The following is a 288,358-nucleotide window of genomic DNA, read 5'->3' on the forward strand; positions in this document are numbered from 1 at the left end:
ATTAGTATTAATGAAGATGTGATTAATCATTGCCAATTATTTCTACGTAAATACGAATGTGTGACAACATATTTGATTTTCTTCATTGTTTAGGCCTACAATATACTTTAGACAAATGCTTACTTTTTGTATCCTCTTTAAAATATTTGAATGAATAAAGATGAAAAATGTGTGTGTGAGTTATTGTACATTTTTAGACATGGATTCAGCATCATGACATCAATGTTGTGAGATATCACAGTCACATACCACTGACTTAAGCTTGACCTGACTGATGGTTTATTAGGGAAATATTAGCGTTTCTCATTATGCTGAATGATCATAATTACTACTTTTATTTCTGCAATTAGAGCACTGATTTGTAAAATGGAAAAGGTTATTAAGTTTCTTACTTGGTCAGTTTTAGTTTCTAAAAGAGGTGAAGAGTGTCAATGTCTTCTCTTCCTCGGGAATAAACAAAATATTATCACTGGTTATACTCTACGGTAAATGTAAAGAAACTTAAAATGTGTCTTATTTTGGTTAATGACAATTTGTTTGATCTTTTACTTTTACTATTACTTTTAAATGCCACTTATAAATTCTCAGCCCAGCCTCAAAGCTGTTTGATACTTAATTTTAAAGATAAACCTATTATATTTATTGTCTAGATGTTTAGAGTTTTATCATGTTCATAAACAACTCTAGGATATGAAACGTCATGCATGAGTTTACCGTAATATTTCATTTAAACAATAAATTTGCTGGATAATGCAAAACATCCAACAGTAGATGGCATAAGCATTTATAGAGATGTAATTTTCTTCCCATCTTTTCACTATTAGAGGTCATTCTCACCTCACCACGATGATACCTTAGCTCAGAAGGTATCGTCGTGTGTACTGATCATTGTGTACCACTGCAGCAGGAAAGTGAAAACCAGTTAAGGTTGTTCGTGGAGTGTCAAGTGGAAAGATGGGGAAATCAACTGAGCAGCTTAAGAAGGACAGGACGGCTGCAAAAATCATCTTTACCAGACAAGGTAATTTTCTTAATAGAGAAGCACACAGATTAGTAGAAGAGGAGCTCAAGGAAGAGAATAAGAAGCTTTAATCGACTAACGATGATTACAAGATTGGATTTCTTGCTGATATGGAAGCTGATGCATGCAAAGAGTGAAAGTTCACTTATAGTGCAACAGGAAGCAGATTTTACAAAGACTGCAAGTGAGTGTAAGATAAGGTTTAATGAAGTTGAAAGAATCGTCCAAGAAAATCTGTGGTCAAGATATGTTTATGGTACGCCTTTATGCAATTTCATGGAGTTCATTTCTGACAGTTTCTCCTTGCACAAAAGAGCAGATACCGGTCCTGCTGCTGGGTTGTTGCCCTTCTATGGCCCTGTACAGCTGTCCTTGTGTAACGGCCTGTCATCTGGTATGTCCTCCATGCTTTTGAAGCTGTACTGAGAGACACAATAAACCACCTTGCAATGACGCGTATATGTGCCATCCTGGATGAGCTGGACTGCCTGTGCAACCTGATTGAGTTGCATGAGCTACAGCAAGTTAGTGCTAAATCACTCATGAAATATTTGACTGACAAATAAGAGAGATGGAATTTTGCTGTTCTAGACCATAGCTCCATTCAGCCAAAAAAAAAAAAAAAAAAAAGCTTTCTTGCTGTTGGTCATAGCAAATGTTAAAAGAGTTTTTACAGTGACTTGTTCATCTGTGAGCTCAGAGGTGTGGAGGAAGTGATCAAGTCTGTCATTAACCACGAGATCGGTTTGGTGGATACAGCAGTAACAGCCGTTAAAAAGTTTCCTGTCACAGGATGTGAACCGTTTCCGACTAGTACTGTCTCACAGCACACTCCACATTTCTCTTTCTTTTGTTCACATTTGTGTTCTGCCTTGTACTTCTTTAAGAGGCCTTAGGAAGCAAATCCTTATGACTTTCTAGGCTCTGAAAACAAAATAGGGGGTTAGGCAGATTAAAATTAAAGAATCTGTGCGATACTATATTTCTTCCCTTCATGAGAATGTGTCTCCAAAGCACTCCATGAAAAACTACACATTTGTTTGGGGTCAAACGTCATCTCAAAATGCCAAATGAGGGTTAAAATAGTAGGAAAATGAATAAATCATGATAAATCTTTCATGCTGCACTGCTGACGTTCTCGCAACCTTGCGCAACGTTCCCTAAAAGTTGTCTAAAGGTGACGAATGTCCCGAACATTTACAGAACATTGGAGACGTTCCTAAAACGTCCTCTTTTGATTACGAAAGTTCTGGTGCTCAATGTTCGTTATACGACTTAAGGGGGACGTTCCATTTTGGTTATTTTTTGGTCACATAAGAACGTTACAAAGAGGACATTTGGGACATTTAGAGAACGTTCTCACATGGTCCTCTTTTAGTCATATAATAACGTTCGCAATATGACTTTAGGAGGACGTTCTATATTGGTTATTCTGTGGTCATATAACAACGTTACAAAGAGGACATTTAGGACGTTAACAGAACGTTCTCACATGGTCCTCTTTTAGTCATATAATAACGTTCGCAATATGACTTTAGGAGGACGTTCTATATTGGTTATTCTGTGGTCATTTAACAACGTTAAAAGAGGACATTTAGGACGATAACAGAACGTTCTTACATGGTCCTCTTTTAGTCATACAATAACGTTTGCAATATGACTTTAGGAGGACGTTCTATATTTGGTCCTCTTTTAGTAATATAATAACGTTTGCAATATGACTTTAGGAGGACGTTCTATTGTGGTTATTCTATGGTCACATAAGAACGTTATAAAGAGCACATTCGGGACGTTAACAGAACGTTCTCACATGGTCCTCTTTTAGTCATATAATAACGTTCGCAATATGACTTTAGGAGGACGACGTTGTATTTTGGTTATTCTATGGTCACATAATAACGTTATAAAGAGCACATTCGGGACGTTAACAGAACGTTCTCACATGGTCCTCTTTTAGTCATACAGGAACGTTCGCAATATGACTTTAGGAGGACGTTCTATATTGGTTATTCTGTGGTCATATGAGAACGTTATAAAGAGGACATTCGGGACGTTAACAGAATACGTTCTTACATGGTCCTCTTGTAGTCATACAATAACGTTTGCAATATGACTTTAGGATGATGTTCTATATTTGGTCCTCTTTTAGTTATATAATAACGTTTGCAATATGACTTTAGGAGGACGTTCTATTTTGGTTATTCTATGGTCACATAAGAACGTTATAAAGAGCACATTCGGGACGTTAACAGAACGTTCTCACATGGTCCTCTTTTAGTCATATAATAACGTTCGCAATATGACTTTAGGAGGACGTTGTATTTTGTTTATTCTATGGTCACATAAGAACGTTATAAAGAGCACATTCGGGACGTTAACAGAACGTTCTCACATGGTCCTCTTTTAGTCATACAGTAACGTTCGCAATATGACTTTAGGAGGACGTTCTATATTTTTGGTCCTCTTTTAGTTAAATAATAACGTTTGCAATATGACTTTAGGAGGACGTTCTATTTTGGTTATTCTATGGTCACATAAGAACGTTATAAAGAGCACATTCGGGACGTTAACGGAACGTTATCACATGGTCCTCTTTTAGTCATACAGTAACCTTCGCAATATGACTTTAGGAGGACGTTCTATATTGGTTATTCTGTAGTCACATAAGAACGTCATAAAGATGACATTCGGGACGTTAACGGAACGTTATCACATGGTCCTCTTTTAGTCATACAGTAACCTTCGCAATATGACTTTAGGAGGACGTTCTATATTTAGGTTATTCTTATTCTAGTCACATAAGAACGTCATAAAGATGACATTCGGGACGTTAACGGAACGTTATCACATGGTCCTCTTTTAGTCATACAGGAACGTTCGCAATATGACTTTAGGAGGACGTTCTATATTGGTTATTCTGTGGTCATATGAGAACGTTATAAAGAGGACATTCGGGACGTTAACAGAATACGTTCTTACATGGTCCTCTTGTAGTCATACAATAACGTTTGCAATATGACTTTAGGATGATGTTCTATATTTGGTCCTCTTTTAGTTATATAATAACGTTTGCAATATGACTTTAGGAGGACGTTCTATTTTGGTTATTCTATGGTCACATAAGAACGTTATAAAGAGCACATTCGGGACGTTAACAGAACGTTCTCACATGGTCCTCTTTTAGTCATATAATAACGTTCGCAATATGACTTTAGGAGGACGTTGTATTTTGTTTATTCTATGGTCACATAAGAACGTTATAAAGAGCACATTCGGGACGTTAACAGAACGTTCTCACATGGTCCTCTTTTAGTCATACAGTAACGTTCGCAATATGACTTTAGGAGGACGTTCTATATTTTTGGTCCTCTTTTAGTTAAATAATAACGTTTGCAATATGACTTTAGGAGGACGTTCTATTTTGGTTATTCTATGGTCACATAAGAACGTTATAAAGAGCACATTCGGGACGTTAACGGAACGTTATCACATGGTCCTCTTTTAGTCATACAGTAGCCTTCGCAATATAAAGAGGACATTCGGGACGTTAACGGAACGTTCTCACATGGTCCTCTTTTAGTCATATAATAACGTTCACAAAATGACTTTAGGAGGACGTTCTTTTTTGGTTATTCTATGGTCACATAAGAACGTTATATAAAGAGGACATTCGGGACGTTAACAGAACGTTCTTACATGGTCCTCTTTTAGTCATACAATAACGTTCGCAATAAGACTTTAGGAGGCAGTTCTATATTGGTTAATCTCTGGTCACATAAGAACGTTTAAAAAAAGAGGACATTTTGGACGTTAACAGCACGTTTACAATTTTTTTAATATGTACAATGTATTAAACCAATCACAAAGGTCCGGTATACTGTGAAGCGATCCAGCTGTTCATCCCAGCATCCGTTGATCCATACTGAGGCTTTTTTTTCTTCACCAGCTGAGAGCCTTCTACGGTGAGTAACGTTATTTCTGCTAAATTAATTATATATCATGGAAAGTTACTGTAATAATAGTTTTCTGAAAAAGAAGTGCACGTTCCATTACTAAGCTAATATTGTGAACATACTTTGCTAAACCAAAGTATTAAAGTTTAGCAACATGATCTCATGAGAATTTGTATCTGTTTTATGTAAAACTTTTGCATAGACACTGAAAAATACTTCTGTTTACAGCATTAAGGCAATGAAATCGCGGTATTAACATTTTTATTATATTTGTTGTCATACCAAGGCAATATGTTTCCAAATGCATTTATTAAATTAAGTTTACTCATTTACTTAATATGAAAAATAACATTTCGATCGGTTCTGTGTGATTTCTGCTGTCAACTCATTGCGAAGAATACAACTTAAAACAAGACTACACACCCTTAAAATGAATAACATTTTTTTCAATTATTTAACCATTTTTATGAAATATTTATTTTGTTTGCCGTGGGACATAAACGCCATTTTCTCCAACATGCAGTGACTGAAAAATAGAACCATAAATACACTAAAAACGCAACATAATAACATCAGTCAGTTTTATTTGTGCTTTGTAATCCAAGTCTTCTGAATTCATACAACTGCCAGTAACAGATCCAAATTCAACTCTTTATTCAGCGATCATCTTTCATCCTCAGCAACGACCGTATAAACATCAAAGCCCGCACTGATTCGTTCGTCCAAATTCAAAATGTACCACTTCAATTAACTACGACGGTAAAATCGAACGCTCATTGGTCCTCGCCTGCTTCGTCACAGATTGCGACAGCAGTGTTCCTGCCTATGTGTTTGAATGATGCGCGCTTTCACAAAGTGAATCAGGAGCATAGTCTGAGTAATATTTTTAGCGATTAAAAACTTAAATTGTGCTCTGTACCTCACACCAAACTATTGTATTTCACCTGCGGTGGCAACGCAGCATCATTTGGACTACTTTTGGTAATGTTTTTGACATTTTTTGCAGTAAATATTGGGATTGCACTTGTCTGTCTGTCATGGTTTTATTTATAGCCTAACGTTACTGTAAGAAATGGCTGTGTTTAGGTTTAAAGGTAGAGGTGGGATTAGCGTCCCAAAATATTTTTTTTGTAATTCTATGTTGTTTCTAAAATGTTTCTTGTTTCTTGCATATTTCAGTCTAACGTTTCATATGATTTTATATTCGCTATGATATGGGTATGTTTGTAATTAGGGATAGGTTAAGGCAAGGGTGCTCAACCCTGTTCCTGGAGATCTACCTTCCTGCAGAGTTCAGCTCCAACTAGGGGTGGAGCCGAACCCGAATACGGTATTCGGAAAGGCACAAATAGCGTGTTTTTACAAATACTTATTTCGAACAAATACTTAAAAAAATATTTGTATTCGGGAACAAGAAAAACTTTATATCAAAAAGCTGCGTTTCCTCATGAGACCGCAGTGCACGCCCGCATGAGCGAGTGAGTGAGTGACATTCAGGAGTCGGAGGGGTTGGGGGCAGGGCATATGCTCCCAAAATTTAATCTGCGCGACCTCAAAATATATTTGGAAGCATTTGTGCGAGTGCGAGAAATCGTTGCGGTGCGACTTGTTTTTATTTCTTTGCAAAACTTTCGCTAGCCGAACTACTGCCCAGACCGCTGTGAGCTGATACAGTGACAGTTTCGCCGTTTTCTCCAACATTACATAACTAATGAAACTCGATCTGTACATTCTTAACAGATTTTAGATATTAGTCGTCAATCACTCCCTGTCACTGACACTGCTCCGCTGAAACTCGGAACCGGCCGTTTTTTTCTCTCTCTCTTAACCAACCTCTGTTCCGGATTTGCACAAACTACATTGCAATTAGGGGTGTGTGATATGACGATTTTTGATTGTGGACAATTAAAATGTCTCCACAATCTGCTTTTGAAGAAATATACTATATTTTGTGCTACAGCGCACATTCTGGCATACACTCACATCAAATGATAACTCCACTCACGCAGGGGCGTAATTTCCACTGGGGACACACTTTTCAAAATCCCGTTTGTGTCCCACCACTTTTAAATAGTTTTGTTAAATTAATGTCTTGTATTGTGGAATGCACGCTTGGCACCGCCGAGAGTTTCGCGCCATCGTTAAAACGAAACCGAAAGTAAAACGCGCGCGCGCATTCAAAAGCAATTTTAATAGCCCTCGTTTAGAGAGCGACTCCCCAGTTCACCTTAGCATAGCTTCCCGTCACCCATTAACTTAGTTGAAACTCCTCACATGGATTTGGGCAACCAAATAGAAAAGAGTGTGGCTGCTGCTGAGATCTCTTGGTCCTCCACCAGCCAAAAAAAGTGTGTAGAAGTGTAACGCAAAAAAAAAAAAAAAAATGGATTTTTACGCCTATTTTGAATTTTACTCGAATGCAAATACAAATACAAATACTTTTCCCCCCTCAACAAATACAAATACAGATACAAATACCGGCTGCTTTGCACACCCCTAGCTCCAACCCTAATCAAACACAACTGAACCAGCTAATTAGGATCTGAAGGAGCACTTGATAATTACAGACAGGTGTGTTTGATCAGGGTTGGAACTAAACTCTGCAGGAAGGTAGATCTCCAGGAACAGGGTTGGGCACCCCTGGGTTAAGGGGTCTAAAAATCTAAATTGCTTATCAATAATGTGTGTGTATGTATATATATATATATATATATATATATATATATAATATTATTATTATTATTATTATTATTATTATTATTACTATGTTTTTTTTTTTTTTTTTTTTAAATTACATAGTAATGATATAAAAGATTCGTAAATAATTTATGCTTTTAACTGACCAGGCTAAAATAAAATACACAATGTTTGTGGATCAGAATGTTTGTTTCTTTTCTGTCGTTTTTGTAATAATGTAAGTTATGAATTAATTAATACATTTTTTACAGTTGTCTTTTATTTTTGCGCCCGTTTTGTCTTTCCTTTGATTAGTAACGAACCTTGTACTGCAGTGAATGCAGTGTTTTCACACTGTGCCCCTTTCTGTGCTTTCCAGACCTGGCCATGTACCCTGCCCTCTTCATACAGGTTGTCATGATGTCATTACAGAAGGTAGGCTTATCTTGCAAAAAGGGTTTTCAAATTTGCAGCAGCTGACAGGCCAGAAAAACGTTATAATTGTCACGTTATAATGTGATACATTACCAATTAGAAGTTTTTGAATAGTACGTTTTTTTTTGTTGTTGTTGTTGTTGTTTTTATATAAAAAAAAGTCTCCTCTGCTCACCAAGCCTGCATTTATTTGATCCAAAGTACAGCAAAAACAGTAGCATTTTGAAATATTTTTACTATTTAGAATAACTTTTTTTGATTTGAATATATTTTAAAATGTAATTTTATTCCTGTGATTTCAAAGCTGCATTCTTTGCACCTTTACTCTAGTCACATGATCCTTCAGAAATCATTCTAATATTCTGATTTGCTGCTCAAAAAACATTTAATATAATTATTATGTTGAAAACAGCAGAGTATATTTTTTCAGCATTTATCTAAAATGGATATCTTTTGTAACTTTATAAATGTCTTTATCATCACTTTTGATCAATTTATGGAGCATTTTTGCAAAATAAAAGTGATTAATTCCTTTAATTCTTTCCAATAAATAAATAAATAAAATACTGATGCAAGGTTTTGAATAATACAGTGATAATGCTGATCTGAAAAAAATTACTAAACTGTTTTAATTATTTATAATAGTACTAATAAATAAATAAATGTTGCTTGAGCAGCAAATCAACATATTAAAATGATTTCTGAAGGATCATGTGACACTGAAGACTGAAGTAATGCTGAAAATGTAACTGAAAAAAATTACAGTTTAAAATATATTCAAATAGAAAGCAGTTATTTTAAATGGTAAAACTATTTCACAGTATTACTGCTTTTGCTGTACTTTGAATCAAATAAATGCAGGCTTGGTGAGACTTCTTTAAAAAATATAATAATCTTACTGTTCTAAAACTTTTAACTGGTAGTGTAAGTTCATAGTTTTAACAAGATGGTTTTTTTTTCACCATATAAAATATTTTTGTTGTTAGGATATACAAAAATATTTTATAGCGGGAAACTGTTCTATGCAACTATGTTAAACCCACGCATGAAGTATGGAAGTAAGTAAAGTGTGTATATCGTATATGAAAAAAAAAAAAAAAAGTATTAAATGTCAAAGTTGCACACGGAAAAGTAAAAATAAATAAATGACATCACAATTGTATGTTATTTTGTATTTAGTACTGTCCTGAATAAGCTATTTCACATAACATGTTTATATATATACTCTACGAGACAAAATAATAACTGAATTTATAAAAATGACCCCATTCAAAAGTTTACATACCCTTGAATCTTAATACTGTTTGCCATTTTCTGGATGTTTTAATGTTTTGTGATGATTGTTCATCATTCCCTTGTTTGTCCTGAGCAGTTCAACTGCCTCCTGTTTTTCAGAAAAATCCTCCAGCTCCTACACATTCTTTAGTTTCCCAGCATCTTCTGCATATGTGATCCATACGTGATGATTTTGAGATCCATCTTTTTACACTTAGGGCAACTGAAGGACTCATACATTACTATTATATAACTTGAACATATTTACTGATGCTCAAGAAGGAAACACAATGCATTAAGAGCCAGAGGGTGTAAACTTTTGAACAGGATGATGACCTGTAATTTTATATTTTATTTTTGTAAAGATCATATTTTTTTCATTTAGTACTACACTTCAAAAGCTACATAAATAATTACATGTTTTCCAGAAGACAAAATAAGTATAATTTACCCTAATCATCTATTTCAAATTGTTTCCACCCCAGGCTCTTCATATTTTGTGTTTCCTTCTTAAGCAGTACTTTTGTAATAGTATGTATGAGTTTCTCAATTGTCCTGAGCATGAAAAGATGGATCTCAAAATCACAGTCACTGTTGGAAAAAGTTCACATATGCAGCAGATGCTGGAAAACCAAAGAATGTGAATGACTTGAAGGATTTTTTCTGAAGAACAGGAGGCAGTTGAACTGTTCAGGACAAACAAGAGACTCATGAACAACTATCACAAAACTTAAAAACAGTCGTGGATCACCAAGGAAACAACATACGGTATTAAGATTCAAGGGCATGTAAACTTTTGAATGGAGTAATTTTTATAAATTCAGTTATAGTTTTGTCTTGTGGAGTATATATAAACATCTGTTATGTGAAATAGCTTATTCAGGACAGTACTAAATACAAAATAACATGATCTCTATTTTTTGTTAAAATTCTTAACATTTTGTATATTTTGCAAGTGGTATGTAAACTTATGTGCACAACTATATATATTGGTCATCTATACTTATACACCTAAGTGTGATTAAAAGCAGTTAAAAAGTAATTGAAGTGATTGCTAAATATTGTTATTTATACTTTTTTCAGGCAGCCGAAGAACAACTTGGGACACCTCCTGAAAAGACAGTGACTCACACGCACACACACACACACACACACACACACACACACACACAAAATATATAATTAATATAAATCAATATGTTCTTGTTACTGTTTCCCATTATTTGGACACATTTTGATGCTTTACTGTGGAAATTATCATATCAATAAAGCCAATTTGAAAATAATTGAATTGACTGGTAGTTTCCTGTAATGTGTTACTAAAGGTTCTAAAAACATTCAGTAAATGTGGGGAAGGACCTAAATAGGACCAAAAAAACATTTTAGGTTGGTCCTGCACATGTTATGGGAATGTAGTGTAGAGACTAATAGGGGACTTCCTATAGTAATAACCTAAATGTCCCAAGAACGTCCTGAATGTTCTGTGATTGTTCTCCAAATGATGTCCTCCAAGCCTTTAAAGAACTCCAGATCATGACCATCTCGGAACGTCCTGGGAACGTTATTAGGTGACGTCCTTGACACCAGCGCGGACGTTCTGACAACGTTTTGGGAACGTCACATTTCCAAATAAAATATGGTCCCCTACACGTCCCAAGAACGTCCTGAATGTTCTGTGAAGGTCCTCCAAATAACGTCCCCCAAACCTTTAAAGAACTCCACATCATGACCGTCTCAGAACGTCCTGGGAACGTTACTAAATAAGGTCCTTGACACCAGCGTGGACGTTCTGACAACGTTTTGGGAACGTCATATTTCCAAATAAAATATGGTCCCCTACACGTCCCAAGAACGTTCTGAATGTTCTGTGAAGGTCCTCCAAATAACGTCCCCCAAACCTTCTCCACATCATGACTGTCTCGAAACGTCCTGGGAACGTAACTAAATAACGTCCTTGACACCAGCGTGGACGTTCTGACAACGTTTTGGGAACGTCATATTTCCAAATAAAATATGGTCCCCTAAACGTCCCAAGAACGTCCTGAATGTTTTGTAAATGTCCTCCAAATAACGTCCCTCAAACCTTTAAAGAACTCCACATCATGACCGTCTCGGAACGTCCTGGGAACGTTACTAAATAACGTCACTAAATAACGTCCTTGACACCAGCGTGGACGTTCTGACAACGTTTTGGGAACGTCATGTTTCCAAATAAAATATGGTCCCCTAAACGTCCCAAGAACATCCTGAATGTTTTGTAAATGTCCTCCAAATAACGTCCCCCAAACCTTTAAAGAACTCCACATCATGACCGTCTCGGAACGTCCTGGGAACGTTACTAAACAACGTCCTTGACACCAGTGGGGACGTTCTGAGGACGTTCTGGGAACGTCACATTTCCAAATAAAATATGGTCCCCTAAACGTCCCAAGAACGTCCTGAATGTTCTGTGAAGGTCCTCCAAATAACGTCCCCCAAACCTTTAAAGAACTCCACATCGTGACCGTCTCAGAACGTTATGGGGACGTTACTAGGCAACGTCCTTGACACCAACGGGGACGTTCTAAGGACGTTCTGGGAACGTAAAATTTCTAGCGGGGGGGACACATCAACGTCGGGCAGTCTGCGAGCATTTCTCGGGCTAGTTTTTGAGGCAGCAACACTGTTGGCTTTCATCGTCCCTAGTTCTTTATTCATTTAAACTCATTTAAAGAAGAAGTTTAAATGAGTTCAAATTCCAGTGTGACACTTCTGTTTTAACATTCAAAGAGCACAAGGTAAAATGTAAGTAGCTAAACATTTTGAATCTGACTGCTTTTTAACAATGAACCTTTTAAAAGACCAAAGGTTATATTCACTTACAGCTAAAGTCAAAAGTTTACATGCACCTTGCAGAATCTGCAAAATGTTAATTATTTTACCAAAATAAGAGGGATGGAAAAAAAAAAGATATTTAGGCAAAATAAGAGAAATGTACACATTTTCATTCTGTTTCATTCTCTCTTACACTTCTGGCTCTTAATGCATTGTTTGAATGCATAAAATCACCTGGATGAAAACATGAATAGGCCTACATTATGTTGAGAATTTATATTAACCTAGCTAATTTAATTTAATTTTCATATTGTTCATTCTGTTAAAAATGTTTCATAAAAATAAATTGAATAAATAAATATTTTAAACTATTAAATTTTTTGCAAAGGGAAAATATTTTTGCAGTTACATATTAACAAGGTCATAGTCAGGTATATAAAATAAAAACAAGAGTAGCACAAAAATAAATCTAGCTTGTATTGTTGAAAGTAACAATGTGCAACTCATGATCAAAGTGAAATTATTCTGACGTCTTTCTACATTTGTACAAAATACCACCTGGTATTGATAGACCACACCTCTAAGTTATTGGCCACAGCAAAAATTTATTTCTTTTTAAAATATGTTTTTCTGAAAAATGGTACTTTTGTCCCCCGCTCTCCCCTATGTAAACTTTTTAACGGGGTAATTTTTTATAAATTTAACTATTGCTATATTTTCTTTTGTGGAGTATTATGTGAAATACACTACCGCTCAAATGTTTGGGATCAGTAAAACATGTTTTTTTTTTTATTTATTTATTTTTTTTAAAGAAGTCTTTATGCTCATCAAGACTGCATTTATTTGATCAAAATACAGAAAAAAATGTTATTACAATATAAAATAATGGTTTATATTTTAATATACTTTAAAATATAATTTATTCCTGTGATGCAAAGCTGATTTTTCATCAGACGTTAAGGCCTGTACATACCAAGAACGATAACTATAATTATAAAGATAACGTTCTAAAAATCGTTTCAAATTTAAGAGAATAGCAGAATTCACACCACAACTATATAACGATACAGATATATCACTTTCAGAACTTTATTGTTTTTGTTCAACTACATTGACTACGTTAGGGATCAGATAATTTACGCTAGATTCACTGTTTAGATGTGCCCTGTTTTGAACGTGCATGCTGAGGACATCTACTGGTTGAAGTCGTGTAAATGCAACAAAAAATCGTTTATGCTTTACTAATACACTATTTTAGATATTTACATATCTGTTTACTATTTGTTATAAATAAAAGTGTTTACGATAGGCTATTCAAAATGTGATGCTAAAAATATTTATTATTTAGTTGAAGGCAGCTGATCTTTGCAGACTCTTGGTGTAGTATCCTGCAGTAACCACAAGGTGTCGTTAGTGTATTACAAGTGTTGAGTTCTAAACTGTAAGTGAGTTGAAGGAAAGTATCCGATGCAGAAGGCTTGCGGTGCTAATGTCTGTTGCTGTAACTGAGGTAAACAGAAAAGTAAAGGTTAACTTCAACTCACGACATGTAGTAGACTGATCTTTATTAAAGTTACTACATTTTTGGCGACGAGGATGAAGTAGTAAGCCCGTGATGATTACAGATTAAGGATATAAAAAAAAAAGGAAAAGAAGGAGCAATGCGCTGATAGCTGACTGTGAGGGAAACAGAAGATTTAAAAAAGATATAGAACCATGGCTACAGGAACTATTGGCTCACTGGGAGCATTTGATGCAAAAGCTCAAACATGGGAAGAATATTCCGAAGTACTGGAGCAATTTTTCGTGGCTAATGGAATCGACGATGAGGGTAAGCAAAGAGCTATTCTTATAAGTGTTGTGGGACCACAAACTTACAGTGTGATGCGAAATCTTCTCAGCCCTGTAAAACCAAGCGAAAGAACTTATCAGCAGCTGGTAACGATGCTAAGAAATCATTTCAACCCCCAGCCAAGTGAGATTGTTCAGAGATTTAAATTTGACTCAAGAACAAAGAAGCCAACAGAGACCGTAACCGAATATGTTGCAGAGTTGCGTCGCTTGGCACAAGACTGTAATTACGGAGCAACTTTAGACCAAATGCTGAGGGATCGGCTTGTTTGTGGCATAGATGATGATCGGATTCAGAGACGTTTGCTTTCAGAAACAAACCTGACATTTGAGACTGCTTTGAAAATTGCAGTAGCCACAGAAGCCGCAAGCAAAAATGTGCTAGACTTGCAACATAAATCCGGTGTACAGACATGTAACAGCGTCAGGTTCAGAGCGAAGAAAACTGATCACGGGAAAAAGGGAGAGACAGGTGAACAAATAGACACCACGGACTGCTACAGGTGCGGGGGAAAAAACCACAAAGCCACTGAATGCAGATTTAAAAAGGACAAATGTTATGAGTGTGGGAAAATAGGCCATATCGCCAGGGCCTGTCGCAACAAAAATAAACAGAGGGGACACATTGTAACTGGAAAAAGGGGAAAAAGAGTGCGTCCGCATCGAGCATTTAATGTAAGTGAAAATAATGAGAGTGATGAATCAGAAGAAACATTCACGTTGGCATGTGTGACAGCTGATGCGTTGAAGAAAGTGAAACCCCTCACTGTTGAGTTGAATATTGATGACAAACTCTTGAACTTTGAAATTGATACAGGATGTAGTGTCACTCTAATGAACGAGGGAATGTTCAGTGACATTTGGAAAGATTCGAAAGCTCCCAAGCTAAGACCCTCAAAAATCAAGTTGAGAACTTATACTGGAGAGCCATTAGAAATAGTGGGGGTGGCAGATGTTCATGTAAAATACCAGCAGCAGGAAAAGGAAATGCCTCTTGTCATAGTTAAAGGAACAGGACCATGCTTACTAGGCCGAACCTGGCTGGAAGAAATCCAGTTGCAATGGGGTGAAATAAACCTGGTACTGTCTGAGAGGATGACGGCACAGCAGGTGCTATCCAGGCACGAGGAAGTGTTCAAAGAGGAGCTTGCGACCTTAAAGGGCACTACTGCTACTCTTCATGTGCCGAATGATGCCTCACCAAGGTTTTATAGACCAAGGTCAGTGCCATATGCCTTAAAAACAAAGGTGGAGGAAGAGATTAATCGTCTGCTGCGGGACAAGATCATCTCACCTGTTAAGTATTCAGAGTGGGCAGCTCCTGTTGTTCCTATCTTGAAACCGGATGGGAGTATAAGATTATGCGGTGACTACAAACTTACAGTCAACAGAGTGTCAACACTGGAACAATATCCAATACCCAGAGTGGAAGATCTTTTTGCTCTACTCGATGGAGGAAAGCAGTTCACAAAACTGGACATGAGTCACGCATACCAACAAATCATCATGGATGAGGACTCCAAGAAATACTTGACTGTGAATACTCACAAAGGGTTATTCACATATAATCGTCTGCCTTTCGGAGTGGCTTCCGCTCCTGCCATCTTTCAGAGAACAATGGAGGGGTTGTTGCAAGGTATTCCTGGAGTAGTTGTTTATCTGGATGATATACTGGTGACTGGAGTAAACCAAGACAGTCACCTGAGGACTCTAGATGAAGTGTTGGCAAGGCTGAAAGAAGCTGGTTTGCGGCTAAAGCGGGGAAAATGTGTGTTCCTGGCAGATGAGGTGGAATATTTGGGTCACCGAGTAGATGCACAGGGTCTACATCCTACAGGAACTAAAGTGAAAGCCATTGAGGAAGCACCGGAACCAAGGAATGTTACAGAACTTAAGGCGTACCTGGGATTGCTGAACTATTATAATAAGTTCCTTCCCAATCTAGCAACGCTACTAGCCCCACTTCATCTGCTGCTGAGAAAAGATGTTCAGTGGATGTGGAAAAAGCCACAGAAAGAAGCTTTCCAGGAATCTAAAGCTCTACTGAAATCAGCAAGTGTGCTAGTGCACTATTCATCGGATTCAGAACTCATTCTTGCCTGTGATGCCTCAGCCTACGGGGTGGGTGCCGTGCTCTCACAGCGCAGAAAAGGACAGAGTACGGAGAAACCTCTTGGGTTCATGTCAAGAACATTAACGACTGCAGAAAAGCGTTATTCACAGTTAGACAAAGAAGGCTTAGCTGTGATTTTTGGAATCCAAAGATTTCACAAGTACTTGTATGGTCGTACATTCACAATTTGCACTGATCATAAGCCCTTGATTAATTTGTTCAATGAAACAAAGGCCATTCCTCAAATGGGATCACCCAGAGTGCAAAGGTGGGCTGTAATGTTACAGGCATATCAGTACAACATTGTGTACAAGCCAGGGAAGTACCACCAAAATGCTGATGCGCTAAGTAGACTCCCAATACCAGGTGAGGGAGAACTGGATGATGCTAATGATCAAGTGCTGATGATGGATTTAATGGATGACTCGCCTGTAAATGCAGTACAAATTCGGAGGTGGACATCCCATGACATAACGCTCTCCAAGGTACATGAGTACGTGTTAAAGGGTTGGCCTGAAGAAGTGGAGCCACCGCTGTCACCATACTATCATAGGAGAGACTCGCTAAGTGTCAAAGATGGATGTGTGATTTGGGGAGCAAGAATCATCATACCATCACAAGGTCGAGCAGCTGTATTGAAACAGTTACATCAGAACCATTCCGGTATGTCAAGAATGAAGGGGTTGGCCCGATCATACATGTGGTGGCCTGGTATGGATCAGGATGTGGAGAAAGTGGTGCAGACATGTGAGATGTGTCAACGTTTCAAAAAGGCACCTGCTCAAGCTCCGTTGCACCCGTGGGAGTGGCCAGGCTCACCCTGGGAACGACTTGATGTTGACTACGCAGGGCCCTTCTTAGGAAGGATGTTTCTAGTTCTGGTAGATTCCCATTCCAAGTGGATGGAAGTTTATCCTACTATGCATGCAACTTCCCAAATCACCATTGAGAAACTGAGACTGTGTTTCAGTACACATGGATTACCTAAAATGTTAGTGTCAGACAACGGATCATGCTTTACCAGTGAAGAGTTTGGAACTTTCATGAAAAGAAACGGCATTCAGCATGTGCTGTCAGATCCTTATCATCCTTCTTCGAACGGACTGGCGGAAAGGGCGGTTCAAACTTTCAAGGAGGGGATGAAGAAGATGAAAGGTGAGACAGTGGAGACAAGAGTAGCAAGATTCTTGTTTAATTACAGAATCACTCCCTATGCAACGACTGGGTTGTCACCTGCTCAGATGTTAATGTCACGGAAGTTGAGATCTCCATTTGACTTACTCCTTCCTGATGTAAAGACCAAAATTCTGAAAAAACAGCAGAAACAAAAAGAAGGTCATGACAAGACCTGCAAACTCAGAAGTTTTGAAGTTGGAGATTCAGTGTACGTGAGGAACTACAGTGGTGGACCAAAATGGATACCGGCCGTAGTGAAAAGTTGTACAGGACCTCTTTCATACAAGACCGCTCTAGGGCAGGGACAAACTGTGAAGAGGCATGTGGACCAAATGAGAACTCGGAGTACAGATGAGATGTTCGAGACTGTACTACCCACAGAGAAAGAACAGGACGGAGGAACTACGGCATTATCGACTGCCGATGTGGTCGATGCACATGCAGGGAAGGAGATGTCTGTCCTGGAGAAGGCCCAATCGCATGAAGTGATTGTTGTTGAGAAATCAGAGATTGCTGGAGGAACCCAACCTACAAAACCGAGAAGATCTGCTAGAGAGAAACGTTCTCCAGCTCGCTTCAAAGACTATGTTGCCTAGACCAAGTTAGTATGAGAATCAGAGTAATATAAGTGATCTAGGTTGAAGAGTTCTTTCTAAAAAAATATATATGTATAGATCCTAATCAATAAGACACTTATAATGTGTTGTTGTTATACAGTGTTATACATCTTAAGTGATTTCGTTGATATTTAGTTATGTGACTTAGTTAATAATACTAATCTATAAACAAAACAGAAAGAAAATTCTAAGTAAAGAAAAGACAATCCACTTGATAGCTTAAGAAGGAAGGGATGTAGTATCCTGCAGTAACCACAAGGTGTCGTTAGTGTATTACAAGTGTTGAGTTCTAAACTGTAAGTGAGTTGAAGGAAAGTATCCGATGCAGAAGGCTTGCGGTGCTAATGTCTGTTGCTGTAACTGAGGTAAACAGAAAAGTAAAGGTTAACTTCAACTCACGACATGTAGTAGACTGACCTTTATTAAAGTTACTACACTTGGTCACAGCAAAACTGAAAGTAAAAAACCCCCCTCATGTTATTCATACTCGAGTCTATTTATAGTGGGTCAAGAGTAATGTCTACAGGGGACAGAGAAGTTGTTCTAGAGGCACTATCTGCCCTCCTCCAAACTACTGTGAAGCCTTACAATGGATTAAATGATTATTTGGACCCTACTGTGCTCAACATACTTAATTTTCTGCCAGTAGCCTATGGCAAACTTCTTGGAGACCCTTCTTATGCACTTTTGCAGCGAGTGGCAGCATCGTTTAATTTGGCAGATGTACATCAGGAGATGTTTGTGGACATGGATGAGTTTTTCGACCCACGCTTTGATTATGATTTCACAAACACAAGGGACAACTCCATCTGCATACGTGGTAATGAGCCATACAAACGGCCATGTGGATGGTATCGTTTTGCTCTCAAAGTCCTGAACAAGTACCCTGATGGAAACGCCTGGCTGGGTACAGATGGATGGAAGAGTTACTCTGTGGCTGGCGAGTGGCCTGTCTCCTATCATGGAACCAATGCTGAGGGTGCTATAGGTATCGTCAAATCCCATTACAAAGCAGGTCTTAGAGAACTCTACGGGAGAGGAATCTATTCAACATATGACATTGAGCAAGCTTCTGGCTACAGCAAGGAATTTACATCCAAAAAGAACGGGAAGAGATACAGAGTCCTGATGCAGAACAGGATCAATCCAATGATGAGGAAAGTATGTGACAGAAAGGACTACTGGCTGATTGAGGTTCCTGAAGGCACCTCTTCAGCAGTAGAGAAGGAGATCGTGGAGAAGTCCATTCATCCTTATGGGATTCTGCTAAAAGAGGTGTGAGAGAAAAATAAGAACCAGCTGACTGCCTCCATGTTAATGTTACCATGATGATCATCACGAACGATGATGGTTATTATTGTTGATTTAGTAAGTCACATTGTTTGATGTTAAATATTAATAAGATTTTCCTTATTTTCTAAAATTTGATTCAAATATCTATTTTTAGTAGGGGTGCAACGGGACAGAGGTGTGATGGTTCGGTACGTATCTTGGTTTGAAGGCCACGGTTCGATACAATTTCGGTACAACAGAAAAAAAAACAAATCTACTATGCTAGGTTTCTTTTCATTTATTTTAAACAGACAGTAGTGCAAATTACAAAAAAATACTAAATATTACATCAAATTAATGTCATATATAGGCTATCAAATCTGTAGTAAATATATACATACAAGAAATAAATACTTTAAATATATTTAATTTAGTTAACTGTTAGACAAGGGGAAAAACAGTGCGACATGTAACATAGCCTATATTTGCTGAGTTTCAGTTCAGTTTTGTGACAGAAAAGAAACTCAAATGGCAGAAAGCGACATTCTATTTGTTTTTTTATTTGATTTTGCTGGTATGAGGAAAGTTGACGTAATCGTGCCGGCGCACACAAACACAAAACATATCAGTTCCAGGCTTCCAGCATTGCTAACTTGACAGCGCAGTTGGTACTTTATCAAAATAAAACACAGTGAACCAAATATCAGCGTGCCCGCCTCACTGTGTCACCGTTAGAACACGACCGAAGTACAAAGTCTATAATTTACATAATAAATAATAGTTTAGCATTTGGATGCATCGCAAATATGGAAATATTATGGAAATTGTTTTCAAGTTCGCAACTCCCGGCATTCGCTGTTCTTCAAACAGCTTATCAAACAGAGTTGCATTACCCCTTCTGGACAGAGGGTGAATTGGCTGTATTCGTTGTAAGGCCTCATGCACCGAACCGAGATGCCCGTACCGTGACATGTATCGTACACCCCTAATTATGAGTCATTCAAAAACAGGACAAGAATATATATATATATATATATATATATGTGTGTGTGTGTGTGTGTGTGTATGTGTGTATCTGTCATTCATGTTGTTTTTATTAATAACACAAGACTGTGAGCAGAGTTTTACCGCAGACTGACAAAATTTGCTTTAAAGTCTTTTTTCAAGTTTATAAATGCATTTAAATTGTGAATGTTAGTTTTTTTTGATCTAATTTAATTTCTAAAACTGTCCTTTAATGATATTATTAATAATAGTGACGTGAAGATGCATATCATTGTCAGTGATTTCTACATAAACACAAATGTGCGACATACTTGATTTGCTTCGTCTGATGCCTATTCTTTGGATATATATTTGCTCTTTGTGTCCTAAACATACTTTTGAACCATTTTTTCTGAATGAAATATGTACCTGTTAGTAAGATTTAATAGCGAAGTTGTGTGTGTTGTGTGTCAGAGTGGTAATTTGATTTTTTACATAGGCATTCATCATCATCATAAGCTAGTAAGATCTATATGTCCATTATTTTATGACACAGATAACACTCTGGAATGTATTTTCAACATTAACTATCTTTTATGTAATATCTGTTTTGATCTATTATGTTTTATTATGTATTATGTCAAGGCTCTATGAAGAACCTTGAACATCCATGGAACCTTTCAAATGCAGAAAAGGTTATTTATAGTCAAATAAGTTTCTTTAGAACCTTCTTTTTAAAATGTTCTTCAAAATGGTTCTTTTAGGAACTGTTTACTGAAAGGTTCTTTGGGGAACGAAAAATGGTTTTTCTATGGCATCACTACAAAAATACCCTTTTGGAACCTTTATTTTTAAGAGTGAGAATGTTTATGCTGAAGAAGAAGAAGAGAAATAAACTGTGTTCTGTGATGGCGTACTGTGAAGGACAACTTTTGCAGTTTTAGTTACAGAACTTTAAATGATGTGCTGAGTAACAGATTTTTAATGATTGCTCACCTGAGTTTGTTTATTAAAAACTTTTTGATTTAAAAACGTATGCCTACATGTTTTATTTGATGACTTATTAAGTGTATTCTGCATTTAAGTATGACTAGGTGTGTCCAAACAGACTGGTTGCCTATACAGTGAGCTTCTGGTGATGCTCTAAATGCCTTGAAGGGGTCATGAACTGAGAAATCAAAATTCCCTTGATCTTCTGACAGAGGTCACAGTGCTAAAAAACATCCTGTAAGTTTCAGAATTCAAAACTTTCTCATTAGTTTAAAATCAGCCTATATTAAAGCCCGTCTGCCAAAACCACATGGAACGTGCCACTTTATGATGCAATAGTATGACAAAACATGACCTCCACAGAAGAAGATCAATGCCTGCTGCTTCGTCACTGCTTGTTTAGCCCTGCCCACCAATTCGTAGTGTAATGTAGTAATGTAGTGTAAATAATGAAAGAGACAAACACGGGTCTATGCCTAGTTGTTGAAAAACAGTCTTTGCATTACCTTCCTTCTGATTGTAACGTTAGGAAAGAGTGGATGAACTTTATTCTTAATAAAGTTCCAGATTGCATCAGTAAGAACTCGGTCCTTTGTTCAATTCATTTTCAATTCAGGAAGATTGAAACTAAAAGGCAATGCTGTGCCAACTATATTGGATCCGGCAGTAAAGTCTTGCCACACAAGTGTGAATAACTTTATTACGTGGTCACTAATGCTTTGTCTGTTATTACAGATCGTTTGATATGTACTGAATATTTATGCGTTTTTAACCTAAATCACAGCAGCATCCATCCATGAAGGATGTAGGCTGTTATACATATACAACTGTTAGCCAGTCATAGTAATGGGTGTTTACTTTCGAGTCTACAATCTGCCACTCCTATTCAAACAGAGTGTTCAGATGAGGGGGGTCAAAACAGCCTTTTACTTCTAAATGATGATGATTTTTGGATGTAAAAATCTTGATAACATTATAAGTGGACCTCAGAAAACAGTACATAATTTTTAAGTTTATGACCACTTTAAAACTGGATTCCAAAAAGTAAGTGTTTTAATAAACTTAAAATATTAAGGTTTAGCCAGTTGCCATTATGAAATCAACATTAGCAGCTAATGTATCTTTACAGCAACAAATTGAACACCAGAGTTATGAATCGTGAATTTTAAGCAAATGTTTCTGAAGACAATAAAAAAAAGAGTATATGTCTTATATATGACATATGTATATGTCTAAATATCAGCACTGGAAAACGTAAGGTCTTGAACAGGTATCATGCATCACTGCTCAATCTCAAATTCCACTCCTAAATTCTTAGCACAGCCTCTAAAGCTGTCTCTTTGATGCTTCATATTAAAGATAAGCCTGTTAGGTTTTTTATCTAGAGGTCTGATATTCTATCACGTTCATAAATGCTCTAGGATATGAAATGTCATGCATTACTTTACTTTTACAGTTGAGGTCAAAATTTTACATATAATCTACTAAATGTTATTTTACCAAAATAAGAGGGATCATACAAAATGCATGTTTTTTTATTTAGTACTGACCTGAATAAGATATTTCACATAAAAGATGTTTACATATAGTCCACAAGAGAAAATAATAGTTGAATTCATAAAAATGACCCTGTTCAAAAGTTTACATACTGTGTTGTTAACTGAATGATCCACAGCTGTATTTTATTTTTTTATTTTTTTTAGTGATATGTTTGTGAGTCCCTTGTTTGTCCTGAACAGTTAAACTGCCCACTGTTCTTCAGAAAAATCCTTCAGGTCACACATATTCTTTGATTTTTCAGCATTTTGTGTATTTGAACCCCTTCCAACAATGACTATGATTTTAAGATCCATCTTTTCACACTGAGGACAACTGAGGGATTCGTACGCAACAGTTACAAACATTTCAAATGGTCACTGGTGCTCCAGAAGAAAAAAAATGATTAAAAGCCAGGGGGTGTAAACTTCTGAAAAGAATACAGATGTGTGCATTTTTCTTATTTTGCCTAAATATCATATATATTTTTATATCATTTTTATTTAGTACTGCCCTTCAGAAGATACAGGTTTCCCAGAAGACAAAAGTTACATTTACCCTAATTTTTAAATTCAGAAAGTTTTCACCCCCAGCTCTTAAAGGAGAAGTCCACTTCCAAAACAAAGATTCACATATAATGTACTCACCCCATTGTCATCCAAGATGTGCATGTCTCTCTTACTTCAGTCATAAAGAAATTATGTTTTTCGAGGAAAACATTTCAGCATTTTTCTTCATATAATGGACTGATATGGTGCCCCGATTTTGAACTTTCAAAATGCAGTTTAAATGCGGCTTCAAACGATCCCAGTCGAGAAAGAAAGGTCTTATCTAGTGAAACGATTGGTTATTTCCATTAAAATAATACAATTTATATACTTTTTAATGCCAAACACTCGTCTTGTCTTACTCTGCCTGGAGTGTTTTTTTTCTGATTCATGACAGTTAGGGTATGTCGAAAAACTCCCATCTCATGTTCACCCACAACTTCAAAATCGTCCTATATTACTGTTTTACCATTTTTGTTGAGGGTGTTTGATCTTCTTTGCATGTTCACTTTGCAAAGACTGGGTCGGTACTTCTGCAGCGATGTAGGATGATTTTGAAATGATTTTTAAAGTTGACGGAGAAAAAAACGATTGGAGTTTTTGGACATATCATAACTGTCTTGAGCCAGAATACACAGTGTTCAACCAATTGTTTCGCTAGATAAGACCCTTTTTCCTTGGCAGAGATCGTTTACAACCACATCTGTGATCTTTTGAAGCCGCATTTAAACTGCATTTTGGAAGTTCAAAATAGGGGCACCGTATCAGTCTATTACATGAAGAAAAATGCTGAAATGTTTTCCTCAAAAAACAATTTATTTACAACTTAAGAAAGAAAGGCATGAACATCTTGGATGACAATGGGGTGAGTACATTATATGTGAATCTTTGTTTCGGAAGTGTACTTCTTTAATGCATTGTTTCCTTCAGAAGCATCAGTGAGCAAAAATTTGGAACCTGTACTCCACATTATTACCACTAGAGGTCATTCTCACCTCAGAAATAAAGACAGATCACTGTCAAAATCAAAAAGAAAAGTTGAACTGAAAAATAACATACATTGAGTGAATCATCGCTTTGTGACAACAGCTTCCTGGATGATCGAAATTCAAAGTCCTTAGTGCCATATTCTAGCATTTGAGATTGTATCTGATTTTGCACCTTTTTTTTTTTTTTTTTTTTTTTTTTTTTTAAGAAAAAAGAACCAAACAGAGGGAACAAATAGTTCACATACTCTATAAATGGACCAAACTTACCATAAAGCACAAATATGACAAGCATGATAATGTTGTCAACTGACTTTATTTATACACATATTTGTTCTGCAAAATGCCATCTCATCAGTCTAGAAAAAAAGATTAATTTAATTTCTAAATCAAATAACCCTTAACCGAATCAAACTACAAATAAAATATTAGTTGAAAAATAAACAGAAAAATAAATACAAAACAGCATCGTCTTTGATATGCAAATATAATTTTCACATTCTCATCTCTTTAGAGCTCGGCGAGGATCCCGTCCATTGGTGATGGTGACAGTGGGTTTTGATCCATATCCTCCACCTGGAACTGGAGAAGCACCGCTGCTGCTCCAATGACTGCGGTTCAAATGACGTCCACCTGCACCAAAGGAGGGCTCTCGGGAGACAGGAGAAGGGGAAAACACAGCACAGCCATTTGCTGTGACAGGTAGAGAGGATGGTCAATCTGAGAAGACAATCTGATGCCAAATATACACTATAAAGGTGGTACAAAAGTGATTCTGAAACAGCATTTAGATGCGTTTACATGAATGTTATACATGATAGATGCGTTTACATAGGTGTTATACATGAATTTACACAGCAACATGTACACTTTGATACAAAAAGTGGGTCACAGCTAGCATTAGTTTGTACGGCTTTTATGCAGAAATGATTAAAAATGAATTTTGTGCATTTGCAACAAATATTCCCTTTGTCAATAAATCAACCTTCTAAAAGTTCAACCTGTAGGTCCAGCAGGAGGTCCATGATTCGGTATACTAGGAGTGCTGCCATGAGCTTCTGTTTTTACCTGTTAAGAGATAAAATAGACACTCATTATGTGCTCATACTATTCATGCCCACTAAGCAGTATTTTTGCACTCACGTGGGTGTTGTTTATTTGGTTCATTTTAGCCAGCACCTCTGGGTTAGGCTCACTGAAATTTGGCACCTCTGAGAAAATCATACAAAACCTTTGATAGATGCAAGAAAGTGCTGGTTATTGTCGTTATCGCTTCAGTGTCAAAGAACTTAAGTTCAATCAGTTGTGAAGACTTACTCTCCAATCTTCTGAAGGTCCCCTGTTCTTCCAATATACAGTGTGAGACAGCCTTTGAAAAGAGATGCATATCTGAAATCAAATATGTACACCAACAAGATTATAAAGAACAAATTAAAACCTCATAAAATAAGAATGTAATTATCAGGGTTAATAAGACTATCAATAACAAACTGTCACCCTCGATTGAGTCGTATGATGTCTCCTGTTTGTATCAGGCTTCCCACCTCGTCCCACACTGATATTGTAATACTTCCGGTCCTGTCAGCTACTTTACATGAACGCACTTCGTGTCCATCCTTTGTCTTGGATACACGACCTGACACATTTTGTTAAAGAAGCACAAAGATGGACCACACCTGAAATGTAGGTCAGCTGGTAGGAGGAATTATTAGTTATCAAACTAATTTCCGATTTCCCTGAATTGGTTCTTTCAGTTGGTTTCAAAGTACCGGTTCATTTTTTTTCCCCCTTTTTTTTTCAAATGCACTGCCATCAAAGGTTTAGTATCAGTAAAATTTGCAATGTCTCTTATGCTCATCATATAAAATAAAGTTCCATTTATTTGATCAAACATACAGAAAAGTACTAAAGTACTATGTTAATACTTTAAAATATAATGCATTTATATGATGCAAAGCTGAGCAATCTTCAGTGTAACACAATCCTTCAGAAATCATTCTAATATGCTAATTTATTATCAATGTTGTAAATAGTTGTGCTGCTTAATATTTTTTATTTTTTTTTGGAACCAGTGATACTTTTTCAGGATTCTTTGATGAATATAAAGTTTAAAGGAACAGCATTTATTCAAAATAGAAATTATTTTCTAAGAAAGTATCTAACAAAGTTTTCTAACACATCCTTGCTGAATAAAAGTATTAATTTCTTTCAAACAAACAAAGAAATTTACCAACCCCAAACTTTGAATAGTAGTGTATATTGCTACAAAAGATTTCTATTTTAAATAGGTTTTATTTGTCAAAGAATTCTGAAAATAAATAAATAAAAATACAAAAAGATTAAGCAGCACAACGGTTTTCAACACTTATAATAAATCAACATATTAGAATGATTTCTGAAGGATCATGTGACACTGCAGACTGATAATGATGCTGAAAAAACAGCTTTGCATCACAGGAAAAAAATCCATATTACATTGTATTAAAAAATTATATATTATATTATATTCCACAACATTATCGTTTTTTAACAATTATTTTTAATCAAGTAAATGCAGCCTTGATGAGCAGAAAAGACGTATTTAAAAAAAAAAATACTGATCCCAAACAAAGCGTTTACATTAGTTTAGGCCTACTAAAAGTAATTTACATATACATTTCGTCATTTAGCAGACTTTTTTTTCAAAGTGACTTAAAAACAACTCTTTAGCCGTCTCTGACATTGTTCACACATTCACTAATCCACATGACAATGCAAATAAATCAACAAATATTGAACAAAATTAAGTCCCATTTCGGAAGCTAGTGTAGTCTCTTTGTCGGGGAGTTGCTGACTCGATCGTCCACCGCACGAGTCGATTCAGTTCGATTCACGAATCAGTTCAACCGATTCATAGAAAGGATCAAACTCATAAGCTTCATACTCGCTACTGAAAAATATTGCTGGCTTATGCCTTTTTTGTTTTATGTTTATGGAACGGAACAACAAAGACTTAAAGGTTTGTAAGATATTGTTGTAATATAATTTGTCATTATAAATGCTTGTGAACAAACTGGCGTTTTTAAAATGAGGTTAGCCAGCAATCGTGTAGGCCGCGTTTGGTTGAGAAAATACAAATATTTACCACGCAAATTAGACTTACCAGTTTCCAGGACGATGAAAACCAAATTAATGTTTTTTAACCCAGGTTTAAGGTCTTTAATCAGACACACATTTTCGTTTGATGTGTTTGCCATTCTAAAACAGGAAAAAGAAAATTCAGTGTTTTTCAAACTGCCAACCACCACAAACCACCTTGTGTTGAATGACTGATTGCGTCAGGCATCTATATAGGCTACCCCGATTCATTTTTAAGGAATTTCGCACGGAAAACTTCCCCTTGAATTAAAACACATCAACTTACCCCATATTGGGAAAGAAAGGAAAACAAACATGTGAACATTTTCTGGAAAGAACGAAACATGTTTACAACAGTTCGAGCATTTAGTGTGACTAAAGATGTTTCATAAAGAGATAACTGTCAAAAACAAATGTCGTCACGAACAGGATTCGAACCTGTGCGGGGAAACCCCATTGGATTTCGAGTCCAACGCCTTAACCTCTCGGCCACCGTGACTGTCTGATGTGTATGTGTGAAAACAGCCCCATCTATTATAATATCAAAAATGCGATTTAAGTGGGCAGGTAAACGTCTTTTTTTTGTTTTGCAGGGTGGATGGATTAAATAAAATATAGAAAATGTAAAAGATTAAACTGTTTTAGAGTCGAAGTTCGTATTTAGAATCCCTCTCGTGTCGTCAATTCAATTCAAATAAACAAACAGAAGACAAAATAAAGTATTTGGAAATTATAAAGCGCTGTATTAGATAGAATAGCCAAATAAAATACCCCAAAAGATGATTTAGCTATACATTTGGCTCTCATATAAGCATTTACATCGCTTGCTTTGTTTTCTTCCGTTTTACTTGAGTAATCATAACGCCAGATGGCGCTATTGCCTAAGGAGTTTGTCATAGAGGGTGTGATTTTAACCACTCTACACGTTGAAACATGGTGCAAGAGGTTACACAAGCCTGACCTTGACATAAAAAATTTAGTTAATATTAATGTTCTGAAACAGATATCCTAAAATGCACTGACAAGGACGTTATAAATCAACAAGTTAATACGAAAATGCAGGTAAGAAACATTTGTCATTGTTGATGTGTTTGTAGCGCCACTTAATAACTAATGTCATTCTCACATTAGAGCTTATATATTGATGTACGTAGAGTTAACTGGGCATGTAATGTTTAAAAACGTATTGACCTTGAGATCAAAGTAGATTAAAGTCTATTTCTGTCAGCTGAAAATGAATTGCTTAAAAAAGCATACTAATGATAACAAGGAACAAGATAGACACAAAAAGGCATGGTCCAACATTTTTATTTATTTGCATTAAAAGAATAATTTGAACAGAGCGTGCTTCAATAACGACTTGGTAAACAGGTGTCACAGAAACATTATTAGGTCTCTGCTATAACTGAGCCTTTTCTTTGGCGTGAATCGTAATGTTTTTAAAACATAATAACCAAGACAAGGTATACCTCTTTAATATATTATAAAGTCATTGACGCAATTAACATCTTAAAGGATATGCAAATAAAGATTAGGGATTACAAGCATCAGCAAGAATTAGTTAAAACTGTTATATTTTTAAAGACTCAAAAGAAGTAAAACCCTCATCCCTTTTCACATCTGAAAGAGACATCCACCCAAAGCAAAGATACATACTTTAATGTTTTTGTTCAGCACTGGAATACTGAAATTAATAATATGCTCTAATTACTTGCGTTGCGCAGGAAGCAACAATTTATATCAAAAACATAAAATAGATTTCGACTGACTTATATGTTACTATGTTTATGTTATTGACCAAAATTTCAGATAAAAGGAACTCTCATTGCTCATTTGCCAGTGCTGTCCATCACTTTTTACTTGATCCGCTAACAGCACAGTTTTATTTCTGGGTTTGCGTGATAGCTGTGCTGAAGTGTGCACAAATATCAGAAAATGATATTTATTCTAAAATGATGAGGGTATTTGCCTTTGTTAGTCAGCTCTCATATTTCAAAACTTCACTTTAACACTCTACACTTCTTTTTGTACTTTTTCAGATCTCCACACTTCTCTGGCTTATTTGCCTCCAACTGGGCTGATCGTCTCCTTCATCACTTTCAGAAATATGCCTGTAATCTAAACTGGCCTCACAGTGCCTGTTTCTCAGCCAGCATCATGCCAACGGGCACTTGAGAAATGGTCTCTGAAAAGAGCCGTATATCAAAAGCAGGAATGCTTTCTGACTAGGGTCCGAGACATATGTTAAGCTCAGGGAAGACCAGGATCCCCCATGTAAACTGCTTTCCAGGTTCAAAGAAAATGTATAGCATGGCATGATGTGTGAAAAAGGTTATCTAAATGTTATTAGTCACTATAAAGCAAAATTCTAGAATTCAGAAATTGTATTTTTTTTAGTTTAGGACAATACACTTCCCAACTAGCTTTCTCACATCTTTTGGTCTCTGTATTTATGAGTTCACAGTATACATAGTGTGACTTGATTAAAACCAAAATGTAAATCGAATACGTTACACATTTCTGACAAACACAGACATAGTACATGGCAGTATATTTGTACTGTTTAATCTCAAAAACAAAACCAAACTGGACCAAGATTGGACATAATCTAGGTTGCATGAAATCAATATCACTTTCAGCTGTGCACAGGCTGTTCCAAAAGAAATGAATTGGATGAAAACCAAGCTATTGTTAAAAAAGTGTCCATGGGATAGATGGAGTGCACTTGGCATCCGTTGAGTCCCTTGGCTGTTAGCGGTTTGTTTTCCTTTGCCAACCTTCTCAGCTGACAGGTAGGCACCACCAGAGGAAGACAGAGTGTGCAGTAATACCAGCTGGAATGGGTTTCTCACAAGCGGAAGGTCTGTAGATTAGACTGTTGGATTAGACTGCTTTCACATTCATTTCTGCTGAAAGACTAGGGACAACAGCGATATGGGATTTTTAAGCAAATGTCATATAGTTCATGAATTTTGCCTTTGAATAGCCTGTATTGTAAGTCTGTATTCTTTGAGGATAGGGCAGATGTCTGGGTTCATGGCAGGGATGGCTGGCACTGATAAGGGAGAGAGTGTTTTCTCATCTTAGGAGGGTGTCCTAGGGCTGGAATGGAGGGTCAGGACATTAGGATGCTTGTCCTACAGCAACACCCTCTGCTTGGCCTGCAGCTTCTGCTAGAGGGCTGTCTTCACTCTGCCCTCTTTCTCTTGCCTTTTCCTCCTCTCCTTCCTCTTCATCCTCTCCCTGTAAGGCATTGTGGGAGACCTCTATCTGGGAGGCGTCCTGGGGCAGGGTCGCAGAAAGAACATACTCCTCGCTTACATCTTCTGTGATGGACAGCTCAACCTCGGCCGTGCCATTCAGGATGTTAGGCATCTCCTCTTTCTCCATTGCTTCCACGGCTGCTTTTACTTCCTCTTGTGCTGGTGCAAGTTGGGAGTGGACCTCTCTGAATGACAGGTCTTCAGTTGGACTCTCAATTGGAGCCAGTTCGATAGAGGCAACGGCGCTCTCAGACTGAGCTGAGCCTTCAGCCTCTGGTTCGGCGTCACCACTGCGGTTCTTCTTGATGTTGAAGGTGAGAGGAGAGACCTTGAAAGAGGAGCTCTTGGCACTGGGGTTCTTCTGGTGGTTCGGTGTCAGACTCTTCTTAATTTTCTCACGCTTCTCTGGGGACACAATCTTGGTGCTGATCTTGTTCATCTTCTTCTCGATGTTCTGCCTGGAGAAAGCTTTCTTCAGGCTGTCTACTTTCTTGAGACTGGAGCGCTTGATCTTTTCAGCTCGAGACTTTTCAACTCTGCTTTCACTCTCGAGGTCCAAAGCGGCCAAAATTTCATCCTCGTCGTCTTCTGGTACCTGCTCCTCGTCCGAGGAGAGGGTGATGGTCTGAAGGCCCTCCTCTTGAGAACGGTTGGCATCAATGGCTGGGGTCTCCTCCTCCACTTCAGGTAATGGTTCAGGTTCCTTCACAAAGACACTTGAAGGGATTTCATTTTCCTCCTGCACAACAAAAAATGAAAAAGATTTAATAAATGATTCAATTCACATACAGAATTTTCACACCACATATGATTGCTCTTAATATGCATTTCTGACAGTATTGGTGCTCAGAATTTTTAGATGGCATTTTTAGCTTGGCAATGGTTTCCCCACTTCCGAAATGCCATGGAGGAATACAAGTCATTGTTGAAATTGCTGCCTGCAAGATTTGTGTTTGGTTGTCCAGACAACTGGAGTGCTAGAATGCTGATGATACATAGAGCAGTCATGTGTTTGTGGGAAATATCTTGCAATAGTTTCTACATAACATCATACTCTATTAATGCCTTTCAGAAGGTCTTAAGATAATCAAAATGCCTTTAGAAAAGGGTAAAAGCAGTCGGCACCAATAGCCAATATAGTGCTTTGTGCTACGGGTGTCCCAAGTTTGAATCCCAACTTGAGGACCTTTCCTGATCCCGCTCCCCTATCTCTCTCCCACTTTGCTTCCTGTCAGCTCTGATCTGTCTTTTTGTCATAAAGGTGAAAATGTAAAAAATAAATATTAAAAAAAGGGGGCTTTATGGTGAGGTCCATAGCTTAGAACAGGTATGCCTAAACTTGGTCCTGGAGGACCAGTGTCCTGCAGAGTTTAGCTCCAACTTGCCTCAACACACCTGCAGGGAAGTTTCTAGCATGCCTAGTAAGAGCTTGATTAGCTGGTTCAGGTGTGTCTAATTGGGGTTGGAGCTAAACTCTGCAGAACACCAGCCCTCCAGGACAGAGTTTAGGCAATGTCTCTGGTACTCTGAAACATCTCTAAAAGCCAGTATCCTGGTCAGATCAAAATCGCAGTGAAAAAAAAAAAAAAAACTACTTAAATGTACAACAGGACACCTTCAGCCAGAGATTTATCTATGGTGCAGAAGCCAGTATGAATGGGTTTAGAAGTACAGCCTGCTGTCAAAGAAACGTCACCCCACCTTGAACTTCTATAATAGTTTCCAGAATTTGTCTTTTAAAAGATTATACAGTATCGCAAACATCATGAAGGTCATTCTGCTCAGCTTGTAATATGAATTACTATATGCAGTGAAGATGGGTAGTGTGGATGCATGCTTTTTTAAATGACACAAGGGGACAAGAACATCTGTTGTGAGAAACATTGTGTACTGACCCTCTTTTCCCTTCTGGAGACAATCATAAAGGCTGAAGAATAGTGAGACGATAGGAAGGAAGGCCAGGCATGACCCTACACAACTCATATCAGAGTTTCCACTGTGTTTTGGAGGACATCCAGGACAGAAAGAGAGGGAGAGCAGGGCAAGTGGAAAAAGAGAGAAAGCAGAAAGTAGGGAAGTCTGGTGTAAAGCTTTGAAAGGGAGTAGAATGAGGGTCAGGAAGCATTTGGGGTGGAGTGCAGCAATAGGGACACCTGGACAGAAGCCCTGTTTGCCCCCCACCCATCAGAAAGTTCCACGGCATTTCAGAAATGCGCAGGAGAGCCTGAGAGCCTCTCTCTTAGCGATAAGGCTCTAAATTCTGATACGGATGAGGTCATGTCACGTAGGAAACCTCCCAGTTAATCACTTTAACCATAGTGCTTTCCTACAGTCTGAAATGTGAGCACACACAAGCGTGTATGATTGCAAATACCCCAATATTCGGGAATATATGTTCTCTTAGGAGTCAGTTATCAAGGAGACATTATTGCGCTATTAAATAGTTTTTCTCATGTAAACTACACTGTTGCTTGTTTCTCAGTATAAACGCCATCATGGACATTATTGAGATTTGTTTAAATGATCATTTAAGACTCTTTTTTTGCTCCATCAGGTTCTGTTTTATTCTTTCTATCAACCGCCAAAGCACACACACAAAACTGAGATATAATAAGCAGCGAAGGATACATCTAAGCTGCCTTTGAAAAACAGATGAAGGTACCTTAGTAGAATGTTACGTGCAAACATTGAATAAGAACATGCCTTGATGCTTCTTATCTCATTATACTGCCTTGTAAAGGGCTTTAATGTTCATGATAGAAAGGTTGTGATCCCCTCTGAATCCCCTGTTGTAACTCTGGCCTCTAAAGCGCTCTGTGCGAGGGAATGCGGGTTTGGCCTGTCAAAGTGGAGGAATAGGTTTAACCTAACAGAAGAGAACTAACAAAAAGGATGCATAATGACTGACGGTAATCCCCGTGGATATACGCAATGCGCTAAATCAGGGGTGAAATACCGCTTTTGGGATTTACCAGATCTGTCCACCCACGAAAGAGCTTTGCTTTGGACTGCAAATATGGATCAAAGGTGTTGGTATGATATTGCTGGCACGGGTTGACAATGAATCTGGCCAACTCCCTGCAAACTTTAACACAGAATTTCCATGTTCCATCAGTCTCTGATCGGAGTTGCCAATTAGTAAACTTAGAAACCTAGAAACACAGCTGTAGAAAACGGTGCGACATAACATTGGCCGTAATTGTATATTTGCATTTAAGGATCATGAAAGCAGTGTTGTATGTAGGTTTGTATTGTTTCCCTCCAGCTGCTTTGTTAAAGTCTCTTTTTTGTTGTGATGGGATTGTTAGAGGTGGTTTTTGGCAAGGTGCAGTTTTTCATGAACCTCCTGATTATGTTTAAAATTAAACATCAAGAAATAGGTGTAGAGATGCCAAATGATAACACTGTGGAAATCAGAAAAATCCCAAGGGAAAGTAAGTGTTTTACTTCTGAGAAAAAAAAAAAAAAAAAAAAAATCAGCTGAAAAAAAAAAAAAAAGAACATATATACAAAGTCTTTTATAACAGTGATATTTACTATGATATTTGGCACAGCAAATTTGCTTTTAAGCTCCAACAGATTATAAATTAGACAACAACGAATGCAATTCATTTATAGCACCAAGTTAAAATTGTAACCATAACAAGAACAACTAAACACAAGTTGTCCTCCTTCAGGGTCATATTTGGAAATTATAGTAATACTATGTGTAATTTTTAAACCTATTATAAAACTACCAGGTTACATTTCACCACAAAATGAAAAGATTGTTTGAGAAGCATTAAAATTGTTGCACTGTGACACTGTTTGTGTAAACATAAAATAGAACCATTATTTAAAAGCAATACCATGGCAAACACTCTTAAAAATAAAGTTGCTTTAAAAGGTTTATCACAGCGATGCCATAAAAGAACCATTTTTGGTTCTACAAAGAACCATTCAGTCAAAGGTTCTTTAAAGAACCGTCTCTTTCTTACCTTTTTATAATCTGAAGAACATTCTTTTGCCACAAGTAACCTTTTGTGAAACCAAAAAAATGTGTGTATAATTAATAATTTAGATAAAATATCTCTTCCCCCTGATTACAATAAATAAAATACAATAAGGATAATGATGAATGAAAGTTATTTATTTAAACATTGTGTGTAATGAGGAGGGACTACTACTACTTTTGTAGTATTTATGTGTTTGTTTATGTGCTGTGTATATAGTTGCAGTGTTGTTTGGATGCCTCTGATATTGCTCTTTGTTTGTATTTGCATGTTTTCAATTTATTGTTCTGAAGACAAGTGGCAAACTGTAGCTCAAATTTGAAAAGGTAGAAGAAAAAGATGCTGAGCCACTGGACTAGCCTGTGTGGCAAGAAGACTGTCTATCAACAGTCACTGAGTCACTTTTTAGTTGTAACTGTAGACTGTACAGCAATGCCAATATCTCACAAATCCCCAGTTTGTAGGAAAGTGTATGAGAAAAAGAGTGGAGTGTTGACATTTTGATACGTCTGACAGCAGCTTGCGTAATTGCACTGTTCAAAGTAAACCGTTTCTCTTGACTTAACCTGGTTAACCAGGTTCAGGCTTGTCTCTGAAACCTGTGCATTTGAAATGACTTTAGATGAACAGTTTATGCTGATGGCAAAACAAAGAAACATACACCCTTAAATTATGCGTTAACTACAGCAGCTACAAACAGGTTAAAGAATTCTTTCTTACGGCCTCCAGAGACACAGGACCAACTTCCTGTTGTTTTCTCAGTGGGGAACTAAACAGTTCATTCCATGCATTCTGCCTTTTAGGTATGAGATCTGGAAATGACTTGTAAATGACTATGACCTCCTCTGCATCAGCATTGTCTTCATATTCTAGCTGTGTTAGAATTTTTTTTAGCTTTCTTAAAATATGTTTTTGTCACTGAAGTGCATGATTTCCTCATGGTGAGCAGCCTGTCAAATGATGCCCTACATTTGATTCATTTGCGTACTAAACCGGTCCCTCTTGCCTCAGGCAGTGTAGCGCTTATGATAGCCGAGTTGATATATGTTTTCTCATATATGCACGCAAATATAAAGAGATCTCACAAGGGGCAAATACAGTTTCTGTTACGTTTTATGGTTATTAAAGGAATCCATTTTCAGAGGGAATGTTTTAGTAAACACTGTGAGAATGAGTCATTGCACACAATGCATGCTTTGTGCCTGTGCTCTTTGTGTAATAGAAAAGACTGGGTTTTATTTGATGTTCGTTTGACCAGATGTACTCCTAATAGACACATAAATGCCTGCATTACTTTATCCCCACTATACCTAATGTTTCTTATAGTGTTAAAATTATTCCAGACAACAAAAGGCACAAAATATTATTCTAAAATAAAATAAAACAAAATAGTTTGGTCAGTATGTAATTCCTGTAGATCTTTTTGTATTTTACATATCTCATTTAATATATAGATGTGTCCAAATGTTTTACATTTAGACATATACACATGTACAGGCACCTTTCCGTACCATGCTCTCTCCTTTTTTTGCTGTCAGTTATAGTGTTATCAGAGACACTGTCCAGTCGTTTTCCCAATATTCACTTAATGTTCTAAACACACTTGACTTGCACTTCACCTTGAGGCCTACTTATGAAGGATTGGGGGTAAATATTTGCTCTGGGGTGGGGTGTAAAGAGTAGAGAGAGAGAGTTGTAGGTGGCGCTGTGCCTGAAGGTGTTGTAGATTTAAGCTTGTGGTATGTTTTTATCTTTAGCGATGCAGTGGGGCTCCCAGCCCCTGTAATTCTCTGAAAAAATTTAATGCTTACATTCTCTTTCCTGCCACCCATTTACATCACATCTGACAGGAAGCAGCTGTTTAACCTTATACACTTTCCCATGTTCTCTGCTTTTACATCACACGTGAAATATACTTGTATACATTCTCTGTTTTAAAATGCACAGGTATCTGTGCCACACACTGAAAGAGAGAGAAAAGAGAGTACTGTTTGTTTGGAGTGTTAGGTAAAAACTAATTAGAAGTTCCATAACTACTAACTTATCAAATGTTTTATTTTGTAGCTTGACAGTTTAGCTAATTGGTTCATTGGATGCCTTTAATTAAAGGAATAGTTCACCCAAAAATAAAAACTTACTCTCAGGCCATTTTAGATATAGATGAGTTTGTTTTATTATTGGAAAAGATTTGGAGAAATTTAGCATTACATCACTTGCTCACCAACGGATCCTCTACAGTGAATGGGTGCCGTCAGAATGACAGTCCAAACAACTGATAAAAACATCACAGTAATTCACAAGTAGCCACTCCAGTCCATCAATTGTAAGAAACAATTGTGTTTGTAAAAAAAACCAAATCCATCATTAAGACATTTTTAACTTCAAACCATTTCTTCCATATTATTCCATAGTGCTTTCTCCAGTGAAACACTTGTCTTCTCTGAATCAGCAGAGAAATATGAACAGATTAAACACTGTGAAGTGAAAACAGACCAAAACAGTTCTAAACAGAAATGTCAATTATTTTAGACTTTTCCACTGGAGGTTGCAGCATTATGGGTTATGGATTCTGAAACATTGGTTTGAAGTTAAAAATGGTCATTTGTTGAATTTATTTATTACAAACACGCAGCTTTTCTCTTCACAAGATGAAAACTGATAGACTGGAGTTGTGTTGATTATTTGTGGACTATTGTGATGCTTTTTTTCAGCTGTTTGGACTCTTATTCTGATGGCATCCATTCATTGCAGAAGATCCATCCATTGGTGAACGAGTACATTTGCAGCTAATTTTTATTTTTCAGTAAAAAATGCTTAAGGAAATAATAAATAATCAAAGTTGTTTTACTAGAAATCTTGGTCTAATCTGATAGACATGTAAAATATGTTCTCTCTTTATAACTAAGTAGGTCATTTGGAACAGCTATACAGTATGAGTAATTTGTACTGCAGCTTGTTAGCTGTAGCTTGATAGATTCAACACTGTCTACGTGTGCAAAGAAATGCTACGCGTATGGGTGTGTATGTGTTTTCACGTGTGTAAGAAGTCAGGCAGAACAAAATAGTTGGAGCAGGATGGGGAGGGAGAGCTGAGTGAAAGAAGCTCTAAAAATCAGCCCTGAAAAACTTCAAGCAACAATGACCACGTTTACATGTACACCGACAGTCTGATAATTGGCAGTGATCAGAGTAAGGAATTAACATGGATTAAGATGTTTACATGACATGAGCAAACCTCTTCAAACATGCTACGTTATTACATTTATTCACAGAGTTTGAGAAATGTGATTTTATCCTATGCCTGTATAGTAGGATTAAAACCTATATAATTTCACTTATTTACTGCAGTTATGGTTACTCTGATTATGAGCACAATCACATTAACAATCACAATATTCTGTCATGAGCTTCAACTTAATTTCAGAACGTCCTCAAATACATTATAATATTTTGTGTTGTGTAATATGTCACGTCACATACTAAACACTTATGTGCTAGTTTTAGTTTTAACTTCAAATCTTCATGAAATGTCTGCAGGATACTTTGGCTAAAATTCCTTAATGATCGTGTAAAACAACACCCTTTTTACCTTGTCAAAAACAGCTCTGTTTTCAGCGACCTGTTTCAGTGCATGTCTTTTTAAATGATAATGAGCTGCTGCCCACTCCACCCCTCTCTTCCGTTTTTTGTGTATTCGGTGGCACATCAAAAACAGTGATTGATGTTGGGAGAAAATCAAGACTCTTATGTACACTTTTACATCCAACTACAAACAAGACATTGTCACTACATCTGCTCGAGCAGGGACAGTGTACAATTGGCTGAGGGCGGAAATATGCGTATACAGGACAGTCCGTCAGTGGTCGTGGACGGGGCTCAGAAAATCAAAACGGCTTGATAATTGAGACTGTTTAGTTTTTTGGTAATAAAAAAAATTAGGGAATGGATTTTTATTATTGTAAGGTGGTTGTATCCACACAATGCTAAGACACGTTTATATGCAAACACCAAGTGAATTTTGTATCCCTTTTAATTTATTCACATTATATTACATAGCTCTCTGGAATACTTGTTCTGATTGGTCAGTTACAGAATTTTGCATATTTTTTCCCCTCACATAAATATAATACTTTCAGTATTTATTATCCATAACTGATTTATTTCTTTTCTAAGTAATCAATGTAATAAGTGGAATAATGTGCAGTCAGTGAGTCATTATTGCAAAATAAACTCAGGGTAATCAGTACCCTGATGTGAATCAGATGTCAATGTGTTGATTTCTTACTCAACCTTTATTCTGAAAGAAGAGGTTGCTGAAAGATCAATGTGAAAGGGCATGGCTTTGTTGCAGTTTCCTTTGTAATCGAAGTGTAGTCCGTTTCTGGGCTGGTTTGTCCTAGCATGTATGTCCTTATGAGTTCCCATGGCATTGTAAGTGTGTATAGTTTTCTGTCTGTGCTGGCACTACTCCCTGTCACGGGACACACACACAATAACAGCTTTTGTCCTTTCAGTGTGTGTGTGTGTGTATTTATGTAGGACCAAAGAGCCAGAGTTCTGTCAGCTTTCATAACCCTAGTGCAAAAGGATGTCTGCTTTTGTAGATAGTTACAGTATATGTCCAGCTCAGGAAGGCCTAGCCAGTGTTATCTGTACAATTCTGTCAGACATTGAGAATATACTATATCAGTTGCCTGCTTCAATAATTTAGTATTTAGCATATGGCACTATCACAAGTGTGCTTTTGTGTTTTTTTTTAAACTTTTCTTTGTATGTGTGTGCAACGTAGTGTATAAATGTTCAGTATGCTTGTACTTAATTTTGATTTGATTGTCAAATATGGATTTAAATGGTTTATTTGCATTTCATTTGATTTTATTGTGGCAGTTGAAAAAAAGGGAGTGAGCACCTGCGGGCAGTATATTAGACACCTGTCAGGTTAACTAAAAACATGCTGTGTGTTTAAATGTACAGAGTAAATGATATTTAATGATATATAATCTTTTGACATTAGTAAGACTCAGTATGTTAGTGTAAGGGCTAGGTAAAAAATATTGATTTTTGTTCTTTTAATCATAAATATAGTCCATTTCAGAAACAAATTACTTTTATGAGTCATTTTAGTGTATCAGGAACATACAATTTAACAAGTGTAGGCTGATTCCCAAAATAAGTTATTCTTATGAGCACCTAGTAGTTGGTACTGCTCTCGTGTGCATAAACATGTCAAATTCCTCTCATGTAACATTTCACATGCTCATCCAGTATTTAACCCTGTACAGTGAAATGGTGCAGGTTGGACCCCGAGGCCACCTACCCGCTAGGGGTGTAAGTATTTGCTTGTACAATTAATTATTAAATTACAGTTTTGTTATTTCATTATAATGCAATTCGATTCTGTTTGGTTTAACAATTTAGCAGTTAATCAGTATATTTTATACCTCTGATGTTTATGCATTCTCATACAGGTAAAGGTTAAAGGGACAGTTCACCCAAAAATGGAAATTCTGTCATTAATTACTCACCCTCATGTCATTTCAAACCTGTAAGATCTTCGTTCATCTTCAGAACACAAATTAAGATATTTTTGATAAAATCCGAGAGCTTTCAGACTCTCAGTAGACAGCAACATTACGGTTGAACTGATATCATGTGGACTATTTTAACAGTGTCCTTACTACCGTTCTGGGCCTTGAATGTGTCAGCTGCTTTGCTGCCTATGCAGGGTCAGAAAGCTCTCGGATTTCATCAAAAATATATTAAATTTGTGTCCTGAAGATGAATGAAGGTCTTACAGGTTTGGAATGACATGAAGGTTAGTAATTAATGACAGAATTGTCATTTTTAGATGAAATGTCCCTTTAACTCACCAAATACACTATTCACTGTTCTATTCAGTTTGTCTCCTGCTGAGTGAGACTAGATTTACACTCATTACTGTAACAGTTGTTAGTGAAAGAAACGTTTACACACTGTATATTTGAAAACAAATATGGAAAAAATATATATATATATATATATATATATATATATATATATATATATATATAGTGTTTTTTTTTTGTTGTTTTTTTTTTGTTTTTGTTTTTTTAACAAACTAATCTTTTGATTATTTGTTTCTTGGAAATGAAATGTTAAAGGGATAGTTCACCCAAAATTGAAAATTCTGTCATTAATTGCTAACTCTCATGTTGTACCAAACCTTCGGAACACATGATATTTTTGATGACCCTGCATAGACAGCAACGCAACTGACACGTTCAAGGCCATGGAAGGTAGTAAGGACATTGTTAAAGTAATCCATCAGAGTTTCAAGAATAATAATACCCCCAATAAGAATAATTCTTGTGCACAAAGAGAACAAAAATAACAGCTTTGTTCACAATTTCTTCTCTTCTGTGTCAGTCTTTGACGGATGTCACACAAACTATTTTACTGAGATCATTACTACCTTTCTGGGAATTGCATGTGGTAGTTGTGTTGCTATTTATGGAGGGTCAGAAAGCTCTCGGATTTCATAAAAAATATCTTAATTTGTTTTCTGAAGATAAACAAAGGTGTTAACGAGTTTGGAATGACATGAAGGTGAGTAATTAATGAAAGAATTTTCATTTTTGAACAAACTATCCCTTTGTCAATAAATAGATAATGAATTATAAATAAATAACTAACAACTTTTACACTTTTGTCATTAACATGGTGTGTTTTCAGGATTTTTTTAAGAAATATCACTGAGCAGCAGCTATAATTCTTCAGTTGCACTGAAGCCCTTTTCTCTTCTTGTATCATTTTCATCTTACCCCCAGTGCACCAGTGGGAACAGTAAGCCGAGTTTGAAGAGAGATAATGCCTTTTTGATGGACAACGGAAAACAAACACTCGTCTCCTTCTCTCTGCCCACAGGCCTTCTTGCACACCCTATTTCTCCCCCTCTCGCTTTTTCTCCCTCTCTCTCTCTGGAGAGGCCCAGATAGCCTTATTAGGTGATAGTGAAGGGCTAGTTGTAAAAATATTCCATCTTGTGCTTTCCTACTCTAGGTTTGGCTTTCAGCATAATGAAAATTGAAGCATTGTGCACTGAAAGTAATGAGAACTTGGAGATGTTGTGCAGCTATAACACACTCCACATGTTAAGTTTTGTGAAACAGAGCCACAATTAGTTCATAGAACGTTGCATCATGCAAAAGAATTGCAAATGGAATGATGTTTGGCTAAATCCAGGAAGTCTAAACTAACGTACTTCACAAGCTCCGTCCTCCTTTTCTCTTTTATGGCTGTGGTGACCAGTGTCTCGATCCAAGTCTCATGTTCTAATTGATTGTGGTTCTGGCCTATTTATATCATTTTTAAAGTGGGAGAGACTCGCTCCACCTCTGGAATGTGAGCATTTGAGCCAGAGTTCCTGCTTATGCAAGAACAGCGTTTTCTCTCCCGCCTAAGGGGGGAGCCAAGCACCCCTAATCCAACAGCAGCAGGGGAAGATAAAAGTGAAAAACACAGGCAGGCAGGGTGTGGTGAACACCTGAATGTAGCTACGGAGATGAGGAAATAAAACCGAGAATGTTAAAAGACAAACAGACTTACAAAACAACAAAGACTTCACCTGAAAGTTTTCGTCAAGCTTGTTTAGTCGTGGAGAATTGTATATACATGTGGGCAGAAGTGCCTTGGAAAAAGTTTTTGGTTCCCCTGCAGAAGTTTTGTTTGTTTAATGAGCTGAGGATACTTGCAGTACTGGTCAGATCCTATCATTCCTTAGAAACAAACCCAGGCAACCCCAAGGGAGAGTGGAAGGGGGGTTTAATGAAGGAACATGAATGTTTGTGTGGGACTGTCAGGCATGTTTGTTTGAAATGTTTTAACTTTACGAACACTTTGCCCCCGTTTCCACCACGGTCCCACCCATGCTAACTACGACGCAGGACAGATCAGTAGACCACAAGAACCCCATGGCTGGATTAAACACATTCCCTTAGACACTGACCAGACATGCCTGGACTGCTTTGCAAATGCTTAAGAAATGAAACATAGCAAACCAAATCCCTTTCTGCAAGTAATGAGCCTGGAATAATTAGGAAAGAGGAAAATCTCAACTATCATAGCCTCCAAGCGGATTTCCTTGCAAGTAAACAAGGTAGCTGCCATAGCAACATACACACACAACATTTTTGGCCAGCTTTAACAAACAGAACTCTGTCTGTGACGGCACACTAGGAAATTTACCTTCCCGTCTTAGTTTAAACCCTCTCTTCGCACAAAGATGGAAAGTTGACTTTCTAAAAAATGTTTCACTAGGCCCTCATTCTCTACTTTATATACTTCTGCAGTAACCACACAGCTGGGAAGAGAGAGGGGAAAATGGAAGGCCTCTCTCAGCACGCTCTCGCTTTGGAATCACTGAGTCATTCGCTTGATTGTAGGTCTTGCAGTAAACAGCAGCTAGCCAGTGTAGCATAGCACATTTCAGCACGGGTCTTCTGACAACAGGATACACATTACGCTGCACTGTAGCTGATCTCTGGACACACCTTCTATTCAAGGCTATTGTGCTTTAAATAATAGCTTTTGGCTAAGCTTCAAAACAAGCCTCCCCTATTGAGTCTCTCTCGAGCTCTCTAGTTTGGAATCCTGCTGAATTTTAGAGAGGTTAATACTTTGAGTCAAGTACAGAACTTGCAAGGACTTACAAGAAGTTCTGCTTTCAGTTGCTCTAACATCCCAGAAACTCTCGACAGTTTGAGTAGTGTTGTCTGAGCTTTTGACCCCAAAGCAATAGCCATTAGAGACTGAGATAAGAAGCGACCACCTAGTTCTTGCCTCCACCCCACCTCAAAATGACCTTATGCGACATCACACCCTTTCAAGCATTGCTTTCATCTTTACACTCTGAACTATGACCCTTCTCCCCTGCTTCAGAAATGGACCCACCCTGAGGGAGGCACGTGATCTGTTTTTCATTAGTCAAATGACATTTAGATTCATTAGACTCTACTCAACTGTGTAAGACATACTGTTATCAGAGTTGGAGACAGTTGGTTCAGTGCACACCCGCACAATGCAATCATTCAGTGTCCTCACCTGAGCACATCAAATACCCCACCGCATTACACACACTGTTCATTTACCTGGAAGATGAGGACTTTGAAGTTGTTCCTCTTGATCAGCTGAGCATGATTAGCCTCCAGTCTCTTCACCTGGACAGCTTGCTTATCCATCTTGTCCTTGACCTCCTTCATGTGGACACTGACCTTGCGACTCTTCTCCAGGAGTTTGCTGACTGTGTTGGAGGTGGAAGTGTGGCTTTTGGAGAGCTTGGTCATGTCGTTTTGGATGCCCCTCACCGCTCCCTCCATCTCGACTTGTCTCATCTCCATCTTATGCTGGTTCTCTTGCACTGTGTCCAGCATGTTCACCAGCTTATCCAGTAGTGTCAAGACAGTGATGGCATTCACTTGACCTGTAGGTGAGGCTCCATCTCTGGGGAGAGTGCCAGCTAGAGGCCCAGGGCTGCTAGGTTCTCCACTAGGGAGATTGGCTGCGATGGTGCCCAGCTGCGAGAGGCTGTGTGTGGGTGAAGACTGAGTGGGGCTGGGGCTTGGCACCACCAGCTCCTGGTTCTCATGTGTGCTGGCCATGCTGCTCCTCTCAGCTTGCACTGCATCTTCTCCCATTCTGAGGCTGATCTTGGTCTCAACAGATGACTTTATTTAGGAAAATGGTCCTTTAGGTGCTCCTCTTTTAGTTGGTTTTAGTGCCACCAAGTTCGTACAGCTTTGATTCTTGTTTACAGGCTTGGGAATAACTTTTCAGCTTCCAGGTTTGACGTTCCCACCCCTTTTTGAAGACAGCCACACTCTGACTCTTTCCCCTCTCTCTCTCTGTCTCTCCCTCCCTCTCTGGTGCGATTGGAAGAGCCGTGTAGAGGCTTCCCCACAGCTTAAAAAGCCTGTCCACACCCTATGGGGGCGGAGCTTGGTTTCCATGGCAGCTAGCCTGGCCCATTGCTGAGGGAGTTATGTGTTTGCATGTGTCAAGTGCGAGTATGTGGGTGTGTACGGTGGAACATGAGCAACTCTCTCCACATGCAGAACCTCCCCCTAACTCTTTCTCTGGCTCTCTAGGTTTTGTTCTGTTTATATTGAAGAGAGCAATAGTATATTAAGAGTCATGTTTGAAGAATGAGCTCATCTGTGAATAAAGAGAGAGAGTGAAAGAGATACAGAAATGGAGATAGAACAAAGGTGCCTGTTTTCTCTTTAAATAAAGATTTGCTAAGCAACACTTTAGAGGAGTTCTCTCTGTGGGTAGATGTGCACAAGAATGTGTGTATGTTTGCCTGTATTTATTTTGCTGGAGTTGTAACCATTCAAAGTTTATTCTGGAAAAAATGTCACACAAACAGTTCTTAGGCCGTGTGAGTGGAGTCATTTTTCCTGCCTGCAGCTGTAGCAGGGGCATAGCGAAACTTAGCTGTAGAACTGGAAAAATTTGCGTTTACATTTCACTATGGAAGGAAATATAGTGAACAGTAAAAACACTGCAAGCATGAAATCTTAAAAACTTGTGAAACCTCCTTGTCATTTTCTTGGGTGTTTGCTTTTTATACACACAAACACAGAATGTCTTAATTGCTCCCGTTTCCTTCTTTCTGCATTGTTTTACATGCTTCCATGATGTCATTTTCCATCCTTTTTCCTTTGCAGGGTAATGGCTATGGAAACACAGACTTCTGAGAGCGGAAAAGAGTCCAATCGTGGTCCTCTGTCCTCTGCTCTGGGGATACTTTACATGCTTGGATAGATTACATAACACATTATCATTGCATACAAGCACATGAATTTTGGCACAAGTTCATATTGTGTTTTTTAAATGCAAAAGTTGACAGGCATGTGCGTGCTTGTATAGCGCCAGCCTCACAGTAGTAAATAACAGGGTGATTTAGAACCTTTCCTTAGTTAGCAAATAGTAGTTTAGCATGCATCTAAATGAGAGTAAAAAGAGGAATTATGAGACAGGATGAGAAGTGTAATCCTGTCTGTTAGGATTACATTAAAAGGGTGGGGATTCCAGCCTTATCAACGTTTTATCTCCATTGTTCTCATTCCGGGGAACTCACAATCTGATCTCTTGTTTTCTATGGGAATATCTTAAAAGACTTAAAGGCATAAGGCTCAGGTTGCATATCTTTTAGAAATGACTTGTCGCCCCCTAGAGATAACACTGTGTAATTGGAATGTCAGAGGGCAAGTGAAGCACAAACAAGACCAGATTGTCAGGAATTCCGCAACTGCTTCCATGGAAACGCTTACAGTGACACAAGTTCAGTGGGAGTCAAAGAGTATTTATGTGTTCTTGAAGCATTTAGGAAGATACTTTGAAATCATCCCAAAATGAAATGCCAAAATGTGATGTAATTTAATAATGTGCCATTGTGCAAAAACTGGGAGCTGAGGAAGTAAACAACATAAAGTTACCCAACTTATGTATGAAGAGAGACTTTTGGAGTCAGAGTTATTAACCAAATAACCCACATAACAGACTTTAAATTTTAAAAATGTTCTAGGTTATACACAGTTTATTAATACTTTGTTTATTAAAATCATTAAAAGTATTTGGCCAGCAACAGTGTTAGAAATGTGTACAGAAAGATACTGGTTTGGTTCACTTAGTATTGTCGTGACTGTGACATGAAGCTGTGGAAACATTTTGTGGCAAAAGTATATTATTTTTTGAGGCCAAGAAAAAATAACATAACATTGAAGAAAAATTAGTTGACAGTGGCATTAAAGGGTTAGTTCACCCGAAAATAAAAAGTAGCCCATTATTTACTCACCCTCCAAGTATCCTAGGTGTATATGACTTTCTTCATTCAGACGAATGCAATCGGAGTTATAGTAAAAATTATCCCGCCACTTCCAAGCTTTAGAATGGCATAGACGGATGTTTCTCTTAATCAGTCAAAAAAAAGTTCTATAAAGTGCATCTGTCCATAATAAAACGTGTCTCACACGGCTCCATGGGGTGAATAAAGGTCTCCTGCAGTGGATCGATGCGTTTTTGCAGGAATAATATCCATATTTGAAACCTAAGATCACTTTAATCTAGCTTGCGCTAACAGTTGTACACAGAAGTCACTCCAGGCAGATGATGTAAGACGTCGGCATTGCACATGCGCTGCTTGGACGTGACAAACGCAAACACACTGGAGAAACCAAAACATACCAACGGTCATGAATTAAAAGTTCAAAATGAGAATTTGTAAAGAAGTAGGACGATTTTGATATTAACTAAGAGAAGACTGGATTTCCTTTGCTAAAGTAAGGAATCTTTGCTTCCTTTGCTCCCGTAAACAAATTTAGGTTTTCAGTAGACTCACAGGTGCATGTGCAACACAAACAACCTACGTCATCCGTCCGGAGCTGCTTCTGTGTACAACTGGTAGTGCAAGCTAGATTAAAGTGATTATTATGTTTTAGATATGGATATTTTTCTTACAAAAACACATCGATTCGCTACAGAAGGCCTTTATTCACTGCCTGGAGCCATGTGAGGCACTTTTTATTATGGATGGATGCACTTTATTGGACTTGTTTTGGACTGATAAAGAGAAACACCTGTTTTTGCCGTTTTAAAGCTTGGAAGTGCCAGGATAATTTTTTAATATAACTCCAATTGCATTCGTCTGAAAGAAGGAAGTCATATACAGTACACCTAGGATGCCTGGAGGGTGAACAATGGGCTAATTTTCATTTTTGGGTGAGCTAACCCTCTAATACAGTGGTTTTCCAACTGGTCCTGCGAGCACCCCTAACACTGCACATTTTCTGTGTCTCCCTCATCTATCACACCTGATTCAACTCATCAGCTTATTAGTAGAAACAGCAAGGCCTGAAATGTGTGTGTCAGATATGAGAGACCTACAAAATGTGCAGTGTTGGGGGTGCTCACAGGACTGGTTTAAAAACCACTGCTCTAATATATAGCTACAGTATATTATATAGAATAATATTATATTGCATATCTCTATTAATTCTGTTTTATGACTAAGTGTCAGTATTTGTATAAAGAAGAAAAAATCATCCCATTCCAATGTTTTTTCTCATTTCTTATTTTTTGAATATTTGTGTATAAATGTGTTGTTAATATATATATATATATATATATATATAAATATGCCATCTTGGCAGCACTATGCAAAAATTACTGTTACCAGTGTTTACTATTTTTCTGTTATTATGTATTGCAGAACATATTGCATAGTTTAGTCTGTATGTAGACCATGCAAACCAAGTCTACATTTACCTGTCTAATGGGAATCCACTGTTTCCCAGAGTTTCCTCACTGCTCTAATGAAACCGTTAGCTGTCAATTAACATTCAAACAGTCTCTAACGCTTCACACTTTTTCTAATTGTTACACTTTTGACTGAGACACCCGAGGCTCATGTGAACAACTCTACAGAGTTGTGACTTCAGCCCCACCTTGTCATGCTAAGCCTAATTTCATTTTTAATTTTGCTATTTTAAGATTCTGCTCATTGAATTTTAATTTTTTTACTGCCTGTTCTTTGTATGTTTTTACATTTTAAACACCTTTCGATGTAGTTTATAATCTTATCATCTTCACTTTTTTTATGGACCCTCTTTCAGCTGCACAGCTTCCTAGAGTTATACTGTAAGTGAGCTGTAAATTTTGTGTGAAGTTTCTCAGCCCACACTAAGCATGATTCATATTCTGCTGTGACAAATATGGAAAATTAAAAGGTACTTTGTATGTCCATTATGCCCTTATGTCTTGTTTAGTGTGACAGTTTACTTGTAGCATTGGTCTTTTTAAAAGCCGTGGCTGCTTTCCATATAGGCACCAGTTTATGTTTCTGCTGGTCAGTGCCCAAACTCAATTACCCCAAATCTCAATCTCAATTTATTAATTATATTTTTATTAATAATAATAATAATAATATTATTAGTAGTAAAAATGAACAGAGAATATCTTGTGTTTTCCAGTGTGTGCTTGAACCCCAGAAATCTCATTATTAAATATTTTGTATGAATATTTTTGCAAATAGCCTTCAAAACCAAACTATGGATACATATTGAGTAGTTTTGTAACAGAAGTTGTATTGCTGTACAGTGTTGGAACATGTTGCAGAGTTTACAGTAGAAAGTTTCATGAAATACCTTATAAATCAAGTGAAATTTGTATAAGTGCAAGTAGTCTATTAAAGGACACCTATTATGCAAAATTCGCTTTTACATGTTGGTTAAATATTGTTGGTAGTGTGTGTACACAGTCACCCTATAATAATAAAAATCCACCCGCTTTGTTTTTTTAATTCCCATAAATCATAAACAGTGTCCCAGAACAGGCCGTTCACAGAATCTGTAAAGTGTGACATCACATTTTACAGGCACCGCCCACGACTGCTGACAGACACTGCTGTATTAACAGAGACCCCACCCTAAGTAAACCGCACACAATCCACTATGTTTATCTTCACGCTAGAGCATTTAAAAGCAGCATTCGAGTAAGAAATGTCTTCTTATTAAAGCTATAAATGTTACTGAGTCCAGAACAGAGAGTGATTTTCTCTTTTTATTTTATTGTTTGGGTATTGTATAATGCTGCTGTCACTTAATACACAGATCTAATGCGATTTGTTTCCAAGCTGTTTACCTTCACAGACATAACCGACTGTACTTTTGTAACTTATGTGTTTTTAACATGAACTTGTGTGTATTTGACAGCGTAAGCACAATAAGATATGAAAGAACTTAGTTTAGGACTCACATGCCATGTAACAGACGTTTTCTGTGCACGTACTTCGGATGTGTGAAAACCCTATATCAGAAGTTTAAACTGATATGGTTGAATCAAAACCAAACAGATGTTTTTCGTCTGAGTATCTGAGGTACCAGCTGTAAAGCCCATGAGCAGCAGCTCATTTGCATTTAAAGAGACATGCATGAAAACAGCACATTTCTGTTTTCACTCAAAATAGGCATTTTCAAAATGATCTGTGGGATATTTTGAGCTTAAACTTCACAGACACATTCTAGAGGCACATGAGACTTATCTCAAAAAAAGGTGACAATGTGAAAATTTCAGTATCATATTTTATATCTCTTCCTTTTTAGGACACAATCAATAAATAATCAAACATATGATACAACAGAGTGCCCCTTCAAACCTTTTGACTCCTGACTCAATTTTTATTCCTTTTCTCTCTCTCTTTTGATCAAGCCCTTTGTCTAAGGTCAATCTTGCATTATTGATCTATCATAAAAAGACTCTGCTCTGTTTGCCTAGGATTCATTCATTATTTACAACTTTCTATCCTCTTTTTCTATTTTTTTTTTATCTCTTTCTGACCTCGACCTCTATGATCCATCTTTTACAGTTTTTCTTTCTTGAGGACCAAACCCACCCCTCCCCTTGTCTTAAATTAACCCCAGAAGCAGACCTCCCTGCTGTTTCTGTTCTGTTGAACGTCTTCTGTACTTGTTATTGAGATTCCCTGCTGACAGCCCGACTCTGGGAAACCTATGGAGAGTGGGGGATCCTGGTGTACCTGGCACTACCATGAGGGAGGAAGATGGGAATCTGTACCTACAGCAAGTCAAGGAAGTAATTGATTGCCTTACAACCTTGAACTCGCCTCAAACACACATCATTCCACAGCCACACACAGCCCTGGTGTAGATTATTCATAACTGTGAGAAAAAAAGCGCCTGTGGTAGCCAGACTTATTTATAAGGCTTCACGCTCCTTCACAGATACAAATCGGCTCATTATATGAGACTCCTGGCAGTCTTTTTTTTGTGTTTTGATGAGAATATAGAAGCCTGAAACAGTATTTTACTAAAGCCGCACTTAAGATGCTCTGAATTTCATTGCATTAGATGTTAAAATATTAAACAAAGTAGTCTTTATGTTAGAGACAGCACATGCACACTTGTAAGGCAAACCACCTAACAAAAAAATTAGGTTTTAAAGTATATAGCAGACCGAGTCTCCTTGAAATGTGTTCAAAATGAACGTCACAATGAAAATTTCTTAAACAAAGTTAAGTATGTGTATTAAAACATACTGAATATCTACAATGATCAGTTACAATTTTTATATTATACAATTTTTTATGGCATGGAAGAAAGCGAAAAGGGAGGCTAAATATGTCTTTACACGCAAATATAACTAATCATTATCAGAATTAATTATTCATGCCAATCAACTTTCAGTGTCACTTTTATATGTCATCAAGTCTGCATATGGCTAAGACAACATGAAAAGACAAACAGAAGAACTCATTTGTATGGTTACCATAATGAAGGGTTATATTAGTGTTCATGTATTAATGTTTAAGATGTTCAAAAGCAGTGGAACAAAGCAAATGTATATATATATACGGACAGGGTTGTAAAAAATGCCATCATTATCTATTATTACCTGTCATTACAAATTTCATATTTTCATTAGTATAAAACATTGAATTGCTTTTATTTTTGTTCACATTTTAATTTTTAATCATGAACCTACTGGATGACAGCGCAGTGTTTATAAACAACAAAATACGCTAGGGCTGGGTAAAGAAAAAAAATTGTTTTCTTGATTTTAATAGATTCTGACTAATGAACCAAAATCGATTCTTAAATAACAATCGATCTTTTGGTCTATTCTGTTTTCAGTTGATTAATAAACTGTGTCTTCCTTCCAAAAAATAGCAATAGGCTAAACAAGTCTCAGATTTCAAATTCTGTCCATTTCATAGGGAAATTCAAGCAATAAATACAGTTTTGGCACTCTTTAATGTGGTGTGATAGATCGTTGTAGCTTCTGGGTACTCGCCTGTGTGTAGTTAAACGCATAGGAAAACATTCGTGACAGTTTTGTTTTTGTTCTGGATCCGGTGCTCTGCTGCTACATTGGAGCGCACTCTCCACCAATTGGACAGAGGTGGGAATTACAGCTACAATTTTACAATAGATCACAATTGTGAACTAGATAAAAAAGTTTGTCAAGACAAACTTTAAGTTGGCTTGAGAAAGCCGGACCACAAAGTTTGAAAAGTTTAAAAAGTTTAAGAAGTTGAAGAAGTTTAACGTTTTTTAAAAAGTTTTAAGTTTGGATGGTTTTCAGTCTGAAATATTTTGAAGTTTTAAAGTTTGAATGCAGTCTGTCAGATAGATATATAGATAGATGAATAGATAGATAGTAATGGTCAGATTATAGATAGACAGATAGATAGATAAATAATTAACATATTAGTATGATTCTAACATTATTAGCAAGTTACTAGCATGTTGCTAGCATGTTTTAACATGATTAGCAAGTTATTAGCATGTTGCTAGTTTGTTTCTAGCATGATTAGCAAGTTGTTACCATGTTTCTGACATGATTAGCATGTTGCTAGCATGTTTCTAGCATGATTAGCAAGTTGTTAGCATGTTGCTAGCACATTTCTAACATGATTAGCAGGTTGCTAGCATGTTTCTAGCATGATTAACAAGTTGCTAGCATGTTTCTAACATGATTAGCATGTTGTTAGCATGTTGGTAGCATGTTGCTAACATGATTAGCAAGTTGTTAGCATGTTTCTAACATTATTAACAATGTTGCTAGCATGTTTCTAGCATGATTAACAAGTTGCTAGCATGTTTCTAGCATGATTAGCAAGTTGTTAGCATGTTGGTAGCATGTTGCTAACATGATTAGCAAGTTGTTAGCATGTTTCTAACATTATTAACAATGTTGCTAGCATGTTTCTAGCATGATTAGCAAGTTGCTAGCATGTTTCTAGCATGATTAGCAAGTTGCTAGCATGTTGCTAACACGTTTCTAGCATTATTAGCAAGTTGTTAGCATGTTGCTAGCACGTTTCTAACATGATTAGCAGGTTGCTAACATGTTTCTAACATGATTAGCAAAGTTGATAGCATGTTTCTAACATGATTAGCAAGTTGTTAGCATGTTGCTAGCACGTTTCTAACATGATTAGCAGGTTGCTAGCATGTTTCTAGCATGATTAGCAAAGTTGCTAGCATGTTGCTAACATGTTTCTAACATGATTAGCAAGTTGCTAGCATGTTTCTAGCATGATTACCATGTTTCTAGCATGATTAAGCAAGTTGTTAGCATGTTGGTAGCATGTTGCTAACATGATTAGCAAGTTGTTAGCATGTTTCTAACATTATTAACAATGTTGCTAGCATGTTTCTAGCATGATTAACAAGTTGCTAGCATGTTTCTAGCATGATTAGCTTGTTTCTAGCATGATTACCAAGTTGTTAGCATGTTGGTAGCATGTTGCTAACATGATTAGCAACGTTGCTAGCATGTTTCTAGCATGATTAGCAAGTTGCTAGCATGTTTCTAGCATGATTAGCTTGTTTCTAGCATGTTTCTAGCATGATTACCATGTTTCTAGCATGATTAGCAAGTTGTTAGCATGTTGGTAGCATGTTGCTAACATGATTAGCAAGTTGTTAGCATGTTTCTAACATTATTAACAATGTTGCTAGCATGTTTCTAGCATGATTAGCAAGTTGCTAGCATGTTTCTAGCATGATTAGCTTGTTTCTAGCATGATTACCAAGTTGTTAGCATGTTGGTAGCATGTTGCTAACATGATTAGCAACGTTGCTAGCATGTTTCTAGCATGATTAGCAAGTTGCTAGCATGTTTCTAGCATGATTAGCTTGTTTCTAGCATGTTTCTAGCATGATTAGCAAGTTGCTAGCATGTTTCTAGCATTATTAGCATGTCCCTAGCATTTTTCTAGCATGATTAACAAGTTACTAGCATGATTCTGTTTGCTAGCCATAGATAGATAGATAGATAGTAATGATTAGATGATAGATAGATGGTTAGATGATAGATAGATAGACAGATAGATGAGTTTGAATGAGTTTAAATGGATTAGAAATACAGTACATAGAAGGGAAGTTTGATTGAGTCTCAAAGGATTCTGGGAGTTTTGACAGTTGGAATTTGAAAAGTGTTGCTCATTTGAACATTCTGTCAATGTAAGTCTATGGGATTTTTCCCAAATTTAATTGCCATTTTTAGGAAAACCTTAAGTCTGATCAATTAGAAAAGATATAGCAACTAACTTCAGATCAGTCTGAAGATCTGGGCTGAGTTTGGAGTTTGTAGAGTTAAAGCTCTAGGAGGAGTTATTAGAGTTGATAATTTTAGTCTCAGAAGAATAATAACTATAAGTTTAAATAGCATATCAGTAAGTTGGCTTTCTCAAGCCAACTTAATAACATTATATATATATAAATGTTGTTCACAAATGAAAATTATATTAAAATATTGTTTTGTGCTGATAGTGTATTCTTTGTAGACATTTTAGTAGTTCACAGGCTAATTCTAGCTATTTAGACCATTAGCGTCAGAGGAACAACCATGCAGACATGTTTAGAATTCGTACGAATTTACCTTAAGGCTTTGGAAATACCAACGGAAAACAGAAGACAACGAGCGCAGCGCTGAAAAGGGGAGGAGCTACATAAAATCTGTTCAGCGTTTTGACGTCGACAGCAATTCATAGAAACGATATTTGAGTGGTACTATGACAAAATGTGTTTATTTTACTATTCACACCAAATAAACTGTATTAAGTCCTCTTCTGATATAAATTCTCTTTATATCTGTCTTTGAGTTTTGTAAAAATAGTGAACTGTCATTTTCAGCGGCACAGTGAGGAGGAAATGACATCATTTGCATTCCCAGATGCCTTTATGAATTTTTTAAATGGGCTCATCACATAAAACAGACATGAAAAACATATTTTTTTTTTTCTCCTGACGTTAAAGACTTCTGAATGCTAATGATAAGGCTATAAACCTAGAGCCATTTTGGTTTGAAATTGTTCCACCCCATTACATTCCCCCCTCACAAGTTTGAATTCCCTGGTATTTTTTTATTTTTTTGTTAATTTAGCTTGGGATGAATTAAATTACTTCTACACAGCATAGGATTTCAAGCATTTCTTGACTGGCAGAATTACAGAAATGTTCTTTAAAAAATTACCTTTTTAACATGGAAGCGAGACATATCCCTTCACAGAACGACTCCTTAATGTCTTCGCATTATGAATGAACAGTATAATGATCCATTTGAGACGCTCACTTGATTCAGCACTGCCATCGTGTGGTCATTGATCATAATGGCAACAAGTGACACGGGAATCATAAAACATTCTCTTTCATGCATCATTTGTAGTTTTATGTCTAAGCTTGCTCACACACACACACACACACACACACACACTCACGCCACTCTGTCTCCCAAGGACTGTTGGATCTGGTTCCACAAGTTACCTCAGGTCACAGAGGGCATTGGTAACGGTACAACACACACGGACACACACATACACACACACTACTTGTTGGCGGTGATTGTATTTGACAGCTCAGAGGCGTAGGAGAGAGCCGGACTGAGGTTGTGACAGCATCTCTGCTGTCGGATCTTGTGGCAGCATTGATTGCTGGGTAATGGGTGCGGCTCACAGCCATCGACCGGCTGCTGGGCTTCATCCGCCTACAAATCCCTTTGGGCCGAAGGAGGCAGACAGACAGACTTTCCTTTCCTGCTCGTGTCAGATTGTGCTAAGAGAAACAAGGTGACGAGAAAGGATGTATCTCAGTCCTAAAGCTAATCAACAGAGTGCTGGGTACCTCTAAATCTGTGAGAGTATTGATATTTTTGACAAGTGACAAGACCTTCAAACTTGGAAGGTTAAGGAGATTTGCAGCAAGGAACGTTGTAGGAAAGTTAAGCACATTTTTAGGAAAACAAGTTTGCTGAAGTGATTGTAACAGCTTATTTAATAGCATTAGTAGTAGTTGTGTGTGTGTGTTTGTGTGTATTAGTTCTGTCAATCGATTAATCACGATTAATCGCATCCAAAAAAGTTTTTGTTTACATAATATATGTGTGTATACTGTGTATATTTATTATGTTTAAATAAAAACACAAACATACAATATATATTTTGAAAATATTTACATGTATATATTTTTATTTGTATAATTAATATTATATATAAATATATTTAATATCTAATTTTTTTCATACAATCATTTTTTTTCATATATCCATGCATGTGTGCATTTTATATATACATAATAAATAAACAGTACATATTTTGTGTAAACAAAAATTTCTATTTTGGATGCGATTAATCATGATTAATCGTTTGACAGCACTAATATATATATATATATATATATATACACACACACACACACACTATAAATTGACTTTGAATGCTAAATTGTGTAAGATATTACAGTTTGTTTTCAGATAATGTGTTCTCCCAATAGCATTTAAAAAAAATCTACATGGTTTTGTTTTTCAGATAAATTTCTTGATTTAAAGTTGTTTTAAAATATTTTTACCGGACAAAGAGACAAAAATACTTCTGATGCACCAATATTAAAAATTCTGAGCAATACAGAACAAGCCGGTAATCATTTATTATGAATGGCCGAGATTTTATACTCTATATCCTTTTGTCTGGCTAAAAATAGAAGACTAAAACTGAAATCAATATTTTTTATCCATCATTCTAAAGTCAATTTAACAATAATGGCATAATGTACTATGTATAATGTACAGAATCAAAATGGATATTAATTTTGAGATTTATTAAATTTTAAATAAGTGTTTTAAAGGTAAAGGTAATCTAAACCTAAAAATAATGCTACTGAGCATGCACAATTAAATATTTAATATAAGCAATAAAAATAGGGTACCGATATACTGTTCATCCCTAAAAATGCCAATTAAGGAAATTACTAACCTTAAAGTGTTACCTGCTTTTTTGCAGTGTAGAAGTCAAAGTCATACACAGTGATGCATCAAATCACATGATATAAATTATTTATTTACATTACAGCAAATTAATACAAAGAAAAAAACAATCACAAGTATGTTAACCTATCGGAAATATATAATACATAACCAAAGAGAGCCCTGGAGAGCTCATTTCTTCAATGGTGTCATAGACAACAAATACAAGGCAACATGTGGCACACCTCTCCAGTCATCCATCACTCATCCATCCATTCATCCTTCCATCCATCCATACACAAGCACTTCTCTTTCCAGATTGTTGCAACCCCAGGGAAGGGCTGTTTTTGGCCGTACGCTCTGACGAAGCTGACTGCCTGTTCTCTTTCCCACTGAGTCTAACTCAAGCCTGCAGGCCAGGTGGAAAAACCGCTGCAGGCCCGTCCCGTGAGGCTGTCCCCTGCTTGCGTCCTATGGGAATCAAGGGACAATAAGGTTTGCACACTGCCAGGAGTCCCGCCTCGGTTCTTACACACACCCAACAACACCTGTATGGAGGGGTGTGTGTTCCCACAATTCCCTGGGGCCTTTTCACCGCTGTCTTTAGCACATGTCACTCTAAGTTTAAGGGTTCGTCAGATGAGTCTGGTGGAGGCCCGCAGGGTGTTTTCGGAGTTGAAGTGTGGAACGTTTTGTTTCTGCCGTGCTATCCGATTCCCACGTGGACACCTTCTGGAAACACACAAGGAAGGAAGTTTATATTCCTCATTCTTCGATTTAATAGAGCTGCACGATTAATTGAAATAAATCCAAAATTGTAAATTGTAGTTTGATTATCAGATTGCAAATACTACTTTAGTGAAACATATGTGCTGTATGTTTCAGTGTGAAGAGTATCTTCTTTCAGAAGAGTCTCAGTAAATGCCGCTCAACATGATTTTATGTCTGCATATGCTTTAAGATGTTAAACATAAAACTATTATTGTATAATATACTTTATTCAATTGTTTTGTACAGTGAAATATTACAATAGTAATAATAATTCTTTATTCATTTAATAAATATAGCAATTAAGGGGCCAGGCACAAAGAAAACAAGATAAGTCAGATCAACTGCATCAGTGATAACTGAACCCGTTTTAAGAAGATGGCTGAAAAATCTTAAATACAACCGCTTTTAATATGAATTAATAGATTATCGCCTTTGACTATTAGGTGGTGCTGTTATCAAATCAGTGTGGTGTGTTCTGTGTAAGGTGACAATGGCACATACAAAGTTTGGTGTCAGTATGTCAAAGCTTTTCATAGATGCAGCCTCAGACAATGTTTGGCATCATGCCTCAACTTTGTTGCGGCACTATACAAAAATGGTTTCGTCTATCTATATAAAATCAGCACAGTCTGAATACGATCTGAATCAAATTTGGTGAAAATCAGACAAATAGTCTAGGAGGAGTTCAAAAAAGTAAAAAGTGTTTAATGAAAATGTCGGACAGGAAGTTTGGACGAAAATGGTAAAATTTATAACTATGTTGTTGGCATTACCCAAGGAATATTTTGAGACCAAAAAAGTTATTAGCATTTTTGGAAATTTCATTATTAATCGTTAATAGCTTCATATGAATGGTATATCACTTTAGCTTTTGACCAATAGGTGGTGCTGTTACCAAATTGATGTGGTGTGGTCAGTGTCAGGTGACAATGGCACACACAAAGTTTGGTGTCAATATGTCAAAGCTCAGCAGAGATACAGCCTCAAATGCAGTTTGGCATCTATCCAGCAAATTCGTTGGTGTGATGAGGTGTAAACGATATCCATTTCATCTATCAACACAACATCCATAACATTTTGCTAATGCAGTCTGAAAATGATCTGAGTCAAATTTGGTTCAAATTAGACCAATAGTGGTTTATCAACATAAATAAAAAATGGTGGACAGGAAGTTCATCTGACTATGACAAAATTGGTATCTATGTTCTTGGCGTGATCCAAAGAATATATTGAGATCAGTCTCATTACAGTAGGCTAATATACTCAAAAGTTATTAGCATTTTTGCATATTTCATTATAACTTTTGAGTACTATCACAGCATGGTGTTGAAGACATATACTAAGTTTTGTAATGATATGCCAATGTGTTCATAAAATATAGCATTTTACAACAAAATTCAAAATGGATGACGCTCAAAATGGGTGACATGGGAAAATTTGGCATGTTGCACCGAATCAAAAGAGACCAGTTTTGTGATTTTTGGCCCAACCATTCAGAAGTTATAAGCAAAACCAGTCATTTTTCATATTTTCTGACCACTAGGTGGTGCTGCACCAAAACGGTGCAGGTAGCCTCAGGTTATTCTTATTATAACACACACCAAGTTTGGTCTCAATGCCCTGAAGCCTTGCAGAGATATAGCTTTACAACCATTTCATGCTTTTCGTCAAATTAATTTGTGCGTTTATCAAGAATTTTTTCAACTAATCAACTTGAACTCCATAAGTTTTTTCCACAATTTGTGTTCCATAAGCAGGTTTTTCACACTATTAACAATTGCATGAACTAAGGAATCAGAAGGAAAAATAATTTTGCTTCTAAAATGTACAGTTCAAAAGTTATTAGCTTAAACATAAGTGAAAACTTGGACAAGTGGTGGCACTAGAGAGTTTGAGTTAGAGACTTGCTATGGTTAATGTTGAGACTGTTCTCTATCAGTGTGCCAAATTTCATAACTTTCCCGCAAGCGGTTCTTTGGGCTGCCATAGACTCAAGAGTGGAAGAAGAAGAATAAGAAGAATGCCAAAGGATACAACAGATGCCTATGCACCTTCAGTGCTTGGCCCCTAATAAAAATAATAATAATAATAAAATATTTATTAACAAACAAGCACAGCAAACTAGGAGATTTTATTATTATTCTTCACAAAAAAAAAGAGATTATATATTACACAAGGGCTGTCAATTAAAAAAACATACAATATATATTGATTTTAAAAATCAAAAGACATTAAAATGAGATTCCTGAAAGTTCCTGAAATTTGTTCCATCCTCTTGCTTACAAACATCGAGTTTTACACAGTAAGGACAAACTTTAACTTCAGCTTTAAATTTAATTGGCTATACAGGTTGAGGAAACAAATCACTGACCAAGTTTTAAAGCATGACATTCACACAACTTCAGGAGTCAATATATTGTTTTTTCCCCATATCATTAAAAATCCTGCCACTGACCTACAGTCTATAGTGGTACATTTTATAGTTGAGTTTTATCAATCTGTCTGAGGTAGACTTTCAAACAGACTGTTTTTATGATATTATCGACCTATGTTCCTTATTACAGCGTTTACATAGTGGTCAGCGGGCATGATTAAATGTGTTCAGTTTTTAACAGGTTGTTTTTTATATAATTAATTTAATTACATGAATAGTTTAAACTGACAGCTCTAATCATAATGTATAAAATGCACAGAAAGAGGGAGATGGAGAGAGACAAATGGAGATCAGATAGCGACAGACAGCCACTTGCTGTGGTTTAAATTGTCTCATTAACAGCTTCTCTCTCTTCCCTAGCAGCTCGGCAGGGGAAACCTTCCACCACAGGGAATCTTTATTATATTTTCCTCATCGCTTTATTAAATGTCATGTTTTGCATAGGGCAGAGTGCGCCCCTGGCTCTTAAATCGGCTCGGAGGCAGCAGGGTACGTGGGGGACACTCATTCCTGACCAGACCAAAGCTGTTCCTGGTTTAATTAGTTCCATCCTCTCGCTCGCAAACATGAAGTTTTACAGAGTGAAGAGAACCTTTAACTCACTGCCTGCACGGGTTGAGAAAACTAATCACCTACCAAGTCTTAAAGCATTAGATTCAGAGTCTCAAATGAACTTTTTGCCACGCCAGCTAATGGCGTGTGAATTAAGAAAATTAACAGTCGTAAATATTCACAAGTTTTGTGCATTATTTTTATTTAAAAGTTTTTTTTTAGTTTTTCCCTCTGTGGCAGGCTGAACCAGTTTCCCTTGCTGAAACTGTAAAGCTGAAAGTGCACGATTACGAAAGTTACTCTTCCAGAATAAAGAATCGACTTTGTACAGCCTAAACGAGTCATTAGTAATTCGAATCCCACCTCCGTAATGTCTACATGTCACAGGGTAGCATATTTGCATAATTCCCACCTATGTTCTACATTGGCCGACTACGAACAACTTGACCCCGCCCACAAACATGTAATTTTACTGATGACTGCTTCACTCTTCAAAGATGGCTTAGTATCAAGTTTATTTGGACCAGCTGGCTCCACTGAATCACAACCTGTAAGTATGATAAATAATAGATTTTATATTTATATTTTCTATCGCGAGTTAAAAATACATAACTATGGCAATGGGCGTATCGTTTCTGACGTGCTGTATGCGGTAGACAAATCATAACAGACTGGACCTTCTGACCATTTAGCAGGGCTCTCAAGTTTTAGAAAAAGTTTGGAGTGAGATTGTATCTGTTGGGAGAGGAGCCTTTCGGCCCCACGCAATTCTCTCCAATTTTTGCTAGAAGTTCAATTTTATCTGTTGGTCATAATTGACCAGCACAAAATAGAAACTATGACAACTGGTAAGTTTAATTAAAGTCAAATTCATAAAAAATAAAATACATTTCAAAAATACAAACGTATCAAAAATCAAATGAAAATTTGACCCCAAATGAGCCAATAAACAGCAGTTCTCAAAGTACATACTCTAGGCCTAAACATACAGTATTGCAGAACTTGCCCTGAGTATGTCAAGCTGTGTGTGTGTGAAGAGAGAGAAAGCACATATTTCAGCTTATGAATGGCATTTTGTTTTGCAAGTGTTTGTTGCACATATTGATGCCTTGATGACAGTGGTAGGGGCTCAAACTTAACTAGTAACTAGTTACATGTAATGGAATTACATCATTTAATTACAAAATAATTGTAACTAATCGGTTACAGTTGCTGAGAAACAATGTATAGTTAAATTACAGTTACTTATGAAAATCACAAAGGGGGTTACATCTGAATATTTTCACACAGATTTGATTAATTTCTTTCCCAAATTGCATTGACTGCTCTAAAATATGAGACAAAACGTTTCAGAAGTTTAGGACACAAAATAGGACACAAGCTTATGCAATAACTGATTTATTTACATATTTGGGTTTATGTATATGCTTTTTTTTTTTTTACGATTAACTGCAAGGATCTGATTATAAAAATGGTATCATAGCTACTAAACTATATCTTCTGATTTTAAATCTGTATTTAACCTAACCTAGGTGCTGAAGTCTGATTTTGTGGCGGTTGTGCTTTAAAATTTAATTATTATTATAATCTTAAGTCAAGTGATGAAGGTAAGTCTGACCGTAATCAGTGTTGAGTGCTACTGTAAGGTTAAGGTTAACTTTCAAAAGGATTAACAGTTGAAAACATTAGTTAGAAATTTAGAAAAGTAATCAATTTGGATAATTTGTCTGTTTTTATCAGATTTACCAACTGTCCAGTTCTTTCCTTAGTTTCCAGTAGCCAAAACTTAGTTAAAGCTGTTGGAGAGCTAATAATTTTGCATGAATTTGGCTATATTCCCCAACATCAGCTCTCACTATCTTTGATCACAGGCAAGTGATTTCGTTCAGGAATCGTAAAATGAAGGGGGGAAAAACAGAAGAATGGGTTACCTACTGTATTTACTTTGTTGTAAATACAAACACAACGTCCGCTCCGTGGCCGCAACGTGACCACCGCTTCAACTGCTAGAGAAAGTCCATTAACATATAGCGGTATATAACAGTATATATAAGTTATCCCTCACTTTTTAGCGTGAAAAATACAAGGTGTGGCGTGAGAGTGTGAACTGGTTGAAATGCGTGTGTCTCACGGTGAATGCGTGAAACTTGAGAGCCCTGATTTAGAGCAGAGTAGGCTCAAGGAAAGGAAGGGTTTAGAAAGACTGAATCTTTGAACTGCTTCAAACGAATCGTTTGAGAATCACTGAAAAATGAGGTGATATTAAATGAATATTTTGAGAAAACTAAAGTGTTTTTTGACCTAGCATGCATGTAAACCTATTGTAGAAAACTCCCAAAACAATATTAAGATTTGTATAACCTTGAAAGCAGTGACCCTGTCTGTAAAAACTTATCCTACATAATCTACATATTCATTCTGTTAAATATAACCTTGATACTGGCCGTGTCAAAGATTTGCTAAATTTCAGGCTCAGAAAATCCTATATTTAAAGCCTATATTTAAAAACTGCAGCACATTTGAACCATACTTATTCTGATTATGGTTAGATTAAAGAAGATTTTCAGTCATAAAAAAAAAAAATCTTAAAGTTTTGTAAAACAGGTCTATTTTTTTATGCGTATGTGAAATATAATTACAACACAAAATAACTGTTTTCTGTATTAATACATCTTAAATGTATGCAAAAATGAATTTTCAGCATCATTACTCCAGTCTTCACATCATTCTAATATGCCTGATTTTCTGCTCAAGAAACGGTTGTGCTTCTTAATACTTTGTGGAAACTATGATGCATTTTTTTTTCTGGATTCTTTGTTAAATAGGATGATCAAAAGAACATTTATTTGTCATTTTGTAACACTATAAAGGCCTGTTTACACCAAGCACAATAACTATAAAGATATATAGTAGCGTCCACATCAAATGACGATAATGTTTTGATCATTATAAATGTCCTGCAGTTTTATCGTCTGATGCTTTAAATACTTCTCTCTAAGGACTGGTGGATTCTGAATGGCTGTCAATGTTTTTATCATTCTTTAGCTGAAAAAAAAAGTTTCAGTACTGTGATTCCAACAATATTCTGTCATTATCATTACAGCTACAAACATTTAAATGGTAATGTATACCATTTTATAAAAGGAAAGTATAAAAAAATATCATGTGGTGTAACCAAGGTTTTTTTTTGTTTGTTTTTTTTGTTTAACAAATTAAATGTATTATTAATTTTTAAATATCACTTAGGAAGGTCTGCAGGGTTTTGCCTGTTTGTCTTTATCTTTAATAAACTCCACCCTCTTTATGTAAATAAAAGAGAAATCAGCAATCTAAAAAAAAAATCGAATTACTTTTCAAATATCTTTACCCAAAGATGGTTTCTGTCATTTTCACTGACCTATGTTTAAGTGTTTGTTTTTTCTAATAAAGGGAAAGTTCACTCAAATTAAAATTACCCCATGATTTACTCACCCTCAAGCCATTCTAGGTGTATACTAGTGGTGTGACGGTACACAAATATGATGGTTCGGCATGTACCTCGGTTTTACCGTCATGGTTCGGTATGATTTCGGTACAGCAGGGGGAAAAACTAAACTTTATTTAGTTACTTTTTTTTTTTTTTTAAATAAACAGTGGTTTACTGAACAAGTTGCTCTTTTTTAAAATACATTAAGTTATAATTAAATTTTTTTTAGTGATAAAAATCTACTTCTGCTTATGCTTTAAACTATAGGGAGCCCTTTTACAATATAAGGTGTAAGAATATTTTTCTTACACAAATACATTCACTGCCATTATAAAGCTTGGAAGAGCCAGGACATTTATTTTTATATAACTGTGACAGTTTTCGTCTGAAAGAAGAAAGTCGTATACACCTAGGATGGCTTGAGGGTGAGTAAATCACTGGGTAATTTTTATTTTTGGGTGAACTATCCCTTTAGTTTGGTTTTAGTTATTTGATGCTATAATAATGGGGCGTGGCTTCATGTTTGTGAGCTTGTGATTGGCTCTGTGGGAGTTTGGGTGGGACCCTGCAATCACCTTACAATCACTCCTGCACAGACTTCGGCTCTAGATGATGTCATCAGCCCAAGATGACAGTGGCCAATTCCGGGACATTTTAGCTTCAATTTTCTACAATCTTTTTTGCACATATGACTTTGATTTGGCAGACCAAATTATGCCACTTTTTGTTTTGTTTCGGTCTTTTACTACGGGTTTGTTCCTCAATATGATATTAGGACAGCTGTATCACACTCTCATTTCTTGATGTCCATTTAGCCCACTTGTACAGCTTCTGAAACTATAATGGCAAAAGTTTTCCCAAAAAAGCTAGACGTTAAATCTCTGCAAAACACTTTTGCTGCATTGTTGTGTCTGTTTGGCAAACCCTTCACTGTCTTTGATCAATAAACCCCCTCCTTTAGAATCCTACAGGGCTACTTTTGGAGAGTTATATTAAATGGATTGTATCCGATGCCCATTTGTGCTGATTATACAAAAGTGAGGTGGCAATTTCCCCCTTGGGAGGAAACACTGAGGGCAACAGAGCCATTATGACAACATGGTCCATTCCACCGCCCCGCGCGTCCCTGGGAGCCTCGTTATGGGACAAAGCAACAATCAAAAAAACCATAACATATTAGAGGCCTCCGAAAGCCTGCTTACAGGTGGAGCGGTACAGAGGCACACCGCTACTGTATGCCGTAAACTTTTAAAAGGTCAACGAGTCTGAATGATCGCTCATCAGAGAGTGCTTGATTTTCCTTCTTTGCTCTTTGTATTTTCACTCTACTTTTGCTACCTCCCTGTAGCTCTTACACTCTGCATGCAATGCGGCGTCAGAGAATCATTACAATCACCTAATCACTACGCCGGCTCTGCGCCCTTGCAGGAGTGTGTTTGATTAAACATGTGCTTCAGTCTGAGCATCTTTGATTAGCTAGACAGAATGACAGAGAGCGAAAGACGCCGACAGACAGAGGAGAGCGCGAGCGCGAGACAGTGAAAGACAGGACTTGAGAAAATTAAAGCGGGAGAAAGCAAGAGGAGACAGATAAGAGAAAGACGTTCCTAAGTCACTGCTGCAGTTAGAAAGTGTGTTGCTATAGAAACCGGTTGCGGGCTGTAAGGTGAAGGAGGGCACTGCGGTGAACACCGTGCACTTCTGAAACACCTTTCACTTCATGGCCGTGCACATGCATGTCAACTTGATTTTAACATTATTCATAATTGTTGATTAGCTCTCTAGATATTGCAATCAGAGTACTTTTCGAAACTTGTGTGTCTGTAACTGCGTGCCATAATATTTATTTATGTAGGCTTCATAAGCTCAGAACTGTTATGAATTAATTGGCGACTTTATGCATCAGACAATCAAGGAAATCACACTGTCCTTATCAGCAGCAGGAAAAACAAAACTGTTGAATTTTGAATAAATTACACAGAGGAACTGAGCAATGCGACAATACTCCAGCACTCCCATCCTATTATAATCAGCAAAGCTGTGACCGCAGCCCTACATGTCTGTGTGTTTCTGTATAAATGCTGTTCATACATAATATACAGTCGCCCCAAAAAGTGTTTGGACACTTAAGTCTCACTTAAAAATATGTATGCAAGTAACAATGGTTTTACCTAAGGGACAGTTCACCCAAAAACCCTTGATGTCACACTGACTATTTTATCGATGTCCTTACTACCTTTTTGAGCCTTGAACATGTCAGTTGTGTTGCTGTCTATGAAGGGTCAGAAAACTCTCGGATTTCATCAAAAATATCTTAATTTGTGTTTCAAAGATTAATGAAGATATACGGGTTCAGAACATCATGAGGGTGAGTAATTTTAGGGTGAACTATCCCCTTAAGTGTCAAGATACTTTTTGTAGTCACTGTGTATTATATGTAATAATAAAGGGATAGTTTGTCCAAAATCATTGAAATATGACCACAACCATTCAAAAGATAAAATGTAATTTATTCCCTATGATGGTAAAGCTGAATTTTCAGCTTTCAATTTTCTTCACTGTCACATGATCCTTTAGAAATCATTCTAATATGCTGATTTGCTGCTTAAGAAACATTGTTAACATCGTAACAGCTGCTTTCATATTTTTACGGAAAACCATGAAACATTTTTTTAGAAATTTTGATGAATAAAAAGTTCAAAAAGAATAGCACTTACAGGGTTCGTACAGATACTGTAAAATGAAATTTCAAGAACTTTTCAAGCACTACTTTTTTTTAATTTTTAAGGACTTCAATCAGAGACCTCACTTGTGAAACAATGTCTTTGCTTTCAAATGAAAACTATGGTTAATTTTCTTTCTTATCTTTTCTTTTCTTTTCTTTTTTTATTTAAGGTATTTGTATTTGCATATAGCTTGTTTTTATTTTTTATTTATTTTTATTTTTTTATAACTGTACTGCCCTAATGAAACCTTTCATGTTTTCTTCTGTTCAATAAAAAAAAATATCAGAAAAAAGATTTGTGAAACCACTCCGAAATCCTGTTCTGAAACAAACCAGAACTGAAACCAATGATTCACAAACCTGCACTGAAGTCTCAATCTGAATCATAGACTGTAAAAAAAAAGATGGATGACGCACCTTCACGCTCTTTCATTGAGGAAAAGTGAAGCCGCCAGCGCCCTAATAGGACACGGACATATTGCACTGATTTGGGCCTAATTAGCCTGACTGCTCCAATTTTTGTCTGCTTATTGCTGTAACTGAAGTTTCTGTTAAAATAAGGTAAATAAAACCCCAATTTCTTCCTGAAGGTCCGTTGGCACCTCCGTTCACTCAGAGAATCTGTCAATCTCAGCTGTCAATCATGACGTCACGCTCCTGTTTTTATAGCATCACATAACTAACTAAAACCAAACTTATTTTTAAAAAAATTAACACTTGATCTTACATCAGCGTGATAAAAACTACACAAAATGACAAAAAACATTTTTGGAAAAAGTTATTTAAAGTAAAATTTAATTATTTAGTTTGCCTCATGTCCCATTAGATCACATGGAGAGGGCGGGGTTTATGACCTATACTGGGACCAGCCACCTGGGGAAGATAGAAACGTTTTGGCTTCACTTTTCAAAACTTGTGCGGCACACTTGATCTGAATCAAATGATTCGCGAACCTGCACCGAAGTCTCCATCCTAATCAAATGATTTTCGAACCCACTCCAAAGTTCCTATCTAAATCAAATGATTCACGCTCCGCGCCCCAAAGTTCCACTCTAAATCAAATCATTCGCAAACCTGCTCCGAAGTCCCGACGTAAATGATTTACGATCTGAATCAAATGATTCATGATGCGCCATCCGACTGGAGTCCTTCGAATAAGTAAATAATTTTGTGACACAATGGTTTAACTGATTTGGAGTTTTTAAAAACTCAGTTTCACCCATCACTATGTGCTTTTTAAAATCGTTTACAAGCGATGTTGAAATTAAAAAATGATTGGCTCTTTTAAATTGATCTGTTTTTTTGATAGTGATTCACTTGAAATAAGTGATCGAAGTCACAAGTTTGAATCAATTGGAGCAGTTCCAGCATAAATAACTCACTTAATTGATTCAGTTCATCTGTTCCTCTTTTCACGTCTTCAGCTATGTTTACACAACATTAACAGTACTACTACTGGCTTAGCTCACTAGTTTTATTAGGTTTTTTAGTTTTTTTTTACTAGTTTTATTAACTGAAATAAGTGAAAAAGTATTTTGTTTTTTGAATAGAAGATACATTGTCTTTCAATAATTCAAGCACTTTTCAAGTATTCAAGTATCAAGAAAAACCCTGTATTTATTTGAATCAGAATTTTTTTGGAAATGCTATAAAGGTCTTTACTATCAATTATGACCAATTTAAAACATCTTCTCAGAATAAAAAGTATAGATTTCTTACAAACAACCATACAAACAAATTAAAAAAATTAAAAAGTGGGCTCCAATTTTTTAAATGCTAGTGTATGGTGTTATTTTTCCTATGAGAAATAAAGAGTAGAGTTTACTAGTAAAATGTCCAGGCTGTTTGTTTCTATACAATGACAGATTATAACTATGGCTATCCATGTCAAAAAGATAAATATTCAATGCACACTTGTAAAATAATGTGAAAACAGACTTGCATTCTTATAAAAGAATAGAGATACAAACAGTAAATTAAGAATTAACTGAACTAAAAAGAATTCAAATTTAAATAAAAATTATTAAAAATTAATTTTTAAAGATTATTGAATAGATAATACATTTATAAATATAATACAGTATGTAATTCATTAATATAACATTATCTGCAGGCAATACGTTATTTTTATTTTTTTGTCTTTTTTTCTCAAAAAGAAATAAAAGAAAATCTAAAAAACTATTTTATGAGGATCATGAAAACAAGAAAAGAAAAAAAAAAGGGCTTTTTTGGGCTTCCATATGTGCTGCCATGATTCCCGTAAACTTGAAATCTCTGTGCTGTTACGAATTAATACTCTCGTAAAATATTAAATAAAAATAAGATTTCACAGCTTCAGTTTCATACCGAAAAACCATCCACATATGGATAGACTCTGGTTAAAACACTGTCTGTTCATTTAACGCTGACATTCCTGATTTATTCCCCATAACTTTTAGATTTTATTTTTCCAGCTGCCTGGTAATCGTCATCAGAAGCACGTGACTGTGCATGCATGAAGTTAGAGAAACCTTTGCCCCATATCTGAGTGATTTATGCGTTTAAGCTCACCGTGTGATGCAAAGCACTACAAGGCAGATAATGGCCACTTGCAGAGCTCCAATGATGGACGCAATCAGAACGTAACGCAGTTTTCCTGAACCAGGTACCACGTACATCACATTGTAGTCCTTCCTGTCACACTGTGGCCCAATGAAGCCAGAATAACAACTGAAAAACACACACATGGACAAGATAAAACAATGTTAAAAGATGCGGAGATCATAATCAATAACTACTTTCAGCAGGTGACGATAAAGGGCAGGGAAAGAGCATGTGCATAATCACATGGCAGTAGGATGCTGATGCCACTGTTTGGGGATAATTACTAGGCTTTCAGTGTTTATAGGTGCAAAAAACCAGTGGAAGTGTGTGTGTGTGGGAGTGGGAGTGAGTGTGCAGCGGGGAGCCGCTGCACACTGGGAAAAACATAGTCTTGTTTAATTAGAGCCTCGACCTCTCAGAGGAGGCGGTTAAAGGGACACCTGCCAGCCGGCATACACACACACACACACATACACACAGCTGGTAGGAATGAGTCATCTTTCAAGGGGAGGCGCACACACACACACACACACACACACACAATTTGTGTTCTTTTTTTTCTTTCCTTCACACTGTTTCTTGCACATCTTTCATCCCTTCTCATCTTCTCTCATTTCTCCCGCTCTGCTCTGCTTTTGTCTTCTCAGCGCTTCTCCAAAATCAATCTTACACTGTCCTTTAAAGAGTCTGTGGGCGCGTGGGTGAAGAAGAGGAAGAGTTTGATATGTTGTCTGTGTCGTGTGGTGCGGTTACCTGCAGGTGGGGGGTGAGAGGTTGCTAGGATACTCGCACTCTCCATGGACACAGTAGTTCTTGTATCGCTCCGGACATGGGATGTAAAGACCCCAAGGTACCTCGCTCACCTGGTCTTTCTCCTCTAAACACACCCGAACAAGAAATGTTATGTTATCAGGTTAGATGTTGTGAAGAGCTGGTTTGTGATGAAATCATAAAAGTGGCTTTAAGTTGTGTAAAAAAATGGCATAACATTAAAAAAATGCAAAGAACCACTGCAAACATCATGAGTGGTTTGCATGGTGGCAAATAACCACCCAGCACCAGCCAAATTCAGGTACTTGTTTGTAGTCTATCAGCCAATTTGGCAAGTGACTTGCTCAAATTGTATTCTAACAAAAACAACTCGCTCTTGTCAAAACAACACATTTGATTATGTTTTTGAGAAAAAGCTCTTTGCTTGCTGTAAAGTGGAGACTCAGAATGTTCTTGATATTTACACAAACTTTGTTTTTAAGCATTTTTGTGTATTTGAACCCTTTCCAACAATGATTGTATGATCGTGAGATACATATTTTCATACTGAGGGACGCATATGAAACTATTACAGAAGGTTCAAATGCTCACTGATGCTCCAGAAGGAAAAACGACGCATTAAGAGCTGGAGAGTAAAAAAACTTTTTGAATTTGAAGATCAGGGTAAATTTAACTTATTTTGTCTTTTGGAAAACATGTAAGTATCTTCTGTAGCTTCTGAAGGGCAGTAATTGAAAACAAAACAAAACAAAAAAAATAGGCAAAATAAGAAAAATGGCAAAAAACATCTTTATTCTGTTCAAAAGTTTTCACCCCCCGGCTCTTAATGGATTGTTTTTTCTTAGGAAGCATTAGTGAGCAACTGAACCTTCTGTAATAGTTGCATATGAGTCCCTCAGTTGTCCTCAGTGTCAAAAGACTGGATCTCAAAATCATACAGTCATTGTTGGAAAGGGTTCAAATACACAAAAATGCTGAAAAACCAAAGAATTTGTGGGACCTGAAGGAGTTTAACTGTTCAGGACAAGGGCTCATGAACAACTATCACTAAATTAAAAAACACAGCTGGGGATCATTCAGGTAACAACACAGTATTAAGAATCAAGCTTATGTAAACTTTTGAACAAGGTAACTTTTTATAAATTCAACTGTTATTTTCTCTTATGGACTATATGTAAACATCTTTTATGTGAAGTATCTTATTCAGGTCAGCACTAAACAAAAAATAACATGCATTTTCTATGATCCCTCTTATTTTGGTAAAATAATTAACATTAGATAGGTGCTAAGTGTATGCAAAAGTTTGACCTCAACTGTAAGAGGTTACACTGTCAGATAAAAAGGTACAGTTCTGTCACTGGGGCAGTACCCTAAGGTACAAAGTGAAAAGGTACAAATATGTACTTTAAAGTACTAATATGTACCTTTAAGGTAGCAGTATGTACCTTTAAGGTACCAATATGTACTGTTTAGGGGTAGGTAAGGTACAAAGATGTACCTTTTCACTTTTGTACCTTAGGGTACCGCCCCAGCGACAGAACTGTACCTTTTTTCTGAGAGTGTACTCTGCAATAAAACATACTGCACATTTCACTAATAACTAACTATAGTTCAAAATATAATTTTACCCTTTTAAAATGCCAGGATTTGAAATCTGTAGAATCGTGATGTCATGATTTCCCCTAAACATGCCCCATAACATGTCATAGGTGTATGTAATCAAGGTTTGTTTTGAACAACTCCATATCTGTCCATCAATCTTGACAGCCATACTGCTGTTAGGTAAGACCTATCTGGTACAAAAAGCTTTGCAAACTTTATGAACTAACCTTGATTAACATAGTATAAAAATCTGAAACTGCATTTCATGACTATCATGACCTGTAATCAGTGTAATATGTACAATAAGGTCTCATGTTCAGATGTTCTCTGTCGGAAATAGTTTATTGTTGTTTATGCATCAGTAAATCAAGCCAGTGATAAACGAACATCTTCACACTGTTGCTGGTAGCATGAATACCATCTGTTATCTTTATTGTGATTATTTTATATACATATAGTGATTAAAGTTCGTTCTTATAATTGCTGGAGCAGTCAATTCAAGATCAGAGTCAAACCCCCATTATAAGCAATGACAGTTTACACTGCTCAGTGAGTCTCTTATTCTTGACTTCCAATGGAGTTTTCAAATCAGGGGCAAAATTCAAGGTAGAAAATGACCATTTATATCTAAATTATGGTTTCTTTAAAGGAGAAGTCCACTTCCAGAACAACAATTTATAAATAATTTACTCACCCCCTTGTCATCCAAGATGTTCATGTCTTTCTGTCTTCAGCTGTAAAGACATTATGGTTTTTGAGGAAAGCATTTCAGGATTTTTCTCCATATAATGGACTTCATTGGTGCCCTGATACTGAACTTCCAAAATGTAGTTTAAATGCAGTTTCAAAGGGCTCCTCCCAGCTGAGGAAGAAGGGTCTTATCTAGCGAAACGATCTGTCATTTTTTTCAGAAAATTCTAATTTGTATACTTTGTAAGCACAAAAACTCGTTTAGCACTAACTCTAGGATGCACGTCCACAACGCTACATACCATTGAATCACGTCGAAAGGTCACGCGGAACGTAGGCGGAACAACAGACCCAGTGTTTACAAAGCAACCACGCAAAGACTAAGGAACTGCAAGTAAGTCAAACGCTGTTTACAAACAAAAAGGTACAATGACGTTGGATGATTCTGAAGTTGTAGGAGAAAATGAGATGGAGTTTTTTGCCATACTCTACATTTTTGAGCCGGAGTACACAGACGATGAACCTAGATGTGATTCATAGCGTTGTGGATGCGCATCCCAGAGCTAGTGCTTTGAGCTTAAAAAGTATACAAATTTTTATTTTTCCAAAAAATGACCGATCGTTTTGCTAGACCCTTGCTAGACCCTTCTTCCTCGGCTGGGATCGTTTAGAGCCCTTTGAAGCTGCATTTAAACTACATTTTGGAAGTTCAAAATCGGGGCACCAATCAAGTCCATTATATGGAGAAAAATCCTGAAATGTTTTCCTCAAAAACCATAATTTCTTTACGACTGAAGACAGAAAGACATGAACATCTTGGATGACAAGGGGGTGAGTAAATTATTTGTAAATTGTTGTTCTGGAAGTGGACTTCTCCTTTAATGAAAAAAGAAAAAACAACATCCTGAGATAATAACTGCACCTTAGGAAACATTATAAACAGTATCAAGTAATTCTTATTCTTCACTGCTTTAAAACAGGCACTAAACATTCAAATAGCTGTTATATATTTAAATAAATATAAAACACATGAATAGCTGTAAAAATGCTATATACAGTGCCCTCCACTAATATTGGCATCCTTGGTAAATATGAGCAAAGGTGGCTTTAAAAATAAATCTGCTTTGTTTATACTTTTGATCTTTTATTTAAAAAATCACAAAATTCAAACCTTTCATTAAAGTAAAGCAACGGAAAGTGGGGGGGGGAAATCTTTTTATAAAATAAATGTTTTTTCCAATGCATGCTGGACACAATTATTGGCACCCCTAGAAATTCTTATGAGTAAAATATCTCTGAAGTACATCACCATATGTTGTTAGGGAGGATTTCAAGAAAAATCCTCCTTACTCATCCAAAAATAAATTCCAGCATATTCAGTTGTCAGACACGACTGGAACCTCAAACGGGACTGGCTTCTATGGTCAGATGAAACTAAAAAAAAGAAGCTGGGTTTGGTGCAAAAAGGGATAAAAAGTACCCCTTGCCCACGGTTAAATATACTGCTGGATGTTTAATGTTGTGGGCTGCTTTTTCTGCTGGAGGTCCTGGACATCTTGTTCAGATACATGGCATCACAAATTCTATCAAATACCAACAGATAAAAAATCTAAACCTGACGCCCTCTGTTAGAAATCTTATAATGGGCCATGGCTGGATCTTCCAACAGGACAATGATCCAAAACAAACATCAAAATCAACACAAAAATGGGTCACTGAGCACAAAATGAAGCTTCTGCCATTTCCGTCCCGGTTCCCTGAGCTGAACCCTATAGGAAATGAGTGGAGAGAAGGAGCTGGGAATATGCAGAATCTGCAGAGATTCTGAAGAAATGAAGAAATGGTATCTGATCTTTTGACAGGTGTTCTTCAAACTCATCAGGCATTATAGGAGAACACTGAGAGCTGTTGTCTTGGGAAAAGTAGCAAATGTGAACTAGAGCATTTATTTCATAATGAGATCCCCCCTCCCGCTTTCAGTTGTTTCACTTTAATGAAAGGTTAGACTTTTGTGAATTTTTGTATGAACGATCAAAGGATAAACAATGCAGATTTATTTTCACAGCCAACTTTGCTCATATTCACCAAGGGTACACAATAACACAATAAGGCTATAAAAGCAGAATAATAAGTAGATGATTTTAGCTATTCGCCATGATGATGTTTAATGTCCCCGATAGTCCCATTTAGCTGTCTTAGACACGTTAAATCACCAGTTGTGTATTATTGATATTTTAGGTAGTAAAATAAAAGGTGAAAACATCTTGAGCTTCTTTTATCCAGACCAAATTTCAGTGATTTAAACAAAAACATTGATTTTGGGATTTCTGAGAAGTTGCTAACTTGTTTCCAGGTTTTAGGACTCGTTCCTGCACTACTCTATATGTGAATGCGAATGAAATTCGAGAGCTGTGGCGAAAACAAATGGTTCAGCAAATGATTTGGTCTTCAATTTCTGTCTGTTCCTCATAGACCGTTCTAAAATTATATGGACTTTGCACAATGAGGGTGAATAAATGATGACAGAATCTTAATTTTTCGATGAACTAGCCCTTTAAAAGACTATTTAGGACAGAGTGCAGCATTTCATCGCTAAACGGTGAGGACAAAGTGTGTGTATGCGTGTTGGAGCGCATTTGAAGGGTATCCATGTAAGTCAATGGAGGGATCAATGCTACAGCAGTGACACCACACCCTCCTCTGTTTACTCAATTAATCACAATCTTTCTTCTTTCTTTTCTTCTCTCACTCTCTCACTCTCAAACTCTCTCCTGACACTGTCTGTGAAGCAGGTCACAGCACTCAGTCAAACTGTCACACACACTGGGAGGTATCAGGGTACGGTGGCCTGTTGAGGACACATAAAGCAGGCTAGTTCTCCAGAGACTCGCTGGTTTCAATATGCTCCTTCACACCGCTCTGTTTATCACAGGAAAGGAGTGACACTTTGTTTTTAGAGCTGTTAACATTTATGTTTGGAGCCATTTTAGTTAATGCAATTAACACTTTTAGCAAATTTGAAATTAGAAGTACTTGAAAATGCAGCATGACTCTCATTTACCAATAAATGAAGGAGAAAATTTCTTTAAGGAATCTAATTATGTCAGAATTAAATGAAAATGCTCAATATCTTCAGTACTGTTGCTGCAGAGACCATATTATTTTGCTTTCTTTCCTTAAATGGGTAACGTAAAGTATTAATCCAAAATATAAATAAGGTGCGCACATACCCAAACCCAAAAGAGGGCCCAGGTGCAGGACAAGAAAATCAGAAATTAGCAAAAAAAACACACACTGGTACTGGTCGAAACGTTGTCGCAAATAAATATTTTTCTATGGAGCAGTACCAGTGTGCGGACATTATGCTTGTGTTTGTTGCTAACGTAAAGAATTAAACATTTAATGTGTTTAAAAAAAAAAAAAACTACTATTGTTCAAAAGTTTGGGGTCATTAAGATTATTATTGTTCATGAAAGAAGTCTCTTATGTTCACAAAGGCTGCATTTATTTGGTCAAAAATAGAGCAAAAATGCTAATATTGTAAAATATTATTACAATTTAAAATAACTTTTTTCTATTTTAATCTATTTTAAAATCTAACTTATTCCTGTGACGCAAAGCTGAATTTTCAACATCATTACTCCAGTCACTTCAAAAAAAAAAAAAAAAAAAAGTCCAGTGTCACTACAGAAATCATTCTAACATGTTGATTTGCTGCTCAAGAAACATTTTTTTATAAGTATTAATGTTAAAAACGGTCATGCTGTTTTTTTTGGAAACCATGTTACATTTCTCCAGGATACCTTAAAGGGGTCATCAGATGCCCATTTTCCACAAGTTGATATGATTCTTTAGGGTCTTAATGAAAAGCCTATAATTTACTGAGGTTAAAAATTCTCAATGGTTTTGTAAAACAACCCCCTTTTTACCCTGCCAAAATCAACTCTACAAAAATCACCTCATTCTGGTCGAGGCTGCTTTAAATGCAAATGAGCTCTGCTCGCCCCGCCCCTCTCTTCTCTCTGTGGATAGACACGCCTGTTTTTCATTTAGCCGTGTTTAGCCGCTAAACTTGCTAACTAGCACTTTATTGGGAAAGGCGATCGCAAAGATTCATAAAAAAACCCTTATACTCACTTCTGCTGTAAGTGAATCTGGATCACGAATGATTCAAGTGAACATAGACGGATATATGTAGATCGGGAGGCACATTCCCTTTACAAACAAACGTAATCTACTGCATCTTCAGGGCTCAAATGTTGGGAGTAAATGACAACCACTACGTTCATTATTACATCCAGCAACACAACACCTCAATCGCTCAATCGGAGATATTCTTGTCTAACCTACATCCCTGCTCAAGCTTCAAAAACAAAGAGGCCGGACTCTGACACCTGATCTGAGGTAAGACGCTCATGTCAATCAACTATCGTGGGAGCGGCCTCTGTGGGTGTGACGCCACACCGACACGCATCTGAGAATGGCTCGATTTGAAAAAGGGGTTATTATTTTTACAGATTAATTAAAAACTACTGCATAGATTTTTATCATTACAGGGTAGATTTGTACATACACTGCCAACACACATTAATGTTCAAACAGCATGTAAAAGTGAACTTAGCATCCAAAGACCCCTTTAATAAACAGAAAGGTCAAAATAACAGTGTTTATTTAAAAAAACTATCTATCTATCTATATCTATCTATATCTACATATATCTATCTATATATATATATCTATCTATCTATCTATCTATATATATATATATATTTATATATATATATATATATATCATTTTTTAGCATTTAAATGTGGCCTAAAATTGGTTAAAAATTCTGACAATATATCAAAATGTGATGTGTGGGGATGAATGGAAGGGGACAAAAAACACTGGGTACAAAACCTGTGATCAGGAGTTCTTAATCTATGACTATGATTGGTAAATGTACATATAATTTGCCATTTTACAAATTGTATATTATGAATGTTTGAATCTACTTACATGTGCATCACTATTCGCTTGACTACAGTATATAGTTACACTCAGTGTTGGGGAAAGTTACTTTTAAAAGTAATGCATTACAATATTGAGTTACTCCCTAAAAAAGTAACTAATTACGTTACTTAGTTACTTTTTATGGAAAGTAATGTGTTACTTTTACTTTTATGTTACTTTTTAAATCTGGGCAGGGCTTGCTTGTTTGTTTTTAATATAAAAAGTTCTATTTTTGGCAAATGTAAAAGCCTTTTCACATCAAAATCGTCAGGCTTTGAGAAAAGTAAATTCACGTCTGTACAATAGACCACAGAAGCAATGCATAAAAAAATGCATAAAGGATATTTGTATTATTTAACATATTTAATTATTGCAGGTTTGCATCGTATTCTGAGTTGAATTTCACTGTTTTTATTCATTTTGAGGAATACTGAATCTGTTTTTTGTGAGTGAGATAAATTAATGCATGTTCACATTTATTGTAGAACTAACATCTTACTATACTAAGAAATACTTAGTATTTCTCTCAACATGGGGAAAGGAAAGCTTTTAATCAATAAATGGGGGGAAAAGTAACTGGCGTTACTTATTTGAAAAAAGTAACTCTTGTCAATTAAAAAGTAATGCGTTACTTTACTAGTTACTTGGAAAAAGTAATAATATTACATAACTTGCGTTACTTGTAATGCATTACCCCCAACACTGGTTACACTTATAAAAAGCCATCAGCAAAACATAGTAAAACTTTATGTGCATGTGTGTGTGCGTGTGTGTGTGTGTGAGAGAGAAAGAGAGAGACAGACACTCATAACCTCCTCAGATCGTGAGCAGAGGTGAACACATTTGTGATAAATAAATTAAGAGTTGAGACTGACCCTTACAATGTCCGAGGTATTTGACCTCAATCCTCTCCTGCTTCTGACACGACACCTCTTTCACCTGGCAGGGGTTGTCATAGGAACGGCCGTCTGATGCACAGACCGGATTAAAACTGATGTGGGAGCAATCGATGTTGCACACACACCTACAGAAAGAGAAAGACAGAGAGAAACTTTAATAGCAGAGTAAACTTTCATAGCGGAGTAATCAGTTGTAATAGTTTTCACAAGAAAGGTTAAACTAAAAAAAATATTTTCTCCATATAGAGTGACTTTTTCTTCAACTATGATCATGTTCATGTATATATAAAGACGTTAGATGTTAAATGAGAATTTTTTTCAGGCTCCTATGGAAAAAAACATGGACATTTTTGAAAGTAAGGCATTCAACAACTGACTAAAAACCTTTTCATTGCCATTAAAGTGAAATTACTGAACTAGGAGCCGGATAAAAGTGTTCTTTTAAAAGAAAAAATTGCAGAAAAATCTCAGACACACTTAGAGGGTTTTGCATCTGCAGTCTTTATATATACACATTTAAACAGTTTCATTTGACTACCCTTCACATACCTTCTTTGTGTAGACTTCATTATTTTAGTCTCGTTGCGGACCAGTGTTATTTGCGTCTTTGAGATACTATTATAGATTTAGTTCATATTTTTAATTAGTTTTAATTTGTATACACATATATATGTATATATATTTATTTTTTTCTGTTTACACTTTAATTTTAATTCAAATTTCAGTAACAAAAAACCTATATAGTTTACGTCAAATTAAACTAAATGAAAATGAGAAATGTTGCCTTGGCAGCTAGCTGAAATAAAATATATATTTTCTAATACATAGACTTGAAATTGAAATATCAAAATCCATCATAACGTTATGATCTATACAAAGAAGCAAATAAACTACTTTAATATACTTCTATCAGTTTTAACACACTTTATTCAAGTCCTCCTTTTTTACCACAAACAACAATTTGTCCCTATAATAAGATTTTACAAAAGCTAGTGTACTTGGTTACCAAAAAAGCCAACAGTGTTGGTGTGCATATATAGTTATGAAATATGAGATGTCATGTAAAATACAAAGCAACCATGAGTGAGCTGACAGTAAAAACGTTTGGATTAAACCAAGATTTTTAATGATGGACAAAACTGAATTAGATACAGCAGCAATCATAGTAAATATCACAACATTTCCAATCAAGCTGTAATTTGGTTAAATTATGCAAAATGTGTAAAATATTATTTATGTATAGGATTTGCTGTTCAAGAAACATTTATTATTATTATTATTATTATTGTCAATATTTTTTAGGATTCTTCTATGAATAGAAAGATCCAAAGATCAACATTTATCTGAAATAAAAAGCTTTTGCAACATTATACATTCAATAGCTTGGAGTCAGATTTATTATATCAACAAAAATTTCCACTCAGCTGTTTAAAACATAATAATAATAATAATAATATATATAATATAATATATAATAATAATAATAATATATATATATATATATATATATATATATATATATATATATATATGTTTAATAAATATATATTTTGCTGTTTTTGCTGTACTTTGGATCAAATAAATGCAGGCTTTGTGAGCAGAAGAGACTTTAAAACATTAAACATCTTAACATCTAACAACATTACATTGACATTACAAATCTTTTGACTGGTTATGTAATTTCCACTTTCACTGTCATTTCCACAACATAATCAATATAATGCATTTACAATATATATCCACTGTTAGAAATTTAAAAGAAAGTAATTTAATTTCTATAAGTCCACAGGGCCCAGAGTTGGAAGTATGCCCATAAATAAATATACAATAAGAAAAAGCCATTTAAACAAACTAATCACTGAAATTCAATGCCAACTATTAAAAGAAGTAACAAACATATGTACGTTACATAATAATAATTTGTTTCTGAAACTTTCGAAGAAAGAGAAATGTGATTGATTAGTGTTGGATATCCAACTTCTAAGAAATATGTTGCTTTGGAGACACAGATGTGTCTATAAAGAGAGTGGGTTATTGAACCTCCTGCTCTTTATTGATGATTTGAACATCTATTTGCCAAATAAAAGAGCACATTCGGTTCCAGCAGCAGGAGGTTTAATACAATAAGAACAGCGTGATTCTCCTTCACATTTGAAAATCTAGTTTCATTCAAGAAACATATCATGAACTACTGCTTTAGCAAAGCAAAAGCAGAAATGTTGAGAAAAAAACAAATAACTGAGACAACAGACTATCATTTAATAACATATTTTGCTGTTGTTTTGGCTATTTAAGCAGTTGTGCATGCATTTTGTCCTGTTTAGCCATGCAACAAACTGTTCTGTTGAGTAAGACGTTTTTAATGAATCATCTAAACCAGCTCACAAAAAAGGTCAGATGATTTGTTCACGACTCATTATTAACTGAGAAACCACACGTGGGCTGATAGTAAGAACATTTGGAGTGATTTATACGATGAACATAATTTAATTCAAAAGCAGAACGTCAAATAAATTTGATTTTATCAAAACATGCAAAACATTTTTAGACAAGAAGCATAAATTATTTTTATATCTGGGACACATAAATAATAGATAAAAAGTGCCTATACAGCTTTATTGTATTGTTTTAGAGCATGTAACATATGTCACATCGAATGCCAGAGACCATGTGATGACAAAAAAGAACCACTGAATCAGTTCAGTGACATGAACTGTTCAAATGAACCAATTTTGTGGAAATGAATCAGAATGTCCTTCACTATTCCTTTACGATTTTCCCATGAGAGTACAGATAAGCACTGATGAACAGATGCACACATACTCTTAATTTTTTCACACATTATTTCACTAACCGTATCTTTCAATTGACTCTGCATTGCGCATGCAGTCTAACTGTCCATTTATTTATCTAAATGCACGCTTCTGCCAGATACCCCATTACTGGAGACTGATTCTATCCTGGCAGAATGAGCATCGTCTCTCCCTCTCTTATACTTGCAGTCTGGATGAACTTCGATATTGCCATCTGTTTGCCTGTGTGGTCTCAAATTAAATATATACATTTTTAGCAAAAATGAGCTTGCTAGTTTGTATGCCTCTATGCATCTTTATGAATATCTTTGCATATGCAGAGGAGTCAGTAAGTCTCCACTAGTGGAAATGGTAATATTTTGCATTTTTGTAATTTAACCCTCTGTTGCATGGTGACCACTACAGTTTATAGCTCTAAGAATTAATCATTTGGAATTATTAATTCGATATTGTTAGATATGGAATCATGATGTTTTTTTTTCTTCTGAAGTTAAAAAATGTAAAATATTAAGATAACATAATATTAATATAAATGAAATATTAATAATATTAATATACCTGTAGTTGTTAATTAAAACAAAGTTGAAATAAACAAAAATATACCTACAACATTTTAAAAAATTAGAATATTTCATTGGCAACTATTTGAAATAAAAATGAAGCTGAAGTCTAAAATTACTAAAACTGAAATAAAGCTAACTAGAAATATTTTAAAAAGCACTAAAACTAATAAAACTTAATATTACTATGAAATATATAAACAATTTAAGTAAACAATTCATGTTTACTTAAATTACATGTTAGGGTTCTTTGGAGATATAATGTTCCAACAAGCCTGCTCAATTACCACGAAGAATGTCAAAATTATTCAGCAAAATAAGATTTTCTTATCAAAGCGATAAATTGTTGTGTTGCAAAAATGAGTACACCCTTCTGAAAGTTACTAAATAAAACTTGTGTATATGTTTAAGGCTATTTTTGATCAACAGGTAAGTATACTGAACCAAAACTTTTAAAGACAAATAATTTCCTGACAATTAAAAGTGTTATATAGCCCACTGAATTATACTCAGACTTAATGCTGGCTGCAATGGAACCACTTGGGAAAGAACTGCCAGGTGACTTATTACTTAGCATAAAAGAGGACAATGGTACAAGAGGAATACCAAATTATTGTTGTAAGTGTGAAAATATAGCAGAAGTAGCACCAACATTCATAAACAATGGACTTGTGACAAGGCTCCTGAAATAATCAGGTCTTCACTTTAAGTTTAGTGATGAGTGAATTTTTGCTAGAAAAAGAGCAGGAGAAATACTATGCAAGTGTCTCACCAAAAGCTATGAAAAGAGTGACACTTTACGAAGCAGCCTGGAGAAGTGACAGGCATGGTTGTTGTCAACACTAGAATTGCCTACTGTAGCCAAAGCACAATAAAATCATTTTACCTCTTGCAAGGCCCAAAAGCATCCAAAATGTTGTGGTGTTGCTAGAGGAGGAGTACAGTGAGAAGTGCATGGTACCCACAGTGACATTCAGTGGTAGTAAAGCTCTTACATAGGAATATGTGAGTGCTGAAGGTGGGAGGGTGTTGTACTTTATTAGTGCTGTCATGAATTCACACACCACTGTGTGATGTAATACAAAAACTTGAAACAGAAGATGCCACCCTCTCCTCATTCCCTGCATTGTTGGGCATATTTTCAGCATGACAATGAAGATATTAATTCTCAAACGGTGAAATTCCTCCAGTGGACATGTATTTCAATCAATCTTAACGCTCTTGAGCAGCTGGGGGGATTCTGTAGAGACGAGCTGAGCAAAACTCCCCATTAAAGACAAGGGCATTTAAGGAGGTCGTCCTCCAGGAGTTAAACAGGACAGACAAGAAAATCTGTCATGAACTTGTACACTCAGTTTCAAGAAGGGTCAGAGCAGTATACTTAAAATTCAGGAGGACATACTAAGTACTAGAATATTATACATTTGCTGAATTAAATCTAGGGTGTACTCATTTCTGCAATCCTTCATTTGAACAAAATTGGCTAATTTACTATCATATAGAAAATATTGGCATATATTTTGTTGTTTGCATTAAGTATATGTTTAATACATTTCAATTTTGCCATCTTTCCATGAATTATATTAGTGATCATTAAGAAAATACATCGTTTATATTTATTCAGAGGGGGTGTACTCATTTATGCTGTGCACTGTAATTTGTATGTGTGTGTGTGTATATATATATATATATATATATATATATATATACATATATTTACAGAAATATAAATATTTTAATATAAATATATTTTGAAAAGCACAAAAACTAAAATTATAAATTATTTGAATTAAAATATTACTAAGAATATAAATATACACGCGCACACACACACATACATACATATACATATATAATACAAATTTAAGTGATTTTATAGAAATATAAATATTTAAATAGAAATATTTTAAAAAGCACAAAAACTTAAACTAAATTAAAATGTCAATAAATAAATAAATAAATAAATAAATCTAATTAAAATATTACTTTAAAATTTATTAGATAATATGAACACTATAATAAAAAATGATGTTTCTTTAGCTACATTTAAAAAAAACCTCTAAAATTATTCTTTTTTCATACATACTTTTTTATTTTTAGTTTTTAAATTAGGTTATGAATCCCAGATGTGGTTTCAGGCTTTTGTAACACACTGTTTGTACTCAAAACATTGAATATCAAAGAACTTTATACACAGTCACATTGCTAGTTCAAAAGATGCCAGCATTGTCTGGCATTGGAAAGTGTCTAACTAGGACTGCACAGTAATTGCCAGACACACTTACAAATTCTTAGAGAGAGAAAGGAGAACGCTTTTAGACCAGATATATTTGCTACATCTCTTCTGTCTAATATATTTACTGGTGAGCACTTCATCTCTGAGTCTGGTATTGATTTATAAAACCCCGCTGTAATATTTCTAATCCCTCCATATATGCCCAGAGGATAACAGACCAGACCTGGCAACGTTCGGCAAGCCATACACGAGACAAAGCAACATGAACCATGTCTGACTCGACTTATCCACACTTATCATGTTCTCACGCATCTATCTGACACAAAAACACGCACATGCACGCACGCACACAAGATGATTCTTATATCATAAAAACAGCAGATTCATTGCATTTTCACTGAGCTGAGGTAAATGTGATTAGATTACGGTTAGTTTGAGCTGGATTTCTATGCTATAGGAGCAGCCGCATCAATGCTCCCAGATGTAGCTGCTAATTGGTTATCAGACACAACACGCACATACAAATAGATTTCAAGGGGAGGAAAGGTAAAGAAAGAGAGAGAGAGAAAGAGAGTGATGGAGAGAGCGGAGTCCTATAACGTCTGGAATTACAAGTCTGCAAATCAATCTAGCACACTCACTGCTCGCTGTGGCTGATGGAAACTATATTTTCTCATTTTTCACAGCTTTCCAAAAATATAATTGATGAAAGCAACTTAGAAAGGATCAGTAGGGATTTCATGACTCTCAAAGATATACTTAATCTTGTGGAATTGGAGCAGCTATATTTGGTTTAAAGATTCCCTGCATATTAAACCACAAAACCTACAGCGAATGTCATACACAAATATCTTCTAACAGGACATATTCTACACATTTGTAGCTTTTCCATGCTTAAGTCTGCTTATAAGGTTTTTTGGACCAAACAAAATACAACCCATTCCCACCATCTCTCTGACCCTTTTTAAATTATTAATAATTTTTGTAAAATTAAAATGTACTTTTGTATTTATTTGTATTATTATAATTTGTAATTTTTGCTTATTTTATGTATTTACTTTATGCATGTTTTACACATAAAAAATACAGTAAAAAAATATTATTATAATTCAAAATAACTGTTTTATTTAAATATATTTTTAAAACTTGAATTTATTTCTTTGATGGAAGAGCTAAATTTAAGGAACCTTGTGCATCCATCAGAAATCATGGAATGTGGCCCAGACCACCTCCTGAAGTGGTTTGAGCAATCGGATTTAAATGCATTTCAGAGGGCATTTATATCTGGTCTTTTCACGATCGGATAGCTAATTTTTAAATATCACCAATATCGGTATATTGCGACACCCCTAATTAACACGATAACAATATCACGTTACAATCAATATCACGAGACCCCTGATATATATGTATTAACAATGTAAAAGTACTGTCAGTTTTGATCAATTTAATGCATACTTGCTGAATAATAGAAATTTCTTGTATTACCCATAACTTTTAAATGGTACTATACATTGTTCTTATATTTTAGAGTATCTTGCACGTACCTTAAGAAAAATGATTAAAAACGGAGAAAACAAAGAAGCATGCACTTTCTCTACACATTGTGTAGCTGAAACAGAAGAAGTAGACCGCATCTTTCAGAGTAATCAGCAAAATGAGGTAGAGGTGTGACTGCAGAAGAATAAGCCTCTGATTTCACAGTGAAAAACGGAGCGCTGTTCTGACATGTAATTGGCACAGATGGTTTTGTAGTGCTGCTAAATGACATTATCTTTGCTCTGTGATGATAAAGGGGTCAAAATGAAGTCAAAAATTATATACTTTTTTTTTTTTTTGATTTAATCGTTTTGTATCTCCTGGCACTTTCCGTGATGTTTCTAAACCATTATAGGCACAAATCCCGTGCTTTTGTAATGAGAACTATTAGATTTGTTAGATTTTAGAAAGTATTCTGCATAAAATATACTTAGAATTAAAAAAACAACAACTAGAAAATGCAACATTCTATAAGACTAATAATATTAATAACAGTTTTATGCAAATTCTAGAGGTGACAGCAATGATTAAGCATATTTCTTCCATTTATGAAGAATATTAGTAAGCTTATCAGTAAACTATATACACTACCAGTCAAAAGCATTTATTTGAAATAGAAATAGAAAGAATAGAAAGTTCAGAAGAACAGCATTTATCTAAAGTAGAAATCTTTTGTAACATAATAAATGCCTTTGTCATCACTTTTGATCAATTTAAAGCACCCTTTCTAAATTAAAAAAAAAAAAAAAAAAAAGACTCCAAGGTTTTGAATGTATAGTGTATAATGTCACAAAAAGCTTTTTATTTCAGATAAATGCTGATCTTTGGATCTTTCTGTTCATTAAAGCATCCTGAAAAAAAAAAGAATTAACTGTTTTAAATATTGATAATAATAATAATAATAATAACAACATTTCTTGAAAAGCAAATCAGCATATTAGAATGATTTCTGAAGGATCTTGTGACACTGAAGACTGAAGTAATGATGCTGAAAATTTAGCTTTGATCACAGGAATAAATTACATTTTAAATAAATAAAAACAGTTATTTAAATAGTAAAAATATTTCAAAATGTTACTGTTTTTACTGTACTTTGGATTAAATAAATGAAGGCTTGGTGACCAGAAGAAACTTCTTTAAAAAACATTAAAAATCTTACTGTTCAAAAACTTTTGATTGGTAATGTATATTTTATCTATTTAATTTTAATGTTTTCTTTAGTTGTTTATTGCAAATCAGGGTTTTACTGTAAACGATTTGGTAAAATTTGGTGATTGGTATGCTAAAATAAAAACTTCTTATCAACTGTTTGGACTCTCATTGCGACGGCACCCATTCACTTCAGAGGATCCATTTTAATGTTAAATTTCCCCAAATCTGTTCTGATGAAGAAAAAAATTAATCTTTATCTCAAAAGGTCTGAGGGTGAGTAAATAAATTTTTTTGGTGAACTATTCCTTTAACCACCTTCTTTCACGGATCGTTGGAAAACAAACAAACTAAAAAAAAAAGCATTTATGAAGAATTATTTAATTATGAATTGTATTTTGAAAGTGCGCTTTTAACCGACCACATGAACCCTAACGTAGACGCACTCACACGCATTAACCGCTGAGATGCCTCATTTCCCTCTTTTCATCTCTGTCTCTTTCTGACATTTTCTCCCTCGTTCGTTCCCGTCCCTTTTCACATCTCTATCTCTCTCCATCCCTCGGTCTCTCTCTGATCTGTCTGGTTAGTGTATTACCGTGAGGGATATTTGAATGGTAATTGCCCTCCCATGGTCCTGAGGTTTTAATCTGTCTGCTAGGGAAGAGGAACTCTATTAATTGAAGATGGAATTGCAGCGGAGAGCTGCACTCTTTTGCCCCTCCATCTCTTGGGCTGCCAGTCCACTGTCCTGAACGCTGGGCCTCGTACTAGGAAATAATCCATCATCCTTCCAGACTGACAGAGAACTGACCCTCGCAGTCCGGCGACAATGCAATTAACATTTACAATCTGCTCAGAATGCCACAGAATGCCAAGGCACAACATGTTAGTCAACGGGTTAAATAAATTACAAGGCAAAGCAAGCCTTGTCCATGTGAGAGTGATTACAAACGGGTCAGAACACTGACCTGGAATCAGCTTTTGCAATTTTTGCAATAGATCTGATCAGATGGGAGGTTGAACTGACTTTTGTAAATTAATATTTCATCAAAATGCAATAACTTGCTCTGACTCACAAAAAATCTGTATTTTTGTCCCGATTTCCAGTAAAAAATAACTAAACATCCTCAAAGTAGGATCAATTTGCTTATCTTGAATTAAGTTTATTTTACTTACCCTACTGGTAATATGTTTTTCTTGCTTTAATCATAAGCCTCACTAAAGATAAGGTACAGATATCATAAGGGAAATTTCGAAGCTAAAAGGATGCAAGAAAAAGATAAAGAAGCCAAAAAAAAAAGATGGAAAGACAGAGACGCTAATCGAATAGAGATTATTTACTGCAGCGCATGCTGTACAGCACGCACCCTCGGCGATGCACTGTAATGTATCACAGTGAAATGCCGTAGACTTTATCGGCCTTCAGAATCAGTGCCAGGAAGAGCAGAAACTCACGAGAAGCAGGCCTGCAGAAGACTCTACATCTGATACATGCCATTAGACCCACGCCCTCGTATTCCTCAGACCCTCTGGCTCTCTGAAGCACAGAACGTCAGGACCCTGAAAAGCTGTCGCGTGTGTTTGTGACTCACCACACGTCCTCTGAATCCTCGTCGCACTCGGCCCCAAACTGACAAATGTCGCACGTTGATGTCTCCTTCTGACTGATCTCTGCTGAGCCCTCGTTAACTAGAGAGAGAGAGAGAGAGAGAGCAAATGAGATGAGAGATCTTGAGAGCGGCACTTAAAGGGGTCATATTATGAGGAATCACATTTTTCTGTATCTTTTCAGATAAAAGAGTTCAGTGTTCATTTATGAAATAATCATAAACTGCTGTTATGTGATTTACATTAGTACTTGGTTGAAGAGGAGTCAAAAGTGCAAGTGACGAACATGTTTGAGATGAAATATGAGATAAAACAAAACAAATGTTTAAAATACAACCATATCTGACGTGCCACACAGGGTCTTCTAGGAATGTTCTTTGACCATAAATTATATGGTAAATCAGTTTTTTACTTCCAAAACACAAACTTTTGTTTAGATTATTTTACAGTAAAGTCACATACAGTTGAGGTCAAAAGTTTACATACACCTTGCAGAATGAATAAAGACATTTACATATAGTCCACAAAAGAAAATTGCCTCATTCAGAAGTTGTTCATGAGTCCCTTGTTTGTCCTGAACAGTTAAACTGCCTGCTGTTTTTCAGAAAAATTCTTCAGCTCCCACAAATTCTTTGGTTTTTCAGCATTTTTGTGTGTTTGAACCCTTTCCAACAATGACTGTATGATTTTGAGAACCATCTTTTAACATTGAGGGCAACTGAGGGACTCATATGCAACTATTACAGAAAGTTCAAACACTCACTGATGCACCAGAAGGAAAAAAGATGCATTAAGATCCAGGGGTGTAAACTTTTGAACAGAATGGAGATGTGTACATTTTTCTTATTTTGCCTAAATATCGTTTTTCTTCCATTTAGTACTGCCCTTCAGAAGCTACAGAAGATACTTACATGTTTCCCAGAAGACAAAATAAGTTAAATTTACCCTGATCTTCAAATTTAAAAAGTTTTTACCCCCCGGCTCTTAATGCATTGTGTTTCCTTCTGAAGCATCAGTGAGCATTTGAGCCTTCTGTAATAGTTGCATATGGGTCCCTCAGTTGTCCTCAGTGTGAAAAGATGGATCTCAAAATCATACAGTCATTGTTGGAAAGGGTTCAAACACACAAAAATGCTGGGACCTGAAGAATTTTTCTGAAGACAGTTTAACTGTTTAGGGCAAATGAGGGACTCATGAACAACTATCACTAAAAAAAAAACACACACACACACACAGCTGTGGATGATTCAGGTAACAACACAGTATTAAGAATTCAGCGTATGTAAACTTTTGAACGGGGTCATTTTTATAAATTCAACTATTATTTTCTCTTGTGGACTACATGTAAACGTCTTTTATGTTGATTCAGGTCAGTACTAAATAGAAAAATAACATGCATTTTGTATGATCCCTCTTATTTTGGTAAAATAATTAACATTTTGCATATTCTGCAAGGTGTTTGTCTAATAATGTCATTTACAATTATCGGCAGATATGGTATCTTACAAATGAAGCGTTTTTACAGGGATGTGGTAGAAATTACATTGTAGTGGAATTGTAGTGGGAAACAATAATAAAACAAAACATTTGTGGTGCTTGCAAATTGTTAATGTACTGTACAAATTAAATTAAAATGTAAAACGTGTTTTAAAAGAGATATTTAAAATAGAATTTTTCAACATGAAGTCACCATGACCAAGTTTCCAAAGTTTAAGAAATACCCATATACCATGCAAAATTAATGCTTCTATATTTTAAAGAAAGTTTATGTAAACTTTTTAGGAAAGCTACTGGCAGTAAATGTAAGAATCCAAGCATGTGAGTGTTTCTGAAGGCTAAATATGGGTCAAACAGCAGTTTTTCGCCTCAAAAATAGCTGGTTTGAGTGGGTGTAAAGGAACGGCGTGGTTTTCTACACATTATGGAGTATAAGGTGTCTGTTGCTGCAATGTGCTCACATTCAGATTCACGGAGTTAGGGATAGTGTTGCTAATAAAAGCTAGACAAAGCATTTATGCAAAAGATGAGTTTTTGTGAAGATTCAGCTTCTTCTTGTCGCTCTCAATCAAATGCTCAATCTCTGATAGTGAGAAGAAAGTTCTAAGTAGCATCACAGCCAAACCTTTTTTTCTTAGTTTATGGACATCATGTACTGTAAACATGCATGAACAAATGACGCGACTCTTAGGTTTCCAGCTAAATCAAACCTGACAGCTCAGAATATAAATAATTAATGCAGGCTATTATTGTAGGTATTTCAAACACATGGTTTTGAACACTGATTTGTTAATGTTTTTCCTGAATTATTTATTTTTAAAGAAAGAAATTAAAACAGCAGTCCTTTTAATTCACTTGATTATATAACTAAGCATTAACGCATGTCCGTCCCCTATATTATTCCATTTTTGGAACAGTCCACCCAAAAATGAAATTTCTGCAATCATTTTTTATCCTGCATGCATAAAAAGACATTTTGTGAAATGTCTGCAGTGTCAATGGAAGTCAATGGTAACCAAAACTGTTCTTCAAACATTCATCTTACAGCAAGTAATACACAATGTGAGGGTGAGTAAACTATGACTAAATTGTTATTTCATTTCATTCTTGGGTCAAATTCCATTTTAAGCCATTTTTCTTACATTTTCTTCTCCGCTAATATTGGCACCTTTGGTAAATATGAGCAAAGGCGGCTGTAAAAAAATAAATGTGCACTTTTTATCCTTTTGATCTTTCATTCAAAAAAAGATCACAAAATTTTAACCTTTCATTGAAGTAAAATAAATGAAAGTGCACGGAAACTCACATTAGGAAATAAATGTTTTTCTCAAATGCATGTTGGTCACAATTATTGGCACCCCTAGAAATTTTTATGAGTTAAATATCTTTGAAGTATATTCCCGTTCATATTTACATTTTTTAGCACACCAAAGTGACTAGAAGCATGAAATCATCCAGCCATGACTTCCTGTTCCACAAGATTATAAATATGATGAACACAAAGGCCAAATTCCTTTAATCATCCATCACAAGGAGTAAAAGCAAAGAACATAGCTTTGATGTGTAGAACTAGACTGTTGAGCTTCACAGAAAGTGACTGTAAGAAAAGCATTGAAAATCCCCATTTATACTTCTATCTAACAATAATTAATAAGAAAATGTGTGTCTGTATCATCCTAATGCAAGACTTTGAGTAGCAAAAGACTCTACAAGGATCACAGCTGGAGAATTGCAGAGATTAGTTAAGCCTTGGGGTCAGAAAGCCTACGAACAATCAAATAGCCCTTACATCAACACATGTTGTTCGGGAGGGTTTCAAGAAAAATCCTCCTCGCTCATCCAAAAACAAACTCCAGCATATTCAGTTGTCAGACACGACTGGAACTTAAAACGGAACTGGCTTTTATGGTCAGATGAAACAAGAGCTTTTTGGCAGCAAACCCACCAGATGGGTTTGGTGCAAACAGGGATAAAAATTACCCCATGCCCACGGTTAAATATACTGCTGGATCTTTAATGTTGTGGGCCTATTTTTCTGGAGGTCCACCTTGTCAGGTGTTCTCCAAACTCATAAAGAATTATAGGAGAAAAATCAAAGCTGTTATTTAGGGAAAAGGATGTTGCAATAAATAAGTGCCAATAATTGCACCAATTTTTATTCTGTGCTGAGTTATATCCTTTCATTATAACATCAATCGCACAGTGTAGAGAGATTCACTGGTCATAACAGAACTTTGTGAGATCGCGATGAACAAAGAGTGACAGCTTGTTAGTGATTTTAACGGGTGTGCTCTTTGTGAGCTTTGTAGGCAATAATCAATTCAAAATGTAGAACTTTTGTTTTCAGAAATGACATCACTCATAATTCACTCTCAAAATATCAGTGATTGACAGTGATAACTATAGCAGTGGACGAAAATGTGCATTAAGGCTAGAGCACCTTCACTAATTTCAGAAGCACCCTCAGTGACTAATTTCCGGAACCAGTCTGGTTAATATGCTTTTACTGTATAACTATTAGGGGTGTAACGGAACACAGATGTCGCGGTTCGGTACATACCTCGGTTTGGGGGTCACGGTTCGATACAATTTCGGTACAACAGAAAAAAAACAAAACAAATCTACTATGCTAGATTTCTATTCATTTATTTTTAACAGACAGTAGTACAAATTAAAAAAAATTCCACCTATATGTAAAAATACTAAATATTACATCAAATTATAATGTCATATATAGGCTATAAAATCTGTAGTACATATATACATACAAGGAATAAATACTTGACATATATTTAATTTAGTTAACTGTTAGACAAGGGGAAAAACAGTGCGACACGTAATGTAGCATATATTTGTTGAGTTTCAGTTCAGTTTTGTGACAGAAAGGAAACTCAAATGGCAGAAAGCAACATTCTATTTGTTTTTTTAAGTTGATTTTGCTGGTATGAGGAAAGCTGAAGTAATCGCGCCGGTGCACACAAACACAAAACATATACATGAGCGTGCCCGCCTCACTGTGTCACAACGGAATGGAATATTTGGATTTGTGCCGAATGAGAAAGGTATGATACAAGAGCACAAAGCTCCATTTTGCAAACAGTTGAGTGCGCAAGCCTTTAAAGTAATGTTACACTCCTTTATCAGTGAGAGACGCCTTCAGAATCAGCACATGATCACTGTCTAGTGGGCTTTGTTTTCAAGTGCGCAGCTCGGTTAAGGCTAGAAGAAATACAGCTCTAGCTACATCAATCTAATGTTATTTTTGTCACACTGTATTACTGCGGGCGCCACCTTCTGGATTGAAGGTGAATTGCCTGTATTCATTGTAAGGCCTCATGCACCAAATAGGTTGACCACCTGTCCCGCTTTGCGTTGTACCATACAGCATTTTCACCCCTTTTCCCGCACGTCGCATATTGAGAAACTGTCCCACATTTTTATCAGTCCATTGGTTTTTAATTATCATCGATGCAGCTTTCAGACGCGACTTTCTTCTTATTTTAATAGTTTGTTTGAGGTGGTTTCTACGGTGTTAATTCAATGACAAATGTCTAGAGCACATTATTTTAATGCGGGGCGCATCTCTTCTCTTGCAGGTGGATTCTCTTCACTCTCATAAAAATGTCGCTTGCTTGTGCACGCTCAGAAACACAGATCAGCGCATATGACAAAGGATGTAATCAGTATTTACATAGCATAACAATAAAAAATGTACCAGTCTCACATGTGTCCCACATTGTCCCTCAAAATCACATCTATGTCCCGCAACAGCCCTACTGCCAGGTGGTCACCCTACCACCGAACCGAGATGCCCATACCGTGACGGTTCGGTACGAATACATGTATCGTTACACCCCTAATAACTATATACAAAAACAACAAAATACAAATAAGTAAAATAATTGAATAAATGCATATTTAAAAATAGCACTTAACTCAAATAAGTATTAAGTAATAAAATAAATAAATAAATAGAGAAGGCTGACTACAATCAGCTTGCTTTCATTTAGTGAGAAAAGCCTATACTCTACACCTGAAAAAAAAAAATCTTCTGGTCTTCAGTGATGCAAGTACAACGTTTGAGCTCAGTATCTGAGCGAAAGCAGAGCCAATTCATAAAAGAGCAATGTATATGTAAAAGCACATGTCCAGTTTTGTGTGAGGAAGGAAGGAAATCCGCTTGCGAGTGGAGAGATTCGTGTTCGCGCATTCCATGGATGTGCTATTGTGTTACATTATTATGCTCTCGCCATTTGTCATTAAGATTACCCTATCCACCTTATTTTTCAGTGCGGAAGTAAGCTGTTTTCTGGTAATGTGTTAGACGTCCGGTTCATAATCCGCCATAGGGAAATAACGAGAAGAACATCAAAGTACAGTAAATGGTAAAACAGTTTGCATTCCAAACAGAGTGTGTTTATAATTAAGATAATACATCAAAATAATATGGTAAGACACACAAGTTTGCAATATCAAGCAGCAAAACAAGCTTTTTGTGCAGCTAAAAATAGCTGGAAGTGGATGAGACCCGAAGCCAGACAAATGTACAAATGGCTACACCCACTCTTATGTGAAAAATAAGGTGGATAGTAACCGCCTAAAATTAAGTATAAAGAATAGAAAAAGCTGGTCTAGGCAGCTACCTATATTACACATGACAGGATTTCAGAGGGGGGCAGTGCCACCCTGGCCACCACTTAGACATGCCCCTGGAAGTCAATTGACAGTGACAACATGGCGAATTTAGTACATGCAGGTTTTATTCATAATACAGACATTCTCACTAAACAGAGCTTACTTTTTTACAGTTGCGAAGTAAGTTCTTAATGTAATGTATGCAATTTTGGAAAACAGCTTGTAAGATTTGGCTCAACATAAGATCTAATGCAGGGCCCTATGATTTCTGCAATGCGGAAAACGCGGACGGAATCGTGGAATCCAGTTTTAAAAACGCAGAATGTCACGGAATTGGTCAAAGTTTGAATGAATTAATCAAAAGTAGGTCATTACACTTAAATCAAACCGCAATATGGACTAGTATCTGTAAATATTATGCTGCAAAAATACCATTTAAATGTGAATCCTGCATGTTCTGCGTGTCTCTGTTTTAATGAATGGAGCAGACGAGTGGTTCTGTTTACTACACACACTAAAGCGCGCATGATGCTTGCGGTGATTTCAGCATTTAACCATTACATTTTAGGAAAACTAGGGTCAAATCATATACACATAGAAAAGGTAGACACGGCAACCCATCAAAATAAAAGTCCGGTTTAACTTAAAGACACTATGTCAGAAATATATTACTACTATTACTACAAACTTAATTTTTTAGGGTATAATCACAACATTTCTTCCATGTTTTAATTTTAATAGTAAATTCCCCTTTGTTTGCCAAAAAAAAGTTTGCTTAATTTTCAATAATAATACAAATAAATAATATAAAAAGATAAATGAACTTAATGTTTTATGCCTTCATTTGATAACCAGAACATTTTAAATACACAACACAGAATAAAGGGTAAAATACCTTTCATAAGGCTATTTTAAGAATAAATTTGAATAAATTAAGTATGCATTTAAATACTTACATGCTAAAACACAGAATTTGATAACAATAAAACATTTCATAGGGCCCTAAACATGTCATTTTTGTTAAACCTTTATTAAATTGATGTGAAATTGTATAAGTTTTTAATTAATGATTTTAATTAATTAGACATGCTCTTTGATTAATAAAATTTAATTTACCATTAAAAATGAGTTGAGAAAAATTAAAACAGAAAAAAACAGAATCCAGAAAAATTAAAACGGAAAAAATGGAATTTGGAAAAAAATAAAACGGAATTTGGGAAAAAATAAAACAGATTTCATAGGGCCCTACTAATGTTCAACCATACTATTTCTGTCAGGTTAACAAAATGTTTGAGATGTATAAGAAGCCTCACTTGAATCTAACACCGAATTTCTCATTTTTTATATATGGAAGATATGCCTCCGTTAGGCGTATTTTTGTCATTACATTTCCGCATGTTGGAAGATTCTTGCGTAATATCTCTTTTCTGATATATGAGACTCTCAGTTATGTGAGAGTGAGGAGGAAGTTGTTTCCATGTCAATAGAACATATCTGATTCTGAGTATGTGTGTGTGTCTATGTGTGTGATTTAGAATGTAAGAGCCAGAGCTCATCAATGATTTACACTAAGACATTAAAACATGTTTGATTCTACTGGAGGAGGGGCAATGCTTTCCACAAGCTAAACTCTTCTCTTGAGCCACGCCGAACTGTTTCTAAGCGGCCGCACCCCCTCCATCCTTGCCCTTTTTTATCTCCCTCCCTCCCTCGCTCTGGCTCCCTGCGTCTCATCTCTCCCACAGTGGCTACATTTGTTCACATGTTCTGCGCTATCTATCTCCTGTGTCATCCGTGTTGTATGGCTTTCAGATGCCGCTTTCGTTTTTATATCCTCTCTTATTTCATTTCTTTTCTTCTCATCCTCAATTTCCTGTTCTTTGCTCTTTGAGCCACATTCTTCTGTTGTCCCTCATCTTATGTTTATCACCTCCTGATCAGTCATAGGGATGGGCAGGATGGCTAGCCATTCAATAATAGTTGAATACAAAAGTGTGGTAAACTATTTTTGTGTAACACACTACTTTTCAGCGAGTTTTTTTTTATTGGAAAGAAATATACAAAAATTATATTTTAAACAAATGCTGTTCTTTTTAACTTTCTATTCACCTAATAGTAAAAAATATATCATGATTCGCACAAAAATATTAAGCAGCACATCTGATTTCAACATGATAAGAAGAAATGTTTCTTGAAGACCAAATCAGCATATTAAATGATTTCTGACGGATTATGTGACACTGAACACTGGAGTAATTATGCTGAAATTTCAAAAATATTAATAATAAGTCACAATAATATTGTTTACTCTATTTTTGCTTTTAAAAACAAAGTAATTGCAGGAAATAAATTATGAGATGTAAAATCAGATAAAGTTTTAGCATTCTAGAAGCATGCTGTATTTCACATTAAAGTCACATAGTAAAGGCGCTTTCACATGACTCACATCAGCTTTGCCCAACAAATTGAACTCTAGGAGCTATTACCTCCAGCGGCACGCTGCGTGCCAGTCAAGAGCTGTTAATGCGTCATTCAGAGTTCAAACAATTTTATATTTGTGACCTTTTAAAGCACAGCCAGTGATTACTAGGAAATTCATATGATGAATGCAATTACAGGTCTTAAGTTTGTGATGTTTGCACATGCTTTTGCATCTCTAATGACGTCTTTTAGGGCTTTTAAACCTGTGGGATATTTTTAAATCTTGAATTCCTCATAATTTCTTTTTATTCAGTTATATGTCTTAATATTTCCAACAACAATCCAGTTCTTAAATTCACGTAAATGTAAACTAATGTGAATCCATTTTAGACAAGTATTTTTTTTCATTCTGCAGTGTGTTAAACCAATTCCAGGCCCCTTTTATATTCTAAACTTAAGCTTAAATATATGTTTTCACTATGTACTGTGTGTGCACTCCTGCTTTCATGGTACATACAGTAGCAACCTCGTAGAATTGACTTTCCGTAACTCTATCTGCAGTGCTTTTCATGTGGTGGTCAAAAGGGCACATGATGCTTGCATTGAAGCCTTGATGTGAGTCATATGAAAAGCTGATGTATGAAATGGAAAACCTGCATACTATTTCTGAATACAGCACAGTATACAATGTATCGTGCCTACTATATTTATATTTGCAGTATTCTGAAAACATGAAGAGCTTGGAAATGAAAACTTAAATACTTAAAAATACTTTTGTGTGTTTTTTACTCTGACCAAATAAAGAGTGAAAAAAAAAGGCTTTACTTACTAATGGTTCATTTTACAGATAGAAAATCAAGCAAGTTGAAATTCTGGCAAATGTAGAAGGTATTCTATGCATATAATCAATTTGCATACTGTACATATTGCATGCACCTGAAACTAAAAAAGTAGTATGTTAGTTTGCTGTAAAAAAAAAAAAAAAAAATCAAGCTTGTAACAAATTGTGTTTTGCAAGAAATATTTCATTCTTTCTAAGTATGTTTTGCAAGAAATATTATTTCATTCTTTCAACTTTTTTTTATTATTTTACATTTAATTCAATGTGTTACTTTCCATTTCTTTGTAAATTACTGGAGTTCAAGTGCGTAGCGCTGAAACCCTACTGTAATTGTTAGAATGGTCACGGATCGGCAATCTCCACGTAAAACTGATCGTGCAGACCAAACCGTAAGTTGTAGAGGCTCGAAACTTAGAGGGATGGTAGTACTCACACCGCCTACAACAAGACCAAGTCTCACCCCAACAGCCTGATGGGGGTGCTACAGCTAACAAAAAGTACAAAATTTGTCCCTTCAACATGAAAATCGCTGTCCGAAGTCAGAAGTGCCAAAAGTATCTATGAGGACATTTTTGAATCTCAAAAAACATGGCGACGAATTTTGAGCACCTGTTAGACAGTTAACAGGGGCTGATCGACATGAAACTCGGTGGACCTGTTCGAGTCACGGCCCCAAAGGTCTGAAAGAAATTTGAAAGAAATCGGCCATTGGGGGAAGGGGGGATATTGCATTTTTCATGTGCGTAAACAATTGTACGTCCCATAGTTTTTCACATATGCACAATATTTCTATCATAAGACAGAACTCCTCATTCTAGACAGCTTTGCAAACTAGGTTTTTCAATTCTCTGAACTCTCTAGGCCAATAATTATTTAAAAAAAGGGTAAATTTACCCTTTTCGGAAGCTATAAATGGGACGTTTAGAAAAGGGGCCTGCCCAAATTTACCCAAAATCCTATAAAGCCTAAAGAAAAACTCAAAACTTCATGAAACCTGCTGAGCACATGCAAAAGGTGATTCTAAACAAGGATGCAGTTTTAAGGGGATCGGACCACAGTTGGCACTATAGCAGTCATAATTATTAAAAAACATAATATTTATATTATATATTACCTGGATTACCAAAAATGCTTTTTAAATGATTTAGTTGGTTACAAGCTTGCTAAATAATGTCTTTTTTCATATGCGCCTAAATGGCCTAAAGCACTTGAACCCTGATAATCGCTGCTTGCAGCTATATTTTTACTAGCAATTACCGAGTGATTTTTTTCAACAATAATTTTATTCAGTGTATGCTGTTCCAAACACAGAGCATACCTTATTAAAACTGTATCCCAGAACCGAGTGTGCTTCACTTGACCTTAATGAATGAACCTAAACTAATAAACTAATTTTCAGCTGATTCCAAAAAAGACAACTTGGTAAGGTCATGTTACAACAATATAGCAAAATGCCTACTATTTCACTTATACTATACCAGACTAGACTAAATACTAGGCCACTATGTATTCCAAGTCTTTCTCTCCCAATTCCTTGTTTCAAATCCACTCCTAGTTGATCAGTTTAACTTTCTCAATATTTCAGAGTATCATCCGTCACTTAAGAGCATCCCACCCTCTCTCTTTGTTCTGTTTCTCTCTCTTGATCTTCCCATCACCCCCTCCTGAATCTCTTTTTAATTAGCCATGCTCTAGAGTGAAATTCTTCATCCTGGATTCACTTCCTAAGTACTGCTGGCATATTCACATCTATCAGGAGAGGCAGACAGAAACTGCTGTCATCCAAACTCGGTATGAGAATCTTTGTGTGTGCGGATGTGAACAGACAAAGCGAGATATGAGATCATTATTGTAATGCTGTGTATTAATTAGAGATGAGTTGAAAATACTCACCATCATCCCCTGATCCAGAGCCAGCGTCTACAAAGCAGAAAAACAGATGGTCAGGAACACAAGCATCACGTCCATTCAAACAGATTTAGTTCTATTTTTGAACCAATTCTAAACGCAACATACGAACAAAAAGACTTTAGATTGCACACTCATAGATACAAAAGGTGTTTGTCTACAATACTGTGGCAAAATCGCCTATTCAAACATCTAAAACCCATTTGGCCAAATCAAGCTGCTGCTTCTTCAGATTATTTGCATTAAATTGAAAATTCTGTCATCATCTACCAAGCCTCACGTTTTGACAAACTTGTATGACTTTTTTTTTTTTTGTGGAACACAAAATTAGTTTTTTGCATGTTTTTCATTCAATAAAAATGCTTATTTATTATTTGCTGACAGGTTCAGTTGCATTTTTACTTTATTAAATTTAATTAGGATGGGATTTGAACACAGGTCCTCTTTGCTCACTAAGAAAAAAAACAGTAGTTAAGAAAAATGTTGTATTTTAGTTACAGTGCCCTCCATTAATATTGGCACCATTGGTAAATATGAGCAATACATCTGTATTGTTTATCTTTTTGATCTTGCATTCAAAAAAATCACAAAATTCTAACATTTCATTGAAGTAAAACAATGAAAGTGTGAGGAAAATCTCATTATGAAATAAATGTTTTTCTCTTCAAGTTGGGCACAATTATTGGCACAATTATTGGCACCCATTATTGCAATGTCCTTTTCCCAAGACAACAGCTCTGAGTTTTCTTCTATAATGCCTGACAAGAGATCAGAGACCATTCCTTCATACAGAACCTCTCTTAGATTCCCAGCTCCATGTTGGTGCTTCATCTCTTAAGTTCACTCCACTCATTTTCTATAGGATTCAGGTCAGGGAACTGGGACGGCCAAGGCAGAAGTTTTATTTTGTTATCAGTGACACATTTTTTATTTTTTTTTTGGACTGTTGTCCTGTTGGAAGATCCAAACATGGCCCATTATAAAATTTCTAACAGAGGCAGGTTTAGATTTTTTTATCTGTTGGTATCTGATAGAATCCATGAATCCATCTATCTGAACAAGATGTCCAGGACCTCCGGCAGAAAAATAGGCCCAAATAATCAAAGATCCAGCAGTATATTTAACCGTGGACATGGGGTATTTTTTTATCCCTGTTTGCACCAAACCCATCTGGTGGGTTTGCTGCCAAAAAGCTCTTTTAGTTTCAGTGGCCATAGAAGCCAGTCCCGTTTGAAGTTCCAGTCGTGTCTGACAACTGAATATGCTGGAGTTTGTTTTTGGACGAGCAAGGAGGATTTTTCTTAAAACCCTCCTGAACATCATGTGCTGATATAGGGGCTGTTTGATATATTTTTAGGCTTTTGACCCCTCACTGTGCATTAGGACGATATAGACACATGTCCTCCTCCAGGCAGATCTGTAACAGCTTTAGTTGATTGGAACTTCGTAATTCTTGTCCTGATGGTGGAAATGCTTTAGCTGTTTTCTTACAGCCACTTTCTATTTTGTGAAGCTCAACAATCTTGTTCTGCACATCAGAACTATATTTTTTGGTTTTACTCATACTTATAATCCTGTGAAACAGGAAGTCATGGCTGGACAATTTCATCCTCCTGTCACCCTAGTGTGCTAAAATATATATATATATAAATATGAATGTGAATATACTTCAGAGGTATTTTATTTATAAGAATTTCTAGTGGTGCCAATAATTGTGGCCAGCATGCATTGGAGAAAAACATTTATTTCAAAATGTGAGTTCCCCCTCACTTTCAATTGTTTTACTTCAATGAAAGGTTAGAATTTTGTGAATTTTTGAAATGAAAGATCAGAAAGATAAACAATGCAGATTTATTTTCACAGCCACCTTTGCTCATATTTACCAATATTAGTGGAGGGTACTATAATGAAGAGTCACATATTGATGCTAAAGGGATACTCCATCCAAAAATTCTCTTCACAAAGCAAACACATATAATCCATATAACTCCAGTTAATGTATCAGTTTCTTATAACGTGAAATGATAGGTTACTTCCTGTAACTGGATAGTTCTTGGCAAGAAGAATCTTCAGATGTCACACAGTTGTGCGATGCTTAGATTAGAAACACATATTCACATGTCATACCATTTTCTCTATAACCACCATACCGTTTATGAGTCTTTATGGTTTTTGTAGCATCACAAAGCAGAGGAGAACAAGAGAAGCAATATCACAGACATCATGCAAATGAAAGTCAGCATGGCATAGTGCACTTCTTTCTTAGCCCTATTTATACGAGGCATTTATGGAACACTAACATACACCAGAGGCTTCTAATTCTAGAACATTCCTGGGACTTAAACAGAGCTTTTATGAGCCCAGTGGATTTCATCTGTAGAACCGAGAACTAGTGGGTGAAGAAAAAACAACTATAGAGGGAAATGTATACATTAGAGTGAAAGGGGAGGGTGGAAAAGAGCTTGGCTGTCACCTCATTTTCCATTTTTATCACTTATAAATCTGCCCTCCGGCTGCATCTGTACCTCTCAAAATATAAATAATGGAGTTCTTGTGGTTTCATTTGAGGGGAAAACAAAAAGTAGCCCCAGATAACCCAACTTTCTTTCTTTCTCAAGTTCAAGGGCACAGCCGCTATGACTAGACTGTACCATGCTCTCTCGCTCTCAGTCTTTCTCGCCATCCGCCTCTGGGCTCGACGGCAGCTTTGGGAAAATCTGACATTCATCAATTTGTTATGATGGAGAGGAGCAGCTTATAGCTCTGTGCCCTCCCATCAATCACCCCACCAATTATTCCCCGCCCAGAACAAATATAAATCTTCGTTTGAGATGGCCACAGGAAGGCGAGGCCTTAATGTGTTATTCCTTTAATTCTAAACTGTGCCTCTCCTGCGTCTCTGTAAAAGTACTTTACTTAATAAGTCTTGTTTTTTGTAAAAGTATCTCAACCACACAAAGTAAAAGATAATGTACAGCTAGCTGGTCATTATCGCAAAATAATTTATTTTAATAGAACTTATTCTATTAATAAAATGCATTCTAGAGATGGCAAAAAGTAAAATAAATAGCCTAAAACAGATTTTGAGGTGGGCACCATTTAATTTTAATAACGGAATCATGGAGGTTTTTAAAAAGGTGTGGTCCCCTTTTAAGCAATTTGTAAACAGATAAAGTAGTATGTAATGGTGACTGTAATTTGAATTCCTATTTTTTTTAATATACGTTGGTGAATGTTATTCCCTTTTTTTTTTCTATTTAATTTCTTGTATTTGTATATATTATTTTATAATTCATTATTATTTAAATGTTTTCTTTTTGATAAATGGTGATATAAGTGACTCTGGATGTGTTCACACTGCAAAAAATTGTGGACCAAATCCAAATTTCTGCTCATATTTGCCTCAGATTGTTTTATTTCATGACAGTGTGAAGATCAGATGTTTTGCAATTGAACAACAGTCTGATGAGTCAAAAATGAAATTCACACAACTTTTACGTCACTCTAGATCGTCATTTGTCATTATTCTGCACTGACAGGAGATTTTAAATACTGGTAGTTCTTTGATCACTCTGTAAATATGACAAACAGTTGTGGAAGGAGTCAGTGAAGAAACAGTGTGGTTGGTGTATTACAGTGACAACTTTATACAAGCTAAACTAAAGGGGTCATACTGTAAATATTTCAAAACTACATTTTCAAAAACCGTTACAGCGAGCTTCGTGCCGTCTTGTCATTCTTTTGTGAATGCAGGTCAGTTCAGGAACATCATTCGTTCATACTGGAATCTGATATTTGCCACATTTAAAAATAATAATGTGAACAGCCATAAAAAAAAATTTAATCTGAGAAAGAAAAAAAAAAGGAATTGACCACTAATGCTTCCAATGTGAACACAGACGGGATCTTGCACACAGCCATCTCTAAGGTTACAGAGAATGGTCCGAAAAGAGAAAATATCCAGTGAGCGGTGGATTTATGGGCACAAATGCCTTGTTGATGCCAGTGTTCAGAGGAGAATGACCAGACTTGTTTCGAGCTGATAGAAAGGGAACATTAACTCTGAGGTATGCAGAAGTGCATTTCTGAATGCACAACACATCGAACTTTGAAGCAGATGAGCTACAGCTGCATAAACCACTCCTATCAGCTATGAACAGGAAAACGAGGCCACAATTTGCACTGGCTCACCAAATTCAGACAATAGAAGAAAAGGTTGAGGAGTCTTCATTTCTGTGCTTAGATATTTTTACTGTACTGAAAAAATGGAAAAACAATCATATTCAGTCATATTATGTGTGAATTACACAGCAAAATTGTTTATTTTAAAGGGATACTTCACCCAGAAATGAAAATTGCCCCATGATTTAATCACCCTCAGGCCATCCTAGGTGTATAAAACTTACTTCTTTAAGATGAATTCAATTAGAGTTATATTAAAAAATATCCTGGCTCATCCAAGCTTTATAATGGCACTGGCTGTTGAGATTTTGAAGTCCAAAAAAGTGCCTCCATCCATCATAAAAGTACTCCACACAGCTCCGGGGGATAATAAAAGCCTGATATGAATCGATGCTTTTGTGTAAGAAAAATATTAATATTTAAAACTGTATAAACCGTAATCTCTATTTTTCGCTAACTGTCATACACATGTTCATGAGAAAGGACGTAGTCTCCTCTTGGCTTATAATGAAATCCTCTGACATTTTCCTTTACAAATCCTTTTTTCGTACTTATAATTCGTGACATTTTTTTAAAGGGGTGCTATTAGGTTTTTTCCCTTTTTGAATTTTAGTCAGTTTGCGGTGTGTATCTTTGGGCATAAAAAATATCTACAAAGTTACAAATCTCAAAGTCCACTCCACCCTCTTCAAGAACTACAACGAACAGCTCCTTTGGACTACAATGTTTGTTTACCACATGCAATGATGTCACAATGAGGTACATTAGAATATCATTAAATTAAATCCCGCCCACAGAAATTCGAATTGTTGGAGGGAAGGTAGGGACGAGGTGGGGGGTTAGCCTAACTTTAGCAATGCAGCGCGGGGAACCGCTTCAACGTGCTGCAGCGCAGCGGGTATAAACACAAGCATTGACTAGAGTGGCCGCTTCAGAGCTGTAATGCACCACAGACGTGTGCAGTACAGGAGCAATCTACTCCGGTTGCCACGTCGGAGCCGTAACGCGCCGCAGACGCATGCAGTGTGTGGTAAGAGATTTATTCACTAGCTTCACTTACAATGTGAGTGTTTTTTAAAATGCGTAAACTTGCACTAGAATAGGCTAGGCTAATCAGTGATGATGTTCTTTGATAATGTTAGTCTTCTTTTAGCCTTATGCTGGAGCTGGTTTCGGGCAATGAAACTAAGTATGTAAACAATTAAATACATTAGCATGTATGTATTGGCGATCTCGCAGGCTGATGATAGGACCCAACACTACTGTAGCGTATTATTTACTCACCCTGCAAGCATCGTAGGTGAATATGACTTCCTTCTTTCAGATGAATTCAATCGGAGTTATATTAAAATTTATTCTGGCACTCCCAAGCTTTAGAACGACATAGATGGGTGTTTCTTTTCATCAGTCGAAATCAAGTCCAATGATATGCATCCATCCATAATAAAAAGTGCCTCACACGGCTCCAGGGGGTTAATAAAGGCCTCCTGTAGTGAATCGCTGCGTTTTTGTAAGAAAAATATCCATATTTAAAACCTAAGAATCACTTTAATCTAGCTTGCGCTAACAGTTGTACACAGAACTTGCTTCGACAAGGGGCGTGGCAGTACTGAAATACTGTCTAAGCTGTTTGCCAATCGCAACGCAGCGGGACAGCTAACCAATCACAACATATTTTATTTTTCAGAAGGCGGGCCTTCACTAAACCCGAAACTAATCGACCCATATGTGCATGGGAGACTGTATTGCAATAATGTAAATTATATTAAAAATAATCAATTTTTCGAACCACCAAGCATGAAAGCATGTCACATTCCCCCCCAAAACAAAATCAAGACTTTGTAAAAGAGCATAGTAAGACCCCTTTAATATAACTGTAACTGTATTCATCTGAAAGAAGAAAGTTGTATATACCCTGGATGGCTTGAAGGTGAGTAAATCATGGGGTAATTTTCATTTTTGGGTGAACTATCCCTTTAACTAATCTACTAGAATAAATGATGTATGATGAATGTGAGCCAATCAAGCATGTTCAGTAGCATTTTGTACTGAAACTGTAGTCCCGAACAAGCATGCATGGAAGGAACTTAATGAGGAGAGAAAAAATGTTGAAATTAAGTACTATTTATTCGAGAAGGATGAAAAAGACATAATGGTGTTTAATGTTCGATTATGTTGAGATTTAGAGTGGTTTAGAGTGGTTCACTGGGTAACCAAAAAAGATCATTTGTTAGCTAGTTAGTACAATGATGTAATTCAGTGATGTGACACCAGACATATGAACCTGAATAAATGAATCCTGTCAGGGAAGCATTTAAAATCACTTTGAGACAATTTTGCCTAATTGGGTCACTTAAAAGTAACTTCATTGCAAGAAGTTACACAAACAAATTATGTTTGTGCAACTTCAACGATTCGTGAGCAACCACTATACATGATTAAATTGTGTAAAAACAAGTGAAAGAACAGATTAAGCAAATGGTATTTTGCAGTGTCCTCTTCCTCAACCTTTCAGTTTCTCACTTTCTCTTGTTCTCTTTCCCAAACTTCTGCGTCCCCTGCTGGGTCACAGGTAACACAAATAGTCTGAGGTATGCAGATGAGGCTGAGGTCGTTCTTATTCATGAGGCTGTGGTTTTAATGAGGGACTCAATTACAGGTTCACATTACTCTGAACCTGTGACACTTTGGCTGTCTGAATTAGAAAGAGAGAGAGACAGAGGCTGCATGTATTCTGCATCTCATTTCTTCATCTTCAATCTGCGTTTTCATTCTCCAGATCATTCCTTGCTCCCTTTGCTGATCAGACCAATCCCCACTGCAGTCATGATCTGCCATAATTAGCCAAATTATTTGTCTGGGTCTGTCCTTCTGGTATTACATCAGACTGTCTCTCTCTCTCTGCCCGTCTCTCTCTCAAACGGCTCTGTGGGGAGCGTCTAGATGTTCTGATGGATTATCCTAATGATGACTTTTCCGATTCCATCTTCCTCCAGCGTTGCTGCTTCCCCGGCACACACTCACATATACACAGAGGGGCTGATTTATAACTACATCCCCCTATCTTTCTCTTCTTTACAAGCAATGGGTGATCAATTTGAGAACAGTGTGACCTGTGTTTATTCTGTCTCCAAACACACACTCAGATTTGTGTACCCCCATATAGCACACACAATGATTTGTGGTCTGTGAGGAAATGTAGCCCACTTTACTTGACACTGATTACTGCCTTTGCCTCTGAACAACCCCACATCTCGGCATCACACACAGACACACAGAGATGACTGTTTTTCTACCATGGTGGGGACTCTACATTTCACATTACACTGTTATTTTATTTATTTATTTATTTGAAAAATGATTATCTAACATAAAATATGTACCTACCCTATAGCTTGTTTTAAAAAATGTAATGTAGAAAATAGCTATTTTTAATTGCAGCATTTATCTGCGTCCCACATTTTGCATTATTTTTCCCATTACAAAAAATGTTAATGTTCTTTAAAATTGTGAGAGACAAAATAACAACATTATTTGCACTATACAGCCTGGCAGGAAATTTAATGATCTTATTTTATATTTTCAATTTTTACACCAATTGTACTGTTGACCTATTACTCAAGGTATTGCAAGAAAAATATGATCAGAAAGATGTTTTTCTATAATTCAAGGGAAATATACACGAATGTTCAAAAGTGTTGGGTTGAAAAGATTGGTATTTATTTATTTTTTTATATTATTTATATTTATTTTATATACATAATTTTTTTTTTTTTTTTTTTAACAACAAAAATAGTAATGCTTTTTTTATTTTAATATATATTAAATTATTATTTTCTTACTGAAATTTCCAGCAGCCATTAGTCCAGTCCTCAGAAATCATTCTAATATACTGATCTGGTGCTTAAAAAAACATTTCTTATTATTATCATTTTTGAAAAATGTTGTGCTGCTTAATATTTTCAGGATTTTTTTCAGGATTTTTTGATGAATACAGAGTTTAAAAGGACCATGTTTATTTAAAACATTTTTTATAACATTATGAATGTCTTTCCCGCCACTTTTGATCAATTTAATGCATTCTTACTGAATAAAAGCATCTTCTGTTGCATATCACTGTTTTTACTATGTTGAAGCACTTTTCTTTTACAGTACTTACAAAAGAAATTACTTTTACAGTAATTACAATTTTAATTGTTTTTCTCTTTTGTTTTTATTCTTGTTGTTTGTGGTTTGAGTTATTGTAAAGCACATTAGTCAACATGGGTTGTTTTTAATTGTGCTATATAAATAAATTGTCATTGTCATAAAAGTAATAATATATTTAAAAAATGACTGACATCAAACTAAAAATTGGTTTTAAACTACCATATGATATGTATCTTTGTGGACACACATACAATGAGCTATTTATATTAAAATATATATTTTCTATAACACACAACTACACTTGAATGTAAGCTTTGTAATGCATATATACATATTTATTATTATATATTTATATTTGTTCTGGATTGAATTAGACTTCGTTCTCATTTAATAAAATATGACAAAAAGTGGGTTAATCTAGAGACAGAGGACAAAAAGAGGACATAGAAACTGGACCAAAATACTTGTGTGTGTATGTGTGTGTGTGTGTGTCCTCACAGGAAGTCACCTCTAATGAGTCGAAGTGTGTCTTTGTGCATGTGTGTGAGAAAAACTAAAAGAGGTGGAACAAAGTCATTTGCCATTATAGCAGTACACAAGCCTGACTGCGATTCCCCTGAGCTTTTCTGAATAGTCTTCCTAAAGCTGTGTCTCTACAGCTCAGATAATTGATCTGATAATGAAGAAAAGGCAAAAGAAAGAGACTGAAATGAGAGAGAAAAACAACGGACGAAGGAGGGAAAACAAACAAGAATCGTTTCAAGTATTAAATGTTATTTACGGATTCAATTTCAGCGAACATTAGAGTATCAGTATCTCCGCCGGTGACTGCTGTCAGCGCTGTGCTCTGTTTCTCTGTCTCTCTAATATTGTACCAGCAGGTGAGATGGGCTGGAATTGGCTTCCATCACAAATGTCACACTGTCACAACGTCAATCAAACCTGCATCTAAACTGTCTCCCTGAGCAAATCAAACTGTAACCTGCCTAAAATGTCTTTGCAAAAAAAACTGCTGAAATCTGCATGTTTTATGCTTTCCAGTAATAAAACGAGCTTTCATTTAAATCTTTAAAACCGTTTCTCACCACGAACACTGTAAATACAAAAGCAGCTGAGCGCTGAGCTTTCACAATGTGTTTCTGCTGTATATCACAGAAATATAAATTTCAGAAGTGATCTCAACTGTTACAACCTGTGCTCTGATATGACAAAATGCCTCAATCAAAAACCAAGGGGCTTAATATGATCTCAAACATTTGTCTTTGAAGACCAGTTTATCAAAACAATTGACATTCATTTTACAGCTCTATACACACTACTATATTATATTATATTAAAGTTGATACTTCAATGAAACATAATATACATTAAATCTCTGAACATTGTTTCACTGATTTTTTTTTAAAGATTATTATATTTCACAGTTTCAAAAGTGTCATCATCACCATTAGCATTCAGAACCAACTGTGTCGTTCTGTATTTCACCCGACACCAGGTGCATTCGTCACTCTCAGAGTCATTAGGAGTTAGTGAATGATCGTTACTTTAGCTCATAATCACTGTTATTTCCTCCGCGGCGTGGCCACAAGTCAGCACATTTAGATTGAACCCCGCTGGATGTTTCACTGTGGAATGTTGCGCCTTTGAGCTTCGAGAGCACGTGGACATATCACAGCTCCCTGCTAATGGGAGCTTGCAGTTAAATTTATCTTTGAATTTGTTGATGCTTACTGGCAAAACTCTAATGTCTATGTGTGAACATGGAGCGCTTCTGATCCCAACTCTTTCTTTCTTTCTTTCTTTCATTTTGGTTAGTCTGAGGAAACACCCGTTTTGTTCTTTTTTAAGTGGCCAAAATGACCCAGGTTTAAATCTTTTGTAAAACTTTAATTATCAAAGATAATACATTCATCAAATATTTGTTTGTTTATTATTGTTATTGTTCTCTTTATTTTTTTGTCCATTTTCTGTCTAGAATCATTCATTTTTATGATGTGGAATCACATTTTACATTTTAAACTAGCAAATGTAGTACAAAAATGTATTTTCTATTAACTAACTTTATCCTGGAATAATAAATGTTGTTAAAATTTTGTTTTTCAATGATTTACTAATGTTAACAAATTGTACCTTTAATATTTGCCAAATCATTAGATAAATAACCAAAATCTTAATAATTTTTGTTAGATTTGTTGTACAACAAATTTATTTGAGAGTCAAAAACAATGTTTTTATGAATTAACTTACATTAACAAATGGAACAAATGCTGTTAAAATATTGTTTTTCAACAATGTACTAATGTTAACAAATTACACCTTATTGTAGGCAGTGTTGGTGAAAGTTACTTTTAAAAGTAATGGATTACAATATAACGTTACTCAAAAAGTAACTAATTGCATTACTTAGTTACTTTTTATGGTAAGTAATGCACTACATTTGGGCTAGCCTTTTTTTAAATAAAAAACTATTGTGTTGTGAATTTAAAAGTATTATGCATAAATGCATTATTTTACTAGTTATTAAAATGTAATCTGATTTTGTCACGTTACTTGTATTTACATTACTCACTGATTGTAGTGTTACCTAATCATTAGAAAGTAAACAAAATCTTTTTTGTTGTTGTTGTTCAGAAAAACTATCTAAACATCTTTAAAACATGTTTTTATGAATTAACTTCTATTAACAAATGTAACAAATGCTGTTAAAATATTGTTTTTCAACAATTTACTAATGTTAACAAATTACACCGTATTGTAGGCAGTGCTGGTGAAAGTTACTTTTAAAAGTAATGGATTACAATATAGTGTTACTCAAAAAGTAACTAATTGGATTACTTAATTACTTTTTATGGTAAGTAATGCATTACATTTGGGCTAGCCTTTTTTTTAAATAACAAAAAACTATTGTGTTGTGAATTTAAAAAGTAATGCTTACTAGTTACTAAAATGTAATCTGATTTCGTCACGTTACTTGTATTCACATTACTCACTGATTGTAGTGTTACCTAATCATTAAAATATAAAAATAAAAAATATATATTTTTTGTTGTTTAGTAAAACTATCTAAACATCTTTTAAACATGTTTTTTTATGAATTAACTTTTATTAACAAATGTAACAAATGCTGTTAAAATATTCTTTTTCAACAATTTACTAATGTTAACAAATTACACCTTATCGTAGGCAGTGTTAGGGAAAGTTACTTTTAAAAGTAATGGATTACAATATAGTGTTACTCAAAAAAGTAACTAATTGCATTACTTAGTTACTTTTTATGGAAAGTAATGCATTGCATTTTGGGCTCTTAATTAAAAAAAATATTTTGTTGTGAATTTAAAAGTAATGCGTTACTTTACTAGTTACTAAAAAGTAATCTGATTACATAACTCTCTGCTCACTGACTGTAGTGTTACCAAATCATTAGAAAATAAACAAAATCATAATATTTTTTGTTCTGTTGTTCAGTGAAACTATCTAAACATCTTTAAAACAAGATCAATTTATTTGAAAAGCAACACTACCATAAATACAGAAGTAAAAATCAGAGTGTATCCATTAAATTAAATTTATTCTTCTTACAATTTATTCTTTCTTTTTTTTTTTTTTTTTTTTTGGATTTATGCTCTTAAACAAGAAAAGAAAAAAAATGGTAAAAAAATCAAATAAATAAATTATTTAATTAGTACATTTATTTATTTATTTATCAATAAATTAATAAATTAGGGATGTTCAAATATTGTATAGATATCCATACTGGAATACAAGACAAACGTTTGTGTTCTGGTTTGTGTAATATTTGCCCTGTTTTAAGCAGAGATTTGAGGTCAACATGAACTTTAATTTAGATTAATAAATGCTGCTAAAGTATTATTCATTGTTAGTTCATGATACCTGATGCATTAACAAACAGAAGCTTATTGTAAAGTCCTACAGATTTCAGTACAACAGCCACTGTGGAAACGTTCAGCGGCGCACACACAGAAAGGACAGTCACCTCTATTCGACAGGGACGTACCGACAGGACAGGCGCCCTCTGACACCACCAGCACCTCTGTCTGTAATTTACAGGCGTCTTTGCGCAGGAGACAGTGGTTCTCATAGCTCTCGCCATTAGATCCGCACACTGGAGCATAGTCACTGCTGCACTGTAAAGAGAGAAAGAGACACAGGTGTCACAGATGCATGTTTCTGTAGTAAATGTTTAATGGTCGGATCAGATGAGGACAAACTTTAATTACATCTGCATTCTGAAACACAAGACACCTGTTTGGGTGTACCTGCATGCAGGTAGTGAAGAGTGAAAGAATGGCTGCTATTACACCCGACCGTGACCTTACAGCACACACTTGCACACACAGAAGACCGCAGGTGTCATTATGGCCAGCTGTGGTGTGGCGTCTGGAGGAAGCCGGTCACCCAGAGGCAAGAACAAAGAAGGTGAACCCGTTTCACTCGTATATCACCACCACAGAAGCAGATAGAGGTTATTTACATCAGCCATTAAACAAGAGGTCATCCATCTATCTGAATACACACGCGGACACACAACTGACACACAGCAAACACACTGTAAAATCAGTGGAAACACACACACGCACACCAAACACAGAACTGCTGACTAACGGCCTGAGGGTAAAAAAGAGCAAAAGTGAGAAGGACAAAACAGAGACACAGGAGAGGGAGGGTGACTCTTTGAAAGTTTGAAATCTCCAGTGTGATTTATAAATCACAGGCAGCCAGCCATAAATATCGGAGAAGGTGATTTAATGAATCAGAACACAGTGAGTCTGTCTGAAATGTCTACTGATATGTATCTGCAATGTTGAAGCAATGGAAAACTTATCTTTGTTAATTCATGAATGCAAATTCATGTTCGATTTAAGTGCATATGGAACAGCATTTATCTTAAACTATCAACAAACAACTGATGCGTATTTATATTGACGCATAACTCCAAAAACTTAATAGTGGCAGTAAAACACCAACAACTTTTATTCCTTTTCGTTTTAATTATTACAGAGAAGATTATTAATAAACTTATTTTAATGCAGTTTCATGCACAATATTGTTATAACCTTAACATACTTTTACCACAGTTCATTATTTGTAAACCAATACATTCTGAGATTTTCATCACATAATCTTCTCTACAGATCAATTTTGAGTAGACGTCACAGTTACGTCACTTGCAGCTGTGCGCATAGTGGTTGCAGAAAAACACTGGTAACAAGTGGAGAGAAACGGGGAAAAACCCACAGAATAAGAGATAAAACATATTTTGTCTTTGGATGTCAGAATAGGAATGCAAATCATCTTTATTGAATACTGTCGGCAAAACCGCCACTTGAAGCTAAATGCAGATGTTTACACAGACAATGGGTGAAACCTTCTATGAATACTCTAATTAAATTTAAAGCATAAATTTAATTTAAACAACAGGTCTACATAATATTTACATATGCAGTTCATAAGGGACATATTATATTAGCCCTACAGTTACAGCATGAAATGCTATTTAAAGCTATAACATTTTACATTAACCTATTTTATTCCACATATTCTGACTTTTTTTCTCACAAACGCAAGTTTATATCTTGTATTTCAAACTTTATAACTTGATTTAACACAATAGCGAGTTTGTCCATTCTGAGGGGAAAAAAGTCAGAAGTGTTGGATATAAACTCAAAAGAGAAATTGGCGAGTTTATTATAATATAATTTTATTATATATTATTATATTATCAAATGATTTGCCTCAAGGCTTAGTTTAGTCCATTTACTGTAACTACACACGGAATACTGTGTTTCCTCACGGACCATTATTACTGATAAACGCTGGACATATTTAAGAGTCATCGGATGCAAAGTTCACTTTTACATGTTGTTTGAACATTAATGTGTGTTGGCAGTGTATGTACAAATCTACCCTATAATGATAAAAATCCATGCAGTGGTTTTTAATCAATCTGTAAAAATAATATCCCCTTTTTCAAATCAAGCCATTCTACACACTGACAGAGGCCACTCCCATGGCATGAACAGTCTGACCTCCACTGTTTTGATGCCGGAGCAGGGATGTAAGTTAGACAAGAATATCTCCGGTTGAGCGATTGAGGTGTTGTGTTACTGGATGTGATAATGAACATAGTAGTCGTCATTTACTCCCGACATCTGAGCCTCTGAAGATGCAGTGGATTACGTTTGTTTGTGAAGGGAATGCACCTCCCGATCTACATATATCCGTCTATGTTCGTGCAAATCATTCGTGATCCAGATTCACTTACAGCAGAAGAGAGTAAGGGTTTTTTATGAATCTTTGCAATCACCTTTTCTAATAATGTGCTAGTTAACAAGTTTAGCGGCTAAACGTGGCTAAATGCGACTAAATGCGACTAAAGTAAACAGACTCGTCACTCCACAGAGAGGGGCGGGGTGAGCAGAGCTCATTAACATTTAAAGAAACCTTGACCAAAACAGGATCAATTTTTGCAGAGCTTATTTTGGCAAGATAAAAAGGGTGTTGTTTTACACTACCATTGAGAATTTCTAACCAAAGTATATTATAGACTTTTCATTAAGACCCTAAAGAACCATATCAACTTGTGGAAAATGGGCATCCGATGACCCCTTTAAGACCATAGATTAATGGTGGTTAGTTATGATGTCCCTAAGTTAGCTATGTTTTGTGAAAGACTAAGTGCCATTTATGTTGATTGTCTCATTCTCTCTCTGTAACACACAAAAAGTTAGAAAGTTAGTGAATATCAAACGAAGAGTGCCTCAGCATGATTACAAATGTGATACTGATTTTATGCAACAGTTCATCAATAAACAAGAAGTTAATATTAAAAGACTTACGTTTTAGACAGCATATTACCTGTTTTTTTTATTTCGCCAAGAAGTAACCATTCCAAACACAGCCACAGCACTGTTTTGCATCTTTGAGCAACAGGACAGTGTTTCGTTCTTGAATGAATCACCCTTTAAATGATTCAATCACAATGACTCACTTAATTAACAGTGACTTACTGCCAACTACTGGCGGTTTTGATTTCACATTTAAAGTATCTTCATTTTAAAAATACATGTAAATATCAGTATTCAATGTTTTGTTTAAAATAAAATGTAGAATTTTTGATATATTTGTATTTGCATTTTGAATTAAATAGGTTTAGTTTTAATGGTTATTAATGTTTGCAATTTCAGCAATAAAAATGTCCATTTTTTTTAAAAAAGGAAACAAATTATTTTTTCATTTTAAGAGACCTATCTTATTTTCTCTTATAGTTAGTATTGCTCTTTAATAAAAAAAAGTGGCTTCTTATCTGATTACCCGATTAATCGATGGAATAATCAGTAGAATACTTGATAGCTACAGCCCTAATTATTATTAATATTTACCTTAATTTAGGAACTTCTATCTTGTAGTTAAATCCTTAGTAAATGACGTGCTCCCTTAAAATGGCTCACTCAAAGATCATTTTATATTATTTAAACTCATTTTCATTCACAAATTGCCAAAAGTGGTGATGTCACAATGGGCAAATCTATTTGTAAATCTAGTAAAATCAACCTATAACAAATTTGGCCCGGTTTGTGTTTGAGGGTGTATTTGGCCCCTGACTTTTGGACCCACACAATATACATTTTATTTTTATTTATGAAACTGCTTTTATGTTGGAATTACATAATTTGCACTGCTTCTAATGGAACTACCCATATACCTAAATCTTGTGTAAGATTTACAGATGTGTAAGGCAAAGGCAGTAAAAACAGTACAAATTAACTAAATAAATTAGAAAGATAAAAGACATAGGATCTGCAGGTAAAGGCAGATACTACATGATTTCAACAGGTGTGTGAGTATATAGCAATTGGTTAAATCACAGCACTTGAACACACACATGCTTCAAATCATACTGATTTTGTTGTCAGTTCTTTTACAAACAGGCAAGTCAGCCAGACAAATATATGGATTTTCTAAAAGAAAACACAGCTTTGCTTTCAAGCTGAGACTCAAAGCTTTATTATCTATATTAACAGAAAAAGTGAATGAAAGCCGAGCTCCAATATGTGAGGAGCGAGTGACGGAATGGAGAAATGAATGAAACGCTGAGCAGAAAGCTGTAAAGAAACAAACGGCTGAAATAAGAAAATGGATACTATAGCTGGTGAAGGATGAATAGGGAGGAAGGAAAGATGATATAACTGCTGTTTCCTCATACATCTTCAGCCAGCAGACGCTTTTTGACGAGGATATTAAAACATGTCATTAAGAGAAATTCTTTCTTCCTGTTCTTCCATTTACTGTAACTGCTCTCATCTATCTCTCATATCGTTTTTCCTGCTCTGTAGAACTGCATCCCTCACTGTGTCTTCGCACCCAAAGTGCAGCCACAACCAACCATCTTTTACCCACCCTAGTCTCATTGTAAGACTAGGGTGGGTACAAGCTGTACAAGCAGCTTCAGACCCAAAACTAGTGTTTACTGCAGGAAAAAGGAGCTACTTTACAATAAGGTTTCATTTGTTAACGTTAGTTAACCACATTTATTATTTAAAATCAAATTAATTGTCCGCTACATCCTCTACTGAACCTATATAACCATGTAGTAATGTCTATTCAACAAAGTAGAATAACATCTGTACAATAACATATGTCTTAAATGCATTAAAAATGAAAGGGAATTCAGTGCGTTTTTTTTTTTTTTTTTTTAAATCTAATTATATCCAGCTCATTAAATTCAATTTTATGAACGCAAATCAGATGATAAGATTATTAATAGTAATGAATGATAAGCTTGGCATCAGTGCCAAAGCAGCTTGACATTACATAACCCTTAAGAACAAAAGACTCGAGAGTAATATATTTTAAATATGACTGAATGAGCAACATTACACAGATGATATATTCACACTTGCACACCTGCACATCAATTTTAGACTAATGCGCCAAGTTATACAGTGCGTTCAAGTGATGTTGGAAAGATCATGTTTATGAGATGAATGACACCACATTTTCATAATTATACGTGTGAAACTTTGCAACGTCAATGAGAAACTAAGGGCATCAGTGAGAAAACATGCATGGTGGATACAACAGACGCAATGTCTGTAACTGAAATTTGCTGGGGAAAAAAAAAATTTTCCTACTCTAAGTTGCATGAACAAAATACAATAGTATTGTACTATTATGATACAATAAAAAATTATTTAATTTACAGCATGAATTAAAAAGCATAAAACAAAAACACAACTGATGCCATTTTGTGCTAGGGTTAAAAAACCTTGCGTCAACCTGATTAAATGCACCTGATTTCGTAATGTACAATTATAGTTTTATAGTTTTCTTTTTTTTTCCCTTTTTTTCACTGATTTATTCCCATCATATTTCCATTGATAGAATATGCTGCACTGTCTTAACAAGTTGGAAAATTGTTGTTGCTTTTTTTGTTCCTTTTAGAGCTTGGCAGCTCAGCAGCTTAGATATTTTTTTCTTTTTGTGCTCCATAGAAAGTCAATTACACTGTACAAAAATTCTACCTACTTCAATTTAAAAATGATAAAAAAGTTCAGTTGCTGGTTTAAATTTTAAAGTATAAGTCATTTCCACTCACTTTAACTCTTTTTTTTCCCAGTTCATTTAAATTATATTAAACTGACGTAAAATCAAACTGAATCTTCTATAATAATATAAAAACTAGATAAAAAAAGTTTGTCAGTACAAACTTTAAGTTTTAAAACTTTGAAAAGTTTTAAAAAGTTTTAAAGTCTTAAAAAATTTTTAAAGTTTCAAAGTTGTAAAAGATTTTAGAAGTTTTAAAAGTTTGTTAGTTTGATGGTTTTCAGTCTGAAACAGACTGAAGTTTAAAGTACTTTTAAATCTTAAAGCTGGAATGCTTTGAGGGCTAATCTGTTAGATAGATAGATAGATGGATAGATAGATAGATAGATATAGATAGATAGATAGATAGATAGATAATCATGTTGCTGTCTAGCCATGTCTAGCATGATTAGCAAGTTGCTAGCCTGATTAGCATGTTGCTAACATGTTTCTAGCATGATTAACAAGTTGTTAGCAAGTTGTTAACATGATTAGCATATTGCTAGCATGATTAGCAAGTTGCTATCATGTTGTCAGCATGATTAGCAAGATACCACCATGTTGCTAGTATGTTTCGAGCACAATTAACATGTTACTAGCATGTTGCAAGCATGTTTCTAGCATGATTAGCAAGTTACTAGCAAGTTGCTAGCATGACTAGCATGTTGCTAGCATGATTGGCATGTTACTAGCATTAGTATGTTGTTAGCATGTTTCAAGCATGATTAGCATGTTGCTAGCATGTTTCTAGCATGATTATCAAGTTGTTAGCATGCTTCTAGTATGATTAGCAAGTTACTAGCCTGTTGCTAACATGATTCTAGCATAATTAACAAGTTGTTTGCAAGTTGCTAACATGATTGGCATTTTGGTAGTATGATTAGCAAGTTACTAGCATGTTGCTAGTCTGTTTCTAGCATGATTAACATGTTACTACCATGTTACTAGCATGTTTCTAACATGATTAACAAGTTTCTAGCATGATTAACAAGTTGCTAGCATGATTAGCATGTTGCTAGCACGTTTCTAGCATGATTAACAAGTTGCTAGCATGCTTCTAGCATGGTTAGCAAGTTACTAGCATGATTCTGGTTGCTAGGCATAGATAGATAGATAGATTAAGTTTGAATGAGTTTTAAAAAATTTGAATACATTAGAAATACAGTACATAGAAGGGAAGTTTGATTGAGTCTCAAGGGATTCTGGGAGTTTTGACAGTTGGAATTTGAATAGTCTTGGCTCATTTGAACATTCTGTCAATGTAAGTCCATGGGATTTTTCCAAACTTCAATCGTCATTTGTAGGAAAATCGTTAAGTCCGATCAGTTAGAAAAGATATCGCACACCTGGTCAGATCAGTCTGAAGATCTGGGCTGAGTTTGGAGTTTAAATATTTTTTAAATATATTAACAAATGTTTGTGTATCACAAAAAAAAAAAAAGTGGCTAAACATGAAGAATGTCAGAATGTCAGAATGTCCACTCACCTGTTTCACAGTAGCACATTTGTTGAGAACTACAAATGTTAAATAAAGTGCAATTCCTTTGATTACCTAAAGGGGTCACTGTATTCCCTAAATAAAAGAGCACAAAACATGTCCTGTACCATTAAAAAGGCACTGTATGAAAACCGATTCTAATGCACTGTAAGTCTCATACATTAGAGATGAGTATGAGAAAATGTCCACATGCCTCCAGAAAAACTGCTGCATACAAACTGTCACACATACACAAACACACACCTGCCAAATCATACACATAACTGACCATATACTGGGTGTGTTGAAAAAAAGAATCATAGGATAATTTTTGATTTAATCAGAGTTAAAAAACAGTGATGGTTAAGGAGAGAAATGAGAGAAGAAGGAAAGGGGCTGGGCAGAAGTCGGTTAGCATGTTGCTGTGTGTGTGTGGAGGTTATGTTACTGTGTTAGTGGCTCCTAATGGAAGCTATCGCTAGCATTATTGAGCTAAAGCACTCAGTCCTTCATATCGCTTCATTAGGACACTGCCAAGGTGATGGCCTCCGTCTGTGGATGTTGTGTGAGTGTGTTTGTTCGGTATGTGTGCGTGTGTGTTAGTGTATGTCTGAGTTTCAGAGAGAGGAGAGGGGAAGAGAACATCAAACACTAAAATTCCCAGCCATTCGTGTGTGAAAATCAGTGTTTGTGTTGTTTGTACTGTGGCTGCCAGACCCCAAGTGACCATATATACAAGCAGGTGATAGAAGGGTCAGTGTGCCTGAGCATCAGGGATGCTCACACTTTTACACATACACACACACTCACACAACCCCCTACAGCTATCTTTGTGGGGACATTCAGTGACACAATGCAATCTCTTGCTCCTTACCCTAACCCTACTCATCAAAACTAAATGCCTCAGCCAAACCTTCACCTTAAACCTAACCTTTCCCCAATTATAAACCAAGTCTTGACCCTCAAACAGACCTTTAAAGGGGTCTCAGAAAGTAAGGACTGGCCAAAATGTCCTCACTTTACACTTTTTGTCCTCTGATGGTCTAAAATGCAAACTGGTCCTCACAAAGACACACACACACACATACAATAAATACTTTTCTTTCTCTGATTTAAAAACAGTTCTTTATTAATAAATTGTCTTTAGTAAAATGGTCAATTTTTTTACCATTTCTTAATTCCCCCGACCCTTAAAATGATTTATTTATATTTATATAGTATTAGATTTATATTTATACAGTATATTATCATTATATTTTTCTCTTTCCCATTTTAAATGAATACATTATTTTTAATTTTATTTCCACTTTTTCATTACTATTTTCCACATTATCTCTGACCCTTCTTGTTTATTTTATTTTAAAATATTATTTTATTTTTTGCTTCAAAGACTTCAATGTTAACACCCTTTATGCATCTGAAATGAGTAAGTGTTTTGCTAAAAAATATAATAAATTCAAATGTGTCCCATCCTTCAACAGCCTTTGTGCTTTACCATATTAATACAAATTTTATAATTTTATTTCCACTTTTTTTATTCCCAGTTTTCCACATTTTCTCTGACCATTGATTTTTTGATTTTTGATTTTTTTGCTTTTTAAGGTTTTAATGCAAATGCTCTTTTTGCATGTGAAATGAGTAACAGTACTTTACTGAATAATACAATAACTCCAAATGTGTCCCTTCCTTCAACAGCCTTTGTGCTTTACCATATTAATTTAATACAAAATTTATAATTTCATTTTCACTTTTTCATTGCCAGTTTTCCACATTTTCTCACCCTTGATTTATTTATTTATTTATTTATTTATTTATTTTTGCTTTTTAACATCTTAATGCAAATGTTCTTTTTGCATGTGAAATGAGTAACAGTACTTTGCTGAATAATAAATCCAAAATCGCCCAAGCGTCCTTTAACATCCTCGTTACTTTCCCTTATTTAACTCTTATTGTTAGTTCTTCTAATGTTTAGAAATAAAATCTCTATCCTGCTAACCTCTCCTTGACTGAACAGGACAAATTTTTGTCTAATACCCAGTAGGTATTGTTAATTTGTAAATGTGGCCGGTCACATGCTAATTCATGTGTTCATCTAAATCAGGGTTCCTAATTCCTGGTCCTGGAGAGCCGCTTTTTCAGTAGAGTTTAGTGCTGATCGTGCTCCAACACACCTGGCTTTTTAAAGCAAACCCAAAGACCTTGATTAGTTTATTCATTTACATCTACCAATAATTAGACTTGAAACTAAACTCTGCAGGACTTAGGAACCATGAACCATGATGATGAATTTGTGGAAATGTAAAATTTTTGCAGCTTAGAATATTGCATTTCAAAATATCCTATTTTAGAAAAGAAAAACACTTGTTTTTGCAACAACAATGCATTCAATAGGAAACTGGACGTCATTCAATGTTCTGTTGAACCTGTAAATTTCCACTCCTGCCATTACTGATTTGAGCTTTGCGCATGAATTCTACTCTTGTACTGGTTCCTGTCTCAGAGCCATTATTCTATGACAGTTACATGCACAGATGTGTAATTTAAAGTGTGTCAGTGTATGTTTTTTAGTGTGTTTCTTTTCTAAATTGGAACATGACAGACTCAAAGTCATGCCAGACCAGATATTATATAGTGCTTTGGCACTTGCACATAGCCATTCGATCACACACTGCAACACAGATGGCTGGAGTGCAAGGATAAATTAAAGAGAGAAAAAGCATTTTTTTTTTTACATTTATGCAGATGAAAATTCACCGACAGCAAATACACATGGGACACAGGTGGGTATTTCAAACTCATAATCAGCAAGCAGGACTCTACACTTACTTTTTTTTTTTAAGAAAAAAAAAAATTAGGAGCACAGTCAAAATTTTAGGAGCACTTTCTAATCAATAATCAAAAAATCTGATCAAAAATTAGCCTTCGAGGTGATATTTAAATCCTTAAACTAATTTACAGGGGAATTTTGTTTTTACCTTTGTAATGGCATTTTTCTAACTTTATTAAAAGTGTGTAATCTTTTATATTTTAAAATTTCTAATTAAAACAACAGAATGTTTACTCAATTGCTTAAACACATTTCTTGAAATCTGTAATTTCTAACTTAATTCCCCAAACTTACTATATTCAGGTCAAAATGAAGCTCTCCACTCAAAACAACTCAATCTTGCTGAAAAAACAAACTTTGCTCTCAAACATGGCACACAAACTCTCAAACATGACACAAACCCTCAAACACACACACACTACAACGCAGTTTTACACACTGATGAGATCAATTCAAAACAATACTACAAAAATTGGTAATAAGTGTTGCTTGAAAAAAAAAAAAAAATCACATGATGAACACAACAAATGTATGCATTTGCAAGTGTTTTAATTCTTAATTTATTGTACTGTAGAGTACAGCACATAACTGCAAACAACAACAAAAATAATTATTTTGCCCCAGCATACTCACAGGCTAAATTGGCCCTGGACAGGCAGTGGGGGTAAAATCCTCTTGCATGCCTGATACAACCCTGGCACGCATCAACTAAAATATATGAGACTGCTTGTTTTTTTGCCCTTGCCCTTCCTGATTCTCTTCCATGATGTTGTCGTCGTCCTTCTCCTTCTTCTCCTCTTCCTCTTTCACCTCCTACTCTTGCTCTTTGAAATTACACATTACTGTATGTGGGATATTGATTGAAAAAGACTGGACAGGATTCACAGTTACACTTTTACTAGTGGTCTGACAAAAAAAAAACAAAATAAAGATTAAAAATAATAACAATAAAAATACATTACAAAGTCATTGTGAAATAGAAAAGAAAAAGAAATATGGGCAAAGGCAAAAATAAAAATGAGAAAGTGCACTGTCAGAATTAGTAACTCTTGTGTTGTCCTCTGTCTATATATGCTTTTCAGTTGAAGGTTCATGATGTTGAGATGTACCTTTGAGCTATTTTAGAGAACTGCTTTATCACTGGTTGATCTGTAGTCTCTACATTAGTGAAAGTCAATATTTTCACTTGAACAATTCTTGGCAAATTTACAAAAAGTCTAATAAAAATGTGTAGAATATGCTTGACAGTTTATGACAACTAGATCAAAAATTTAGCATTTACTGTAAAGACATATACGATAAGCTAATGACTTGATGACAATAGGAACTGATAATGTAGGAAACTGCAGACAAATCAGTTGCATAATCAGCTGCATGAAACGCAACTTGTTCAAAAAAATTAGAAACATTTTATGATGTGACTTATAGTGACTAGATGATGTGGAGGTTGAACAAGTAGTTTTGAGAATTTCATTTCTGATCTGAGAAATGCACCAAACTGTAAGCTGACTTTGGCCCTTTTACCTCCATCGAGGTTTCTGATTGACGTGTGATAAATTTGGACTCCAAATGTTTCCACTTGGGAAATTGTGTGTTAATTGAGCTCAAACTTTACAGACTTGAGTGAACAATATTGAATGTAAGCACTGAGAAATGTAGGGATTTGGGTGTAGAGTTTTGCAGTAACAGTTCACCAAATCTGACTCGTGTTAAAGCAAGGGAATACAGTAGTGTTAAAGCATTGTATAAACATTAAACAGTTTAAAACATTGTATAAAAAACATGTAACTAAAAGGATATGTGGATATACAGAGGTGATTGTGAGGGTTGCGGGGGGTTAAAATGTGGATTGTATGAGGATGGGTGATTAGAGGTTGACTGGTTGTTTTGGAAAATAACTATTTGGTTGAAGTTTTTTTGAGAAATTGTTCTCTTATAAAGATATCGGTACACTCATAAAAATGATTCTTCAACACTGTTCAGATTATTTTAAAAAATCCTTTTCATTTAACACCATTGTGTTTCCCATTTATACAATTGCATTGTGTTAAACTGACTTGAAACAGTTGCGTTTTTTTTTTTTGAAAGAACGTGTTTCAATTAAATAGGCCACAAATACCATTTGATGCTTGTTCAATTTACTTAAGTAAATTAAGTTAATCCAATTTACTTAAGTAAATTAAGTTAATCCAACACAATTTTTTTCAACCACTTAATTATAATTTGAGTTGAGAGTACATAAATTATTTTACTTGTGCAACTAGGAAGTGGATTTCCCCTTCCCATCATGCTTTGCATGCTTTGTACAAAGAGAGTAAATGTTGAAATAAAATGTTATTTTATGAATTTTTTAATTAAGATGATACAATTGGGAGACTTGTTACTGTTTAATGTTCTTTAATGTTTGTATTTAAAACAGTTTCTGGAGAGTTAATGTTTTTGGGGGTTACCATTGTGGTGAAGTGTAGAGCATGAGCTTGGGTTGACGACCTGCTAACGTGAGTTAAAGTTATTTTAATAATAAAATAAACAACTACTTTGGGCATGCCATGAAAAGCCATCTTATGGCTAATGTCTAACAAGTTGGTTAATGCTTAAAGTTAAGTACATCAAATGTACAATTTTTTTAGTGTAGAAAGATTTCTGCCTAGTTATTTGTTTTCCAGTTAAATGTTTTAGCTTGAGCATGAAATAATCACTTCATAAATGTATCAATTTCATTTAAACTATATTTGATCAAATTGAGTTGGCCCAACTCAATTACATTTCATTGCATGAATTTAATTTTTATGAGTTGGGGTTACACATATTTATTGGATGGAAATTCTGCCCTTAATTAAATTGAGTTCATCCAATGAATTATTTTTTTGAGTGTATAATATATTAAAAGACATACTGGAACGTTTTGAAATTGTAGAGGGGGTGGGAGAAAATAAGCTTTAGCTTCATCCCACTCCTTTTCGAATATTTTCTGAAATTTATGTCTTTGGGGTTTTTTTTTTTTTTTTTTTTGTTGGTGCAGCAACACATTTGTAGTGTTTATATATTTTTTGTTTAAATTTATGTTTTGTTCTAAATAAAAATGAAATGAAATAGTGTTTATAATACAGGGAAATGGGTGTGCTTTTTGAAAAATGGCATTATGGTTTTAAAATTTTTGTTTAAAAGACTGGTTATAGTGTTTTAGCAATCAAGAAAAACTGTAAGAACAAGTAGAATAAGAATAAATTACTAATCGAATGAAATAAGTATTAACTAAATTAATTTGTACTACTGAGGTGGCACAGAAGAACACAAAAAAAATTGGCTTGTAGGTGTATTTTCATATTTAATGAGGCTCAGAGATGGCACGAGTGCAATCAATTTCATAAATTCATGTTGAAATTAATGTTTTAAATCTAAAATTGTGAATACAGAAATATTAAATGATTTAATTAACTGAAAAGATACTTTAAAAATTAAACTAAAACTGCCAGTAGGTGGCGGCAAGTCACTGATTTAATTACTGAATCATATAATTTATTTGATTCAATCGAACGGCTAATTCATTCAGGAATAAAGAAAGTCACTCTCTTTATGAATGGGAAATTGAATCATTAACTCACTAGATTCGTTTAAAAAAGCATGTTCATTCTTATACTAAACACTGCTGGGAGATGCGCAGTGGCTCAGTTGTGACTTGTTTCAGACTACTTTTGACGACGAAATCACACAAAATCATGCAATAGTGTTATAGTCAGGAAATGTAAGTCACTTAATAGTAACTTGTTTATTGTCACTCATCTTAGTTAATTCCATAGTTCCATTATAATCAACGAAGCACTCTACACTGCACAATGAATCTGTTATTTACACTCTCTCTACACTGTTTATTAAAAGGATTCGTGAGATATGTCTGTAATACATTACTCAATGTTGCAAAAACACGTAGAAACCTTTGAAGCTTCTCTCAGCGCAAACACAAATATGCTGATCGGGTCAGTCGCACATGGTGCTCCTAAATATTTTTACACGCAGTAGTTTTCAGTCGCAAATGTGACTGAAATGGTCGTACTGTAGAGCCCTGGCAAATGCATTTAACTGATTAAACATGCCTTTAAAGACATTTATAATGTTACAGAAGATTTGTATTTCAAATAAATGCTGTTCGTTTATCACAAAATTTAAGCAGACCACTATTTCACATATTTAAAATATAGGAAATGTTTCTTGAGCACCAAATCAACATATTCAAATAATTTCTAAAGGATCGTGTGACACTGAAGACTGGAGTAATGATGCTGAAAATTCAGTTTTCCATCACAGGAATAAATTGCATTTTAACAATTTCAAACAGAAAACACTTATTTTAAATTATAAAAAGTATTTAACCATTTTACTGTATTTTTGATCAAATAAACGCAGCCTTGGTGAACATAAAGAGACTTCTTTCAACAGACCGCCATTTTTTAAGCATCTCACGCAATGAGCATTCTCTCACCATCTTCCATTGTCCTGTCCCCGAAACCACTCTAGTTAAATGTGCAAGTATTTTTTATACCTGGCTTAGTCAGGTCACTCAAACAAACAGATTGCAATTCCATTTGGTGTTGCTGGCGGTCCAGAAAGAGACTGAGCGCCTTCCATTTCTGTCCTTCGCTCTCTCTCTCCGAGTATGAGAGTTGGATCAATAGCGTGTCAGTAAGTGAACTTGTGCGAATCACATCCATTCATCTCTCTCTTACACACACTTCTCTCATTGCACTTTCTGTTTGGGAGTCTGGAGGCAGGGCAGGGCTCTGGGCAGCAGCGTCCAACCGCAGGAGTAGGGCATCCCCACACACACGCCCTTACAGCGGCGGGTACCGTCTCTCACTGCGCATGATACTTAACCGATAACCCTCCCCACCACAGCTAGAGGCACTCACATGGCCCCAGACTAGCGTTAGTGCCGCTCAATTGTATTAAGGGCAGAAATGAAAGCAGCGTGACCCTTCTTAAGTGCACAAGGCATCTTTGTGCCGAGCGCGGCTGGGCGATCGAGCAGATGCATCAAAGGAAATTCCCCCCCGCGCGCTGCGCGAGCAGACAGATAATGCTATTTACCTGAGTGATGCAGCTTGGCCTGCAACAAGACACAGATGCACGATGTCTGAGCGAAGCCGAGCACTCTGACCGAGCGAGAGAATGTGTGTGTGTTTTCTGTGAGAAGGCATGTGGAGGTGTATTTTAATTTGTGACAGTTTGTTTACTCCACGTGTGGTAATGCCATTAACAAGGTCACACATTCAACATGTGGTGTTAATAAAGCACACGAATGTTAGTATCTGAGGAGTACTGATTTCTACCTTAAAGTCACAGATGCACGTCACCGTGTCCCCGATTCGCAGGCACTCGCCGTCAAACTTGCACGTGTTTGTGTCGCACAGAAAAAGATCAGTGTCCTGCTCTTCAAACCCTGTCATGAAACACACACAAATACAGGTTATAGATTACAAACAGATATCTTACAAAACATGCTACATACTAAAAGTAGTTTAACATTTACAATGTTATGAAGATTTATATAATGATACATAATGGTTTTCTTTTGAATATGCTATTCCTCAAAAAATTCCGAAAAAATCTATTATGTTTTTACATAAATATATGAAGCAGCACAACTGTTTTCAACATGAATAATCATGAGAAACATTTCTTGAGCACTGAAGACTGAAGTAATGGCAGCTAAAAAAAGGTAATCACAGGAATAAATAATATTTGAATAAATATTAAAATGGATAACAATTCATTCATATATATATATATATATATATATATATATATATATATGTATATATATATACACAGTCATGAGAAAAAGTTGGGACACCCTATTGAATTTCATGGTTTTCTGAATTTCATCTTGGTAGGTCTTAAAATTTGGAAAATAAATTCTCAGATAAACATCATCACATGACATATCACACAGTGTCATTATTTATTTAAGAAAAATACAGCCAAGAGGGAAAAGCCATGTGTGACAAAGTTAGGACACCCTATGAGTCAACTGCCTGTAGATCTACTTTTACTTTTTAACTTGAAGCATTCATTTTCTGTGTGGCTTTATCAGTCTCTCACATCGCTCTAGAGGAATTTGGACTCTTCTTTTCAACGTTGTTCCAGTTTATTGAGGTTTGTGGGCATTTGCTTATGCACAGCTCTCGCCACAGCATTTGAGTCAGTCCTCCTCCAGCATGCTTGTCTTTTTGTATGAGGTGTTTATGCTGATATGCTCTTTAGGTTTTCACCAAACTTGGCACTGTGCATTATGGTCAAACATCTCCACTTCGGTCTTGTCTGTTTAAAGGACATTATTCTAGAAGACTTATGTTGTGTTTTGCAGACTTAAACTGTGCTGCAATGGTTTTTTTTTAGATAGAAGAGGCTTTCTTCTGCCAAGCCTTCCAAACATACCATTTTTGTCACAAAAGTCCCATATTTTTCTAATGGTAGTGTCATGAACTTTACCATTTAACTGAGGCCTGTAGAGTCTGAGGTGTAGTTCTTGGGTTGTCTGCCATTTCTCTGAGCTTTACACGGTCTGATCTTGGGGTGAATTTTCTGGGACGTCCACTCCTGGAAGGAGAGGTGTCTGTTTTAAATGTCTTCCACTTGTGAATAAACTTCAAATTGTTTGGAAATGGCTGTATTACTGTTCTCAGTTTGATGGCAGCAACAGTTGCTTCTCTAAGATGACTGCTGATGTCTTACCTGCTTGGCATTGTGTTAACACACACCTGAAGGCTCCAGACCAGCAAACTGCCAAAGCTTATACTTTTATAGAGCCGCTCAGACTTGCTGTTAATCAAAGGTATTTGATTAGCAGTGCTTGACTGTTATTTACCCTCTTAATTCGAATGTCTTAATTCGAGGGTGTCCTAACTTTGTCACACATGGCTTTTCCATTTTGACTTTGTTTTTGTTCTGTAAATAATGACACAGTGCAATTTGTCATGTGTTGTTGTTCTATTTTCGAAATTTTAAGACGAGCCAAGGACCAGTTTTTTTTTAATGATGTCCTGATACAGAAAACCATGAATTCAATAGGGTGTCCTAACTTTTTCACATGACTGTATATATATATATATATATATATATATATATATGTATATATTCTAACTAATTAATTAATTACTATTTTATTGTTTATTTTCATTAGATAAATTCTTGGTAAGTACTAAATAAAAAAAAGACACATTTATGTTTTAAATTTGCACAAATTTAATAAAGTTAAATACACACACAAATATAGACAAAAATTACAATAACATAAATGTTAATATATATATATATATATATATATAATATGTTAATTGTGTTTGTACAGTTAAAACAGTTATTATTCATTTTATTAATGACTTTTAAAGGATTATGTGACACTGAAGATTGAAGCAATGGCTGCTGAAAATGTAATTACAGGAATAAATAACATTTGAATAAATATGAAAATGGATAACAAATAATTAACTAATATAAACTTTAATTAATGTAATAATCATTTATATGATTATATGATTATATATATATATATACACACACACGACTGAAATTCTAACTAATTAATAATTAATTAATTAATATTGTATTTTTAATTGTATTTTTCATCAAATAAATGCAGCCTTGGTAAGTATTAAATACTTAAAAAGATACATGTTATTTTATTTTTGCACACATTTAAGAAAGTTAAATACACACACACACACACACACACGTTCGTTTTTGTGAATTGTGTGTAATTTTTATACTGACCAAACGATACTGTTTATCCCCTGACCCTAAACCTACCCCTTACAGAAAACCTGTTTGCATTGTTACATTTTCAGATAAACATCATTTACTATTTTTTTACATTGTGGGGACTGTAGGCCGGTCCCCACAATGTCAAAAAATTTCAGGTTTTACTATCCTTGTGTGGACATTTGGTTCCCACAATGTAGCAAGAACAAGTACACACACTAGACAAAATTACTATAACATAAGGTAACCTGTACTAGGTTGTACTTTTCAAATGTTAATTTTGTACAGTTAAAACAGTTATTATTCATTTTATTAATCTCAGCATTTCACATGTTTAGTTCTATCTTTTTAATAACTAATTTTACAGTCAAATTCAAGCCTGGCTATAATTTGACCATGCCAGTGAAATCAGATCACAGGATCTTGTTTAGCAGCCAAGTTTGCGTGTAATGTCTCAAAAATGGAACTGAATGTTTCATAATTGGTTCATATCGGTTCAACATCTCCAGTCTTTTCCCTAAGTGCACCAGTGGTCAGATGAAGCACTGTAGTTCATTAAAACTGAATAAACACATCATTGGTGTGAAACAACCTCACAGAATTACTTCCTCGAGACAAAAGGACTTTTGGTTCCAAGCTGGATAGAGGATATTAAAGCAAAAGCATATCATGACTTCAGTTGCAGACAACAGATACTCTGTTATAAAAGCTGCTTTGATAAAATAGAGCGTGTCCCTGGTTTGAGGTCATAACAGCCCAGGGTATGAAGCTTACAGCCCTCTGTATAGAATGTGGGCAGGATGTCGCTTAATGGACTGAGGTTTTTTCCTTGTCTGTCAACATAAATGGAGAGTTAATGCAGACATACAGTTCACACAAATAGACTAAAAAAATAACCTGTTTACAATATTGCTCAAATGGCCTTCCAAGGGAAATCTCTCACACCCACAAATACAAGTAAGACCCAGACGGATATACCATTAGCATGATTAGGAGTACATCCCAAAACCTCCAACTGTGTGACACCTCACACAAATACACCTCCATATCTGTCTAATACGTGCAATGCCTTGAGCCAAAATTGAACTCAAAGGCATCTCCAAGTAAACACAAAGACGTACAGGATGATCCAGGATGAATATTTCAGCTCCACCATCTGCAAGTCAAAGAACAGGATGGGCCGAGCATCCACGTCACACTGTATAACGTTACAACATGGAACCACACTGACCCTTGTGAAAAAAGAGTGCACTTAAGTGTATTGATTGTATACTTGAAATCCCTAAACTTCATTTTTTCAAAAGTATAATTCAGGTAATATAATTTATATGAATAAAAAGGTTACATTAGTATACTCTAAAGGAATACATTTGGTCATAATCCATGTTTTCACATACTTAGGCATATTTTAAAATAAAACTGACATAATTTGATTGTCATGAAATAAGATTGACAAATGATAGTTTATACTATACTTTCTGATGAAAGTATGTAAAAGTGTACATACAACACTGTAAATACAGTATATTATATGGCTGCATGAGTTGAGGGGGGAATTATTGTTATTACAAAATCGAAACATTGACTTTTTAAGGAAAGTAATAAAATTATTTTATTTTAAACCTGTGAAATTACAAGATTAAAGGATTAGTTCACTTCGAGAGCAAAAATTTACAAATTACCCTCTTGTCATCCAAGATGTCTTTCTTTCTTCAGTCGTAAAGAAATTATGTTTTTTGAGGAAAACATTTCAGGATTTCTCTCAGTGTAATGTACTTCTATGGTGCCCCCAAATTTGTGGTTTAAATGCAGCTTCAAAGGGCTCTAAACGATCCCAGCCGAGAAATAAGTGAACTGTTCTATTCCGGTCATGACAGTTAGGGTATGTCTAAAAACTAAAAACTCCTGTCTCATTTTCTCCTCCAACTTCAAAATCGTTCTACATCGCTGTTTTTACCTTTTTTTTGTAAACGGTGTTTGATCTTCTTTGCATGTTCATTTTGCAAACTCTGGGTTGGTACCTCTGCAGCGATTTAGACAATTTTGAAGTTGGAGGAGAAAATAAGATAGGATTTTTTAGACGTACACTAACTGTCATGACCAGAAAAAAACAGTTCACACAGAGCTAGACTAAACCTGGATGAGACAAGTGTTTGAGGTTAAAAAGTATATAAGTTGTAATTTAAAAAAATATATAACCGCTAGATAAGACCCTTTTTCCTCGGATCGTTTAGAGTTTTGAAGCTGCATTTAAACTGCATTTTGGAAGTTCAAATTTGGGGGCACCATAGAAGTCCATTACATGGAGAGAAATCCTGTAATGAAAGACATGAACATCTTGGATGACAAGGGGGTGAGTACATTATCTGTAAATTTTTGTTCTGGAACTGAACTAATCCTTTAATATTATAGGGTGTCTGAAATTTTTCAAATGTTAAACTATCAAACTTTTAATTTGACAGAAAGCCACAAGGGGCCTTTTATAGCTTCTCTGTAATTGATAACAAATTACATACTTTTACTTGATCACTACTAAAGCAGGTTATAAAATAACTCAAAAGTTGAAACTTCTGCACATAGGATACATTTCAATATTATTTAGCCCTGAAACCGCAATACATACTGTACTGACACACTAATGTAAGTACACAATAAATGCAAATTTTTTTTTTAATTTAGAATTTTTGGTATTGTATGAATAAAGTATGAACTATGTAAATATATAATTTTCTTATTCCTTACACTCTTAAAAATAAAGGTTCTTCACAATGCCATAGAAGAACCTTTTTTATCTAAATGGTTCCATAAAGAACCTTCAACATCTGAAGATTCTTTCTATTTCACAAATGGTTCTTCAGATTATAAAAAGATAAGAAAGAGATGGTTCATTAAAGAACCTTTGACTGAATGGTTCTTCTATGGCATCGCTGTGAAGAACCTTTTAAAGCACCTTTATTTTTAAGAGTGTAGCTAACATTGTGTGATTTGTGTGACGTCTAATACACAACACAAATAAGTTTAAAATTCTTTGTATGTTTTCTCTTTTCTCATAGTTTTTCTCATATTTACTGAATACTTCTGAAAAGAAAATCATGCTGTGCTCAAAACTTTCCAAAAAAACAAAACAAAAAACAAACAGTAAATAACTACTAATATGTTTGTCTGGCTGGTTGTGCGGAATAATCAGAATGATTTTGAGATCTGGAAAGACCCTGAAAAAAATTGCAGATACTGATAAATACATGATACTTATGTAGACAAACTGACCTGTGCCCAAATGAATGAGAAGAGGAAAGAGAGAAAATAAGATACAGACGGGAAAGCAAGCGCAGAGCACAGATGGGTGGTATGATTTCTCTCGCTGAGATGAGACATGCATAAAATTTAAATATTGCCGGATCAGTTGTGTCTGGCTGTGCAGCCCATCATCCTCAGAGATGGTGCAGACTACTTAGCCGAGACAAACGAGTGGGTATGCGTGTGTGTGCGTGTGTGAGAGAGAGGGAGAGATGGGGAGGGAGGTGGCACAGAGTGATACAGCGGTGCTGAAACAAGACAAGCAGCCAAAGTCTCAGGATAAGTAAGTCTGTGAGGAATGATAATGAACCAGAGACAAGCAGGGCTGAGTGGAAGAGGAAGACTACACACACACACACACACACCATATGACACTGCAAACACAATAGAGAATTTCAGAGTAGGAGTTGTGGCACTCCAGCACTGGGGTCACTTCCATTTCCATTCATCACATTCAGTGGATTCAGTGCTTCACATGAAAAATCGACTCTCACATTTTGTGCTTAGAGCTCAATCACTAAAATTACTATAGAGAAATGTATAGAAAACATTATTTTTTTCATGATTCTGGTTCCTTAATGATTCCATAATGATTCTTAGTAGTTTTGAGGTATATTTATATATACAGTAGTATAGTAGTTTTCCAATATGTGTGTGGGTGCACCTGTTATTTCCTATGTTATGGGGACCATATGTCCCAGCAAGCATAGTAATACCAGTAAATTTTGACCTTGCATGGACATTTTTTTGTCCCCATGAGGAAAACAGCTTATAAATCATACAAAATGAAGTTTTTTGAAAATCTAAAAATACTGAAAATGTGGTAGGTTTAGAGTAAAGGTATGGCAAATACAGTTGTACACCCTAGTTAAAAATAAATATACTAAAATGTATTTAAAATACATTTATTACATGTTACATATGCTACAAATACATTTACATATTATGTACTTAAAGGAGAAGTCCACTTCCAGAACAACAATTTACAAATAATTTACTCACCCCTTTGTCATCCAAGATGTTCATATCTTTCTGTCTTCAGTCGTAAAGAAATTATGGTTTTTGAAGAAAGCATTTCAGGATTTTTCTTCATATAATGGACTTGATTGGGGGCCCGATTTTGAATTTCCAAAATGAATCCCAGCCGAGGAAGAAGGGTCTTATCTAGCGAAACGATCTGTCATTATTTTTGGAAAATTAAAAATTTGTATGCTTTTTAAGCACAAAAGTTCGTTTAGCACTAGCTCTGGGATGCGCGTTCACAACACTACGTATTATTGAATCACGTCGAAAGGTCACATGGAACATAGGCGGAACTACAGACCCAGTGTTTACAAAACACGCAAAGACTAAGGAAGTGCAAGTAAGTCAAACGCTGTTTACAAACAAAAAGGTACAACGATGTTGGACGATTCTGAAGTTGTAGAAGAAAATAAGATGGAGTTTTTTTTGCCATACTCTACCTTTTTGAGCCGGAGTACACAGACGATGAACGTGATTCGTAGTGTCGTGGATGTGCATCCCAGAGCCTGTGCTGCACAAGCTTTTGTGCTTAAGAAGTATACAAATTTTTATTTTTGGAAAAAAATGACAGATCGTTTCACTAGATAAGATCCTTCTTCCTTGGCTGGGATCATTTAGAGCCCTTTGAAGCTGCATTTAAACTTCATTTTGGAAGATCAAAATTGGGGCACCAATCAAGTCCATTATATGAAGAAAAATCCTGAAATGCTTTCCTCAAAAACCATAATTTCTTTACGACTGAAGACAGAAAGATATGAACATCTTGAATGACAAAGGGGTGAGTAAATTATTTGGAAATTGTTGTTCTGGAAGTGGACCTCTCCTTTAAGGAAAATACCCTGCAATTGTACTTTTAGTATATTAAATTTTTATATTTATTTAAAGTCTGCTAAACTGGAACAACTAATTTTGCACTTAATGCACTTTAATTGTGCAGAAGTAGTGCTGAAATCCAACTAAAGATACACTTAAGTACATCTGATTGTGCTTAAAGTGGAACTATTTTAAGTATACTTTAAATATTTAGCACTCAATATGATAAATTAACATGATAATATTTAAAGATCATACAATCTTCATCAATACTGACATTAAAAGATATTTTAGGCTTAATATTAAGGAATGTGCATTGTGCACAAGTAGTACTCAAAATAAAGTTTAATTACAATTTTTATATCAGTAAGTCTCGAGCGGTATGTCAGTAATTATGTTAATGGACTTGAACTATACTTAGTATAAAATAAATGCATTTTAAATCTATTACTTTTTTTGCTAGGGCAGTCAGATGAACTTTTCATTTGCATAGTTTTTTTGTTGTTGTTGTGAGCATAGCATGATTTTTTCCTCAGAAGAATTCAGTAAATATGAGAAACACTTAAAAAATACAAAATACTTGAAGCTTATTTGTGTTGTGTGTTACATTATGCAAATCACACAGTGTTAGCAGGATTATGACAAGCTTACTTTTTATTCATGTCTTATAAAGACGTATATATATATATATATACACGTCTTTATAAGACATGATACAATGATTAATCACATGTCTGCTGATAAAAGCCTTCATGAAGAAAAGACATTACACAGCACTAAACAGAGAAAGAAACAAGCTTTAGACATCAATGTACTGTTTGTAGGTCAGTGTTCGCAAGCAGAAGAACATCTTTGTCCATTACAGTACGTTGGATCTCTTATTTCGAATCGAATATGACTGAAAGTAATGGCTTGTGGTTCAGCGAGTGAGTCAGATGTTAATTTGGTAACCACTCCGACTATTTCAGTGTGTAAGTGAGACCTTTTAGAGTGTGTATGTGACTCATTTCTGAGTCATTTTGATTGACTCATTAAAAAGAACAAACTTTGATTTTACACTCTAGCCTTGTTGTCTTCTTGTCTAAATTCAGCCTGCAAGCCCATAACTGAAATGTCGTCTTTTGCTGATGTGCTACAGTTCAAAAGTGTAACTTAACTAGCAACTTTCTGCAAAGCCTAGCTCTCTTGCTTTTAACAAAACAAATAGTGTTGGTAGCTTAGCATGCGTTGGCCAACACTGAGTATCACACAGGAAGTGGCATAGGAAATAGTGACAACAACAGACCTGAAAGTATACCGAAGATGACACGAGAGATATCCGAACATTTGCTGACAAACAGCACATCACAAGAAATCTGTGCTTGCATATGTTGTGCTAATGAACTCAGGGCAAAGTTTCTTTGAACTAAAACATCTGCTAAATGAATAAATGAATATGCAAATGCATGAGTATCGTTAACCCGCAGGGCGCAAAAGCTACTGAGCATCTGCAGTAGTATTACCTAAAGCTCACACTAATGTGAGTTACTGATACTAGACCACTGCTGTATGAACAGAGACATTATATTATGCTGTGTAATGTGCAATATTTCATAGATGTGAGGTAAAGAAAGCATTAAAAAAAGATTTATTTTCTACATGTGAAATCCCATGCAAGAGAATTTCAGACAGATTGGATATTTAAACAGGCAACTGCTGGATAACTGCCCCTAACAAAACAGAAAACCTTACTTCTTTAAAAAAAAATGTTTTTATTATTTCTCAAATTTGCATGCTAATCGAAGATTGACGTCATCAACAATTTGATTTGCCCAATGAATCAAGTCCCAAAGGACTTCAAAGCAATTCTAGCATCTAAAATAACTTTTATTGGTTACTTTATTCAGACCCTGATTAGAATTCCATTCAAACTGCTTTAGGGCATTGTCTGAACTATTTTATTATGACCATTAATGTATTTTAAATTACGTTACATATAACTGAAGATAAAGATTATAAAACGAAACATTTCTCATTCTTTGCGTTTTCTACACCAGCTTATGCTTTGCAACTGTTTAGCATAGCCTGTTAACTTAGCCTATGCACTAATTATATGTTGTTTTACATACATTATATGCTTTTGTTTGATCAGGAATTATAGTCCTAAGGTCCTAAGCAGACTCAGTTCAACAGACGGACTAATTGTTCATAGTACTGGTGCTGTCTTGTAAAAGGAGAGATGCACAGAACTAAATATTTTCTAAATCAATTATGGTTGGATTGTCTGAATGACCAATCAGTTCAACCTGGTCTCATGATAAAATGTACCTGGAGGCACATGCGTACCAATAAGTACATACAAAGACTATAAAAAAACAAAGACGGCTTTTTGTTATGATTACGCATTGGCTGGTCTAGCCTGAAAAATAAGTTTTTAAATGCTATTTGAGCATAAGAAACAACATTTATGGGGCAGTTAATTTCAGATTTTGTAGCTGATTTGAAATATGTAATTTAATTGCGAATTCAGTGAGCAGTTTTTGAGATTTCAGGGTTCCCCTGTTCATTTTGATAGGACTTGGTCTTGTATGAGCTGCCCGTAAGCATTTGCAAATATGACCACCGAGCGAACAGACTTTCTTGAAAGGGTCTTTGGTATGTCACGGCAGTTTCCAAAAGAAATGAACACTAGAGGCGGTAAAACAGCGAGCACTTTTAATCATTTTTATGCACAGTTATGATTACAACCTTGCGAAAATTAACTATAGTTTAGTTTAACTATAGTTTATAGCTGACATATAAATGCTTAGAGATTGTATGTGTTACCATCTATTTATATTTTAATAAACCCTTGTTAACAGAGTTTAAACCTCAGAAAAATATCAGTCTATGCATGGGTTTCTATGTTAAAAAATGGAAATAATCATGCGTTATGGATGTGACAAAAAAAAATGTTTTTTAGAGACTACATACTTTTCTGCAAATTAAACTGCACAAACCAGACGCAGTAATACCCAACAGAGAACTGATGGCTCTTCACAGAACATGAATACCAAAGCCATAGGTAATTTGTAGCTACCATGGTTTAATTATAGTAACCATTTGTTTTATTTCTAGTAAAACCATAGTTAATTTTCAAACATTGCTCATGATGAAAGAGCTGAAAGATCGAAAAACAAGCTAAAACAGCATGCTTGCGATTGCGTTTTCACGTCACATTTGTCATACACTATCGCGTAGGTTTATGTGTAGTACAGATAGCAAATTATTTTAAAACGTCAAAACAAATTAATTTTTCTACCTATATAGGGCTGGACAATATGGCCAAACAGTTATCATGATAATTTTCGATCAGTCGATATTGATGATTATCACGATAAATGTCAAATTTTTATTTCTTTCAAGTTTAAAGGCAATTCTCCAATCATTTTGTCTGTATAAACTCAGTTCCTTCCTTTTAATCTGCTGTAAGTTTGTATTCAGATTTAGTTCCATCTAATAAACAACCGATTTTTTCAAGTAACTAGTAAAGTAATGCATTACTTTTGAATTTCTAAGAAAATATCTGAGTTACTTTTTTTTTTTTAAATAAGTAAAGCCAGTTTCTTTTTTTCCCCCATTTATTCGTTTGAAAAGTCTCCTGTCGGGAAATTCAGAATAAACATGATGTTACTGTATTCTAGACTATATGTGAACATGCATTAATTCATCTCACTCACAAAAAACAGATTCAGTATTCCTCAAAATGAATAAAAACAGTGAAACACAAATTCAGAATATGACACAACCCTGGAATAATTAAATATGGTAAATAAAACAAATATCCTTTATGCAATAAATAAATTTGCTGCTGACCTTCGATAATGCAATTCAACCATAGTAATAAGCAAAAATTACTTTAGATAAACTAACATTTGTGCTTTTTTTTTTTTTTATAGCTGAAGAATGATCTCCTGCATAAATGTACTTTTCTTTCAGCCTGAGGTGAATTAATTTCACTTTTGGTGTAAAGGGTTTTGACATTAGAATTGTTTTATATTAAAAACAAAAAGCAGGCCCTGCCCAGATTTAAAAAGTAACACAAAAGTAAGATAACACATTACTTTCCATAAAGAGTAACATAATTAGTTACTTTTTTAGGGAGTAACGCAAAATTGTAATGAATTACTTTTAGTAACTTTCCCCAACACTGGTCACGTCTATTTTTCTTTTTGCAAGAATTTTCACTCGCAAGAATATGCGAATGACTCCCCGCCTCAACTTAACTTTCACACCGAAAATGCTACACAATAGCGGCAATACTGCATTTTTTCAGCCATGTTTGAAGCAGAAACTGATTCCAAAGAAGAAAGAGTAAATGATATAGGGCCATCTACAAGTCGACGTTTCTGATTGGTAATGAATTTTATGTATTGCTCTCTACAACATCGGACACATAACGGCTACTGATATCATTAGCCTATGGCTTGAATACGCTATCAAACAGCTTATAACATGTTGCTAATGTTACACAAACCACGCTCCAATTTAGGTGAATCCACAGGCTTTTGTGTGAACCCAATGACCATCAAAGAATATCGTCCACATATTGGTACAGATAGTAACTGCAGTAAATGGATTTTCCCATACAGTAACATCTCAGTATTTCAGAAGTGATTTTTGAACTGTGGGTTCAGCCACTGACGGTTGTTGATGCTAGTAGCCATGCTGGTAACAAATGCATGTAAGTGAGCACTACCCTGTCTCTCGTAACAGATGGTCCAGTAAGAATAGCCCGGCCATTAGTGTAGTATTTATACACTCATCATTAATCTACCATTGAGCTCTTTGGCTTTCATTTTCCAAAACAGACAACCAGGAACAGAACCCATGTTAAATGAAGGACGCAGCCCTGTCTGTGACTTTTTTGGCGGTACCCTTGGAATACCGTGTTTGTGTGCACAAGGTTAATAAGGACTGAACTTCGCACCTTCTGGCACACCTGTGGAGGATCGACCCAAAGCCCCTGGGAGTCGAGCTCAGTTTCACCACCATATGGCTGCATGTGACAGCTGCCCATAAGTACCGATCGAATGAACAGTGTTTCCTGTCTGTCTCATGTAGCCAGACAAATCACATTCGCACAAGATTTTATCTGGAGAATCACGTCGCATTACGAGCTCGGATGGGCGCATGCGCTGACAAAAATACACACATTAATATCTGAAACGCATCAAGGCCATAATTTCCCAGAATGCAGAAAATTCTATTACATGTGCTAATTTAACAAATGAAGAAGCCCATGTGAATTCCACACATTCCAAAGCAGAGCAACCTTTTGCAACCACATTGAAAATAGAAGGAAGCCTGGGAGGCTGACCTTAAAGACGTGATGAGTTTTTCAACTGGAAGGTATTTCCCCTTTTGTTCATCTGGTTTCACTCACTTCTGTTCTGTTTTTATTACGAAACAAATCTTGTCCAAATCCAAACCTGACCTACCTGATATTATTAGTCCCACATAGGAATGCCACAGAAAGCTATGCAAAATTGGCATGTCCATCATTCTTAAAGTTGTACACATTGCTCGTCTTTCAAATGTGTGATTAGTAGGTATTTGGATAATTTAACCATGCTAACCGTCACCAATAAGAGCTTAGTACTGTCGGATTTTACAGTTTAATTACCATTCCAGTGATTTTTTAAATTCCAAATCGATTCAGAAGTCTGCATATTTTAGGCCTGCATGTCAGAAAGAGCATTTACATGTTCATTAAAAGAATTTTAGTCAGACCAAGGGAATATTTAATTTTTTTTAAATGTCATTTTGATTAATCATTGTGGCATACTTAAACACTTTCAGTGTCACTTTACCTCACAAAGCTGATTTTCATAATTATCGTAATTTCGTTAACGTATAGTTAATGCACTCATTAAGACATGACTGCAATAAAGCTTAAAATAAATCTTTCTTTCTTCACAAAATCTGCTTAAGCTTTATTTACTTTCAAACATTTTGCCAGTAGCTTACGCCAAACAGTCTTTTTCTTATGCAAAGTGTGAGCCATTGAGAATAACCCAATACAAGGTAAGTGGTTTGACGGTTTACTACGTTTGAAAGCTATGCCATGCATCAAATCTCATCTAGATGCATCAATAAGCTTTACACCTAAAATACAAAAATACTCTCAGTGAATCTTCTCTTCTGAAAATCTGACCTAAGTGTGTGACATATTGGTGTGCATATTCATTTTGAACTGAGATTACTCTACATGCTTTAAATATGCCACAATAATAGTCACTAGATTGTTTTAGTTCTAATTTACAATCATTTCAATTAACCAAATTTATGTTCTATTCTAATGACGCACATTAACTAAGTTGTAGTTTTAACAAAAGCCCTGGCGCTGTCAAATTGTTGGATGAATGATCCGTTTTTTATTTTAACTATGGTTCAACTGGAAGATCTGTGCATGGAGAAAGAGTACACATTGCTCATTTACTTCTGCCAATACAAAGCTGGATGAAAAACGGCAAACTTGTCCTTGCGAAAAATAGTCCTAGCTTTGAAATGCACCAATGCATCTGAGTAACAGTATTTGTTCATTGCTTGTTGTGCGCAGGGATCATTGTTCAAACACTGAATTTGATGTTTGTTTCTGTGCAGCTGGCCACTCCAGCCCCATCCAACTTGCGGGCTGTGCTCTCAATCGTTCGCACCCCTAGGATATACAGCATAACTGCCTACTGTTTGCCGCAAATGCATCAAAAAACTGTGTAATTATTTGAAGAACACAAAACTGTGGATTTAGGCCCGAACATGATATATTCAGGCCAAAACTGATGCAACAAATTTGAAGGCTTTGATAGATTTTTGTTATTAAAAAACGTTATCATACAATTGCTGATGGTTAGCATAAAAATGCTGCTTTTGTGGATAACGTCAATTTTTTCTTATTCATTTTACAGGCCAAAAACTGTTTATTTACAGGTTTAGATTTCTAAACCCTGGCAGTGTCTGTGTTTCTAGGTTTGCATGTTGTTGAGGTGTGTGAGCGTGTTACCGTTGCCTGTTTTCAATGTGTAGGAATTGTAGAACAGAGGAAATAACAATGTTCAGAATGAAAAACAGAAACATCTGCCATCATGCATATTTAAACATGGTGCTCTTCCTAACCACTCAGCTTTATGAGTGTGCACTCTGGAGGGACGTCTCCGATTACTGTCCTTTATTTCTCCTGCTCACCTCCAGGTACACAACTCACACTCGACCATTCAATACCAACTCGCTCTTTCTCCCTGAACGAGCCAAGCGGCATTATTATTTTATCACAAACACTCTTGCGTTAGCCATTCAATTAGCCCGGCAACATCTTCCTGGTGGCATACATTAGTCATGCCTCCTCTGAGCCAACTAATGATGGTAGAACCGAGATAAATAGAGGAGAGAACTCTTCTCCTCCTCGTTTTTCTTGACCAAATAGTGGCATCCTTCCTGTGCTCTACTGGATTAAATCTCAATAATGGCATTAAAGGTGGGATAGAACAGAGAGAGCCGAACGGAAAACCCCAAGAAACCCAAAATAGGGCACCGCAACTTCCTCATTAGCCCAGGAGCTCAGACAACCTCTCCCAGAAGACCTTCCCCTCTCATAGTCTTTCTGTTTCTCCCTCTCTCTCTCACACACACCCAACAATCAAAATAGGCTCTAGCGTACAGAGTGTCTAAGGAATGAGAAATAAAGCGCTGAGGTGCAGGATTAGACTAATCCCAGTGGTCTTTCACAGTCTGAAGGAGAGAGAAATTTGCAGATGAAAAGCCTAAAAAGTCAGGTGCTCTACCTCTGCACTGAAGTTATACAGGCCTGCCAAAAAAAGTCTTCTTTTTAATATTTTGCATTGTTTTACAGTAAACATCTTCAACGCAAGATACATTTTCATGGGAGGAAAAAATGATCTGCTGTATCTTGAAGTTTTATTTTCATTCTCCCTTTGGTGTGTATCTTCTTTCAGTATAAACCTCGCTAGATTTGTGCTGTTTCAATCTTAACATCTTTCTCAAATATCTCAAATCTCAAGTATCTTCAGGCTTTTGACTGAAAAACAAGAAAAAATATGGTTTAAGAGAAATGGTTAGCAGTACACCACTGTGTGAGCGCCAACCAAGCTTCTTAAACATTCAAACAATCGCTTTATTCGCTCCTTGAGGCTCTCAATAGTTCACCGGTGGTGTGATCAGCCTAAACTAGTGTGCATGACTGTGTAAGTCCGCCAAAGAGAAAAGAAGCCTACAACAAAAAGATCTGTAGTGTAATGGACTCTGATAGATCTGTATTGGAATATAGTCAAGTCAGCCATCTGGCACCTTGTCTATCTGACAGCTTATTTTATCAAGCTCTGCTTTCAACACGTGTGACAGCACTTTGGTGGGGTTACGTGATGGGAAGGAATCGATACGACGGAGCCCAGCCCGACACACACAGAATGGGAGCGAGGGGGAGAAGAACATGTCAACAGCAAATTTACAGGTCTGTTGTACTCTAATTCCTTCTATTTGATTATATTTCTTACCGTCACGTCTTTAGAGAGTAAACGGTTTTACGAAGGAGATCCAACACCGAATCATCTCACACAGGCCACTGTAGGTCTGTGCAACAGATAGATTTCTTGTAGACTCTTGCCCCCCTACAGCTATTTAAAGAGAAACATAATTGCACAGCGGGGCCCTTTGTTCCCAAAGTATCTCTGACAAGCGCTCTCTTTCAGTGCCACATTTACTCCACTGATATAGTGTAAAGCAGCACCAGATGTACTTGTTTGGGGCCAGATGATTGCCCTCACAGATTTCACATGCACAAATGCCTACTGGTAAAACCTAGGGGTTAAACATTTTTGCAGATAAGTATCTCAAAACATGCAACTGTACTGAAAATAAGAGCCACCTCTTAGGAGGAGCAATCCGCACTAAAAATTGTACCTGCAGCACCTTTTGTGCGTTACATTTTCTAATAGTAAAAATTATATTAGCAGATTAAGACTCCAAAGGTTGACTATTAATACAATGTACAGTATTTAACAGGCACAGAGATGTACTTTTGACTTAGCGGCAAGCTGTTACACCCCTAAAGATACAACTTTGTTTGGACAGAGTACATCAGTACATTTTCATAAATTTGAGGAGATGTGCTACCAATGGTGTACAGTTTACAACAGGTTCCAATCACACAGATCCCAGTACAGAATTGTTGTTTGGAGAATCTATGTTCTAATGTCTTTTCATTCAAATATAATTCTCACAAAAATACATAATCTATGTATCTACATGTTGCAGTCAGTAATAATACTGAATCATAAGAAGCCTACACGTTTTGTGATAAATTATATTTGAATTAAATCACTTGCAAATTAGTGAGTGAGTCAAATGAAAAACCAGTACCTGCTCTGAAGAATTCAGTGAGTTCACTCAAGAAAAGCGCAATCGATAACACTTGTTTCGTAGAGTCTTTTTAAAGGATTCATTGAAAGAGTCGTTTGTTCGAGAATCGGACTACACTGGAGGCGTTGTATGTTTGTATTTGTGTGACGCCGCTGAGGACAACCCGACAGAAAAAGGTGTTTTCTTGTCATTATTTTATCTCTTTTATCTCATTACGATAAATGTACACAACAAACTCTCAACTCGAATTAGACTTATTTTTCCTGGGTGGTACGTGACCTGACCAAGACGGACTCAACCTATAATAAGTGTGCGTTAAGTTACTCTGAATAAAAGCCTCAGTTCAGTGAATAATTAGCAAGCCGATTAAAAACAGACAAACTTGATATGCTAAGCGCGCAAATGAGCACGGGCGTTGGAGAGAGTTAAAGAGAGCAGCGTGTTCAGGTCTCTTACCGGAGCAGTTCCACCCGGTGGGTGTTTGACAGTCGCTCAGCGATGATGGGAAGGCGCAAAGTTGTTTCACGGGTAATATACAAAAAAAGCAATAGGTTGTAATTAAAACTACATGTGTCCGATTCTCCTGCCGCGGTCTGCGTGTCTGTCGCAGCACAGCGCAAAGAGCCATCTCAGTTCACCGGGAATGACACGGGGACATGAACCGAGGGATCCGATCCCACGACGAGCGCAGGCGACACAGATCTCAGCCGCGGAGCAGTGATACACATCTTCCGGGCAATGCTGCGATGATCCCCATGTATGTATGTGCTCTGATACCGGTGCGGTCGGACTGTCTTGACAAGTGTAAGTGTCCGGTTGCAGTGATGAAACTCAGAGCTGAGATGAAAAGATATAAACATCCAAGCGTGGACCTTAAAAAGCTGTCCGATCCACTAGTTGATCATGTTGATCACTCCTTTCTGAGAGGGAAATAATGCTGAAGCGCTGGCTTTATTATCTCTCTCTTTCTGTATGTCAGAGAGCGTCTTGTTCGGCTGGTGTCTGGCTCTGACTGTGAGGATGAGGACGATGATGGTGATGATGAAGGTGAGAGGTGGGCACACGCTTCGGCGGCGCGGATTGGCTATAGAGGGTGTAGCGGGTACCGAGCCGTGTAATTCAGCATCACAAGCAGAGATCAAGAGTGCAAGGTAATGGGAAATCGCATACAGAAGATGACTTCAAGTCATTAGCTTTGACAAAAAATATATAGACAGTTCAACTTTACTTGAGCACAGATGTTTCTGTTGGCTTTTACTCGACTTAATACGTTAACTTATTTCTCCAAACATTTTCATTACTTTTGTGACTTAATAATACAAATGTAAGCTGCTCACCGATGTCCGATTCGAGAACGAATGGTTTGAATGAATCATTTGAGTCGATTCTTTTCCATGTACCTGTCACACGTGTTCGCAAAGCGGTCTGAACAATTCGTTTTGTGAATCGGGAATCTAAATCAAATCACAAGAGAGGCACTCTGGAACACGCAATGGAATGAAGAGAATATTTATGTAAGGTTTAATATTTTTATATATATATGTAAATTAATTTGATACGTTTTTGGCTTTGTCACTTTGTCATTTGTTCATGTGAGAGAAATCTACCTCAGAGCTGTTTACATTTGTGATATTTAGAGAGTTCAAGTAAATAAAAAGTCTACGTGTCTAATAGCTAACGTTTGAAAAACTCGTTTTACCTGTAATATGATTAATGATTAATGCAACATGATTAATGATGACATGATTAATATGATTTGTTATAATCAAGAGTATAAAAGGAGAAAAAAATTGAGTAGAAAGATGACGTATAAAATATGAACACACGTGTTCAGTGTCACAATAAAAAAAATTGTGTGTGCTTGCAAAAACCAAAATCTGAGATGTTTGAATGTTCTGGGTACTTGCCGGGGCATTGCTATATGCAGTTGCTAAGGTGTGCTTAGAGGTTTTTAACTAATTTATGCTGTTTCTAGGGTGTTCTAGGTCATCCCGCAGGCATAAGCAATAACAATAGTGATAACTGCCTTAGCAAGCACCACTAATTATAAAACCAGCAACTGCAGTGCATACTGGGAAAACATGCATCATCCTGTATGTCACTTATATTGCATGTGAGGTATTATTGTTGGAAACCCAACCAGATATGCATTGGCCAGAACACAGGAACACATAATAACACGATTAAAAAAAATACTGTTAATTACTACTATTTCAAGCGTGTTGCAGCATAATTTGCAGCATAATTGTTGTTGTTTGCTTTATTATTGCGTCACAGGGTCACCGATCAACTTATACAGCACTACCAGACTCTTGATTATCTAAGCCAGTGGCGGTTCTTGTGTCCGATGTAATGATGCTTAGGTACTTTTCTTCTCCCACCCCTGTGTGTCGCGTCAAACATCTAAACTAATTGCCACACATGTGCTTGTGTGCCTCTCTGTGTTTCATTTCACGAGCGAGTGCTGAGAGAAGCGGCGTGTCGTTCATAATTATCTGCCCATCAGCTTGAGAACAGAATAAGCAAAGCACACACTGTTCACAACTCTCCTCTCCTGTCACACCCAGTTGGTGTTTGTTCTCAGGATAAGGACGAAGGACTCTGTCAAACCTTTCAAGTCAATTAAGCTCAATACCCATTGATTCACTTCGGCGCAGCTCAGATTTTGCATTGTTTGTTTTCACTAGACTTTCCTTCAGTTTTGTTTTAATAACTCTGTTCACATAGAGTACTACTCTTGCTTACTTTCAGACAGATACTGCAATCATTATAAACAGTTATATCCTTGCCCAGTGATTCTTAAACTATTTCTGAACTTGCTGAACACTTACTTCACCTATAGCTAAAACCCCAAATCTAGGCAAACGTCCAAGTACCTGAAACCTGCAGTTTTACAGTTAGTGTCCAAATTATCCTTCGTTTATACCCAACGTCTGAAGTAGCTTTGACATCACAGGAATAAATTACATTTTAAAATATATTACAATACTAAACAGTTATCTTTAATTCTAATCATATTTCACAATACTGTTTTTACTTTATTTCTGGTCAAATAAATGCAGCTATGGTGAGCATAAGAGACTTATTTCAAAAACATAACATTTCTTACTGAAAGCAATCATAGACTATACACACTCACATTTCACAGACATACCTTCAAAGTGGCAGACGATGTTGAGCAGATATCAAGTACTGTATCAGTTACCATATCAGGTGTGACTCTCAAACTGTCCTCTTCATGTAACAGTCTGACTCTGTGTGAACAAATATAAAAATAAAATCAAGCTTCTTTTCTATTCTTGCATGTAACCACAGAGACGGTAAAAAAAAAAAAAAAAAAAACATAGAAAATTTCACACGTCAAGTCCCATAACTCAAATTCTGATAATAATTGACACAATGGTATTTCACAACAGAGATCACCAAGAAAATGGCAACATTCACTCAAACCAAAGTAGTGCAATTATTTAATAGCCAGACTATACTTTTTGCACAAAATTACTTTTGGAGTAATTTATGTTGCAGTCTTATGTTAAACTGCTTTAAATAACCTTTTTTTCCACATCAGTCTACACTCCATACATCATAATGACAAAGTAAATTTGCAAATTTACTATAAATAAAAAAACTGAAATGATTCCATTGCATAAGTATTCATACCCTTTTCTGGTACACTTGAAATTTAGCTCAGGAGCATTCATATTGTTTGTAGATGTTACTACACTTCGAGTGGAGTTAACCTGTGGCAAATTTAATTGGATGGATATGATTTGGAAGGGCACACACCTCTCAACAAAAAGGTCTAACAGCTGGAAATGCATATCAGAGCAAAAACCAAGTCCTGTGTTCAAAAGAACTGCCTGTAGACCTCAGAGAAAGTATTGCGTCAAGCCCGTCATCTGGGAAAGAGTTAAGAAAAAAAATCTCCTGCATTGTATATTCACAGAAGGATAGCCTCCATTATCCATAACTGAAGAAGTCTGGAACAACTAGGAACTCATCCTAGAGCTGGCCTCCTGGCCAAACTGAGCATTTGATGGAAAAGGGGCTTGGTGAGACTGGTGATCAAGAAGCTGATGGTCACTCCAGCTGAGCTCCATGATCATATATGCAGATGGGAGAAATGTATAGAAGGACAAATTGTGACACTCAAATATTGAGTGTGGTCAAACTCATTCCTCTCCTCAGTGAAGAAACATGAAAACCAACTCGGAATTTGCAACAAAGCACCTAAAGAACTCTCAGATTGTGAGAAACAAGATTCTCTGGTCTAAACCTCAATTCCAAGCATCATGTTTGGAGAAAACCAGGGACTGCTCATCACCTGCACAGTACCATCCCAAAGTAAAGTATGCTGGTAACAGCCTCATGCTGTGGGGCTGTTTTTCAGCAGCAGGGACTGAGGGACTTGTCAGAGTCGAAGGAATGCTCAACAAAAGCAAAAATATAGAGATAGCCTTAATGAAAACCTAGTTAAGAGCATCCAGAACAGGGTAATGACCCTACTGCACACAGCAAGAGTCGTTTATAGACAACTTTGTGAATGTCCTTGAGTGGCCCAGCCACAGCCTGGGCTTGAACCCAATCAAAAATTTTAGGAGAAATCTGAAAATGTGTGTCTCCCCTCTATCCAAGCTGACAGAGCTTGAGAGGTCAAAAGGTGAGGCGAAGAATGGCAGATAATTGCCAAATGCAGATGTGCAAAGCTTGTCGCATCATATCCAAAAAGACTTGAGGCTGTAAAGGTGCTTAAACTGAGTACCGCATTAAGGGTATGAATAGTTATGCAACATACTTATTTCAGTTTTTTAATTTTAATACATTTGCAAAGTTGTCACAACTAAGTTTTCTAAGTTTTTTGCTTTGTAATTATGGTGTATGGAGTGTAGGTTGATGTGGAAAAAGTTATTTAAAACAGTTCAACATTAGGCTGCAATATAACAAAACATGAAAAAAATTGAGGGGTTTAAATACTTTCACAAGGCACTGTATATATATGTGATCTCGATCTAGATTACACACCTACTGTGTGCCATACCATTTAGCTTTATTCACAAATATCATATAAAACTACAGTTTTCATCATGTACAGACTACAATTTCTAAGTAATCTACACAGCTCTGTGTATGTGTTAGATCATAAAACCTCAAAAATAGTCTTTTGTCATTCAATGCAGTGACCTCACAGACCATGGCCACATTTCGCAAAAGTATTGTGAACTTAAGTTGATCATAGAGACTGTTACTAAAAATATTTTGTCAGGTAACTTTTGTGGATAATATATAAATTAACAGGTTTTATTCAAACCTATTATTCAGTATGACTGACACAGCCTGATTACAGAGATCAGAGTACAGCTGGCATTGCTTTATCAGATTACTCATGCACTTTTCTGTTCTATTTGACTTTTGTCTAATTATTTTAACAGCAGTCAATGGCTGGATTTAATCCTTCATTAGTATTAAGCCTCAGACTTATCCTCTTCTTCATTCCCTGTCTCTTTTCCCTTTGTAGACGTTTCGACAGGCTCACAGCTCAGACGGGGTCATTGCACGTCCTGTTAAAGCACTCGGTGTTCCCTGCTCTCTATCCAGCTGTGCTGTAATGCACTTCTGAGCTGGTGGGATCGGACCGAAGCTCTGCTCAATAGCAGCAGGATTTTTGAGATTGTATGAAGATCTCAGCGAGGAGTGGAATCCGTGGTTCTTTGAGACAGCTCAGAGGTGAAGACAAAGAACGGGAGAGTGTTCGAGCTAATGGTGTGTGTCAGTGTTTGCACAGACGGGAGAATGTAAGCATGCAGACCTGTGCATGATTGGACGCCTGTTGTGAGCAAGAAGGTGTTTTTCCTTTTCTTTTGTTATGCAACCAGTAGTGTCAACTCACATGTCGGTTACTGTCTAACACTGGCAGCTGCCTATTTCAAGAGCGTTTCAGCGCAACAATTCCCACACAATTCAATTAACGGACTGAAAATAGGGCTCCCAAGACTGTCTTTGTTACAGCACTAATATGACTGCCAATGGGAGAATGCAGTCCGTTAAAAGATTCTCCACTAATTCTCCAAGAAGGCCATATTCTAATAGTGGCTAAAGAGGCCTTTGTCTTACACTTCCCTTTGCATACAGAGCTCCCGGTGTCCTCATCTCACACTGTCGGCACTCCTTTTGTGTTCTTCAGATGAGCTCCTTTAATTGAGCTTTCCTCTAGATCTGTTTAATTTAACTGGAAAGATATTTGCTTTCATTACTAGAATGAGTTTGGTCGGCTGAACTTGACCTTTGAAATACGTATTTAGAGCCGTGTGGTTAATTGAAAACTTTTGTAAAGCTGCTATGAAAGTAACAGCAACACATGAATAAAGAAAAAGGCTTTTTTTGGAAACACGCTCATGAACGGAAAGATTAGTATTATCTGGTGAATATAAATTGAATACTTACAGGGTCGCTTCTGTTAGGCAGTACATTTTGAACTGTAACTTTTACAGTATGAATATGCTTGGCTACATTTACAATCACAAACTGCTTAAGATTGACTGCATTTACTAACTGTACTGTATGTGTCCACTGGCACAGAAAGAGATGTGGGAGGAACAAAACCTTTATGCAAATCAGAGGCAGCCAGTAGCTTTGAAGGAATGATGTCTGTCATGTTTAAATTCGTAGATAATGCTTTGGTTTTTCCTCCATTTTCTGCTTAAAGGAGACGTCCACTTCCAGAAAAAAATGTACAGATAATGTACTCATCCCCTTGTCATCCAAGATGTTTGTGTCTTTCTTTCTTCAGTCGTAAAGATTTTATGTTTTTTGAGGAAAACATTTCAGGATTTATCTCCATATAGTGGACTTTTATGGTGCCCCGAGTTTGAACTTCCAAAATGCAGTTTAAATGCAGCTTCAAATGATCCCAGCCGAGGAAAAAGGGTCTTATCTAGCAAAACAATTGGTTATTTTCATAAAAATAATAAAATTTATATACTTTTTAATGTCTAACGCTCGTCTTTGTTTCATGACAGTTAGGGTATGTCGAAAAACTTCCATCTCATGTTCTCCCTCAACTTCAAAATCGTCCTATATTGCTGTTTTATCATTTTTGTTAAGGGTGTTTGATCTTCTTTGCATGTTCACTTTGCAAAGACTAGGTCGGTACTTCTGCAGCGATGTAGGATGATTTTGAAATGATTTTTGAAGTTGAGGGAGAAAATACTATTGGAGTTTTTCGACATACCCTAACTGTCTTGAGTCAGAATACACAGAGTTCAGGGAGAGCAAGACAAGACGAGCATTTGAGATTAAAAAGTATTTAAATTGTATTTTTTTTAAATAAAAATAAAGATTGTTTCACTAGATAAGACCCTTCTTCCTTGGCTGGGATCATTTACAACCGCATTTGGATTGTTGAAGCCACAATCAAACTGCATTTTGGAAGTTCAAACTCGGGGCACCATATCAATCCTGAAATGTTTTCCTCAAAAAAATATAATTTCTTTACAACTGAAGAAAGAAAGACATGAACATCTTGGATGACAAGGGGTGAGTACATTATCTGTACATTTTTGTTCTGGAAGTGGACTTCTCCTTTAAATCACATCATTGCATATTAGTATGTATAAAATACATTTTAAATGTCATTTGCTTTCATTTGGAAATTAAGTTTGTCATACAGTACACTACTATTTAAAATTCTGGGCTCAGTAAGGTATTTCTTTGAAAGAAAGTAATGCTTTTATTAAGCAAGGACACATTAAATTGATCAAAAGTGACAAAAAGACTTTTACATTGTTACAAAAAAATCTCTAATTAATGCTATACTTTTAAAATTTCTATTCATCAAAAAAACCTGCAAAGTATCATGTTTTTTTCTCAAAATATTAAGCAGCACAACTGTTTTTAACAGTGAAAATAATTAGAAATGTTACGTGTACACCAATTTAATATATTAGAATGATTTCTGAAGGATCATGTGACATTAAAGACTGAAAAGCCGAAGATTATTAGTATTAAATGTATTACAATACAAAAATATTTCCTTCTTTTTTTGCACTTTTAAAAGATATTTAAAAATGTAATTTACTGTTTAATTGTTTTTTGTTTGTTTTTTTATAAGGGACAATTAAGAAAAACAGCATTCACTTATTATTTAATAATATTTGTGTTTGTTGATTTATTTATGGTATTGTGATTAAAGTTAAACTTTAAAAGTGTGAGTTTTATGTTTATGGCACATTAAAATATACTACACAGCATAAATGACCCTGCAAGTATAAAACATCGTTTGACATATTCATTACATTACATACTTCTACATGCATTACTTCTAAAAGAAAACATGTCATAAATACAGTTTAAAATCATCATAAATCACAGTCAGCTTTCTCGAGACACCTTAATATGAATATATTGAATGCACTCTTGCGGTAAAGATTCGGAATGCACTTTACCCTTGTGATAGTGTTTTAGATTGTATTGCAGTTGTACAGACGGGCCATGCACCTCCAAACCACAAGAGTGCATCTGTGGTTTGTCCCAGCTCTGCCTGCATTCAGGGCAGCAATAAAAGACAAACCGATCCGATGACTCCCTAAAGGTATATCTAACCTGATTCTGCGTGTCTGTGTTCTCATCTGTCAACTTGACCCGACTGTGACTGTTGAGTTTTATATAGCTCTTGTATGACTATAAATCTTGACTTCATCATGCCTGTAGACCTCAGGGTTTGTCTTTACCTGTCTATCCCCCCTGCCTTTCTCTCTTCAGGACAAAATATAAATGATTTAAGCGAGAAACAGATCCAGGCAAGGGCAAATCAGACAACAGAGTGCGTCTTCAACAGCCCACATATTCACCTGCTAACCAGCACGAACAGTGCAGTATGGACGTTTCACAAGGACAACCGGATTAGAAGGTAGTTCAATTCTAAAATCGCATTAAATGTGTTTAACAGGCTTTTCGATGTCCTACCATGTCCAAGTGGGATTTTTGCTGCTTCATCAATTTACTGTAAGTTCCTGCAACATATTACGTCACAGCGTCATTGCATGCAACCAGTTTAACCCTGTAAAGTCTGATATGCAAAATAATAGCAAGATAAAATCTAAAAAAAAATATGTGTTTTTGTTGAGTATTATATTTGATACATCAGACTATTATGGCCCATATAGTATGCTACTGTGCCCTCCACTAATATTGGCACCCTTGGTAAATATGCATTGTTTTTCTTTTGTATCTCTCATTTAAAAAAAAAATCACAATATTCTAACCTTTCATTGAAGTAAAACAATTGAAAGTGGGTGGAAACTCACATTATAAAATAAATGTTTTCCTCCAGTGCATGTTGGCCACAATTATTGGCACCCCTTGAAATTCTTATGAGTAAAATATCTTTAAAGTATTTTCCCATTCATATTCACATTTTTTTAGCACAGCAGGGTGACTAGGAGCATGAAATTGCCCAGCCATGACTTCCTGTTCCACAGGATTACTAATATGAGGAACACAAAGGCCAAATTCCCTTAATCATCCATCACAACATTGTTGAGCTTTACAAAATAGAAAGTGGCTGTAAGAAAATAAACAAAGCATTAAAAATCCCCATTTCTTCCATCAGGGCAATAATTAAGAAGTTCCAGTCAACTAAAGATGTTACAAATCTGCCTAGAAGAGCACATGTGTCTATATCATCCTAATACTGGTGGAAGAGACTTTGAGTGGCCAAAGAATCTCCAAGGATCACAGCTGGAGAATTGCAGAGATTAATTAATCTCTGGTCTGAAAGCCTAAAAAAAAAAAAAAATCAAATAAATCAAACAGCCTGTACATCAACATGTTGTTTGGGAGGGTTTCAAGAAAGAACCTCCTTGTTCATCCAAAAACAAACTCCAGCATATTCAGTTGTCAGACATGACTAGGAAACAGGACTAGCTTCTATGGTCAGATGAAACTAAAAAAGAGAGCTTTTTCTACCAGAGGGGTTTGGTCCAAAAAGGGATAAAAAGTACCCCATGCCTACGGTTAAATATACTGCTGGATCTTTAATGTTGTGGTCCTGCACATCTTGTTCAGATACATCTCTGTTTAAAAAAACAAAAAACAACAACAACAACAAAAAAAAAAAGCATATGCTGGTTAGGTTTTGAAGCATGGTTAGAGCTGGTTTAAGCTAGTCATGTGCTGGTCCTGAGCAGGAAATAGTTGCTTCGGACCTGTTTAGGACCAGCACATGACCAGCTAGGAACCAGCATAGATCAGCTCATGACCAGCTATAAGGACCAGCTCAAACCAGCAGCCATGCTTTTAAAACATACCTAATCAGCATATGCAGGTTTTTTTTTTTTTTCATTCAATAGGGATGGCATCATGGATTCAATCAAATACCAACAGATAAAAAATCTAAACTTGATGGCCTCTGTTAGAAATCTTATCATGGGCTGTGGTTGGATCTTCCATCAGGACAATGATCCAAAACAAACATCAAAATCAACAAAAAATGTGTCACTGAGCACAAAATGAAGCTTCTGCCATGGCCGTCCCAGTTCCCCAACCTGAAACCCTATAGATAATGAGTGGGGTGAATGGATGAAAAGAGCCTGGAATCTGAAGAATCTGGAGAAATGATGTATGGAAGGAATGGTCTCTGATTCCTAGTCAGGTGTTCTCCAAATTCACCAGACATTTATTTCATACATTGTTTTACGTCAATGAAAGGTTAGAATTTTGTGAATTTTTTGAATGAAAGATTAAAAGGATAAATAACGCAAATTTATTTTCACAGCCAACTTTGCTCATATTTACCAATGGTGCCAATATTAGTGGAGGGCACTGTATGAGAACGAGGGCACTAAAATTTGATGCCGTAGCTGATATTCATATGACCCTATTGTAATGTAAATCCATGAGATCTTTATAAAAGTGTAGCCTAATAATTACACAAGAGGCATATCAATATCGTTGTCATACCATATCTCCTAATAATACGTATCGGTGTTACTCCATATCTCCTATTAATATGTAAAGTGATATTTATTTATTGATTTATGATCAAAGCTCTGGTTTTTTGTAGTGGGCAAAACATATAATGCAATGTAACAAAATGATGACTGAAAGATATACAAATAAAAGTTCATATTATCATCATTTTTGATACTTTATCAAAGATTTAACTAAGTGGATTCAGTCTGGCAAGTGTTCATCTTAAAATATTATTAACAATATACAAACTATTGTTACATGTCCTTTGTGGACATTTTTAAAATTATACCTAAAGGCGTTTACTAAAAAAAGGCATGTAATAGATTGTGCACAGCAGGTTTTTCAGCAGTTTTAATTATGTTTATAACTTAGACGCCTTAGAATTTTTTTTTTTAATAAATATGATACAGTATGCTTTATAGGGTTAAATTTGTTGCCGTAACCAGTCGTTTTTTTCTTTCTCAGTTTCCAGCATGCTTTGGACTACATAGGGTGGTAAATGTTGAAATTAAGTGCTGTTTTTTAACATTTATATATTGTTGGCAACTGAAGTAAGTTCAGGCAATAAATTCTTTTTTTTTTTTTCCAGTGCAGTTGTAAAAGTGAAAATATGTCCATAATATTCACATGTGGCCCGATCAGCAGGAGTCTTTTGCAGTCAAACGCGCAACACATTTATTTATCAGAGCATTCAACTCTTCAACTCATACCGATGTGTGAGGGTTGAAGCAGATAAAAAGATGAGAAGATTTTGAAGGCCATAGTGAATTTCACGGGTACTTGTCAAAGCTGAATGCAAATCCAGATCTCTGATGTTCCTGCATAAAAGCAGGTCAGGCATAAAATGGAGATACAATAAGAAAAAAATTACAATGGAAGGTGAAAGAATAAGCCGCACATTTATGCTGAGATCATGACTGCTGCTGATTTTGCTTATGAATAAAACAAAGAGAAATACAACAGAAATGCAGAGGGAGGGCGAAGGAACATAAAGCAATATTGAAGTGTTCAAAGATGGCTCAGCTTGATACACATCTGAATAAATCAACTCCGGTAGGAAAGGCAGATTAGAGCATGCAGGACGCAGACCCAGAGAAAATAATATCACTGTCATTCATAGACAAAAGCGCCTTCTTTGGAGCTTATAAATGAGAGGCTCATCTGTCTGTGGAATGGAGTAACAGCAAGCGTGTGAGAAAAGAAAAGGAGAGAGACAGAGTTGTCACTTAGTTTTGTATTAATGTCTCAAATCAGAGAGTAATGTCATGGTTTATCTTCTGTTATGGATGAAAAACATTTTTCATTGCGGTTCATAAAATATAGTGTATATTTATTGAGTGGCTTGAAGAGAATGAGATAAAATAAGACGCTATAATATCCGTAAAGGCAGTATGAGAAGTACAAAGTCTAGAAGTTGGAGTCTTGGTTAATTGATTTTAAGTGGCTTTTCACTGTTAGATCTTTGTGCACACTGTGTCCATTCAAAGATGTTCCTCTGGAAATATCAGGATGAATTGGAGTGCGTTTGTTTTTTTGTTCAAAGAACATTCATGAGCCTTTCAGCCACAGTTTGCAAAAATTAAAAAAGGAAAAAATAAATAAATAAATAAACTGGACTTGAAAACTAACAATGACGCATAAGTCCTGCCCTCAGAGTTACAATAAATAATAACCTATTTTATATACATTTACTGAAATAATTAAATATTTTTATTTGTGTATTATAATATGATATTTGCAAAGTAAACAACTTGTGTAATTATGGCATTAATAAAATTGTGGTTGATCAATAATTACATACAGTGCCTGCAGAATTTTACATTTACAGCTAGATATTTTATACAGGTCCTGAATCAAAATGTTCTTAAAGGGATAGTTCACCCAAAAATGAAAATTCAGTCAATAATTACTCTCCCTTGTGATGTTCCAAACCCGTAAGTCCTTTGTTCATATTCGGAACACAAGTTAAGATATTTTTCATAAAATCCAAGAGCTTTCTGACCTTGCATAGACAGCAATGCAACTGAAGGCCCAGAAAAGTAGTAAAGACATTGTTAAAATAGTCCATGTGACATCAGTGGTTTAACCGTAATGTTATGAAGCTACAAGAATACTTTTTGTGCAGAAAGAAAACTAAAATATCAACTTTATTCAGCAATTCAACTGATGCAGAAGCCAGCAAATTTACATTTTTGGGTAAACCATCCCTGTAACATTAATACATATAAGAGGATACTCTGTAATAAAAACGTACTGCAAGTTTCAGAACTTAATGGGGTCATCGGATGGCCATTTTCCACAAGTTGATATGAATTATTAGGGTCTTAATAAAAAGTCTATAATATACTTTGATTAAAAAAAATGTAAAACAACACCCTTTTTACCTTGCCAAAATCAGCTCTGCAAAAATCATCCTGTTCTGGTCGAGGTTGCTTTAAATGTTAATGAGTTCTGCTCGCCCCGTCCCTCTTTTTTATCTGTGGAGTGATGAACCTGTTTACTTAGCCGCATTTAGCCATTAAACTTGCTAACTAGCATGTTATTAGGAAAGGCGATTGCAAAGATTCATATAAAAACCCTTATACTCACTTCTGCCGTAAGTGAAGCTGGATCACGAATGATTCGCGCAAACATAGATGGATATATGTAGATCTGAAGGTGCACTGCATTCACAAACAAACGTTATCTACTGCATCTTCAGCGGCTCAGATGTCGGGAGTAAATGACGACCACTATTATAGAAACAGCATTCTGAGACGTGTGCTTAGTACTGCGTATGCGCACTGGCTGATCTCGCCTGACAAATAAGCTTTTTTTTTTAACACTACTGGAGCATAAGGAATGATATTTATGAGGCAGTTTGCTGTCAGATTTCATAGGTGATTTCAAATATGAAATTTAACCATAAGCTTGTTGAACAGTTTTAAGAATTTTATGTTTTTCCATTCAAAGATACAGGAGCTGCACTTGCCTGCCCAAGTGGCGTTTCAAAGATGGCCACCGAGTGAAATGACTTGCCTTAAAGGGACTTTGGTTTACACGCAGCGGCGCTCATTAATGTCAGTTCCAAAGTAGTTGACCAATCAGAAGCACTCGGAGGCAGGGCAAGCGTTGTGAGTTTCTGTTTGCAGTAGCAAGTTGGCATGACAACTGTTTTGTATGGTGGAAACATGGCGGAGCAGGCGCTTATAGTGGCTTTATTGAATATTGTCATTATTCCATCATGTCTCAAAAGCGCATCTCAAAACCCTCACGTTCTACACTGCATTTTTTTTAAAACTAAACCATTCCTGAACGCTGCGTCTCACGTTTTTAGACCCAAAGACGCATTCCATGTAAATGGCCCCTTAGACAAACTCAAACATTGTTTTATCAGTAAATGTAAAGAAATTACATCCAAAAACTTTGCATGCACTCTTAAAAATAAAGGTTCCAAAAGGGTGTTTTTGCAGTGATCCCATAGAACAGGGGTGCCCAAACTTTGGTGCCCAAAGTCCTGCAGAGTTCAGCTTCAACCCCAATTAGACACACACGAACCAGCTAATCAAGCCCTTACTAGGAACGCTAGAAACTTCCCAGGAGGTGTGTTGAGGCAAGTTGGATCTATGCTCTGCAGGACTCTGGCCCTCCAGGACTGAGTTTGGGCACCCCTGCCATAGAAGAACCATTTTTGGTTCCCCAAAGAACCTTTCAGTAAACGGTTCTAAAAGAACCATTTTGAAGAACATTTTAAAAATCTAAAAATCAGAACCTTTTTCGACTATAATGGATGTTCAAGGTTCTCCATGGATTTTCAAGGTGCATTAGAAATGCATAGCTGAAGTTTTTTTTTTTTGACAAAGTTTTTAATGTCATGCATAAGTGAATAAAAGATAAAGTTTTAGTTTGTTCTTCTCGTTTCACAGTGGAATTATTCTAAACAAGCATTTTATCCTCACAGACAACCCAGTTAAGTACATTTATTTTTAACCTCACAAGTGTGTTTTTTTATAATAAATATCAGGCTAGTGTTTAATCCTATTAAGACACCAAGCGAATCATTATTTGAATGTTGCTTATAAAATCAGTATCCTCCTCATATGTAGTGTCTTTTGTAACATGGCAATTAATTATGTACTTTTAAAATCGCATAATTAAGCAAGCAAAAGCAATTACCATGATCACTCAGACTGTTGCAATCATTGTGACTGCGATATATAATTTCTTCTGACTCCGGATCTGATTGGGGCTCAAACACATATGGCTCTGTCACAGCACTGGACATCTATTGTATCAAAACACTGTACATGCTGTAAAAGAGAGTGTGGATATAGTGCGATGAAGTTAGCCAATCACAGCAGTGGGCGTTTACTTCCGTTTCTCCAAGAGGTAAGGCCCCTTTCACTTCTCTGTTTTTGAGAGTGAAAATGTGGATGGAAATGGTCGCTTTTTACAAATATTAGGCCTTTTGGTGCAAAAAACTTTCTGAACTAAACTAACTTTGAGAAAGTGAATAGAAAAGTCTGAAACTGCATTTAATGACCACTTTAATATCTGACAGAATATTTTACAGATACATTGTAGTATGTGATTCTACAAATGATTTAAATGAAGCCTGCACATCAGAGCTTTTAATGTAATTCATTGTGACTCTTGAATGATGGAACAGTCTGGGATCCCATGAGTAACATCAGTAAATTGAAAACAGCCAATATTTCCTGTGTGCTAACAAATTCCTACTGTATGTATTTTAAAAAACAATCACAGAAAAACTAATTTTTTGTCCTTGTTTTTGGTGCTGAGACAGTGAAATTGCAATTACCCAAAAAGGCTTTGAAAAAGAGAAATGTCAAGAAACCCAAACAGCCTTGTTGCCATGGCTTCCAGATGTTTAATTTATTATTTGTTATTTATTTATTTTCTTCCCATTTACTTTCTGATGGTTTTGACATTTATCTGTGCCTCCTGAGTGTCTGATCATGTAAAATAAATTGCCTCTCTTGAGGAAGCTTAATATTTTCAAAACAAGCAATGCTATTATCTTTATGGGTGTTTTTATGTGTGTGTGTGTGTGTGTGTGTGTGTCTGTGTGTGTGATTAATATTTTTACTTTTTTTTTAGTATTTATATTTTGGAATTTTTGTCTTTAATTTTGCATTCAGTTAGAAACCAAAAGAAAACTAACTAGTGTATGAGAGTAAAAGAAGCAGGCCAGATTCAAACATTTAACATTGACACCAATCATGCAACATCTCCTGCCACACTGACCAAAATTATAAACGCAACACTTTGTTTTTGCATCCATTTTTCATGAGCTGAACTCAAAGATCTAAGACTTTTTCTATGTACACAAAAGGCCTATTTCTCTCAAATATTGTTCACAAATCTGTCTAATTCTTTGTTAGTGAGCACTTCTCCTTTGCCGAGATAAGCCATCAACCTCACAGGTGTGGCATATCAAGATGCTGATTAAACAGCATGATTATTGCTGGGGGTCCGGGGGGGTCCGAAAACCAGTCAGTATCTGGTGTGACCACCATTTGCCTCACGCAGTGCAACACATATTCTTTCGCATAGAGTTGATAAGGTTGTTGATTGTGGCCTGTGGAATGTTGGTACACTCCTCTTCAATGGCTGTGCAAAGTTGCTGGATATTGGCAGGAACTGGAACATGCTGTTGTATACACCGATCCAAACCATCCCCAACATGCTCAATGGGTGACATGTCCGGTGAGTATGCTGGCCATGCAAGAACTGGGATGTTTTCAGCTTCCAGGAATTGTGTACAGATCCTTGCAACATGGGGCCATGCATTATCATGCTGCAACATGGGGCCATGCATTATCATGCTGCAGCATGAGGTGATGGTCGTGAATGAATGGCACAACAATGGGCCTCAGGATCTCGTCACGGTATCTCTGTGCATTCAAAATGGCATTAATAAAATGCACCTATGTTTACATACGCCTGCCCATACCATAACCCCACCGCCACCATGGGCCACTCGATCCACACCGTTGACATCAGCAAACCGCTCACCCACATGACGCCATACACGCTGTCTGCCGTCTGCCCTGTACAGTGAAACCCGGGATTCATCCGTGAAGAGAACACCTCTCCAAAGTGCCAGACACCATCGAATGTGAGTATTTGCCCACTCAAGTCGGTTACGGCAATGAACTGCAGTCAGGTCGAGACCAACCCCGATGAGGATGACGAGCGTGCAGATGAGCTTCCCTGAGACGGTTTCTGACAGTTTCTGCAGAAATTCTTTGGTTATGCAAACCGATTGTTGCAGCAGCTGTCTGGGTGGCTGGTCTCAGACGATCTTGGAGGTGAAGATGCTGGATGTGGGCTGGTGTGGTTGCACGTAGTCTGCGGTTGTGGGGCCGGTTGGATGTACTGCCAGATTCTCTGAAACGCCTTTGGAGGCGGCTTATGGTAGAGAAACGAACATTCAATTCATGGGCAACAGCTCTGGTGGACATTCCTGCAGTCAGCATGCCAACTGCATGCTCCCTCAAAACTTGCGACATCTGTGGCATTGTGCTGTGTGATAAAACTGCACATTTTAGAGTGGCCTTTTATTGTGGCCAGCCTAAGGCACACCTGTGCAATAATCATGCTGTCGAATCAGCATCTTGATATGCCACACCTGTGAGGTGGATGGATTATCTTGGCAAAAGAGAAGTGCTCACTAACACAGATTTAGACAGATTTGTGAACAATATTTGAGAGAAAAAGGCCTTTTGTGTACATAGAAAAAGTCTTAGGTCTTTGAGTTCAGCTCAAAAAGTGGGGGCAAAAACAAAAGTGTTGCATTTATAATTTTGGTCAGTGTACTTATGTGTATTTTTTATGTAAATTTTTCATAACTAAAAGACATCTGCTTTTGTAATATAGGAACTCACTGTTATTATGTAATAAATTGGTGTTTATTAGAAACCTAGGAGTTCTGTAATACCTGGAGAACACTAGCATTTATGTTAAAAGAATAGTTCACCCAAAAATGAAAATTTGCTGACAATGGATTCACCATCAGGCGTCATGTAGATGCATTTGTTTCTTCATCAGAACAGATTTGGAGAAATTTAGCATTACAACAGTTGCTCACCAATGGATCCTCTGCAGTGAATGGGTGCCGTCAGAATGAGAGTCAAAACAGCTGGTAAAAACATAATAATAATCCATAACGACTCCAGTCTTTCAATTAAATTTTCAGCAAATTTTCATTTTTGGGTGTACCTTTTTTTTTAATAATAGTTTTACATGAAAGCCTGTTTCTACCACTGAATAAAAAAAATGTAAAAAGTAATTGCAACTTTTTATGTCACATTTCTGACTTTTTTTCTTGCAATTGCGAGTTTACATTTCGCAATTCTGACTTTTTTCTCAGAATTGTGAGATATAAACTCTTAATAGCAAGTTATAAAGTCAGAATTGCGAGATATAAACTTTTGCAATTCTGCAAAGATATTTTTTTTTGCAATTTTGAGGAATTAAGTCATAATTTTGTGATATTAACTCGCAATTGTGAGTTATAAAGTCAGAATTGTGAGATATAAACTCACAATTGTGAGTTATGAAGTCAAAATTGCAAAATATAAACTTGCAAATCTGACTTTTTTCTCAGAATTGCATGATATAAACACACAATTACAAATTATAAAGTAAATATATAGATATAAACTTTTGCAATTCTGCAAAGATGTTTTTTAACTTTATAACTTGCAATTATGACTTTATATCTCACAATTCTGAGAAAAAAAAAAAATTGTGTTGTGAGAAAATTGCAATTGCGAAAAAAGTCCGAATTGTGAGATACAAACTCGCATTTATGAGAAAAACTTTATTCTGACTTAATTTCTCACAGTTGTACGTTTATATCACACAATTTTGACTTTAAAACTCGCAATTGTGAATTTATATCATGCAATTCTGAAAAAAAAACTCAAAATTATAAGATAAAAAGTCGTAATAAACTTTTTTTATCCAGTGGTGGAAACGGGCTTACATAGTTTTAGGGTGAAAGGCAGCAGACAGGGAAAAATATAAGCCAATTTTGAGGTTTTAAGAACCATTAAAAAAGCATATGATCTATAAAATATTAGTGATATAGAAAATGATTTTTAGACTTATAGTGTGGTTACAGCTTCTAGAAGTTGGGGCTAACAGGGTCACGATAACCGGCCGATCTCGATGACCCGGGGCATCTATGGTTCGGCACAAATTTATGGCTGCTCTGCATGCTGTATTTTGGTAGTCAGTACAGAGTAAAGGCTGTTCTCTATTGTCTTTGACTTGAGAGCATCAGTCCCATGACCGCGGCTTGCACTGGTGTAGACGGATCTGTTCAATTTCAAGTGCGTATGTGAGCATGTGTGTCCTCTGTTCCCTTTCTGAAGGGTCTGAATTGTATTAAGTCAAACTGCTATTTGTGTGCCCACAAACATAGTGGTTGTGATAGATGTGGCCAATCATGTGATCTGCTCCAAGGGAGAGGTGTCTGATGGGAGTTTTCTTGGGGCTATGGAGTAACCTATTTGTTCCAGTCTGTAAAAGCACTGGGGGTCTTGTTCATTTTGAGGAAGTGCTTATAAAGATCCGCTCTGTGTCTTCTGCGTTTGCTAATCTCTATTCTTGGATCTTTGGGGGGGTTGAGAGGAAGCTGTTGCTTTTGATGTGAAGTAATTCTCACATCTTCTAAATTGTGATATTTTAAGGAAGGCCTCGGCTTGATGACGAGAGGACGGATAAACAAAAGCATTAAATGTCTGCTTGCTGAGCGCCTCATCAAGGCTTCCTATTGCATTTGTCACATCTGCTTTGTTTTCTGGATGCAGATATGAAGGGGAGTCTAAATAAATCTTGCTCAGACTTTTCTGTCCAGCTGTTTCACTTTTGTTTGATGTAGATGTCACCATTTTATAAAGACAAAATAAGCTGCACAGCTCAGTTACACTGAAAGAAAGAAAAAACTAAAAATATATTTTTTTAAATGTCATCTTACCATAAACAGTGAAAAACAGTAACTGCAGTTTAACGTTATACGTAACTTTATTGTGAAGCTATTATGAAACGTTTTAAAAAATTTAAAACTATGAATTACTACATAATTTTTAGTAATAAACAGTCAAAGAAAATTAAAGGCTCTGTGTGACTCACCACATATGTGACCCTGGACCACAAAACCAGTCATAAGGGTGAGATTTATACATCATCTGAAAGCTGAATAAATAAGCTTTTCATTGGTGTATGGTTGTTAGGATAGAACAATATGCGGACTAGATACAACTATTTGAAAATCTGGAATCTGAGGGCGCCTTTAAAGTTGTTCAAATTAAGTTCTCAGCAATGCGTATTACTAATCAAAATTATTTTTTGACATATTTATGGTAGGAAATGTACAAAATGTCTTCATGGAACATGATCTTTACTTAACATCCTAATGATTTTTGGCATAAAAAAAAAATCAATAATTTTGACCCGTACAATGTATTGTTGGCATATTGCTACAAATATGTGCACATGTCTTCATGTCATTCCAGAGACAGACTGGATGATGGTGAGATCAGATGTCTGTGTGGAGCACTGGCTGTTGTCAGACTGCCTGTGCAAACAAAAATCTCACTAGATTATTACAATTAATGGCAAACAGAATGTTTGGAAATGTAAACGTTAATTGTAAATATAAATGTAAAATTGTAAAATGTTTCCTACTGAAACACTACAGCAAAAGATAGAAATAACTTACTTTAAACCATTTTCTAGCTGGTGAAAATACTAGTGGCCTAAGACTTTTGCACATTACTGTATATCAAAACCTAATTTATTGATTGGTAATATGCATTACTAAGAACTTCATTTGAACAACTTTAAAAGTGATTTTTTCAGTATGCTGATTTTTGTTTGCACCTTCAGATTCCTGATCTCGGCCAAATATTGTCCTATCCCATGAATAAATGTGATCTCAATTTAAAAAAAATGTACCCTTATGACTGGTTTTGTGGTCCTAGGTCACATATAAGGGATTTCTGCACAACCCCAGTGTTACAATATCTTGCACCCACAATGTTACAAGTTTCCAGAAAATGCATCTGTCTAGACAGAATGTGAAAATGTTTTTTTGATGCAACACAATCGATCACAAAGTCAGAACAACTCTGTTTGTGTGCTCTCTCACACTCACAAAACATTGATGAGGAGATGCTTCTTATGAGCTTCTTGGGAGGGTGAACACATTATTTTATTTTTTTTACTTCATAACTTTTTTTCCATGCAGTGCATCTCATCAATGTCAGTTTGAAAACAGTAGACCATTTAAAAGCAGTCTCTCATAATGAGTGTAAACTGCCTCTAGGTGTCTTTTTGCATATTATTTTCAGTCAGTTAACTTTATCCTAACTTTAGAATACATTGAAATGTGAACTTATCAAGAAATCATGATTTCTGCGTGAAACAAAAACAGGTTTTTACAAACAAATACACATATATCCAGTTATTAAATGAGCCCCATTGTCACTTCACATTTTCACTACTGCCCTTCATTATTAGACACTTCATTCGGGGGGATTAAGAGGTCCCGTTCACGGAAACTCTATTACTGTGACTTAATTGAGTTCATAATTGCATTAGCTTGCTTCACTTGCCAGCCGAGCTCACTGGATGAGGACGAAGTCGCCTTTGGCTCTAACTCAACAGCTTAAGCATTATAGTGACAAAACGGCCAAGTGCATTAAATGGATACTATCTAGTTTGTACTTGCTAGGATAACTTTAATGGAATCCTAAGCTTTAAAAGTGTTTCCACTATTATCTTAGTTCGGATATGCTACTCTCGCTTAGTCCTCAGCCAGTTAAGCCTATTAAGACATTATTGGTTTGCTAAACAATTGGGCTTATTAAAGATTAAAGCCCATATATACAGTAGGTGTGCTGTGGTAATAATTTAATACATTTATACAATGACAGGGTTTCTTGTTCTATCTATAATAAATAAACAACCTTTATTTTCAACGATACAGCTAAGAAGTTTCATTGAACATTGCGCACATGTCTACTACATTGTAAAAAATAAAAAACAATTTGTTGAGTCAGCTTAAAATAATTTGTTACCATGCTGCCTTAAAATTTTAAGTTCAGTCAACTAAAATAAGTTTAGTCAACTTGAAATGTTAAGTTGTACTAAGTATCAACTTATATATTTGTGTTTGCTAAACTTAACAGATGGGTAAGTAACCCAGCTGCCTTCAAATTTTAAGTTGATTCAATTCAAAATATCTAAGTTGTCACTTAGTATAATTTAACATTTCAATTTGAATAAACTTTTTTTGAGTTAACTGAACTTAAAATTTTAAGGCAGCCCGGTTACAAATTATTTTAAGTTGACTCAACAAACTGTTTTTTACAGTGTACTAGGGGAGCGCGGAGCACAAACTAATGTGGGGTTAGTTGTAACACACATGGTTTAAATATTTCCACACATGCTAGCATAACTAAATTTACGGTATTTACTAGATGTCATAGCAACAGTATACAGAGAGTGCGCCAAAATTCAAAAGCCTTTTGATGATATCAGTGAGTAGTTATTTTACAAGTAAGAAATGGCTTAAGTAAATTTCTCATCTCTGCTATTATTTTAATCTCCAATCTGTTATTTATCAGTTTAGATAGTTTATTAATGCTTGTCAAACTAGCAGAAGACTCTAACCAGTTTTAAATTCCAGTTGCGCAGATGGGGAACGTTGTAACACTCCGCTATTATTAAACTAAGCTATTATATGACATTAGCGATGTCATTTTCACTATTTACTGTTATGGATTTTAATAAGAAACCACAAGAAACAGGTAAATAAAGACTGACAATCGATGTTTAATGTTCAGAAATTATTATTTAAAGAAATGTACAGCATTTTGGCTCGTTTATGTGTCTCGTGTTCACATGACAGTGTTACGGTCGTGTGTAAGGAATGCGCAATATGAAGTCGAAATACAACGACAAGTCTTTAATATAATCGACAATAGGTAAATCCAGACATGAAGGACAGGAAAACACACACCAACATAACATTAGAGATCGGACAACAAATGCTGAACTGGATACAACTTACAATATAGGCAGGTGATTACAATGAACTAATTAGACACAGGTGATACAGCGCAACTAATAATGATTAAATGAGGACAGTAACCAGGAACAACCAAATATGGGCAACAGAGGTAGAAAGCACAGCTGTGTTTGGAGGGAGGGGAGTGTGTTTTTTTTTTTTTTTTTGGAATGTCTGAATGTGTTTCATCTATTTGAGCACATTGTTTTGAACTATATTGTGTAGCTGTGTTTTGCGATAAGGGCCGTCCCACGCATGGTTGCGATGTGTTTAAAATTAGATTATTTTTAATTCTTAAAAAACGCCATTATTTTATTTGAAAAAGTTCATCATTTTAATTTATTTGTAGTGTATATTTTTTTCATTCAATCAGATAACATTTTGTTAATTTGTCATATGGTCATGTTACAATGTACCCCACCTACGGGGCATGTTGTCACATTTCACTTATTTTCTTTTGAGGTAAAATAACGAAAAACGTATGCACTGTAATTATGAAACAAAGCGATATGTTTGTACTAGATAAGTGTGAAATTAACACGGATAAAAAATTATACTCTGAACCCCACGTGGATTTACACAAACTGAGAATTCAAAAAGTGTTAGGTTGTGCCCCCGCTCCCCTACCTTATTTTGTTACACAAACTAGCGTTGGCATCATTAGCGATAGCAGGCGATAGCTTCCTGAGGTCTTTCTCGGTCAGAGACAGCAACATTTCCATTAGCTCTGAATCACAAATGCCAACTTGATGATATTGAGCTCAGAGCTGAGATCACCATTAGGGCTACGATCCATTGACGAGTTCCCTGAAAGTGATGCTTGGCGATTGGCGAATTAGACGGCTCCTGTCTTTTGTTGTCGACGCTAATGGAACGATAGCGCTGGCCGATGATTGTCAGGGTGATACTGGGAGCTCAATAATACATCTTTATTTAGACCCACGCAGGAGCAAGCAGGATAAGGGGCTTGAGTGAAGAGAAGTGCATTAGCAGGCATTAGCGAGCATGCTAATCATCACTCAAGGGAGGAAAGAGGAGGCCAGGAGAGAATAAAAAGGACTGAAGCAATGCAATCACTCCACTCTCAAACATGAGAGAGCACATTTACTCTAAACGCAGGGATGCAGATCATCAGATTCGAGTGTTTATGGACTTTTCATAGAATCAATATTGAATTCAAAAGAGCCTCATGTTTTCTCATATATCTTAGTAATGCTTTTTTTAACCAAAACACTATGTAAAGACTATTTTCCTTCATGAATATTTGTGTCAGTCCACTGTGTCTAATCGAATGTCCAACAGTGTCTATTTCACTACCAACCAATGGTTTGGAAGTGTCATGAACCTTACACTTACACATCAAAACCATAAGAACAGGTGTTAAACGGTGTCCTCTCAATACACAATTATAGTCTCTAAACGTTTAATCTTCCTGATGCATCCAGAACAAACTGTCTGCTCACCTGTCAATCAAAAAAAAATCTTCAAATTGTTACATTTGGTGAGCAGCACAGTAAGTGATGTAACAGGTTTGCAAGCCATTCAGAATAAGGAATTGAGAAAATTTAGTTTCTAAATTTCAATGGATTTTGAATTGAGGTGGTAAACAGAATGCAGAACTGCAATTCAGAATTTAAATAGAATTGAAATTTAAAAAAAAATGCTAACTGAAATTTTTACAAGAAAAGCAAAGTTTGTGAAAACAAACCTTGGTTATGGGCTTGACAAAGCCATGTTTGAAAAGTTTGGGGAAAATGTGAAGATAAATTAAATTTCAGCTGTCTGATTGGATCCAATATGTTTAATATTTAAATTTAACTGTTTTCTATTTGAATAATTTTAAAATGTAATTTATTCCTGTAATTTAAAAGCTAAATTTTTGGCATCATTATTTCAGTTACATGATCCTTCAGAAATCATTTTAATATTCTAATTTGCTGCACAAAAACATTTATTATTATTATGCTGAAAACAGCTGAGTAGATTTTGTCAGGTTTCTTTGATGAATAGAAAGTTCAGAAGAACAGCATTTATCTGAAATAGAAATCGTTTGTAACATTATAAATATCTTTGTCATCACGTTTGGTCAATTTAAAGCATCTTTGTTAAATAAAAGCATTAATTTCTATAATTTCTTTCCCCAAAAAATTATAATGACTCCAAGCTTTTGAATGGTATAGCGTATATTGTAACAAAAGATTTTTATCTCAGATAAATGCTGATCTTTGGATCTTATTCATCAAAGAATCCTGAAAAAAAGTACCCAACTGTTTTAAATATTGATGATGATAATAATAAAAATAATAATAATAATAATAATAATAACAACAACAACAATAAATTTTTACTGAACAGAAAATCAACATATTAGAATGATTTCTGAAAGACCATGTGACACTGAAGTAATGATGTTGAAAATTTAGATTTGATCACAAGAATAAATTACATTTTAAACTATATTTAAATAGAAAGCAGTTATTTTAAATAGTAAAACTATTTCACAAAATTACTGCTTTTTCTGTATTTGGGATCAAATAAATGCAGGCTTGGTAAGCAGAAGAGACTTCTTTAAAAACATTAAAAATCTATCTGTTCAACAACTATTGACTGGTAGTGTATATTAATTACAATGACAATGACAATCATCAAAAATGAACCAGTCAAGTAGTACTAACATTTGCATCCCCTTTCATTGTTTGTTTATTTATTTCTTGTGTCAGATGAGAGGTCTGACTAAAAATGGAAATGAAATTGAAAATGGAGGGGGTGTTTGCATTATTTTATTGTGCTGTTTTCTGTCTCTTCAAAGAAAAACACTTGAAGTCATCCTACGCCCACTGTTCTACCCATTGATCTTTACATGGATGTAACCTACGTTATGATGTGTGGTCCCATTTAGTCCACTTGTAATACAACTGTGGAAAACTTTGTGTCTAGATCAATGTGTTCCAGTCCAGTGTTACATGGGATTAAGAGTATACTTGCAGTATGAAACTACTAAATTAGTAGTTTACTGAGACTATACTTCAAAGTGTACTAAAATGCTACAAGTATTTACTTAGTAAACTATCAGTATACATCAGAGGATGCGGTAGACTTTCCCTTACGAAAAGAAGTTAATTCAAGTGTGCTATTAGTATACTTTTAAAATAAAAATAGGAAAGTATACTTTCAGTCTACTTTTTATGTACTTCTCAGAAATGTGCTTTATATACTTATCAGAAATATACTTAAAATGACATTTAAGTATACTTGACTTATACTTAGAAAAAGTCTAAATATATTTGAGCTGTACTTGTGCTCTGAGAATCTGTTTTCATTATTATACATTAGAGATACTATTACACATCTTCTGTACAGAATTTCCAAAACACAAGTGAAGAAGAAACCAAAACACATGCTTTTAAAAAATGCAAATACATATTTTCCATTTTATGAAACATTTTGAGTCTCAAATACTAAAAAATGCTATTTTCTTGAAACTATATAAAACCCTTGTCAGACCAACAAAATTACTGCAAATGTTGTCCCAACTAGTCAAACATAGTTGTCTGAACAAGGAATTTCATATTGTTGAAATTTCAAGGCTTTGTAAGTACTCAGCATGCATTGCAGCATGAATAAATTGTCCAGTTACTGTTATAAGATTATTGTTTTGCTGTTTGCTGACTTCATTTAAACTTTTTTGTTGTTGTTTAGTCATTATTGTTAGTTATTTGTTGTACTGTGATGTAAAGATCTCTTTTTAATATTTGCTGATTGTCATTTTCTTGAGGGTTGTGTATCTAGTTTTGAGGCCTAGATACTTTTGACCACTTACATCCATTCCCTGGATATCTTAATCTTGTAAAATGTTTTACAAACAAAGACAATGTTGTTTACATATTAGACTAAATTATTCATAATGTTTTGTATGTTCAGATATTCATATAACAAAATATATACAAATTAATACCTAATAAGGGACATAGTAGTATACCTAAAGTATGATAAGTTCACTTAAAAAAAAAATTGAGTATACTCGCAGTATAAAACTACTAATCTAGTAGTTTACTGAGACTATACTTCAAAGTGTACTAAAAATGCATTTAAAAAAGTATTTAATTAGTAAACTATCAGTATACCTATAAGTTCACTTTTAGTGTACTTGCAGTACAAACTAAAAACATAGATGTAAACTAGTTGTGTACTCAAAGTTTACTACTGCTATACTGAAAGTATACATAAAAGTATACTTTTATATACTAGAAAGTGGGCCAATTTAGTCCCAAGGAGTTCTGAAATAGTACACTTACAAGTATACTATTAGCACACTGATATTTGTACACTTACTACATGAAGTGTACTTAAAAATATACTTTACTTAAATATACTTAATCAAATAAACATGATGTATACTACTTTTTGGTAAGGGAATCTATAGTTTTTATCTTCATTGTTGAAGCAGCCCCACTATAGAAACACTATACACTATAATTGTAAATGGAATTAGATGGTTCACAAATTCAAACACATATGCCACAGAATAAAGATAAAACTGCACCAGCTATTTTTTTTTTTTTTTTTTGGCTGAAGAATACAAGACAGGTCAGAGCTCAAGGGCAATAAATGATTCAGAAAGTTAAAGGCAGTACTGATGAGGGTAAACACCTGTGTTTGTCAGCAGCCCAGATGTGAGTGAGGTATAATCAGATTGAGTCAGTGTCTTAAAAAAAAACAGCACCGCTTTGTGCTCTAACAGGCCTGAATCACTGTAATGGTGATGGATCTTCCAGGTGGTCTTATCACATCTACATTTTCTCACTTCAAGTGTTTAAAAGACAATCTGCCAAACCGTTTTTCCCAAAACACAGATGATATGTGTATTTCATGTGTTGAATTTTAATTATGAAGTGAATTTCTAGCCTTTTATCAGGCTTTCTAGTTATTGGATAAATAGAAAGATAAAAACAACACTGTTTATATGAAAAAGAAATCATTTGTAACATCATAAATGGATGTACTGTCACTTTTGATACATTTAACATGTCTGAATAAAACTATTAATTTAAAATAAAAAATATTACTGACCCCAAACATTTGATTTTTAAAGGAAATGTGCCTTCTGATACTCTCTTTTTGATGTTGTCGTAGATATAAATCAAGATTCACAAGATGCAAGTACAATAAAAAGCTTTCTTCATTACTGACAAATGAGAGGCATTTGCAGGTTTTGTTTCCTACAATGGACTGCATAAATATCCACCTCATTCAGTGCTCGTTTTGTTTTCTTATCCTGTATCCCATTACTATTTCATTGTGCAAAACTGCTGCAAACAGTGCTGTCCGAATGAATCAAGCTGAGTCATGAATAATTTCAGAGTTGAATGGTCAATGGTGATTCATCTGACATCGCTAAGAAAACACACAAGGCATGATTCCCGAAATATTATCACAGAAAATGATTCTCAGATTGGTATACTATAATCTCCACTGTAATATTTTACTTTACAGCCGTATTTCGCTGGGACTCGTGCCCAGTAAAAAGGGTCTTGCAATGCTCCTGTCATGTCATTTTATCCAAATGTGAAATGTGTTCGTCTCTATATTGCTTTTGAAAGTAATATGGTAGTAACTGCTACAAGGTAAGGTTCAAGGCCTACTGCAAGAGAGTTGTACATGATTCACATATAAGCAATAAAAAATTAATTCAATGTAGTTCTAAAACCCAAAAGAAAAGTAGCATTTTCAAGCCATGGGTTCTCCCTGGAATTTCCTGTGCTGTTTTACAGTTATGAGAATACATTTTAGGATTTATGAATAAAATAAGGTTTGTGGTTAACATTACTTAAGCAGTCTCTCCAGTTTTGTTCTACTACATAAATTGTGTAATCCTACCTCAAGTGGGAATTTTAAAGCTGCTGTGTTTTTTATATAACGCAACGTTTTGTATTTGGTCCTGCCAGGCTCCATGACAAATGTGGTTAATAGCAGTTTTACCAATGTATTCAGGGCTGGAAATGGGGGGACGGAGTCCGGGAGTGAAATTCGAGGGGGTGGGGGGGTGGGGGGGGCGGTGTTTCATTTCCAACTAGTTAGGCTTTTTTAAAATTAAAGTGATTTCTATATTTGCTCATTCAAAAGACTGCAAACATTTTTGCAAAGTGTAAACTATTAAATATAATCTACAAATCATGCAATATTGTATACCAGTAAATAAGAAGTGTTTTGATGGATTAGCTAAACAGGCTAATTAGAGAAATTTTTAGAGATCTTTTTTTTATATATTAAAAATGATTATAACGCATTATAACCTGCAAATTCACGCACAACATATCTGTAATTTGGCCAGAATTGCAGGTGCCAGTCTTAATATACAAGAAGGTTTAAATTAAATCTGAAATAAATTGTTAATAAAGTACATCCCAAAGGTCATCTAAAATTATCATTAAATTACCACCAATCCACCACCTCCCCTTTCCCTGCCTTCCAAACTACAGTCCCCCCAGTGATATTTCCTTTTCTCTCACAGTCTGTCAGCAGAGTGTCAGACATTGTTCGAAGCCAAAGAGTCTGTTTTCTGTATAATCAATACAGCGCTCAGATTCATCATGCATTTGGATGCTGTTGTTTCCTATTTAAACTGAATCTGGACCAAAATCAACACAATTTGCTTTTGTTTTGTCATTTCCAAAGAACACTCTACCATTGTTCACTGCAAGCCACATTGGAGATGAATAGAATAATTTACATGCTGTCTTTTGAGATAATGGACTGATGGATTTTTACCATTACATCACTTGTTCACCAATGGATTCTTTGCAGTGAATGGTTACTGTTAGAATGAGAGTCCAAACAGCTGATAAAAACATTAGAATTATGCACAAGCAATCCACACAACTCCAGTTAATCAATAAAGATCTTGTGAAGTGGAAAACTGCATGTTTGTAAGAAATAAATCCATTATTAAGGCATTTTAACATTAAAACATTGCATCTGGCCAAAATACCAGTCCAAAATACCAGTTTCTCCAGTGAAAAAGTTTATCTTCTGTTGTCCTGTCACATCAAAATCCACCAACATATTTGTTTAGAACTGTTTTGGATTATTTTTGCTTGTAAACGTTGCTTGTGGATATTTCTCTTCTGATTCAGACAAAGTTCAAAGATCTTTTCACTGGAGAAAGCTATCCTTGAAAAAGAAGTTTATTCAAGTGTGCTATTAGTATACTTCTTTTAAACTAAAAGTAGGAAAGTACTTTCAGTCTACTTTTAATGTACTTCTCAGAAATGTCCTTTATGTACTTCCCAGAAATATACTTAAATGACATTTAAGTGTATTTTACTTATACTTAGAAAAAAGTCTAAACATACTTGAGCAATACTGTTCTCAGAGACTCCATGTTTTCATTGTTATACTGTAGGGGGTGCTGTTACACATCTTCTGTACAGAATTTCCAAAACATCAGAGAAGAAGAAGCTGAAACAACAGATGCTTCCACAGGATTTTAACATTATCATCAGTCATAAAACAGCATCAAAACCATAACGTTATGGAATAAAATGTGACGTTACCATGTTATAAAATGTGTAAATGTTACCATGAAGAGGTAATAATGACTGTCAAGCTTTAGGGTGTTGACTGACTCCATCTATGTTTTGAATCCAATTCATTGTCTTTTTTCAGCTTTTTTCAAAATGTTGTCTGTTTATTTATTTTTTATTAGTATTTATGAAACTTAACCACATTCAGGTGTTTATAAAAAAGAATGCATGAAGCTAGAATAAAATGTTTACAAGCAAATACCCTGTTCTTTCTTTTGATGTTTTGTATGTTCAGATATTCATATAACAAAATATATATAAATTGATACCTAATAGGGACATAGTAGTATACTTAAAGTATCATATAAAGTTCACTTAAAAAAAACTTACTAGTGTAATTGCAGTATAAAACTACTAAACTAGTAGTTTACTGAAACTATACTTCAAAGTGTACTAAAAATGCTAAGTATTTAATTAGTAAATTATCAGTATACCTATAAGTTCACTTTTAGTATAGCTGCAGTAACTAAAACACAGATATAAACTAGTTGTGTACTTAAAGTTTACTACTGTTATACGTGAAGTATACATAAATGTATACTTTTATATATTAGAAAGTGGGCCAATTAGTCCCAATGAGTAGACTTACAAGCGTACTGCTAGTACACTGACATTTGTACACTTACTACATAAAGTATACTTAATAATACTTGAAATTTACTTAAGTATATTTAATGAAATAAACTTGACGTTGCTAGATAATGAGAAGCAATGGTTTGAAGTTAAAAACGTCTTAATGGTAAATTTGTTTATTACAAACAAACAGCTTTTCATTTCACTAGATGTTAATTAATGGACTGAAGTCATGTGGATTACTTATGGATTATTGTGATGTTTTAATCAGCTGTTTGGACTCTCATTCTGACGGCACCCATTCACTGCATGTAATGCTAAATTTCTCCAAATCTGTTCCGATGAAAGAACAAACTCTTCTACATCTTGGATAGCTTAGGTGAGTACACCTTTCGGCACATTTTCCTTTTTAGGTGAACTGTTTCTTTAAGAACTGTTTACTAAAAGATTTTCAGGGAACACAAAATGAGTCTACAATGGCATTAATGCGAAAACCCCCTTTGGCACCTTTATTTTTAAAAGTGAATGATCAGTGACAGTTACTGCTTTCTTTGAATACTGTGTCGCTCTATCAGGGAGTCCAGATAAAGTGAGAGTGAACCTTCTTTTTATGTCATTTTCAGCCTTGTAGCTTAGATCAGGAGTAGAATCTGTTCTCTTTATGACCAACTCTCAGGTGTGAATTACTGATGAAGCACACAGCCCCTGGTTGCCAGATTATAAAACAGCACTTCAAACACTGATGCCTGAACATATGTAAAACCATCTTCCCGTGAGGCCAGTTGACAGGTATTATGAGTTCCCTTGCTTTCCATTAAGAGCACCTCAAAACACTTGTGTCGCATCTGGAGAATATGGAAGCACTCGAGTGGAACACAAGAGTCCTTTTCTTCCTCTGTAGGAAGAAAAGGGATGAAAGGAAACAAAACTGATAGGGAGATGGTGTATAAAAGATCTGTGCTGAGCTGTAGGCATGTCACAGCCAAAGACCGCACAGGGCATTAAGCAGATCTGTTACTCGCTGAATGAATGTGCAGTGAAATACGTGATGATGTCATGAGCTCCAGTGCGTTACATAACTAGACTGTGCAGTCAGAGGGCAGAGATGATGGAGAGATGGATGAGAAATTGGAGATGTAATTAACCCCAAATTCTCAGCCTCAATGCTATTTGAGAACATTATTAAATAGCGTTCAAATTACAGGTGGGCTAAAAGGGGCTGAGACCCTCTAGTTGCAACCATACGTCGCTCCCTAGCTATCTCTGAAATCTTAATAATAACTACAATTAAAATAATAGCCTTGGTTAAAATAGCTAGTGACAGCATTGGCCACAGTGCAGAGAAATGATGTAGCATTTTTAATTTTTTGTCTGACAATTGAATAAAAACTAATTTTGGTTTGAGTTGGACGGCTTTCTAAATGTGTATGTTTGCTGCAGGTTATTATTAAAGGTAGACATTTGGAGTCTAATGGGATTGATTCCCTCCATATAGTAAACCCATATAGTTCCCTCCATATAAAGCCCAGTATGGGCTGCTGACTGACACATAATGAGATTGAATTGAAGGCTATATTAATAAACATCAATCATCACCAGTGAACTGTTCCCACTGATAAAATATGATGAATTATGTTGATAATATAACACTAGACGATACACGATACCTAGCAAAACTTGAGCGCAGCTAGTATTTATTGTGCTTTTATTATAAGAATGAATTTCCACTGTGGTGTCATTGTACATAACGTAATTATATTTTGTATAGATGGAGAGGGGGAACTAGTAATTTATATTACAAGTTTAGTAGCCAAAAGCTGTTTAGGAACAGATGAACTGTACTGTAATAATGTAGTAGCAGTAGAACAACATTAGATTTCAAAAGTGAAAATATCATTGTGAATAAACATCTTTTTTGTGCTACCTTAGCATTGCTAGTGCTGTTTCTAAGACCTACTTTTTTAATATTTTTATCATTTATCATTTTGAAAGTCTGACAAGAAGATGGTCTGTCAGCAGTTTGACTGCGTTGTAAAACATGGTAAAACTAGAGAATAGAGAGAACTACATATAGTATGTACATTTTCTGAGAAAAAAAAAAGTTTGCCTGTACATAACTTTTTTCTACGATGTTGTGGGTGTTCTGAGTGTTTTTAGTACATTGCTATGGATTACAGCATTACCGAATTAACACTCCAGATTTACTACACAGTTCTAAACAGTACCAGATTAGGGTACTTCGGGCTGTAACAATAGAAGAACCGCTTTTATAAGACTCCATTAAGAACTTGTAAGAGGTATGTAAGACCTTAAAGGGATAGCTTACTCAAAAATGAAAATTTTGTCATCATTTACTCACCCTCAAGTTGGTTTAAAACTAACTTTGATTTAGCTGTTGAAAACAAAAGAAAATATTATGAAGAATATAGTAATAAAACAGTTGACACCACTGACTTTCAGGGTATAGAAAAGAATTATGAAAGTTAGTGGCTACCGTCTACTTTTGGTTACCAACATTCTTCAAAATATCTTCTATTGCATTCAATATATATATATATATATATATACTACAGAGCTGATACAAATCAAATGAAATCACCATCAACAAAAACTGATCTTTCCACTGCAGAAGAAAAGAAAGCAGCAGAACTCAATGGCATTTAAATGCATTTACACAGTTTAATGATACTGAAGTGTAGCATGAATGCATTTACAATTCAAAATTACAACTGCAAAAAAAATGTCGTGTTTTAAAATGAGTTTTGTAATATACAAATACGAAACCTTACATCAAAATACAATAAGCTACTTTTAAATATGAAACTGCCAGTAGGTGGCAGCAAGTGACTGTCTTAATGAGTCATTGAGTCATTTATTCAAACAATCTGTTCAGATGGCTAATTCATTCAAGACTGAAGCAAGCGCCTGCCTTTATGAATGGGTTGTTGAATCATTGACTCACCTGATTCATTCAAAAACAGCTCTGCTCTGATTTTTGTTTCTGAATTATTTTTTTGTTAACCAAATCGAGCAAAAATGGTCAACATTAACAATACTGTGTCTAAATTGTAGAGCACTTAATATTAACTATTCATCTGAACTCTTGCATGAAATCAATGTCAAATTTGCAATCGTACTGGTGATTTTTACCCCCATTTGGCAGGTTGGTGGGTGTTAATTTCAAACCCTGCATGTACATAAGTATTCACAGCCTTTGACATGACACTCAGGACAATTGAGTCTAGGTACATCCCTCTTTTCCTAATCATCCTTGAGATGTTTCTACAACTTGACTGGAGTCCACCTTTTGGTAAATTCAGTTGATAGGACATGATTTGGAAAGGCACAAACCTGTCTATATAAGGTCCCACAGTTTACAGTGCATGTTAATCCATGAAGTCCAAGGAATTGTCTCCAGACCTCAGAGACAGGATTGTATCGAAGCACAGATCTGGGGAAGGGTACAGAAAGATTTCTGCAGCATTGAAGGTCCCAATGAGCACAGTGGCCTCCATCCATAAATGGAAGAAGTGTGGAACCACCAGGACTCTTCCTAGACCGGTGCAGCCCGGCCAAACTGAGCAATTAGGGGAGAAGGGCCTTAGTCAGGGTGGTGACCAAGAACCCGATGGTCAGTCTGAAAGAGCTACAGCGTTTCTCTGTGAAGAGAGGAGAACCTTCCAGAATAGCCACCATCTCTCAGGCCTGTATGGAAGAGTGGCCAGACAGAAGCCACTCCTCAGTAAAAGGCACATGACAGCCCACCTGGAGTTTGCCAAAAGGCACCTGAAGGACTCTCAGACCATGAGAAACAAAATTCTCTGGTCTGATTAAACAAAGATTGAACTCTTTGGTCTGAATGCCAAGCATCATGCCTGGAGGAAACCAGGCACCACTCATCACCTGGCCAATACCATCCTTACAGTGAAGCATGGTGGTGGCAGCATTATGCTGTGGGGATGTTTTTCAGTTGCACGAACTGGAATACTGGAAGGTTTGAGGGAAAGATGAATGCAGCAATGTACAGGGACATCCATGATGAAAACCTGCTCCAGAGCGCTCTGGAACTCAGACTGGGGCGACAGTTCATCTTCATCAGCCAAAATAACAAAGGAGGCTACGGGACAACTTTGTGAATGTCCTTGAGTGGCCCAGACAGAGAACAGACTTGAACCCAATTGAACATCTCTGGAGAGATCTGAAAACGGCTGTGCACTGACGCTCCCCGTCCAACCTTATGGAGCTTGAGAGGTCCTGCAATTAAGAATGGGAGAAACTGCCCAAAAATAGGGGTGTCAAGCTTGTAGCTTCATACTCAAAAAGACTTGAGGGTGTAATTGGTGCCAAAGGTGCTTCAACAAAGTATTGAGCAAAGGCTGTGAATACTTATGTACATGTGATTTATTTTTTATTTTTTTTTGCAAAGATTTCATACAAACTTTTACATTGTCAGTATGGGGTATTGTTGTTGAAGGGTCAGAAGCTTTTCATAGTGTAGTTTAATAGTTTTTCAATAATAGTACTATTATTATACTATATATGAGACTGGTTATGTTCAGCTGTTATTGGTTTACGCGATTAATCCCGCCTCCTGTTTATGCACATTCCGTGTTCGCAAATCAGTCTAAATGAACAATATAATGGCGCTAATAGGAAGATTAATTTTAAAAAGTAAGTAAACAACTCACACACTTAGATATAACCACTTTGGTACATCAAAATAAGACTTAAAATCGCATGAAAACTGGGAGTTTTTAGTGAGTAATCAGCTTGGTTTTTATTTAAAGTAAATCTCTGTGACCAACATTTTAATGAGCTTCAAAAATAGTTAAAAGTTAACTGTTAAAAAGAATAACATATATTGTTTAAATTGCTACTACCTTGAGTTATTATTTTGGAATAAATGCTTAAAAACACTAACTTGATGAGATACATATTTGGCTAAAACAAACAGAATATTCATTACATTGTTAGTGTAAAATATAAAGTAGAATTTTTTTGTTTTGTTTTTATTTTTCCTGTGCAAGTAGTCCTCATTCAACCAAAAAAAATGTGACTGGGACATGATTGTACATATTAATAAAAAATAAAAATAAAATAAAAAGAGGACTTTGCCTCTTCATTTCAGAATACCACATATAATACTACATAAGATATGAGATATGGGTACAACTGATGAATTGATCACAGGCCAACTCTCCTAATGAACTCCCACGGTGTCAGATTAAATGTGCAGACACAGCAGAGTATACAGTGATCGCCATAACACACCGGAACAAGAGCATGGGCACAGAATCAATGGCGAGACAAATGCTGAGCAATATAGAACCTCCCGGGACTCGCTGCGCATACGCCTCAGTAAACGATCTCCCAATGACTCAACACCAACCGTACTAAACAACTTAGAACATTTTGAGCTTAAGTTAGAAGAAATTACCTAGAAATTTCCTGTGGGAGGTTGATAGTACCTGGGCTTGGTTTCACCTGTACTCATGCCAACCTTACTTCTCATTACCTGGAATTTCTGGCCCTAAAATAGAGCTGAGATATTTAAAGAGAACTAATAACAGTGAGAGAAGCCAGTGCCCAAATTATGCCTCAGCATCTGTTGTTCAGATTGCTTTCTAATATCTGGAGCCAGTGGCTCAGTGCCCCACTTTATAAGCAAAAAGCAAACTTGGAACCTAAAACTTGCGAAACATTTGAGTAAAAAGGAGGCTAGGGGGTAATTTAATACCATTTCAAATTATTAAACTTTCCTAAGTGTGCTGACACAGTGTGTTCTGAGCACGAGAAAAAATCCCTTGCAAGCAAGATATTGATGTAATCATAAACTGTGTGAAAAAAAAAAAGTAATTATATTTACACTTGCATGAAATATTCTGTAATTTAGAGATGCATTAAAAACCTAATCAAATTAATAAAAAACTATGTTTGAAAAAGAGGAGTACCACACGGGTTATATCTGTGGTTGTGCACTGTTCAATATTTACACTGGCAAATTAGCAGTGAAACTGGCATTATCTCCTGATTCTGGCCCAATTCCTCAAGAAACAAAATGAGATTTGCCTGGCACCACAAGCACAGCAAGAAGTAAAAAAAAGGCTCTCCTGGCCCTCTCTCTCGTCAGTTAATAATGTAGCTAACTAACAGTCTAACTGCTATCTCTGGTAAGCTTTCTCAGTCTTTAAACAGATTTTCAATGACCCATATCAGATTCATAGAGATAGTATGAAATAAAAGTGCAAATAAAACTGCAAAAACATTTGTCACCAATTTGTGACCAACTATTTGTGACCAGTCATATTCGGACACCAAGGAACTTTATTTCATACTGAGGGATTTGACGCCTCTTCTTCATCTGTCAAAATGACAGATGGCTGTAAGTTATGTTCATGAATAAAAGCATATAATGATCTCTATTCTGTTCTCTCTTTCTTAAGCTCTATATTTTAACCAATACATTTTATTAATTTTAATTTTTTATTTAAAAATTGTATGTTAAAATATACAGTTGAAGTCAAATGTTTACATACACCTTGCAGAATCTGCAAAATGTAATTATTTTACCAAAATAATAAGGATCATACAAAATGCATGGTATTTTTTTGGTATTTACCTGAATAAAATATTTCACACAAAATACGTTTACGTCCACAAGTGAAAATAGTAGCTGAATTTATAAAAATGACCCCGTTCAAAAGTTTACTTGATTCGAAATGCTGCGTTGTTAGTTGTTCATGAGTCTCTTGCTTGTCCTGAACAATTAAACTGCCTGCTGTTCTTCAGAAAAATCCTTCAGGTCCCACAAATTCTTTGGTTTTCCAGCATTTTTGTGTATTTGAACGCTTCCAACAATGAATGTATGATTTTGAGATCCATCTCAGGACAACTGAGGGACTCATATGCAACTATTACAGAAGGTTCAAACGCTCACTGATGCTCCAGAAGGAAACATGCATTAAGAACCGGGGAATGAAAACTTTTTGAATTTGGATATCAGGGTCAATTTAACTAATTTTGTCTTCTGGTAAACATGGAAGTATCTTCTGTAGCTTCTGAAGGGCAGTACTAAATTCAAAGAAATATGATAATTAGGCAAAATAAGAAAAATTTACACATCTTCATTCTGTTAAAACATTTACATCCCTGACTCTTAGTGAACTGTATTTCCTTCTGAAGCATCAGTGAGTGTTCGAACCTTCCTCAGTTGTCCTCAGTGTGAAAAGGTGGCTCTCAAAATCATACAGTCATTGTTGGAAAGGGTTCAAATACACAAAAATGCTGAAAAACCAAAAGATTTGTGGGAACCAGGGTTGGGGCCATTCATGAATTGAATTGAGAATGAATGGTAAATTCCAGTTCACTTCCTGGAATGGAATTGGAATTGGAATTGCATGCAGCTGACAGGAAATGGAACTGGAATTGAATTGGAATGTCAGAAAACAGAATTGAAATCAAATAAACTCCACTAAATTCCACTTGAGATATTTAGGCCTGAGAGATGCAATCTTAGCTATGCCACATTTCAGGAAATGATGATAATTCGATGCAATAAAAAGTGAATGAAATACATGAATGAACATCACTAATTTTCATAAATAAAGTTCAAATGTATGTCTCTAAAAGCAATCACAAATAAATGCTCAGAAACAGCAGTAAACGGAATTCAGTGGAATTTCCCTGAATTGAATTCCACTTCCTGTAATTCCAATTCAATTCCAACTCTGTTTCCTGTAATTGTTGTTGAATTCCAATTCCAATTCCATTTCCTTCTTTGAATTGGAATTGTTGAGTTCATTCCTGAATTGACCCCAACCCTGGTGGGAACTGAAGCATTTTTCTGAAGAACAGTGGGCAGTTTAACTGTTCAGGACAAACAAGGGAGTCATGAACAACTAATCAAAAAAAAAAAAAAAAAAAAAAAAAAGGCACACAGCTGTGGATCATTGAGGTAACAACACCAAGGGTATCAAGGGTATGTAAACTTTTGAACGGGTAAATTCATCTATTTTTTTCTCTTGTGGACTATATGTAAATGTCTTTTACGTGAAATATCTTATTCGGGTCAGTACTAAATAAAAAACAACATGCATTTTGTATGATCTCTCTTATTTTGGTAAAATAATTAACGTTTTGCAGATTCTGTAAGGTGTACGTAAACTTTTACTTTTGTTGTTTGTCAAACTTTACGAACATGATCCCAGCTATAAGCCATATCACACTGTGGGATTTCAGTTGTAATTTATGTTAGATTGTATGACAGTCAAATCTCGTTAAAAACGGACACACACAAAAAGACTCTTCTGGAGTTTCATATCATCAATCTGAGATACTGAATGTTCGGTGACAATGAGACGCATTTATACGTTAACAAAAGCTGGCTAGAAAACAAAAACAATATAGCATTACTTTTGATCAGAGCTTGTCTTGAAAAGTAAACTGAGAAAAAAAAGTGGTGGTTTGTTGTGCAAGACAACATACTACTACATACTGCAAGACTTTAGATATCGTCTAGTCTGCACCTAGCATGTTACGCTTGTGAATGGCCGCAGAGAATGACAGAAAATATAATAAATTAATATAATAAAATGAGTTTTTTTTTCTCTTAAAAGCATGATACATTCATTTTTTCCATGTCTACAATCCATGTCTATTCATGCAGACTTCATTCTATCAATAATATATTAATAATAATTCCTTCTCTACACTAATTATTTCCTTTTCTCTTATCACCGTGTACAGCTTGACACTTAACATTACAGCAAACAAAACCTCTTTCACTGCCGTGTTGTATATTAACAGAATGGGTGAACTGTTATTTCTATCAAACATTATAGTCTTTATAGTATAGTAAACTTAGCTCTTTGTTTTCAAGGTTATACACACTACTTATGCTTATAAAACTACTTTTATTTGAAAAGAAAATGAACATGATACACAAAGAGAGAAAGAGACTGAATAGTCTCGAATTTTGTATCAGTTCATAAAATGAGGGAATAATGTCTTCATTTATCTTCTGTTTGGCCCGTAAATAACATCATTAATCATTTTTTGTTAGATTTCATAAAATAGATATTTATTGATTGGTACAAAGGCAATGAAATAAAATATTATCAGTCACAGCAGTATGAAGTTATTCATGTCTAAAGGTGGGGAGTCTGAGCTATTTGATTTGGAGGGGATTTCTCAGTTGGTTTTTGTGATGAACATCCCTCCTGGCAAAATCAAATGATGGATGATTTACCGCAAGAACACACACACGCACACACACATGCACACACATGACTGAATACAAACAGTTCAAGTACACATTCAAAATGCACTTGTTTAGAACATCCTTCCTTGTCTTTGAAATTTGAACTAATTTGATTTCTTTTGTCATTTGCTTTACCTTATGAACACAGGTTGTTTCTGGTTCACATCTCATTTTGTTTCTAAGTAGCAGCTTGAACATTCTGCTAAATAGCACAGTTCATGTTCCACGTTTGGAATGATGCGTGAATGATGACAGGAACTTCATTTTCACTATTCTTTTTGCTGACCATATTTCTGCCTTATTTTGACTCTCAAAACCTCAGCGTGTTTAGAAAGTTCAGGGTAAATTATGCTGATATAGTGTTATATTTTCCAGCTTTCCATCTGCAAGATTGAGCCCTGTTTTCAGTCTCATACTTCTCTATTTCTCTGCCTTCCCTTGCAATCTCCTTTAGATTGTTTGTATTTGTCCTGATGGTGAAGGACACTGTGCATCTCTATCTTTCTCTGACTACGGTTTTTCAGCGATGGTGGATATTATATCATGTATTTGCACCGCAGGGCAGAATTTTCTGATGGATTTTCAGGGTAGTTCATAATTCTATCATTCTCAAATGTGGTTTCTGTCACTTCCTCGAGATTAGCTAGAGAGAAAAATTTTCAAGCTCTTGACCACTTAATTGAACCAAAAATGTTATTACACACTAAGTGCCCACGTTTAGAACATGATCAAAGAAACTCCCACTACACCACATAAAATAAAAGATGAATGGCTGTACAAGGGATGAAATGAATAATTCATAAAAATATATACTGGAAGACATGATGAAACATATGTGCAACACTTCATGTTCTCGCTTACCTATATTTATTTGGTTTTGTTCTCATCTTTGCTCATTTCTTGCCTACTGACACAAATCCTTTCATGATTTTTTTTCCTCTGTTTTTGCTTTTGTTTCCTGCAGCTTTCAGCCATTAACTTTCAAACACAGGTGTTTTTCCCCCAAACTAATAGATTTTTTGATGTTTTTTGAAGGTCAGGGGTGTATTAAAATAACTAGTTTTTTCTTGCACATGAATAAGAAAGAAAAGGAAATGACAATAAGCAATGAAGGCGTAAGTAATATGTTGGTGTAATTAAATGTTTGCATGGTAATGATTTATGTGTGTGGGCGATGCAAATTGGCTGTGTTCCAATTGCATACTATCAATATAGTACTCCCACACCCATTCAACCATAATTAGCTAAGATCATGTAAGTCATGCAAGTTGTGAGGTCGACCTTATTACTGTAGATCAGATTTGTTGGTCCAGCACATTCCATAGACGCTCTTAACCTTAAATGCTTTAACCTGCTGAAAGAGGTCACTGCCATCAGAGAGCACCACTTCCATAATGGGGGGAAGGGGGTACATGGTCTGCAACAATCTTTAGGTAGGTAGTACATGTTAAATTAACATCCACATAGATGAAGGACCTAAGGTTTCCCATCAGAATATTGGCCAGAGCATAACACTGCCTCCTGCCTTCCCCTTCTTCCATTGCTTCCTTTCTGATATGGACAGTATTAAGTTTTTGAGCAATTTGAGATACAGTAGCTCTTCTATGTGACTGGACCAGACGGTCTAGTCTTTGCTCACCACCAATGTTGGGGAAAGTTGCTTTTAAATGTAATGCATTACAATCTTGCGTTACACCCTAAAAAAGTAACTAATTACGCTACTTACATTAGTTTTTATGTGAAGTAATGCATTACATTACTTTTGCGTTACTTTTTAAAATCTGGGCTGGTTTGCTCATTTCTTTTTAATATCAAAAGTTCTATTTTTGGCACACATAAAAGCCTTTTACACCAAAAGTGAAATGAATAAGCCTCAGGCTGAAGGAAATGTGTTTTCACGTCTGTACAGTAGAACACAGGAGAAGAAAGTTCAACACTCTTCAGCAATAAAATGTTTAATGTTTAATGTTAATCTAAAGTGATTTTTGCTTACTAGTATGGTTTAATTGGATCATCGAAGGTCAGCAGCAAAAACATTAGTTAATACAATGGGATTAAATACATAAAGGATAGGCAGACAAAGCAGCTACTGGGTTGTTTTGACCCAGTGGTTGGGTTGTTTTGAATTGTTTTAAATGTTTAACCCAACTTTCTGGGTAACCCAACTGCTGTGTCAAAAGAACACAATAGCTGGGTTTATCCTTTTTTAACCCAGAGCTGGGTTACATTTAACCCAACATTTTTTAGAGTGTATTTGCAAGTGTAAATAGAAAAACAATAGAAATACAAATAGCTATAGATTCTATTTACACTATGTTAAAATACCCATAAAATATATGTTTTGTTGCATCGATCTGCGCCACTGGAGTTGTTGTTTAGTAGGTGTTTTTTGTAGCGTTGACTAGCCCAGTCAAACGTTGGTGGGTGGAGTTAGTGTAAATAGCTTCTGCCAACAAGGCGGGCTATTTGCACTTAGTGTGAATAGACACTCCGTATAGGATATACGTGTTATTTAACATTTTTAATTATTTCAGGTTTGCTGCATATTCACCTCTGCACTTACTCCCGTTTTCCCTCAACATGGGGACAGGAGAGCTGTCAATCAGTCAGTAGTGAAACAAAGTAACTGGCGTTACTTATTTGAAAAAGTAAATCAAATATTTTCTCATAAATTAGGAAGTAATGCGTTACCCCCAACACTACTCACCACATGCTCACGGCCCTTAAGCCGGTTCATCATTTGTCCTTCTTTGCACCAGTTTTGGTAGATACTTCCTTGACTTTTTGAGATGTTCTGACCCCCTAAATTTAGCCATCACTATTTCTCCCTTCTCAAAGTTACTCTTTTTGCTTACTTTTCTTGCTTCCAACACACAAAATTCACAAACTGACTGTTCACTTGCTGCCTAATATGTCTCGCTCCTTGACAGCTGCCACTGAAATGATATAATCATTGTTATTTACTTCATCTGTCAGCGATTTTAATGTTGTGTGGCTGATCGGTGTGTATGTATTTACATTTATCGGTGACTTGAAAGTAGTTTTCGAAATTGCTTTTAAAAAGCTATTTCCAGCATGTTACTTTTTTCAATCAAATACTATATTGCTTGAACTAAGGAAATTATTAAATGCTCCATTATAATTTTTTCCCCCTGGTGAATCTGTTCAACAAATGTTCATAAATGCATACAACAACACAACAAATTCTGCAAACTTGAAGACTGACAAAGAAGAGAAGAAATTGTTAAATAAAGTATTTTTGTTTTCTTTGCGTGCAAAAAGTATTCTCGTAGCTTCATAAAATTCAGTTTGAACCACTGATGTCAAATGGACTATTTTAATGATGCCCTTACAACCTTTCTGGGCCTTAAACGTGTCGTTGCTGTCTATGCAGTGTCAGAAAGCTCTATGGTTTCACCAAAAATATCTTAATGTGTTATGGGTTTGGAATGACATGAGGGTGAGTAATTCATTTTTGGGTGAACTATCCCTTTAATTGAGATGAAAGGTTTCAAAATGATTGTCCACAACATTTAAAGGTGTTTACTTTTCAGTTTAAGGTCTACATCAGCTTTTTCCTTTCATCCTGCTATGAAAGAATTTACCTTTGTCACTATATGTGTGTGTGTGAGCGTTTGACTCTGTGTGTGTTTAATTACTGTGAATGCTGCATTGCACTGGCAAACTGCACTGACGGCATGTTACCTCAGCAATATTTTGTGTGTTCACACACACACTGCTTCATTCCAACACACACACATCCTCAGCGCACACCTCCATCAGCCTATAATTTGACAGATAAATGGCCTCTAAAACACAGTCTGACAGCTTGTTGAGGGAATAAACTGTGAAAGAAATTGTTATTGAGGTACTTTTGATCCACTTCCACTTTATGCACCATTAACATGCTGAGCAAGTTGAGTTCTTTTTATTCACATCTACATTAACTTCTAAATGGTGTTTGAGCAGGTCCAGGTGCCGATATCTGAATTCTTCCGGGGTAGAGCAGCTAATCAGGACATAGCGGATGGCTAATTTCTGATGGTGTGATTGTATCTCTTTGTTCTGCTCTTTTAGTGGTCATTATCTCTCTCTGAAGACTCTACTCGCAGTACTTCTCATCAGGATGTATGTGAGCGTGTGTGTGTTTGGTAGTGATTAAGATGGCCTCAGGATATCACAAACCCAATCAGGACCCATCTGGCTTAAAGGCCAGCGTGCACTTGAGAAATAAAGTATTGGGCTGAGTGTTCTTTCCTGCAAGCATCAGTGAAGGAAGGCTGTGAAAAAGCACAGCAGGTGCAAGAAACAACGATATGTGAAGTTCTGGCAGTTTTACTCATTAGCTCTCTCTCTCTCAGCCTCTTAGCTTTATAGGTGGCACTTTTTACAAGAGGGATACACTTTGGTGTCCCATTACTTTTTTAAGAGCCTCCCTCTTCCTTCTTAAAATGAAGATTCTAGCCTATTTGACCTCAGAGGTCATCAGACTTGGCCCTTCAACCATGTTATTCTAGTGATTATACAAAAAAAAAAAAAAAAAAAAAAAAAAAAACACTTTTCTTTATTTTATATAAAATGTATACACCACCACTGTTCAGTCTCTTATGTTTACCAAGCACTGCATTTTTTAAAAATAAAAATACAGTAAAAATAGTAATGTGAGATTTAATTACAATTTAAAATAATAGTTTTCTATTTTAATATTTTAATTTTAATTCTGAATTTTCAGTATCATTACTCCAATCTTCAGTGTCACATGATCCTTTATTCTAATATGGCAATTTACAACTCAAGAAACATTTCTTATTACTATCAGAGATGAAAACAGCTGTGCTGCCTAATATTTTTTATTAAAACCATGATACATTTTTTAGGGAATTTTTATGTTCTCTGTTTAAATTTTTTTTTTTTTTTTTAGGATTTTTATGGAAAGGAAAAAGAACACCATTTATTTACAACAGAAATGTTTTTAAACATTATGAAATGTCTGTCACTTTTGATCAATTTATTGCATCCTTGCTTAATTTCTCAACAATAAAATCTTCCTAACCCCAAACAACTGAACAGTAGTGGCTTATCAATAACAATAAATTAAGAAAATAACAAATAACAAAATGACATGTTGTGGTTGGTGATGTTGGTTTCACTGAGACTAAATTATTTCACCGGTTCATAATGTTATTAAGGGCTCGGCAGGTACAATACATTTAAAGGAAGGATATGACATCCATATGGGACTCAAAAACAGCCAATCACTGAAATGGGTATTTTAATTTATGTTAATTACTGTATGCCATCTGTGCTTGTGATTTCTAAGCACCAATTGACCCATAAGTGGCTGTAAAAGAGCCCTGTGTGATTCACATATGTACCTGACACCATGAAGGACTCAATCACTCCATCTGAGCTTGAAGGAAACAGGAAGCCTAAACAAAGGTTAACCACTAACTAATGAATGTGACACTACTTCATACAATATTAAGTAATTAGAGGATCTATTCATTATGGTTCTACATAAAAAGCGAGAGCATGGCACGCAAAACCTTGAACATTATTTCCAAATTACTGAATCATCTAGTATTGCAATTAAAACCAGGACAGTGAAGCCATTTCATTTACATATTAACAAGGGCACAGCTGTCCCTCATTCTTTTTCTGGCATATAATCCATACCGAAAATCTACAACTCTCTGGTATAGGTTACTGTATTTAGACTGAATGAGTATGAATGAGCGTTTCTCTCATGCTTTTCCATAAATCTGCTGGCCTGGAGTCAGCTCTTACATACTTACATATACAGACCAAATCAAATCAGAGCAAAAAGCACCAGAAAAACATGGATTTCTTGAACAAGCAATAACTGTTTAAAATAATGTATAAATAGATTGTATGAACAGACATTTTTATGACATTTTAATGTATTATATATTATTTATTACATAATTATATCATACAGCATATTCATTTGTGCAAACATAAATGAGAAGCACATCAGAGTACTGTGATGACAAGCAAAAAGAAGTGTGAGCAAAGCTGATTTACCATTTTGTTATGAGATACACATGTAGTGGGGTGTTTGGAATTATCATGCATTTTGATGCATTGTGAGGATTATAGAATGTGTGTTTTTGTTTAAGTGAGATAAGTACATTGTTGCATAAATCAACCGATCTCCGGTGTTTTACATATGTGCATATATTTTACTAGGTGTCATCCAAACAAATTGCAGAATCCAGCACTTTTTGTGTGTTTGTGTGTGTGTGTTTTTTTTTTTTTTTTTCTCTAAAAAAAAGGAATGGAATGTATGGTATAAACACATTAACTTAAAAAATGATTAATAACTATTAGTTATATTAATTGCTTAACATATCTAACATTTGTCATTGCGGGCTTATTGGTTTAACTAGCTGGGATTCACTGGTCTATGAAAACAAGTGCGGTTTGCACCATCTCTGGCATCTATTTTAGTGCAAATAAAGGTCAACAACCAGGTACTGCAGTCAGCAGCCCATGAAAATTAGTAAATATGTTCTTTGAGAAGACTTATACAGTGGTGTTGCTTAGTGACCTTAACTCATACACACACACACAGAATATAAGACAAATCAAAATGAATAAAAGTGAAAACAAGACAGACAAGATCCATAGGTCAGACTATTTGCTGCAATTGCAGTGAAATTAAATGTTCTGTAAAATCACTCTGATCTTGGCCACCAGCAGAACTTGTGTATGATTATAGAGAAGAGACAAGAGATGTATTGAAGGAACCCTGTCTCACAGTCTAGACGGTTTGAATAGTCTGCAGTTTTGCTTTCCTCGCCTTACACTGTGTACTAACCAGGCGTGATGTGATAAAATTCCAGCAACAAGCAATTTGTCTGTCCACACCTAAGGTGAAATTGCTGCGCGACATGACACGATCACAGCCAGTCAGAACATATTTGATGGTTAAAACTGTAGTTCAAGGAAAAATAAGAAAAAAGTCTGTCATCATTTACTCGCCTTCATGCTGTGCCATCTTCTGTTGAACACCAAAAGAGTTGTTTTTTGTAGCATCAAATAAACGAACTGTAGATTTGACCTTGAAACAATTCTGAAATTAATTAGGGGTTTGAACACATAGGACTGAAACCCTATTGTAATTGTTAGAATGGTAGCAGATTAGCGATCTCCATGTAAAAAATTGATTGTGCAGACCAAACCATGTAAGTCGTACAGATTTGAAACTTGGAGGGTTTGTTGTATTCATACTGCCTACAATGTGACCAAGACTCATGCTACAGCATTTAAAAGTACGAAATCGCTCATAACTCCTAAACCGTCAGTCGCAGGCTCAAGTGTTTTTTAAAACCTACTTCTGCGAACTAGTCCTGGGTTTTTCACCTGATTGGAACCAAGCCAGTGCAGAAAGATTCTCTGGAGACTGAATAGCAATACTTATCAAAAAAAAGTTTAACTCACAAACGAGCGGCAATATGTTTGAAAGGTGCAGGGGCACTTTTAGTAAAATGCCTATAACTCCCAAACGGAATGAGATATATCTGTCAAACTCAGAACACTTATGTAAGATCTCAATCTGAGGTCACAAGAAAAAGCTTGGCCACTTAGTGGCACTATAAGAGGAAAAATATAAAAATGGCTATAACTGCACAAACATTTGTCCTATAAACATGAAAATCGGTGTGCGCTGTTTTGGTAGGAAGAGCCACAAGTGTCTACAAGGACATTTGCGTGTCTCAAAAAACATTCGAGCACCTGTTAGACAAGTTTAACAGAGGCCGAACGAAACTCAGTGGGCCTGTTCGACTCATGGCCTCAAAGGTCTGAGAGAAATTTGAAAGAAATTGGCCACTGTGTTGGATGTTAAAAACCTACTTTTGCGAACTAGTCCTTATTTATTTATACCTGGAAAAAAACACTGGGGTATAATTCTCTGGACTCTCTAGGCCAGTAATTATCAAAATAATGTTGAAATTTACCATTTGGGAAGCCATAACAGGCTAGTTTAGAAAAGGGGCCTGTCCAAATTTACCCAAAATCTCATAAAGCCTAAAGAAAAACTCAGAACACCACGAAATCTGCTGAACACATGTGACAGGTGATTCTAAACAAGCCTGCAAAGTTTTAAGGGGATCAGACCACAGCTGGCGCTGTAACAGTCATAAACGTTAAAAAACATCATATTTCTATGGTAATTATTTTTTTAAATATTTTTTTAATCATTGATTTAGGTGGGTACAGCCTTGCTAAATAAAATGTTATGTCTTTTTCCTTATATGCTTAACTGCCTTAAGCATGTGAACCACGGTAATCACTGCTTGCAGCTATATTTACTAATTAAAATCATATCAATGCATCAATTACATCAATTAAAATCATATCAGCAACAGCTGATGGATTTGTTTATTACAAACACACAGCTTTTGATGGACTGGAGTGGATTCTGGAGTGGACTCTCATTCTGACGGCACCCATTCAGTGCATAGGATCCATTGGTGAGCAAGTGCTAAATTTCTCCAAATCTGTTCCGATGAATAAATAAACTCATCTACATCTTGGATGGCCTGAAGGGGAAATTTTCAGCAAATTTTCATTTTTATGTGAACTATTCCTTCAACAGTAGTAACCTCACCACATGCCTCTTTTTCTTGGCGTGTGTAATATACACACACACACACACACACAACACACTGTGTTAGAAAATCATGTTCTGTTTATTAACTCCTTTTCCTTAGTCTAAATTTAGCTGAAATGCTCTTTGACGCAAGTGGAAAAACACTGACGAATCATAATGATGCAGGAATGAAAAGCCCACAAAGTCCTAAGGAGCTGTTTGTGATTCATTATGTGTACACCAGTCCAGTGGATTGCTTTAATTTACTTGTGTATCTTTACATTCTTTTGTTACCCTTGCAAAGATGGTTGGATTATATTTGTGTGTGAAATTTCTCAGGTTTTGAATCACTAGAACTTTCTTCTCAGGCCTTTTGCATGTTGAGTGACTTCACAATATTTCAAAATAAGCACTTTGTTGCTTTCATGTTCTCAGGAAGGCTTGTGGCAGATTTGTTCAAGCCCATTAAGGGTTGCTGTTAAATTGCAGTGTTGTCAGAGCCTCCAGACTAAGCAGAGCTTTTTTGTTGAAGTCGGTCTCACCAACTCAGCCTCTAGCTACACTAACCCATAGAAACTGCAGACCTGGTTTATATAATGAGCTAAAACTACGAAGGGTATGATTTTGTGGCATAAAACGAAGGCCTTTAAATGACAGTTTTCATTTTGCTTTGAAGGAAAGGGTTCATGTTGAGGGTGCTCATACTGATCTGAGTCACCTTGTTTGAGGTCTGTAAATCACATTACTAAGAAAAACCAGTGTGATTTCAATTAGTCTTCAGGCATGAGGCGTAGTTGTATTTTTTTAAAGTTTGGATACACACTGATACTTACAATGGGCCTTATTTAAATAACTGTACATGTATTAGCGGACTCAGTATGCAATTCGTCTACCTGCATTTACTAGTGTAGGTGCCGGTGTTAGATGTGGAGCAGCAAACAATAGGTGCCCAGATACTGGCTTTTATGAGTCTCCTTTAAAAACAAAAACATTGTTGTACCTTCCACACAGAGTCGCAAGAGAAATCATCTATATCATCTGTTTCCAGACATACGAATATGCTGCAAGACACTTCCTAGAGTCAGCACAATACTTTTGTCTTGCTGACATTCAAAGATATTAATTCTGCAGCATGTTTACTGGTCTCTTTTTTGTAAGAAATCCATAGTTTAATCATCAAACTCAAATCTGAGCGCTGTGGCAGTAGCCAATCAGACATATTTCCTAATCCACAAAAACATTTATTTTGTTCCTCAGCTGGCAATCGTCCTGCAATGCAATTATAAAATCTCTTGCTACCCTTCTCCTCCCCAGCTCCACCTGTAGAGATCTGCTACAGTTTTCTCTGATTTTTCTTGCAGCATGTTTCCTTATTAGGGGCCAAGAACTGAGGTGTGAGGACCCTATTGGAATTGCTCGGATTCTTCTTCTTTTTCTTCTCCAAAATGAAGAGCAGTTTTGAGGACCTACATATGCTAAAAAACGAATGAAACGAATGAAACTTTGCACACGTGCCAGAAGTGGCAGAATGGCCTGATAGCACCACCTCTAAAATTTCAACAAAGTGCCACTCAAGCTATGTTTTATATACATGTACGAAATTCGGTAGACACATAAAACACCAATACCAATAAGTCTCCCAGTACGAAGTAAGTCTCCAAGTCCGAAACCCAACAGAAAGTCCGTTATTTTGAAGTTTTTTGCCATTTTTGCTATTTTCAGGCATCGTATTTAAATGAAATCCTTCAAACAGGCCAACACTAAATTTGATCAGTGTAATCTAAAGCCCTTTGTGACATTAAATTGCGAAGATCTTGAGTTTTCGTTGAAGGGCGTGTCTGTGGCGGGCTGACAAACTACAATGTTTCACCATGAAACAGGAAGTTGTTATAACTCAGCCATACAATGTCTGATCTGCCCCAAACTGAGTCCTGTCCTGACCTCATGCCCATATTGAGTTGTAGTCATAGTGCCACCTGCTGGCAACAGGAAGTGGCATGTTTTATGCTCTAACTGCCTACTTGACATCAACATTATATTTGGTCAGTCTACTCTAAAGGCCTTTGCGATGTTAAATTGTAACAATCTTGAGTTTTTGTTAAAGGGTGTGTCCGTGGCAGCCTGACAAAGTTTGATGTTTCGCCATGTAAAAAAAAGTTGTTGTAACTCAGCCATACGATGTCCAATCTGCCCCAAACTTCACCCGTTTGGAGTCCTGGCCTGAAGACATCTACATGCCAATTTTCAGTTATAGTCATAGCACCACCAGCTGGCAGCAGGAAGTTTGACACATATAAATGACTTTGACATATTTCTCCTATATTTACCACTTTAAATGCATATTGCTTACCAGTGTGAATTTCCTAAAGTCACCAGGTGGCGGTGAGTCCCAGTGCGAGGGCCCTTTCAACACTGCTTGCAGCTTTAATTATGTATGTTATTTTAACTTGTTAATATAATTATCTTTTTAGATAGATGGGAGATAAATAACTAAATCAGTCATTATAAATTACCAATTATTCCCACACTATATCAACAGCAGTGAGAGAGCTTAAAGGGATAGTTCCCCAAAAAATTTAAATTCTGTCACTAATTACTCAGCCTCATGTTGTTTCAAATTTGTAAGTCCTTTGTTCATCTTTGTAACACAAAGTGAGATATTTTTGATGAAATCCCAGAGACTGAAATCTGAGTCCCTGGATAGACATTAACACAACTGACATGTTCAAGGTCCAGAAAGGTAGTAAGGACATCAATAAAACAGTCCATGTAACATCAGCGATTCAACCTTATTAGGGACAGAAAGCTCTTGGATTTCACCAAAAATATCTTAATTTGTGTTCCAAAGATGAACAAAGGTCTTACAGGTTTGGAACAACATGAGGGTGAGTAATTAATGACAGAACTTTCATATTTAGGTGAATTATCCCTTTAAATGAGAAGTCCACTTCCAAAACAAAGATTCACATATAATGTACTCACCCCCTTGTCATCCAAGATGTTTATGTCTTTCTTTCTTCAGTCGTAAAGAAATTATGTTTTTAGAGGAAAACATTTTAGCATTTTTCTCCATATAATAGACTGCTATGGTGCCCCGATTTTTGAACTTCTAAAATGCAGTTTAAATGCGGCTTCAAACGATCCCAAATGCGGTTGTAAACGATCCCAGCCAAGAAAGAAGGGTCTTATCTAGCAAAACGATTGGTTATTTTCATTACAAAAATACATTTTAAATACTTTTTAATCTCAAATGCTCGTCTTGCCTTTCTCTCCCTGAACTCTGTGTATTCTGGTTCAAGACAGTTAGGGTATGTCGAAAAACAATCATATTTTCTCCTTCAACTTCAAAAATCATTTAAAAATCATCCTACATCGCTGCAGAAGTACCGACTCAGTCTTTGCAAAGTGAACATGCAGAGAAGATCAAACACCCTTAACAAAAAAGGGAGTTTTTCGACATACCCTAACTGTTATGAACCGTAAAGAAAAAACAGTCCAGGCAGAATAAGACAAGACAAGCGTTTGACATTAAAAAGTATATAATATGTATTATTTTATGAAAATAACCAATCGTTTCTCTAGATCAGACCCAAATTGGCTTATTTTTTTTATTAATAACTTTATAGTTTATTTTATATTTGTTTTTTGTTTTTTTGTTTAATTTTGATGTTTATTTAATGTTTATTGTCTAGAAAATGACAAATTCGCATTGTTTTAAATTTTAAATCAGAAAATAAAACTTAGTTTGAACTCCTGAGAAACATTTTCCAAATTTAGCTGAAACAGAGTTTTTTTGTACCCCTGTTTTGTACCGTATTCGTAGAAGGTGCTAATAAAATCACATCATAAAGCATGACACATTATCTGCTGTACTCAATGGTGTTGCTTTCCTAAGGTTTATCGCTGTGCACAGTGATCTACCCTGTGACAGAAAAGATATTTCTCTGTATCTGTGTTTACGGCAGAGACTGCTGGGAGTTTGAGCCCGGTGAAATCTCCTGCTTTACGGTCTGTACATTGCCATACTTTAAAGCCGTCCCGAAGGCCCTATTCTGATCTCATTCTTCCCCTGTTTTATCTCTTCCTCATCATTTTTTCTATGGCTGACTACAGCTCCCATGGGCTGCCTGGAGTCACTGACATACACATCCACCTGTGTTGCTTAGACGGCTTTAATGCACAGATGTTTCATATTATTATGTTTTCCTGAAGCTAAAAGATGCACAACATTTACTGGGCTTATTATCATTTGGTACGTGATTGTCATGTTCATCTTTAAGTGGAACCTAAATGTCTAGTCACAGAAATATTTCTTCTTTCAGCACCATGGACAGTGACAAATTTAAAAAGCTACATGTTTGTAGGAAACATACCCAAAGCGTTATTATGAATGAAGGATTATGGCCTTAATGATAGGTTTATTTCTTTCAAACTTTCAGCTTTTTACTTCACAAGATGGACTGGAATCATATAGATTGCTTGTGAATTATTGTAATGTTTTTATCAGCAGTTTGGACTCTTATTTTGACTGCACCCATTCACTACATTTCTGCAAATCTGCTCTGATGAAGAAACAAACTCATCTACTTGGATGGCCTTAGGGTGAATGAAATCTTTTGGTTAAATTATACCTTTTATGTTTATTGTATTTTTAATAATTAATGTTTTTATGGTTTCAGTTTTAGCTGTAGTTTTATTTAACGACAAGAACTGCAGATTTTAGCTCCAGTCCTAATGAAACATACCTGAACCAGCTCAGAACTATGAAGATCTTCAGGAATACCCCAAAATGAGTGAAGACTCAGCTATTTTGTACAGAATACAATGTTCTCTCACATGCTCTGTTGAGTTCAGTACTGCGGCTAGATGTCAACGATAGACATGAGCGGAGGGAAAATATTCGTCCTGTCATTCCACAGTGACAGCTTTCAGCTTTAACAGGAAAATGTCCTGGCATCGTGCTGGCACTTGCATCATTACCACAGCAAAGGATGTAGATATGCTAGATACTGACTGCACTGATAGATCACATTTCATCACTAGCAAAAAGACAGTGCACACAGTCAGTTCTAAAGATCCAAAAAACATTCAAAATTCAAAAACCAAATCGGACTTGTGTGCAGTGTGAATGATATAATGTCTCTCCTGCTCAAAAATAGCATATCAGCACTGCACAAAATTTAAATCTGCAGGCATATTAATGCACTGAAATCTTCATAGAGCCTCTAATGATAATGATCAAGGGTTCTCTTCCCATATCTCTCTCCCTCCTGTTTCTTTTTATGGATGAACTTGGTGTTAATTGCTAGTTGTATCCGTATCGTTCCTCTTCCTGTCCCTGTTCTGTGAGAGATTTGATTAAATAATGAAAAAGTTTTTCAGAAGCTGTTATTATCCTCGCCTTTTCACCCATGTCTGTTGGCATAATGAAAGGAAAAAGATGCAAGAGAAGAGGTTTTAGAAGAAAGCTGGATTTCGGCGTAAATCGTCTTTTTGGATCAAAGTTCAACGCAGCTTAAGTCATTAGCGGAGTTTTGATGAGAAACGGCACGCTTGTGTTTGGATGTGTTTTTAAACACTAAAGCCTTGAAGTGGGGAAATAGTGTCTGGCAAGACAGAAGAAGTTAAAAGTGAGGGCTGGTTTAAGATTTCAAGAGCTCAGAAGTCGTTTTCTTTCACGTCAACTGGAATGATAATGATAACCAATGAACTTGTCAGAGTTTTGAAAGTTCTGCTTTATCTGGATGTCACATTTGCAGAAAAGGAGAGAAATTCAGAAGAAAAGAGAAGCAAGATTTAAATGAACGTTGGGAGAGATAGGAAAAGCAAAAAAGAAAATAAATAAATATATATTTACACAAGTACTCAACACTGATAACCCCTAGTCAAATATAATGGAGTCAAAGTATGCTTTTGAAAGCCCAGGTCTTTGATCTTCTCAGAAGAGTGATGCAAAAAAAGAGAGAGGAGTCGCATCAAAAACTGTTGAAACACCCGCCAAAATAGAGTTTTTTTTTCACCATTTTAGGTCTACCGTCTAAATATCCATCTTGCTTTCTTCCTTCGCGTGCGGAGAAAGAGTATCTCTGAACGTGGTGAGTTATACAGAAGGGCAGCAGAGGGCAGATAGAAGAGATAAAGCATGAAAGCATTCACATCAATACACACCCTCAGTGTATATCCATAAAACTTTACTTAACCAAATAATAAGAGTCTCACATGCAACTTCTCTCCACGACTGACTCATGAGCTTCAGGCAGTTTGAATTTACTGCCTTTCACTGATTTAGTTTTCCAGAAAATAAACAAAGACTTCTGTCTCAACTTTCTGTTATTCTGTCTCTGCTTATCTTCTTACAAAACTTAAAGAGCCATCAGATATTATGGTTAATTTTAGCCTGAGGTGGGTAAACTTTCTTTTTATTCTAACTTAGTTTATTAAGATTGGTATTTTAATATCTATTATTGCATCACTGTTGATGTCCCTATGTGTAAAAATATGTCCCTAGTGTAAAATAAATGTACTAAAATGCATTTAATTCATACATATATTTCATGCAAGTATACTACAAATACATTTACATATTATGTATTTAATAAAAATACCCTGAAATTGCATTTTTAGTATACTGAACTGGTATATTTAAAGTCTGCTAAATTGGAGCAGCTAATTTTGTACTTTAATTGTACAGAAGTAGTGCTGAAGTCCAACTAAAAATATACTTAAGTATATTTGATTGTGCTAAAGTGGAACTATTGCAAGTATACTTTAGATACACTGTAAAAAACTATTTGTTGAGTCAACTTAATATAATTTGTTACCCGGCTGCTCAGTTCAGTCAACTCAAAAAAGTTTAGTTAACTTGAAATGTTAAGTTGTACTAAGTGACAACTTAGATATTTAAGTTAATTCAACTTAAAATTTTAAGGCAGCTGGGCAACAAGCCCAGCTTTTGAGTTTAACAAACCAAATTTTTTATTCAGTCAACTCAAATATCCAAGTTGTCACTTAATACAACTCAACATTTCAAGTTAACTAAACTTATTTGAGTTACATTAGCATAACATTTTAAAACAGCAGCAGGGTAACAAATTATTTTAAGTTGACTCAACAGATTGTGTGTTTTATCTGTGTTGTTTTTTACAATGTACACATTAAATATTTTGCATTTAAAGAACAATATGTGACCCTGGACCACAAAACCAGTCTTAAGTCGCTGGGGTATATTTGTAGCAACAGCCAAAAATACATCGTATGGGTAAAAATTATTGATTTTTCTTTTATGGCAAAAATCATTAGGAAATTAAGTAAAGATCATGTTCCATTAAGAAATTTCGTAAAATTCCTGCTGTAAATGTATGAAAACTTAATTTTTGATTAGTAATATACATTGTTAAGAACATTATTTGAAGAACTTGATTTTCTCAATATTTAGATTTTTTTGCACCCTCAGATTCCTGATTTTTAAATAGTTGTATCTCGGCCAAATATTGTACTATCCTAACAATACATCAATAAAAATTTATTCAGCTTTCATATGATGTATAAATCTCAATTTTGAAAAAATGACCATTACGACTGGTTTTGTGATCCAGGGTCACATATTATTTAAATATCACACAGTCTTCATCAATAGTGACATTAAAACATATTTTAGGGTTAATTTCAAGAAATGTGCATTGTGCACAAGCAGTACTCCCAATAAAGTTTAATTACAATTTTTATATCACTAAGTCTCGAGCGATATGTCAGTAATTATGTTAATAGACTTGAACTATACTTAGTATAAAATAAATGCATTTTTAATCTATTACTTTTTTTTTTAACTATAGGGGTTCCATACACGTACAAATCCAAAAAAATTTAAATTTAAAAAAATCTTTCTCGTTATAAAATTTAAAGTTTGACGATTTTTAAAATGTTTTTGACAAAAGTCTCTCTATGCTTTTCAATGCTGCATTTATTTGATCAAACATACAGTAAAACAGCAACATTGTGAAATGTTATTACAGCTGTTTTCTAGTTTAATATAACAAATAGAAATAATAATTTATACATATATAATTTTATAAAATATGCACTGTAAAAAAACAATTTAAAAAAGTAAGTCTTCTTGCTGCCTTAAAATTTTGAGTTGTCAACATGAAATGTTAAGTTGTACTACATGAAAATGTGATTATTTGAGTTGTGTAAACTTAAAGCGTTAAGGCAGCACAAACACTTACTTTTTTAAGTTGAAACAACTTTTTTTTTTTTTTTTTTACAGTGTATGATATTAATTTTATTCATATGAAATATAAATTATTCCTGCAGTGGAATAGCTGATTTTTCAGTCTTTAGTGTCACATGATCCTTCATAAATAACTCTAATATGCTAATTTGGTGCTTAAGAAATATTTATTATCAGTCCTGAAAACAGATTAATAGTTTAGTGGATAATTTAGTTCCTCAGAATTCTTTGATGAATAAAAAGCAAAAATCTTTTGTAAAATTGTTAACCTCTTTACTATCACTTTTAATTTTCAATTTAATACATCCTTGCTGAATTATTAATTTCTTTCAAATGTGGGGTCACAACAAGGACAGTAAATTAATTATGTCACAAAAAAGTCTGTATTAATATTAATATAATCAGTTTGCAAATTTAAAACACATTTGACTTTAAGAAATGAGAAAACTTGGATGGATTTTTTTTCTTCTGAGCTCATTACAATGCATTATGAGACTGTTGTCTCCATAAAAGATACGTGCGATGATTATGTAGGCAACTAGGTTTGGGAGCAGATCCCTTGTGTGCTAACAAATGTATATTAAATGACCTTAAAAGCTGCAAAGACCGTGTCGCATCTCAAAGGAGAGCTAAGTTCAAAGGTCTGTGTGAGAGTGAAGAGAGAGCTTTTCAATCCTTACAAAATTCTTCCACACTCCTGCGGAAATACTCACGTACACAACCAGCATTAAAAGCAGAATATTGATATGCATGACCTTTTAGGTCTTGAATACATTAACATGTGTCACTATCTCAAAACTGAAGCTGAAGAAGCTGAAGAATGTTTCATGCTACATTCCATCCTTCCTCTCCCTCTCATCTCAGAAAAAAAACAAGATGTTTCACCCCCTCAGTCTGTTGTGTGAAAAGAGACGCGTGTTTATGCGTGTGTGCGTAAAAAAGAAGAGAAGAAAAAAGATCTGAGAGAACCTGTCGTATTGCACTGTTTAAATGCCATTTTACTACAGGGTAAAAAGGAGAATGAAACCACAAAAAGTTATCTGAGAGAAAGATTTGTTTTTATCCGCGATAAATCATGCTGTCGCTTTGAGCCGATTCACCGTTAAATGACAGGTCTTTCAGCTTCTGTAGCTCTATACAGCTGTTAAACGTGGATCTTCATAGCAGCACGGAGACTAAATTTCACAGCCTTTCCACAACGATAAAACACTCGCAACGTGCTGAAGAAAACTGACGCACCTGGCTGAGCTTTGAAAAGTAACTAGTGAGAATCTTGTCACATCGCAAACTTTTGAAAACATAGATTAATTACAATGGCAGAAAACGCTGAGAAGAGAAAGGGAGAAGGAGAGTTTGGAAAGACAGATGCACGGATACTTTTTCTGTCTCCATCTGTGTTAGGATCAAATCTGTAAATTATCTTTCTACTTTCACTGCAGGAGGTGGGGGTGGTAATATTCAAGTTTACTTTTTTTTTGTCTTTTATCAAACTCTTTTTTCCCCCATCTGATCTCTCTCTTATATGCAGACTCTTAATGCTTGCACCAGAGAGATGTATCTGACAGAGATACAGGAGCCTCCCGTTGAGTATGTGTGCTGAGGATAAAAGAATCTCATCTCATATAAGAGTTTAGAATTACTTTAACAGAAAGAATCAGACAGTTCTTCAAAGCTTTTCTCTGGAAATGACTAAATCTGCCAATCTTCAGAAGATCTGAGTGTTGCTTAGACTAAATTTATAAATACACACAAATAAGTATAGCAATTTTCACTAAATTCGTTTTTTTTTTTTTTTTTTTTTTTTTTTTCAATTTTGTCGTGCTCTGTCAGGCCTATGACGCATAAAGCAGGAAATTAAAACTGCACAGGAACCTACTGTAAGTAGGGAAACTTCATATTTTCAAAATCTGCTTGTTTAAACAATTATTTCATTAATAGGTGGGTCAAGGACTATAAGTGTCCACTCCACAATAAACAAAAAAATAAATAAATACATGTGCCTTTTAAGCTATTGTCAAAAAATATAATTTAATGACTTTAAAAATGTTGCGTAATAATCAAGTAAAAAGTAACAATTGTAATAATAATATGTATAATTACCTAATAATAATAAATAATAATGTTTTTAGCTCTAATATATTTGAGTGTACATATCTATAGCATTATTTATTTATTTGTATTGTTTTTTGAAAAGGATGTTTTTAAAACAAATTTTAATCATTGTTTAATGACAAATGCTGTTATCATTAATTATTCTTATAATTTACCATGTAAGTCACACCATGTGACATTCTTGCAACCTAAAAAAATCTATATTTTAAAAGACTTACTGAGCTTGACACAATTGTGAGGGTTTTCACATATTAATAAGCAGTGAAGAGATGAGGGATTATTACAGAGGGTTCAAATGCTCATTGATGCTTTAGAAGGAAACATGATGCATTAAGAACTGAGGGGTGAAAACTTTTTGAATTTGATCAGGGTAAATTTAACTTATTTTGTCTTCTGGGAAACATGTAAGTATCTTCTGTAGCTTCTGAAAGGCAGTACTAAATGAAAAACAAAATGACATTTAGGCAAAATAAAAGAAATGTACACTTCTTCATTCTGTTTTCACCCCCTGCTTTTAATGCATTGTTTTTTTTTTTCTTCTGGAGCATCAGTGAGCATTTGAAACTTCTGTAATAGTTAAATATGAGTCCCTCAGTTGTCTTCAGTGTGAAGAGATGGATCTCAAAATCATACAGTCATTGTTGGAAAGGGTTGAAATCCAAAAACAAAATGCTGAAAAAAACAAAGAATCTGTGGGACCTGAAGGATTTTTCTGAAGAACAGCGGGCAGTTTAACTTAAGGACAAACAAGGGACTCAAGAACAACTGTCACTAAACAAACAAACAAACAAAAAATCAGCTGTGGATCATTCAGGTAACAAGACAGTATTAAGAATAAAGTTTATGTAAACTTTTGAACAGGGTAATTTTTATAAATTCAACTACTATTTTCTCTTGTGTACTATATGTATACATCTTTTATGTGAAATATCTTATTCAGGTCAGGAATAAATAAAACATAACATGCATTTTGTATGATGCCTCTTGTTTTGGTAAAATAATTAACATTTTGCAGATTCTGCAAGGTGTATGTGAACTTTTGACCTCAACTGTATTTTTTATATATATAAAAAGTTATGCCTAACTGCATATTTTTCTTTTCAAGAATTTCATGAATTTTAATATATAAATTACAGACCAACACAAAACAAGTAATTTTGAACTGCATTTAAATGTATTTAAATGTATAGATTAATAGATTACTAAAGTGACACACATTTAACAAATAAATAATCTTCATAACTTTACATAACCCCTTTTTCATAATTTCATAATCCTCAGAAATGAATAGAAAGCTACATGGATTATGCACAATAGCAGTAATACTGCTAACAGCAAGTGATCTGAAGTCCAACAGTTGCCTTTAAATATATTGTAGAAGCCTGACTTTGTTAGAGAAGCAGGCTTTGGCTTTAGCAGTGGTCCTATAAAGGAGTTCAGTTTATTTCTTGTGGAGGGTTTTACGCTTATAGCCTAAAAATTGTAGTTACAGACTATGCACAAACTAAAACCTGTAAGTTGGATATAAATTCATTCACTTTAAATCACTAGACTTAACACAGAACACTCAAAAAAATATACCTATATATTTTTAGATGACCTCAGTAACTGGCTAGCCTGACCATCCATCCTGAACTATCCCTAACTGTAGAACACAATACTGGCAAAAACACATACACAACAGATTAGACCGTTATTTTGACATTTTTACAGAAATTCTTTACAGAAAACTGAATGATCCACTTTGCTTGTTGTCATCCACTAGTGGCCCAAATCCATATATACTGGGTAAAGGAAACTCTTGTAAAATGTGACACTCAATTAAACAAATGCATTAACATTTTCACAAATAATATCAGGGATTGTAGCCCCGTAGTCATGGTGGCACACAATTGGGCTGTGCGTTTGGGCGTCTGGGTGGGTGTGGCAGGCTCATATGTCAATTTCTCCTTTGCCGTGATTGGTGAAGGTTGTTCGCTGCTGGCCTCATTAAGATTTAATGTGTTATATGAAAGGAGATCACATCACTAGCCAAGGGATGGACACATCAGCATGGAAATCAGATATCGTGATCAGAACTCTACCTCAGTATGGAGAGAGAAAGAGAGAGTTTTGCAAAAGATGTTAGATATTACATAAACTTTTGTGATTTTGCTGAGAGTAGTTTTGCTGTATTTTAGTTGTGTTTCGTTTAATTTAAAAAGTAATAAAATGTCTTTCTTGACCATTCTCAATGCAGATGACTTTTGGAAAATTATTGCGCTAAACATAAAGACAAAAACATTTATGCTTATGGAAAATACGTCCAATTTCAAACAAAATATTAACCACCACATTTTGGGAGTGAAATGCCTGTGTTAAACACCCTCACAGTATTCAAGTGTGGTTGCCAGGCTTAACTGTAAAATTAGTTAATGGTATAATTAATTTAACTTAAATTTAGCCTTATTACGCAACCTTTCAGAATATACTGTATAAACAGTATGATCACTTTGTGAGATTCATTTAGAGATGATGCCTTGAGACCACCTACTGTACTTTGTAAGACACAAAATTAGAGTGTTATGTTTTCATGTAAGTTCATTTTTACACGCTCTGGGAGTTTGGGGGCATCAGATGTTCTCGCAATGGTTCCAACCCTAGTTATGCCACTGGATAGAGTTACCTTCATCTATCTTTTGCATTCAATCAACTGTAACTATAACTTGCTCAGCAAGATTCTCATTGAATTGTTGCTCTGCCATGACAGTAGTTGAACTAAATGGAAAAACTAGAAGGCACTAATGCCTACTGCACAGCCCCTTGAGGCATTGCCATTGTGTTAGTATGACTGTTCACTTAATTGTGTAAAGTTTTTGTGTAAATAAACACTAAATATACAAGATTTTTTATGTTTTAAAAAAGAATTCTCTTCTGCTTACCAAGCCTGCATTTATTTGATGCTAAACACAGAAAAAGCAGTAATATTGTGAAATATTTTTACTATTTAAAATAACTGCTTTCTATTGGAATATATTTTAAAATGTAATTTATTTCTGTGATCATTATTATCATCATTACTCCTGTCTTCAGTGCCACATTCTTTCAGAAATCATTCTAATATGCTGATTTGCTGTTCAAGAAACAATTTTAATTTCTATTATTATTATTATTATTACTATTACTATTACTATTATTATCAACATTTTAAAAAGTTTAGTACTTTTTTTCAGAATTCTTTGATGATTGGAAATATTTATTTGGAAAAAAAAACTTTTGTAACATTATACACTACAGTATACTGTTCAAAAGATTGGAGTCAGTATATTTTTTTACATTTATTTATTTATTCATTCATTTATATTTCAGATAAATGCTGTTCTTCTGAACTTTCTGTTCAAGAAACCTGAAAAAATTCTACGGAGCTGTTTTCAACATAAATGTTTTTAGTTTGTTTGTTTTTCACAGCAAATCAGAATATCACAATGTTTTCTAAAGGATCATGTGACTTGAGTAATGATACAAAAAAATCAGTTTTATTTACATAAATTACATTTTAAAATATATTTATTAGAAAAGTTATTTTAAATAGTAAATTTTTTTTTAAAAGTATTTTACAATTTTACTATTTTGCTGTACTTTGGATCAAATAAATGCAGGCTTGGAGAGCAGAAGACACTTCTTTCTAAAAAAAAAAAACAAAAAAACAAAAAAACAAAAAACAAAACATGAATTACTGTTCAAAAACTTTTGACTGGTAGTGTATGTGTTAAAATTTAATGTGTTCATTCTAACTGAAATCCTCATTGGTTTTTGTTGTTGTTGTTGTTTTTGCCAGTATTTTTAATTCTTCTGGGATGTTTGGGATGTTTAAATCTGATTAGCTAATGAACGTTCTAAGGTTTGCAGTTATTTTCAGGGAAACGCACGGCTGAAAAAGAACCATTCATGTTTTGACTGTGTTACATGTCCATATCACTTCGCCAAAAGATTTTAGTTATTTCAAAAGCCTACAAATTCAAAAGAACCAAGGTGCATTTCCATTACAGATTTGCGCAAAACGTTTGCAATATTTTGTAAATGTTGATTAAAACAAAAAATAATTGCAAAATGACAGTGTTTCCATTAATTGATGTTATGCGACTTAAATGTAATGTTTTTTCTCTTGTGACAAGTCATGGCAACCGATATTGCTAGGTTTATGTATATAGCATCCACCGCACTAGCCGTTATTTTTAATTGAAGGAAACGTAGACATGTATCTTTAGTGAAGGAGTGTGGAGCGCCTCTTTGGTGCGCTTCTTAAATGTGGTATAAACAGAAGCATTGACTAGAGTGGCCACAATTAGCTCCGGTGGAGTGTCGCTACCGTAATGCACTGCAGACATGTGCAGTGTAAAAAAGGGGTTATTCAAGCATTAATGGCAAGGAGAGTCCCTTATACTTGTGAGGGGCCACGTATGAGGTGTCTCTTGGAGGTTACAGTTTTGCGATATATTCCTTTTTCGAATTTCCTGAAAAACCACCTCGTGTAAGCATAAAAACGTTTTTGCGATATATGGGAGTTTTTGAGAAATTGACGTGTTTCCACTGGGCATGTTTTCAATTTGCAATTTCAATTTGTGCAATTTGAAGGGTTATGGAAACACAGCTAATGACACTGACCAAGCAGTTAGGCCAAGGCTAGTTGACTAATTCTACAAACAAACCATCACAAGGAAAATATGTCTACAGATGGAAATATGTCTGTCAATAATATATGTTAAATCTCAAAGAGAGAGTATCTGAGGAGTTCCTAACTATCCTATATCCTTTATATCTATCCTCTTCTCTCTCTGTTGGACAGAATGGCTGCTCAATAGGGTGTGAAAACCCTCTCTGGCTCTTTCCTCACCACTATTAGTTCTAATTAGCACAGAGTTGCAGCCATTATGTCCAGATTGAGTCTCAGAATGGCTGTGTGTTCTTTATATAGGCTATTAAAACTCCCAACACCTCATCTTTCAAACCCAGAGAGCACCATTACTCTTTAGGGACGAGAGGAGAGGAGGAGGAGAATGGAGATGGGAAGAACAAAAGAGGAAAAGGATAAAGTGAGTAGTCATGAAATTATTAATGGGTCATTCCTGCTATTTTGTACCTTTTGAACTCACCAACTTTGAAATAAATGAATATGCTTGCATTATGATTTAATGACTTCCATTAAGTATTTTTATAAAAATGGTTTACTACACTGAAGAAATACGCATGGGTCAAGTTTATGCACTTTGACTTTATTAATTATAACTCAATTATTTGCACAATGGTGTGAAAATGGTCTGAAGTTAGTAATTTCTCGGCGAGGGATTGAGAGTTAGCTTACATGTGGCTTTCAATATGTTTAAATTCACTTAATCATTTAAAATGAAGACAATATACCAATTTTGTCATTTTATCAAACAGAAACGTGATTTTCCATTCCATTCCACTGCTGTTCTGTTGTTTTTCTATGTATATGCACTAGATGGACTTCTCGACATTGCACTTCCATTTTGTGTGTCATCATCCAAGATGTTCATGTCTTTCTTTCTTCAGTCGTGAAGAAATTATGTTTTTTGAGGAAAACATTTCAGCATTTTTCTCCATATAATGGACTGGTATGGTGCCCCGATTTTGAACGTCCAAAAGGCAGTTTAAATGCGGCTTCAAACGATCCCAAATGTGGTTGTAAATGATCCCAGCCAAGGAACAAAGGTCTTCTCTAGCAAAACGATTGGTTATTTTTATTTAAAAAAATATAATTTAAATACTTTTTATTCTCAAATGCTCTCCATGAACTCTGTGTATTCTGACTCCAGACAGTTAGAGTATGTCGAAAAACTTGTATTTTCTCCCTCAACTTCAAAAATCATTCCAAAATCATCCTACATCTTTGTGAACATGCAAAGAAGATCAAACACCCTTAACAAAAAAGATAAAACAGTGATACAGGGTGATTTTGAAGTTGAGGGAGAACATGAGATGGGAGTTTTTCGACATACCCTAACTGTCATGAACCGGAACAAAAACAGTCCAAGCAGAGTAAGACAAGACGAGTGTTTGGCATTAAAAAGTATATAAATTGTATTATTTTATGAAAATAACCAATCGTTTTGCTAGATAAGACCCTTCTTTCTCGGCTGGGATCCGGCTGGGATTTACAACCGCATTTGGGATCGTTTGAATATTTAAAATAGGTTTTGAGCTTTAGCTTCCCCCCCGCCCCCTTCATTCCAGTGCCTATGTCTCAAAATTTTCAAAGCAAAATGCATTCTGTGTGAATGTCCCTAACAATTAAAAAAAAAATCCCAAACAAATAGATTTTTCATAAACTTAAGTTTTTCTTGTTGAAGTATAGTATTGCATAGTAAAAGTATTTAAAATTAATGAAAATTTCATGTTATGCTAACTTAATTTTGATACTGAGATTAAAAAAAAGAACCAAAATAATTTCCATTTTTAAAATTCGTTAAATATTTCAACCAATATTTTAAGATATCTTACTGTATGAACGACAATGCTGTTGCAAAGCAATAAAAACTTGACATGCCAATTTAAATTTGAATTTGAGAGTGGGAGAGGATAGAAATAAACAAAGGACTGACTAGAAGAAATGTAGGCTGTAAATCAGGCCGCTTCCTCTGCAACATCCTACCCTTCCTCTCTCTCTTGCTGGACTGGGAGAGAAGATCAAAGCACTGAGCGCTGAGGCACTCTGCTTCAAGACTGAAATGTCTAAAATGAGCCAAGAAGCTCTGATGTGTGCGTGTGTGTGTGTGTTTGCAGCTGATGCATGAACTGTACTTGTGTATCCACACCTGAAATTGCCCTCAAATACACACACACCACGAATATGTAACATGAAATGTCTACATGACAGTGACTCTGAAGCCCTGTTACAAAACCTGGTGAGCTGCCTTAATGTCCATATAGACAGCTAACACTGTGTGATAACCAGGGGCAACGGGATGAACTGACTAGCAATTTATCACTGCCAAAATCTGTTTTTTTGTCCTAACCAGCCATGACCACAACATCAGTGACAAGCTACATCAAATTTTGTCAGTTTGCTGCTATTTCTGTTCGTGTGGTTTTGTGTGTCACGTCTTCCCTGGGTAGCGTTTCCTCCGAGGGGGCAAGGGAGACAGTGACTCCTCAAAATTTGGATGAGAAAAAAATGTGCAGCGCCAAATGTCCAGAATCTAAAACCCAAGTTGGTCCAGTGCGTAGATCCAAAAAAACATGGAGCAAGCAAACAATTAAGATCCGCACACAGTTAAATGCCAGGCTTATACCTCTTCAAAAAATCTTTATTAAATGCTGCATCAGAGGTCATAAAACTACGTCCAAAAAGTGCAATAAATGTGCAAAGGTGCAAAACGTTTTCGAGACAAAGCTCTTCCTCAGTGCCACATGGATTAAATCAATACAAAATGTAACAAATAATCACCCGTTTTTCTAAAGAAACACTGACCAACTCTGACCAACAGTGACACCAGCACCTCACTCACCTCCCCTGAGCCCACTGAGTTTTAACAGACTTTAACAGAATGAATGGGAAAGTCACATGAGAGGAGGCAATGCCTCCTTCACGATATGATTGGATGTGATTGGCTTTGTTCGGCTCTGATTGGTTCATGCGATAAATCCTGCCTCTTGTGTTTGTGCACATTCCACAATCGCAAATCAGTATAAATGAACAATATAATGGTGTTAATGGAAAGAGTATATAATGTATTAAAGTAAGTAAACAACTCACACAATTAGATAACCACTTCATACATCAAAATAAGATTTAAAATGGCATTAAAACATGATCTGTGGGTGTTTTTAATGGGTATTCAGCTTGGTAAAATTTAAAGTGTCTGTGACTGATATTTACCAAGCTTTGATGACTGAAAAATTCCAAAATAGTTAAAAGTTAACTATTAAAAAGAACAGCTGAGCATAAGTTCACAAATAAAATATACTGTTTAAATTGTTTTTTGTTTGTTTGTTTTTGAATAAATGTAAAATGCTTTAAAACACTGACTCGATGAGATTCATACTCATAATTTTTACCAGTTTTTTTTTCTGATGGGGTGTAAGTAATGAATGAATTTATATTTGATTTAAAAAAAAATGTTTTGAGGACTTTTTAGAACACGACAGAACACCACTAATAACCTCATTAGTGACTGATTTGGAATGCTTTTTTATGGTTTGTTTTTGGCCAGGATTTTTTGATCATTACAAAAATTCAAACAAACAGCATTTTTTAAAATAGAAATTCTCAGTAAAATTATAAATATCTTTTGCATCCTTGCTGAATAGAAGTATTAATTTCTTTAAAAAAAAAAAAATGTTTCTTTATTAAAACTTAAACTAAAAATTTAATTAAATACCTAAAAATAAATGTTAATTCCAAATATTAATAAATCATATATGACCATGGACCACAAAACCATAAGGGTCCGTTTCTCTAAATTAAGATTTATACATCATCTGAAAGCTGAATAAATAAGCTTTGCATCGATGTATGGTTTGTTATGACAGGATAATATTTGGCCGAGATACAACTATTTGAAAATCTGGAATCTGAGGGTGCAAAAAAAGAAAATATTGAGAAAATCACTTTTAAAGTTGTCCAAATGAAGTTCTTAACAATGCATATTATTAATCAAAAAGACATGATTTTTGGTATAAAATAAAAATCAACAATTTTGACCCATACAGTGTATTTTTGGCTATTGCTACAAATATACCCCAGCGACTTAAGACTGGTTTTGTGGTCCAGGGTCACATTTATGTAACTTTGGACCACAAAACCAGTCATAAGGGTCAATTTTTTTAATTGAGATTTATACATAATCTGAAAGCTGAATAGACCAGCTTTCCATTGATGTTAAGACAATATTTGGCCGAGATACAACTATTTGAAAACCTGGAATCTGAGGTTGCAAAAAAAATCAAAATCAAAAAATCGACTTTAAAGTTGTCCAAATGAAGTTCTTAACAATGCATATTACTAATCAAAAATTAAGTTTTGATATATTTACGGTGGGAAGTTTACAAAATATCTCATTGGAACATGATCTTTACTTAATATCCTAATGATTTTTGGCATTTTTTTTTAGAATTTTGACCCATGCAATGTATTGTTGGCTATTGCTACAGATATACCCATGCTACACAAGACTGGTTTTGTGGTCCAGGGTCACATATTAGTATACAAATAGCACTAAAATAACACTGCACCTATCCCACTTTAGTGTGCACAGACAAGTGCAAACATGAATATGTGGCACCATAGAAAATGACAGTTTATGCTATAATGCCTGGTACAGTGCCCCTTGTGGCAAGGATGAGAATGCAATGCATATTTGTGTTACAGGAACTGTCATAGGAAGTCATGTGTTCAGATACTTACAGTATTTTTCCCTTCATCCACCATCTTTTATGGATTTTGTTTCACTTACTGTACCTTGCCGAAAAGCAAGAGATTGCCTTTTCTGTGAAGGATACATGTGATGCTGCCTTTAGGCAAAAGAAGCTGCCTTAGAAAGCAGCATGATTATGACTACCCTTTGCATCGGGAAAGTGCTTACGATGCCTTAAAATGCTGTATATGCAGACAGCTCACTAGGTTGTGTAACAGAGAGTGTGTGTGCTGTGATATTGACAGGTTTGTTGACACATTTGGATTCATTTCGGGTTCATTTTAGGCTTTGGCCCTTTCTAATGTGCTTACTTCTCTCATATGACTCCTCTCTTCTTCCCTGTGACTGCTTGTGTCTCTCTCTCTTTCATTCCTCTCTTTCTGAGGAAAATTTGATTTGTTTGAAGCCGCCTGACAGAGTTCATATGACTCGTACCTCAGGCTGCAGGGCTGTGAGAGCAGCCACAGTCTGGTTTGTCAAAAACAGACCTGCTGTTCTCTCTCATCTCAGCTCAGCTCTGATGAGACACCATGTGGCTGATATGAGTCCCATCAACAGCCTGTGTGTGATCCTTATCAAGAAGTTGATTGATCAAAATGAATCAAGGAATAAAACCGGCTGAGAACAACCGCCGGCGCTTTTCTGACGTGATTCTATTAAGGGGGATATTACGAAGTTACGCAGCGCTTCGGAAAAGATTTTGAGCTGTCCACACAAGTCATAACAGTTTAAAGTCTAAAAATAGCTTTGTAACAGTGGACTATACAGTTCTTCATGTGATTCATTTCTCTAATAAATATTATTAAATAACTGTTTAAAAAAAAAATCTAAAATGCATTCTATCATAGGCAAGGTTGCTACTGTAAACTAAAATTAAAAACATATTTATAATTGAAATAAAACTCAAATAAAATAAAATATAAATATTATATGGAAAAACCCTAAGTTAAAAAAATTAAATAACCTAAAATAAAATGAAACTGAAAATATAAAAAATAAATGCTAATTCCAAACATCAATAAATCATATATTAGTACATAGTGTACAAAAACAATTATAAGTGATCCATTCCATCGAAAAGTGTAAACAATATGATTCTGCAGCGCTTTTAAAACCATCATTATTTTTGCGTAATGTGTGTTGGCTAGTAATGCAGAAATTACACACTTCACCTTTAAATATTCATTTTATTCTTCATTAATTCAAAGCTTTTTTCCCCACACCCTCCAATGTCATCTACTTAGAGAGAAGCTTCAGAGCATGATTGTTAGTGGGCTATTACACTATATTCATTTCATAATAATAATCCTGACAGCTGGAAATACACTGAAGTGATTCTTAATGGTCCTCCAGGTTTTTAGCCCCATCCTATGGGCGGAAACTGATTAACAAATAACTTGGGATTGCTGTTATGCTGGTACAAATAGAAGTGTTTGGTTTATACGGTTTGTGTGCCAGTCGAGCATGAAAATAACACTTAAAGCAACGGCCCATGTTTATATCATTACAGGAGAACATGAAGCATTCATTAGCACTATTTGGACAGTAATTGTTTTACATGGGGACGTGATGTTAGAATGTGTAGGTGCTAGTTGGCCGTCCAAATGGAATGCCTCTTAGAAATTGGCTCAAAAAGGCACACACTTTTAACACATTTTTAAAGACAAACACACATCTCCTTAATTTTTGCTCCTGCTTGTGATGGTTGCAAAATAGGCACATTAGAAGAAAATGTGTCTACATTTTTGCAAAACTCCAAAAACACAACTATAAATTCACTGCATTTTTTAACTGAAATGAACACTAGCAGTAAAACACCATTCACACAAATTATAATTAAAGGGCAGATTGTAGATAAATAAAACCTTATTTTCACACAGTTCCTTTCACAGTACTAGGTTATGACCACAAAACACTTTTACCAATGCATGATTTGTAAACTAATAAATGTTTATGTTTGCATCACAAAACCAGCTTCATATGAATGGTTCTTCTGATATAGTAAAATTGCTCGGTAGTGCACACGGTAAAGCATTAAACGATACAGAGCACCTATGAAACACAAGTCATGATAAAGAAGCTCTAAAATTTGTATAAACAAGATGAAATGGCATGGTTGCTTCAGGAAAAAAAGTCTTTTTTTCCCCTCATGTTTGCATTTGTTAGCACTATCAATTAGATTTAGAGTAAGGTTTAGTGTATGTGGTATGTTATTTTTAAATCCTTTTAGTGCCACTCACCAGATATTTCATCTCCAAACTGCCGCAATATGTAGAATAACCAACATAAAAATATATATAATCACTGAACATATCACTCTGAAAGTGTTGCGAAACCTGCTAGAAGCAACACAGTATCATTTTGCAAAAATGTCACAACAGCAACACTGTGCCATCTCTTACAACTCTTACAAATGTTTCTCTAACCCTTTGACTCATCACACTTATACTTTCATACTGTACCCTGCAATTAATAATTCACACTGTAAAAAAATTCAGGAGCAGTGGTAACCCTGCTGTGAATCAAAGCATGAATCACAACTTGACCCAGGGATAAAGGTGTCCTCTTATGCTCTTTGACGAAGTCTTGATTTTGTTTTGGGAGTGTAATAGAACATGCTCTGCTTGGTGGAAAAACGCATTATTTTTCACATAATTTACATTATTATAATACCTTTCTCCCCAGCCTGGCACAAATGGCTCGATTAGTTCCAGGTTTGATAAAGACCCGCCTTACGAAAAACAAAATGTGTTGTGATTGGTTAGCTGTCCCACTGCGCTGGGATTGGTGAACAACTTTGACAGTGTTTCAGTACAGCCACGCCTAATCTAATACAAGTTTATGCATTTTAAAAAACACTTGCGTTATACGTGAAGCTATGTACACAGTATGATGAATAAATCTCTTACCACACACTGCACACATCTACAGCGCGCAGCTCCGACGCGGCCACTCTAGTCAGTGTTTGTTTTTATACCAGCACTGCAGTTCGTTGAAGCATCCAAGAAGCGGCTTCTCATGCTGCATCGATAAAGTTAGGCTAATCTCCCACCTTGTACCTCCCCACCCCCCAACCATTCGAATTTCCGTAAGCGGGATTTGTTTAAATTATATTCTAATGGGCCGTGTTGTGACATCATAACACCTGGAAAACAACACTGTAGTCCAAAGGAGCTGTTCGTTGTAGTCTTGAAAAGGAATTTTTTAAGAACAAAATATCTCCCTTTGAAGTGGACTTTGAGATTTGTAACTTTGTAGATATTGTTTATACCCAAACAAACACACCACACACTGACTAAAATTAAAAAAGGGGAAAAAAAAGCATAATAGGACCCCTTTAAAACCCCTGAATCAACTCAATCTCAGGGCAGTTCATACATATTTTACTAGGTGGCCAATTTGTACGAATTCGTATGACCTCACTTGTACAACATTGTACGTTTTGTGAAAAAGTTTTACAAGGAGGCAAATTAATAGGAATTTGTACAAATGACCACACCTAACCCAGCTCCTAAACATACCACCAAAATTGTACAAATGAGGTTGTACGAATTCATATGAATTAGCCACATCATAAAATATGCACAAATTGGTCTTGAGATTGTGCTGGAATAATTTGTCCTCAGACTAATCTCAACCCAGGCTCAGGAAAATACGTGCCTCTATATTCATTTCTGTAACACCGTAATTACGTGCCTTACTGCATGTTTACTACAGTTTTAAATTGAAATGTCCAGAGAGTGGCACTAAAACACACATTTAATATGTGACCATGGCATGTTTTTATCACGTTGGTATTGCTGCCGTTCAACATCCAAATATCCAGGGAGTGTCGCTAAAGGCTAATGCTCTATTGTGTTGGAAATATTAACAAATGTCAAAGTGACATTTGTTGATGTAGCTGTGCTATTTTAACTTCCTTATGTGGCTTTGAGCTATTTTGTCGAACCGTAGTTTCGCAGGGTTCGTATCGGAGCTCTTCACCTTTCAAGTGCAATGCGTTATTGGAGGATGAGTTTTCAAAATGCGCAGGCATAATATTCTGCACATAATTGTGAAACTTAGGCTTTATTAATCAAAACTCTGTACCTGTAAAGGAATAAAAGTTGCTGGAGTTTTACTGCCTCTAGTGTTCATTTCAACTGGAAACTGCAGTGAATCGTACACACAGGTGTGTTTTTTCATTTTTGCAGAAATGTACTGTATATAGAGGCACGTATTTACAATGAGCTTAGGTAGCACAGTCTTGCATTTTGTTTCTCATTGTTCTTCATTATATATACTGAATACACACACACACATTATACTGTAAATACTTTTTTCCTCTGAGAGAAATAATATTATTCAAAGTTGTTTTTGTTGTTGTTTTTGACATGTGAAATGAGCAGCAGCATTTTTGCAGCTCTCATGCACAGCATGTGGGTTTGCTGTCAGGTCAGATATTAGTTTTGAACGGCACCATCCTTCAAAAACAGCCTCTTTTGCAAAACCTGCAAACATTCCCGAAACCCAATGATCTAGAACAAGCTGAGTTTTGAGTCTTAGTAGTTACATAATTTTATTCAACGATGAAGTCTAAGGCCAGTTTGATTTCTTATGAAAATCTACACACACACCGGTACAGACAAGTGTGTACAGACAAAGTATTGACAGGTACTGAGAAGTACACACTCAGAAAAGGTGCCCATGATCACTCAGCCATTGATTTCTAAATGTCACTTAAGACAATTTTCCCATAATTTATTGCTGTGTGATTCTAGTATACTGCTGACCTGGATATATTCCCTAGTTAAAAATAAATATTCTAAAATGTATTTAAAATACATTTATTTCATGCTAAGTATACTAACATTTACAAGGTATGTATTTAATAAAAATACCTGCAATTTTACTTTTAGTATACTAAACTGTAATATTTAAAGTCTACTATATTAGAACAACTAATTTTGTACTTAATGCACTTTAATTGTGCAGAAGTAGTGCTGAAGTCCAGCTAAAGATATACTAAAATATATTTAATTGTGCTAAAGTGGAACTATTGCAAGTATATGTTTTACATTTAAAGATCATACAAGCCTCATCAATAGTGACATTAAATCATTTTAGGCTTAATATTAACAAATGTGCATTGTGCACAAGTAGTACTCCAAATAAAGCTTAATTACAATTTTTACATCAGTAAGTCTCGAGCGATATGTCAGTAATTATGATAATAGACTTGAACTATACTTAGTATAAAATAAATGCATTTTAAATCTATTACTTTTTTTACTAGGGTTCATATACTCCTTTCTCTTTCTTTCTTTCTTTCTTTCCTTCTTACTGTCTCACTCTCTCCATCTGAGCTGTATTTCACAGTAATTTACAGGGCTTTATTGCCTTTTTGCTAAGCTCTTGGTGAGAGATGAGAATGAGAGCAGACCCTGAGCTCTCAAATGCACCATTATAGAGAATATGACCGCTGGAGATGAGGCAGGTTTATGCCACGCTCAGCAAAGTCCAGAGACAGACACAGTTAACGAGCTCATTTACATGACCTGATACGGCCATTACCAGGGCCTGAACCGGTATCAGGGGCCGGTTATATTTATATAGAATATTTTCTAAAAATTGCGACTCTAAAATATGAAAATTCAACATCAGAAAAGTCAGATTAGATATAGTTGGTTTCCTGTGCTGGCATCGTCTAGTTCCCCGCCAACTCAAGGTGGTTATTTAATTCAGATCTGCTGGTTCTACTTCTACCCTGGTAGATTTTTAAGACGACCTTCACAGTAGTGAAAAGGTTTTTATATGGAATATGAATTTAAGTATTTAAGAATGATGTTTTAGAGTAAGAAAGAAGATCTTTAATGTGAGTTTACTTTAAAAAAGTGAGAGAAATGACATACAAAACCGTGACCTTTAACCTGCAAAGATGTGGAGTAATGTTTTTTTTTTTCATTTTCAAAATTTCATCCTTAATTGGAAAGAACTTTTTATGCAATTTTCCCATTCATTTACATTGACAACAATGTTTTAGGGGCCTGAAAAGGCAAACTTTAAAAAACATATATTGTCTACAGTCAGCCTGAAGCAGAGAAAGGAACAGGCGACAGTCATAATCCTTATATGTATGTATGTGTGTGTGTGTGTGTGTGTGATATGTGCATTCTTTACTTCCCCAGATAAACCCAGTGTGAGTTTCACACTGTTCCGGGCACATGCTGTCCACCCTGTCAGTTGTGAGTTGACAAATGGGCAGACACACACACATATTCATGTATGTGGTGATTCGTTTTAATCTTTAAACACACACACATACACGCCTGGTGGTTTACAGCAAGCGTCAAACCCCAGAGAGCTGCAGGGTGGGCAGAATTACTGTTCTACATTTACCTGCTGACGGCTTTTCAATGGCTCAGCAGGGTCTAAAACTCCCAGATCAACCGGACATGACACATGCAGCAGCAAAAAAAAAAAAAAAAAAAAAAAAAGACGGAGAGAAAAGGAGAGCCAGATATATATAGAGAGTGAGAGATGAGAGAGAGAGATAGGTCACCATGGAGTTTTAAAGAGAGACAGTAATGGAAAGAGACCTTAGTCAAGGTTGATGCCATTTAATTTGACACAAAAAAAACAATGTACTGTTCAAAAATATACAGTAGACAAAAACATCTGGTGAACCTGTTGATCAGTACATCCTTCACTCACAGTCTCTTTTTCATCTGTGTTAAAAGTTAATATGCCATCTATTTGTCCAATGTGTAGGTTGTTAATGTAAAAAACTGTTCCATAAATCCAAAAGTAATACATGCAAGTAAAAGTCTCCTCTTATTTTATCACTTAATAATCTTAAAATGTCAACCTTGTCATGATGCCCTTGTGAAAACGAAATACACTTTAGAATACTATTAAAAGGCATAATATAATATAGCCTACATAAATATATATTTTACTGTAAACTGAATGTAATATGGCATGATTAAATGCAATTTTGTTGACATTTAGAGAGCTTTTTGACCAACTTAAGTACATCTTTAGATGTAATTTCATCATTTTGTGCTATTCCTGAAATATGGGGAGCTATTGCATCAAAATCAAATATTAAAATACCAAATATATTAAAGGGGTCATCGGATGCAAAGTTCACTTTTACATGTTGTTTGAACATTAATGTATGTTGGTAGTGTATGTACACATCTACCCTATAATAATAAAAATCCATGCAGTGGCTTTTAGTCTGTAAAAATAATAAAATAATTAACATAGTGGTCCTCATTTACTCCCGACATCTGAGCCACTGAAGATGCAGTGGATTATGTTTGTTTGTGAAGGGAATGCACCTCCTGATCTACATAAATGCATCTATGTTCGTGCAAATCATTTGTCATCCAGCTTCACCAACAGCAGTAGTGAGTATAAGAGTTTTTTTTATGAATCCCTGCAATCACCGTTCCTAATAACGTGCTAGTTAGCAAGTTTCTAAATGCGCTAAATGTGGCTAAAGTAAACAATCTCTCAGAGCACAGCTCATCACTCCACAGAGAGAAGAGGGGGCGGAGCAAGCAGAGCTCATTTGCATTTAAAGGAACAATCCATTTTGACAGGGTAAAAAGGCTGTTGTTTTAGACTACCATTGAGAATTTTTAACCAAGGTATATTATAGACTTTTCATTAAGACTGTAAGGAATCATATCAACTTGTGGAAAATGGGCATACTTTTAAATGACCCCTTTAAAAGTATATATTTGCAGAAATACCAGCATCAGATTCTCTAAGAGGCACCTGATGGATTCACAACCTTATGCAGTAGCTTGTAAAAGTTACACTGTAAAACTGGCAGCCTGTTAAATTTATAAATGCAAATGTTTCAGTATATTTTTAAATGTATGAAATCAGCGAAAATGCAATTTACAAACAATTTATTGAAATATTTCAAATATTTCACTGTAAAAATTTAGTAATCATAGGAATCATACAAAATGCATGTTTATTTTTATTTAGCACTGTAGAGGTTGAACCCTTTCTAACATTGACTATGATTTTGAGATCCATCTTTTCACACTGAGGGACTCATATGCAACTATTACAAAAGTGTTCACTGATGCTTCAGAAGGAAACACAACGCATTAGGAGCTGGGGGGTGAGAACTTTTGGAATTTGAAGATTGGAAGTTTTGCTCATTTTGTCTTCTGGGAAACATGTAAGTATCTTCTGCTTCTGAAGGGCAGTACTAAATGAAAAACATGATATTTAGGCAAAATAAGAAAAATGTACACATCTTCATTCTGTTCAAAAGTTTACACCCCCCAGCTCTTAATGCATCGTTTTTCCTTCTGGAGAATCAGTGGGCGTTTGAACCTTCTGTAATAGTTGCATATGAGTCCCTTAGTTGTCCTTAGTGTGAAAAGATGGATCTCAAAATCATCGAGTCATTGCTGGAAAGGGTTCAAGTACATAAAAATGCTGAAAAACCAAAGAATTTGTGGGTCCTGAAGGATTTTTTGAAGAATAGCGCACAGTTTAACTGTCCAGGACAAACAAGGGACTCATGAACTATCAGTAATTATCAGAACTAGGTCACTAAATACAAAATAACATTACATTTTGCAGATTCTGCAAGGTGTATGTAAACTTTTGACCTCAACTGTACATAGTTTACATAGACATATTTACATAGATTTTAACTGATCTGTGGTCACAGTTGTGTGTGCTGTATATTGTCTCAACCCATTTAATCCGTTTTTATAAAACAGTTTAGTCAAATAGTAGATAAATCCCTCAGTAGGGACTTTTTTGCATAACATCAGCTTCCCAATTGTCTTTTCATTTTAAGATTACTAAGTCTTAGGTTTATTGGATGAAACGCAGAACATTTTCTTAATAATTTCTCTCATGTGAAAATTTCTAAAATCTCCAGTGGTCTTTTCAGTAACGATAATACCACAGCCGGTGCATTTCACTAACAGATGACATTTCAGTCTCCATGAGCTTTGACGATAATTAACTTCTTGCAGAGGCTGCAAATGACTTTTGTTAGCAGTCTGAACCACATGAATTTTAGTGCTGAAAATGTTACTGCGAACAGCCTCTCACTATCTTGTGCGTCATCAGCCAGGGTTTGCAGAGATCGTCTCCTTGAACGGCACAGAGGAGGAAGTGTTCTGACGACTTTGAGGGTTTATGGCAATAGACGGGCTCTGATTTTGTCTGATTGTTTATGAAAGCAGCTACTCTCACAAAATGTTCTGGTTTGTTCTGTGTGGAATTTCCTGTCAGGCCCATCATCTCTGACTCAATTACGGTGATGTTATTTTCAAATACACGGACTGTGCCGAAAGCACGCTCTGCTTCGGAAATTAAATCGCATGCAAACACCTGGGGCCCGCGTCGGGCCCTCGCAGAGCCCTCGTGTTCGAGAGCATAGAGAGCTGACGATGCATGCACACAATCAGAGGCTGTGCACTAATTAAAGATGTAATTAAAAGAAGAGCTCTGTGTATACATGAAAACAAAACAATGCTAAGTGACATTTCATTGGTCAGCTGATTATCTATTAGACAGGCTTTTGACTAGCAGCATAAAGTCTGGTCCAGACTGCAATTTGCCAAGACTGCCAAGAACTGCCTACTTCTGACTGGCATGCAAAAAGACCAAGCACATGCAATTTGTTTTTCTATGTGCATTTGGTTATAGTAATTAAATCTGAAACAGAATAATGAACAAGTGAAAAAAGTAGAGGAAACCTTATTTCATCCATTTTATCCATATTTATCAACTGACAGGCGCTGAATGCCTTACAGATGACTGTTTGAATGGGATGAGCAAAACTACAAATTGTCTGTGATTGGCTACATTTCTCAACGCTATGGTATAGAAAAAAAGGGGCGGTGTTTGAGCTGGTCTTTTAAGAATTTATCTAGGGCTCTTTAAGAAAGCCAGGGATGGAGCTAGGACCCAGTGTGACCACCCTTTGGTTCCCAGGAACCCATTTTGTTAACATAACTAAAAGTAATTCATTTTAAGACTTATTGGGGCCCAGTGTTTGGGGATATTTGCCGAGGCCTATGGTTGAGAACCACTGATTTATGGTTCTTAACAAGGGGGCTGGGGCCCATTAGGGGGCCTCAGCAAACCTAAAAGGGGCTAAATGATTTGTTTTTTTTTTATTATTAAAATGCTAAAAACATATTTCAAAAAATATGTAAACTGTTTTTTTCTTCTTCTTCTTATTATTATTATTATTTAATTTCCCCACTATGAGGGGCCAGTGGTGGACAGTAACAAACTAGTTGTACTTCGTTACTGTACTTAAGTACATTTTTCAAGTATCTGTATTTTACTGGAGTAGGTTTATTTACTTTCACTTTTACTTCACTACATTCCAAAGCTTAAGATCGTAATTTTTAATTTACTACATTTCATAAAATATATTGTCACTTCTTTATTATATATTACGTGCTCTGAGACGCAGAAGCAGTGTCTGATTCATGAACAAACTGATTATTTTCAATGAACCTGTTAAATCATTCGCAAATCGCACCAAGATCACCAATTGGAATGATCCGATTGCAGTTGTTCTCGAGTCAACAACTCACTGATTCAAATGATCCGTTTAGAGCAAGTCTCCAGTGAACTGAATTCACAAGTAACAACTGGGAGATCTTGTGAGCTGAAAATCATATTTAGGTAAAAACTGTCCATTGTTTTTGAATTAAATCTGCTGTAAAGGGTGATCTGTCAAAGCCTACTGAAATGCTTGAATTCAGACACATCGACATCAGTGTCTCTATGTTTTAGGTCAAAAAACGAAAAATTAAAATAACACAGAATAAATAAAATAACTCAAGCACGTCCATATTCCCCGCTGCTGTAACGTTAGCAGTTGTATTAAAATGCTACGCATTTAGCCCTATGTGACGTCTGTTTTTATATTGTTTATCAACAGTATAAATGTTTATATTGTTTAAATCAACTAGCCGAGCAGACAGATATGAATGTTAATCCGTAACCATACTGAAAATAAGTATATATTGTTAACTGATGCTAACTGTCTAGCTAACAAGCTTGCTGGTGCTAAGTTGAGGTGATTTTTAGATATAAAGTCCAAATATTTTTATTCAATCACCTAGTTTGATTGAGAACATGGTAACTACAGTAATTATCATAGTGGGAAGTGATGCCCTCTGGGGACATTTGGCCAGGGGTGTTTTTACACCACAGACAAGGTTTGAGAGGAAAAAAATCAATATGAAAATATAATTATATTTACCTTAAAATGTTCTTGTTAACTTCTGGCCTTATTCTCATGTCATATATAACTGTAAGGTTATGCAAAACAACAAGCTTTAAAACACTTTTTTTCTTACTGGTGAAAATTAGATGGTCAAATCTGTTTTCTCTCAGGTACATCGTAGTGTAGCTTCACAGTGAACATTACTAAATCACTCTCGTCAACATAGTCCATATCAACAACTAAAATGTATTTTTACTCCATATAGTGGTTATTTTGGGACAATCCTAGGTATTTTGAGCATTAGGATTATAAAAATGTGCTAATATAAAATTAAATTAAGTAGCTTATATAAAATTGCAAAACAAATCTATCAGTACTTTTTAACTTAAGTACAAAAAATCAGGTACTTTTGTACTTTCACTTGAGTAAAATTGAAAGGGGGGCACTTTTACTTTTACTGGAGTAACATTTTATTATACGTATCTGTACTTTTGCTCAAGTATTTGACTTAAATAGTTTTTGTTTGGTTGATTGGTTAGTTTATAAAATTAATTTAGTAAAATACTAAAAACCAAAATGTTTCTGTTCAGAAAAAATGAAAACAAGCAGCTTTGTCATAACTACTACAGAAATACTATTGGGGGGCCTTAATATAATGGGGGGGGGCCTTTGAATATTGTGTTGGATAATGGGGGGCCTTTAAGGCAGAAAGGTTGAGATTGACTTCTGTAGACGGAGCACAACAGAATGGAACAAAAGGCAGGAGTTGTGAGACATTTTTAGCGCGACTATTTTTAACATGACAGAACAATTATGTTGTATCTTGCGATATTGAAAAGCTCTTGTCAGTAACATCTGAAGAGATTAATAACTTGCAGCGCTGATATGACAGATTGGTATTTTAGCAGAGTGTGTGCTTGTCATTAGGTAATTTTCAGTGCATTTAGGGTCAGTAAGATTTCTTTTAAAAGAAATAAATACTTTTATTCAGCCAACACCCATTAAATTGATCAAAAGTGATAGTAAAGACTTTTAAATTGTTACAAAGAAATGATTTCAAATAAATTATGTTATTTTCTGAAGAGATTACAGAATTTACAGGACTGGCATGACAGATTATAAAGGGATGTTTACATGCATGCAGCACTTTAAAGGGTCATGAAACCCCCCTGTTTCAGCACTGGTTAGTTCTCACCACAGTTTTGAAAAATGCTGCAAAAGTGGGCGTGGTGTGCTGCGGAGCAGAGGGGGAAGAGGGGATAAAGTCAACTTTAGGTTCAGACTGTTTAGACAATTTAATTTCACTCCCATCGAGTTAACAACACAAATAAATGCACAGGCATTTGCACTCTGCATCGAAAACATATACATGAATGCACTATTGCACCTCTATTAACTTTTAAGGCTTATTTTGCACTGTTTATAATCCTTTAGATGGGTTGCGTCAAGGAGCTATAAAAACTGCTATTACACTCACTAACGTTATATGCATAAATCGCGTTTGTGCCGAACTCTTACAAAGTAATCTCTCTCGATCCATGAGCATTTTATTTCAGTTAATACACTGTAAAAAACAATTTGTTGAGCCAACGTAAAATAATTTGTAATCTGGCTACTTTAAAATTTTAAGTTCAGTCAACTCAAAAAAAAAAAAGTTTATTCAAATGTTAAATGTTAAATTATACTAAGTGACAACTTAGACATTTGAGTTGAATCAACTTAAAATTTTAAGGCAGCTGGGTTACTTACCCATCTGTTAAGTTTAGAAAACGCAAATATCTAAGTTGTTACTTAGTACAACTTAACAATTCAAGTTGACTAAACTTATTTTAGTTGACTGAACTTAAAATTTTAAGGCAGCAGGGTAACAAATTATTTTAAGCTGACTCAACAAATTGTGTTTTTTTTTTGTTTTTTTTACAGTGTATACGCAATCTCATTGTTTGACGCGTCTGTCATAGCGAATCAACACAGGCTGTCCTGAATAATTAGGCGAAGCGTCTTCTCGTAGGATAAGAAAACGCCGCCTCATGAATAATTATGAGACACCAGTGTGTCATCGATGTACTATAGTCCACTGCCACGTCACAAACTCTGACGTCAGCACAATGTATATTTTAAACCCGGAAGATGAAAAAAGCACAAAAAAGCTCAAAATTAACCAGTTTTCTCCAACAAGTAAACTTAACAGATGCTAACATTGTCATCTATGATGTGCAACACAAACACCTCTACTAAAATCTCAGAAAAAGTAGTCCAGGGTTTCATGAACCTTTAAGTAATTTTCACAGGTCTGTGTCAATGGCGATCATTTTGACAACATTGCCATCTGTAGAGTGCATGTTTGTCATTAGGTACTGTAATTTTCAATGTGCATTTTTGAATATACAGTATGCATATGTGTTTATATGAATTGTTATTATGTGTTTTATATTAAGTTTGAAGGAATTGCTTGTGTGTGTGCATGTGTATCATTGTGCACATGCACTGAAGTCTGGTATATTCTGCACAGAACCCTCACGACCGTGTTCTTTGAAGCCGGAGTGCTTCTCTTTGAAGATCTCTCTCTCTTTCCCCCTCTCTTCTTCATTAAGTCCGCGTTCGGGAGCTAGAGTAATAGGAGTGTGGAGAGCGACATGTTCTCAGCAGGAGAGAGGGGGAATCGGAGCCCCATTAGTGTGCAGGTAGGCAGCCTCTGTCACTGTTAATTTCTGCACACGTCTTCCCCGTGAGTTGTCATGGTTCTAAAATAATCTGCCTTTGAAAGTGCGCCGGGGTGAAGAGAAGTCAGGGAGGCAAAATCACACCTCGCTTCATTGCTCTAAATCTACATCACATCTGTTAGAATATGAAAACTCAGAGAGGTGGACAGGAGAGAGCAGAACAACCGGGTTTCGCTCTGAATCTCCTGCTGTGCTATTGAAAACTGCTCAATCTTTATGAATTTAAATGAGTCCCGATGCTCTTCTTCAGTCCCTCGTCTGAAGCGAGTCTGTTTATATTGTGATTTGAACTGTGTTGCTTGTCTCTGATGGTTTTCTTTTCCGACATGATGTGAGGGGGAAAAAAACAAGACAGTATGTGCCTCAAGTATCGCCGTTCCGGCAAGCATTTAGAAATAGCCATGTTTTCTGATGAAACCGTTTTTGACAGGCATGCGGTATAAATGGAAAACCTTTCAATACAGAGGATGCTTTCACAGTGATACTCTTAAAAACATGCAATGGACCTTTTCCCTGCCTGCTGCTTTTGACTGAGCATGTTCTTGTAGTGCAATCAGCCAGTCTACACTGACTCCAGAATAATTAGTTGCACGGCGTGTTCAGCTCAGGTGATTGGCTTGAAAACCTACACACTCAGAACTGAGTGCCATGAGCAAAAATGGCAGCGAGCAGGTTGCGTACTTGGCAGTAACAAGGTTGAGTACTTGCCGAGCAACTGCCATTGAGATGAATGAGGATGCTAACAGATTGCTTTTTCCAAGTACTATAGACCTCTTTGGTGCCATCACCATCACACTGCACCAAAGAGCCCCAAAGTACACTAAACAAAGTTTATAATTATTGAAATAGCTGCATTCCTGTAGCTTGAACGTTACAGAGTGATGCTAGTAACACTGGGTTTGATTCTCCAGTGAATGCATGAACTGATTAAAAATAAAAGTGTTGGCTTTCTATGCAGCGTAAGTGGCTTTGGATAAAAGCATCAGACAAATGCATAAATGTAAATGAGTTTGGATACTGATGCACATTCAGGTGATTTTGCTCGGAATAAAATGGACGCTTATCACTTCCTGACATAGGAAGCTTTTTTGGTGCTAATGCATCATAATGAACTCCCACATTAGGTGTGTAATTGAAGTTTTATCTTTGTATATTATCGTGCTTATGCTGCCACAGGGATATTTAGTCTCACAAGTCTGCTCAAAACGCAGCTAAGTACAGTGTTTTCTGACAACCTTTATCACTGTTCTTTAAGCAAACCACTACTGAGCATAAAAAAAAAATAATAATTATGATGAAGAGCAATTTGCTTTTGCCACAGTTCTGAAGCAAATTATGCATTTAAATATTTGGAATAAATATTTGGGAATGTAAATTGAGATTATTTGAAAAATAAAAACTTTTTTTTTTTAATTTTGCAAAATGATGAGATGATTTAAATAATAAGTACATTAAAAAAACTTGCAAAAATTTCTTTACAGAGACTTTTTAATGATTTTCAGTTTTTTAGAATTTTTATATACATATTAAATGTTAATTTAGCACCAAATCAGAAATAAGTTACATTTTAAAATATAACAGTTATAACATTATTGTAATTTGTAATGATGTTACTACACTGTAAAAAACAATTTGTTGAGTCAACTTAAAATAATTTCTAACTTGGCTGCTTTAAAATTTTAAGTTCAGTCAACTCAAAAAAAGTTTATTCAACTTGAAATGTTAAATTATACTAAGTGACAACTTATATATTTAAGTTGAATCAACTTAAAATTTTAAGGCAGCTGCGTTACTTACCCATCTATTAAGTTTAGCAAATACAAATATCTAAGTTGTTACTTAGTGCAACTTAACATTTCAAGTTGAATAAACTTATGTTAGTAGAAATTTTAAGGCAGCAGGGTAACAAATTATTTTAAGCTGACTCAACACATTGTGTTTTTTATTTTTTACAGTGTATTTTAACTGTATTTTTAATAAATGGAATTTTGGAAAAGGGAGTTTTTTTAAAAAAAAAAACTACTATATAAACAACAGTTGTAAGTAAAAAAAAAAAATAAAAAATAATAATAATAATAATAATAATAATATCATATCACATCATCATATGAACAACCAGTCAGGAAGTATGCTGATTTAAGTCTCACAGTTACAGGTAGCTGTAAGCTGTATGTTTTTGATTAAAATAACCGACTCCTTAGAATCAGACTGTAGTTTTAAGTTGCATGTCAGTAGAATCACTAATTCACTGGAATCATTCATTCAGGATCTAAATAGTCTGGTCATGCTGTCTGTTTTAGGCTATAACATTTTATAAGAAGAAGCAGTCCTCAATTTTCAACACTATAACTGAAAGTCTGTGCTAAAAGGACATCCTGTGTTTCCTTCTAGTATTTACAGCTTTATAGTGGTGTTCACATAATCACATAAAATTACAGTTTATAAAGGATTGAATATGGATATTTTTCTTACACAAACACATCACTTCATTTTTGAAGGCCTTTATTAACCCCCCAAAGCCATGTGAAGTTCTTTTATTTTGGATGAATGCAAATTCTCAACACGCATTTTACTTGAAGCTTGGAAGAGTCAAGACATTTTTTAATACAACTCTGATTGTAATCATCTGAAAGAAGGAAGTCGTATCTATGGCTTGAGGGTGAGTAAATCATGGGGTAATTTTCATTTTTTGGTGAACTATCCCTTTAAAAGCAGAATTAGAACCAAACACACACACACACACACACACGCAGAGTTCAAACGCTCTCTCTCTCTCTGTGGACACCTGCAGACAAGCTGGTGTAAATATAATGCCTCTATATGCAGGTAATCGAGCCCCCGCAGCTTGTGATTCGCTGAGGCCGCAGGGGTCTCTCACAGACATGCAGGCTGTTTAAAGCAGTTCCGGCCTCCCAGGATCCTCTGCTGTGACTGATGCTGATTAAAGCGAGCACTGCTATAAACACATGCATTCTGGCAGAGGAAACTGAGGTTTTGGTCAATCTTTTTTTGAAGCTGCTTTGTGTAAATTTTTGGATGTTACAAAATATAGGATTTAAGCATCAGCCATATTGAAATATGTACTCATAATGCCTTATGTTTTTTACAGTTATGACGCAGTCTTATTTTTATGTACTTTTTTTTTTTTTTTGCAACATGCAGATGTCCAACAAAGTCCCATTAGTTAATGTTACTTAATGTATAACTAACATTAACTAACAACAAGCAATAATTTGTCATAGCATTTATTCATCTAGTTTAACATTAATAAGAAATGACTGTTCATTGTTAGTTCATGTTTGCTCAGGTACATTAAAGCTCTAAAATAGCAATAAAGCTAATTTATTGGCAATAAAGCTCTTTCTGATTCTGATTAAATAAAATTAAAGACGTTCACTTCTAGAATTAAAATTTCCTGATAATTTATCCCCATGTCCATCCAATACGTTCATGACTTTCTTGCTTCAGTTAAAAAGAAATTAAGGTTTTTTGAGGAAAACATTTCAGGATTTTTCTCCATATAGTGGACTTCAATGGGAGCCAATGGGTTGAAGGTCCAGTTTGCAGTTTCAATCCAGCTTCAAAGGGCTCTACATGATCCCAGCAGAGGAATAAGGTCGTATCTAGCAAAATGATTGGTCATTTTCTAAGAAAAATACCAATTTATGTACTTTTTAACTACAAATGCTCATCTTGCACTAGCCCAACGTGATGTAGGCGGAAGTACCGACACAGTGTTTACAAAGCAAACGTGCAAAGAAAGTCAAACGCCCTTTACAAAAAAAGGTAAAACAACGTTTGATGGTTTTAAAGTTAAAGGCGAAAATAAGGAGATGTTTAAGGAAAGATGGTTAAATAAGGAGATGGTTAAAGGAGATGGAGTTTTTAGCCCCACCCCACCTTTTTTAACTGAAGTGCACAGATGAAGAACTAACCGCATGTGACTTTTTCAACGTGATTACTTAATGCGTGAAGTCATAGATGTACATCGCAGAGCTAGTGCAAGACGAGCATTTGTGGTTAAAAAGTATTTACATTTTTAAGAAAATGGCCAATCGTTTAGCTAGATACCACCCTTTTTCTTCAGCTGGGATCGTGTAGAGCCCTTTGAAGCTGCCTTCAACCCGTTGGCCACCATTGAAGTTCATTATATGGAGAAAATTCCTCAAATATTTTCCTCAGAAAACTTAATTTCTTTTTAACTAAAGAAAGAAAGACATGAACCTCTTGGATGATATGGGGTGTCAGTAAATTAGCAGGAAATGTTCATTCTGAAAGTGAACTTCAGCTTTAACAAATACAAAATTTTAATGATTTAAATAATGTAGTGAATATTAAATTTAACATAAACTAAGATCATAAATGCTTCATAAGTATTTCACTGTGAGTTTATATTAATTAATGGGGTTAACTAATGCTAACAAATAAAACCTTACTGTAAAGTGTTATCAAATCCTTTGTAGTTTTTTTAATGAAAGAAACTGTTCATAGTGCAGTCGTGTAGGCAAATAAGCACCTTTAAAATAAGAACTGCTGCAGCCACTGTGTTTCTAAAATGAATAATTTGGAAGCTGAGGTACTGAACTGTGAATTTTGTGTGCTGTTGCATCCCTAGTTAACACTGTGTCTCTTTTCCTTTTGGTTCTGGTTATCATATTATATATTATAGCATAGAAATCATATAATCTCGCAAAGTTCACTTTTTCATGTTGTTTGAACATTAATGTGTGTTGGCAGTGTATGTACAAATCTACCCTATAATGATAAAAATCCATGCAGTGGTTTTTAATTAATCTGTAAAAATAATATCCCCTCTTTCGAGCCATTCTCAGATGCCTGTCTGTGTGCCGTCACACTGACAGAGCCTCCCACGATAGTTGATTGACATGAGCGTAACAGTAACAGTCAGACCTCTTTGTTTCGATGCCAGAGCAGGGATGTTAGACAAGAATATCTGCGATTGAGTGATTGAGGTGTTGTGTTGCTGGATGTAATAATGAACATAGTGGTCGTCATTTACTCCCGACATCTGAGCCGCTGAAGATGCAGTGGATTACATTTGTTTGTGAAGGGAATGCGCCTCCCGATCTAAATATATCCGTCCATGTTCATGCAAATCATTCGTGATCCAGCTTCACTTACAGCAGAAGTGAGTATAGGGTTTTTTTTTATGAATCTTTGCGATCGTCTTTCCTAATAACGTGCTAGTTAGGGAGTTTAGCGGCTGAACGTGGCTAAAGTAAACAGGCTTCTCACTCCACAGAGAGTAGAGAGGTGCGGGGTGAGCAGAGCTCATTTGCATTTAAAGGATCAACCCCTTAGACTGGGATGATTTTTGCAGAGCTCATTTTGACAAGGTAAAAAGGGTGTTGTTTTACACAATCATTGAGAATTTTTAGCCAAAGTATATTATAGACTTTTTAATTAAGACCCTAAAGAATCATATCAACTTGTGGAAAATGGGCATCCGATGACCCCTTTAAATCATATTGTTGATCTGAATTTAGATCTTGACCATAAAATATGTAGCAGAAGCTTTTGAATGACAGTATTCACATCTGTTTTTTTCCCACAGTATGTTAATTGTATTTCTGTCATGACAACTCTTGGAGGGATCGGCATGGTAATGTACATGACAATGTTAATGTATTTGGTCTTGGCTAAATAAATCTGCTACGCTTCTGCTGCTGCGGCAGAGAAAGTACTGAGACTTGCTACTGCCAACACATCCACAACATGCAGCTGTGAGCATGTAAGAAATACTGCTGCTGCACCTGTAACATACATGAAATGACCCCCATATAGCATGGATCAAACCATAGCAGATCTATACAGGTGGAGCTGGGGAAGGTGGAGGGTTTTTTAATATGTGAATGCTGAGCAGCGAGCTCATTGGCTACTGATACGGGAGAGAACCAGCTGTGCCTTGTGATGATGTAATTAGGTCAGATTGAGTTAGACCTATCGGACTGCGCCATCTCGAGTTTCATGCCAGAACTATGTACATACTTCACTATTTTGCAACCATTATATCTAGAGCTGAGCAGGAGTGAATTTTCCCAAAAGCATTGTTAGTCAAGTCATCATTACCAACATAATGTAGTTCAACGATTCAGTGTTTCCCGAAACCATAGTTCAAATAAACATTCGCAAACAGCACTGCAACCTTGCGAGGTTGGAACTACAGCTCACAACATGTGGTTAGAAGTGTCTTGTTAGTATGACATGTAGACTCATGCACTTGGGCTCAATAAGCAAGCTAATGTACAGTGCATTCTACTACGCTAATTAATAAGTCATGTCGTTATACGGGAAACACACTACTGGTTGTGTTTCATCAAAGGTTACTCAGAGGGCTTTCCAAACACAGTGTTGATCAAAGACTGTCTGAAAGGAACATATGTTTTGTCCATTAAAAAGATGTGAGGAATAAGATTGGATTGAGTCCATTAGAGAACTTTGTAATGCTGTACAAGCATGTGCAAGTGCCTCATAACGCTGAGAGAGTCAATTAACAGCGTGACCCAACATAAAATCACATTCTATAAGCAGAACATCTTCAACTTTCCACAACCTCAGCTATTAAAGGTTTAACACAGACACGGATCACAGTTTTAAAGGCCAAGTGCATCAAATAGCAGTTCAGACCGTTAAAGTGATGAAGATTTGTTGTAAGTATGGGCATGCTGAGGATTATGGCAGATAAGACTTAAATTGGTGTATTATCCAGAGAGAATGCAGTCTTGAAGCACTCAGTCACATCGCACTGTAATAAAACACTCAGCTCATTGTGGGACGGTTGTGGCACGCCGGCATGCTGGTGCTCTGCCATCCTGGCACTATGGCTCAGATGTTATTCAGAGTAGCGCAGCGGCCCCTCTCCGGCAGTTGTGCTTCATGTGACCTGATTATGGCTGTAACAATTTCACAGCACCAGCGTCCTTAATTGCAGTTCTGGTGATTTTAGAAATTCTTCCACACAGCTGCACAGAAATAGGCTTGTTAATACTGGCATCATAAAATCAGATTAATTAGTCAGACTAGCATCTGTACAAAGAGGCACAGCTAGCTGTAATTTCTTCGTTATGCTTGGTCTGTTGATGTGTAAAGACATTAAATTGCTTCGCAAATCAAACTTGCTTTTATTCTACACTTTTGCTGATTGTCAGTGTTGCTCTATCTGATCATCTATATTACCATTCAAAAGATTTTTTTTTTTCTAATGCTCACCAAGACTGCATTTATTTGACTAAATATACAGTAAAAATAGTAGTTTTATGAAATATTATTACAATTTAAGATGTCTGTTTTGTATTTGAATATATTTCAAAATGTCATTTAGTTCTGTGAATTGTCAGCAGCCATTTCTCCAGTCTTGACGACAGTGTCTATGATGACATTTATTGCCACGTTAAAAAATCTAAGATATTTCAAGAATGAAACTGAAATTATGAGAACAAACTCAAAATTAAGAGAATAAAGTCAAAATTATGAGAATAAAGTCAAAATGTTTCGAAAATAAAGTTAATTCCACTTTAAAATATTTCAACTTTATTCTCAAAACATTTTACTTTCATTACTTTCATTTCATTACTTTCCAAATATTTTTAATCTAATCATTTTAGATTTTTAAAAAAATGTTTAATGTGGCACATGATCCTTCAAAAATCATTCTAATATGCTGATTTGGTGCTCAAGTTACATTTCTTATTATTATCAATGTTGAAATTAGTTGTGCTGCTTAATATATTTGTAGAAACTGACATTTTTCACTTAATAATAGATAAAGGTTCATAAGCATTTATTTGAAAGAAAACTATGTATGAATATATTTTAAAATGTTTTTTATATCAGCAGCCATTACTCCTTTTCAGTATTCAGTGTCACACGATCAAAAATCAAAAATAAAATAAAATAAAATAAAATAATAGATTCTCATATGCTGATTTGGTGCTGAAGTAACATTTCTTCTTCTTATTATTATTATTATTAATGCTGAAAACAGTTGTTCTGCTGTATACTTTTGTGGAAAACATACTTTTTCACTTTTTTATTTTATTTATTTGTTTTCTGGATAAATTGACGGCCCAGAAGCATTCATTTGAAACAGAAAACTTTTGTAAAATTATAAATTTATTTAATGTTACTTTTAATCAATTTAATGACATTGCTGTATAAAAGTATTTATTTCTTTTAAAAAGAAAAAAACAATCTTACTGACCCCAAACAGTAGTGTATATCACTGTATAATACTGTATATAATATACACTACATATAATATATTTCAATAAAATCTAGTTAACTTTTAATTTATTTCTATTGCAATATAAATTTCAATTTTCAATAATAGTTCACTTCATAAAGAAAATTGACCAGTTCAATGCTGAGCCCTCATCATGTTAAAAAATGTTCATATTGCTGTACCTATGGAGTTCATATTGATATTAATATTTTAATTTTTGATTTTAAGGTCATTTTTCTGTACTTTTTTTTTTGTTTGTTTTAGTTAATGCAAGTACTTGATACACTGTAAAATCTTGAAAATATTTTCTGAGATAAAACCTGTTGAGCACCATTGGTTTATTCTAGCTTTTGCAGTTCATTGAATAATATTAAGGGTGTTATAAGCTTTTTTTTTAAACAAAAAAATTGCTGCTACCTGACAGATATCCCTGAAATAAGTGTGCTAAGAGATCACACCTGTCTCTGGGACACCTCTGTAAACAGCAAGAAAAGTGTCACGGGAAACGGTGAAGCTCTCTCTGCCTGTCAGTCACTGTGTAGGTTTGGGTCCACTGAGATGGCTGACATGTCTTTGGAGGGCGGGCAGGAAGAGAACATTTAACATTTGTTAGGTTTAATTTGTATCTGTAGCCTGAGTCTAACTTTTTTGTCTCGTCTTTTGTGTTCCATGGAGGAAAGAAAGTCATAGAACAATATGGGCGTTAGTTAATAATGCAACATTTTATTTTGGGGGGAGAACTATCCCTTTAACAGCCCAAATGCAGGATGTTCACACATGCGTGCACACACACACTGTATCTCTTCATAATTTTGTCTCACACACACATACACCCACACTGGTAAAACCCTATTATCAATCCGGACACACCGACGCATCAATGCGACAGGATTAGGATGCTGAGGTTGAATCAGGGAGGCATGATGGGAATGCAGAGACAATAACCATCATGATGAGAATACAGAGGACATGGAGCACCTCTCCAGTAAAGATCTGTGTCTGCTTTCCAACAGCTTCCCAAAGGGCACAGGATACAAAAATTCTGGAAATATCTGAACTGACCAGAATATCATTGCCATATAGCTCAGGTTTCTGATAAAGAAATGAGAAAAAGAAGGAGACAGTAATGCAAACTAAATTTGTACTTTTTCTGAAAATGACAAAAAACAGAATCATGAGTTGCACATTTATCTTCAACAAACCTCATGATCTGAGGTATGTGGCACAAATGGTGCAGGATGTGTTATGTACTGAAGTTTAATACGTATGGTTACGTTATGGTAGAGTTTTGCTCAGTTTAATAAATCAAAGTATGAGCAGTAGTAATGGTGATGCTTGCCTTACTAAATTGTTCAGAGTCAGAAGTGACTTAATCTGTAGTCTATTAATGCTCCATCTTCAGCGTTGCCAGAGGTAATAAATGATGACATTTCGAGAGTCAGAGAGAAAATGGAGTGTAATTATTAGATCTAGTTATAATGCAAATCTGATTCTTTTCAAAGATCACATAAGCATATATATTTTTCACTTTTTTAATTTTAGTCAGTGTGAGGTCTGTATCTTTGGGCATAAAAAAGATCTACAAAGTCACAAATCTCAAAGTTCACTCCAAAGGGAGATATTTAGTTTTTAAAAAATCCCTTTCCAAGAACTACAACGAACAGCTCCTTTAGACTACAGTGTTTTTTTTCCGCATGCAATGATGTCACCACGCGGTCCATTAGAATATCATTAAATGAAATCCCGCCCATGGAAATTCTAATTGTTGGAGGGAAGGTAGGGACGAGGTGGGGGATTAGCCTAACTAAGTGATGCAGCCTGGAGAGCTGTTTCAACGAGCTGCATCGCGGCAGGTATAAATGCAAGCATTGACTAGAGTGGCCGCTTCAGAGCTATAACACTTGCAGATGTGTGCAGTACAGGAGGCAAAACACATGCCGAAACCGCAATCTACTCCAGTTGCTGCAGACATGTTCAGTGTGTGGTAAGAGATTTATTCATCATACAGTGTAGACAGCTTCACTTATAACGCAAGTGTTTTTTAAAATGCATAAAGCTAGGCTGATCAGTGATGATGTTTTTTGATAATGTTTACTCACCATCCGTGCATCCTAGATGTATATGACTTCCTTCTTTCAGACAAATGCAATAGGAGTCTAATAAAGTCTAATAAAGTGCATCCATCCATAATAAAAAATGCCTCACACAGCTCCCAGGGGTCTCCTGTAGCGAGTCAATGCGTTTTGGAAAGAAAAATATCCATATTTAAAACGTAAGATTCACTATTAATCAAGCTTGCTCTAACTGCTTTGACAAGAGGCGTGGCAGTGCTGAAACACCGTCTAAGCTGTTCGCCAATCGCAACGCAGTGGGACAGCTAACCAATCATAACACATTTCCTTATTTCGGAAGGCTGGCCTTCATTAAACCCAGAACTAATCAAGCTATTTGTGCCAGGCTGGGAGAAAGGTATTGTAATAATGTAAATTATGTGAAAACTAATGTGTTTTTCGAACCACCAAGAGCATGTTCTAGTACACCCCCAAAACAAAATCAAGACTTTAAAAAAGATTCTTTTTTGATGCATATAAATTTCAAAAGAAAACATTTTAAATAGATTAAAAAAACAAAATACATGCAGAATGTAAATGTTTCTTGAGGACCAAGAAGACTGGAGTAATAATGCTGAAAAAAAAAGTGATCGAGTTTCTTGTAGTGTTTCGCATATTCTTTCTACTATAAAATTGGATGCTCATTTGGTGGAATGATCAGAACATACCATAAGAATTGGCATGAACATTCCCACAAAGAGCAACTGTATATCTTTTTTCATTTGAGTGTGGTCCTGTTCATTACCTCTCTGCAGCTGCTGCTCTGCACTGCTGCGCCCTCCTTACATTATCTCTCGTTTCAAGATCATCTGCGATGCCAAGCATCTGCCAGTGAATTCCAAAAGTATTTGTTTATCACCTGGATCCCTGCTTTAAAAGTTAAAAAAAAAGTTCCAAGACCATCCAAAATCTAGAAATTCGTTACTGATTCCAAATTACATGACAAAAATTTTAATCAGTAATAAAATCCATTACACGTTTTAGGTAATATAATCAGATTATTTTTTGATTACTTTTGGATTACTTTTGGCCTAACTCAGGGTGTTGCTGGAGATCAACCTTCCTGCAGAGTTTAGTTCCAACCCTAATTAAACACACCTGTCTGTAATTATCAAGCGCTCCTTCAGATCTTAATTAGCTGGTTCAGGTGTGTTTGGTCAGGGTTGGAGCTGAAATCTGCGGGAAAGTCGATCTCCAGGACCAGGGTTGAGCCTAACTTGTTTATCATTTATTTAAATAGGATAATTTTTTACCATATTGACATAAAAAACACAAAGAGTAAGAAAATATATTTCATTTGATGTTTTTAACAACATGAAGTGTGTTAAACAATACATTATGTCAAGGTTTTCTAAACTGGTGTTTGTTAAGGAAATGCTGGGGTTTATGAGTTTAATGAAAAACTAATAGTTAATTAAACCATAAAAAATGTTTAATAAATAATTTTAAAATCAATCAAAATAAAAACTTACTAAAAATTTGTTTTGTTTTGTTTTTTTTTTTGTTTACCTGCCATGTCATGTGGCCATAACCAACATGCAAATGTGATAATTATTAAAATATTTATTTTAAAATCTCAGGGGTACTTCAAGTAAACATATATACTAAGTGAAGAGGATCAGATGACCAAAACGTTTGTAAATTTGTCCACTTTAGTGTGTTTCAAAGACAAAAGCCTTCCAAAGACAGAAATTATATAACCTACAGAGTGATCATTCAAATCAAAACTAATGTGTTCATGATGCAATGTTGAAACACTTAAACCTGAAATAATTTTTGTAAATGCAGTGGTCAAATGTTGTCTTTGTGTAAATGTCCACAAAACCTGAAGACTTTCTTCTGAGTGTATACCAGCACGCTATTTTAGAAAATAACATTTAGAAGATGAAAAGGAGTTAGAGAGAATTTTTTAGAGAGAAACAAAAATTTTGATTTATTTATTGGTATTGTGTAAATAATACATAATCACGCAAGTTACTCTAATTACAGGTACTTAGTATTAGGAATGAATATGTAATCCACATTACATGTAATTAGTTACTTCCCAGCTCTGTATATACCAGAGGTTGCGTTAACCGAAAATTGTCCGTCATTGACAGAATTTTTTTTTATCAGTGACGGAAAAATCTGAAGGCCGTCCGTCACTCTGACGGATTACACTGAGGGTGATCTATTGTAACTTGTAACTGTAATTCCCACCCCTGTCCAGTTGGTGACAAATGCGCTCCAGTGTAGCAGTGAAGCACTGACTACAGAACAAAAATAAAACTGTTACGAATGTTTTGCTATGTGTTTGATTACGCACAGGCGAGTACATGGAAGCTATTTATCCAGAGCGCCAAAACGGTATTTATAGCATGAATTTCCTATGAAATAGAGAGAATCTGAAATCTAAGACTTTGTTTCACATCAAAAGTAACACAAAACTTAGCATATTGTGATTTATTAGATTGGAGGTGCACTATGTACTGTTTATTCAACCGAAAACAAACAGCATAGAATAAAAGATCCATTGGGATTTACAAATGATATTGGTTCATAAAAATGAGAATATATTAAAATCGCTGTCACTGCAGGGTGTGGTGTTGAACATGAAAAGTTACACAGTCTCATCTGTTCATCTGTTCTCTTCAAAATAAATGCATAATCCTATATCGTCCTGTAGGTTCATAATTAAAAATGAAAATGTAAACAAAAATAAAAGTAATTAAATGTGAAAATTAAAATGACGCGTAATAATAGATTATGAGGGAATTCCGGACAATGTTAAAGTCTAACGCAACCTCTGTACTATATATATATATATATATATATATATACATATAAAACAACAACTAAATTGCCAATAATATACAAATTACAGTATCACTTACGATATCACTATCACTTTAAGCCTGATACTTATACTTCTTTTTTTAATTAAATACAATCTGTTGACAGTTACACCACCTACACATTTCTGACTTTAACTCTCATATCATTGAGTCTGAACATCATTATTGAAGTCTTAAATAATTTTTCTTCAGAAATTTAAAACATCACAGAAGTATATTCATGCCATTGCTGCATGAATTGCAGTTTTATTAACTTCATATATTTAGACACACAGAAAATTAACATATGTTATTGACCTAGGATTTTTGTTTATTCTAAAGCTGTAAGTAAAATCCTCATTTATTTTCTGTGATCTTTGTGTGACTTTAAAACAAACTACATCATCTTACAGATACATCTAAAAAGTGCGATTTATACTTTAAGTTAGGAAAAGCAGTTTGAGAAGTATATCATTAGAATATTGATGCATTGCCCAGGTAATGGTTTTGATGTTCATTTTTATGCACAGTCTATTTTAAAATCCCACAGCTGCAATCAGAGTGCTGTTAATGCTTGTCAGAACGATGCTGGACTCATATAATGCATCAGTGCGTTCTGCATTATTGTTGATGGCAATGACTGACTCAATATCCTGAGTTTTAGATTCAAAAGTGTAACAGAAAGGAAATGGAAACCGCACACTGTGATAGAGTTGTGGCTTCAATGCATCTATGATGAGACGTCATTTTTGATAGATCTCAGCTCTTGAAATCATCTTTGTGGCACTGACAATATAATCTCTTTTTGTTCTTGTTTTGTTTGACTTGAAAAAACCTCCACACAACTTCTCCAAAGCAGAACTAAACCACCTTACTGTACGTTCCAATGGACATTAGTATGCCCTTATATTAATTAAGTTTATGGGGAAATGGTATGCTTATTTCACATTTTATGCTGATTGTGCTGCATTTGTATTCATCGTGCCAAACCGATACTTTAATGGGTTTTATAATGCATTCAGAGTAGGGTCAGAAATGAATAAGGGCTTGTAGCAAAAAAGCCACCAAAATGAACAGAAATGCCCCATAAATTCAAGACAAAGGGGCAAAAAATCTCCCTGCACAACTAAACAACATATTACGGCTGTCGTGATTAAAATTAAATGTGAAAAAAGTGTAAATACATGCAATTACATTTAGATTTGCTCACACTGGATCAGATTTTACATGGTATTTTGTGCAGGGTTGAGTCATATAACCAATCAAATGCACTTCTGTTAAACTTGGGAACACATTGGCCATTAGTCGGCACTGTAAACGCCGGAGCTGTTGATGAGAATTCCCTCATCATAAACAACACAGTGCAGATACGATGTAAATAAAAGATTAATTTTGTAGCTTCAGTGATGATAACAGGAGTTTAGCATAACTTTACTTGGCTAACGTCATGGACTGACATGTTTGTCTGTGAAGCCAGAAGGTGATGTGCCCAAAACATTTTATATTGTTTTCTACGTCAATATTAATATTTATTGTTACAAAATAAAAAGCAATAATATAAAATAATGATTTTTGTCATATTATTGCAACCCTATGAGCTCCTGGTTTTTACATGTATAATTTAGACAATTTTTAACAGTCTATTGTTATTGACAAAAGTTTAACATATTGATTAAAGTAACTGGGTAAATTTAATCAGGCCTATTTAACATTAAAGACAACATAGTACGGGTTTTATAATATTAAGGTGATTATAAAAATTGCCCTCACAAATGTAAAAAAAAATGCCCCTGGAAATCTATTCAAGGGGATAAGCATTGCCCCTTTTTTCGACATACCCTAAATGTCTTGAGCCAGAATACACAGAGTTCAGGGAGAGAAAGACAAGATGAGCATTTGAGATTAAAAAGTATTTAAATTGTATTTTTATAATGAAAAAAACAGATCGTTTTGCTAGATAAGACCCTTCTTCCTCAGCTGGGATTGTTTACAACTGCATTTGGGATGGTTTGAAGCCGCATTTAAACTGCATTTTGGAAGTTCAAAATCGGGGCACCATATCGGTCCATTATATGGAGAAAAATGCTGAAATGTTTTCCTCAAAAAAACATAATTTCTTTACGACTGATGAAAGAAAGACATGAACAACTTGGATGACAAGGGGATGAGTCCATTATATGTGAATCTTTGTTTTGGAAGTGGACTTCTCCTTTAAATCAAGCATATTCTAATAAAAAAGGTACAAAAAACACCAAAGATTTAAATCCTGCAAGGATGAGAATCACTGACATCCTTTTAATAATTGTAACTCAAGCATTGTTTGAAAAATGAATCATACTCAAATAGGGCTAATGAAGCCATTTAAATTCTGCAGAAATCTGTGGAGCTTTCTTGTTGAATTCTGCAGACTTATAGCTTATTGGTTTCTCATTTGCTCTGACAACTTTCTGGAGAATAGAAGTGTCAAGTATAATCTATGCCTTTGAGCTGTCATATGCTAGCAGCGTTCGGGGACTGAAGATAATACCAACACTCTATCCAAACAATTTCCCATATAAAACTCACCTTTAGAGTGACCCCGTCACTCACAGAGCTGTGTGACGGAGGAACGTGGGAATGTACTGATCTCCGGGGTCAAAGGTCAAATAAAAAGAAAGATTGCGATTCCTATACATCTATCTTTCTCCACCCCCTCACACTTTCCCTACAGATGGAGTCAAACATGCAACGTGATCTATTGTACTGAGAAAAGACCTAAAATCAAGTAAAGCTGCTCCACTGCTGACCTACCAGCCAATACAGCTAAAACTGAACACAAGTGGAACAAAATGAAGCGACCTTAAAGTTTACCCTTAAAAAAAAGACTGGAGACCTTTAATTTGACCTATGAAGCAGTTCGTTTTGGAGAACAGAAGACAAACCCATTAGCTTTAGATAGTAGAGCCAGCTACAGGTTGAAAGCGCACAATGATTGCAGTGGATGTTTTCAGCTCGGAGTTTATATAAGAAGATGAGTGATCGTTGGGTGTCATGTTTCTTAACAACTCGCACAGGTGTAATATTGAAACCCACACACAAACATCACACTCAATCTCAGATGTTGAGATCACTCTTAAACCACCTTTAATGGAATTTATGAGCATGTTGGTAAAAGTGAAGCAATATGCTGATTTGCTGGATTACACAAAGCTTCCCATAATGCCTTAATCTGTCTCGAAATTTAATAATGTCAACACTGCGCTGTGAATTCGCTCATGATTACAAGCGGCTGGTTGTGCAATTTGAATTTCTATCGAGTGCATCCTCCTTTCACAGACATTTGCATTTTGATTTCCATGCCAACAGATCAGCTCTCCTGATGAAAGCAAAATAATTCGCCTGGATCCATAAACACAGAGAGAAAGTCAGGAGAGTCTATTAGGAGGAGCTGGAACGAGATGGACTTTGACTTTCTTTTAAACAACATGCATTGTAAGGTTCCCTTAAGGTCCTGTGACACAACATGTCTGATGCAGTTGTTGACAGATAGTGGAAAATGACTGTGTAGAAGAGCGTCATTTGAATATGGCTGCAGAAGTGTTTTAGCACAGTAAACAAAGATATGGATAGGAATATAATTTTATTCACCTGATTCTTTAATTCTGCACATGAATCATTTTCAACTCCAAATCAATTGGTTTTCAATTCCAATTTTTAGTACGCTGTCGTTTTGGTCGTCATGAAATCTGTTAGGTTTGTTACAACTGTAGTCAACATCCACTGAATTTTCATCAAGGGACATTTAAAGGGATAGTTTACCCAAAAATGTAAATTTACTCACCCTTGTTGTTCCAAACCCGTAAGACCTACACTCATCTTCGGAACACAAATTAAGATTTTTTTTTAATGAAATCTGAGAGCTTTCTGCCCCTGCATAGACAGCAATGTAATTATCACGTTCAAGGCCCGAAAAGGTAGTAAGGACATTGTTAAAATAGTCCGTGTGACATCGTGGTACTCTCATGAACACTTGACGAAGACTGACACGGAGGAGAAGAAATGTTGAATAAAATTGTTATTTTTGGTTTTCTTTATGCACAGAAAGTATTTTTGTAGCTTTATAACATTACGGTTGAACCACTGATTTCACATGGACTTTTATGGCCTTTCTGGGCCTTGAACATCATAGCCGTCGCATTGCTGTCTATACAGGGTCAGAAAGCTTTCGGATTTCATCAAAAATATCTTAATTTGTGTTCAAAAGATGAACAAAGGTCTTACAGGTTTGAAATGACATGAGGGTGAGTACAGAATGACAGAGTTTTCATTTTTGGGTGAACTAACTCTTTTAAGACTATGCTAGTTTATGACAAATGTTTCCACATAATTGAAAGTCTCTGTCAGTGTGGAAAGAGTGAGTGGAAAACTGAAAATTTTACCTCTGCTCATGTCTATTGTGAAGACTTTACACAATAGAAACTTTAAAATGACTGAGTAAAACACTCTTTCAGTCATGCACATTAAAGGGACAGTTCACTCAAAAATTAAAATTAGGCCCTGATTTACTCACCCTCAAGGCATCCTAGGTGTATATGACTTTTTTCTTTCAGACAAATCCAATCAGAGTTACAGTGCATAAAAAATTATCCTGGCTCTTCCAAGCATTATAATGGCAGTGGGCGAGTATCTCTATTCAACAGTCCAGAAGCAGTCCAATAACTGCATCCATCCCTAATAAACAGTGTCTCATATGGCTCCAGGGGGTAAATAAAGGCCTCCGGTAGCGAATCGATACATTTTTGTTAGAAAAAGATCCATATTTAAAACATTCTAATCACTTTTCTCTAGCTTGCGCTAACTGTTGTATACTGCTGTTCTGGGCAGATGACGTAAAACCAGCATTTGTTTACAGGAGGAAGGGAAGCAAAGTTTCCTTACTTTTACAAAGGAAAACCAGTCTCCTCTTGGCTTATATCAGAATCCTCTGATATTTTTCTTTACAAATCCTTGTTTTGTACTTCTAATTCATGACCTTTTGCTCTCTGCGCTCCCGCGTTCGTCACTTCTCAGCGGTGCATGTGCAATGCATACGTCCTAAGTCAGATGCCCGGAACGGCTTCCGTGTACACAAGTTAGTGTAGGCTAGAGAAAAGTGATTACTATGTTTTAAAATTTTTTTTTTTTTCTTACACAAATGCATCAGTTTGTTACAGGATGAATTAATTCACCCGCTAGAGCCATATGGAGCACTTTTTTATTATGAATGGATGCACTTTATTGGACTTCTATTGGACTGTTGAACAGAAACACCCACCCATGCCATTCTAAAGCTTGGAAGAGCCAGGATAATTTTTTATGTAACTCCAATTGGATTTGTCTGAAAGAAAAAAGTCATATACACCTACGATGCCTTGAGGGTGAGTAAATCATGGGCTAATTTTCATTTTTGTGTGAACTAACCCTTTAACTATGTGCATGTGTGTCATTTAGTGAATAGAAAGGATACAATAAAATTCCATGCTTTGTATTAATTTGTAAATGTGATTCATTTTAAGTGCATTTTCATATCAAGATGATATAATATATGGTGACTGTAGTGAACAATGTGCATTATATAATATCAATTATACAAGATTCATAGTTCACCCAAAATGTAGTACCAAACCTGGATTACTTTCTGTGGAACGCAAAGAAGATATTTTGAAGAAGTGATTTTTCAACTGATTTTGTCCAAAACAAACCCTAATGACTTCAGTTATATGGACAAAAAACATTGATCTTGATTTTTCAAAGTAAAGTCATACAGGTTTGGTACAATGCAAGGGTGGGTAAATAATGAGATTTCTTTTGTGGATCTTTGTAAAGTTCCACTTTAAAGTTTTTGGTTGTTTTCTTACAGATGGAAAAGGAATGGTAGAGACTTTGGCAACTTTAGTTACCCACAGGCTTAAATGGGTCAAGTGTGTTTCAAGGGCACAATGGTGTTGTGATGGTTCATGGATCAACCCTTCTGAGGTTTACACCTTTTCTTTTGCCAGCCCAGATCATTAAACACTAGACTACACCACCCCAAGCTGCTCATTACATGTTCAGGTTGGTGTTCTGAAAGTGTCAGATCCTTTCTAAACTTTTCCTTGCTAAATCTTTTTCAAAGTTATGCTGTATTAAACAAGCATATGTTCTATTGAATCCCATGTCCTATTTTAACAGCAGGGAAAAGTCTGACATTCCAAAACTAAAACATTTCCAATGCAATGATTGATGTTTTTTTTTTTTCACTTGCTGCTCTGGAACTTTTTTTACAGGACATGTGTGGCTAAAAGTTAAAAAATAATGGCCATCTTGCTTTTGGCCATCAAAGTCTTGAAGTTCCTCTGCATTTCACAAAACTTTGCAAACTCAGACCAAAAGAAACCACAATGTGGGAAAGAACACAAGTGACAGAACAGCAGAACTGCTGATGCCCTTCTCCTCACGGACTCGTGTTGAACCCCTGACTGAAGACGAGTCTACAAAACGTAGCAGTCATTATGACAGATGCTCAACCCCCTGGCTTGCCGACAGCTTGCTCCTCCTACTTTGAAGTCACGGTGCTTTTGATCTTCTGGTTTTCTGACTACAGAGGAAGAGGAGGGTTGAAAAAGTGAAGTCTTGGTGTGGTCTTTATGCCTGTGTCGACAGCTTCGAGTACGTGTGTGTGGGTTAGTGTATGTCCTGTTCGTGGTATGACAAAATTCACGATTTTCATTTTATTTCTCCTGATATTATACATGTGATTAATAGAGATTATACTACAATAGTCATCATTATCTTCAGTTATTTCTTTTATATAATTTGCTAGTTGCATCCTCAGCCCAACCTGGTTTTCCACTCATCCTGTCATTCTTTTAAATCCCTTTTCAGGAGCTCTGCTGTGATATTTTTCACCTGCTGTCAGCACGATGGTAAATAGAGGCCATGTTGTCTTTTCCGGCACACGTTCAGGCCTGTCAGTATTGGTAAGGAGCCTGTTTACCTGCTAGTTTGGTACTGTAATAAGGAATATGCCTTTCCCCATTTGCAAGACTGGTTTGTAAACTGGGCCAGTGGGGTCAATGCCCTGGGTTCTCGGACTGACAAGGGCCTCCACAGCCTCAGGCTACTCAAGCCTGAACTGCCAAAAGAAACCGAACACCAGGGCTCTCTAAACTTACAGTGCAAGCTGACCACTATAGGCACATACAACATGAACTGACCACTAAAGCTCCCAAGGGCCCTTAGTTAATAAATGCATGCTGACTATTAGGGCCTACGCACACTGTTGTAACATACTGAGAAAAAAAAATCATATGAAATGTAATTCTTCAAATTTACCCAAACTGCCCAGTCACACAGCTAAAAGATACATTTTCAGATATATTTTTAAATGTATTTAAAAGTAAACAAATAGCCATATAAAATGTAGAGATGTTAAAATATATTTATAAAAATATTTCTTGGCCATGTTTTTAATATAAATATTGTGGAAAAAAAATGCATTTATCCAATTTAAAGGGATAGTTTACCTAAAAATGAAAATTACCCCATGAATTACTCACCCTCAAGCCATCCTAGGTGTATATGACTTTCTTCTTTCAGCCGAATACAATCGGAGTTATATTAAAAAAAATGTACTGGCTTTTCCAAGCCTTATAATGGCAGTGAATGGCTGTTGAAATTTTGAAGTCAAATGAAGTGCATTCATTCATCATAAAACATACTCCACACAACTCCAGGAGGTTAATAAAGGCTTTCTGGAGCAAATATTCATATTTAAAACTTTATAAATTGTAGTCTCTAGCTTCCGCTAACTGTTGTACTGTATGCAACAATGCACGGGATGCATAACATTCATTATAATGAAATTTTCTCCATCGCACATGCACACATTTTGGGAACTAAACAATGCTTTTCAAACACCACCTGCCCAGCATAGTGACATTTTGGTTCTCTGACATGGGCATATTGCATTATTGCAATGAGGTCATCCCTGATTGCTTCAAGTAAAACTGAGCAAATAATGTCAAACTGCTGTTTAGAATCTGGATTCTTATCTTTATCTCTTCAGTTTACCCCTGACTTTTGCAGTAACATTAGAAACAGATTTTTTTTTTTTTAAATCTTCCCTGTCAGGACAGGGCTGCTACTAAGCGGCCCAAGCTAGACTTTGTCGCATGTCTTGTGCTTTATTGTTTCTGTCTGATAAGGAAGAGCAGCCTAAAGAGTGACACTGTCTTCAGTCTGAGTTTTAACCTCCCTCGCTCTTGCCGAGGCAGGACTGCCACAGAAACTGCCATATGGTTGCCTAAGCAACAGCTTCAAATGAGATTCTATTATTAATGACTTGAGAAGAAAGTCTCTCACACTATTTATTGATTAGTCAAGCCCAACCCCTACGATCAAAATGTCACCCAGGATTTTTCTCTAGTCAAAAGCCCCATGGATTTCTGAGTCAATACAGGAAGTCAAAAGTGAGATACATTCGGTAGTTATAGATTGTTTATGTAGGATTGCTATTTCTTTGACTGTTAGGAGCATAAACGAAGTGGAATATGAAGGATTACAGAGATGTGAGAACGAAAGATTTGCGTGAATAACAAAATATTAGCTTTGTTTAAAAACTCACTGAGCTACATAGACAGCATTTCAAGACTGTGACAAAATGATGCTGCCTTAAAAGCTGCCTTGTTTAACCACAGTTCTAAAACGCATAAATTACTTTTTCTTGTGTTCACGCATGCTATCAAATGTAGTATAGTTAGCTTTTTGTTCAGCTGTATGAATATTGGGGACCAACACCCAGACCGTTACAATATGCTAAGCACTCACACGAAAAATAAAATTTACTTTGGGCTTAAAGGCATCATTGGATGCAAAATTCCGTTTTACATGTTAGAACATAAATGTGTTTTGGCAGTGTGTGTACACAAACACCCTTTAATAATAAAAATCCACCCAGTGCTTTTTTTTTTTAAATCCCCAATAATAATAAACACTTTCTCATATCAGGCTGTTCTGGCAGAATTACGTAGTTCTGCACAGGTCCCTCTCACGACTAATGATTGACATGTCCGTTTTACCTTAGTCCCTTACTGAGTGGGCTGTAAACAGTCCGCCATTGTTTCGATGCCTGAGCAGGTATAGACAAGAATGTCTTCTAAGCAACTGAGGTGTATTATTGTTGGATGAAATAAAACATAGCAGTCGTCATTTACTCCCGACATCTGAGACACTGAAGACGCAGTAGATAACTTTTTTTTTGAAAGGGAATGTGCCCCTGATCTGCCTAAACGCATCTATGTTCGAATCATTCGTGATCCAGCCTCACCAGAAGAAGTGAGTATAAGGGTTTTTTATGAATCTTTGCAAATCTTCTTACCTAATAATGTGCTACTTAGCAAGTTTTGCAGCTAAATTCAGCTGAAGTTTACAGCCTCAGAGATTGGCTCATCACACCGTGGAAGAGAGGGGCGGGGTGAGCAGAGCTCATTAGCATTTAAAGAGCAATGCACCTACATAGCTTGCTGTGAACAGAGCTGATTTTTACAAGGTAAAAAGGGTGTTGTTTTACACTACCATTGAGAAATTTTAACCAATGTATGTTATAGTGTTTTCATTAAGACCCTTAAGAATCATATAAACTTGTGGAAAATGCGCATCCGATGACCTCTTTAATGTGCCTGTGACATAGAGCGCAATGCGACACCAATGCATGTTTTTTGCTAGTTTCATTTAAAGGCAAATGCAACAGAACGGCTCGCTCTAAAAAAGGGCTGATTTTGACAAGGTAAAAGATTTTTTTACACTACCGCTGAGAAATTTTAACCAAAGTATATTATAGACTTCTCATTAGGACCCTAAAGAATCATATCAACTTGTGGAAAACGGACATGTAATGGATATTACACACAAAGGGGTGCGCAGCAGCACACAAACATGCCAAATATTAAAAATGTTCTATTTCAATTAAAAATTCACTATTTCAATGTCTGTCATTGTTTTTGTCACATTGTCTTATATTTATATATTATATTATCATATATTCTCAAAAATGATAATTTTCATCGCTCATTCTGGCCCTCTATCTGAAATGATCAGTTTTACAGTGTCTCTTAAGGTTTTTCAGGAAAATGGAATGAAATCCATTACAAAACGACACTTTGTCACCTTAGAGATATAAGGTTCTGACATTTTGTCAAAATTATTATTTATTGTTTATATATTATGAATAATGTATTATAAATATATATGTATAATTATTATTATTTACATTATGTGATGTTTCTTTTGTAAGTTGTGTACATTTTGGGCCTTTTTTTTGGAAAACAAAAATGGTTCTATGTACAGAAGTCTATGGAACGCGAACACTTTGAAGCTCAACATCTTAAAAGTGCTCAGAATGCAGACAGATAATTCTTAGTCTTGCCTTCGGTGTACGCAGGTCTCCATTCCAGCTGATTGAAAGCCAGTGGGTGTGGCCTTTGGTGTGATGATGTTAAATGATTTGTTAAATGATTTGTTGAAGTCTATGATGTTGATTGCTCTAAAAGCAGTAGGCAAATATATTTGTGTGACATCACAAATCCCACAAGATCCAAAAAAGCCATATTTGGAGATTGGTTACACAAATCCCACAGCATCCACATAAGCCATAATTGGAGTTTGGTTACAGTAAATGCTCTTAAGCTATAAAACTTGCAGGATGTGTTAATGGTTAAAAAATCTTTGTCAAAAGATGTCAAGGAAAGATCAAGGAAAATCTGATTTCTCACGTCTTCTCAGAAGGCTGCATCATGCAGAATGTGTGGCAAAGAGGAGATAAAAATTGATTATACTTTTATTTCATTCAGTACTGAGAACTCTCACCATCATTTTAAACAGGACTTTTTTACCCAGTATTTTGTGTATATTTAAGCCTATTAGAGTAGTGTCAGTAGCTTAGCAACATACTACCATCAAAGTCTATTGTAATCAGTTGTGAGTCAGGTCTATTTGTCCTCACTAATTAATTAGTTAAATTTATTTAATCTTCTCTACCATCACCAATGTGCAGCACCCACCTGGATAACGCAACAGCAGACATAGCCCTAGAACGCCCACCACACACATGCTATCAGCAGAAAGGAGATATGTTTAGATTAGAAGGGAATGACTGATAGAGACTTTTGGGCAAATTTGGCCAGAGTCACAACCCTGACCTGAGGCCTTTATTGACCACAGAGCATCAGAAACTCAATATAGTTTTTTATCTGAAAATATATATATATTTTTTTTTTACATCATTCCACCAGGGCATTACACAGGATGAGCACCCCCTGCTGGCCTCACTAACACCTCCGCCTCCCATCCAGATAATAATCAGGCTCAACCTTGTTTAGATTCAGGGTTAAATCAAGAATTGCAGAGTGTCTGCTGCTGGAACGTGATTTACTGCAGAGATATTGCATCAGTTATAGGGATGTCTGGTTAAAGATCATACACAAATACACCAACTCTCAACATGTTACTAGTGCATAAATGTTAATTATTTTCAGTGCATTAAAGGAATAGTTCACTCAAAAAATATCAAAAAATTTTCTGATTATTTACTCCTCGGGCCATCCATGATTTATGACTTTGTTACTTTAAATTAAGGTTTTGGAGGAAACAGGCTCAATGTAGACTATTTTTTAGGGTCCAAAATCCATGTTTAGACAGCTGTAAAGTCATCCACACAACACCTGCCAACAAAAGAGGAGCGAAAATATCAGTAAATTTAAGAATATAATAAAAATGTATATTCTGTTCAACAACAAACGCTCGCCTCGGTCTAGTTCAGTTTAGTTCACGACCTTTCATGTGATGTATGAACAATGAGAAGGTCACATGTGACGTAGGAAGCAATAACCACCACATTGTTTACAAGATGAACATGCAAAGACTACACAACAAGCACAATTCACACTGTAAAACAGTCTAAAACAACTGAGATGGAGGAGAAGAAGCCCAACCCTACCTCTTTGAAATAGAGTACATAGACAAACAATTTAGACAGAGAAGCCTGTCATAGCCTTACAAGCCAGAATACACACACAAACATACATTTGTAGCAATAAACTGGCACAAAAACTAATATACAGCAACAACCATTTAATTTTTGGATAGCATTTCTCCACACTTGTAAACAGTTGGCAGCTGGGGTCATGTGGATTACTTTTATGATTTTGGGCCATATTTTTTTTTTCCCTTGTCCACTTGCATTAGATGGAGAAATATCCTGGAATTTTTTCTTCAGAAATTAAATTTTTCCCTTGGCTGAAGAAAGAGACTTAAATGGCCTGGGGAGCGTACATAATCAGGAAATTTTCATTTTTGAGTGAACTGTTGCTTTTAGGTCTGTTCATACCAAGTATGGTAATTATCCGCTTATCAAGTTGTTACAAGGAATACTGTGTTTTGCTATTCATAAAAGATGAATCACTGATCATGTGAGGTTTTATGATTTTTTTATAGTAGTATTAGAGCTGTTTGTTGTTTGCTTTTGGCATCTGGTTTTGATCCGGAAACGGTGACGTGTCAGATTTATCAGATAACTATGAAGTTTTAATAATCATTCTAATTCTGTGAGAATAGGAAGTCCATACTGAAACTATAATAATAACAAGAAACAATATAAAGACATTGACAGCCAACCACAATTTACCCAACTTTATGGAGCCTGGGCCTTAAAGTGCCTGATGTTATAACTGCGTGTGGTTGTAATAAACAGAACATTAGTGTCTGTTGGTGTGGATGCTAAAACAGTTATTGCTATAGTTTATATAGTTATTTATAGGCTTTATAGTTAACATTCTTGTTGTGAACAGGCCTTTAAGGTGACCTTACACAAGCTTTTCAAGCTTGGCTGTCCATCCTAACTTGGCTCCTTACATTTTTTTCATACCCATCATCTATCCTCATGTGCTTTTCTCTTTTTTTCTTTCACTTTCATTTTCTACACACTCTCCAACATCTGAGCCCCTGCTCGGCTGTAATGGAACATTTACCCTAAAAGCACGGCTGAAACGGTCATATCTCCTCTGTGTGTCATCCCATGGCTGCTTAAACCCCAGTGCCCCCTCTTTCTCCCCCTCTTATCTCTATGACCTGTAATAAGGGTGCTGTTCTGTGTGAGTGAACATTTCATCTCCAAGAAAATCAGTCTCCGAATGAGCAGGACATTTCTGGCTGTTCCCAGCAGGTGAGCTCTGTGGCGGCAGGTGAAATCCAACATGCGGCGATGCTCACGAATCTGATGATGAAACACACTCATGCATATCCCGGCATGCTGGCTGTGGGCCCAGAGTGCTCCTGTTTGCCGTGAAACCGATGCGTGTTGCAGTCTGCTATGTGCGGAGAAAAGCATATTTTAAGCATATTTGTGTTTTGAATATACAATCTGAAAGATTCAAACTGCAGGGCGGCATTGATACTGATGCTGGTGGCATGGCAAATAGTGTAGCTGTTCTTCATCTAGACTCCCTCTAGGTTTGAGACTGAGAACATCTAGTTTAACCCACAGCAGTTATTCTAAAAATAACTCCAAGGTTGCTGGAGATTGGATGACCCCTAATTCTGAAACTTCTGTTCTATTCTGTGTGTGTTTAATTCTGGGTATGCATTCAGCAGGAATTATAACTATAGCATGAAAGAATAACTGAGTGTCTTTTAAAAACCCTCTTTTGGGCTTTATTAAAAGCTCACTGTATTATGTGAGAGAGAGACAAGCATTATGACAGAGAGATGGACTGAGCGAATGTGATTACCTGCATCTGATACAGCATTTATTCTTCAGCTCAATCTGATATCGACAATAAAACACTAGTTTGAATGTCGAGGAAAGCGATATCTTTGTTGTAGTATCCTTTCATCTGATAAGGGTGATTTCCAATGACAGGGCCGCTTAAAGGGGTCATCGGATGCTAAGTTCACTTTTACATGTTGTTTGAACATTAATGTGTGTTGGCAGTGCATGTACAAATCTACCCTATAATGATAAAAATCCATGCAGTGGTTTTTAATTTAATCTGTAAAAATAATATCCCCTTTTTCAAATCAAGCCATTCTCAGATGCCCGTCGTTGTGGCGTCACACCAACAGAGGCCGCTCCCACGATAGTTGATTGACATGAGCGTTTTACCTTAGATCAGTTGTAACAGCCCCCCCCTCTTTGTTTCGAGGCCAGAGCAGGGATGTAAATTAGACAAGAATATCTCAGATTGAGCGTTTGAGGTGTTGTGTTGATGGATGTAATAATGAACGTAGTGTTCGTCATTTACTCCCGACATCTGAGCCGCTGAAGATGCAGTAGATTACGTTTGTTTGTGAAGGGAATGCGCCTCCCGATCTACATATATCCGTCTATGTTTGCGAGAATCATTCGTGATCCAGATTCACTTACATCAGATGTGAGTATAAGGGTTTTTTTTATGAATCTTTGCGATCACCTTTCCTAATAATGTGCTAGTTAGCAAGTTTAGCGGCTAAACGCGGCTAAAGTAAACAGGCTTGTCACTCCACAGAGAGAAGAGAGGGGTGGGGTGAGCAGAGCTCATTTGCATTTAAAGCAGCCTCGACCAGAATGAGATGATTTTTGCAGAGCTGATTTTGGCAAGGTAAAAAGGGTGTTGTTTTACACAACCATTGAGAATTTTTAACCAAAATATATTATAGACTTTTCATTAAGACCCTAAAGAATCATATCAACTGGTGGAAAATGGGCATCCGATGACCCCTTTAATGCATGTGTTGGCTGTGTCTTACAAGGTGTTGTTGAAAATAAAAATAACTTCCTTGTTTACAACCCTGTTTCACTGTCTTTCAATATGAAAGTCTTTACTGCTGACTCATTCATAAAAACTTAAAGTCTCTTGTTGTCATCTACTGGCAGAACAATGTAACTAAAATCACCATCACAAACACACACACACTGTTTCCCAATACTAATTATTAAATATTACTATTATATACATACAATTTTATTTACTGAATAATATTTAATTAACAACAACAGCCATCATGATAGTCGGTAGGCGATTCATTCAAATTACAAAGGTAACACTTAAATATACAGCATTGATGTTACATAAAATACAACGTGATGAGGTTTTGCCCTTAGCTAAAACTATTTGTAATAGATTAATAATAGATTGATGAGACCAAGACTGCACGTTAGATTTACTCAAAAGGAATTATATCTCATGTTTAACCACTGTAAAGACATCAGAGTCAGTGGTGAATTCCAAGAGATCTGGCTGAAGTGAGGCTGTTTTCGGCGGGTTCATGAGCCCTAAATGCCCACTGACGCCCCGGAACTCATATTTCCAAAAAAGCTGAAGTTTGAAATTTTCAAATAGATGTTATCTTTATTAACAAACCACATATTTGAAGTCTAAACAAGTACATTCCCACCTAAAAACGTTTAAAACTAAATTCTGTTACACAAAAAGTATTATTTTTAAAATTCTAGTAGATGTGGGCGTCCAACTCACTAACCCTAACTCGCTGTGAGAAATACCGTAAGCACAGTGATGGAAACAGTGAAACAGTTGGAGCTTTGTTATCACTAGAACATTGCACTCCTCTCAGCCAATCATATTCGGTGACCAGAAAGATTCTTTCTGGTCCTCGAATTTTATTGGCTAATAGGAGTGCGATATTAGAGTGATATCAGAACTTGTAATCATATCACTCTGCTTGCAGTACTTCTTAGTCTTCTTCCTGGCGGATGCCCAAATTCAGTATCATTTTATAAATATTACTGTTTTTGTGTCACAGAATGTAGTTTTAAGAGGTTTTCAGGCAAGAATGTACTTGTTTAAAGTTCAAATATGCAATTTGTTAATAAAGATAACGTCTATTTGAAAATTTGCGTTGTTTCTGGACATGTGAGTTTCGGATCGTCAGCAGCCGTTTTGCACGTATGAACCTGTCTGAGTTCCAGACTCAGCCCAATCAGAAGTACCTGTACTTGCATAAAAACCTATACAAAGTAGCCAGAAAGAAATTCAAATTTTAAAGAAAAACATCAGATTGATTTAGAGGCTTATGCATCTGAACTCTTCAATTTGTTATGGGTAAATCTAACAGGCAGTCTTTGGTGTCATTAATCTATTATTTGTTCCAGAGAAGATAGTTTTGGCAAAATCTAAATTTTTATGTAAATTCAATGCCATATATCAGAGTGCTGTCTTTGTACTTTTGACTGAATTGCCTAGCAACTTTTATGATGGCTGTTGTTGTTGTTGATTATATATTATTATTCAATAAATAATATTTTATGCAAATAATAGTATTTAATAATAGTGTTTAGTATTGAGAAACGGTGCTGCGGTGTGTGTTTGTGATGGTGATCTTAATTACACTGTTCCGCCATTAGATGGCAACAAGAGACTGTTTTTGAGTCAACAGTAAAAACTTTTACATTGAAAAGTTTACTCTATAAACGGAAATTATGTTTAGTTTTAACAACAGCTTGAGGCAGTGAACAAATGAACTGAGCAGCTAAGATTTTCTTAGTGGATATTCAAACTAATATTAATATTGAATACGAGACCGATCTGAAGAATGAATGCTGTATCAGATAAAATTAATCACACTCTCTCACATAATACTTTGTGCAGTGAGCTTTCAATACAGTAATACAATAAGCTTTCTAAGAAGCAACTCAACGTTCCTTCATTACTAGTTCTAAAGTGACGTTTTCAAATTAGTAACGGAGGCTTGGGCTCAGCTGTTAAACTGTCAACTGTAGATTTAAATCTGTTAATGTATTTAAATAGTTGTGCCATCAAACTGTTGTTTAAAGACACTCTGTTGTTATTTTGTTAATGTATTTACACACTCATGCCATCAAACTGTTGTATAAACATAATATCATTTTGTGAAATTTTATTTTCAAAATATTAAGTTTTTTGAAATTTTATTTTCAAAATATTAAGTTATTTGTATTTCCTATATATATATATATATATCTTCAATCTAAATATAATTACATTGTTCAATATTCATAAGTGTGTGTGTGTGTTTTAATAAATCTTTAATCTAATTACATTTATATTGTTTAAAGTATATTTTAAGATTTTAAATGTTTTTTCTTCTACCTAAATGTATTTTTTTTAATCTGCACTATCTATAAATTATATATCTAGCACATATCTGAAATATATCTTGGCCAGAGTTTTTTATTTGTTTGTTTATACGTGTCCATCATAAAGTCTCTACCATAATTTACGGCACGGACTAGAAGCACATTTGAATTATTCAACGTGTCTTAATGTAGGTGTGCTTTTTGATTCCAAACACCGGCACGGCTGCAAAACCATGGGGAGTGTGTACGTAAAGAAAACTGTCTAGACCTGTTTTGTCTGCATGGTTGTTTGTTTAGATTTTCTTTTGCTCTTGTTTTCCTTTCTCTCACACAAACGGCAGCTGTTTTGCATGTAGATCCCATTAGACTCATCGCACCTGTGCTTCAGGGCTTCAGGTGGACACCCACTCCAGCACGTCTCATGAAAATTTCATATGCAACGAGAACAAGGAGCGACGGCGGGAAAGGAGACGGAGAGAGGGAGGGAAAGAGACTGTTCGACGAAAACCGGTTACCATGGTGAGACTGTCAATGTCGATATCCGACGTGTCATCTTTTAGACCCTAATTGGGTACCCCAAGTGTTTTTCTCTTTTTCTTTTTAGCCAAACCCCCTCTTCCTTCAGCCCACTCATTTGTGGATAACGTGCAAAAGTTTTCGCGAAGAAATGACTCAACCTCAATGGCTGTTGAATCACCAGTTTTTCCCTGGAAATGAAGTCACCACGCACTAACAATGCTTTCTCGCATTCTGGCGCTGTCACCAAATCGACAAATCATTTCTAACAAGGAGTCTTTTCCTTGGCCGAGAAAACTACCTTTTTTAAATCTCAAGTGACTTCAATTGCCGTTAAACGGAAAAGGGTGGAGAACACGCTGCCCAAAGATGGCATCTCTGTCTTTATAATGAGATTTTCACCTGATGCCGTCTGCAGACAGACTATCTGTGGAAGTTTAGGGGAGAGAGGCAGACGTTTGGGTGACAATGGCACCACTTCTAATCCCCCAATACACCAAAGCAATCTCAGGCCTAATCTACGGCAGACGATTGGAATGAGACGCCCTGATTAAGAAGGTTTCTGTCTGTCACTCTTCCCTTTTTTTCTCTCTCCCTCTATCAATATCTTTCCCTTTATTCCCCTGTATTCTCTCTCCCACTAGGCACTTCACAATTCAATTTGATTTTGATTTAGGGAGTCACAATCTTACTGCACCTCAGTTTTTCAGTAGGGGTTTTAAGATAACATTTAAAAGCTTGGGGGCAGTTTTTTTTCTCTTTTCAGAGAAATGTATATTTTTATTCAGCATTTATTGATCAGTGTCAGTAAATACAGTATTTATCAAAGAATACTGAAAAAATATATAGCACAGTTTTACAAAAACATTAAAAAGCACAGTTGTTTTTAACATAGATAATAATAACAAATATTTATTGAGCAGCTAATCAGAATCTTAAAATAAAGGATCATATCAGACTGAAGATTAAAATAATGATGCTGAAAATTCAGCTTTGCATCACATTAATAAATTACATTTTAAAATATATTAAAATAGCAAACTCTGGAATTAATGGAATTAGCTGACTTTATCTAATGATTAATACTTTTTTGTCAATTCAGACTTGTGAGATATGAATAATATATAATATCAATAATTCATGGAATTCTAAGTTTCCATCCCACAATTCTGAGTGTATATAACACACCTTACATTTTGCAGTTCTGTTTTTTGTTGTTTTTTGTTTCCACTACAGAATGAAAAACAAAAAAGGCACCATTTTATCTCACAATTCAGACTTGCAATATCACATAAATAATACAGAAAAAAAGTCATAATTACAAGATATAAACTCTTTCTTGCAATTCTGAATTTGTATTGCTTAGTCATGTTTAAATTTTGCAATTCTATTTGTTTTTCGCTCCAGTACAGAATAAAAAAAAGAAAAGATAATGGTGAAATTTTATCACACAATTCAGATTTTTTTTAGCAAATCTGAGTTTAAACATTTTAAATGTTAAATGTTTTTGAGTAGTAAGATTTTTCATGGTTTTTTTTAAAGAATTCTCTTCTGCTCACCAAGACTGCAACTATTTGATCCAAAATACAGCAAAAGCAGTAATACTATGAAATATTTTTACTATTTAAAATAGTAAAATAGCTTTCTATTTTAATATATTTTAAAATTTAATTTATTCCTGTGATCAAATCTGAATTTTCAGCATCATTACTCCATTCTTCAGTGTCACATGATCTTTCAAATATCATTTTAATATGCTATTTTGCTGTTCAAGAAACATTTATTATTATTATTATTATTATTATTAAAAACAGCTAAGTGATTTTTCTTCACTATTCTTTAATGAACAGAAAGATCCAAAGATCAGCATTTATCTGAAATAAAAAGCTTTTGTAACATTATACACTATACCATTCAAAAGTTTGGAGTCAGTACTATTTATTTTATTTATTTATTTATTTATTTATTTATTTATTTTTTTTTAAAAATACTTTTATTTAGCATGGATTCTTTAAAGTAATTAAAAGTGATGATAAAGACATTTATGATGTTACAAAAGATCAATATTTATTTATCTGTAGATATTAATAGCTACAGATAAATGCTGTTCTTCTGAACTTTCTATTCATCAAAAAACTTCAAAAAATTTCTACTTAGCTGATTTCAACATAATAATAATAATAATAATAATATATGTTTTTGAGCAGCAAAACAGAATATTAGAATGATTTCTGAAGAATTAATGATGCTAAAACTTAAACTTTGAAATCACAGGAATAAATTAGATTTTACAATATATTAAAATATAATCGAAAACAGTTATTTTAAAAAGTAAACATATTTCAAAATTGTACTGTTTTGCTGTACTTTGGATCAAATAAATGCAGGCTTGGTGAGCCGATGAGACTTCTTAAAATCTTACTGTCCATAAACTTTTGAGTGGTTGACATAAATAATATAAAAAAGTCAGAATTACCAAATATAAATTCTTTCTAAAGTTTATAAAGTTTACTGTACATCTCACAATTCTAAGTTTATATCTCACAATTCTGACTTTTCTTCTTAGAAATGTGAGATAAAAAGTCACAATTACTTTTTTTAATATTTTTATCCTGTGGCAGAAATGCCCAAAGAAAACAGTTATTTTGAAATGTAATAATATTGTATGAAATTTACAATAGTTTAAAATAAAGAAATGCAGCCTTTTTGAGCATAAAAGGTATGTGTATAAATCATATTATATCACAGCTCTGAGTTTATATTATACAATTGTGTACATTTTGCAATTCAGTTTTTTGTTTTGTTTAGTTTTTTTGTAATACAAAATAAAAAAATAGAAAAGGTAACTGTGACATTTTATCTAACAATTTGAACATTTTTCCTCGCAATTGTGACTTTTATCTCACAAAAGTCTGAATTACGAGCTAAAAACTCTTTCTTGCAATTCTGAGTTTATGTCTTGAAATTCTGAGTTTATGTCTCACAATTCAGACTTTTCTTCTAAGAATTGTGAGATAAAAAGTCACAATTACCTTTTTTGTATCCTGTGGCAGAAAAAAGCATCCAAAGAAAATAGTTATTTTAAAATGTAATCATATTTTAAGATCTTTACTATAGTTTCCATTAAATAAATGCAGCCTTTGTGAGCATTTAAACAGCATGTATATACAGTAAATTATACTATTATATTCATCAACAATATTTCCTATTATTTTTAAAATAATATAAATATTTTTGTAAAATAAGCTAGTGCATTTTTTTAATAAGCTCTCTCATGCGTTTGTTTGTGTGTGTATACAAATCCCGTCCGTGGTAGAAATGCTGTTCCAAATGTGCCCTCTTTCACAGTGTTATGCAGTGCATGGCAATTATCTGTAATTTTTTGCCCTGTATATGCTTCTCAATAAGCAGATTTCAAGAATATTCCCTATTTTGTGGATCAATCCAGCAAAATTTCAAAAAGCATCATGATGCATTGGTGAATCAATTTTCCCCCACCCTTACAACGCAGCCTCTGCTGTGGCTAGATGACATCATCATCCGCCATCCCACCACACATCCAGACAACCCACCAGTCTCACGCAGGAACATCTGTCCTATCATCTCTGCGTTTATTAACTCTGACAGTATGTCATATTTAGCGGCCACCTGTAGCTCAGCCCAATGTGTGGACACACAGAGCGGCGGCACATATGAATGATATGGGCCATCACTCTTCGGTTTCCATCTGTTCCACACACTCACTGTCTCTATAACATCCCCACGCTCTCGTCTCACACAGATTTCTCTCCCAACTGTGATTTATGCTCTTTTTTAAATTAGCTCAACTTCGCTCAGCAGTGTTGGTACATATTCGAAAATATAATGTCCCTACAGTGTCCTAAAAGTCATCAGGCACTCGTGAAGGAAAGAGACTAGAAGGAAAATATGAGACATCTACAAAAGCGTCCCTGACAAAACAACAGCCGAGTAGCCAGATGTCATAGTGTGAGACGCTGAGTTCATACTAATTAAACCCTAGGCGAGAACACGGAGAGAGAGAGTTTAGAGGGAAAGAGCAAATTAGGACAAGGAAGTAACGACTTGAAGGGAAGGGTGGAGAGAGCTAAGTTGCAAGACATTAAGAAGTTGAGTTTAAGCATAGAAAAAGAAAGAGAATTAAATAAGAGAAAGGAAAAAGCTGGGGAGGAAAGGACAAGAAGGACAAATAGAACTCTAATCTCCCCATCATACATACTGGATAAAATAATAAACTTACATATGTGTGTGTGTATATATTAGAGATGCAACAGTAGGGGTAAGTCCACGGTTCAATACGTACCTCAGTTTTTAACCACAGTTTTTGGTTTGGTTCGGTTCTGATATCTTGCCACTTCATTTTTTTTTTTTTTTTTTTTGCAACAAATTAACAAAATATTCCCGTAAACCTCTGTACACTGGAAAAAGCGTGGTTTAGTATATGTCTGCTTAATTTTCCTTTTGAGAGGGAATTATTTTTTCGATTTTTATGCAAAATAGAATGCGTTTCATTCATACTGGACACCAGAAAATCCACATGTGTCAAAGAAGTATCACTGATGATGTTCCATTCCAGTTTCTCTAATATGGATAAAGGCATTGCTATTGCTGTAACTGAATAAAAACAATATATAACGTAAATGTTTTGAATGATGAAATGTAAGGACAATAAACACTTGTCTGCAATAATATATGGTTTATCTGTGTTCTTCAAGCCATCTCGGGTAAGCCACTGCTAATCGACATACATAGAATATGAGTATAGAATTTATTGTCTGTGATAAGAATCCACATCAGATCACATAAGGAAGTTATTTTAAACACTCAGTTGATGCTGTGAGTTTAAAACATGTTATGTTTTTATAACTTTTATTTTTATAACTCTTTTGTTGGACAATAGGTTTAGAAAGGCTTGTTGCATGTTATTAGAATGTGTGTTGCTTTTTCAAATTTAAGCAGGGAAGCGTTTCTTCATTTCAGCACATGAAATTGCGGGCACACATACAGCAAATTCAGAGAGAAATAAAACAAGGAAGTTATTTAAATGCAAAACCGAAAAACCGCAATTCATAAGCGCGTATTGAACCGTGGATGCCGTACCGACGGTTCAATAATTTTTTGAGTATTGTGACATCCCTGGTATATATATATAGTTGTCAGTTTAACACGTTACTTAGTTATGAAAAAATAACGTGATTAAAATATTTTAATGCAGTTAACGCACTGGCCCCGCCCCAGACCTGTACGTCATCTTACAGTCCATATAGTTAACTGATGACAAATATGATGCATATCACATGGGCAGCAAGAGCAACATTACACGAGTGCTGATTTTGTCCCGGTCTATCACCAGCTTAAATGTGATTTTTTTACAACAGTTCAGTAAATATTAAGTTGATAATGTATTATAATTTAAACACAATATTATGTTTTTGCTCACCTTTGCAGAGAACGTTACCTATAAAGCCATAACAGAATTGTCGCGTGTCTCCAACTAACACAGCAGTTTAGTTTCTGAATGAATCCGCGTTTTGAAAGAATCTTGTGAACCAACGATTCAAAGGCCCATTCATAAAGTGAGCTGTTTCTGAACGAATCGTTTGAACGAATCGATGAAAGACTTACAAGACTTAAGACCCCCTCCCCATCTATATATATATATGTATATATATATATATATATATAGTTATCTGTTATAGCAGATGTTGCCATATTTGGTGTGTACTGTACCATAATAAGTAATTAATTAATATTAGAAAAGTGTTGCCTTTTTCTAATCAAACATTTTTTCAGGGTAAACATGTTTTCCATGTTCATAAGTTTTAAGGCTCCCCTAGACTGCATCTATTTGATAAAAAAAAAGGGTTAGGCAATAAAAATAATATTACAATTTAAAAGAACTGTTTGGTATTTTAATACATACATGCAAGTTATTCTTGTGATGTAAAGCTGAATTTTTAGCATCATTACTCCAGTCTGATACTTTTATTCAGTAAGGAAGCATTAAATTGACCAAAAATGACAGTAAAACATTTACAGTGTTAAAGATTTTATTTCAAATAAATGCTGTTCTTTTGAATTCCATTCGTCAAAGAACCCAGAGATTGTCTGCTGAAAATTCAGCTTTGCCATTACAGGAATAAATTTGATTTTAAAATAAATTCAAACGGAAACCAGCTATTTTAACTTGCAACCATATTTCACAATTTTTACACTGTTTTTGAAAAAATACACACAGCCCTGGGGAGCATATGAGGTTTCTTTCAAAAGCATTAAAAAAATCATAATCATTTCAAACAGAAGTGTAACTTTCTATCATGTAAATCTTCTGTAAGCTGTTTCCCTTTAACTAACAAAAGAGGAATATCGAGTGTATGTAAAGTTACAGGGTGCTGATGTGCCACCAATAATCACCATTGATTTTTACAGCCAGCCATATGTCTACCTAATAAATGATTTATAATGTGATTTTTACTGCATCCTTCTAACCAACAATCTTTGTCTCTCACACATACACACACACAGCAGTACTAACACACCTCTCTAATGGGATATTGACTGGACGTGAATTTCAGGACACGCTTGGGAACAAAGTAATACTCAGTTATTACAGCCAACCCAAAGCCTGCCACTGAATTCATGTTATGATCAATATCACATTAATCGCTTTTCTCACCACTCAAAACCCATGACGCCTTTAGAGGATGGCACCGACGTGTGCTCCGAGGGGCGCGGGGCAACAGAGCGCACAAGCCTGCGTCTGCAACAAGGTTTCATCACTCAAAACGCAGCAGACTCCTCAGTCACCGTCTGGCAGTCCCACCTGATCTGCCTCAACTTCAAAACAAGCAGCCAGGCAAGAAGGCGGCCTTGGGTTTGTCCAACCACTAAGGATTGATCGCTCAAAAATCTTCATGAATAATTTATTCGAATTCCCAGTTGACTATTTATGGAAAAACCTTGACTCAATGATAAGATATACGATATGGGACCGCGAGAAGATGAGGAGTGTTGGGTTTCGTGGCTGACTCCTGACTGAACAGTAGCACAGATCGGGGGGAAAAAAAGTGTCCTGAGCGCACCCTCATTTATCTGTCATTCCTGTCACCTTGACAACTGCATTTTTGTGAGTTTGCATTTTGCGAGATCTACTCTTACCTTTCAAATCGATGCAGCTGTTCCTATTTCAAGCTGACTGCTACAGTGAGCAGATGTTTCTATAGGAGCCTTACATATTAAAAGGACTACCCAAAGTTTACCCAAAAATAAAAATCATTTGCTCAACCACGAGTTGTTCCAAACCTGCACGAGTTCTTCTTCTCATGAACATAAAACGAATGAACGTTGGTAACCAAACAGTTGGTGGTAGCCATTGACTCCCACAGTATTTTCCCCCATACTGTGAATAAAGGAGACCAGGAAATATTAGGTTATCAACATTCTTCAAAATATCTTATTTTGTGTTCAACAGAAAAAAGAAACTCATACAGGTGTAAAACAACTTGAGGGTGAGTAAATGACAAAATTTTTGAATAAACTATCCCTTTGAATCTTCATTAAAACGGTGAGAATATCACTTGGAACAGTTTTAAACAATGTCATGATTTAAGAAATAAACACTTGGAAAGTTTGGAATTCATGAAGGACTAACAGAGAATGATTACATTTTGAGTATCTCTCAGGTTTGGTGCACCTTGCAATAAAATTATTTAAACTTCCTGGATGAAGGTCAATGCAAAATGGTCAATAGTAGCCTTAACTAGAAAATGTCATTGTACCACACCCAGTTATTGATAATCAATATTTTATACCTTGTGTGTGTGTGGGTAGTGCTGAGAAACAAAGTTTTAAAGACAAGAAAAACACATTGAAACACATTTGTTGACCCTGGACCACAAAACCAGCTATAAGGGTCAATTTTAAAACTGACAAATTTTGACAATATTTGGCTGAGATACAACTATTTGAATATATGGAATCTCAAAATATATATAACAATCAGTGTTGGGAAAGGTTACTTTGAAAATGTAATAGTTTACAGATTACAAGTTACTCTATTTAAAATGTAGTAAGTAGTGTAACTATTTCAATTACTTTATTAATGTAACTGATTACATTTGATTACTTTTCTAAACTTCTCATGAATGTTTTCAAGTGTTAATTATTTTCAAACATTTCAACCAGGCAGAATTAATCTTACAGTAGTACTCAACACTGATTACTGTCAGACTTTCAAAATCCTTCATCACTTGAATTAAGATTATAATAATTTTATTCAAAGCACAGCCACCACAAAATCAGACTTTAGGACCTCTTTTAACTTTGAAATCATTCTGAAGTTAAATACAGATTTACAATCATAACAAGATTTAGTTTAATAGTTATAACACTATTTTTGAAATCAAATCCTTGCATAGCTATAATATGATATCTAACTGATATCTAACAATGCCTTGAAAAATAAACAGTTAATCTTAAAAAATAAAGCATATACATAAACCCAAATAGAAAAATAAAACTGTTACTGAATAAGCTTGAGTCCTATTTTGTTCCCTAAACTTCTGAAAAAAAAATGGTATTTTAGAGCATATTTTAAAGCATTCAATGCAGTTTTAGCAATTTTTAACATTTGCATAAGTATAATTTAATTACACTTTTTTTATCAGTTACATTTATTTTGTAATTAAATCACTCCGTTACAAGTATCTAGTTAGGTTAACTAACATTAGGTGGTAGTGATTGGAAAGATGCATGGATGATATTACTATAAAAAAAGAAGCAATTATTAAGTTCTCTTGCAATGTACACGTAACAGTTAAATTTGTTGTAAACTTGACAAAGTTCAGTACAGCGTCTGTGCTTTTACCTATTAATTATATGAGCAGGAAATCCTGTTGATACAAATGGCACACTTTCCTAAGAATGAGCATTCACAATTCATACCCACTGTTAATTACAGTCTCAAAGGTGTTGCAACATTTCATTCTGATTAAGCAAAAGAAACACAAGAAACTATAATGAGGAAAAAAAAAGAGTAGGAAAATAAATATAGGAACTGTAAATACATATATTTAAGTTAAGCCACAATGTATGTCTGTTGTATAAGTTATAGAGACCCCAGGTCAGATTTATTCATTGTCTTAGAAGCCTGAAAACAATGCCAGTGCAACACTGACATAGACTGGAACTGGACATTTCACCAGCTGAACCGAAAACCTGTTCACCTAACATGTTTAACTCAGAGAAATTCAGCTGCTAAATGGAAAAAGAAGAGGAAAGAAGGGAATAACTGGCACTTAGATAAAACCGTATAAATCCATAAATAAAAAGGTGTGTTATCTTCAATGAGAGCAGACTGTTTGAATTTCCGTTTTCAACCAGCAGAGCAGAAAAGAGACACGTCCATTATTTCTCCTGCAGAGAATTTTAATGGAATCACGTCCCCATGTGCAAGGCTGTTTAACTATTCATAAAAATCTATTTTTTCCCTCACTAGTGTTGAAATATTTCTTTTTCTATGAGCTTCTAAGTGAGATATTCCAATTAAAGCATTCCAAGCATGCAAAGATAATCATTATGAAATCTACAAGACCTATGATCATAAAAAACAGGTTAAACAGTTGAATTATGATTGAAATACAGGTGATTAATATAGTTGCTGAACCTGTACAGTGTTCAAAACTGCATTTTTGCCTTACCTACAGGTCATGGTAATACAGTGATGATTGAAACTGTGAGCTGTTTAGTTGGATTTTGCGTCTTTATGTCACGTCCATAAGTGGCAGATATGCTTTTTTCTAGTTTATCCGTGATCTTCATGTAGTTAGTCAGATCTGCTCTAATATAATCACAAGAAACCGTGACTTTACCTCAAACCATTGCAATCATCTGTGCAGAAGATTGTATAAATGTTCCTCTGCAAGTAACTTTTGATTTTTTGTTTCTACCACAGATGATCACAAAGGTTCTGAAATTTATTAGGCTCATTTGCTGCTTGTTACCTTCTTTTTTTAAACTCAGTTTGCTTTTTTAGTACAACTAACATTCTTTTTTTTTCTGTTGGCAGAAAGCAGGTAAAAAGAATTTCATTTAAGACAGATTTGTGTATGTTTTCTAATAGTCATTTCAGCTAATTTGGTGATGAAATGAGAGACGAATGATAAACAGACGTGCAGGATCAATCAGCACACTTCTGTCATTTTTGAATTCTTGGATTTTAATGGCGGAGAAATGTTTACCCTTCCAAAAAAAGTAGTGGTGGTAACAGAGTACAATAGCCGCTTTTGGCCCTGGCACACACTCGCATGCTTGCTTCCGGCCTGACAGTGAAATGATGGTATAAGTTGGCAAACCTGTAGTACTCTGATATACACAATGGTACTTTCTAGAATTCTATTCTATCATGTCTAAAAATCTAGTACTATGATACACTTTGGTATATTTTGACAGTCTTAATAGTTTCAATAAAGTATGCTGAATCACAGTAGTTTGCGGTGTCTATCACAAAACCAACTTTCAACGACCTGCATGTATATTGCATTGAGCACAGTTTTTGTGGTGCATTTGTGCTGCTAGCTGATTTTCATAATTCATTTAGTGAATCTGGTGCTACATCAACAAATAAATAATCCTATCTGCAGGTGCAATTCATTCTTACTCTACTCTTCCTTAAACAAGTTTATGAAAGAGGCCAAAAACTAATAAATCAGCCCAATATGAAATTGCAGTTACCCAAAAGCATCTAATCCTAAAGTTAGCTTGTTACAATCAAAGTCCCATTAACGCTGATTATCCAGCACGCTAATGCAAACAACATCTCTCTGCAAAAGCAATAATCTCTGCCGAAAAGCCCATTCATAAACACACAAACAGACCTGAGACATTTATAATACCACATTTAGTGAGGTCTATATGCAAATATTAGACTGCAAACCAAACATAACTATGGCACTAATATTATTTGCACTGCAAAGCAATTAGACAGGTCATTAGCGATCTTTACTGGTCTTAACCATGAGTAAAAACAAGGCTCAGAATGTTCCTAATGCCTCTCTCCATCTTTATCTTTTCCTATTCTATATTATTCAGACAAAAAGTACAGTTTCATTGGGGAAAGATCTTAATTTTTATGCGTGTAAGTCTGTGAGTATGGGAGAAAGCAAGTCGTTGTTGGGGAACAGACCTCCCTCTAGAAGATCAAAGCATGTTCAGAGACGGGTAAGAGGCAGTGCTCCTCTGGTTATGACCTATCAAAGTGATTTCTACTCACGGCTAAGTGCTATTCAGTTCTCATTTAAAGTGAATGAACTCAGAGCCACTATAATAACACTGAAGCAAAGAACTTCACAAGAAATCCTAATCATCTGTGAATGTTCTGACTGACTGATTGACAGATACATTGTGGGGTAACTTTGTTTTATTTATTTATTTATTTAGCAAAGTACATGATGTAGTGTGTGTCTGTCTGTCTGTCTGTCTGTGTGTGTATGTATGTATGTATGTATCTATCTATCTATCTATCTCTGTCTGTCTGTCTGTCTGTCTATCTATCTATCTATCTTTTTGTCTAATGTCCGTCGGCCTGTCTGTCTGTCTGTCTATCTATGTATCCATGTATCTATCTATGTATCTATCTATCTATCTATCTGTCTGTCTGTCTGTCTGTCTATCTATCTATCTATCTATCTATCTATCTATCCGTCTGTCTTTTTGTCTAATGTCCGTCTGCCTGTCTGACTGTTTGACTCTCTATCTATCTGTCTGTCTGTCATTCTGACTACTGTCCGTCTGCCTGTCCACCTATCTATCTATCTATCTGTCTGTCTGTCTAATGTCCGTCTGCTTGTCTGTCTGTCTGTCTCTGTCTGTTTGTCTACCTGTCTGTCTGTCTGTCTATCTATCTCTCTATCGATCATCTATCTATCTATCTATCTATCTATCTGTCTGTCTTTTTGTCTAATGTCCATCGGCCTGTCTGTCTGTCTTTCTCTCTGTCTCTCTATCGATCATCTATCTATCTATCTATCTATCTATCTATCTATCTATCCATCTGTCTGTCTTTTTGTCTAATGTCCGTCTGCCTGTCTGACTGACTGACTGTCTGTCTGTCTGTCTATCTATCTCTCTATCTATCGATTATCTAACTATCTAGCTATTTATCTATCTGTCTGTCTGTCTAATGTCCGTCTGTCTACCTGTCTGTCCTGTCTGTCTGTCTGTCTTCTATTGTCCGTCTGCCTGTCCATCTATCTGTCTATCTATCCATCTATCTATCTGTCTGTCTGTCTGTCTGTCTGTCCAATGTCCATTTGTCTGTCTCTGTCTGTTTGTCTACCTGTCTGTCTGTCTGTCTATCTATCTACCTATCTATCTATCTATCTATCTATCTATCTATCTATCTATCTATCACTCTCTCTCTCTATTTATCTATCAACCTGTCTGTGTCTAATGTCCGTCTGTCTACCTGTCTGTCTGTCTGTCTGTCTGTCTGTCTAATGTCCGTCTGCCTGTCCGTCTATCTATCTATCTATCTATCTATCTATCTGTCTGTCTGTCTGTCTGTCTATCCAATGTCCATTTGTCTGTCTCTGTCTTTATTTAGCACACAGTCTAACTCAGTTTCATTCAGCTTCAGCAGAAATCTCTTCAAATTCTAATCTTGATCGGCTGCATAGACTGATGCTTGTGATTAAAGATCTTACCACCTCTTGGATTCAGGCAGTGTTAGAAATCCCGACCATGAGATAACACCCTTGATGAAAAACACAGCCTTGGATCTCCAAAGAGACAGCTGTTATCTACCTTGTCAAATGCCTTGTCTTGATCAACACTTGGTTCTGAATGACAGCTATCTATTGCTCCTGTCTTGTACACATCATAGTGTTTGTGTGTAATTCATGCACATTAAACTGAATCTACCGCTAAGGCATTTCTAAAGACTTTGGCAGTCTGTGCACAAGATGACAGGTCACTATTTCGTTACAAATGTGCTAGCAAGCTGAGCTTTTTTATTTGGGGAAGAAGCATTAAAAGCAGTGGTGTTAAACCAGCTTTTAAAGAGTGTGAGAAAAGAGCAAAAGAGAGTGAGGGAGAAAGAAAGAAAGAGAAAGCATGAGTATGCATGTAAATTAGGAAATGAGCTTCGAATGTCTCAAGCCTTTACACATGATTCATGTGGGTGGAGGAGGGGGTGTGGCTTGGTGATGGATAGCAGAGGATAAAAGAGTAGTGTGAATGCAAAAAGGTAGCAAGCAGCAAAGGCCAGGATTTGTTCACTCTATATTGGAGCTACAAATTGATTTTGTGAGGTGGAATTCAAGAGTTCACAAAGCCAGGCACTCTTATGTTAATCCTGTTTGGTGGCAATCACTCTTAGTGATAGGGGTGGAAAGCCCAGACAAGGATTGTTTAAAAAAAAAACAGTTACATTTACAGTAAAAAAGCATGTTGCCCACAAAGTACGAAGAAAATTAAACAGACAAAAAACATTATTTACAAAAAATCTTTTTCACATTGTGGCAGTTTTGCCATCATCAAAGATATTCAAGCAGTTTTAAGACAACTGTTAAGGAATCAAGTTGGGGGATAACAGAGATAATAGTAAACCCTTATGTTTGTACTCATATATTCAGATAATACTGATCTTAAACCTGTGAAATTTAACTGTTAACATGTTTTATTTAAATAAATAAAAAACGGTCAACAGTGGTATGTTTATAACACCAAGCTGTTTAACATGGATGCATGCTAATACCAACAACAAATGAAAAAACTATACTCTAAAAAAAGTTGGGTTAAATACAACCCAGCACTGGGTGAAATATGGACAAACCCAGCGACTGGGTCATTTTGACCCAGCTGTTGGGTTAATGTTAATTTCCAACCTATTTGGGGTTCATTTCACACAAGAGATATAGGAATTTTTAAGTAATAGTTAAGGTAAATAAAACTACCCACAAGGCTGGGTTAAACGTTTAACCCAACTGCTGGGTCAAAACCACCCAATCACTGGGCTGTTTTAACCCAGCATTTTTAGATTGTATTTGGGGGGGGGGGGGATGAACAATGTTTTCACACTAATGATCCTTTCAAATTCACTAAACCCAGATTATGATCCACAGGTTTATTACAAGTTTATTACAGCCTTATTGCAACATCAGAGTTCAACATATATTTTTCTCACAGTCCTCACAGTTGCTGTTGTACACAGATGTAGTTTATGGATTATAGATGAAATATATGTAAATGTCTGTGAATGTCAGAAGTGGCAATGTCTGTGCTGACTACAGATCAGTATACCATAAATTATTCCTAAGACTTGGTACAGATCAAAACCAATGATTGACGTTTTTCTTGATATCGCTTCTTGTTTTTGATTTTTTTTTCCATTGCTTTCCCCTACTGATGGTCATAAATATAGTGGCTGTGATGAAAAAGTCATGTGACTGAAACAGATGAATATACTAAGAGATTAATGAATATGCTGAAACCCAATTACTGATACTCCTAAATGAAACCAGCCTTCTTATTCCCAGAGACCAAACTGATCTTCTAGTATTCATAGATTACACCAGCCCTCTGAAACTAAACCAGGCTTCTGGCACTGGGAGATTAAACCTGCATTTTGACATTCAAAGATTTCACCAGTTATTTAATACCGACAGACTAAAGAAGCCCTCTGGTCATTGAGATATTAAACACGTCTTTTGTGATAAATCTTTCTGATAGTCAGGAATACAGAAACAGACAAAGCTAAGAGAACAAAGAGGGTTTAGACAGGATCACATGTAGTATCAGACTGAAACAAAATTAAGAATCTGTTCTGAGTCAAACCGCTGCCTTTACAAGTGTAATAGTAATATGTTATTTTTATTAATGCACACTATAATATATAAGATTATTTTAATAGAGTACAACAGTTTTCTATTTGAATATATTTTAAAATGTCATTTTTATTTCTGTGATGCAAAGCTGAATTTTCAGCATCATTACTCTAGCCTTCATTGTCACATGATCATTCAGAAATCATTCTAATATGCTGATTTGATGTACAAGATACATTTATTATTATCATCAGTGTTCAAAACAGCTGTGGTGCTTAAAGGAATAGTTCACCCAAAAATTACAATTTCAAATACACAACAAAAATTTAGGGTTACAGCACTGGCTCAGCATGGGTGAATGGGTGCAGACTGAGAGACCAAACAACTGATAAAAACATCACGATAATCTACAGGTAATCAACACAACACCAGTCCATCAAGTGACCCTTCGCAAAAACCCACTCTCCTTAGTTACTATTCCTATGTCCGACAAACAATGGCGCTCTCACACTACACCTGTTCTCACACAATTAAAAATACATTGCAGGGCAATGAGGAAATGGACAACACGTCAACAGACAAGACAGAGCAGGTTACTTGTGGTATGAAACAAGGTCTCATCTTAAAAATGTTGTCATTTTTTAAGAAATACAATAAATACCTTTTTCTTGCTCTTTAATGTGTTCTGACAGATCACTATATAGCCTTACTGGATCAATCGACACGTGAACCGATTGTCTTTTTTTCTGTACTTAAAGCACGAAAAAACACGAATGAACATTATTGCTACCGTGGAAAAGACGTCAATACAATTTTCAAGTGTATGTCCAACGAAGTTAATCTACTCTTCTGTCTGAATTGTTTCTCAGACAGAATGGAGGATTCTGCGTTATGATTAGTCAGATCACCTGTCAATCAAGCTGTTGGTGAATGGTCAGTTAAGTTAAAACACCTTCATGATGGATTTGTTTCTTACAAACTCACAGCTTTTTGCTTCAGAAATCAGATGTTTGGAAGCTCATTCTGACGGCACCCATTCACTGCAGAGGATCCATTGGTTTGAAAGTGACAGATTCTTTAAATCTGTTCTGATGAAGAAATTCTTCTACATCTTGAATTGCAGATGAGTATAATTTCAGCAAATCTTTATTTGTAGATTAACTATTCCTTTAGTATTTTTGTGGCTTAGAGATGACCTTGATATGTTAAAGGGGTCCTATTATGCTCTTTTACAAAGTCATGATTTTGTTTTGGGGGTGTAGTAGAACATGCTTTCATGCTTGGTGGTTCGAAAAATGCATTATTTTTCACATAATTTACATTATTACAATACCTTTCTCCCCAGCATGGCACAAATGGCTCAATTAGTTCTGGGTGTGATAAAGGCCTGCCTTGTGATTGGTTAGCTGTCCCACTGCATTGTGACTGGCGAACAGCTTAGACGGTGTTTCAGTACTGCCACGCCCCTTGCCAAAGCAGAAAGTTCTGTGTATAACTGTTAGCGCAAGTTAGATGCATCGATTTGCTACAGGAGGCTTTTATTAACCTACCCGGAGCTGTGTGAGGCACTTTTTATTATGGATGTATACACTTTATTGGACTTGTTTTGGACTGATGAAGAGAAACACTCCTCTATGCCATTCTAAAGCTTGGGAGTGCCAGGATAATTTTTAATAATTTTTAACAAAGTCATATGCACCTAGGATGCATGGAGGGTGAGCGAATAATACGGTACATTTGGGTCCTATCGTCAGCCTGTGAGATCACCGATACATGATATTATCGTGATAATTTATTTAATTATTTACATACCTAGTTTCATTGCCCAAAACCAGCTCCAGCATAAGGCTAAAAGCAGCCTAATATTTTTAATATGACTTAATTTGTATTTAACATGACAACAATTGAATAAAAGCATTATAACTTACTAATTATAATGCTTATATTTCCTTAGTTATTCAAAAAGCAACTACAGAAGAACATTAACATTACCAAAGAACATCATCACTGATTAGCCTTGCCTAGTCTAATGCAAGTTTATACGTTTTAAAAAACACTCACGTTATAAGTGAAGCTATCTACAATGTATGATGAATAAATCTCTTACTACACACTGCACACTGTAAAAAACAATTTGTTGAGTCAACTTAAAATAATTTGTAACCTGGCTGCCTTAAAATTTTAAGTTCAGTCAACTCAAAAAAAGTTCATTCAACTTGAAATGTTAAATTATACTAAGTGACAACTTAGATATTTGAATTGAATCAACTTCAACAAATTTTAAGGCAGTTGGTTTTTTTTATTTTTTACAGTGCATATGTTTGTAGCGTTAAGGCTACCCACCCCAACCATTTAAATTTCTGTAGGCGGGATTTAATTTAATGACATTCTAATTTAATGGACCGTGCTGTGACATCACAGCAGCCAGAAAACAAACCCTGTAGTCCAAAAGAGCCATTCGTTGTAGTTCTTGAAAAGGGATTTTTTTTAAAAAAAACAAAATGTCTCCCTTTGAAGTGGACTTTGAGATTTGCAACTTTGTAGATCTTTTTTATGCCCAAACATACACACCACACACTGACTAAAATTCAAAAAGTGAAAAAACCTTAAAAAAAAAAAAAAATCAGATAGATGAACCCAAGGCTGCTTTAAACCATGTCAAACAGACCATGAGTTCTGTTAATGGAGTGAAATGTCACTGCTCCATGCCATGCAGGATTTTATTGAGAAAATATTGACATCAAAAGCTGATGTACATTCACAGCAGGATAAGATGATAGCCATACCAGCCACTTATCCCGGTCACATATCTTGGATATGGATGGATGTTTTCCTGAAAGGTCCTCTCAGCTTGCCTGAGCATGGATATAATGCATGTCCAAGCACAAGATGTGATAGATTTTCAGAGACGTGGCTGTTTTAAAACCCACAATGCCGATCGCCGGCGATCAGTTGATTGGTAATGACACACAGTGCTGTCATAACGACACCATCAGTCTGTATTCCTCCCTCTCCCTGATGGAAATTCCTCGGAATGGCCTAAAGCTCTTTACTGGCCAGGAGCAAATTGACTGGGGTATTTATTACTCCGGCGATAACATTTGTTTCCTCTGACATCTGGGTCATTACAAGAAGCGGAGGCTTGGACTCAACCGGCCCATTATGACCCTGATGTGTTTCGCAATGTCATTATGGGCGGATTAATGCCAACCATCAGAGCGGCTATATCACACTTTAATCTGAGAAGGAAACCAGAATGATGAAGCCTACTCAGGACCCAAATTCAATCATTCTCCATTCTCTCATGTTCAGGATAATGATCGTAACACTTTAGTTCTGATTTTTTTTTTAGAAATATCTAAACTAATTATGACAGCGGAGAGCCGTTTATCTCCAGCTGAACAGCTGCACTCTCAGACTTGCCTTTCCTTTCTGGAAGAAGATGATCTGTGTATACACAAGAGAATGTGCCTCAGGTCTGAGCGTCTGAATTGTAATTACCTTAATCGCAATGTATTACTGTTCTGCCGTTCTTTTTGTGCTTGTTATTTACTGCATACAACAAATATACTCCCAAATTCCTATGTCTTAATGAGTGGAAGTCAAACACCCATCTCGCTAAGACCTGAAACAAAACACACCTCAATTCCAGACGAAGGACAAAGTGATTATGAATGCTCCATTAAGACGTGTCACTGGTTTTCCCCACAGAATAGACAGAGTAATTATGAACAGAATTAGGATGCAAACGATGAATTATAGGAGTGAAGCCACAATTAATTAAAGTTACAGTGACAGCTCTTTTTTAAGAAGCTATAAGGTTAACAGTAAGTTCTGATATGAAAACACTTTTTTTTGTAAGTCCATAAAGTATTGAGTAAAAAGGGGGTTGATTTCAACTGAGTAATTTTGTGATTACATTTGTGATAAATAAATCTATTACATATAATTGGCTAATAAAGTGCGTCACGGTTGATGTACCGTCTCATAAGTATCTTAAAGGAAAACATTAAGCAGCCAACTGTTGCTATAGTTACATCCTCAGGTGATCATGAAATTTGTTTGTCAGCATTTAGCACACTCATTTATTTATTTATGTATCTTTTTTCTGTGTTTGTGTGTCAGTTACAGATTTACAATGTTGTTGAGCGATCTAGGAAAACCCAACACATGGCGAAATTTTACCTTTTTTAGGTTAATACCACATGAAAGCTGGGTTTTATTTTGTCCATAGCTTGAACGTAACAAAAGTTATAGCTATCTTAAGTTGACTGATAGCTATGATTTTTAGGAATGGAATTTTGAGAAAAAAGGTTTAAAGAGACGGCTTTCACATCACAGGTTTAATAAGCACGGTCTGTCAAGTCAGTAACATCCAAGATGTTCATGTCTTTCTGTCTTCAGAAGAAATTAAGGTTTTTGAGGAAAGCATTTCAGGATTTTTCTCCATATAATGAACTTCATTGGTGCCCCGATTTTTAACTTCCAAAATGTAGTTTACACACAGCTTCAAAGGGCTCTAAACGATCCCAGACAAGGAAGAAGGGTCTTATCTACCATTTTTCCAGAAAATAAAAATTTGTATACTTTTTAAGCACAAAAGCTTGTGTAGCACAGGCTCTGGGATGCACGCGATGCTACACACTATTGAATTACGAAGAAAGGTCACGTGGAACATAGCCGAAACTACAGACCCAGTGTTTACAAAGCGAATGCACAAAGACTAACGTACAACGATGTCAGATGATTCTAAAGTTGCAGGAGAAAATAACATGTTTTTCGCCATACTCTACCTTTTTGAGCCGGAGTACACAGACGATGAACTTAGACGTGATTCGTAGTAGTGATGGGAAGTTCGGATCATTTTACCAACTCGGACCTTTGAGTCTCTGCAAAATGAACGAATCCTTTTTCGAGTCATTTTGTTCATTTTGTTCATTTTAGCAAAATATAATTAAAATGTTACGTGTTACTTCCCTAACACATCTACTGCTTACACAAACGTTGATCACACCACAAACAAGACAAAACTATAATGCTATAAGAAACTAAAAAGATTAATTCATTGTTTACCTGGGTCTTTAGTCTATGATTAGCTCACCTCACCTCTTATCTGACAAGTTTTCGGGTTTGAGTCATTCATTCATCACATGACAGCCCCATAAGCTTAACCAATGCAGTGCGAGCCAGAAAAAGAATTGATAAGTTCATCTCTCAAGTCTTCAGGTTCGAGTCGTTCGTTCATCACGTGACAGCCCCATAAGATGAACAAACAACTCGAAAAACCTGAAGACTCGAAACAGGTGAACTAATTCCAGTACAGAACCTAAAAGGATGTTGCGCATGCGCGACTGAAAGAATCACTCCTCGAGACGACTCATTCTTCCCGAGTCACATTAAAGATTCGTTCAAAATGAATGAATCATTCAAGAACGACCCATCACAAATTCATAGCATCATGGACGTCTATCCCAGAGCCTGTGCTACACAAGCTTTTGTGCTTAAAAAGTATACAAATTTTTATGTTTTCAAAAAAAAATGACAGATCGTTTCGTGAGATAAGACCCTTCTTCTTCGGCTGGGATCATTTAGACCCCTTTGAAGCTGCATTTAAACTACATTTTGGAAGTTTAGAGCACTGAAATTACCAAGATTGATCAGACTGAGACGAGTAAGTTCGTTTAAGTGAACAGCTACTTAAGACTGCGTTGTTGCGCTCTGCCATCTCACAATATTAAAAAATAATTACATTTTAAAAAGACTTTGCGTGCCAGATTTTACACAAGACTGGCAGGGAATGTGCATTTATACACCTTTATTAAATATGTTACATGTTTTATTTTGATAGGTTAACTGTCTTTGTGGTGTTCAGAGAAAACACCTGCAGCACGTTCTTAGAATAAGAAAAAGACACAATTTCTGCAATAAATCGCTATTTTTCTGCACTAAACAAGTGAATTTTGGCAAGATATTTTCAGAGATGATAGTCAAGATGTTATAGAATATTTCTTTAATGAAAACCTCATTTTGACAAAAAAAAATTGACATTCAACCTACTTTTCGAATTTCCTGAAAACGTCAAAGATTGCATCACATATCTAAAATGAATGGAATAGTTTACCCAAAAAAGAAAAATTTGCTGAAAATGTATTCACCCTCAGGCCATCTAACATGTAATTGAGTTTGATTCTTTATGAGAACAGATTTGGAGAAATTTAGCATTACGACAATTGCTCACCAATGGATCCTCTTGCAGTGAATGGGTGCAGTCAGAATGAGAATTCAAATTAATAAAAACAACACAGTAATCCACAAATAATCCATACAGTCCATCAGTTAACATCTTGTGAAGTGAGAAGCTTGTGTTTGTGTTTGTAAGAAACAAATCCATCATTAAGGAATTTTAACATTAAACTGACCGAAAATGAAAAAGTCTCTCTCACATCAAAATTCACAGACACATTCATTTAGAACTACCTTGCAAGTGTTGTTTGATCTGTGTTGCCATATTTCTCTCCTGATTCAAATGAGATGACTTTTTTGACGGATTTTTTTTTTTTTTTTTTTCGTACAAAGATCAGCTTTTTGCTTTACAATGCATTAATTAAAGAACTGGAATTGTGTGGATTATTGTGATGTTTTTATCAGCTGTTTGCAGGGGAGGATCTATTGGTGACTACATTTTGTAATGCTAAATTTCTCCAAATCTGTTCTGATGAAGAAACAAACTTGTCCACGATGGCCTACACTGTCAGAAAAAAAAAAGGTACAGCTCTGTCGCTGGGGTGATACCCTAAGGTACAAAATGAAAAGGTACAAATGTGTACTTTTAAAGAACTAATATGTACCTTTAAGGTACCAATATGTACTTTCAGAGTACTAAAATGTACCTTTAAGGTACTAATATGATCCATTTAGGGGCAGGTAAAGTACAAAGCGACAGTAGGTACTGCCCCAGCGGCAGAACTGTACCTTTTTTTCTGAGAGTGTAAGGGGGAGTCAGAGTTGGAGTCAGAATGGATCACCTAAAAATGAAAATCATGTCAAAACCTATATGACATTTTTTTTTTCTTCTGTGGAACACAAAGGAAGATATTTTAAAGAATGTTTCAACTGTTTTGTCTCTTTAATTTCAGGGGTCAGACCCCTCAAAACCACCCCATAATTCACAACTTGCAGTTACTGTAGCTAGTTGTTAAACAATAAAACAGTTAATTTATAGCTGCTTGTGGTAGTCAGAAAATATTCAGTTTTTGCTTCATCCCTTTTTTTTTTGGTTTTTGGCTTCATCCGTCTTTCTTTAGAAGTAAAGCTCAGCTGCTGTAGAGAACAGGAGGCAGGGATCACAGTGGAGAGTCTGTGAAGGCGGCGTGGTGTTCTGGGGCAGCAGCTGACACAGATGCTTATTTCATGCTCTGAAGGCTGTGCCTTCTTCTATTAAATGATTGGTCAATTAATGTAGGTTGAAAGATTTGTTAAGCTACTTTGATCCCAGTGAGAACATGCACATTCATTTCCATTCTGGGGGTACTGTACTAATGCTGACACTTGACATGCAGTCTTTAATAAAAAATATTTTTGAAGGAGAAGTCCACTTCTAGAACGAAGATTTACAGATAATGTACTCACCCCCTTGTCATCTAAAATGTTCATGTCTTCTTTCTTCAGTCGTAAAGAAACAGTTTTCTGAGGAAAACATTTCAGTATTTTTCTCCATATAATGGACTTCTATGGTGCCCCGAGCTTGAACTTCCAAAATGCAGTTTAAATGCCGCTTCAAACGATCCCAAATGCAGTTGTAAACAATCCCAGCCGAGGAAGAAGGTTCTTATCTAGAGAAACGATCGGTTATTTTCATAAAAATAATTCAATTTAAATACTTTTTAATGTTAAACACTTGTCTTGTCTTGTCTTATTCTGCCTGAACTCTGTTTATTTCTGGTTTATGACAGTTAGGGTATGTTGAAAAATTCCCATCTCATGTTCTCCCTCAACTTCAAATTCTTCCTATATCGCTGTTTTCACCTTTTTTGTTAGGGGTGTTTGATCTTCTATGTTCACTTTGCAAAAACTGGGTAGGAACTTCTGCAGTGCTGTAGGATGATTTTGAGATGATTTTTGAAGTTGAGGAAGAAAATACGATTGGAGTTTTTCAACATGCAACTGTCTTGAGCCAGAATACACAGAGTTCAGGCAGAGTAAGACAAGACGAGCGTTTGAGATTATTGTATTTTTTAAATGAATTTTTTAAATGAAAATAACCAATCGTTTTGCTAGATAAGACCCTTCTTTCTCACCTGGGATCATTTACAACCACATTTGGGATCGTTTGAAGCCGCATTTAATCTGCATTTGGAAGTTCAAACTCGGGGCACCATATCAGTCCATTATATGGAGAAAAATGCTGAAATGTTTTCCTCAAAAAACATAATTTCTTTACAACTGAAGAAAGAAAGACATGAACATCTTGGATGACAAGGGGGTGAGTACATTATCTGTAAAGTTTTGTTCTAGAAGTGGACTTCTCCTTTAACAGGTTAATTAATCTGCTTTACACTAATTTAATTTTATTATTTTAATGGAGACTGCAGACAAAAACCTGAAATTGCAAATGGCCAAAAGATATTTAGCAGGTTAAATATGTGGATCTGTTTGCGACTCCTATCCTGCTGTGTCAAATGTATTTAAAAACAGATACCAGTGTCAATTACACAGCTAAAACAGCACTCTAAAAGCTTTTAGCATTAGTTGAGACATTCATAAAATAGTTATCACCTTTGATTAGAAGTCAGTCAGGTTTTCTGTAAGTAACCCCCAAAAACAAAATGTGTAAGAAACTGTTACCAAAAATAAATAAATAAATAAAAATCACTGGCCATGGCAACAAGAGGGCTACGGATCAGGTCAGTAGGGCTAGTGGCCCAGGGAAAAGCTGAACACCTGGGTCCAAACAATGCACCCAGGTGCAATCATTGCAAATCGACCACTAAAGGCCCTTAGCCCCACAGCACATGACAATACACTGAGCACTAGGTTCTTCACTACTTATTTATTTGTTTATTTGTTTGTTTTGTAGTATTTAAGCTTTAAGTCTAATTTAACTAGATAATATATGCCAGTATTCTGTTACAATATATACAATATATAATACAATATATTTAAGTACTTGCACAGTATCGTTATTGTTACGGGGAGAGAGAAGCGAGAGGCGAGCGGATCCACTTGCGAGCTTTTATTGGGACGAGACAAAGACATGGTCGTACAGGCAGGGTCAAACAACAATAGCAGACAGGATTAACGTAGGCGATGCACAATAGAAGTCCGTGAAACAGGCGAGGGTCGATCCGTGGCAAACGTAATCCGTAAGGGGCGGGGCTAGGAGAATAAACCAAAAAACAAGAGCGATAGTCCGAAAAGGCAGGCGGCGGTACAGTCGAGAACGGGGAGCCAGGCGAGGGGAATAAACACTGGGAACTAGGAACACGGGAACTAGGAAACGCTAAACAAAAGAACACAATAACAACTCAAAATACTCCGTGGTTTGCATGGGGAAAGTCCGGGGTTTTTATAGAGCTGCTGATTGGTCACATGAATAGACGCAATCAGCGTGATGCATGGCGGGAGATGTAGTCCGGGGAGTGGTACAAGAGTCAGAGTGTAATGATGGGGTGAGAGTGACATCTGGTGGTGGGCGGACAGCGGGACACCGACCAGATTCGTGACAGTTATCATGGAATTATCATGGAATACTGTAAACAATTATAGATGCCTTACTACAAATTATTTGGATTTTTATCATGGTTGAGAAGCATGGCTGAAGAAGTGAAGACGATTGTCTGAAATAAAATGCCAATTCACTCTTTGACAGCAGTGTAAAAATGCTTTTCAAAGTTGTAATTGTTTGTAAATTATTGAAAAATGTTTCAAAGTAAATCCTGCACCAATTTTTTTTCTAGCGGATAGGTGGCAATTGTCACACCCCTATTTGCATTGGCTTTTCCCTCATGTGCCCATATATGGTTTTCCTGTTCCTGCCCACATTATGTCATTATTAGTTAACCTTGTATCACCTGTGTCTTAATTAAGTTCATTGTAATCACCTGTCTTTATAAGCTGGTTTCAGTTCAGTGTTTGTTGTCCGGTTCTGTCTATGTGTACGTGTGTTCCTGCCCTGTCTGTGGATTTACCCGTTTAGAATATATATTAAAGACTTTTGATTTCATTGGCCTTCGTCTTCGTGCTTATCCTTTACACATAGTTGTGACAGAAGACCGGACCGTAAAAAGTATAGCGCCGTGTTTACCCTGCGTTTTGTTTTTGTTTTTCATTTCGTTCAGTGTTTTATTTTTTGTTGTTGTTGTTATGGATGACCCTGCCATCCTCGTCCTCCTGGATGTAGAGACGTGGATCCTTCAGCCAGTTTCCATCGGCGTAGTGGCTGAAGGATCCACGTCTCTACATCCAGCCTACGAATCCTGGACTCCGCCACAGCCATCCGACTCAGCGGCTCCGCCCCGGCTCCTGGCTCCCTCGTCTCCACCGTTGCCCATTGGCCCACCAGCTCCACTGTGCTCCTCCCTCCCTCCAGCTCCGCCTCAGTCCTCTGTCGCTCCGGCTCCGCCACGGACCTCCGGATCTCCGCCTCCGTCGCCTGAGCCTTGGACTCCGCCTTGGGCCTCCGGATCCTCTGTGTCGCCTGAACTCTCCGTCTCCACCTCAGGCTCCACCTCCACTTGTTCTGCCACCGTCGGTCGGCCCCCTGGAGCCTTCAGCCCTTCCTCCACCATAGCTCCTCCCTCTGTCGGCTCCGCAATGGGCCGCCATCATGGCTGCGGCCTGGGTCTCACCTGGCTCCTCCTGCTCCAGGTCCCTTCTGTCTCCACCCTGGCTCCTTCCTCCGTCTGATCCGCCCTGGACCCTTCTGTCTCCACCCTGGCTCCTTCCTCCATTGTCACCACCATGGACAATACTTTGTTGTTGTCCTCCTCCCGGGAGTGCGTCCTCTGCCAGAGCCGCCTCCTGCACTGACTTCAAGCCCACGTCCACACCTTTGTCCACCTCCTAAGTCTCCTCCGTCCATCCTTTTTTTTTTTTTTTTTCTACGGCACGAGGTCACGCCTTCCGGGAGGGGGGAGAACTGTCACACCCCTGGACTATTTGTATTGGTCTTTCCCTCATGTGCCCATATATGGTTTTCCTGTTCCTGTCCTCATTATGTTATTCATTGTAATCGCCTGTCTTTATAAGTTGGTTTCAGTGTATGTCGTCCAGTCCCATCTATGTGTTCGTGTGTTCCGGCTCTGCTTGTGGATTTACCCGTTTGGAATATATTAAAGACTTTTGATTTCATTGACCTTCGTCTTCGTGCTTATCCTTCATACATAGTTGTGACAGCAATATGAGAAAGGCAGAAATAATGTGGTTACTCTGTTACCCCGTAAACAAAACAGGCTCCATGGCTCACTTGTCACAGAAAAGAGCATTTACATATTTTTCAAACAGCCTTTCAGATTTTTGTATTTACCAACACCAAAAACTTAAGTACTTAAAGACATTATATTTATATAATGTCTTTAATGTTATGAAAATGTTTCTTTCTTTATTATCATTCTTTATAGTTATGTTCTTTTGCACTTGGGCTGTTTTAAACATTTAAATGCAAATAAAACAATACACACAGTGTAGAAGGTTATTTTTGTTATATGAAAAAGTTATTTAACAGTAAAGCACTTACTGTAAATTTATGTACCTTAATACAACACCATGACGATCATACTGTGATAAAAGCTTCAGCAGTTATTGTGATATGAAAATACATCTAATGTTAACCTATAAAAATGTTTCCTAATTTAAGCAAAAATGAATTTGTTGCTTATTGCAGATCCTGACAAAACCGTTAAAAATTAATAAAATAAAAATGAACTATTTTAATATCAAAAAAAAAAAGTTTCAAAATGTCAAATGCAGAACGATTCAAAATAACTAACCATTTAAAATTCAACTGACTAAAAGCAAATACAAGACAGGATTACTTTTAGTGCAGCCACTCTAGAGTCACAGTTGAAGCGAAAACTTTACAAAGAATAACTGAAAGCCTCATTTCCAAGGCTATACATTTGTTTCTCTACATTAGTGGAAGTGCAATAATGAACATGTTCAAACAATAAAAATTTGTCTTATTTCGACTGTGACTCTGCTCACTTTTGACTTTTTACTAACAGCATTTTCTTCTGGCTTCAGAGCTGACCGCTCGTGCAGCAGTTGGGGTGTATCAGCAATTATGGATTATACCATTAAAGAAAGTCTCTTTAAAGCATCCCAGAAGGGAATGCAGTTTAGTGTGCAGGGCTCATCAAGGCCCTCACTGATGGCTCTTTCTCTCTCCTTGATGTCCACTTTCAGCTCGGATCATTTATAAACAAAATGGAGCCTGCCAGATGCAGAAAGCTTCAAAATGGCTGTCCCTCCGCCTGATTGAGATTAATGCTCCCACCCCGGCACAGATTAGAGGAGTGAAGTAACCGTGTCTGATTTCAGCTCAAACTGGGATTTATGATAGAAAAACACAGAGATGGGGTTACGCTTGTCATTGATCCGGCCCTGGCTCGGCTATTCTAGCGAGTCCGGGAGATGACCTGCTGCTATATATCGATAACTTATAAATAATATCTGTCAGAATCGCATGACTGACAATGGTTTAGGCTTACAGTTGGAACTTAAGGGGTTTATATAGCTCTTTTTATGGCTATTTTAAGCACAAATCACATTTTTTCCTAGTGAGAATATAAAATGTTATATAAACTAAATATGACCAAGGACCATAAAGCCAGTCATAAGGGTCAGTTTTTAAAATGTAATTAATAATAAATAAGCTTTCCATTGATGTCTGATTTGTTAGGACAGGACAATATTTGGCTAAGATACAACTATTTGAAAATCTGGAATCTGAGGGTGCAAAAAAAAAACAAAATGTTGAGAAAATCACCTTTAAAGTTGTCCAAATGAAGCTCTTAGCAATACATATTACTAATCAAAAATTAAGTTTTGATATATTTACGGTAGGAAATTTACAAAATGTCTTCATGGAACATGATCTTTACTTAATATCCTGATACAATGATTTTTGGCATAAAATAAAATTGGATAATTTTGACCCACACAATGTATTTTTGGCTATTGCTACAAATATACCCATGGTACTTAAGACTGGTTTTGTGGTCCAAGGTCACACATCATAAGATCTAGTACAGAGTTGCAGCTTTAAACACAGTTTTTTGGGGTTTTTTTTACCAAAAACATAATGCTTTACGTAAAAATGTTACTATTAATGTATGTTAAGCTTGTAATTGTACCCTATTCCTTAAAATATTGTTATCAATTTCTCAATTTTCAAACAAATTGTAATGCTCAACCCTGTTGCTCAATGTATTATAAAAGATTTAAGGAATTATAAGGATTATTTTAATTTAAAGAAGCAGTCCACTTCCAGAACAAAAATTTACAGATAGTTTACACACCCCCTTGTCATCCAAGTTGTTCATGTATTCTTCACTCTTTCTTCAGTCGATAAGAAATTACGTTTCTTGAGTAACACAATCACAAATTTTTCTCCATATAGTGGACTTCAATGGTGCTCCCAAATTTGAACTTCCAAAATGCAGTTTAAATGGCTCTAAATGATCCCAGCCGAGGAAGAAGGGTCATTTTCGAAACAAATTGACATTTTATATACTTTTTAACCTCAAACGCTCGTCTTGTCTAAGTCTGCATGAACTCTGTTTTTTCCGGTTCCATAAGGTCAACACAGTTAGTGTATGTCGAAAAAAACCCATTTCGTTTTCTTCCCCAACTTCAAAATCGTTCAAAATTCCTCAAGAAACATAATTTCTTATCAACTGAGGAAAAAAAGACATGCACAAGTTAATTATCTAAAGTTTTGTTCTGGAAGTGGACTTCTCCTTTAACTTATTGTAAATTATCTAAATTTCAAACCAAAGTTGGTCCCAACCCTCAAATAAATCTAAAACAGCTCATATAATATTTAGTTTAATTTCCTGACGTTGATGGTCAACATTTTCTGCAGATTAAGTACCACCTTTCATTGATCTTTTGCTGTAACAAAAAGGAGTTTTAGACCATATACTTAGCCTATTCATGAAAAGTGCCATATCACATTTTAAGAGTACTTAATGGGTGTTTTATGATGTATAAATGCTTCTTTAGATAAAGACATGCTGACATATAATGGTATTTATGAGTACATATGCTTAATAAATATTTATGGTATCCTGCATGGCTCAGCAGCGTTGCAGCCGGCTCAGGGAAAGGCCTTAGTCTGATCACACGCTTCCTGTCTCCTCGATGAAGAATGAGCAGCTCTGATGCATAAACATTATCTGCTACATTTTACATAGTAATCTAGCAGTTACCTGCTGCTCCTTGGCCTACATTTTTAAACATAAATCATACTGAAAAGTGGAGCCGGGGTTTGGGTGATTCGAATATTGAAATGCATGGTTTTAAGATTCTTGTATTATTATTCTGTCTAAGAGTAGCCCAGATTAAATGTCCATTTTTAAGTAATGGTTCATTCAAGCTGAAAATTTCCTGAAGATTTACTCACCCTCAGGTGATCCAAGATGTAAATGAGTTTGATTTGGAGAAATGCAGCATTACAGCTCACCAATGAATGTGAATGGGTGTCGTCAGAATCAGAGTCCAAACAGCTGATTAAAACACTTCGGCATGTGTCGTGATACTCTTGTGAATGTGCGTTAAAGACACAGAAAAGAATCAAGTAGTTATTTTTGTTTTCATTGCACACAAAAATTCTCGTAGCTTCGTAAAATTACAGCTGAGCCACTGATGTCACATGGACTATTTTAACAATGTCCTGGCCTTGAATGTTTCAGTTGCATTGCTGTGTATGCAGGCTCAGAAAGCTCTCGGATTTCATCAAAAATATCTTAATTTGTGTTCCGAAAATGAACAAAACTTGGGTATGGAACAACATGAGGGTGAGTAATTCATGACAGAATCTTCATTTTTGGGTGAACTATCACTTTAAGTATCCAAATATTTTTAGTTCACTATGTACATGAATTAGGTTGACAATGCCACTAATGACTTCCCCAAGTTCCTCACCTATCTATTCTCTTTTCTCATTTAAAACATCTTTAAATCCACTGACTGCTTTCAACAGCAGCGCCAAACACTTTGAGTTACTGCTGTCTGTGTTATAGCCTTAGTTGTTTAATATGCCATAATTATTGCTCATGTTTTTTTATGGATGGTGCGAAAACGTGTTGTGAAATTGGCAGTAAAATTAACAGGCTGTTAGATGATCGCATAGAACAATTATCTGCTTTGTGCGTGGGCAGGCATAAAGCACAGATATCACTACAACAAAAAATAAAAAGCCTTTTACTGGGTTTCACAAGCTTTCTGCATTTGGAGTTTTCACACTGCATTGATCACCAAATGTTAAGTTTCTTCTACCAGCTTCTTTCTTCGATTCTCACTTAAAACGACATGCAGAAAGCTCTCCGCTTTAGTTCTATTGTGCTTTAGAGCTGTTCAGAGCGGCACGGCATGCGACGGTATTCTGTTAAAGAAGTATCTGCCAGGGACTGGCTCATTTCTCTGAGCACTTAAACGTGCCTATTCTTATTTCAGTGAACCTCTCCGTTTTTGGATGAACAGACGGGAAAAAGAGGCTTTTACTGGCTGGCCACCTGTTCTCATCTTTTCTAAAGAACGGGAGAAAGAGAAACCTCTATGTGAATGTGTGTGGCAGAGAGAGATAGAGAGGGAGAAAAGGAGAAAGAATAAGTGAGCTGAAGGGAGGATAGGGAACTCAGTGTGATTGAGGCATCTGTTTTTCTGTTGTATACTGGCCTTTGGGGAGAGAGGGGCACAACATTTTGAATCAAACACACACAAATGCTATGTTATATCACCTGGCAGCTGAACAATTTTTTACTTTTCAGAGCTTTACATACACACATACACACACAAGCAGTACCAGGGTTTATAGGATTTCAGCCTTAGGACAGATTCCCTTAACCGAATATGAGATTTTGTGGCTAAGACTAATGCCATGTTCACAGAGACAGCAAAATTTATGGCAGGAGGTCACCAGGCTGCCCTGTTGTTGATTGCTATAGTCAGTTGGTTGAATGTTACTGTGCAACTGGCTGCTGAAAGCTGTTGAAAATCTGATTGCACAAACTGTGTGTACTTCCAGTAAAAATGGTAACACTTTACAATACATCCTTAGTAAACCTTAGTGGACATGAACTAACGATGAA

General features: G+C 35.7%; 4 protein-coding genes, 1 long non-coding RNA gene and 1 other non-coding gene across 8 annotated transcripts; 2 read left to right on the forward strand and 4 right to left on the reverse strand.

The window, feature by feature from the left end:
* Positions 1-5,685: 5,685 nt before the first annotated feature.
* On the forward strand, positions 5,686-10,525 carry LOC127166331 (uncharacterized). Its single transcript, XR_007827886.1, has 3 exons — positions 5,686-5,955; positions 8,030-8,085; positions 10,444-10,525. It is a non-coding gene; the product is annotated as an uncharacterized LOC127166331 (long non-coding RNA).
* A 3,365-nt stretch (positions 10,526-13,890) lies between these two features.
* LOC127166694 (uncharacterized protein K02A2.6-like) lies at positions 13,891-17,910 on the forward strand. The gene has a single exon (XM_051112166.1). The coding sequence runs from the start codon at positions 13,891-13,893 to the stop codon at positions 17,908-17,910; it is 4,020 nt and encodes a 1,339-aa protein (XP_050968123.1).
* A 6,652-nt stretch (positions 17,911-24,562) lies between these two features.
* On the reverse strand, positions 24,563-27,552 carry nabp1b (nucleic acid binding protein 1b). Its single transcript, XM_051112951.1, has 6 exons — positions 27,390-27,552; positions 25,745-25,883; positions 25,565-25,636; positions 25,391-25,478; positions 25,249-25,315; positions 24,563-24,940 (listed from the first exon to the last, which is right to left on the reverse strand). Exons 1-6 carry the CDS (start codon positions 27,481-27,483, stop codon positions 24,750-24,752), a joined length of 651 nt encoding a protein of 216 aa, XP_050968908.1. The 5' UTR covers positions 27,484-27,552; the 3' UTR covers positions 24,563-24,749.
* Positions 27,553-27,781: 229 nt separating this feature from the next.
* Positions 27,782-27,863, reverse strand: trnas-cga (transfer RNA serine (anticodon CGA)). Its single transcript has one exon. It is a non-coding gene; the product is annotated as a tRNA-Ser (tRNA).
* A 793-nt stretch (positions 27,864-28,656) lies between these two features.
* On the reverse strand, positions 28,657-44,539 carry cavin2b (caveolae associated protein 2b). Its single transcript, XM_051112676.1, has 2 exons — positions 43,745-44,539; positions 28,657-31,366 (listed from the first exon to the last, which is right to left on the reverse strand). The coding sequence occupies exons 1-2, from the start codon at positions 44,288-44,290 to the stop codon at positions 30,488-30,490; spliced, it is 1,425 nt and encodes a 474-aa protein (XP_050968633.1). The 5' UTR covers positions 44,291-44,539; the 3' UTR covers positions 28,657-30,487.
* An 11,960-nt stretch (positions 44,540-56,499) lies between these two features.
* On the reverse strand, positions 56,500-144,656 carry tmeff2b (transmembrane protein with EGF-like and two follistatin-like domains 2b). 3 transcript variants are annotated; one of them, XM_051113261.1, is made up of 9 exons: positions 144,095-144,656; positions 126,682-126,791; positions 111,442-111,592; positions 99,102-99,128; positions 87,799-87,895; positions 77,883-78,031; positions 69,702-69,825; positions 68,916-69,074; positions 56,500-57,146 (listed from the first exon to the last, which is right to left on the reverse strand). In XM_051113261.1, the coding sequence occupies exons 1-9, from the start codon at positions 144,264-144,266 to the stop codon at positions 57,053-57,055; spliced, it is 1,083 nt and encodes a 360-aa protein (XP_050969218.1). In that variant the 5' UTR covers positions 144,267-144,656; the 3' UTR covers positions 56,500-57,052. The 3 variants fall into 3 exon arrangements, with proteins under 3 accessions (XP_050969218.1, XP_050969217.1, XP_050969220.1); XM_051113260.1 differs by having other exon boundaries at positions 56,500-57,149; positions 144,095-144,654; XM_051113263.1 differs by having other exon boundaries at positions 56,500-57,149; positions 111,463-111,592; positions 144,095-144,653.
* Positions 144,657-288,358: the final 143,702 nt, after the last annotated feature.

The sequence above is a fragment of the Labeo rohita genome, chromosome 6 (assembly GCF_022985175.1).
Source record: "Labeo rohita strain BAU-BD-2019 chromosome 6, IGBB_LRoh.1.0, whole genome shotgun sequence".
Taxonomy (NCBI): domain Eukaryota; kingdom Metazoa; phylum Chordata; class Actinopteri; order Cypriniformes; family Cyprinidae; genus Labeo; species Labeo rohita.

Coding starts and splice junctions, on each gene's coding strand:
- cavin2b (XM_051112676.1), bottom strand. CDS start 44,290: ATGGGAGAAGATGCAGTGCAAGCTGAGAGGAGCAGCATGGCCAGCACA. Junction 31,367..43,744: donor TCAAAGTCCTCATCTTCCAG/GTAAATGAACAG, acceptor TTTGTTGTGCAG/GAGGAAAATGAAATCCCTTC.
- tmeff2b (XM_051113260.1), bottom strand. CDS start 144,266: ATGGCTCTTTGCGCTGTGCTGCGACAGACACGCAGACCGCGGCAGGAG. Junction 126,792..144,094: donor CACCGGGTGGAACTGCTCCG/GTAAGAGACCTG, acceptor GTTTCATGACAG/GGTTTGAAGAGCAGGACACT. Junction 111,593..126,681: donor CGTGCATCTGTGACTTTAAG/GTAGAAATCAGT, acceptor CTCTCTTTACAG/TGCAGCAGTGACTATGCTCC.
- LOC127166694 (XM_051112166.1), top strand. CDS start 13,891: ATGGCTACAGGAACTATTGGCTCACTGGGAGCATTTGATGCAAAAGCT.
- nabp1b (XM_051112951.1), bottom strand. CDS start 27,483: ATGGCAAACACATCAAACGAAAATGTGTGTCTGATTAAAGACCTTAAA. Junction 25,637..25,744: donor ATCATACGACTCAATCGAGG/GTGACAGTTTGT, acceptor ATTTGATTTCAG/ATATGCATCTCTTTTCAAAG. Junction 24,941..25,248: donor ACCTCCTGCTGGACCTACAG/GTTGAACTTTTA, acceptor TACCTGTCACAG/CAAATGGCTGTGCTGTGTTT.